We start from the raw sequence: 202606 nt of genomic DNA, 5'->3' as shown, positions 1-202606 counted from the left end.
TCCCAGTCGGGTAATTTGAAGGTGCTTTTCTCAGGGTCTCCGATTTCCTTACACTGGACAGCACCTCCTCGTTGGCGGCGGTTCTGGGCCTCAGAACCTCAATGTGATGAAAACGGGCCTGAGACTCCTTTTCGAAGGACCACTGGCTGGTCTCCCCTCACCCTTCCCCCCGCCCCCACGCCGTACCACTGAGTCATCTTTAAATACCGTCCTTGGTCCTGGCCAATTGCAAATTTTGCCTGCAAACAATGTTTGAAGCCAGATCCTTTCTAAATAACTGCAAGACTGAAGTTAGCCATCTTTGAAGATTATTGCATTTGCTCTTCCAGCTCATTAAAACATGTCTTTTTTTTTTTTTTTTGGCTTAGGGAAGCAAGAATTATTTCAGTGCAGGCCCAGCAGCGACAACTTAGAAACCCATTTTAAGATGTCTCAGGTAAAGTATAGGCTTCACTGTGAATATTATGCAGATGTGTGCATTTACCCACTGGATGCGCCTTTGGAAAAGTGATATCTGAACAGAATTTCAAAAATTAATTATTTTTCAGGCAATGTTGGGTAAATCCTTTTGTGTCGCAATAGAACCCCCTCCCATGTATTTTCTTGAAGTATCAGTAAATTAGTGCCCCGTGGATTAGTGACTTCCAAAACTATCTTCTTTTTCTTCCTCTTTTTTTTTTTTTCAAGATTTTATTTATTTATTTTAGGGGCGCCTTGTGGTTCACTTGGTTAAGCCTCTACTTTCAGCTCAGGTCAAGATCTCAGGGTCCTGGGATCCAGCCCCACATCAGGCTCCCTGCTCAGCGGGGAGTCTGCTTCTCCCTCTTCCTCTGCGGCTCCCCCTGCTTGTGCTCTTTCTCTCTTTCTCTCTCTCTCTGTCAGATAAATAAATAACATCTTTTTTAAAAAGATGTTATTCATTTATTTTAGAGAGAGAGCAAGCGTGAGTGAAGCAAGGGCAGAGGGAGAGGTGAAGAATCTCAAGCAGACTCCACGCTGAATGTGGAGGCCACGGCGGGGGGAGGGGGGCATGCTGCCCATGACCCAGAGATTGTGACCTGAAGTGAAATCAAGATCCCCGCGCTCAACTGACTGAGCCGCCCAGGCACCCCCAAAACGGTCTTCTAACCACAGATCAGCTTGGGCCCTAGAGACTCCATCCTCTACGTTAACCACTTCCTTGATACTTCATGGTGTTCATTTTGTTGACCCTGGTATGTCCTTTGGGGCTTTTGCAGTATCACACATAGGATGTCTATGAGATGATGAACCATAGTTTCCTGGAACGATTGTTTACTAAAAGCTATATAAGAGGCAGTAAATTGAGCAGTTGCTTATAATCCATGTTCATAGCCATCTATGCAAGATTAGAATGCTTCAGTCATATACAGATGCTCGTGCATATCCAGGCTTGAGGAGAGCAGTGTCTGAGGACCCAGCTGGTGTCATCACTTCCTCACTGCCTTTGCTCTCCCTTGCTAGGAGGTTCCGACCACCCCTGTGGTCTCCCTTTCCTAGAATAGGTGACAGGTGAGGACCTGGGACAGTGGCATATCCAGTTAGGCGATGGCTATACTTGTTTAGGTGTAATGTTTTGTTGTGTTACCAAAATTCTTCAAGCACAGAGATTCTGTCTCAGGTATAGGATTATTTTCCCAGATGTATTGGTATATAATATTTCTCCATAGATGACTCCCAAATTCAAATTTAATCTCGACATCTCTCGAGCTTCAGCAATGTAAAAGGATGCTGTCCTGCCATCACCTCAGTGTCCCTAAAACTGAACTCATTCTTTTCCCCTCCATTCCAGATTTTGCTCTCTTAAAAGGAAAATATATTATCTCACATAGCAAGAAATTTAGAGGTAGGTCAGCTTTAGGGTTAGTTCATTTAACAGCTAAGTAACACTATCAAGGGACCCAGATTCTCTCCATCTTTTCACTCTGACATTCTTCAGTTAGTGCTCCTCATTGTTACAAAATGGTTGCCACAATTCCACCTAACACATGCAACCACACAATGTCTGGCAGAAGTAGAGGGACTGTTTCTTCCCATGTGTCCCTTTTTATTTGCCTGGAAAACCTGTCTTGGAAGCCCTCAATCCAACTTCCCACAGTTTCATATGCCCACATCTAAACCAGTTGCCATCAAGGAGGAAGAAACTATCATGAATGGCTTAAATTAACTACGATTTGCTCCTGCAGCTGGGAATTAGAATCCCTTCCCCCAAGCGCACGTAGAGTTAGGCGAACAACCTGGGCAAAATGAGGGTTTTTTAGGAGAAATGAAGGGAGGAAAGATGTTAAGAGGACAAACAACAGAGTTGAATACAGATGGTAACAGGGTAAACATGTCAGCTGGGTTAGGCTGTGATAACAAATGATCTCAAAGTGGCTTTATAGCAACAAGGTGGGTTTTTTCTTGAAATACCGACATGTTCACGGCAGGTCAGCTGGCTCTATTCTAGTTTGTCTTCATGCTGGGACCCAAGCTTATAAAGCGACCCTGATCCGGGACAATGTTGGTCTCGTGAAAGAAGAAAAGCGATTATGGTGAATAACACACCGGCTCTTCATACTTCTGTGTGGAACTGGTACGTCTCCTTGGTCAGAACAAGTCCACTGGCCAGCTCGGACATCCGCAGGGAAGGACAGCAGAAACCTGTGAAAAGCCATGGCCAACAATATGGCGTGCCACACTCAAGGACCAGAAACAGAAATCCTGCTCTGCTGATGGTCTCTCCTCTCCTTAGGGGTTCCCAAGGGGACTGTACACAAGAAAGAAATTGGAGTTGAAACCCAAGGGTCCTTTTAGTCATAGCTCAGCCAGCACCGATAACCTCTAGAGTAGAACTCTGCCAGAAGACGAGGCGGAGTGACAGGGCGTAGGTTTAAGGCTGCTGTGGTGAAGCTTCCTAATTCCCTGTTCCCCCTCCACCCTCTGCATTTTGGGGCCAGGATGCGTGGGCATGCCTGCAGATGATCAGATCTGTGAAGCAGCCCAGCTGTACTCTTCTAAGTGTGTGCTGGAGACCGAGCTGGATCTACTTAGTGGGGAATGGGGAGCACAGCAGCACACAGGGCCGTGTGACCTTCCAACCCAAAGTGACCCCACCATGTAAAATGTGAATTCATTGATGTCCTGGGTTCCAACCAACCAGATTAACAAATTCTTCCTTCTGAAGGAAGCCATTAAGAAGGCAGAGCAGAAGAGAAGGGAATTCCTTCCTATGCTCCCACATTCTCACTTCTGCTCTCTCCTGCTCTGTTGGGAAGAGGAACGGAGAAGTCCCCGGTGCCTCGTCTATGTGCCTCCTCATCTAGACGGTAAGCCTCTTAAGAACGGGGGCCACGCATCATGTATCATTGTTTCTACCTGTCATAGGTACTCAGGTATCTGTTGAAAATAGTGATGACTATCATTAAGAGACATCATTGCATTTTCAGTTGACACAACTGTGGTCAATTACAGATACATAGTTGGCCTCTGAATAACATGGGGGTTAGAGATGCCACCCCTTGCACAGCCAAAAATCCATGTATAATTTTTGACTCCATAAAAACTTAACTACCAATAGCCTTCTATTGGCCAGAAGCCTTACTGATCACGTAAACGATACACATTTTGTATGTTATATGTATTTTATACAGTATTATTACAGTAAAGTAAGAGAGAAAAGAAAGTGTTATTAAGGAAATCAAAAGGAGGGGCGGCTGGGTGGCTCAGTCATTTAAGCCTCTGACTCTTGATCTCAGCTCAGGTCTTAGTCACAGGGTCATGAGTTCAAGCCTCGTGTTCAAGACAACTTAAAAAGAAAAAAATCAAAAGGGAGGGAAAATACACTTAGAGTGCTATACTGTATTTATTGAAACAAATGCATGTGTAAGCAGATGCACACGGTTCAAGTCTGTGTTGTTCACGGGTCACGTGTACTAGCTTCTGTAACCTGGGATTCTGGAGCTGTATTTCTCATCTTCGGTATGTATTGGCACAAAAGTGTACTGAGATGTGGGTCTGGACAGTGGAAAGAAAGTGATGGTCTTCATAAATATTACATATGACCCCAAGCAGGTGGACATGCCAAGTATATAGAAGATCAAAATTCAATCGGGCTCAGTAAGCTAGAGAAATGGTCATCGGTGGCAGGTTAAAATGCATTCGGGAGCAAAAGAAGCACCACACACATGGATTCAAGAAAGAAAAACCGGCCAGGCAGAAATGTGGCCAAGAAGACCTGACAGATGTGGAAAACCAATAACAGAATGAATAGAAAAATAGCAGGATAGATTAACCGAAATCTGTGAAGCCAAATTCATCTTCACATCCCTGGGACCTCGCACAGCGCCTGGCACACAGTGGACATTGGTAAGTATACATTGAAAAAAAATGCGTGACTTTGCCTTAGGTCGGATGGTCCATGCTGCTGCCTTCCTGCAAAAAGCCTTTGCATGACCAATTCCTGTCCTTTCTTCAGGGCCCAGCTCAAACGCAGCTCCTGCCATGTTGTCTCCCTTGCGTTCACCCTACCCTCAGCTAGAAGAAAGCTCTTGGTTTCTGAATTTCATAAGTGATTAATATGTGCTAGCGATGATTATTCCAGTAATGGGCACTGGGTGGTTACTGGGTGAATGGTAACTCAGATTAAGACGGTCCAGGACACATCATTTCAAATGATAGAATTAATGACTAACACAAGGCGTGTCAGCGTTTCCCTCATCCTCTTACTCAGACTCACACCCTTATGCCCTCTCATACCAACGTCTTCGTGAACAAGACAGAAGTTGCTGAAGGGGAGACAGGACTTATATCATGTAGGCTGCAGCAACCAAAGACCCCCATGACACACCTCTTTCTCCAGAGTACTTTCTCTCTGCTTCTGCCACAGGGATCTTCCCCATCCCCACCCCCAGCCTCCAGCCTTGCTGCTCTTCACCAGGCCACCCCCAGCCCTATGCAGATTCCTCAACCCTTTATTACTCAGAGGAATGCCTTTTATCCTAGTTTCTACTTCCACACCTGTGCCCGACAAAGCACCGTGTTTAGCAAAACAGACTTTCTTCCAATTAGAGGACCCATCCTCTTCAGGAAATAGAAGTCGATTATAAATAATATTTTTCTTCCACAAACACAATTAACACAAAATGACTAAGTGGGGTTTGTCCATGAAGTCTTCAGGTGAAGCTCGTCGGAGTCCGCTTTTGAAGATGACAGTGACACAGCTTTGCAAGGCAGAGTACAAGGAAGACGTGCGGGAGGTTGCTGGCTGCCGTCCTGGAGGAACCGGGCTCTCAGCACTGGGTAGAAGTTTATAGTTCTCAAGGGGCTTTCCCTCTCTCTCTTGCGACAAGGCTGCATCATCGCTCATCTCGCTATCTGCCAGCCCCGGCCTCGTTCAGTTCTCATCATTGAAGACAGAGGGTGGTTTTCTCAGCCTTTCCTAGCTCCTTAGCCGTTGCTGACCGAGTTGGGAATCCTATTAGAAAACCTAACACCATCTTTCCTCCCCTCTCACGTTTGAGTACACTCTATGCTGCAGTAAGAGACCCCAAAGACTGTGACTCAACAAGAAAGGTGTTTCTCTCTCCTTCCGGAGTCCAGTAAAGAGGACGTCTGGGTTGAGGAGGTGGCTCAGCTTCACGGGTTCATCCCAGGACCCAGGCTCCTTCTATCTTTAGGGTGACACCTTCCGTGGGGCGTGGTCATTGTTGGCATGTCTGAGGCTGGCTCTCTTGGCCACATCTGTGTTCCAGACTTCTGGAAGGAGAACAAGAAGAAAAAGAAAGTGGAGAACGAGTGGCTTCCCTTGAATGCTGTAACATGAATGTTATACTCCTAACTTCCATTCACACGCCAAGAACTTGGTCCCATAGTCACATCTGCAAGGGAAGCGACCATACTCCCTAACTGGGGACTTGTATACCCAGCTAAAACTCAGTGCAGGGAGAGAAGGGCGTCTACTGCTAAGAGGAGAAATGGGCATGAAGATGACGAAGAGCTCCCACCATACCTTCCCACCCCTGTGTGGGATAAACACCTTAGCATGGCCTAGGAGACTCTACGGACTTCCCACTCTAGTAATATCCAGTTTCTTGAAATGCCCCGAATGTGCTTTTCTGTGTCCCACCTCCATGACTGTTCATGGTAAATCTTTCTCACTTTTCTCTGCCTGCTGGAATCAGCTCAAGTAGCATCCTCTCCAGGAAGTCTTCCGAAACCTTAGTTTGAGGTCAGTGACCCTTCTTTGCATTCCCATAACACATTATGCGTTCCTCTCCTTTGGCACTTGTCCAAGTCCTCCAGTATCTGCACACGTTTGAAATCATCTCTTTATGCTCTGTCTCCGTCTAGGTTATAAGCAATTAGAGAGCAATTATGCTGTGTCTCAGTCATATTTGTATCCTTACTACCTAAGTTGAGCTGAAATCCTCTTGCCTGCCAGTGGGTGAAGTAAGTTGCGCCATCGCCTGACCCCCAGACATGCCCGCTGAGTTACAGCTTTCATCCGTAACGGCCAGGCTGGATAAGTGGGCATTCTTCTTCCCATTTGGACAAAAGCACCAGCCTGAAGTGGGGTTGTGGTCATTGGCAAATATTTCAAGTGTTCCCACTAAACAGCTCAGGCTTCACTTCATACTTCTGATGTTTCTACTTGTAATGTTCCACGCTGATCACTGCTTGGTGCTGTGTGGATCCCTGCTCCGTGGTTCCCTTGGACTGCCTGCTGCTGATGCTGACGTCACTTAGCTGGACCGTGGTTGGCCACTCTGCTGCTCAGGCCAATGCCTGTGCTGTGTTTCTTTCCCGGACCTCCTCTCACTCCTCCATTTGGAGATGTGCTCATGAGCCTGCCAGATGATTGCACAGGGGCCAGTGCCTAGACTTGTGTAGTTACGCACAGTCGTAGAAGTTGTTCAGCAAACAAGGGCACCCAGTGAGGGCACGCATGGGGACCAAAGTCTAGCACAAAATGTAGTTCACTCCGATTAAGCTACCCACCCACCCACATGTGTTCTCCAGGAGGAAGAAGCACTTTTTCTATTTCTGAAAGCTTGCCGAGCCATGCCCCTGGAGCTGTGACTGCCCCGAGGCAGCTGAAGGCTAGCACAAGCACAGCTCCAACAGTTTCCGCTGAAAAGCAGAGGAACAGCTCCCTCTCTTGTTTGCCAGTGTATCAAAGAGATGCCACTGCCTTAAACATAATGCAGGCCGAGCAGCAGGGACCCCAGGCCCACCCTGTCATCCAACCATAACTCCTCATACACCCTCCTGATGTGCCAGAGCGAAAAATAATGAAAAGCCATCACGAATGTGACAGAGCTGTCAAAAGCACACAGACATCAGCTGTGGAAATGATAAAGCATTTTGGGTTCTGTTTTCTTGAAACGGGCACATTTTTTATCAAGATAGAAAATAAAATCTAGGGGTGCCTGGGTGGCTCAGTCCATTAAGCATCTGCCTTTGGCTCAGGTCATGATCCCAGGGTCCTGGGATCAAGCCCCACATGGGGTGCTTCTCCCTCTCCCTCTCCCTCTGCCACTCCCCCTGCTTGTGCTCTGTCAAATAAATAAATAAAATCTTAAAGAAGAAAGAAAGAGAAGAAAGAAAATCTGAAAGACTGTGAGAACCATCTCATGGCGATACCCACCACCATGTCAGAGTAAGCCTGTTCACATCTAGTCACGCAGTGAGATTGAGACGGCTCTCCCACCTACCGAGGCAGGCCTTTTCACATTACAAGCAGCTTAAACGTGCCCCTCTCCCGCTCCCCAGAACATAAGGAAGACTCCAGTGGTGACTGGCTGGGGTTTGACAAGTTGAGTCCCAGAACTACCCTACTAACCAGACCTGGAGCCCTGATGCTGCCGGTGGCTGATGGCACCACACCCTGCTGTTGTGAAGAATGCTGTCCTAGAAATCTGGAGTCCCACCTGCTTTCCCCCAGCCCCTCAGACATACCTACATGGAAAGTGTGGGTATGGCTTGAGTTCTTTTCCTGGAAGCCTCCTCCACAGTCGGGCAGCACAGGAGGCAACAGAAAGCTGGAGGATAATCCTCTCCCTGTACCCCAGCAATGTCGAGATCCCACTTCCGTCCCAGTGGGCACTCGCTCTGGTAGGAATAGAGGGGCCTATGGCCACTGTTGCCACCTGGTGCGTCCCCTGGAGCGGTGACTCTGTGAGGTCAAAGGTGGTCAAACACACGTGTACATTTCTCAACCCGTGGCCCTCGCTGGCTGCCCTACGGCTTTATGTTTTGGTAGAAGAGCGTACGACTGAAGACACGGGAGTGCGTCATAATCTGCCACTCGGACATTCTCTTGTTCTGCTGCTGCGTTATCCTCAGTGAAACGACATCGGACGGGTTCTAGCCACTGACCGAGGCAGGTGTGGAAGGGAGGTCTCCTGAGGTGGTTCCTGAATGCATCAAAGAGAGTTAGAAGAAACTCATCCAGAGCCAGTGCGCGGGGTGCGAGAGATGCCGCGAATCACGGGAGCTTCTGTCTCGTCGCTCAGATTCAAGAAAATAGTAAATAGCGGAGAAAGATCATCTCAGGAATGCGACTGACACAGCTGTGAATAATTCCCTTTCGAGCTGATTTGCCAACAGAGAGCGGTCCTGTGCCTCTGAACTAAACCGCCGGGGAGCAACGGTGACACGAGTCACACCCATTACTTGGGAAAACTAAGAGTCATTGACTCAGTCCCTTCTTGCCCGGGAAGCTGGCAACATACCGTGTGGTGTTTATCTTGTCAGGTCTTGCCGAAGCCTTAAATCTCGATGCCAGCTAATGCGTCAGAGAATTTAGTCACGTTCAGCAGAAGAGAGTGGACTGTGTACAGCAGACGTGAGGTGGCCTACATGGGAGGCAGCACAGGCAGGGGGAAACCCCGCTGAATTAGGGGGCCCAGGTTCTTGCCCTGCGTCGTCAGCACTGTTGAGTAGCCAGCAAGGGGATGTCAGAAGAGTCACTTAACCCTCACTAGCCTTATCTGCAAGATGAAGAATTTTAAACGAGATAACCCATTATTTACATTACATAACCTCTGGGGCACCGGGGTGGCTCAGTCAGTTACAAGTCTGACTCTTGATTTTGGCTCAGGTCGTGAGATGGAGTGCCGTGTTGGACTCTGCAGTCAGCATGGAGTCTGCTGGAGATTCTCCCCCCCAATAATAAGTAAATAAATCTCTCTAAAAAATTAATTAATTGGGGCACCTGGGTGGCTCATTTGGTTAAGCATCTGCCTTTTGGCTCAGGTCATGGTCCCGGGGTCCTGGGATCAAGTCCTGCATTGGGCTCCTTGCTTCGTGGGGAGCCTGCTTCTCCCTCTCCCTCTGCTACTCCTCCTGCTTGTGCTCTCTCTCTCTCTCAAATAAATAAATAAATTCTTTCTAAAAATTAATTAACTAACCTCTAAAGCCAGCTCTAAAATACTATTATTCTGGGAGGCTTGGCTGCCTCAGACAGTAGAGCGTGGGGCTCTTGATCTCGGTGTTGTGAGTTCAAGCCCTGCAGTGGGTGTAGAGATGACTTAACATCTTTAAAAAATAAAATAAAATGCTGTAGTTCCATAGTCTCATTGGAAGCATCACCAGGTATTCAAGAACCTCACAGATAAACACCAGGAGCCAAGAGCAAATGAACTGAACTGGGCCAACTACCGGGAAGAAACCAGCCCAAGCTGGTGAAGACCAGAGAGACAGCTGTGAAGTCTGCCCTTGTTTTCCAGGGAAGAGTGTGATGGCTGGGCACAGCGGCCATGACAGACAGTACCGGGAAAACAGTCCTGGGTTCACTAAATGTTCCTTACGATCTAGGTGTGAGATTAAGATACGTCTAAATATTTTATTAAGATACGTCTAAGAATTCTCTGTGATTTGCTTTTTTTGTCTTTTGTCTATTATCTCTAGAGAAATCTATCCAAAAAGACCTACTCACACAGGTCTCCATGTACCTATCGAGGCTGAGGTCGTACACAACAGAACAGACCCGTGGTTAACACCAGCATGAAGAATTATGTTGTTGTAGCCGTTATAGATGTACCCAAATGTGGCCCAAAGGCTACTGGCCTTTCTTGATCTGTGGTACTGTTCATGCTTATAAGATGTGATCTGTACTTTGTTGATGGCACAGCTTAGGTTCCAAATACCCCCTCAATTGTCTACAAGAATAGGAGAGGGGCACCTGGGTGGCTCAGTCGGTTAAGCGTCCAACTCTTGATTTCAGTTCAGGTCGTGATCTCAGGGTTGTGAGACTGAGCTCCTTGTTGGGCTCTCTGCTGGGCGTGGAGTCTGCTTAAGATTCTCTATCTCCCTCTCCCAATGCCCTGCCCCCCTTCAAGCTCTACCTCTAAAAAAAAAAAAAAAAAAAAAAAAAAAAGACACTATTTCAGACTTACCTTGTTTTTGGTAACCATGATAGTTTTCAGGACAATTGGTCGGGTTTTTTTTTTTAAGATTTTTTTTTTTAATTAATCTCTATACCCAACATGGGCCTCAAATTTACAACCGCAAGATTGAGAGTGGCATGCTCTGCTAACTGAGCCAGCCAGATTATTGCCTTTTGGGAGCAAGACCACAAGAGGTAAGATTTGTTAAAAAAACAAATTCAACTGAGTAAATTTGATGATCTAATTCACTTTATTAAGTGATTCATGAGTTGGGCAGCATCCCACCTAACAAGAAGGAGCTGGAAGGAGTTGTATAAAATAGAAGATTTTTGTAGGAAGGAGGGTGGGGCAAGGAAGTTATTAGCAAAAGAAAGAAAAGATTGTTTCAGGTTAGGTCACTTTCCCTTAGGGGGAAGAGCAGGTAGTCTTTTCATGCAGATTACCTCCTTTTCCTTCGGGGATGGGGAGGAGGATGGAGAGGCCCATGTGACAGATGATCTCATTGGTGCTTATCAGAAAAAAGTTTTAAGTAAGCTCTGTGCCCACTTTGGGGCTTGAACCCACGACCTCAAGATCAAAGAGTCACATGCTCCACTAACTGAGCCAGGCAGGCGCCCCAGAAAATTCTGGACTTCCTGTGAAGACTACATTTCTGGGGGGAGGTTGAAACTGCAGTTAGGTTAGGTATTAAGCCTGGGTTTGGTGAGTTGACCTAAGTGACACCATTTGGGGCCTGTGGTTTTCTTTGTAACAGAGGCCATTTTTCATCACATTATATCAAGGATACAAACCATCAATACGACTTGTTACTCCTGATGTTGACCTTGATCACCAGGCTTTTCTACTGTGAAATTACTCTTTACCTTCCCTTTGCATACTGTACTCTTTGGAGGGATGTTACTCTGTGCAGCTTGCACTTAGTGGGAATTATATTCCCCCTTAAGGGCAGAACATCTCCATAAATTATTTGGAATTTTTTTGCACAGGACATTTGTCTCTTCTCCCCCTTTTACTAATTTATTCAATCATTGGTATCACAGGGACTTCTTATATTTCATTGCTGTTCCTATCTGCAAAAGAAATGGAAATGTAGTGGGGTTTTTTTTTTTCCAGTCACATGCTCAGAATTTAGGAGAGAATCACATTGGATTCTCATGGATATTTATTCTGTACATTGGGTTATAACCCAATACTAATTTGTTTCTTTTGTTGCTCAAATTCTTCCAGCTTCAGCCATTAGGAGCTCTTTCGGGTGGTTCCTGTGTCTCTCTGACACATCCCCATCGTTGTCTTACTGTTTTTTGTTCTGTTTTGTATTTTAGCACTTCATTACTTTCTGGCACAACCAAGATGCTTCAGGCTCAGAGCGCCTGGGTGGCTCAGTCGGTTAAGCACCTGGCTCTTGGTTTTGGCTCAGGTCCTGGTCTACTAGGTCTGCGACTGAGCTCAGTGTAGGGCTCCTGCCTGAAGATTCTCCCCCCTGCCCCTTTCCCTACTCGAGAGCACCTGCACGTTCTCTCTTTCTCTAAAATAAATAAATAAATCTTTTTCTTTTTTTTAAAGAGCTTCAGGCTCATCTTGAATATTTCCTGTCCCAACCCTAGAATCAGCCATTCGTCCAACAAGCCAGACTTCATTCCTGATCCTCATTTTTGTATCTAAAATGAACTCATTTGAAAGTGGTGAGGGATGGGGTGCCTGGGTGGCTCAGTCAGTTAAGTGTCTGCCTTTGGCTCAGGTCATGAACTCGGGGTCCTGGGATAGAGCCCCACGTCAGGTTCTCTGCTCAGCAGGGAGTCTGCTCTTCCCTCTGTGCTCTCTCTCTCTCTCAAATAAATAAATAAAATCTTTAAAACAAAAAGCGAGAAAGTGGTGAGGGAGGTTGGGAGTATAATGAACGGGACCTCACTTTTTCTGATTCAACTATTTTACCATGCTTAACCCCAGGAAAGTTTGAAATCTGTATTAGTTTCCAAATATTCCTGTAACATGTGTTCTTTCCTATTACTGCTTAAACAAATGACCATAAACTAACCATAAAATTTGTGCCTTGAAACAACACATAGTTTTTATTATCAATATCATTATTATTATTTTAAGTCATCTCTACGTCTACCGTAGGACTCAGACTCACAACCCCGAGATCAAGAGTCACATTCTCCACCAACTGAGCCAGCCAGGTGCCCCACAAATTTATTATCTTACAGTCCTGGAGGTCAGAAGTCTAAAAACGGGCCTTACGGGGCTAAACTCAAGTGTTGACAGGGCTGCCCTCCTTCTGAAGACTCAAGGGAGAGTCGGTCCCTGGCCTGTTTTAGCATCTGGTGGCAAACCACGTTCCTTGCCTCCTGGCCTCCTCAGTGGTATCACAGCAACCTCTACAGCCTTCAAAATATTCTTATTTTAAAACCTTTCATTTAATCACACTTGCAAAACCCCGTCTGCTATGTGAGGTGACATCCTCACAGGTTCTGGGGATGAGAACATGAACATCTTTGGGGGTCATTCATTATTCTATCTACCACAAGCCCCTCCAAAGACAAAGTCACAGTCTCACCTAGTTCCTTTGTACTACACAGGACTTTCTGAATCTAAACATTTTGACAGCGGCAGACAGTCATTTCTCCTTTTCTCAAAAGGAGATAATAAAAAAATAATCTGAGAATCCCTTTTAAACAACTTATGTCAACTTTCTGGTATTTTGCCCATTAAAAGTAGCACAATTTTCCTCACTAATTCTAGTGATATTATTCCTAGTAGCAATTTAGAACATGTGGGTTAAGTAATCTGTGTAGTTGATTTTACCCTAAGGCTCTCTAGACAGGAAAGACTAAAGCCTTTATCCAGGTTCCTAGGGTCATAATAGCTCTCATAACCTGGTCCTTTTCTTTCTTTCTTTCTTTCTTTCTTTCTTTCTTTCTTTCTTTCTTTCTTTCTTTCTTTCCTTTTTTTTTTTTAAGATTTTATTTATTTGACAGAGAGAGACAGCACAAGCCGGGGGAGCAGCAGCCCGAGGCAGAGGGAGAAGCAGATGCCCTGCTGAGCAGAGAGCCCAACACGGGGCTCAATGCCAGGACCCTGGGATCATGACCCGAGCCAAAGGCAGATGCTTAACCAACCGAGCCACCCAGGCGCCCCAACATGTTCCTTTTCTATGTATTTTTCCACCCTAACAGTATAAGGCCCGTCAGTCAATCACGTCGATCAGAGACTCTTCGACTCTGTGTCCCATAAGGTGGACCCACCATATTACACTTTAAGTTAAATAATGATGGATTTTTTTCCAAATGGGAAAACATTTACAGTGATGAATAGACTGTTACACATTTCAAAGATGTTCGCCATTCATCTTCTTTAACACTGGTGCCTCCTCCTGCTTCCTGTCAGCACACGCTAGCAGACAGCAAAAGGAATGAACAGGAAGCCAATTAAAATTAATAGAAAAAGTCAGAGACAAGAGTGACAACTCGTGCGTCGTCGACAGCTCATGGTGCTCTTCTGTAACCGTGTGTTGCATGCACGTAACAGACAAGCACTTCGCTAGCCCAGATGCCCTATCCCATCAAGGACTCTAGATGTAAAGGATAAATATCTTTCCCTAAATACGATGGAGACTACCACGATTTCTTTATTGCATTGCAGAATCTTAACAAAAGGATACCATTTTTGTCTTGTAAAAGGTTAATTTAATCCAGCAGGAGCAAGAATATGGGTTTTGGAGCCCGGTAAATCGGAGTATAAACATCTTCCTAGCTGCATGACTGTGAATACATTGCTTAACTGAATAATTTGAGTTAGTTAAGAATTACATTTGGTTGCTCATAGGTCATAAAGCAACGGAAATGTGAAAGAGGCTGATTTCTCCCTCAAAATAAAGAAGTGCAGAGTTCGGTGGTTCAAGATTGGGATGGTAGCTCCTTGATCATTACGTTTCCAGATTTTTCCACTCGGCATGCCCCCATCATCTTTAGCACATTCTAGGTCACTCATGGTCTGATGTGGCTTTGGAGGCTCTGGTCACCTCTTCTGCTTTCCAAGCAGCAGGAAGGATGAAAGGAGGAAGGACAACAAAAGTTTTCCGGGAAGCCCCGCACAGTGACTTCTGTGTGTATCTAATTGACGGCTCCTATCTGCAAGGTACATGGGAAATGTGATTTTCCCTCTGCACACGCTGCTCAGAATTTGGAAGGAAGGAATCATACTAGATCCCGTGCAGAGAGGCTTAAACAATCCCCAACGTCCATGATTCCCTTCTTTTAGGAACAGAATCACCACCATACCTATCAACCCCTAGTTTTCCCTTGGCCTGGGGCCACTAAGTAGAGGTTATATTTTTCAGCCTCTCCTGCAATCAGTTGTGGCCGTGTGACTATGATCTTTCTGGACAAACAGGACACAAACTAAAGTGTTTGTGTAGAGTTTCTTTAAAGGAACTGCCTGTCCTTCATCCTCTCTTCCTTCTTCCCACAGGCTGGGGCGTGTATGTGTGGTGGTGAGCCAGCTTTTACCAAAAAGGTGAGGACAGCACCCTGGATGATTCAGTGGTGGAGTGACGAGACAGAAGGTACTGGGTCCCGGATAACTGAGTGAGGCAGAGACGTCTGCCACCCTAGACTTTCTGCCTGTCTCTGTTGTGTTCCGTGAGGGAGACAGAAACCTTCAGCTTGTTCAAAACCACTGTAGTTTGTTACCTCTTTCTTACAGCAGGTCAGCCTGTATCCTAAGGAGTACAGGCCACTTTTCTATGCCTCAATTTATTTTTCTCTAAAATGGCAATGGCATTATGTACGCCACTGGGTTATAGCGAGAATTAAAAATAATATAAGGAAGGCACCTGGCAGGGCTATTAGAAGTAATAGTGACACGCAAATTCTTGAAGCGTTGCATATTTTAAAAAAGAGGAGGAAGAAGAAGAAGAAGAAGGAGGAGGAGGAGGAGGAGGAGGAGGAGAAGAAGAAGGGGAAGAAATAGTTATTAACATTGGTGCCATGAGAGGATTCTGAGGAGCTGAGTAAAGCACTTGGAGGAAATCAGCAGCTTGCTTCCCCACCAGTATAACTGGGAACTATTCTGTGTGATCGGATTCTTGATTTAGGATCAAAAGCGTAGGAACCATAAATGTCTTGGATTTAAATGTAAGGAAGCTAGTTAAAATGTTTAGAAAATACCTCCTGATGCATTTTCCCCTTCTTAATAATTTGGATTATTTCCCTGCCTGCGGTTGGCACGCGGAAATGCAGAATGCAGAGATGATGGATCTCAGTAGGAGACATCGGAATAATACTGCAAAAGATAAGGTAGGACCAGCTTTCTCCTCAGTGGGCTTGAACAGTGGGATCAGGGAAGGCCGCAGGAAAGTGTGGGGTTCCTCCCCTGCTGCCATGAGGGGGAAAAACAGCCAGCAGGAAGTAGAATTCTGAATTGACTAAATTCAATTTGAACTCATAGAGACATAAACATAATTAAAAGTGTTTTTTTCTCCATGCTATTAGCAGAAGTAGAGGCTGGAGTCTAAGATAGAATTAGTTGTAGAAAATAATGAACATTATATTCTTTTGCACATCTGAGTCATAGTATGCAACTTTCTATCCTGCTGCATGATACTTACAAGGTCAGTACAAAAAAAGCACGAGTATAGTCAGTTTCATTTGTGAACATAGATTCCATAACCTTAAATAAAACATTGACAAATTTAATCCATTAGGATAGTACAAAGTCTAATACGTCACATCCAAGTAGCATTTAGCTCACAAATGAAAGTGTAATAGGATTTTAAATTGGAAGTTTCAGCCAGAAACCCTAAGGCAGTAGATACTGGATAACAAAGTTGTCAGCAGGCCATCTTGTAGGAGTTTCAAAGTACATGGTCAAAAACGAGTTGCACATTCTCAACCCCCTCACCCTCGGGGGTGTAAAGGTTGCTGTAAAACTTTGTGAAGAGGACTTTTCTGAAGAGAGCTATGCTGTATCTCTCCTCCCCTCTCTCAGGGAGCAGGGGTGGGGGGTACTTTCCCCTTCTCAAGTCAAGAGGAAGCCATTTCAATGGGACCACCTGGAGACCTTGATCTGTAATTCCTCCAGGTAGTAGGTCAGTGTCGACCTCAGGCCTGGAGCATGGGAAGAGCAGAGATGGGCTGGCTCGCTGTTCAAACCACAGGGGAGGGGGAGAAATGATGATATCAAGGGGCCTGCGCTCCAAGAGTTACTCAGGGTGGAAGATTTCTTTGGAAAGAGGGTTTAAACCCTATTAAATCTTGCCCAAGAGAATGGCTTGGAAGAGCCATGGGACTCCAGCAGAAAGAGCCACCATAGAGTGGACCACCAAAACACAAGAGCTGAGACGGGAGCAGCCAATGGAAGAAAGATGGTGTCGCCGGCGCTGTGGCGGGTACGGCAGAATGTGTCTACTGGGGGCCTATGCAGAACCCAGAAACACGGCCAAGAAGGAAATACTCTGAATATTTGCCAATCCCAAAGAACTTGAAACTATTTAATGAAAGTGTTTCTTTCCCAAACCCAAGAGAAAGTTCTTACCTGACTCTTCCAAACCTGAGAGAGCCACCTGGAAGAGGAGGCAATTACCTAGACTGGGAAAGAGAACATAACCATGGCCCTCCCTCCCTGCCTTCCTGCTGTCAGTGTTCGTGCAGAAGGTCCGAGGGAGAGGAGAGGGGTTTTCACTTTAATGAAGTCTGGCATTTAGATTATTACATAGAATCGGGCATTCCACGGCCTGAACTAAAACTGTCATTTATTGTGACCACGGGATCTGTTTATTATCTAAGAGTCATGTGAATGCCTGAGATTCGTCAGGACCAGAGAGGAAAGCTTCCCCAATGAATGAATTTTAAAGGCACATTGTGAATGAGATCCAAAAAGCATGGAATTTTTAAAAACTGGTAAATTGGGTCCCATCAAAATTTAAAACTTTGGAGATGTACCCACACAATGGAATGCCAATCAGGCATAAAAAGGTGTGCACTAGTGACACGTACAATAACATGGATGAATCTTACAAACCTTGTGCTCAGTAAAGCAAAGCCAGAGACAAAAGGATACATACTATACGATTTTATTTATATGAAATTCTAGAAAAGGGCATACTAACCTATAGTGACAGGAACCAGATTCGTGATTGCCTGGGGCCATGACGCTCATTGCAGCATTATTCATAATAACAAAAATGCAGACAACCCAAATGTCCGCCAACTGATGCATAAATAAATAGAATGTTGTATTTTTTGGTAATAAAAAGGGACGAAATACTGATACATTCTACAACTTGATGACCCTTGAAACATTATGCTAAGTGAAAGCAGCAGGACACAAAGGATCACATGTCGTATGATCCCATTTATATGGACTGTCTGGAATAGGCAGATCTGTAGAGACAGAAGGTAGATTCATGGTTGTCCAGGACTGGGAGAAGGTTTGAAGTGAAAAGCGGATGAGGGTTCTTCTGGGGATGATGAAAATATTCCAAAATTGATCATGGTGATGATTGTACTACTCTGTGAATATACTAAAAACCATTGACTTGTACATTTTCTTTTATTTTTATTTTTTTAAAGATTTTATTTTTTTAAGTTCTCTCTACACCCACCATGGGGCTTGAACTCACAACCCTGAGATCAAGAGTTGCATGCTCTACCGATTGAGCCAGCCAAGTGCCCCCATTGACTTGTACATTTTAAATGGGTGGGTTATATGCCATGTGAATTATCTCTCCATAAAGCTGATTGATGTCCAAAAAATGGAATTGGAGACAACTGGAAATCCTTTTGGGGAAGAGTCAAGTTGGATTCTTACCAATACCATTAAAAATATACATTTTTTAAAAGATTTCATTTATTTATTTATTTATTTATTTATTTATTTATTTGAGAGAGAGTGAGTGAGTGAGTGAGAGAGAGCGCACACAAGCCAGGGGGGAGTGGCAGAGGGAGAAGGAGAATCAAGCTCCCCACTGAGCAGGGAGCCTGATGCGGGGCTCGATCCCAGGACCCGGGGATCATGACCTGAACCGAAGGCAGGCGCTTAACCGACTGAGCCACCCAGGCACCCCTACACATTTTTTTAAAGTAAACTCTATGCCCAACATGGGGTTTGAATTCACTACCCCAAGATCAAGAGTTACATGCTCTACTGACTGAACCAGCCAGGAGCCCCAAAAATATATGTTTCTGATTAATTAAAAACCTAAATATAAAAAAATGCTATGAAATTATTAGGAAAAAACTGTAGAAAAATTTTTATGGCCTTAGGAGGAAGGAAAATCCTGCTGAGGGAGATACATATAGGAAAAAAACCTTAAAAGAAAGTGATACATTTGACTATATCACTATTAAAAACTTCTGTAGAGCAATAGATACCATAAGTAAAGTTAAAGGCAGCACGCTGAGAAAAAATAGTTTTAGTATATGTATTCGAAATTAAGACTCATAATGTATAAAGATTAGTTTATAGCCTATAGTTAATAAACAAAAAAAAAAAGAAAGAAAGAAAATAGGATAACAACAATTTACAAATGGGAAAACACAAATGGCTAATATACATATTAAAACACACATTTGACCAATTCTCCCAGGAATCGGAGAAATTTAATTTAAAATAAAAAATTTCAGGGGCACCCAGCTGGCTCAGTTGGAAGAGTAAATGACTCTTGATCTCAGGGTTGTGAGTTTGAGCCCCATGTGGGGTGTAGAGATTACTTAAAAATAAAATCTTAAAAAAAAAAATTTCACCCATTAGATTAGAATTTGAAAGATTGCTAATATTCAGTGTTATAAGGGATATGAAAAGCTTTCACAAGGTTGAAATGCCTGATTCTCATAGGAATGTAAATTGGCTCAGCCACTTGGGAAGGCAAATGGCAGCACTGCCTGAAATTTTAAATGTGTGTATACTAGGACCTGGGAGCCCCTCTCTCAGCATCTTCCACAGTGAAGCACAAGTGCCCAAACTCGGGGACCCTGGGTGGCTCAGTCGGTTAAGCATCTGACTTCTGCTCAGCGCGTGATCGCACGGTCCTCTTGGTCCTGGTGGAGCCCCAGGCGTGGCTCCCTGGTCTTTGGTCATCAGGAAGTCTGCCTGTCCCTTTCCCCTTCCCAGCCCCTCCCCCACCCTCACCCCTCCCCCTCTCCCTCCCTGGTTCGTGCCCTCTCTGTTTCTCAAATAAATGAATAAAATCTTAAAAAAAACCAAAAAAACAAAAATGGGGCCCCTGGGTGGCTCAGTTGGTTGAGTGTTTGCCTTTGGCTCGGGTCATGATCTCAGGATCCTGAGATCGAGCCCCAAGTCAGGCTTCCCTGCCCAGCAGGAAGCCGGCTTCTCCCTCTCCCTCTGCTCCTCCTCCTGCTTTTGTGCTCTCTCTCTCAAATAAATAAATAAAATCTTAAAAAAAAAACCAAACAGGTGCGCAAGCTGCTTATATAAAGATGTTCATTGCAGCATTGCTCATCATAGGACAAATTGGGAAGAAATTTAAAGGTCTAAGTTTATCGGAAGTGGACTGGCTATGCACAATTTAAAAGAGAAGGTTGATATTTATGTGCAGAGAATGGCCTCCAGGATTTATTCTTGGTGACAAAACAAAGTTGCCGACCAATATGTTTGGTGTGATACCATTTAGTAAAACAACCTCACACAAAACAATGTATCTGCAGGTATATTTGAAACATAAGAGTAAGGGCTGAGCTACTACCAAACTGAAAATAATAGCCAATAATAGCATATTACTGAGTGCTTTCTATTAAAAAAAAACTGCTCTGAGCCCTCTGAAAGATTTATCTCATGTAATTCTTACAATGACCCTATAAGATGTGTACCACGGTCATCTTCATGATAATGAACTGAAGCTGAGAGAGGTTAAATGACTTGTTCAAGTCATGAGTAAGTTGCACGATCAAGATTGAATTTGTAAATAACCTCTCTTATATGTGGAATCTAGAATAGTCAAACTTATAGGGGAAGAGAGTCAAACCGGGGCTAGAGGGGCTGCGGGAGAGGAAAACTGGGAAGTGATGGTCACAGAACACAAAGTTTCAGTTACACAAGGTAAGTAAGTTCTGGAAATCTGTTCTACCGCATAGTGCCTATAACTGGCAATATTTTATTTTATTTTTAAAGATTGATTGATTGACTGATTGATTTGAGAGAGAGAGAGAGCAGAGGGGCAGAGGGAGAGGGAAAAGGAGAGAAGCAGACTCCTGGCTGAGCATGGAGCCCTACAGGGGGCTCAATCCTGGGGACCCTGAGATCATGACCTAAGCCAAAACCAAGAATTGGTACCTTAACCTTCTGAGCCACCCAGGTGTCCCACAGTATTGTATTTTATACTTAGATTTTACTAAGAGGGTAGCTATTATGTTAAATGTTCTTACCACATAACAAAAATAATAATAAAGAGGAAGGAAGAAAAATTGGGGGGAGGATGGAAACATCTATGGGCTTGATGGTGGTGATGAATTCACAGGCATACGCTTAATCCCAAACTCCGTGAATTATGTGCATTAAACATAAATCTCTTTTTACATGTGAATCATACATCGATAAAGTGGGGGTTTTTTTAAAAGAAAAAATCAAAACCCAAACCCAAACCCAAACCAACCAAACAAACAAAAGATTTGAACTTGGACAATCTTGCTCCATAGCTATAGGTCTTAACTTCAGTTATATGTGGGGAAGGGGAGGGGCGCCTATATTACTTTGGCTTTATGTGGGTGGCTCAGTCTGTTAGGCAGTTGGCTCTTGATTTCAGCTCAGGTCATGATCTCAGGGTTGTGAGATCATGCCCCGTATCACACTCCACGCTCAGTGGGGAGTCTGCTTGAGGTTCTCTCTCCCTCTCCTTCTGCCCCCCACCCCCACTCTCTCACTCTCTCTCTAAAATAAGCAAATAAATCTTTAAAAAATTAAATATATGTGGGGAGAGGGAACTAGCATTGGGATGGTGGTAAAAGGTACCATGGCCTAATTTGTAATGTCTTTATTTTGTTTAAAGGTGCATTAATTTTTTTAAAGATTTTTTTTTTTATTTGAGTGAGAGAGAATGAGTGAGAGAGAGAGCAGGGAGCCGTACATGGAACTTGATCCTGGGACCCCAGGATCATGACTTGAGCTGAAGGCAGACGCTTAACGGACTGAGCCACCCAGGTACCCTGTAAAAGTGCATTAATTAAAAAAAAAAAAAGTAAAGGTGCAATGAAATTTTTGTGTCAGAATTTATTTAAAAATGGAATATGGCAATTTATTAATTATTATAGAAGGTGAAAGAGATAACTCTGATCCCACTGTGTTATTCTTAGAAATGACATCAGCAGGGGCGCCTGGGTGGCGCAGTCATTAAGTGTCTGCCTTCGGCTCAGGGCGTGATCCCGGCGTTCTGGGATCGAGCCCCACATCAGGCTCCTCCGCTATGAGCCTGCTTCTTCCTCTCCCACTCCCCCTGCTTGTGTTCCCTCTCTCGCTGGCTGTCTCTCTGTCTGTCAAATAAATAAATAAAATCTTTAAAAATAAAAAATAAAGGACATCAGCATAGGCTTTTTCCTTTTTTTTTATAAAGATTTTATTTATTTGTCAGAAAGAGAGAGCACAAGCAGGGGGAGCAGCAGACAGAAGGAGAGGGAGAAGCAGGCTCCCCACTGAGCAAGGAGCCTGACTTGGGACTCGATCCCAGGACGCTGAGATCACGGCGTGAGCCAAAGGCAGACACTCAACCAACTGAGCCACCCAGGCGTCCCAACATAGGCTTTTTCCAAAGTGCTTTAGAAACTGCAGATGACCACTCTCTGACACGACAACTTAAAATATGATGAATAAAAAAAATATATGATGAATAAAATGCATTCAGTTTGGAAACCACCGTACGCTAAAACTGAGATTAAGACGAAACTCAAGTACCTCTTTCTTCAGTCTTACCATAACCTATTTCAACTTCTCTCCTGCCCCTACATCTTCCAGTAGAAGAAATCCATGCTCTATTTCCTGTCCATGTTTTGCTGAATTTTCTCCCATTTTATCCTCTGCCCAAGATGCTTGCACCCTCACCTCCTTGGTCACTCAATCCTGCAGGGAGCCATCTGTACCTAGGTCAATGCATAGCGCGGAGGCCTTTAATATGAGTTGTTAGACCTTGGAATGATTACCGAAGAAGTCTTCTCATTCAGCAGATCAGGACCAGAAATTGAATCATTCTGTTAAAGGAAGAAATCACAAAATGGGACCTACACTTACTTTAAATATTGCATTTTAGCTTCGAGCATATTTATATATATTCACTCACCACTGTTTGATGTCGGGCAAGGCTGGGAATGAGTCCTCTGTCTGGGGCTCTGCATTGTCCTTCCTGGGCAGCCGACACCCATGATATGCATTTTGATGATTTCCATTTGGGGTTTCCTTTTTTTTTTTTAAGTAGACTCCACACCCAGTGCGGGGCTTGAACTCAAGGACCCTGAGGTCCAGAGTCTCATGCTACACCAATTGAGCCAGCCAGGCCCCCGCTTTGGGTTTCTTTAAAGTGGAACAAGAACTTTAACACCCCTGAGAAGGCAATCTGTGTGCAGGACTTGAAATTACTGTGCTTAGAATTATTTACCCAACTTTTTACAATTGTTTTGCCCACACTTATTTCAATGGTAGTTTTTGTTTTTCTGTTTTTCTGTTTTTCCGTGACTCAGCTTTTACTGGATCTTTTCAAAGCACTCCACTTAGTTTAGGAAAAAAAAAACTTAATGAAATGTTGCAAACATACAAGGAGAAAAACAGAAGGAACACCTGTGCCCACATTCAGCTGTATGAATGCTAACATTTTGCTTAAGTTGCTTCAGAGTTTTCAAAAAGGAGTAAACATTACGATAGAGTTGAAACCTCCTACAAGCACTCCACACTGATTTCATCTCTATTCCACCCTCCCCATCCAGGACCGCTCTCCTGAATTCAGCATTTACCTTACTCATCTGTGGTGTTTGTTTGTTTGTTTGTTCATTTACTTGGGGGGAGGGGCGGACGGAGAGGGAGAGAGAGAATCCATAGCAGACTCCCCAGGGAGGGTGGAGCCAGACGCAGGGCTGAGATGACCCTGAGATCAGGACCTGAGCTGAAACCAAAAGTTGGACCCTCAGCCGACCGCACCACCCAGGCACTACCCCACATGTGTTTTATACTCATGACATATGTGTGCCGATAAATACATGCTTTGTTTTACATACTTGGAATCTATCTGTAAATGGTGTCACACTGCACGCATGATTCTGCAACTTGATTTTTTTCTCTCATCGTTATGTGTTTGCGATTAGTCCTTGTTGCTATATAGAGCTCTAGTGAATACGTTTGCACTCAACTCATAGTATTTTGTAAATACTCCAAAACTTGATTTTTTTCTCTTGTTGAGCATTTGAGTAATTTCCATTTTTTTCCATTGCAAACAACACTACAGCGATCATTCCTTCATAAATTTTCCTGAAGATATATGTGGGAGTTTCTGTAGCCTAGAAAATAGAACAAGAAATGGAATTTGGGAGTCTAAGGGCATGCGTATCTTTAAAAGTCTATCAACAAATTATTTTCTAACGTGGTTTTGGAGTTGATGCCCTCCCTAGCAGCATGGGGGGGTCATTGCTCCATACCCAACATTCACCCTATCATTCTTTCAGGCTTTTCCCCAGTGAGATAGGTGTGGAAGGTATCTCAAGTGATTTTAATTTACCCAATCAGTAATGAGATTTATTATCTTTTCATGTGTGTATTGGCCATCCAGAGTCTTCTAGGAATTGCTTGTTTCTGTCCTTTGCGCATTTCTCTGCTATTTCTTATTCTTGACTTGTAGAAATTTTTGTTAAATTCCGGATACCTAGGGGTGCCTGGGTGGCACAGCGGTTAAGCGTCTGCCTTCGGCTCAGGGCGTGATCCCGGCGTTCTGGGATCGAGCCCCACATCAGGCTCCTCCGCTATGAGCCTGCTTCTTCCTCTCCCACTCCCCCTGCTTGTGTTCCCTCTCTCGCTGGCTGTCTCTATCTATGTCGAATAAATAAATAAAATCTTTAAAAAAAACAAATTCCAGATACCTAGCCTAGTCGATTAAATGAATTGCAAATATCTTTCTCAGATCGCAGCTCATAATTTATCTTTGTTCATGTCATCTTTTCTTTTTTTAAAAGATTTTTAAATAAATCTCTGCACCCAACATGGGGCTCGAACTCACAACCCTGAGATCAAGAATCACACAGTCCTCCAACTGAACCAGCCGGGTGCCCCTGTTCATGTCATCTTTTGTTGAATAAATGTTTCTAAATTATAGGTAATCACATTTATCAGTCTTTTCTGTCATGGTTTTTGCTTTTGGGTTTTAAGAAATACTTGCTTATTCTGAGAAAAAGGTTCTCCTAACATTCTCTTCAAAATGTTTTAAAGTTTTATTTCTAATGTTTAGGTCTTTATTCCACTTTGATATGGTTTTCAGGACGGTGTGGAGGTAGGGACCTAGCTTTCTTTTTTTGTATATACACGACCGTCTTTCCCCAGGTTCTCTGAAAAATAGAACCCAAGGCACCACCTCTTTTTTTTTAAAGATTTTTTCATTTATTTATGTGACAGAGAGACAGCCAGTGAGAGAGGGAACACAAGCAGGGGGAGTGGGAGAGGAAGAAGCAGGCTCCCAGCGGAGGAGCCTGATGTGGGGCTCGATCCCAGAACGCCGGGATCATGCCCTGAGCCGAAGGCAGACGCTTAACGGCTGTGCCACCCAGGCGCCCCCCAAGGCACTACCTCTTGCTGAGGTACTGAGAGGAGCAATCCCAAGGCAGCAAGAGTTAAGGAGAAGGGAAATGGGAGGAGAAGAAAAGAAAACAAGTATAGTTGATATGTTACCAAGCTGGCCATAGCATCCGAAGGAAATCCAGCCTTGGTCACCCAGGACATCTTTCCAACATGTTCCGTGTACACACCACACCTAGAACAGTCCAGCAGAGAGAGGGGGAAGGGCAAACCATTTATCTGCAAGATCCTCTTTTCTCCTTCCCGTTCTTGGTTGAAGTTTACTCCACTGGAATTTAACCCACTTCTGGGTTGACTTACACATTTTGTCTGTATAGCCAGTGGGCAAACCAGTCTCCAGCTCTGTTGTATGGAGCTCGATGCTTTATCTGAGCCTGACAGTGATGGAAGAGGCACATCCTCCATGATTTTAATAGGGTGACCAGAACCACTTTGTCTTCTGCTGTGTTGGGAGCAATGGAAGCCACACCAAAGCCAGGCTCTCACTCTACAGCGAGATTGAGACAACTGGAAGCGTTAGAGGAAGAAACGCCAATAGCTTCTGGGGCTTCCAGGGGCAGGTGGGTCCAGATATATTATTTGAATTCTTTACAACCAATTTTCTCATAATTGAATAGTTCATTCTCCACCCACCCACCCACCCCCCACCATTATAATGCCACTGTGGAATATATCAAGTCTGCATATTCACAGACCTCTTTCCAGTGTTTCTTTTCTATTCTATTCACCAGTGTGTGTATCCTCAAGCCAGGGTCATGCTGTGTTAACTGTAACGTTAAAATAAGTTGATAGCTGGTGCGATGGTCTATTTTGTTCTCATCTTCAAAACTGTCTTATCCTTTTTCTCTCCTATATGCATTTTAAGACCAGTCTGTTTAGTTTCACAAATAGTCATATTTGGATTTTATTTAAAATTATATTGAACTGGGGTGCCTTGGTGGCTTAGTCGTTGGGCGTCTGCCTTCGGCTCAGGGCGTGATCCCGGCGTTATGGGATCGAGCCCCACATCAGGCTCCTCCGCTGGAAGCCTGCTTCTTCCTCTCTCACTCCCCCTGCTTGTGTTCCCCCTCTCTCTGGCTGTCTCTCTCTGTCAAATAAACAAATAAAATCTTAAAAAAAAAATAGGAGATACCCTGGGTAGAGACCCAGTCTGGTCATTAGAAAGAAAGATCTCTTGCTTTAAAAAAAAAATTATATTGAATTTATGAACTAATTTGGGAAGAACTTACATGTTTGTGACATTAAATCTTCCAATTCATGAACCTGGTAGATCTCTCCATTTATTCAGTCTCTCTCTGTGTGTATGTACATGTGTTCTTCAATTTTGTAATTTGCTTCACAATGATACTTTTTGCTAGTAATCTTATTTTTGTCCTTATTGTAAATGGGATATTTGTTCTTACCACAAGTTCTGATTATTTATTGATGTTGAAAGACTACTGATTTCTCCGTATTAATCCTGAATACAGCAAGTTTGCTAAACTCCCTTATTAGTTTTAATAGATTCTATTCTGTGGATTATCTTGGGATTTTATATGTAATCAATCACGTTATTTGTAAATAAGGACAATGGCCTTCTAATCTTAGTTTTAAAGATCTTTAGAAATCATTAATGAGTGCTAAATTTTGTCGATTTTTTTTTTTTTGAATGGTCAGGTTTTCTCCCTTAATCTGGTCACATGGTATGCTACATCAGTAGATTTTAGGGTGTTGCACTTCCACCTGTTTTGGGGATAACCAGCTCAGTCTTCAAAGAAACAATTCTCTTTCACTTCATGTCCGTATTACATTGCTATATGTAACTTTAAATTAAATGATATTTTATAATTTAAGTACATCTGGCATCAATAGGTTATGAAATCAAATACAGCTGACCCCAGGTAGGCATAAAACTCATGTGCACAGCAGCCCATTACCTACAAGGATGATACTGATGGTTCTTTTTCTTTTTTTTAAGATTTTATTTTTAAGTAATCTCTCTACCCAGCATGGGGCTCGAATTTACAACCCTGAGATTAAGAGTCACAGGCTCTACCAACTGAGCCACCCAGGCGCCCCCGATGGTTCTTTTAAAAACAGAATAGAGAGTATCATTTAAGTGGAAGTCAATTTAAAAAGTGTCCACTGGGTACCTGGGTGGCTCAGTCAGTTAAGTGTCTGCCTTCAGCTCAGGTCATGATCCCAGGGTCCTGGGATGGAGCCCTGCATCGGGTTCCCTGCTCAGCGGGGAGTCTGCTTCTCCCTCTCCCTCTGCCTGCTGCTTCCCCAGCTTGTGCTCTCTCTCTCTCTCAAAGGAATAAATAAAATCTTTAAAAATAATTCTAAAAAAAAGGTGTTCACTGTTTAAGGAAATCAGTGGTTGTGGTGACAAAGTGTATGCTTTCTAAGTCAACATGAGTTGTATCCATTCAACTAAATTCAAGAAATAGTTATCGGGAAACTACATTAAGTATCATGTTAGGCATCGTGGTTAAACACAAAGGTGAAACAAACAGTTCCTGGGGTGCCTGGTTGGCTCAGTCGGTAGGCTGTGTGGCTCTTGATCTTGGGGTTGTGAGTTTAAGCCCCACGTTGGTTGTAGAGTTTACTTAATAAAAAAAACGAAAACAGAAACAAGCCAAATAGTTCCTGTTCACAAAATATTTTCCAATCTAGTAGAGAGGTTAAGACCATGTGCATACATACATAATCATGATACAGAAAGAGTAAGAAGGATGTCTCAGATGTACAAAAACTGCCATGGAGGAGAGGTGTAACTGGGGAAAAGGAGTGATCGAGAAAGGAGTCTTAGAGGAGGTAGATGACGCAGTAAACTAAGAAAGCTGTTAGACCGTTGATGTCCATACCAGCCAGACCCTTTAGTTCCTGTCAGTGGTTGCCTTGAAAGCAATGAGAGCTATCTGCCCTGATCGCACACAGATTCTGCCCAGCCCTTTCAGATGAAAAGTCCACACCCTAACCCCTGGAACTGGTGAATATGTTATTTTATAAGGCAAGGAAGAACTAAGATTGAATATGGAAATAGATTTGCTAATCAGTTGACCTTTAAATACGGAGATTATCCTGGATTATCCTGATGGGCCCAGGGTAATCACAACAGAGCTCAGAAGTGAAAGAGGAAAGCGGGAGAGTTACTGCCCAAGGAATAGAGCCTGAGAAAGACTTGACCTGTCCTTGCTGGCTTTGAAGACGGAAGGGGGTCAGGAGCCAAAGAATGACGGTAGCCTCTACAGCCTGGAAAAGCTAAGGGCGTGGATTCCTTCCTAGAGCCTCCAGAGGAAAACCCAGCCTGGAGACAGCTTGAGTTTAGCCCAGTGGGTCCCGTTTGAGACTTCAGACCTGCAGAACTGTATCATAGTAAATCTGTGTTATTTCAAGCCCCCAAGTTTGTGGTAATCTGTTACAGCAGCAATAAGAAGCTAACACAAAAGTGTAATAAAGTTAATCAGGAGAAAGGACAGGATTTGAAGGAAAGCTCATGGTTTTATTCTTGCAGAGCTAAGGAGCTGGTGGTTATTTGTGAAGGGGCTAGAATTTCTGTCCATTGGAAATGTGGGTTTGGCTCTCAGAAAAGATGTTGGGATCTGGGATCCTAGAATCATCTCACAGAGGAGGCACTTGACATCTAAAGCATGCGTGAGATGGCTTGAAAGAGAAAATGCAGAGCAGTGTTGCACAATAGAAATATAACACAAGCCATGAATGTGAGCCACATTTGCAATTTAAATTTTTCAGTAACCATGTTAAATACATTAAAAAGGAACAGATAAAACTAAATTTTAATGGCATTTTTAGTTGTACTCAACATATCTCAATTATTATCATTTCAACATATAATTACTATAAAACTTATTAATGAGATATTTTATATTCTTTTTTTTGGTGTGAAGTCTTTAAAATCTGGTATGCATTTTATACTTATGGCACATTTCAGTTCAGTCTTTCTATAATTAATTTCAAGGGCTCTATAACCATCACGTGGTTGGTGGCTACTCTATTGGGCAGCGGTGTTTAGAGAAAGAACAGACACAAAGGATGGAGCCTTGAGAGATATCTGCATTTAGGAGACAGGAGGAGGGAAAGCACCCAGTGAATGAGTAGACAGAAGTAGGAGGAGAATCAGGAAGTGCAAGCTTTCAAGATCCAAAGGAATTTTACTTAGGGAAACGTGGGGGGTAAGGGGTGGGAAGCATCACATGCTCTTTTTCTTCAGGGCTCTGGCTCATTCAACTCTTTCATTTTAGAGGTTCCTCTGTCTGTAGTGAAGGTCTACACTACAAAGTCACTTTCCTTTGCTCTCGCTCTAATAGTCTCAGATATACATCTAGCCGTAAATTTAGGGGCTCAAACATAGGTGGCTGGGGTAACAGGGTGAATAGGGAAAAAAGAAAGGAGCACGAGGTGGCATGAGGTTGTTGGAGGATGTGATGATTTGGAACAGGTGCCTGGTGGGAGTAACATGGAGATCATGTTACCATGACAACTGATTATTTCATTGGTCCAATGACCAGTTGCCATGGTGACAAAATCTTTGTGTCAGTGTGACATGGATCCCAAGGGAGAAGATGCTTGTGCAAAGGACCCTTTGCTCATTGGTAAAGCTTTTATATTTGCAATAATTCCTGCATTGCTTGATGAAACCTCCCCCAGGAACTTCAATCAACATTGATGGCCCCCCTCCTCCTTCCTGTTCATTTATAGCAACCACCGCTTGCAAACTGCACACGTTTTCCTTGTTCGTGTTCTATAAGTGTTTTCTTGTCTGACAGTCTTTAATTATTTCAGCAATTTATCTCTTTCTCCTACATAGGTGTAATCCTGTTGAAGGCAGGGATCATTCTTATAATTCAGTGTGTTTTCAAAGGACTGGGGGTAATTGGAAAAAATTGGCCCTTTAGGCCAGACAGATTCGTGTGTACATACCACCCCTGCTTCTGCCATTGGCCAATTGTGTGGCCTTAGGAAAGTCATTTTCTCTTCCTGAGATTTAGTTTTCTTCTCTAAAATGGGGATAATAAAACGTGCATTGCAGGGTTGTTGTGATGATTACTGATAACCTAAATGAAGTAGCTGGGCTGCAGTCGGGGCTCAGTAAATAGTCCTGATTATTATAACATGCCGCCCAGCCCAGTCCTGGATGCCGTGAGTAGCACTCAGTAATACCTGATGAATAAGACGACAATGATGACAGATGATAGGATAACGGTAGGACGACATTTAATCTCCTGGGTCCTTAAAGATCACTTGTCCTGTGATGGCCCAACTATACCTCAGTTGCTTGATTCTTTTTTTTTTTTTCAGCTGAAAGTTCTCACATTTATTACTGAACCGACCTACTGGTGTAGAGGCATTGTAACAGAGAAAAATCATTTCCCTGACAAAACATGTCTATTGGCCAGGTGGGAGGGATGTTTACGGACAGATAGGATAGGAACACATGATCTTCCTGCAGCTTAAATATGTGTGCCAATTAGGTGTGTCATTTCATGATGTGTGATGCCTTATAGACCCAGCTTGGTTCTTCTCCAGTGCCTCCTCTTGGAGTTGTACCTGATTTTATTACCAGTTTTCACCCGAATCCACTGGGGAATGGGATGATTCTGCTCTTGTTTCATGGCCAGGAATCGCTTGATTCCAAATGTCTTGTGAGAAGACATGGCAAAGATCAGTGGGCCATACACACCAGGATGGCGGCGGAAAGGGGCAAGCGCGGCTGCCATTCTTAACGTGCAGTCCAAGGTATGCTGATTTTAACTTCTCAGGAGAAAACCTTTTTAAGTATTTCATTAGAAAAAGGAGAGGAGAGATAACCAGATATTTTGTGCCTCCTTGATAGAAGAACATACTACCAGTGAAGTAGTTGTGCCAAAAAAGAAAAAAAAAAGTCACACATGAATATGTCATTCAGCCTCTAGACCCAACTGCGGATTTGTAGGAAACACAGGGCAGAGCACATGTTAAAAAACCACCACAGGGAAGCAATCAACGAGATCCAGATTGTGAGAAATACTACAGGAAAAATAGTGTAGTTTCCTCAATAAACACATTGCAAGAAAAAAAGAGGGAGAAGGAATTTATAAATTTAAAAAAGATTTAAGGGACAGATCATCCAATTTCCATTTGTGGCTATTACTTGAGCCTTGAGTCAAACAAAAAAAATTTTAAGAAATTCATAAGCGGTTAGGAAATCTAAATACTGACAGGATGGATCAAAGGTCTGGTTTTTTTTTTAAAGATTTATTTATTTATTTGTCAGAGAGAGCAGGAGAGCACTGCTGAGTAAGGAGCCCAACGTGGGGCTCGACCCCAGGACCCTGGGATCATGCCCTGAGCCACAGGCAGACGCTTAACTGACTGAGCCACCCAGGCATCCCAAAGATCTGTCTTCTTCTATGTCTTCATATATGTATTTTCTGACTTCAGAAATTCCCATTAATTTTTAGGTAAGATAATGGTATGATGTGTTAAAACAGCAGTTCTTATTTTTTGGAGATTCCCTTTTAAGATATGTGTGCGTTGATGAAGTATGGTATCTGGAATTTGCTTTAAAGTCACACAGAAGGGGCAAAGGGAGGGTGAAGGTAGGGATCTAGAGGAAACAGGGTGGATACTACTTGATTCCTGTCGAAGCTGGGTGATGCGGAGGGTTGTGTATTATTTGTCCGTTTGCATATGTTTGAAGTTTTCCACAGAAAATAGTTTGAAGAGGTTAAGGAATCATATTGAAAACAGTAAGTCCGGGGGCGTCTGGGTGGCGCAGTTGCTTGGGTGCCTGACTCTTGGTTTTGGCTCAGGTTGGGATCTCGGGGTGGTGAGATTGAGCCCCGTGTCAGGCTTCACGCTCAGTGTGGAGTCTGCTTGAGATTCTCTCTCCCTGTACCCCTCCCGCTCGTGCTCTCTCTCCTTCTCTCTCTGAAATAAATAAATAAATAAATCTTAAAAAAACCCAGTAAGTCCATTTATCCAATACTGGATGCATAGCAAAGACGTTTAGATGTAAAGAAATGCAGAATATTCCTTACTACAGTGTTGGACAACTGCACCATGTTGGTTCAATGAATAAATTAATGTATATCTCCCCTAGGTGGCCCTCCATACTGAGGTTTCTACATTGTGCACAGAAATAATATTTTTTCTATTTCAAATTACAATTAGTATCTTTTATATGTTGTAGGTTAAATTCCTTGAAAAAACAGACTCTGATAGGGAGTTTGCGGGAAGAAGTTTTTTGGGGGGTGAAGTGTCCTTTTGTGATCAGTTCTAGCGGGGGAGTGAAGTCAAGAAGAATGGGCAGAAGAAGGAGTTGACCTGTGATACTGTTGCCGAAGGAGCAACTCCTAAGAGCTCAGGAGATGGAAGGCCTTTCAAATACGTACAGCCTGGAGCACTGGGGCCAGGCCTTTGCTCTTGAAATCACCCTCCTGCCTCCCTTGCCCTGACAAACCTGAACTAATCCTTCAAGGCTGATCTCAAATGTTTCTGTGTCTGCACACTTTTCTTAAAACACCCACTGTCATGTTGCTGTCCAGTTTTCCCAGCACCATTTGTTGAAGAGATATTCTCTTTCTCATTGCATATTCTTTCCTGCTTTGTCGGAGGTTGACTGGCCATATAATTGTGGGTTCATTTCTGGGTTTTCTATGCTGTTCCATTGATCTATTTTTGTGCCAGTTCCATACTGTTTTGATCATTATAGTTTTGTAATATAACTTAAAGTCCAGAATTGTGATGCCTCCAGCTTTTTCTTTTTCAAGGTTGCTTTGGCTATCTGGGGTCTTTTGTGGTTCCATACAAATTTTAGGATTGCTTGTTCTAGCTCTGTAAAAAATGCTGTCGGTATTTTGATAGGGTTTGCATTAAATGTGTAGATTGCTTTGGGTAGTATAGATGTTTTAACCCTTTTCTTACACCATACCCAAAAATAAAATCAAAATGGATTAAAGACCTAAATGTGAGACCTGAAACCATAAAGATCCTAGAAGAGAGCACAGGCAGTAACTTCTTTGACATCAGCTATAGCAATTCTTTCTAGATAGGTCTCCTTTTTTTTTTTTTTAAGATTTTATTTTTAAATAATCTCTATAGCCAACGTGGGGCTCGAACTCACAACCCTGAGATCAAGAGTTGCATGCTCCACTGATCGAGCTGGCCAGGCACCCTTCTAGTTGTGTCTCCTTAGGCATGGAAAACAAAATAAAAAATGAACTATTGGGACTTCATCAAAATAAAAAGCTTCTGCACAGGGAAGGAAACCAGCAACAAAACTAAAAGGCAACCTACAGAATGGGAGAAGATATTTGCAAATGACGTACCTGATAAAGGGTTAGTATCCAAAATATATAAAGAGCTTATAAAATCGAAAACCCCCTAAATGTATAATCCAATTAAAAAATGGGCAGAAGACATGAAGAGACATTTTTCCAAAGACGACATACAGATGGCCAATAGACTCACGAAAAGATGCTCAACATCACTCATCATCAGGGAAACGCAAGTCAAAACTACAATTAGATATCACCTCACACCTGTCAGAATAGCTAAAATTAGCAACACAAGAAACAAAGGTGTTGGCAAGAATGTGGAGAAAGGAGAACCCCATTGTATTGTTGATGGGAATCCAAACTGGTGCAGCCACTCTGGAAAACAATATAGAGTTTCCTCAGAAAGTTAAAAATAGAACTACTCTATGATCCAGCAATTGCACTACAAGGTATTTACCCAAAGAATATAAAAATACTAAATCAAAGGGATATATGCACACTGATGTTTATAGTAGCATTATTTACAACAGCCAAAATTCTGGAAACAACCCGAGTATGCACTGATTGGGGAATGGATCAAGAAGATGTGATGTATACGTACAATGGAATATTACTCAGCCATCAAAAAGGCATGACCTCTTGCCATTTGCAACAACATGGATGGAGCTACAGAGTATTATGCTAAGTGAAATGAGTCAGAGAAAGATAAATACTGTGTGATTTCACTGATATGTAGAATTTAAGAAACAAAACAAACAAGCAAAGGGGAAGAAAAAGTGAGAGAGGCAAACCAAGAAACAGACTCTTAACTATAGAGAACAAACTGGTTACCAGAGGGGAGGTGGGTGGGGGATGGGGGAAATAGGTGATGGGGATTGAGGAGGGCACTTGTCGTGATGAGCACTGGGTGATGCATGGAAGGGCTGAATCACCATACTGTATGCCTGAAACTAATATTACACTGTATATTAACTAACTGGAATTCAAATAAAAGCTTAAAAATAAAATCCACCCCCAGTCCGATCAGCTTTCTTCTTCCACTCTCCTTCCTCTATGAACCCTATGGGGAACAGAAAGAGCTCACATTTATAACACTTAGGATCTAAGCACCATGTTAAACTCTCTACAAGTGCATTGTTTCAGTTAACTCACAACTATCTATGCAGTAGGTACTATTATTATACCCATTTACGGATGAAGAAATTGAGGCTCAGAGAGATTAACCGATTTGCCCAACCAAAGTCATTGAGCTACTGAGTGGCAGGGCTGGGATTTCACCCCAGGCAAGCGAGCCCCTACTCCCTTATCACCAGCGCTTACTTACCAGGACCAGAGTCACTGAATCACTATTATGCTGTGCTGCCCCCTAGCTCTTGTTTTGATCTTTGTACTCCAAACCCTGAGCACAGGACCCAGCCTAGAGTCAGCATTGAATAAGTGTTTACTGAATGAATGGACAGCCATCACAGCCGTATTTCTAATAAATTTCATTTTAGACACAGATCAAATCCAGATGCAATTTACAGGCACAAGGATGACAAATGTATTTCATGGTAGCAAGGAACAACAAACCCCACTAGAAGGGTTGAGCTTGGCTCTCCTTAACATGGCAGAAAAAGCAATTGGATAGAGACAGTGGGACTAGCAGGCCACAAATTAACTAAGTTGTTAAAAAGGAAAAACTATGCTTACGTATTTAAACATAAACTTTGTGGGTCTGTGCGTACATGCATGTGTATGCAGACATTGTGCCATCTCTTGCTTTGAGAATCATTGCCAAAAAAACCATTCCAGGGCGCCTGGGTCGCTCAGTCGGTTAAGTGTCTGCTTTCAGCTCAGGTCATGATCCCAGGGTCCTGGGATCGAACCCCACACCGCATCAGGAGTCTGCTTCCCCCCCCTCCCTCTGTGTACTGCCCCCCCAAAACACTCATCGTCTCTTTCTCTCAAGTAAATGAAATCTTTAAAAAAAAATGCCATATTCATTCTGTGCTGAACAGTGGGAGTCAACCATAGATGGATCACGAATTCAGATTAAATGAGATTAAATCAAGTTCATGAGTCAGGAAGTAATCAAAACAGTTACTCAAAAGTAGAGATGGGGGGGGTGCCTGGCTGGCTCAGTCGGTATGAGTTTGAGCCCCACGTTGAGTATAGAGATTACTTATCAAAAAAAAGTAGAGATGAGAACCTATAATGAAAGGTGAAAGATATAGGAATTACAGATAAGTTTCCACTATACAGAAAAACCACTCTTCTCCATTTCCAGTAAAATGTCAGAATCCGAGAAAACATATTTAGACAATCAATGTGGGGTATTAGCAAAAGGAAAGATTTCAAAGTCATTAAGACTGAGACTCAAGTTTTTACATTGTCATTCACTAGCAATGTGACCTCAATTTTCTTTGTCTGTAAAGTGGGGACAATGATCTCCAACTTAGCATCATTATAGCGATTTAGTAAGGCCAACTATTACTTCCTTTCCCACTCCCTATGCCTGACAGGGAGCCATTGTTCCCTCCTCTGAACTTCTATAGACGCGAACATTTTGCCAGTCTTGTTTCATAGATCTCCCACACATTTTTTTCCTGGAGTATTTAAGAGCAAATCCCAGACATTATTTAAATATTTCAGTTGCAAGGATTTCTGTTGTTTGTTTGTTTGTTTGTTTGTTTACCAAAAGAAACCCCACTGTAGTCTCCTGGTAAAAAAATAAAGAATCCTGGGCACCTGGGGGGCTCAGTGGGTTAAGTGTCCAACTCAGGTCATGATCTCAGGGTTGTGGGATCAAACCCTGTGTGGAACCTGCTTAGGATTCCCTCTCTTCCTCTCCCTCTGCCCCTCCCCCCTGCACTCTCTCTCTCTAAAAGAGGAAGGAAGGAAGGAAGGAAGGAAGGAAGGAAGGAAGGAAGAAAGAAAGAAAGAAAGAAAGAAAGAAAGAAAGAAAGAAAGAAAGAAAGAAAGAAAGAAAGAAAAAGAAAGAAAGAAAGGAAGAAAGAAAGAAAGAAAGAAAGAAAGAAAGAAAGAAAGAAAGAAAAGAAAGGAAGGAAGAAAAGAAAGAATCTTTTTGCACATGTTATTCAGTTTGGTTAATCCAATAGGTTCACGGGATCGCTCTTCATTTCTCTGCTTTGCATTAGCCCTTTGAATATTCCAATTATGCCCAGATACTGTTATATTTCAGAATTAGATGTATATCATATTTGCAGTGTCTTAACGTTTTAAGTGAATAATAATAACAGATTGAATCTCTTCCTGGTTTTGAAGGACTGATCCACAGATTTGGGCAGTCCTAATTCGTTTTCAGGACTTTCTTCGGTGCTTGCTTCGAGGATGTTCCAAGGAAAGTTTTCCGGTTGCTGCTCTGTACCCTTTGGAGATGCCTCAGGGCCCTGCACCTTTGTCTGAGTTTGACCTTCGCCTGTATATTCTCTTAGTCCGCTCCCATCAAAAAATTGATCCACAGTGCACTTCAAGCTAGTTTCCTCATTGCCAAGTCCCCTGGGCTCTTCAGGGTTTTATACTCTTTGTAATTTACTCAGGGAGGTTTGTGTGCCTTTACTGAGTACCTACGATACTCCAGCCCCGCAGATGCTAATGTTCGAGATACTTTTTATTTCTGTGGCATTTCAAATAAATGAAATGCATATAAATTTGCTAATAATATTACCATAAATATGACACCTAAAGCAAAAACAACAAATAAACCAGTGGGACTACATCAAACTAAAAAGCTTCTGCACAGCAAAGGAAACCATCAACAAAGTGAAAAGAAAACCTCCAGAGTGGGAAAAAACAATATTTGCAAACCATATATCTGATAAGGGGATAATATCCAAAATATATAAAGAACTCATACAAGTCAGTAGCAAAAACCACAAGCCAATTAGAAAATGTGCAGAGGACCTGAGTAGCATTTCTCCAAAGAAGACATATGAAAGGGCAACAGGTATATGAAAAGATGCTCAACATCACTAGTCATTTGGGAAATGCAAACTAGAACCACAGTGACATATCTCCTCACATCGGTCAGAGCGGCCATCATCAAAAAGGCAAGAGATAAATGCTGGCGTGGATATGGAGAAAAGGGAACCCTGTGCACCACTGGTGGGACTGTAAACCGGCACAGCCAGTATGGAAAACAGTATGGAGAATCCCCAAAAAATTAAAAATAGAACTACTATACTATCCAGCAATTACATTTCTGGGAATATATACAAAGAAAACAAAAACACTAATTCAAAAGATATCTGCAACCCCATGTTTATAGCAGCATTACTTACAATAGCCAAGATATGGAAACAACCTAACTGTCTACTGATGGATGTATGGATAGAGAAGTGGTGGTATAGGGGGCACCTGGCTGGCTCAGTCGGTAGAGCATGTGACTCTTGATCTCAGGGTTGAGAGTTCGAGCCCCATGTTGGGTGTAGAGCTTACTTAAGAAAAAAACAAAAAAGAAGCTGGGGTATATATACATACAATGGGATATTATTCAGCCATAAAAAAACAAGGAAATCCTACCATTTGGGAAAACATGGCTGGACCTGGAAGGCATTATGGTAAGTGAAATGAGTCAGACCAAGAAAGACAAATCCTGTATGATCTCACTTTTATGTGGAATTTAAAAATGAAACAGAACCCATAGAGAAAGATCAGACTTATTGCTAACAGAGACAGAGGGTGGAGGGAGGGGGAATGGGAGGAAGGTGGCCCAAAGGTACAAACTTCTAATTATCAGGTAAATGTACAACATGATGACTACAGTTAACACTGGTGTATGATATATAGGAAAGATGTTAAAAGAATAAATCTTGACAATTCTCACCACAAGGATATTTTTTTCCTTTTTTTCTTTTCCCTTTGTTGTATCTGTATGAGAAGAAGAATGTTAGCTGAACCTACTGTGGTAATAATTTCACAAGATTCGAACCATCATACTATACACCTTAAACTTATACAGTGATGTATGTAAATTATTTCTCAGTAAAACTGGAAAAAAAATATTACCAGAGCCTTCCCCTCCAAGATCCCTTAACCCAAGTGTGCAAACACAACATAGGAAGAGCCTTTGTGGAGAGTTAAGAGACATGAGTTATAATTCCAGATCATTCCACAGCATTAGTTCAACAAAATTTTACAAAAATATATTGAGTGCTTTGTGGGTGCCAGGCACTCAGTAGGGTGCTATGTTTAAAAATGAATGTGAAAATAGCCAAACTATGGAAAGAGCCCAGATGTCCGTCAACAGATGAATGGATAAAGATGTGGTGTGTACACACACACACACACACACACACACGCACACACACACACCATGGAATACTACTCAGCCATCAAAAAATAATGAACTCCTGCCATCTGCAACAACATGGATGGAATTAGAGGACATTATGCTAAGTGAAATAAGTCCACCAGAGAAAGACAATTACCATAGGCTCTCACTCATATGTAGAATTTAAGAAACAAAACAGAGGATCATGGGGGAAGGGAGGGAAAAATAAAACAAGAGGAAGTCAGAGAGGAAGACAAACCATAGGGACTCTTAATCATAGGAAACAAACTGAGGGTTGCTGGAGGGGAGAAAGGTGGGGGGATGGGATAACTGGGTGATGGACATTAAGGAAGGCATGTGATGTAATGAGCACTGGGTGTTATATAAGACTGATGAATCACTGAACGCTACCTCTGAAACTAATAATACACTATATGTTGATTACATGAATTTAAGTAAAAAAAATAAAATTGTTAAAAAAAGTTAATGTGAGGATGGCTCTTGTCTCAAGTCTCAGAGATCATATCTTAATCTTTGTAACTTCTTCTGGTACATGACATAGTCTATGGAACCTTTCTTATCCTTATAAAGTCTTATCTAAACCCATAGATCAAGACTGAGTTTCAAACCTTCTATTTTATGGGGCATCTGGCAGGCTCAGTCAGTGGAACATGCTACTCTTGATCTCGGGGTTGTGAGTTCAAGCCCCATGTTGGGTGTAGAGATTACCTAAAAAAATAAAGATCTTAAAAAAAACTTCTATTTTAAAGATTTTATTTATTTATTTTAGAGGGGGTGGGTATGGGGCAGAGGCGGGAAGAAGAGAGAATCTGAAGCAGACTGTGCCCTGAGCTCAGAGCCCAATGTGGGGCTCCATCACACCACTGCGAGATTGTGACCTGAGCCAAAACCAACAGTCAGACACTTAACTGACTGAGCCACCAAGGCACTCCAAAAGTCTTCTATTTTAAACCCTTTCACCACATTACATCAATCATTCCATTTCCTATATTTTCATTTATTTATTTATTTATTTGACAGAGAGAGAGAGAGCAGAAGTAGGCAGAGAGGCAGGCAGAGGGAGAGGGAGAAGCAGACTCCCTACTGAGCAGAGAGCCCGACTCGGGGCTTGATCCCAGGACCCTGGGATCATGACCTGAGCCGAAGGCAGATGCTTAACCAACTGAGCCACCCAGGTGCTCCATTTCCTATATTTTCTCATCCTTCCCAAACAACCTTTTATACCTGGGGATGACACCAGAAATTTGGATCACCAAAGGGAAAAAATTCAGCAGGAGTCTGCATTAGTCAGGATAGGCTCTGTTACACTATGGTAGTAACTCTCAAGTTTCAATGACTCAATAAGCAAAAGTTGTTTTTCTTACTTACGCTTTGTGTCCTTCCCAGGTCAGCTATAGCTTTGCTGCATGTTGTGTTCACTCTGGGATCAGGCAGTTCCATTGGCCTCTATCCTGAATGCTGCTGGTCATCGGGGCAGCGGGAAAGGAAAACACAGTGAAGCACACTGACTCTTTTTTTTTTTTTTTAATGATTTTTTATTGTATTATGTTAGTCACCATACAGTACATCCCCGGTTTCCGATGTAAGGGTCGATGATTCATTAGTTGTGTATAACACCCAGTGCACCATGCAATACGGAAGCACACTGACTCTTAAAGCTTCCATCTGAAAGTGGCTCGTACAGCCACGCACACATTTCACCGGCTAATGTAAGTCCCATAATCAAGGCTGCTGTCAAAGGGGTGAGGCAAGTACAATCCACCCTAGAGGCACAGTAGGCGTTTGGGAACAATAAAATGGTCCACAGCCGGTCTCTTGATCCTTGATCCTTTTTTTTTTTTTTTTTTTTGGTTGCAAAACAAACAGATTTTCAGCTACCTGCCCCCTCATGCAGCAAAATCTATTTGGACTGTGTCTATAGGGAAAATGAAGAGAATTCTTTGGGATTTTGTGTGTAGGTCTCAACCCCAACTGTCTCTAACAAGGTTTTTATTTTATTCTTTTTTTATTTTAAAGATCTTATTTATTTATTTGAGAGAGAGAGCATGAGCAAGGGGATGGGGGAGGGGCAGAGGGAGAAGCAGACTCCTCACTAAGCGGGGAGCCCAACGTGGGGCTCACTCAATCCCAGGACCCTGGGATCACGACCTGAGCTGAAGGCAGACGCTTAACCGACCAAGTACCCCAGGCTCCCCTCTAACAAGGTTTGAAAGCTTTCCTGAAGTAGTACTTGGATGTAAATACACTCTCTTGCAGTGGCTAGCACCCAGAAGGTTGTAAGTCTCATATCTAAGTGAGCTGGTGGTTTAAGATGAGCCTAGAGCCAGGCACTTCTGGGTTCAAAGCCTGACTACCACTTTCACTACTGAGCCTCTATTTCTTTTTCTTTAAAATGGGCATGACTGGGGTATCTGGCTGGCTCAGTAGGTAGAGCGTGTGACTCTTGATCTTCGGGTTGAGTTCGAGCCCCATGTTGGGGGTAGAAATTACTTAAAAAAATAAAATCTTTAGAAAAACAAATAAATAAAATGGGGATGACCACCTCATAGTTTTGCTCCAAGGATTAAATTAAAAAGTATGAAAGGGGCTATCATGTTCCCAGTCATACAAGGAACACTCAGTAATTATTAGCCACTGTCCCACCATGGTAGGGTTTCTCGATTGTTCTTATTCAGCTCATTAGGCATGAAATAGGTCAACACTTCACAACTTGAAATCAAACAATTATTTCTTAACTACCTTGTTTGTACCCAGAGTTTCAGGCTCCTATGAGCTGCAAACCTTGGCTGTCTTTTCCTGCTAACCAGGTTCTTATTCAATCGTTCCAAAAGATACAGCTAGCTAACTGAAGAGACGAGGTTTCCTCTAATCCCATTCTATTTGAACATCTCCTGACTCACTCTTCCTAGTGCCACCCAAATTTCTTCACACCATTGCTTACACATAATGTAAATACTTTATTTAATCTATGTATTTGTTAATATTTGTTCAGCTGTCTCGATGCCCTTCTGTCTTTCATAATGCTTTTAATTAGCATGGTTGATTCTGAGTGGAGGCAAGCCAAGGTTTGAGCCAGGTGGTTACAAGGAAGAGGGATGGGGGTTACGGAGCGGGGAAGGTAGACGGTAGGAGTGCATTTGAGCAAATGCATGGCTAGCACTTGGAGAAAGTTTAGGCTACTGCCTTCTGCTGGGGAGAAAGATTCTAAGCTACTCTTTTCTTCTGCCCTACCGATCTAATAATCTGAAGTTAATACCAAGCTCCTAGAGGGCAGGAACTCAATTTATGGATGGTTTACATGGAGTGATATGGTCTAGTTTTATGAGTTAATTATTCTCACAGTCACTCGTGTTTAATGACCACCTTCAGGACTGTAATTTACATAGCCTCCATTTTTCTCGTATTCACCCAATCTCTGACTTTGTGCAAGCTATCCTATGCTACCCCCAGATATTCGTCCTCAACTCCAGCCTTGCTTCTGTCTATACATGGCAAACTCCGACTCATTTATTCAGACTTAGTCTTAACCTTACCATTAAGGGTGCAGTTTTTTTTGGTGCCCCCATCCCCATCTAATCCGAGTTAAGCCTTGTTTTTTCTCTGTTTCCATGGCACAAGTACAGATCTCTACCAGATTGCACTGGGATTGTTTATGTCTGCTTCTCCAGAAGCCTAGGAGCACATTCAAAGTAGAGAATTTATTTATCCCCTTTTGACTCCCTAGCATTCATCCTGATGCATGGTATAGAGTCGGGTCTCAATAAATGATTAGTGAATGCTAGGTACGTATGCATAGTGACCAACACCCAACCCCCAAGGGTTGTCTTTAAAGAGCATTTGTGGTGCTAAGAGCTTCCCAGTGGCCTTTGTATAAAGGCTTTGTTGTTGTTGTTCATCCAATACACGAAATATAAAGTATTATCTAAAGATATCCAGGGAATCGGGAAGGATCCTCCTGGACTGGAAATAATAGAAGGGACCCTCTCCTGTTTTTCTCTCTTCCTCTTGTAGGTCTTGGCTCATTTTAAATTCATTTCGCATTTTCTGCTTTCCTCTTACAATACATGAAGAGAGAGAAAAGGATCAGGTAAAGCCTCATTTGTCTAAGTGGCTGTGGGTCACGTGAAGTGTTAAACACCCTGCTGTTGACGACCCGCGGTGCAGCTGAATCAAGGTTTTTGTAGGGCAACTGCAGCCCAGCTCAGGGCTGTGTTTCTTTCAGGGAATTTATAATCCACATGAAGCTGGGAAAAGATGATAACACAAAATAATAAAACCTCTATCTCATTGCCGTGAGCAATCTATTTCACTTAAGGCTCTGTCCCCTGAGTTGATCTCCTCTTTGAGGGCCCTCCTGGTCCCCGACCCTGCGGGCCAGCCCACCCCACCTCCCAGGACTGTGTCAACTACTCTCTTCTGTGCTGACACACGACCTCGTACATAATAATGCCTTTCGGGTCCTTTATTTCTATTTGTTTATTACTTTTTTAAATACATATTTTTAAAGATTTATTTATTGATTTGAGAGGGTGGGGGAGAGGAAGGGGCAGAGGGAGAGGGAGAGAGGGAAATCCAAGCAGACTCCATGCTCAGCACACAGCTGGACGCCCGGTTTGATCTCATGACCCTAAGATTACAACCTGAGCCGAAATCAAGTCAGACGCTCAACCGACTGCGCCACCCAGGCGCCCCTGGGGGACGTTATTTTACGGCAGCATGTGCACGGTCTCTTTTGCTAGGTAGCTATGATTCTTGTTTCCATTTAATAGGCAAGAAAGAGACTTAGTGAAACTAAATCGCTTGATACAGGCACATGGAAGTAAGCTATGGAACATGAGACTGAACCTAGGTCTGCCTTCCCAGTCTGGTTTTTCGGCCGTTCCTCCTCGGTGCTACCAGGTCCCAGAATCCCCCCACAGCACCCTGCTGCTATGGCCATTACAACTTTTGGGGGGAGGGTGGGGAGGGGTGCTGCTCCATCTTTGACATTCTGGGACTTGTGTTTCTTTCCTTCTCAAAGGCTGCTGCTCCCCAAGCCCCCAACCCCATTCTGGCAGCTGTCCGGATACAAGTCTTTCTATTCCTTTAGCCCATCATCTGGCTGACCCCACTCAAGCAGCTCAGAGAGTCTTCTGCTTTGGTACTTTGCTGACCTCGATCCTAGTCTCAGGTTAAAACCTGGTGATTATTGGCCACAGTTTCTTCCACCGACAGATAGGGATAATCACAGCTTTCCTCATATTCTTAATTGCATGACCCAGACTGTTCTTTAGAACCCTTCTGCCTATAGCCCCACTCAGGTGATGGAGACTTTTGAGAGCTGAAGGGCTGGGAAAAAGACAAATTTTAGCCATGTCATCAAGGATTCACCCAACAGCCCAGAAAAGAACTAGAGACTTCCAATTCCCTTGGCAACTTGGTAGAAGATGGGTCCTCTACCCTTTCTAAGGAAAGCTGGCAATGGTAGCCCCTTCTTTAGGATACTCTTTCCCTTATCACAGTGTATTGTGATTGTCTAATCTATTTGCCTCCCACTATACTGTGAGTTCTTAAAGTATAGAGACTGTATCCTATTTTTCCTACTCACTCTATCAGCCTGGTCCAAGTCCTCATCTTGCACCAGGATAGGGGAGCCTCTGACTTCCAATGTTGTCCGCTCACTCTACTCTTAGCATAGTAGCTAGAGTGGTCTTTTGAAAGCATGAACTGCCTGTAGCTCCTCTGTCGAGAGCCCTGTGGTGATTTTATTTTAGTCAAGATCCTCACAAGGGCCTGCAAGAGCCCATTCTGACCTTATCAGCCCGTTCCTGTCTCAGTTGCTCACCCTGCTCCAGGTGTCCTGGATTCTTCACTGTTTCTTAACACTTCCAGGAACGCTTTTGCCTTCGGGCCTTTCTATAAGCTATTCTGTCTGCCTGAGACACTCTCAACAGTGGCATGGTTCACTCCCTCACCTCTTTCAAGTTTCTCATTAAAGTCACCCTATGAATTGGGCTCTTCCTGATGGCTGTTTAAAATCACATCCTATAAAAGCGGGACAGGAGTATTGTGAATCTACCTTCATTTCCCTTCCACTGAATCCTCTTTGCTACCCCTATTACTTTGCTTCACATGTCTAGATGTTTTGACAAGTCCTCCCTCTCCTCTAAATATTTTCCTTTTCTCCCTCCTTTTTGCCCCAACACCGGCCTAAGGCCATTTGCCCAGATTAACACATGAGTTTCCACGATGAAAGAGGTGAGGTATAATGAAACAGAAAAATACAAGATCTCCGCTGAGGTGAAGCTAGAAAGGGAGTCGGACTCTGAAGACCTCAGGTTTGAATCCTGGCGGCTTTTTCTCTCCTGAGCCTCAATTTCATTAGCTGCAAAGATGAGCACAGGAGTCCTTTCTCACAGACTTGCGAAAGCATTGCATGAGAGGACACGGGAAAGCAATTGGCATGTGGTCTCCACTAGCTGGGCAGTCCACCAGGTGGGAACTTAGGCTTGCTCTCCACGGAAGCCCCAGCACCTAACACATGTTTGGCTGAAGTATTTGTTGAACAAATAAACCCATTATTGATTAATAAACCGCTGTTGTTAAAAACAAAAAAATCCCAAGCCCCACGTGGCCTCCTCCAGTTTTCTGCATACCTCTTACCCTGGTCTATTTTTCCCCATGAGGCTAAATATCTTTTAACACATCAAATAATTTTCTTGTTATGTTAATCGCCTTTCTCCCCATAATAGATGAAAGCTCCAAAACGAAAGGATAGGTTTTCTCCTCTCTCTACTGTTTGCTGATACATCCCAAGCACATTTAAAATAGTGTCTGACAACCTTAGTAGTAATTGGCAAATATTTGTTGGACACATGCATAAATGAATCTTTTTATTTTCAGAATCTCGCTAGAGTCTTTTTCTAAGATTTTATTTATTCTTTTGATAGAGTGTGCACATGGGCAAAAGTCGGGGGAGAGACAGAGGGAAAAGGAGAAGCAGACTCTCTGCTGAGCAGGGGGCCAGATGTGGGGCTGGATCCCAGGACCGGAGGTCATGACCTGAGCTGTAGGCAGACACTTAACCTACTGAGCCACCCAGGCGCCCCTAGGATCTTGCTAGAGTCTTCAATAGAAAAGGAATAAATGCTTGGCAAAGGGCAGGTGTTCAATGTTTGCTGAAGGAACTGGGTATTAAGCTCTTTAACCACCTGAGGTCTTTATCTGATCCCTACCAGACCACGTCAAAAAAGGTTCCCCAGGCCAATTCACTCTGGCCTCTCCCTTTAACTTCATCCAATCAACCTAGTATGCATCTCACAAATATCTGAGTATCCAAATATTGAACACCTGCCGTGAGTCCAAAAGCATGCTTGGTGCTTGCTTATATACATGTGACTAATCCAATGAAGCAATAGCAAATTAGAGGTCTGAATGTAATTAAGTATGAAATTACAGGACAGATTAGCAGTGCTAATAGTTTAGAGAAAGAATCCGTGAAGACTGACGTAGAAGGAAATTCCAAAGTTCACTAGTCTTCTGAACTACCCTTCTAAAGGTTCCACCTGTCGATAGCAAGGACCATAACCTGAACAAGTATTTTAGAATCAGAAGGGCCTTTAGAGTGCCAGCTGCTCTGTTTTAAGAAAGAAGCAAAGGCTAGGATGGGAACGGCCTCGGCAGATGACTCCAGAACCCGGGACTTCTAAAGATCAAAAGGCAGGGTGTCCTGAAGCTCTAAGGTGCCCTTATTTGGGGCCTGTAGAACCCGCGCTGTGCAATGTTGGAAAAGGGGTCTGGTTTTCCCGGAGAGGCTGGGGTGCCTGTCGCTACCAAGAGGTGGTGGGGTCGGGGTGGGGGGCAAGGTCATGAAGCACAATCCCTCCTGGGCACAGGGCCTGAAGAAGCCCTGAGCAGGGTCCAGGGCCGAAGGTCCCTGATGTCCTGAACTATGCCGCCTTCCCCGCCGCCCCCACTTCCTAGCCGCCACTCTGAGGCGCAGGGACCCCAAATCGCTCGGAAGACCAAACTACCGCCTGCGCTGGGGCAGATATCCCGGCGTCCCAGGGCACTACTTGTCCCAGCGGAGGGATCCCGCGCGCGTTGCCGCATCCCTGACCGCGGAGGGGAGGGGACGACGCCGACGCCGTGCCGGTGGCGCAGCGACGTCGCGGGAGGCGGAGGCGACGGCGGGGGCGGGGGCGGGAGGGGAGCGGGCCGGGAAGTAGTTCCGGGTGCGCGGCCCCGGATGTTGGCTGCTCCCGCTGCCGCCGCCGCTCTCGGCGCTGCTCGGGGCCTCGGCCGCTCGCACCAGGCGCCGTTGGGACCTTTCCCGGGGGGCGGAGACGCACGCAGCGGCCGGGGGCTCGGCCGAGCCGTCCCGGCCTGCGCAGCCTGAGGTGAGTGCCCGCCGCCGCGGCGGCGGGGCCGAGGCGGCAGGCGAGGAGGCGGGGCTGGGGCATCTCCCGGGACGGAGGCAGGGGCTGCCCTCCGCGAGACGCCCTCTCCCTTCTCGGCCGCGGCCGCGCTGCGGGGTGGGCGGCGGGCGGGGCGGGGGGCCCGGGTCCGGGCTGGGGCCTGGCGGGCGGCGAGGGCTAGGTTCCTCCCTCCCCCGCGGCGCTTCTCCTCAGCTGCTGCTGCCCCTCAGCCGGGAAGCGGCGGCTCCGCGCCTCCCGCCCCTCCCCCAGGCGGGGCCCGGGGGAGCCAGACGGGGTTCCCGGGGGCGCCGAGTCCGAGGACAGCGGCCGTCTCCTCCTCTCTGTGATCTGCCCCTTGGCTTGGGCTGGCCCTCTGCCGGGGCACGATGCAGCTTCTTCCCTGCGAGCTTGGGGTGTTTTTCGGCCGGCGAGGCGGGCAGTACCTCGTCAGGGGTGCCCTTCGGGGTGAGGCCCGTGCGAGGGGCCTCCGTTCCCACCCATCCTGACGCCGAGTCCTCTGCCGGCATGGGGGCAGAGGCAGCCGTTCCATGCGGACGTGTTGCTGTCCTGTGTGTGTTGCATCCTGCCCACGTGGTAGGGTGTCTCCCCCCTCCCCCCTCCATTTTTTGCAGCTGGTGAGGAGGGAGGTTTACGCCGTGGTTTTTCCTCTGTGATTGCCTCCCGTGGCGTGGAAGGTGTTAGGGTCAGTTTGCTTTGCTGAGGCCGAATGTTGGTTAGCCGAGAGAAGCAAGAGTTGTATTCTCTGAAATTGAGACCAGCAGGGATGGCAGGGCTTAGTTTCATAGACATCTTACCTCCTCGGCTTTTAGCTGTTCTCGTTCTTTTCTCTATTGCTTAATCCAAGAGTGTGCTCTAGCTGCTGAAGCACTGAGGTGTGTAGTTTGCGCTTCTCCGTTCTACTTTTTGTGTGTTTGTTTGGCAAAGGTTTTTCTTTCTGTGTTGTGCGGTTCACGTCTCTGTTGCTTCTAGTTGGATTCCCGAGTGAGCTGAATTGGGCTGGCCCGGGAGTTGGCGTTTGGTGGGCATCTTTTTTGTCTTTCCCTGACCTTTATTTTTTCCTTCTTTTTTGCTTCCTGGTGAAACGAGTGCATATTATGGAAGTATCAAATGCATGGCTCCTTACTTGGAACGTGGTACTGGATAGTTTCACTGGGTCACATATTTCGTGGGAGCTCTTTCATTTCGCTTTTCCTCTTTTTCTATTGAGTATCTTTGCGCTACTCTGTTTTTTTGAAACTGGTTTTGAAACGTGTTTTGGGTAGTTTCTTTCCTTAATGTCTGTTCCAGGTTAAGGTTTCCAGCTTCCTGTGTTTCGCTCTTGGGTGACCACAGATTGCTCCCTTAACAGGGTGCAGGCTACAGTAGCAGTGAGAGAAGCCTTATTCCTCCTAGACCATAGCAAATATTTATAGGAAAGCAGTAACACCCTTCATTTTTCTGTTAGGGTGGCATATATGGATGTGATTGAATTTTTTAAGTTTTTTGTTTGTTTTTATTATAAACCTGAAGATTTTTGTTTTCTTTTTGTGTCTCTTGGAGTTGAGGTGAATCTTATTAGTTTTTGTGATGCTGGGGACTTTTCATGCTTTTATGAGGTATTTATTGGATGGGGTCAGGACATGTTTCTTTTGGCTCTTTTTGGTTCATTAGTTTGGGTGAAATAAAAAAAAATCAATATTTTGAAGTCACTTTTTGGATTCCAACTTGGCTAGCATGCTCACTTTTTCTTGATTTGTTTTTTGCATTGTGTGCTCTGAGTATATATATACATACTTTCTTTCTATGTGGTACAATTCTTAGTATATTCTTCTATGCAAAATAAAGATATTTGAATACAGATTCTGTCTGCTTTCATCATGCTTAGTTTGTGTGGGGCAGTGGAAAATAGACTGTTTTTCTGATGTATTCTGAAGCATATTTTTTAGGCAATACAGAACTGATAAAAACATAGGGTCTCAAGTCAGGCAGATCAGAGTTCAAGTACTAATTCTACTAGTTACTAGCTGCAGGAAATGAAAATGTTAATTAATATATCTAAACTCCAGCATTTTCTAGGGACGCCTGGGTGGCTCAGTTGGTTAAGCGTCTGTCTTCAGCACAGGTCATGATCCCAGAGTCCAGGGATTGAGTCCCACATTGGGTGGGTTCCTTGTTCAGCAGGGAGCCTGCTTCTCCCTCTGTCCCCTGTTCCCCCTGCTTGTACTCTCTCTCTCTGACAAATAAAATCTTTTAAAATAAATAAATAAAAAGATATAGCAAGTAGGTTGACCTGCACAGACAATCTGTATTGGTGAATAGTAATAAATGAGTTCACAGTTGGTGAGTAGGTGTAGGTGGAGGACCTTTCAAGGATGTAAGGGTTAGTTTGAGGGGGTACCATATTGGGTTCTGAAGACGGGGGGGTAAGGTAATGCGTATTGTTCCTGAGGAAGGTTTTGTATTATCTGAGTGTTCTAGAGTGAGGAGAGTGACTAGAAGGGTCTCGGAGAATTTTAGGAATGAGAGTCTGACATAAGCTAATGACTATGGGAATAAAATAATAGCTAACATTTATTGTTTCCTGTATGCCAGCCATTGTTCTAAACTCTTTACATGTTGTTTATCTCAAAATCTTCTCAAAGGTCTTACTTTTCCTACGAAGAAACTGAGCTACAGAAAGTAACTTGCCCTAAACCCCGTAGAGAGTAAGCTGAAGAGCCAGGATTTGAATCCAGGCAGTCTCATCTTTGAGCTTTTGCATTTAATCATTAAATTATACTGTCCTCAGGAAGAAGCATAGGATATGTAAGAAGATAATGTGTGAGTAAAAATTAATTTGAACTTAGTGAGGATTGTGCACAAAGGGAAGAAAACAAATAAAGCATTAAAAGATAAAAGCCTAGAGTCCTGGGAGGATGACTGATAATAGGAAATTAGGAAAGTATCACTGTGAAGGAAAATGAGCTAAGATTGGCTATGGGCAGCATTAGATGGGGTACAATCAGTTTTTCAATAGCACGCTAGTTTCCTGCCAGTCCTGATGGCCTTTTCTCCTTGATGGTTTGACTCTGGAAATGAAGACCAGTTTAAGCAAAGCAATTAGAAAAACAGATCTATTCAGAAGAAAAAAATGTACCCCACATTGCAAAGCCACATAGAAATAGCATAGGAATTACTTCGGTTGAGCCACGCTACTGCTTCCCAGCCTTAGTGAAGACAATGAAGAATTGACCAGAGTAAGTTTGAAGTATCTTAGTACATTGTTAAAGGATTAATAGAGATGAAAATACAGATCGTTCACTGACCAGGGCTGTGTAGACGGTAGTAAAAAACAGGTGAGTAGATGAGTGATGGAAAGTTAGCAGTATGATGGTGAAAGAGCTTTGAGGTTTGGAATTTTGGGTGACATTATAAACTAAGAGGTAAACATTCTGAGAAGAACGAGGAAGGATATGAGTGCTATAGAAGCCAAGGTTAGGAGAAGTACTGTGGTTGTATCAAAGGTAGCCTGGGAGTTAGAAACAATCATCATGATGAAAAGACTGTTGAACTAGGACTGGGAAGTAATTTTTAACCTTAGAATTTTGAAAGGAAGGATAAGAATAGATGTCAGATTTGTTTTCCACAAAAGGATTTGTAGAGACATTATGGTCTGGTGTGGTTATTTATTTATTTATTTATTTATTTATTTATTTATTTATTAAGATTGATTGATTTATTTTAGGGGGGAGGGAGAGAAAGTCTCAAGCAGACTCTGTGGTCAGTGGGGAGACGGATGCAGGGCTCCATCTCCCAACCTGAGATTATGGCCTGCGCTGAAACCAAGAGTCAGATTCTTAAGTGAATGCACCATCCAGGCACTCGGGTGTGGTAAAATTTTAAGTATTTTCTCATGATTCTTTCACCAGTCTCTTGTCTTCATGTCAGAGCTACTCAGATATCAGAAAACTCACTTTTTTTCTTTAACAAAGAAACAAATGTATTTTAAAGTCAGTGATTTTATGCTTTAACGGTTCTCACAAACTTTTTTTCTTATTCTTTTTTAAAAGTTTTTTTGAGGTATAATTCACATACTATATAGTTCACTTGTTTAAAGTATTTAGTTCGACAGTTTTAATATATTAAGTTGTGCATCCATCACCGCAATCATCTTTAGTCATTTCATCATCCCAAAAAAGAAAGTCTGCACCTTGTTCTGGACATTTCATATAAATGGAATCATACAGCATATGGTCTTTTATGTCTGGGTTCTTTCACTAAGCATAATATTGCAAGGGTTACCCATCTTGAGGTTTGTATCAGTATCTCATTCCTTTCTATTGCTAAAGAACATTCCGTTGTATGGCTATACTACCTTTTATTTATCCATTCATTAGTTGGACATTTGGGTTTCTTATTCTTGTAAAAACCTTTCCCTTTCTTCATCTTAGTCCTCACCCTGCCAGTTTGACTCCTCCCATGGCTTTTCTTTTAGATTGTAACCTTTGCTGTGCATTCTGCTAGGCACTGGGGATATAAAAATGAGTAAGTCATGGCCCTTGAACATTCATGTAGTGTTTATGGTTTACATAAATTTTCTCATACATCAACTCATTTCATATCACAGCAGTCCTGTGATGTGGGCAAAGCATTTTTTAAGATGAGCAATTTGAAGTTTAGATTAGGTGACTTAACCCAAGATTGTACATCCAAATCAGTAATGGAGCTATTGGATCGTCTTAGTCCATGTTCATTGCTAATTCTAGTACTCTGCTGCTGTTCTTAAAGGATTCCTGTGTGAATTTCTGGATAATTAGAGGGGCTGAGAAATCTCCTTACTTAGTGAACTAGTAATTTAAATTTAATTTAATTTAAATTAAATTAAATTTAATTTTAAATGTTTAATATTCAGGACTTAAATTGAAGAAGTGTGTATGTGTGTGTATGTGTATTTATTTATTTTTTTAACCAGATCTGTCACTTGTTTGCTTTGTGATTTAGGTAAGTCATTTCATATTCCTGCCTTTTCTTCAGAACATCAGTGGGTATTTATATGATGATGATAGTGCCATTTTCTGAAGCCTTACTGTGGGTCCAAAAGTATTCTGAGTACTTTACATTTATTATGCATATAATCCTCATAACAACTCTAAAAGTTAGGTTTTATTTTTATCAATTTTACAGGCACAGAGAGGAAACAGGCACAGAGAGATTAAGTAGCTTGCCTGAGGTGGTATAGCTAGGGATGGAAAGAGGCAGGATTTGAACGCCTGCAGTCTATTTTCAGAACTCAGTGGCTGTTAATCACTACATTGTACTGCTTACTGTGTTATGAGTTAATAGAAGGTAATATTTCATGTAAGGGCACGATGAGAATATGAAGATTGGATTTTGAGTGTGTTGGGGAAGCAAACAGCAAAATTAAAGTTGACATTGTGTCCACATTTTTTAAAACTGTGAACCTGATACCTTAGTGTACAGAGATACATGTTTATGCTTTCAGGTACACTTTTTGTCCTTCCTAATAGCCTTTCAACTCAGAAATTGCATTATTTTTGGTGCTCTTCGCTGTTGGCTTTGTTAGTCACTTAGCTGTCCACATTGCCGCTGTTCAGAAACCTTGGCTTGAGACAGCCAGAGCTCACTTTTACTTCTCCTCAGCCTTCCTATAACTGAATTTTTGTTTTCCATTTTCAACAGTTAGTGTTTCAGTCCTAGATAGAGATACTGTACCCTCCTTCACTTGAAAATCAGAGAACACCACAGTGGCATTTTATAACTGTCAAAAAATTTGATCATCTTAATTGGCATAATTGGATTTTAGTGCACAAATAACAAGAACCAAAGCACAGTGTTTTGGTTAAAGAGATTGACTTATACTGAAATTGGAAAAGGCATCTGCTATACAGGATTTTGGATTTAATAGAATTTGTTATAACCAGATCAGCAAAGCATTATTACTGTGGGCCATCTGTTGGGATATGGAAATAGCTTTGTTATATGGAACCAGATGTTGTATTTATATTTATAACAATGGTATTCTACTTATTTTAAGTAACCTTTTGGAGTTAGGTACCTTCAGCTTCTCTTCTACTTGACATATCAACTGATAACTTGAGAATGTGATGTCCTTCAGAATGGTTATTACTTTCTTATAGAATTGAGACAAAGCAACTGAAACAAAGCAAATGAGACTCCTATATGGTGTCAAACTTTGTATGTAACAAGATAAAATATAGGATAAATAAGAATATGATTTAATTAGGACCATATTCAGCAAGAACTCTTACTTTGACACATTTAATAACCATAGATTCTTATAGTTACTAAACCACTCTTGTTGCTTTAAGATTTTAGCATAAATCTGAAGTGATTTCGTTTTGGTATAATCAGACCTATGTTGACACGGCCCTGACTTATTTCTCATTGTCAGGGGGTGAAGTAGTCTGTAATGGACTCACGCTCATGGAATGCAGTAAGAGGAACTGTTGTCAGAACATCTTAGAGGACTCTCTTCTGAGTTGAATGCTAATAGTTTAGGGGTGGGGAAAACTCTTGCGTGGGGGTTTTTAGAGTCTCTGTAAACTTTGCATGTTAGCTGTCTTAGTCCATTTGGGCTGCTATAGCAAAATACCACAGAGAGGTGGCTTTTAAGTAACAGAAACGTATTGCTCACAATTCTGGAGGCTGGAAAGTCTAAGGTGAAGGCACCAGCATTGTTGCCTTTTGGTGAAGGCCCCGTTCCTGGTTCGTAGCTGGCACCTTAACATGGGCAAGGGGCAAGGGATCCTTCTGGAGCCTCTTTTATAGGACACCAATCCCATTCATGAAGGCTCTACCCTCATGATCTAAGCACCTCCCAGAGACCCACTTCCTAATACCATCATTTTTGAGGGATAGGATTTCAACATGTGGATTTTAGGGGGGACAGAAATGTACAAACTGTAGCAAAGCATTGGCTATTTTTTCATTATCTTCACATGTAGAGACAGTCATGAAGAGTTGGGTCACATATGGGAGAGGGTCACTGAACAGTTGATCCGTTATTCCAGGATGATCCTGTATTTGAGGGAGACTGCCCAGTGAACTTTCAGCTAAACTTTTCTCCTGGAGTACAAAGCTAAAAGCTGTAACTGAATTCACCTAGTGGATAGCATCCTGCCCAGTGATGTAGTGGTATCAAGGAAATAAGATGGATCTGATTGATATAGTGCTGATGTTACCTTATTAGAGATCTCAGAAGTTGGGATTGGAATTTTTCTTAAGGTAGAGACCTGTCCTTACTGTATGTTGAACACAGGTTTGTGAGGGGAATGGATGAAGGGGTTAGAACTTGCTAATAATTTCAAATTGTTTGCTTATAGAGGAGTGGGACTGAGAGAGGAGTGCGATATGGTAAAAATAAGTTACTGTTAAGATCATGGATTTTGGTTGGGGGGTACATGGGTGCTTATTAAATTGTTAAAAATGACTAACGTTTCTGACAGTCAGATATGCTGTAGTCAGGAGCAGGTTGACTGTCATAGCAGGAGATGAATAATACATGGCATCAGTTTCTGCTAGTGTGGTTGGGTCTGCGAATCTGTAACATGCTTTACCTGTCTACCCTGTGTAAGGAGGTCTTGATGGTATTGTCCCACCGCGAATATACATAGTAATCACCATCAGAAAAGGCATTTTGCACATGTGGGGAAGTCATGTTTTATATTGTTTATTATATTGTTTATTATAGGGGATGTATGTTTTGGGAAAACATCCATCTTATATTTGAATAATACTTTTTGAAAAGCATTTTCTCTGATCTGTTGAATTTTGGAACCCCCCCAACAGCCCAGTATTAGAGGTAGGGCAAGGGGTATGCCTACTGACAAATGGAGAAAATGAGATACAAGCTAAGACTTAGTGTTACTCAAGTTGTTCATTAGAGCAGAGACAGGACCCAAGATTGTGCATTCTGTTTCTGGTCTTATACTCTTTATAGAAGACTGACAAAGTTTTTATGAAGAACATACTTTAGATTTTTGAGGTGGAAATTAAAGGTTATGGACCTTAAAGGACCTGGGCTACTTGGAACAGAACTTGTGATAATATCAGACTAAGGGACATAAAACTATTGAGAACAACTTCTTCCCTTGTTAAATTTGGGTCCATTTCCATTCATTGGATGTATTTTTACTCGAGTCTGCTCTGTCTTTGTAGAATTCTGGAGGCAAGGAGGAGACAGAATCAGAAGGGATACTTTTAAGAATTACAAAATATCAGATTTGGTCTTATCTTATGGAAGTATATATCTATAACATGTAGACATTAAGAAAATGTACCTGGAACATGAATTTACTGAGGGAGCTAGGGTTACTGGCATAGCGGGAGACTATTGTCTCTTGCCCAGTGGGTAGGAAGAGTGATAGTACATAAAGAAGTTATAACTGCATAGGAAAAAAAGCCTGTGAAAGAAAGTATCACAACGGGTTGTCTTTATTTTCTCCTTTGAACCCATTTATGTTTTCTGAGTTCTCTACAGTGAGCTTATACCATTTTTATAATCAGAAAAACGAAACATATGAGAATTTAGAATGAGAATTTAGAGAATTTAGAAAAATGTGAATCATAACACTTTTGAAGAGTAGTTTAAGCACTTGGTGTTGGGACACCTGGGTGGCTCAGTAGGTTAAGTGTCTGCCTTTGGCTCAGGTCATTATCCTAGGGTCCTGGGATCCAGTCCTGCATGGAGCTCCTTGCTCAGTGGGGGGCCTGCTTTTCCCTCTGCCTGCTGTTCCCCCTGCTTGTGCTCGCTCGCTTGCTCTCTCTCTGACAAATAAGTAAATAAAATCTTCAAAAAAAAAAAATACTTGGTGCTATCAAAGTATTTTGCTTTCTAGGCAGTTACGTTAATAAATCAGTTTGATAATAAATTATTTCATTATAATCTATCAGTCAAGTTGTGTGTGTAATAAGTGTTTTGGATTTTTCTTTGCATTAGAATTTGGTCATTTAGCTCTGCTGATTAAGGAATTAATTTTAGTTCCCTAGAAGCAACAAAGACCTTAGGTTTACTTACAGTAATCACTTAACAATAAGTAACCTGAAAATAGCACTCCAGTTTATAATGAAAACTAGACTTACGATCTACTTGTATGCTAACATATCATTGGCAGGTTTCTAGTAAAAACCATTTGTTAGTGTTTTTTTAAGGTACTGTTTTCATCCAGGGACGTTGGACTCATTAATTTCTCTCACTTGTTTGCTCATTTATTCACCATCTGCTGTGTCCTGGGCACTGTACTAAATGCCGGGGACGCAAGTAAAAGCTAGGGCCCTTGCCAGCAAAGACTACAGCTTTTAGTTTGGGAGAGACACTGCAGAGATAATCTTTGGCATATGGAGGTATCCTGGAATCTCTTCTGTTTTCTAGGGTTTTTTTTTTTGTTTCGTAGTTTTTAATTAAAAAGGCAGAGTGGCTAGCTTTGTTTTTTGAAGAACTTAATGTATTTAATGGTGTCACTAGATGGCTTTAAGAGGAGCTAATGGCTTAATATTTCTCTGCTTGCAAAATATTCAAAATCATTTATCTAAAGAATTGCCTCATCGGAGGAGCGTTTCTTATTGAGGTAAATGACCGAGGCATTCAGATTTGCTTTGGGAGCAACCTTGTATTGACTCTTAGGATAGAGACAGTGTCTTTTTGTTATTTATTCTCTGTATTTAGCACTGTAAATGACATTAACAGGCACTATTATGTATTTACTATAGTTGTAAATGAAAGGATATTTCATGTTTAAGTTTAAGAATTTTTTTTGAAAGATTTTATTTCTTAGCTCTAGCACATGTTCAGGAGGGGTAGAGCGGAAGGGAGAACGAATCTGAAGCAGACTCTACATTGAGTGGGGAGCCGACTGGAAGCTGACTTGGGGCTCAATCCCATGATGCCTGCGAGATCATGACCTGAGCTGAAACTAAGAGTCTGATGCTTAATTGACTGAGCTACCCAGGTGCCCCTAGAATTTTAATATTGATACAAATAGATTGTATCAGAAGTTTCCTTTTGTCTAATATGGTCAGAAATACAGTAGTTCCTAAATTTTAAAGAGTTAGTCATTCAGGCCAGTGAGATTTCCTACTAAAGCACTTGATAAATACTTATTTGGCTACTCTTAGAACACCTGTAGTTACTGATACCTGTCAGGTAGACTGTTCTTAGCTCTAATTAAGGTAAGATTTCCTTTAACTTCATCTCTTTCTTTGTCGTCTTTGGAACAGTAGAGACCTAGTTTGTGTTAACAAGATAATCCTTCGAGTGTTTCAGTGATTGTTCATTCAGCAAATATTTCTTGAACACCTGTGTGTGTAAGACACTGTCCTGGGCATTATGAGAGATCTGAAGGTAATTAAGAGGCATGGTCTGTTCACAGAGAACTGATACAGAAAAAGGGTCTTCAGCTTGTTGAAAAGCAAGTTTTTGCTTATGATCAGAGAAGCTTTGTGGAGGAGATAATGTTTGAATTAAGATTAGTGATGGACCTTTTAGGCTGACAGCATAATAACCCGAGAGATACGAGAACACCGTGCAAGTGACAGGAGTAGCAAGAGGTCCAGGTTGTCTATTTCACAAAGTATCCTCCAGAATATTAAAAATGTTCATTGTATCCCAAGCACTTGGAGGAATGTTTGGCAAATAATTGGAGCTTGGTGAATTTTTGTTGAATGAATGAATAAATGGTTCCTTTTGGGAAATACTGAACATCCTTCCTGAAGAATCATAAAACACTTGAGGATATTGAACACTTGTTAAGTCTGTTTGAGAAAAAAAATGTTTATCTCAAACTTATCTGACAATGGAATGCTTACTAATGACTCTTGAAATCCTCTGGAAAATATTACACTGGGGGTCTCTGTGGTTGAGGTGACAAGGAAGGCTGGGAAGTGTTTTCTTCTCCACACTAAACACACCCACTTTTTTCAGACATTCTGCCCTTGACATTTGGCTTCTAAACTCCTCACTAGTCTAATACCTTTCCCTGCAAGCATTCTAGCTTGTAAGTGTTCTTAAGATATGATGCTCAAAACAGCACAATACTCCCGTTGTGAACTAACTAGTAAAGAGTGCATGGACTGCTACCCTCCTTGATCAGGGTACTATTCTCTTAATGAAGTTTAAGATTGTATTTTGTTTCTTTTTAGCAGCTGAGTCACTCTCTTGGCTCATATTCAGTTCTCATATTAATTTACAAGAAGTTCTTTGAGTAGATTCAGAGAGATTTCCTATTAGTAGAGCTAACAAATGAATGCCGGTTTTCTTCTGATTGAGTCTAGGCTGTTTTCTTCAGAAGTACTAGTCATACTTAAGCTTCCTGAAGTCTGAGAAAGAAAAGAAAAAGAATTAATTGTACAGTGCTGGACTTGACCAAGTAACAGGAAAGTCCACAAGTGCATTGCTGAGTATTTGCAAAAGAAGATAAAATATAATGAATGCCCATATACCCATCACAGATTTGATCATCATTAAGCTATTTGCCACATGTGCCTCAGCTGTCTTGTGTGTGTGTTTTGCTTAAGTATTTCATTTATTTAATTTTTAAAAGTTTTTAAAAATTTATTTATTTATTTGAGAGACAGAGAGAATAACCAGGGAGGAGGAGCAGAGGGAGAGGGACAAGCAGACTCCCTCCTGAGCAGGGAGCCCCATGCAGGGCTTGATCCCTGGACCCTGGGATAATGACCTGAGCAGAAGGCAGATGCTTAACCAGTGAGCCATCCAGGCACCCCCGCCCCCCACAAAGGTTAGTTTGACATGTACCTGGCCCACTAAGAGCTAGCAATCCAGTGCTAGAGACAGATGCATACAAAACAATACAAAGCAGATTATTTGCCTTCCAGTGTGTCATGTCTTGATTATGTAGCCTCCCCCCCGTTTGTCGTCCCCCCCCCCCCCCGCCCCGGAAAATGCTGCCATGGGAATCTTTTTTTTTTTATTTTTTTATTTTTTTTTTATTTTTTTTTTTTTTTTAAAGATTTTATTTATTTATTCGACAGAGATAGAGACAGGCAGCGAGAGAGGGAACACAAGCAGGGGGTGTGGGAGAGGAAGAAGCAGGCTCATAGCAGAAGAGCCTGATGTGGGGCTCGATCCCATCACGCCGGGATCACGCCCTGAGCCGAAGGCAGACGCTTAACCGCTGTGCCACCCAGGCGCCCCCTGCCATGGGAATCTTAGCCCATTACTTTAGTCATGTATTGATGAGAAACCCCCAGCTGATTCCTTCTTGAATCAATCTAAACTATACTGTTTTTGCTTGGTACTCAGTCTTCCCACTAGCTCCCACCTTTCTTTACCTAACGTGGAACTCAAAGCACAACCACCTTCTTTTTTTTTTTTTAACCAAATTCATATAATTGTGCAGAATTTTCATTTTTCAAACAAGATTATTGACATTTTGAGAGCAGAAGCCTTGTCTTTTCTGTGTAATAACTGGGAAGCTTTTTTTTTTTTTTAAAGGTTTGTTATCTATCAGAGAGTGAGCAAATGAGGGAGAGAGGTATAAGCAGACTCCCTGCTGAGCAGGGAGCCAGGGACTTAATCCCAGAACCCTGGGATCATGACCTGAGCTAAAGGTAGACACCTAACTGACTGAGCCACCCAGGTGCTCTTTTTTTTTTTTTTTTTTAAAGATTTTTATCTATTAGGGAGAGAGAGAGAAGCTTTATAAGTACTTATGGAGAGTATTGGTATGTATGCCAATCGGCATATTCTTGCTGCCTCCTACGCCCAGAGTTAGCCACAGCTTTTGCCAGTTAAAAGTAGATAATTCAGATCTAAGTCTCTTTTTTCTCTTACCCCCAGGAGCCTCCTTAAAAAAAGCCCATTCAGTAGTCTGAATCACAGATGACAGATAACATGGTTTGCATGTGGCCACTTCCCCATCACTTTGTCCATGGCAAACTACTAATTACTGGTTGTTTTTAGACATGACCTCCTCAGTGTAGCACTTCAGGTAGCTATTGCCTATTGAGTATAATTGGTAAATGATATGAAACTATCTTTTGCTATTCTTGTCCTAAACCAATAGTTCCTGATTTAAGCTGTGCATCAGAATCACCTGAGATACTTTGATTTAACAGATTTCCTAGGTTTCACCCTAGACTCTTGAGTCAGGGTTTTCAGGAATGGGATAGAATTGGTTCTTATAAAGTTGGCAGAGGTTTGTAGACTGGCTTTGGAGACCAGAGAGGTAATTTTTTATTTTGTTCAACAGCTCTAGCAGTGGGAGACTGTGGCTTCCCATCTTTTCGGCTTCAATACAGCATGACATTCTTTTGGTAATCAGTACATTCTGATATGTTCAGTTCACTTTTCAGGGATATGGTAGGATCTCTTGCTTTGAATTACACCAGGCGAAGCACATGAATCAAATGCCCAAGATAAAGATACAGGATCCAGAGAGGTGGCATCTTGGCTTTCTAAATATAACTGAGTTTAAATTTAAAGCCTCAAAACCCTTCAGCCCTCTGAAAGCTTATTCTCTGTTTAGTGACTACCTTTAAAATTTTAAAATAGAAGAGTTCAACATTTTTAGAGTGAACAGTCTTTGGAATTTTTTGTATTTCATGTACATTCAATAGAAGTGATTTAAACATAGTATGATTTAATTTCATATATTTTTGTCAGATTTTCCATAAAAACAAATCTATAAATTGGGAAAAAGTTCTTTATTAGATCACATAATATGATTTTGGGACCGGAAATTGTGGTTAAGTTATTGAGCAAAGTAGAGAGACTAAAGCTTCAGGATTATCCAGTGGGTTAATGACAGACCCAGAAATAGAATCCTGTGTTATTTGCTTGGGTTATGATTTGGTTTGAAGAGGGTGGCCTGTGATCTGTTTACATAAATTGCAGGAAGTAAGGTTTGGGGTTTGGAAGAAGCTATAGTTCTGTGATGTTTGGCCAAAAAGCTCCTCTGCCCCCACATATACCACCTGTTTGACTGACACCAGACCTAAACTATGGAGGGGAAAGAGGCAGTTAGTTCAGACTCTTCAGTCTTAAAACAGTCTTAAAAATCTAAAGCCGGTTGTTGCTTGGCATGCATTTTTCATCTTCCATTATTAGAGAATAACAAGACCTGGCCTTGGTTTTGTTTTAGGAGAGAGGTAAAACCTAAGTAGTTGATTTGTAGATACTAGAATATTTTTCTGTAGAATTATGTATAAAACTTCCTTTTTATGAACCATAAGTGTATCTTCATTAAACATGTTTAATTAATAGATGGTATGGTTTGGAAATAGTGGAACTCACCAGAAAACAAACTTTCCTGAACCACTAATGGTTCAGGGGGTTATAGATTTGAAAATACTGCTGTAGTAGTGTTGCTTTCTGGTGAAATCATTACTTTTACTCTCCTTTTCCTGTTCCAGTTTGGGGGTGGGGTGGCTCCTGTGGCACTAGTGAGGGAAGAAAGAATTTAACAAGAATGAACATTTGTAGTTCTAAACTTGCTCTTTTTTTTTTTTAAAGCTTTATTGAGATAGAATTCATATACCATACAGTTCACCTATTTAAAGTGTGAAATTCAATGTTTTTTAATGTATTCACAGGGTTGTGTAACCATCACTGCAGTCTAATTTTAGAACATTTTCCTCTCTCTGAGAGAAACCCCATACCCAGTCAGTCCCCTTTACTCCCCCACTCCTCAAACCCTAAGAAACTAATCTAATTTAATGTACGTGTTGATCCACAGTCTAACAACTAATATAAATTTGCCTGTTTTGGACATTTGGAGGCTTCTTTCACTTAGCGTGTTTTCAAGGATCATGTTGTAGCATGTATCGTTCCTTTTTTATTGCTAACTACTATTTCACTGTCTGGATATAGCACATTTTATTTATCCATTCATCAGCTGGCGGGCATTTGGATTGTTTTAACTTTTTTGCTATTATGATTTAATGCTGCTATGAAGATTTTTCTGTGAATGAATGTTTTCATTTCTTCGGTATATACCCTAGGAGTGGAGTGGCTGTGTCATAAGGTGACTCTCTGTTTAACTTTTTAGTAAACTGCTCAACTGTTTTCTGAAGTGGCTGCACTATTTTACATTTCCACTAGCAATATATAAGTTTCAGTTTCTCCACACCTTTGCAACACTTGTTATTGTCTATTTTTTTTTAATTATAGTTATCTCATTGTGGTTTTGATTTGCATTTCCGTGATGACTAATCTTTTCATGTGCGTGTTGGACATTTGTAGATTTTAGTAACTTTTATCTTCGCCTGTTTTTTGCAGTCAAATGCTCTGCCCATGAGCTATATCTCCAAATCTTTGCCACTTTTAAATTGGGTTATCTTTTTATGATTGAGTTTTAAGAGTTCTTCATATATTCTGGATTCTTAAGTTGCTCTTTTTTTTTTTTTTTTTTTAAGATTTTACCCATTTATTTAACAGATAGAGAGACAGCCAGAGAGAGAGGGAACACAGGCAGGAGAAGTGGGAGAGGAAGAAACAGGCTCCCAGCGGAGGAGCCCGATGTGGGGCTCAATCCCAGGACTCTGGCATCACGCCCTGAGTCGAAGGCAAATGGTTAATGACTGAGCCACCCAGGCACCCCCTTAACTTGCTCTTCTAACCACATATTGGTCCTAAATTATTTACCTTGAAGTGGGGAGAAGTATTTGATGGATACAAACTAAGACTATATTTAAAAGGTCTGATGAGTTTTCAGTCAGATCTTGTGCTTACTTGAAGTATACTCTCTTTTTCCAGCTCTTGAGGAACCTGGTTTATTCATATATTGAACAAACATGACAGCTAACTATGCACCAGGTTTTGGGGATGTAACAGAATTAAACAAACTTTTATCTGCATTCCAGTGGGGGATACAGTAAAATAGTAAACAGAAGTCGTATCAGTTGGTGACAAGAGCTGTGAAGAAGAAAACAGTGTGATGAGCGTTCTAACATATTCTTCACCTTCTCTGACTTAATCTGTTCCTCTCTGACTGCTTGACCTATTGCACTTCCCATTTATTTTCATTTCATACAATTTGTCGCTAAACCTCTCTTTCCCTCCCCTAATTCTTAACCCTTTGCAGTCTATTTTTTGCTTTCACTAGGACACAAAACCCACCCTCTATACTATTGATGATCTTCTAATAAAAAGCCAATATTCTCTTTTCAATGTGTGTCCATCTTAATCGACATGTTGCCTTTCTGTGCATTAAATCACTTGCAGCCATCTCCAGTACAACTTTCTCAAGTTACTTTTATTTTAAACTAGTTCCTCTTCTCTCTCTCTCTCTCTTTTTTTTTTTTTTTAAGATTTTTATTTATTTATTTGACAGAAACAGCGAGTCTGCGCGCGAGAGAGCACAGGCAAGGGGAGAAGCAGGCAGAGGGAGAAAGTCTTCTGAGCCCTTCATGGGACTCCATCCCAGGACCCCAGGGATCATGACCCAAGCCGAAGGCAGACGCTCAACCAATTGAGCTACCTAGGTGTCCCCTAGTTCCTCTTCTCTTAATTATCTGTTAGAGTTCTCCAAGGTTAAGTTTGGCCTCTCGTCTTCCTTTAGTTCTCCCGTGGTGAATTGATCATTCTCACATGACTTTAATTGCGTTCTGAGAGCTTAAGACTCTGAGATCTCACTTGTTAGCTCAAGCTGTGCCACTGCCTTTAGGTGTAGCTGGTGGAGGTGAGATGAGCAGCTGATTGCTACTCACTCAGCAGGATTCTTTTCCCCTTACTCCTTCCTCTGGCACATTTCTTCTGTTTATGCTGATTAAGACAGGTTATTTCTTTGACTGCTTTAATAATTACCTGTGACTAATGGTATAACAAGTCACAATGCTCAGTTAAGTAACATGAGTCAAAGGGGTTGTTCCTTCGTGGATGCTAGTGAATTTTATACTTTCAAGTCTTTTGAAAGACAGGTCTAAGTTCAGAAGTTTAAAAAAAAAAAGGAGTAGTTTATTACGTCAGTTCTGTAGCATTTATTTTTTCAACAAACTTGTAGTTCTTTTCTTTGATGTTATGCTGATGCTTTCATTCAAGCTATGGTCACTGTAACTGAAGCATGAATCTTCTCTTTTGTGGGGAGGAGGAAATTAAGCCTTAGAGAAGTTAACAGTGTACCTAAGGTCGTAATTGGGATTCCAGTCTAGGTCTTGACTCAAGGTCATGAGTGTTGTAAGTTCTTTGTAAACTATAAAGCATTATATTCCTGTGTTGGTGGGAGAGAAGAGAATGAGAATAAGAATTGCTTGAGAGCTTTTTCAGAATACTTTGTCCTCTTTCACCTCCTGCTCCCAAATAATGCATTATTATATTACTGTTAGTCTGTTAAACATCTGCTTCCTAAATGTAAATAGTTTATAACTCAGTTTATTTTATTTTATTAAAAATTTTTAAAGTAATCTCTGTGCTCACTATGGGGCTCAAACTCACAGCCCTGAGATCAAGAGTCGCACGCTCTACTGACTGAGCCAGCCAGTTGCCCCTGTAACTCATTAGTGTTTAATATACACTCGAAGACAGCTTATATTAAAAGGAATTCCATACTCTTGTGTTGGTGATGGTATATAGTAAACTTGCTTCTACTGGAGCATACTCATCAGTGAATGACTGGTTTTTACTACCCATATTCTGGTTGTGCCATTTTACACAAACTTTCTTATATGTTGGTTTTTAAAGGATTTGGAGAAAATTCTACAAGGTGCTTTTGGCACCAACTCAAACTGTATAAATTATGGATATAGTTGAATGAGTTAATATAATTATTCAGCTGTAGTTGGCTTCAGAAATGTGAGTTTTTAATTCAGAGGACACTGAGACTTTCCTGACTGAACTGTGAACTTTAGCCTTCTTTTGTGAGATTTCCATGTTGCTGGTCATTTGCTGGGTAGGGAGAAGATTGGCAGATGTTTGTTCTTTCAGTTAACTAGCCTGGGGTTCACTACTTAGGAACAGTAATCTAGATTAAAAATGGAGAAAACGGAAACTAAGGCATTGAGGCTAAAGCAGATTAGAAAGATATATGGGAGCTAGAGTTGGTAGTAAATGGTAACTATTTGGGAGTCCTAAGGTTTTGATGTTTTGGGGGACTCAGAATATAAGATCCTTTTTCCCTTGCCAAAGTTCTGAACAGAGGAATTTAACAAGAACCAACAGATGAAAAAATATTACTACTTTTAAAATTAGTTTTTTATTGAGATACAAATTCACATACTGTAAAGTTTACCATTTTAAGGCATATAATTTGGTTTTATACTGAAGGGTGTTCTATTTATTTATTTATTTTTAAAAGATTTTTATTTAGGGATGCCTGGGTGGCTCAGTTGGTTGGGCGTCTCCTTCGGCTCGGGTCATGGTCCTAGGGTCCTGGGATAGAGTCCCATATTGGGCTCCTTGCTCAGCAGGGAGCCTGCTTCTTCCTCTTCCTGTCATTCCCCCTGCTTGTGCTCGCTCACGCTCTCACTTTCTCTCTCTGACAGATAAGTGAATAAAAGCTTTTTTTAAAAAAAAAAAGATTTTCCTTTATTTGAGAGAGGAGAGAGACTGAGCACAAGTTGGGGGAACAGTGGAGGGAGAGGGACAAGCAGACTCTGTGCTGAGCGTGGAGCCCAGCGTGGGGCTTGATCCCACGACACTGAGATCATGACTGAACTGAAACCGAGAGTTGGATGCTCAGTTGACTGAGCCACCCAGGTGCCCCCATACTAAGGGTTTTTATTCACAAGTTTGTACAACCGTCTCTGCTATCTAGTGCCAGAACACTTTCATCATTCCAGTTAAAACCTGGTATAAGTCACTCCCCGTCCCTCCATCTTTTGGTCACTACTAGTCTACTTTCCAAACATATGGTCTTTTGTGTCTGACTTCTTTGACTTAACATGAGGCTCTCAAGGTTCATCCATGTTGTAGCATGTAACAGGACTTCATTCCTTTTTATGGCTGAATAATAATATTGTATATTATGGATATTGTGTAGATATGCCACATTTCATGTATCCATGCATAAGTTGAACATTCGCTGTTTTTCCACTTTTTGGCCATTATAAATAATACTGCTCTGAACATTTATGTGCAAGTTTTTGTGAACATACATTTTAAATTCACTTGGGCATGCACACACATGTACCTGTGCGTGTGTATGTCCGTCTGTCTGTCCCCAAGAGAATTATACACACACACGTGTGTAGGGTTGAGTTGCTGGGTCATATGGTAACTTTTGGAGGAGTTAACCTTTGTTTTTGCTAAAGCTGATACTGTAGAATACTTTAGAATGTGATTTAGAATAAAAATGAAATGGGCTGGCTCACTCTCCAGATTCTCTAATCTCCACCTATCCAGTCTAGACCATAGGACAGCCCACCTGATATGTAGATTTGTTAGGGTCAACAGAGCAGGTGCATCCACATCACTGCCTGTAGAGTCCTGATGTAGTCCTGAGTTAGCTCTACCCAGTAGCAGAGTTACTTACCTCTTTGGTGAGGAGTGGCCTAAGAGCCTAGGAGTGTTTAGAGAAGTAATTTCTCATAGAAATCAAGAATTGGAAAGAAGTGTTCTGTTTTAACAAAGGCAAAGAAAGGACTGTGTCATTTTATGATAGGAAATACATTAAAGAAAAATGATGAATTTTGTTTTGAAATGACAGATTTGGGTTTTCCAGGGTGGAATGTTGTTAAATATTTATGTTTAGATATTTTAGATTAGGAGATTGATCCCTGTTAGTGATACAGAGTTGAGATTCATGCAGGTAATTGAAACAGGAGTAGTTAAATCATCCATAAAGTAAAACAGTAAAGTGTCTAGTAATTACCATATCTGGAAATCTTTGAGGTTCTGATTCTGCAAACTGATGTTTCAGCTCTATCTTACTCTGAGTGCTTGTTTCCTTCTGGGTTTTGTGATTTTTTTTTCCCTCCCTCCTTCTGGGTTTTGTGATTTTTTTTTTCCCTCCCTCCTTCTGGGTTTTGTGATTTTTTAAATTGTGTATTTATTTGTTTATTTACTGATTCATCTTCATTTTTGTTTTTAAAATTTATTTTTTTAAAGATTTTATTAGCGAGAGTGCACATGCTAGAGAGAGCACAAGCAGGAAGGAGAGGGAGAAGGAGGCTCCCTGCGAGCAGGGAGTCCAATGTGGGGCTCATTCCCAGGATCCCGGGATCTTGACCTGAGCTGAAGGCAGACCCTTAACCGACTGAGCCACCCAGGCGCCCTGTGAATTTATTTTGGTACCTCATCTGTGAGAATTCTTCTAGGCCTTTATCAAAGGCACATTGCCCAGGATTTGCATTTGCTTTTCTCAAGGATGGGTGGGGAATACTACCATTCTGGGACTACACTAAACCAAATTTTAAGTATGAAGCTTTTTAAACCATAATCTAGGTGAGAGTCAGTTTATGGTTATGAATATCAGAGGAGATACTGTTTTACTATAATCATAGTCCCCCAACCCCTTGTTGGCACTCAGTGCCAAGGTTTAGAAACCATTTTCCTTGCTATCTCTTGGGTAACACCTGGACTTTGCCTCTTGTACCTTGAGCTGCCTTTGCCTTCTGAGTGCAAACTGGAATTCATAGGGTTTGGCATAATGCCTTGAAGGTGAATGAAAGCTGGTTTCAGTACCCTGCATACTTCCTTAGTTTCTCTGTTATATTTAGTTTTTGGCCTTGATTGGATGTTATTTTCCTTCAGGATTATTGATTAATTTATAAAGATTTTTAAAAGATTTTATCCAGTGTTTGTAATTTTCAGTGACATGTTGATTAAGTTATCTATTCTGTCATTCTAGCAGAGATAGAAGTGCCTTGTCTCCCTCCAGTGCCTGCAGGAACAATTAGATGCTGGGAATTCATTCAGCCTCTAGATTAAGGGTTATAAACTTAGGGCAGAATCTGAAGTTTTTTTCATATTTAGAAAAGAAATTCTAGTATTTAGAAAAGAAAAATCAGGAGATTTCAAGTAGAATTTTGGATATCTTGCTTTTCCTGAAAAATTAGTTCTTCGAATATTGGGCTTGCAATCCTGGACTAGCAGCTGATCCATCCCCTACAGTGTGAACATGTTTTCTTTAGTTGCACATAATCTCTAGCATTTGTGCAGTATACGCATATGTATATGCTTATGCCCATTCCAACTTCTCTCATTCATGTTACCTGTAGACATTTGTGGATCATCCTTGTGCCAGGTAGTAGTAAATAAAATTATATAGGCAGTATTTATCCCCAGGTTACAGATGAAGAATCTGAGGTTCAGTGAGGTTACGTAAATTCAAGGTCTCATAGTGTCGTAGTTGAATTTGAACCCAGAGCTTCTTATTCAAAACTCTTTCCATTTGAATGCTATTTTTAACTTTCTTTTAAGCAATGGAACTGTTCTTCACATGAAGTCTTAGTGAATTCTGGTATAGAAAACCAATGAAGATAGCACTGTTTTGATTGAAGAGTAGATGGGGTGGGGGACAGTTATGTGAGGATGGGAACCTGCATACTCAGCTCTTTGGTCTCCTTTAGGCACTTCTCTGGAATCAGTAGGATTCCACTAAATAGTTTGGACACTCTCTCTGTATAACAAGCATAACAATTTGTTAAATTTTATGAATTTTCAGCTCCTTTGGATGTTACAGTTATACTGTGTCTGTTTCTCTTATGCTTCCTGGTCTGTCTGTCTTCATTATAATTCCATCTATTGTTTAATAGCAGTTTTGATTCATATAGGTATTTGTTCAGATAGTGGTGAATCTTTTGGCCTTCTATTTGTTTTCAGAGTGTTTTAATTAGAAATGAATCTTATTTATAGTTTAATTTACTTTGGAGCTTCTGATAACTAACTTTTCTTTACTTTTCAGATTCTCTTTGTGGCCAGATGGGTTTGTATGGACAGGCTTGTCCATCTGTAACTTCATTAAGGTGAGTGTTCTTTTTTCCTTATTGGAACATGTAATGTTCTAAATGTTACACTGGTCAGGTCATACTAGAATGAATTTCAAGGTGAGGTTTGTAATAAAATATTGTTTGTTTTGTCAGACAGTGCTATTTGATGGGTTGGGAGATGTTTCTGCCTGCAGAGATATTTGTGGTAATGGGATTTGGATTTTAATTTCCACTTAGCGAATTTACATATGTTCTTGTGTATGGAATAACAAGATTTTTATACTTAATTTCTTTTAAAAAATATCCTTTCTACTTGTTTTAATTAGAAAATACACAGTAAATTTTTATTGCTTTTGTAGCAGATTAAATAAGACTTGGTGCTAGTTTTTATCTCTTTCTGAATGATGATGTAAACATGATACCTAGATTATCCTCATTTACACTAAATAAGTAAAGCTTAAAAAGTAGGAACTAAGTTGTATACAACTCAGTAGTCTTAGATTTTTTTGAAGTTGCTAAATCTCTTCTACAGATTAAATCTTACGTGAAATCCTGTGAATAAAACAGATACAGGACTTTTCTGTTTGCTTATTAGGGTTTCATGTTCTACCTTCACAGTTGCCCCTGAGGGATTGATACAGTTCCCAGAGCACAGTTTGAAAAAATAACCTAAATCTAATCTGTTAATTGGAGTCTTTGAGACTTGAACATGGAGTGTGGATGGCAGTACCTACTGAACAAGTAACTGTTGGAGCTAGGTGTATCATTTATTCATTCAGCACACTGAGCACCGAATATGTTGTCAGGCAGTCTTCTAAATGCTAGGACTCTAGCAGTGAACAGAACAGATAAAAATCCTGTAATCATGGAGCTACATTCTAGTGAAGGGACAATTAATAAACAAGAAATATCTGTTAGTATGTGTGGTGCCAAAGTAGCACAAGAAGTATGTTAGTGACAGTGATGAGGGCTAAGGTGAAAAATAAAATAGAGCAGGGGAATGGGAAATACAGGGGTGTGTGTTATTTTAGCCAAGGAAAGCTTTATTGAAATGGTGACATTTGAAAACCTGAAAGAGTGATGGATTCTTCCATTTTGTGTATGTGGAATGTGAGCATTCCAGGCAGAGGGAATCCAGGAACTGATAAGGCAGGAAACTTGCCTAACGTGTTGGAGGAACAATGAGGAAGTCAACATGGCTGGAACAGAGTAAGTGATGAAGAGAGTTGGGATTGCCCAGTTTTGGAGGGTAGAAGGAGAGAGAGGAGGAATAGAAAGTTGTTAGAGCCATGAATGCGAAGTCAAGGAATCCTATTGCTTGAAAGCAATTCTAGAATGACATAGAAGAAAAATGAATTTGCATATTTAAATACGTGAACTTTCAGCAGGTCGTGGCTGCTTATCCTTTGTCCTCAGTAGAAAAGCTTTACTCTGGGCCATTATGGCACTTCTTTTTTTTTTTTTTTTTTTTTAAAGATTTTATTTATTTATTCGACAGAGATAGAGACAGCCAGCGAGAGAGGGAACACAGGCAGGGGGAGTGGGAGAGGAAGAAGCAGGCTCATAGTGGAGGAGCCTGATGTGGGGCTCGATCCCAGAATGCCGGGATCACGCCCTGAGCCGAAGGCAGACGCTCAACCGCTGTGCCACCCAGGCGCCCCCATTATGGCACTTCTTTCCCTGAGAATGCATCTCTAGCTTATTATGGAAATAGATGGAGAGATTGCTTTTCTACTTTGCTAGAGTCCATGTGTCCTCTGTCCCTAACTAACAAGGGACACCTATATAGCTCTGAAAAGAACCTTTAAAAAAAAAAAAAAAAGACTATGATCATTTAATTTCCAAAGCTGCTGTGGAACTAATTGACTTAATAGTGATTACTGCCCAGTATGATGGGAAGAGTCATTTTACCCTTTTTTTATTTTGAATATTTAAAACTTTGGATATGGTTACATCGGGCTATTTTGCAGACTTTGATCTTCTACTGATTAGACTTCCTTAAAGATATTTTAGTTGTGGGATATGCTGAAATAATCCTATACTAAAGTCATTGAAATTTTAAACCTCTTTGAGTATTTATGTTTAGGTTTAAGCTTGTATGTGACATTGGGTTAGGAATAATGTATATCTAACTTGTTCTTGGTAGAAATTATTATAGAATTGGAAGGGATGATGAAAGAAAAGAACCATAAGTTATTTGATAATTTGTAACACTGTTATAATTCCTGTGCGTAATATTCTAGGATCAAAATTTTTTGTGTATATAGCTATACATTTAGCATTTAATTAGTACTTTGTGGTGTCTGAGTTGGGTTATTTAGTATCCTTATATACATCTTTCATTTCTGTAATATTCTGTATAGTCTGTCTATAAAGCAGAGAGTTCCTATTCTTAAATGTGTGGGTAGAAAACCATTGTTTGTCATCATTTTTTTTTTTTTTTGTAACTGGGAGCAAGCATTGAGTTTGATATAAGGAAAAGGAGAAAAGAATGACTATTTTTTGATGGTGGTGGTGGGGGAGAAACCTGGATTACTTAAAGACACAATAAATCTAGTCTACTTTTCCATAGTCTTCCCCAAACCAGAAATGGCCTCCCCAGCAACACTGTCCAAATAGGTATAGAGCTGGAACTCTTTAACTCAAACCCACTGACAAACGCTTGTTTGCCATACCTCTCTTGTATGTACTACCTCTGTATCTTGTGTTATACTACCTGTATATCTAGAACATGGCTAGATTGAAAATAGGAAGTATATGAATTGGTGGAGAAGAACTGGATATGTGTGTCTGGGAATGAGAAAATGGGTAGGCAGGTAGGGATTTGTAGGTATAGGTAAGAGTGGGAGTGAACATTTTATGTGTAAATGAAGGTGGGGGTGAGATGAAAGTATGTGACATTTAAAAAGTTGGGTAGGATAGAGTAGTCACTAAATCGGATTAAACCCCCCTTCACTCTTAAATATTTAGGCTAACAAACAAGTATTGTTTTTTGTAGATGACACTGGATATTTAATCTGAGTATGTTAGAATTATTTTTAAAATTGCATTTGCTGTATTTTATGTATTAAGTAATATGTTTATTGTAGAAAATTTGGAAAGACAGAAAGAGAGCCATTGTTAATGTCTTTATATCATGTAATTCTATAACAATAGATATATTATGTGAAATAGAAAAAGGCATCCCATATTTTCTTTACAGGAATGATTGCAAAAGATTTTGTAGCGATAGCAAGATACACTCTTTAATTTAAACTAGGTATTTTTAATTGACACTTTGTTTTTCTTTGCTTGTGAATATAGGTAGCATTGAATTTTAGCAGAACTTACTGTAACAATATTATATTCTATATAATGAGACTTTTTTTTTTTTTAAATCAGGATCCTGTCGGGGCAGAAATCACACCACTTGTTTGAACAGAGATATTCTAACAGAATCATTAACTGTGTATAAAGTTGTTAAGTAGGTAACAGAAAAGATAAAAATAAAAACTAAGTATTGTGGAGAGAGACGCTTCAGGAAGCATCTACCAGCCCCAATGGCTTAGAGATCAAAGGGAAAACCTAGAGACTTAGGAGAAAGGATCCTGTAGAACCAAAACTCAGACCTTTGAGGAGAAAGCACTACCTGGCTGGTGCTGGTGTCTGAGCTCAAAAGAGGGTTCCCATGGGTTTGAGACCCAGACCCCTGAGGAATGGGTATTGACTGGTCTTTGTGTCTTTCACTGGGGTATGATGAAGATAGTTCCACAAGTCTTGGGAAAACTATAAACTGGATTCCCTTATACAATAAGGAGGATCTCCTGTTGTGGGGGTGAAGAACTCTTTGTTGGGGATAATGCTCTTATGAAGCCCAAAGAATAGACAGGAAGGCACTAGTATCTTTTTCCTTCTCCAGGGTTTCAGTCCATCTTTAAATGCTCCCTCTTGGCAGAGTCTTATAGGAAACCACCTGGCAAATCACAAATGTGGTTTGCAGAGTTCCAGTTTTCAGCATCATTAAGGCAGATTGGGAAGTGGGGAAGGGAGTTTGGAGCTGAGAGGTAAAGACTTAATAACTTGTTCCAACAAACTACTAAGTAGAGCATAAAAAGATGTTTCTTCACATCTGTTTTGCATACAGTGTTTATGTGATTTTAGTAGAATACTTACATGTTGCTAAAAGAAACAATCCTAATTTTGTAAATCATGTGAATTTATATTAAAAATTGATGTAAGATTCACAGATATTCCTTGCAATCTGAATCAATTGCATTCATATCCTGAATTTGGGTAGTAAGAGTCTAGATAGTGAATAGTGAGTCCTTTACATTTGTTCAGTTCCTCAGTTTTGGATAATAAGAATGAGAATTCAGATGATGATTGATATGGTCTCTATCAAACAATAGAATCTTAAAAATTTAGCAGAATCTGCTTGATTCCTGAGTTGGTATAAGATGTTTTTGAATACTGAGATGTAACCTGTATTTTATTTCCATGTACAGATTCAGTAAGAGCAAAATCTTACCGAAAAAGTAGAAACTTTCCTTGAACCTTTGCTTTTTGTAGACTAGTAAACACACGTGTGTATAACCTACTTCTTTCACATGTTGTAGCAATAGACTGTTGTTATAATTTGGTTTGATTAAAGCAAAATAAAATTTGATGTTTCTTTAGACTTGTTCAGATGAGGCCCTTTCTGCATTGCCTGATATTTATTAGAGGATTGATTTTACAGTTCACATGTATATAAATCCTGGGACACTGGGGGTTATCAGTAGGACTATAAGTAGTTTCTGGTGACACTCACTACCTTCTACCTGAGATCTCTTCCTTTTGTTGTTGTTTTTCTATTTTTATCCCTTTTTGCACTTGCTTTTTCCTTTTTGTTATGCTTCTCCCTTAAATAAATCTTTTTTTATTTTAGAGAGAGCCACCCCTTGCAGTCTGTGACCTGGGGGAGGGGCAGAAGGAGAGGGAATCCTCAAGCGGATTCCCTGCTGAGCACAGAGTCCAATATGGGGCTCTATCCCACGACCTTGATATCATGACCAAGCCAAAATCAAGTTGGCCTTTTAACTGACTGAGCCACCCAGGTGACCCTGTTAATGCTTCTCCCTTAAAGATGCCTTTTCTTATTGATCCAGTCTGTGTGTTTAGGATATACAAAGAGACACATGGGGATATTTTAGCATCAGAGAAGCTCATGTGTTAGTGTCCCAGATGAATTTCCTGTCCATCTGTTTCCTCATTTCTCTTCTCTTGATATTGATGACCCTGCTATTTAGAATGACCAGAGAAGGGTAGTTTTATTTTAAGACCTCCTGCTGCCTTGTTTCTAGTAACAGGCTTGGTATTGTTAAGGCAGCTCTGGTATATAGTCTTAGAATTAGGTAGATAGAGGTTTAAATCTCTGCCGCATATTGCCCATATGATCTTGGAAAGTTACCTCACTTTTCCCAATTTTGCTGTAATAGGGTTGTTAATGCTTACCTCACTGGTCTGTTAGAATTCATGGGATAAAATATACACATAGGTCACCTGGCATGTTTTTTCCTCTTTTCTCTTTTTCAGCAGTAGAAAGCAAAAGGGATCATCATTTTTAGAATGAAAGAGGACAGATTTGTATCCTTTGCTGTCAGCTCAAGAACATAGGGATTTGTTTTCTCACTTCTATTTCCCCTTCACTCTGAATTCTTAGATTCTAGAGTATCTACCAGTAGTGTTCAGGTTTGCAACTGGCCTTCAGGCTAAGAATGTTGCTGACATTGAATATTACATGTTTGTTATATTCATAATTTTATGCTATTAGGTCTCTCCCACACAGTGGCAAAAATAGCTTTTGCATTATCATGCCATAGTTCAACATTGTTACCATGTTTATCGAGCTTTTGGGGGGAATTGATAGAATCCATTAATTTGTATGTTTAGGTGTGGCATATTCCAATTAAAGAGTAATGGGAAACCCTCTTAATTTTGACAATTATAGAAACTTTTCTAAACATATTTTGAACTTTTCTGGCTTACTTTGTAAAGCTTTACTGTCTGATATAGTAACTACTATTTGGCTACTTAAATTAATTAAAAATAAAAACAAAAAAATCAGTTTCTTAGTCACAATAGCCATATTTTAAGTGCTCAGTAGCCACACATGGCTAATGGCTATCATACTGGGTAGCACCATACATTTCCATTGCTGCAGAAAGTTCTGTCGGACAGTGCTGGCTTAGAACATCCTAAATGTAATTTAATCTTTGATCTAAGATGACTGAATGCCCTAGGCCTTCCATTTCTGAATATTAGGTATTGAAGAGTATCATTGACTAGTCATTGACTTAAGGACATACAACTGAAAGTTACTTTTGTGACTAAATATATTGACTTTGATATCTAGCATTCATGGTGTTCTTACTACTAGACCAGGCATTATTTAAGCATTTTAAAGTATATTAATTAAATCCCTCCAACAGCTCTATAAGTTTGGTGCCATTATTGTCTTCATTTCGTAAATGGGGAAGTAGAGATACAAAAGTTAAGCTTAGCTGAAGGACATGCAGTGAATAAAGGGACAGAGCTGGGATTCGAATGTAGGCCTTGCTCCAGGGCCCATGCTCTTAATCACGAAGTTCTGCCTCTTGGTTGTTAGTATTCATCATAATTTGGGGTGTTTTCTTAAAAATGAGGGATGTCAAAAATATTTCACTTAATTGAGGATATATAAAAATAATTATAAAAGGGAAATATCAATGCAGGAAACTAGAAAGACGTGATAGAAAACTAATGATTTGTTCTGAAATATGTTCTCTAAAATTGAAAAAAAAATCTTATGATGATAGGCAGAAGCTTTTTTTTATGGGGAGTTGGTGGAGAAATTTGAGTTGTCATGAATTCATATATGTGGGGGAAATAATATCAGCGGTAGTAGGGAATACAAAGCATCCCTGGGTATATTGGCAAAGTAAAAGAGGAGTTAAATATAAAATCTGGCCCTGTCAACAGTGTATAAGGTATAAAATAATACTGAAAAATAAAAAAGTGTTATGGTTTGATTTAGTGAACTTATTTAAACATTTTAATGCGTATAGAGTGGTATCTCTGTGATTTTAATTTGTCTTTCCCTGTTGACTAATGACGTTGTACATCTTTTCATGTTCTTGTTGACTACCTGTATGTCTTTATTCAAATCTTTTTTTTTTTTTAATGATTTTTTATTATATTATGTTAGTCACCATACAGTACATCCCCGGAAATCTTTTGCACATTTTAAAACTGGGTAGTGTTGTCTTACTGCTTTGTAAGAGTTCTTTAAATATTCTGGACATGATTTTTCTGTTAGAGCAAAAAAGTTTTAAATTTTTTGTTTCCAGTTTCTTTTTTCTTTTGTTTTTTTCTTTTTATGTCTTAGCTGAGAAATCCTAACTACTTCCAAATCTCTCTCTCTGTCTCTCTCTCACACACACACACACACACACACACACACACTTAAAACAGCTTCAAAAAAGCACCTTTATGGAGATGCAATTGACATAGTATGATTTGATAAGTTCTCCCCCATAAAATTACTAGCACAATAATCCATCATTCTCAGAAGTTTCCTGGTGTTGCTGTGTGATTCTTCCCTCTTGTCACTTTCTGGGAGATACCAACTGATCTGCTTTTCTGCCCCTAAATGTATGTTTGCATTTTCTCAAGTATAGAACTGGAACTGTACAGTATGTATTCTTTTATTTGTCTGACTTCTTTCATTTAGCATAATTACCTTGAGATTCACCGGTGTCACTACATGAATCAGTAGTTCGTACCTTTTTGTTCCATTGGATATATGTGCAACAACATTTACTTGTTGATGCATATTTGGATTGTTCTCCAGTTTTAGCTATTACAAGTAAAAATGCTATGAACATTTATATGTATGTCTTTCTGTGAACATATGATTTATTTGGGGTGAATACTTGAGAATGAAATGATCGGATCATATGGTAGATTTATGTTTAACTTTTTAAGAAACTGTCAAACTGTTTTTGAAAGTGATGTACTGTTTTACATTCCCACTAGCAGTGTGTGAGAATTCTAGTTACTCCATATTTTTGGCACACTTGAGCACAGTTCTAGTAGGTATGTAGTGATACCTCAGTATAATTTTAATTTGTGATTTTTTTTTAATGACTAATGATCTTGAGCATCTTTTCATGTGCTTCTTTACCATCATATATCTTCTTGTTGATGTATCTGTTCAGGTCTTTTGCCCATTTAAAAAAATTGGGTGTTTTTTGTTAAGTTTTGAGAAGATATATGCTTTGTATTTTTATATATTTTAAGATATATGCTTTATGTATTTTAAGATATATGCTTCGTATTTTCTTCCAGTCTGTGGCTTGTCTTTTCATTCTCCCAGTGGTGTCTTTTGAAGAACAGAAGTTTTTAATTTTGATAAAGTCCAACTTACCAATTGTTTTATTTTATGAATTGTGATTTTTTTTTTCATGTCTTATGTGGGAAATATTTGCTTAACCAAATGTTACAAAGGTTTTCTCTCATGATTTCTTCTAGATGTCTTATAGTTTTAGCTTTTACTTTCAGTAGTTCACTTTGCAGGTTTTTGTGTATGTGAGATAAGGGATGTTGTTCATATTTTTGTCATACAGATAACCAATTGTTTCAGCATCATTTTTTGAAAAGTCTTTCCTAACTTGTTTTGGCACCTTTATTAAAAATCAGTTGACCAGTAAAATAAGTGAAGGGGATTAAGAAGTATAGAATTCCAGTTATAGAATAAATAAGTCATGGAGATGAAAAGTATAGCATAGGAAATAAGTTAGTAATATTGTAGTAATGTTATTACTGGTCAACTTACTGTACTTACAGTGGTGAGCATTGAATAACATAGAATTGTGGATTCAATATGTTGTATACCTAAAACTCATGTAACATTGTATGTCAACTATACTTCAGTAATAATAATAATAAATCAATTGACCATATATGGGTGGGTCCATTTTTGGACCCTGTTCTGTTGATTTATATGTCTATCCTTTTACTAAAAACCACTTGTCTTGGTTATTGTAGTTTTACGGTAAGTCTTGAAATCTGGTAGTCGTAAGTACTCTTTTCTCTTCAAGTTGAGAAAAGAACCTGATAATTCAATATATGCTTAATGGTGGGTTGAAAGTTGAGGTAAAGAAAAATCATATTTACAAATTGCCAAGTAAATTTTTAGAAGATGGTAAAGAACTTGATTGAGCACTTGGGAGGCAATAGGTCGTTCCATTAAGAAAAGATTGTGATGATTTGTGGAAGAAGTTGCTATGCTTGATGAGAAGAAAAAGGATAAAGTCTGTGTTAAAGACAGCAAAGCTGAGAAACTTTGAAGTGATGATGACAAGAAACAAAAAATAGAAACAAAAATGTCTTTGGGAGCCAATAGTAGAACAAGCAGGATAAATCTCTAGGCAGAGAGACTCCCTTAGGGTCTACTAAATTTAAGCTTTTTATAGTTTACTAGGAAACGTTCTACCCTAAATAGCACTGGGGTTTCTATGGAAGTTAGTCCTTTTCAGACCCTTTCACACCATGGGATGATAATCAGTATTGATGTATTATGTAAGCTGATAATGATTGATGTGCTGTTAGAAGAGAAGGTCTGTTCATTTTGATTTCAACAGTATGGTCAGTTGACTCAGTGAAATTCCCAAAGATTCTAGCTTAACTCCTTCCCACTTTTCGGAATTACCTCAATGAATATGCCTTTGACTGGTATAGTTCTGTAGTTTTTCTCTCTTTCAGTGATTATTGTTTTAAAGTTTAGAATTGAGTGTCTTCTCCACCCAGACCCCTCCCTCTCCACTCACTTTTAAAATTTTTTGGTCATTTCTTAGGAAAACTAAAGTTTGTTTATTGTAATAGACTGAGTTCAGTCTAATTTTTCTTTTAACCTAGCCATTCTTTTTTTTTTTTTTTTAAGATTTTATTTATTTATTCGACAGAGATAGAGACAGCCAGCGAGAGAGGGAACACAAGCAGGGGGAGTGGGAGAGGAAGAAGCAGGCTCATAGCAGAAGAGCCTGATGTGGGGCTCGATCCCATCACGCTGGGATCACGCCCTGAGCCGAAGGCAGATGCTTAACCGCTGTGCCACCCAGGCGCCCCAAGGCAGGTAACATCTTATTACGGAAATTGTTTTGACCTTTAAGATTCCTTGAAAGGGTGTCTGGACCACACTTTGAGGACAACTGAATTCTAGACATCACATATAGGAGTTTAAGCTGTTCAGCATTTTCTGTGCATCATACTTAACCTGAAAGGTAAGACAGAATTACCTTCCACGATGTTAGCCTCTGCCAGCACTGATGCCATACTACTGGTATAATGTATAGTGAGTTGAAGCAGTATGGTTATAGAGAGGTTAGGATAAACACTTTAATGAGATAGGACAAACCATGTATTTTAAACTAAGTATAAGGAGTATTGATAGCAGATTCCGTCTGGGTTTTTAGCCTTTTTTTTTTTTTTTTTTTTTTAGTATTTTATTTATTTATTTGAGAGCGAGCCAAAGAGAAAGCACAGGCAGGGGGAGAGGGAGGAGCAGACTCCGTGATGAGCAGGGAGCCCAATGTGGCGCTTGATCCCAGAACCCTGGGGTCATGACCTGAGCCGAAGGCAAATGTTTAACAGACCAAGCCACCCAGGAGCCCCAGGGTTTTTAACTTTTTTTTTTTTTTTTTAAGAGAGCAAGCCCCCGCACAGGTGCACACAAGCGGAGGAGGGGCAGAGGGAGGGAGAGAGAATCCTAAGCAGGCTCAAAGCTCAGCAGCACAGAGCCCAGCACAGGGCTCGATCCAGGACCCTGAGCCAAAATCAAGAATCAGACGCTTAACTGACTGAGCCACCCAGGTGCCCCTGTGTGGTTTTGTTTTTTTTTTTTTTTTAAGATTTTATTTATTTATGTGACAGACAGCCAGCGAGAGAGGGAACACAGCAGGGGAGTGGGAGAGGAAGAAGCAGGCTCCCAGCGGAGGAGCCTGATGTGGGACTCCATCTTGATCCCGGAATGCCGGGATCACGCCCTGAGCCGAAGGCAGACGCTTAACGACTGTGCTTACCCAGGCACACCCCCCCCCCATGTGGGTTTTTAAATAACAGCTACAAAGATGGCTTTGAATGTTCTTTTGTTAAAGGGACTAGTGTTCATCAGTCTTTCCAGCTACTCAGAGACAAATTCCAGTAGGTGAGATTTAAATGCAAAATACAGTATTTACTTGATGATAGAATATAGTTGAGACCATGGTTAATGTCCAGAAATGTTTATTTTTCCTTCCTACATTATGGAGCAAAAGATACCTAAGATGAGAATTACACATATAGTATGAAAATATCTTTTGACCACGTGATCCCTAAGTTTGTACCCTGAATGGAGTCTAACTATGAGCATGGCTTGTATGAATTTAGAATACAGTTTTATTATTTATTTTTTATTTTTTAAAGATTTTATTTATTTATTTGACAGAGACAGCTAGCGAGAGACGGAACACAAGCAGGGGGAGTGGGAGAGGAAGAAGCAGGCTCCTAGCGGAGGAGCCTGATGTGGGGCTCGATCCCAGAACGCTGGGATCACGCCCTGAGCCGAAGGCAGATGCTTAACGACTGCACCACCCAGGCGCCCCTAGAATACAGTTTTATGAATTTAAGATAATATGTGGAGTTATTTAGAATCTAGAGAAGAACAATAAATGTATTAGGGTTCCAAATTCAGATCCTATTGGAGAAGTTCTGGACTTTAAACTTCAGAAAAAGGAACCCAGGTTGTGTTAATATTGTAAAATATGTGAAGCATCATTATGAATAGAACTCTGACCAGTTCTCATTTTCCAAGAGAGAATTTAAAGAAATTTTCTTCTCTGTAGCAAGGGAGATCTAGGTTAGTCAGTTAAAACTTTTAAATTTTTTTTTTTTTAAGATTTTATTTATTTGACAGAGAGAGAGACAGCCAGTGAGAGAGGGAACACAAGCAGGGGGAGTAGGAGAGGAAGAAGCAGGCTCCCAGAGGAGCAGGGAGCCCGATGCGGGGCTTGATCCCAGGACCCAGGGATCACACCCTGAGCCAAAGGCAGACGCTCAGCGACTGAACTACCCAGGCGCCCCAAGTTAAACCTTTTTAAAAAAAAATCCCACATACCTTAGAGTTACATACCTTAGAACAGATTAAGTTGTGAACTTTTCTTCCCTTGAAGATCTTAAAGAATATTATTAGTCTCCAAAATAGGTAATACCAGGACTTTAAAAAATGACCAAATGAGGTTCTTTTTCATCTCTTACTTTATGGTAAATAACTCTGAAATCACAGTAGTTTTACAAATGACAGTTGTCTCACTAAATCGCATACATTTTTGCATTAGCTGTGTTGAGAATATTCTTGGAATTTTAGGGGGGGAAGGGAAGTTGTGAAAGTCAAGAGGTTTGAAGAGTCACCTACTATTTGTGTATTGGATTCCTTCTCCTAAATTATGATTCCTCCACCTGTATTTTCACTTCAAACCCTTGAGGATTTTTCAGCTTATTTTTATTTTTTTTATTTTTTTTTTAAGATTTTATTTATTTATTTGACAGAGATAGAGACAGCCAGCGAGAGAGGGAACACAAGCAGGGGGAGTGGGAGAGGAAGAAGCAGGCTCATAGCAGAGGAGCCTGACGTGGGGCTCGATCCCAGAACGCCGGGATCACGCCCTGAGCCGAAGGCAGGCGCCTAACCGCTGTGCCACCCAGGCGCCCCTTCAGCTTATTTTTAAAAAAGGTCATTGCTTATAGGAAGTCTAAAGGCTCAGTTAGTCATACCTTTGTGGAGATTAGTTTGATACTGTCCATTTTTCTCCTAAATGGAGCAGAGATCAACTGTTTTGGAAAGGTGGGAGTTTTTACTGGAAGAGAAGAGCAAGTAATTTTGGAGTTTATAATACATTGGGGGCCAATATTAGAGGCTTAGGGCATGTGAGATGGGGAGAACTAGGGTATAGAGAGTAGTTAGAAGTATGCCAGATAGAAACCATATTGAAATTTTGTCAGGATTAAGCTGGTCTTGCACCAGGAAAATGGAAAAGCTTATTTCTTTTATTTCGCTGTTACTCCTTTGTCTCTCTGTTGCAAGATACCCAACTGGGCTTTTATACTCAAGAACTGTTGACTTAGAATTCCTTTATGGAATAAATAGGATTTTGTGGGCTGCTTCGGGAATCATCATCATATCATTTTATTTCTACTGGGGAAAAGTATGTTCTCAATTCTCATATATAGTCTACAAACAAAATTTTAAAACCTAATCCATCTGGGTCACTTTAGAGTAAATATGAGAGGCTCATTTCCATTGAGGCTGCTCAACGATTGTTGTGTCATTTAGGACATGTAAGTCTAAAACCACTGAGTAAGAGTGACAGCCATTTAAAATTTAGAAAATTCTGTGGTGCCTGGCTGGCTCATTTGGTGGAGTGTGCAACTCTTGATCTTGGTTGAGTTTCAGCCCCACATTGGGTGTAGAGATTACATAAAATCTTTTTAAAAAATGAAATAAAATTTAGAAAGTTCTGAACAGTATGAATTTGATAATAAAATTATTGACTGTGTGTTAGAAACTATTCTTAGTGCTTTGTATGCATTAACTCATTTAATCCTCACAGCAATCCTTTGGGTTGGGTACTGTTTTTATCTTCATCTTACAAACGAGGGAACTAAGACATAAAGAGGTTAATTTACTTCTGTAAGGTCATATAGTTTAAAGTGGAAGAGTTTGGATTCTAATCCAGGTAGACTTGCTCAAGAGCCTGTGTTCTTAATTACTAAGTTGTATCTTTTCCAATGTAGGATGCTGTTAATTTTGCTGAAATTGAGCTTAGAGTAGAAACTTTGATTTTGCTGGTATATGAAAACTAAAGTAATACCAGTTACTTTTGCTTGTAAATAGCTTAAATTATTACTTCATTTATAAGTTAAAATTTTATTTTATGTCATATGGTTATAAAATATAAAGCCAGTCTGTAGTAGATAATTTTATTTCTTTTTAGGTTTCCGCCACAGTTTCCCCCTATGGGTACACCAGTATTCACATGTATTCTTTCCTATCTGTTGAACTTACTTGCTCTTTTCCCAAGGGAGACAACCCAGAGTTTCTTCCAGTCATTATAATTAGCTGAAAATCTAAGCTCTTTAGGTGCAGTCTCTTTCATCAGATCTTGGTGTGGCTTCTTGCTGTTCAAAGATCTATAAACTATAAAAGATGGTGGAGAAGGAATTCTACCTAATATATACTGGTGGAGAAGGAATTAGGATAACAGCAATAAAAGGTATTATTCAGAAAGGGGGATAATGGGAAACACTCAGTAGTCATTAGTGCATTATAAAATCTTGGTAGGAGTGAGAGTGACTTCTTGACAGTGTAATAAGTTCCTTGATTTTGCTCTTTGGTAGGGCCTCCATTGTCTCCTGTGCCTTCTGAAAGGTCCTACCTTATCCATTATCTTCCATGGCCACATCTGAGATGAATATTAGTGAAGATGCCCTTTCTGGGAAATGTACAGCTTTTATAGCCTCTGGTTGATGAGCTTGGGTATTAATTTTGGAAACTTAAGAGGCTTTTGCAGTCTAGTATCTTTCTCTCCCCCCACCTCCCATACAATTATCTTAAAATACTTAGTTTCTAGACTTTTTGCTGCTTTGATCCACAGTGCCTTCCCAGACAGAATTTTTCAATGTGAAGACTGTGCCCTTTGTGCTCTGTTTACCCCAGGAATTTCCAGTCTTGTTTTGGTGCCTTGTAACCCCTTCAACAGTCAGGTGAAACCTGTGGATCCGTCTGAGAATAGTGTCTCAAAATTCACAAAATAAAGTACTTAGGATTACAAAGGAAACCAATTATATTGAAATATGGTTAGCAAAATATTAACTTTGAAACCTAGTAATGTGTGCTTTTAACATTAAATACAAGATCTCATGGCAAGTCTACACTAGCATAATTTTTAAGTAGTTAAGTTTAAAAGTTGAGATTCTGCAACATTAGCACGTGAGAAGAATACATGTGGGATTTTTATTGGTGGCAAAGTCACAAGTACTGTTAAAGATACTACGATTTGTTGTCTAATTTCATAATTAAAGGAAATGCTAAATTTCAGTTACAAGTTAGTGGAAATAAAGAGTATTTTTCCCCATCCAAGTTCTTTGACCTCTTCTGGCTTCTGAGGGAAAGATGGTTCTGATGCAGCCATTTGAAACAATGGTGGAAATCTTGGGTGCGAAGACAATACCCTTACGACATTGCTTTTGTGTGGCAAGGTACCAGTCTTCTCTACTGCCAGGGCTGCAGTTTTGCAGCTACCATTCAGTTATTTTAGTTTGCTACTTGAGAAGCAGTTGGTGTTTTTTCAGGCTTTAAATTATAGGACTGTTAGCTTAAATTGCAGGCCATAGTCAGGGAGTTACTGCTCTTAGCAAATCTGCATTTTTCTCCTCTGCTTGCAACTCTAATTGAAGTTTATTTCTCTCTCGAACTTTAAGTGACAAGAAGGAGCCAACGCATGCCAACATTCTTAATTTTTTCTGTATTTCTCTCCTTGCCATAGCCTTAGTTGGCATATGGTTTATTCTCTAACTTCCGTAGATGGCCAGATTTGACCAAATCCTTTGTCACTCTTTAAGGAAGTCATCAGTTTTCTAACCTGCAATATCAGAGTTAATGTTTGCCTCATCAACTCCTCTTGGAGGTTCTCTTACTTATATCACCTCTCTTACTTGTATCACCCCACTTCCCTATACAGATTTCATGTTTGTTAAGAATTGCGTTGATCCACTGGTGATATCTGTTTATGGTAGTTAAACACATAAGAAGTCTGGAAGGTAGGCAGTTCAGGGCTTGGATGGCAGCTTCACAATTGTTTCACAAAAAACTCAGGAACCCAGATTCCTTCTCTTCTATATCCTCGGTGTATGGCTTCCATTTTCAAAGATCACCTTATTATCCAAGATGACGCTGGAGCAGTAGCTATTGTGTGTCTTCAGAGAGCAGGAATGGCAAGAGGCACAATGCCATTCAGAATGAAATTGAGATTGTATTCCTCAGGAAGAAGGTAAAAACAGATGGTAGGTGGCAGTTAGTGGTTTCTGCCGTAGACCTTGCTTCTGGTTGCCTTGGGTGCTAAGATTCTGTAACGGGAATTATATATTTAAAAAAGTATATATATAGGGGCACCTGGGTGGCTCAGTTGGTTAAGCGTCGGACTCTTTGTTTTGGCTCAGGTCATGTGAGATGGAGCCCTGTGTTGGTCTCTGGTCTCGCACTGGGTGTGGAGCCTGCCTAACATCCTTCTCTTCCTCTGCTCCTCTCCTCTCCCTCTCCAAAAAAAAGTGTGTGTGTGTGTGTGTGTGTGTGTGTGTGTGTGTGTATGTGTGTATTCCTTGAGATGCATGTGATCAGAATTACTGCTGTAGTAATTATAAGGATTTCTTTTTGAGTTTTCAGTTGCTCAGTTTTTCTTAAGAGTCTTATGATGAATCTTTCTTGTGATTTTTCTTAAGTCTTTTAAGATGAAATGCCAAGTACCAGGAATAGAGTTGGAGGATTCAGGAATATCTAGTTCACGACATCATTATCCTCATTATTCTTACTTTCTTTGATGTCTTCTTACCTTTATTTAGGAAGCCAACAATATCTCTACCCATTTCCACCGGTTTTGATAACTTGAAAATTTTCTGAGTGATCCTCGGTTACTCGTTGGGAATTAGGGAGGTTGCAGAGGGAGGCCAAGCAATGTGTTAAAGTACCTGGAAAGTTTATTTAGGATCCTATCAGTGGCACTGTTTCATAAAGTGGGATTAGAGCTCCCACCGCCTCCCCATCTCATGACTTAATGTTGAGTTTTTATATCTTGATGCTGTTTACATTTTCATGTTATGCAGAGAAGATTCCTCACGAAACTTTTTTTTAGCAGTAGATATCATCATAGATTTAAGACATGTTTTCCATGCCCTGCTTTCTCTCATAAGTAACATTATCTTTTTATCTTTGCTTCTATCTTCCCATTTTTCTCTGCTGTTCCGAAACGGTCTCTGTTCCTGTGTGGTGCTACTTGTCAGTCTGAGTCATACTTTTTTCTAATTCATAAAGGACTTCAATCCTGTGATTATCCTTACCTCATGCTTTTGAGTCCTTTTCTCTTTGGCCTCTTCCTTTTAGCTTGTCAGTGTGTATGGTTTCATTTGTTTGGGAAAGATCACACCCACACCTTCATGGTTAGTAACTGTTTCAATCATTTAACCATTATTTATTGACCTTTCGCTTATCATGTTTGTAGGTATTGGAGAGAGAGAAAAGAATAAGAAAATTCCTTCTTCCAAAGAGCTCATGGTCTCTGGGGAGACCGATAAAGATAGTTATAATCCTGTATAAGTCCGAGGTTAGAGGTGTTTATATGCTACTCTGGGAATAGGATATAGTTCAGTTTAGGAGATGGAAGATAAGAGTGGATTGACAAGGTTTTCTGGAGGGGGAGGTTGTTTGATCTGAGTCTTGAAAAAAAAGTAGAAGCTAACTAGGCAGTGTTAGAAGGAAAAGACATTCCAGAAAGGAATGTTTTTAATCCAAATAACTGTGTTATTTTTCAGGTAACATGTACCTGGCATGGTGTTAGGTAGCATCTGAAGTATTAATTGTATGGTCACTGTTCTCAATGGGGAGGTGGGGGAAGAGGGAGTGAGGGTAGTAAGCTTAGGCGTATGATGCAATTATACATATGAAACAGCATGGTAAATGCCAAATTGAGGTTATAATTGTTCCAGGAATTTAGAGAAGGATTAATAAAAGATTAATAAAAACTAAAGTAGTTGAAAATGGGTTTCAATTTAGTATTATAGGAGAAAGGGAACCATTGAAAGTTTTGGGGCACAATGACAAGAAAACAGTGCCGACAGATTTCTCTTGGGGTGTATGCATGGACTCTGGAGGTGATTAGCAGAGAGGAGTGGTAAGAAATCAGAGGCTAGGAGGCCAGTTAGGAAGCTTTTGGAATGAGGTGAGGTAACGAGGGCCTGACATTTCTTAACCAGATTTCCATAACCAGATTCTTCAGAGCCTCCCATGCTGTTTTTAAATTTACCACCATCTGTTCTCTTACACAAGTGGACTTCTGTCATCACCATTCCATTAAGAGGTTTCTTTCTAAGGTTACTGATGATCTAGTCATATCTAATGGTTGTTTTTTGTGTTCTTCGTGCTTAATGGAGAACTGCTGTGGCAACCAGGTGACACACCAACAATGGAAGCACTTTACCTTATTACCAAGAATATATAAAATTTAGTAAATAGCAAACAGAAGCCCCACTTTTCAGAGTTTAAATTTAAGACATATTTTATAGTTCAGATTTGATCTAGCAGAACCGATGAAGAAAAGCACAGCAGTGGAGTGATTCTTACTCATGGTGTCTTTGATGACTAGGGACCATTTTCTTTCTAGCCTGTTGAGGTCTTTACTTTCTTCAATTCTTAGCTGAAGTTCTTCCTTCTCTGCCTCTGAAGGCTGCAGTCCATGTTGTCCTCTCTCTTTTTTGTACTGTTAGCAGCACCCAGAGCTCAGCCTTCTTTTCTTCAGTTCTTCCTTATGTTTGACCTTCCTAATTGGACTACAGGACAGGAATTTTATCATACTTTGTGTGTGCACATGTGTACAAAGTTTTACTCTAACAGCCCTGTACATGTGTAATTATAAATTCTTAACTGATATAACATATATTAAGTACTTATTATATATTTACATTATATTACTGAGGCTCTCATAAAGTTTCAATTAGTGGCATTGGTGGAAGGAAGCAGAAGTTAAAGATGGTTCTCAATAGGGGGGCATCTGCAATATCAATTATATTCCAGGTTGGAACGTGCATTTATATTAACTTAGAAAATGTATGTTACTGGCTCCTTTGGGAGTTAGTGGAGCCTTAATTGAAGCAAATAGGATGACAACATGGTATAATAATTGCCAATGTTTATAGAATGAAATATGAATAGTGATAGCAACAACTACTGTTAGCATAACCACCACCACCAGTAGCTAACATTTTTTGAATGTTTACTATTTGCCAGTCACTGTTCTCAGTACTTTTCATCAGTGAGTGGGTACTACTATGCTCATTTTACAGATGAGGTATGGTAGAAAAACTACTGGATTGAACATTGGGAGACCTGCGCTCTGATTTTACTTCTGTTAACTACTTTGTGAATTTGGTGAAGTCTTTAACTTCAGTAGACCTTAGTTTTTCATCTTTAGATTGAAGCGATTGGTCTCTGATCTCTAGGGTACTTTGCCCACTCATGTGACAACCTGTGATGTCTAAATTACATTATTTTCTTCAATTTTTAAGAAATATGTTATTTGAGAGAGAGGGAGAAAACATGAGTGGTGGGGGCGGGGGGCAGATGGGGTGGGGAGAAGCAGGTTCCCTGCTGAGCAAGGAGCTGACGCAGGCCTGGATCCCAGGACCTTGGGATCATGACCTGAGTCGAAGGCAGCCTCTTAACTGACTGAGCCACCCAGGCGCCCCTACATTGTTTTCTTTATTCCTAAGTTCCTGTAACTTATTTCATGCTAGCAACAAGCATTTCATATAATGCTAGATTATAGAGTGGGATGGTTAAGGTTTTTTTGTTTTTGTTTTTTTGTTTTGTTTGATCTCTGAAGGTACTGTATATATATAGAGAATTTTAAGTTCAGATTTCAGAGGAATATATGCAGTAGGTCTGGAGAGAGAGTGAGAAAGTGAAAAAGGTAAAACTGTGGATCAAAATGTCTAAGAGCAAGATAATAGGACTCTGCGGCAGTGCTGATAGAATCCTTATGGCTGTCTCTTGATTTGTAATTGCTGTTGCTTAATCTGGTTTACTTTATAGAACATGGGTACCGTTGCCAGATAATCCTAGAGTAATATTATTAACTAATACTTAACGGATGTTTCTTCTGTGTATATGCTACCACATTTAATTCTCAGAGTAATATTTTAATTTTTAAAATAATTTATCTGAGAGAGAGTGTGTGCTAGAGTGAGCGTGCTCCAGTGGCGGGCGGCGGAGCGAGGGGACAGGGAGAGGGAGAAGCAGACTCCCCGCTGAGCAGAGAGCCTGATGCAGGGCTCGATCCCCTGACCCTGACTGAGATCATGACCTGAGGTGAAGTCAGATGCTTAGCTGACTGAGCCACCCAGGTGCCCCCTCAAAGTAATATTTTAACTGTAGGAACTATTCTTGTTTCATTTTACAGATGAGAAAGCTAGAATTTATTTATTTTAAAATATTTTATTTGTTTATTTGTCAGAGAGAGAGAGAGAGCGTGCGCACACAAGCAGGGGGAGCAGCAGGCAGAGGGAGAAGCAGGCTCCCTGCTGAGCAAGGAGCCTGATGTGGGACTCGATCCCAGGACCCTGGGATCATGACCTGTGCTGAAGGCAGACGCTTAACCAACTGAGCCACCCAAGCATCCCTAGAAAATGCTGGAGCTTAGATATATTAATTAACATTTTCATTTCCTGCAGCTAGGAACTAGTAGAATTAGTATTTGAACTCTGATCTGCCTGACTTGAGACCCTATGTTCTTTATCAGTTCTGTATTGCCTCCCAGAAGTTCATATCCTAAGCACGAATTCCAGGCTGCTCTTTGCCTGCAGCCATTTGAGATGAGGGCCTATATTGGATTTTATTTGCCACAAATTTTTTTTTACTGAGGTACCTTTAGGTTTCTTGTTTTCTTTTTTCTCATTATTTTGATATCACTTAGAAGTCTTTTATTCTTCTCTGCTCTATTGTCAGGGTCATTATTCCTGTTTCTTTGATCCCGTGGTAGAAAGGTTTATAGCTGAAAGTTAGCAATTCCAGTGTGAAGTGTCAAGCTTTGCTTCTATATTTTTATCTTCAATTCTTTGACCAGCTTTTCCCTTCTCCAGAATATGTGTTAACCTGGCAGATTTTGTTTTTCTTTTTTCTTTCTTTGGGTTGTAATGGTCTGGGTTTTTCAGGCTTGGAGAGAAATACATTACAGAATCCGGGTCACTAGATGTTTGTATTAGCCTACCCTGAGTTTTTAATGCTTCTTGCTATCCATTTATATGATTTAATCTCGTCTATCCTACACTCCCAGATCTTTAGTTTTCTTAAGCTTGTTCCTTGACTTTTGTGGGTTTTTTATTTTTTAAATTTTTTTAACTGCCTGGGCGCTGCCTATCCTCCTCTTCTCTTGTTCATCAGTGTCCTTGAGTTTGCATTCCTCTTTTCGGTCAGCTCCCCCAGCTAGCTTGTCTACTTACTATTCTTGTCTACCCTGCTTGCTTTTCCTACCTCCCACCTGCTCAGCTCTACCTTCTTTCCTCCTTGCAAATTCCTGTGCCTGTTTCTCAATCACTTCTCTGACCTCTTTACTTTGGGTATTCTTTTGTTTCTATGACTCCTGTAAAATTTGTGTAAAAGAAATGCCAGTCTTAAGGTTTTAAAGGGCCTGTGGTGTTGGTGAGTAAAGAGTTGGACTGCAGACTTATTTTTCATACTATGATCCTGTTGCCCTATTTAAAGTGACAGTCTTTTTTAGAAACATTGGCATTGGGATCACTTTGTGTGTACGTATTGTTCTATATCTTAAACATTTTAAAACCAAATTTGTTGTTTTTGGGAGAGGAAAAATTAAGAAAAACGATTGGAAATGTTGAGCCCTTAAATACTTGGTTTGGTCATTAATATACTCAATCTTTTTCCTCCAGATTTAACTCAGGCTTTCCCTCACTTTGGAACTCCTAGATTTGTGAATATTGGATATTTTGAGAAGCAGGGGTTCTTTCCTTGATATTGACTAAGGAGTCTATTTACCTTCAGGATGACATCTGAACTGGAGAGCAGCCTAACATCTATGGACTGGTTACCACAGCTCACCATGAGAGCAGCCATCCAAAAATCTGATGCTACACAGAATGCACACGGAACAGGAATCTCCAAGAAGAATGCACTCCTTGACCCAAATACAACACTGGACCAGGAAGAAGTCCAGCAGCACAAAGATGGGAAACCTCCATACAGTTATGCCAGCCTTATTACATTTGCAATTAATAGCTCGCCCAAAAAGAAAATGACTCTAAGTGAGATTTACCAGTGGATTTGTGATAACTTCCCATATTATAGAGAGGCTGGCAGTGGTTGGAAGGTAAGGATTTATTTAAATTCATTTAAATTTTTATTTTTATGCTATAAACAATAATATTAGCTTCTATTGAAGATAAAGTTTTGTGGGGGCTTCTAATATTAAAAAGTGAAATTCTGATTATTAGTCATTTTTAAGATGTCAGAAAAGGAAATTAAATTTTTTTTATTAAGTGATTAACTTTATTTTTGGTAGAATACCAATTTGTTAAAGCTTTATTATGTTACGTGACTGATAAAGCATAAGATAAGAACCGAGATAATATAGCATTCACTGGAAAATAATACCTACAGTTCAGGTAAGTTAATAGTCTTTGGTTAAAAAAAAAGTACTGCAGCTAGTATTGTTTTCATCATCTCAGATTTATTTTTAATGTTTATTTTGAAAGAATTTTAGATTTATAGAAGAGTTATATAGTGCAAAGTGTTCCCATATGTCCTTCATTCATTCCTCTATGTTAACATCTTATATAAGCATAGTACAGTGATAAAAACTGAGAAATTAATGTTAGTACAGTACTTTTGAGTAAGCAGTACTGTTAACTACTAAGTAAATTACAGACTTCATTCAGATTAGTTTGTTTTCTAGTGTCAGGATCCAGTCCAGGATCCCACATTACATCCATACATCCATACATCATGTGTTCTTAGTCTCCTCTCATTTAGTTCCTCAGTCTTTTCTTGTCTTTTATGACCTTGACACTTTTTGAAGAGTACTTGTCAGGTTTTTGTGGAGTATTTTGTAGAATGGTATTGTATAGTATGTTTTATAGTTTGGGTCTGTCTGCTATTTTCTCATGGTTAGACTGAGGTAATGCATTTTGGGGAAGGACAGTGCAGAGGTAATGTGCCTGTCTCTGCATGTCATATCAAGAGGTACTTGATGTTAGTATGTCTTAAAACTGGTAGTGTTAACCTGGTTCTTTGGTTAAGGTGATGTCTTCCAGGTTTCTCTATAATAAACTTACTGTTTATCGCTTTGTAAATTATAAAATGTTTTGGGGAGCTACTTTGAGGGTATGCAATTACCCTGTTCTTAAACTTGTGCGCATTAATTTTAGCATTTGTATAGCAGTTTTTACTGTTTTCTAGTGGTGATTTTTTTTCTTTTCCTTCATTACTTCTCTGTTAATTGGGTTTCTTTTATATGGAAGACTAATTCTTCTCCTTTTATTCACTTATTCAGTCATTTATTTGTGTTGTATGCACTCATGGACATATATTCTTTGTGCTGTCATTATTTGTTAATCAGACTGTTGCAGCTTTGGCTATCAGGAGCTCTTACAAGTTGGCTCCTGTACCCTTTTGCCCTGTTACTTTGTTCAGCACTTTTTAACTTTCTGGCACAACAAGGTGTTCCAGGCTCATCTTGTAGCATTCCTTTCCAGCCCTAGAATCAACCAGATCTTTAAGAAGCCCTAGTTCCTCATCTAAGCTGTTTGATGAACCGTCAGATTGCTTTCCTACCTAATTTATGTTTCTACAACACATAATTCAACTTAACTTTCTTTTGTGTCTGCACATGTTATGTTTATATTCCCATGTGGGAATTACCCAGTTGTATGCTATGTAGGGTGTGTGTATGTGCACATGGAAGAAGGGTTTTAGAAAGCTTTAGATGGTAGTACTCTTGTTTCTCCTTAAGCCTTCCGGTCTCAACGCCTTTGTCTTTTTTGTCTAGGTTTATTAAAGATATTTACTGACTTATTATGTACCGATGATGCGCTACACACCATGTCAGATAGGTGTCTCAAGGGAAGGAATTTTTTTTCTAAAAGATTTTATTTATTTATTTGTCAGAGAGTGAGAGATTGAAAGAGAGCACAAGCAGTGGGAGAGGCAGGCAGAGGGATAAGCTGTATAAATATTAATTGAATTTAATTTGCCAAGATGAACTGTCCCTTAACTGGCCGACTCAGTATGAGAAGCAGTTATTAACAGTATAATTTGAATAAGAATCTAACAGTATTTCGTTGGAGGAAGTACATAATAAAATTTGATCCATGAATCAAAAAAAGCATCATTCTTTTTTTTTTTTTTTAAGATTTTATTTATTTATTTGACAAAGATAGAGACAGCCAGCGAAAGAGGGAACACAAGCAGGGGGAGTGGGAGAGGAAGAAGCAGGCTCATAGCGGAGAAGCCTGATGTGGGGCTCGATCCCAGAACGCTGGGATCACGCCCTGAGCCGAAGGCAGACGCTTAACCGCTGTGCCACCCAGGGCCCCCCCCCCCCAAAAAAGCATCATTCTAACCAAGTAGTAGTGATCCATCTAAGCTGTGTGTTCTGGCTTTACCACTAGGCACTACTATTCAGTAGAGTCCTTTTGTCAAGATTTAGGATGAGGGAAGGCTAATAGATTTTGATAAACCTATTTAGCATTGGAAAAACATGTGGTGGCTAGGGACTAGAAATCCCCCAAATTTGAATAAGTGGCTTAGAAAGCCCATCAGGGATTCATGGGTCAGTATCATCGATTATAAACTTAATATATTTGCAAGGACCAGCCAGGTGACATAAATGAGTAAAGCAAAAAAGATGACTAACTGAAGAGTGCATGTCTAATATAGAGCAGCTGTGCTCTAGGCGCTTGTAGCGTTTTAGGGCATATGGCAGATCTTACAATCTCCCCCCCGGCCCCCAGAAAATTCAGAAATCTGGATTTTGTGTGCCATTTCCCAATTTTTAAGTGTTAATTCCAGTTTTCTTAAATACAGTGCAGGACAACCATAAGTCTGTTGGCTGAGTTCATTCTATGGACCACAAATTTCCAATCTCCGGTTTAGATCATATCCTCTTGTTTTCAACTAAGTTAGTCTTTCATTTATTAATTCAAAAAGGATTTACTTACTGTGTACTCTTGTAAGCAGTATGTTTGGCTTTGGCAGTACTAAGAAACTTAGCACATGGCCCGTAAGGAAGCTTAAATCTTTATTGGATAAGGGGGATATGCATAAACAAGTAATTATAATGTTATGTAAACAACTCTGTAATGGAGAAGTACAGAGTGAGTGCTGTGCTATGATGGACTGTCTAATTGGGCACACCTAGTATGTGTAAGCCATAATGTCCAGTATATATATGACTTTGTAAAGAGTGTTAAATGAAGGGTGAAGTTATTAAGTGCTGTGAGAATTTAGAAGAGCTTATAGGAAGTGTGATGAGATTCTAAAATGAGTGGCAAGAAGACTGAATGCTAGGAGAGTACAGGAAGGGGCGAATCAATAGAAAACTATGGAGGAAGTGTAATTGAACTCTATTTTGAAGACAAGATTTAGGGCGTTTTTTTTTTGTTTTGTTTTTTTTAATAACAAACACTCTTAGGAAATAGTTGCTTATAGGGGTTCTTGGTAGAGAGCAGTTAAGATTTGGGATAGAGACAGAATGCAGAGATTCCATGAATATATGAATGCCGAGCTGAAGAGCTTGGTCTGGATTTGGTAGTGAAAAGTACATGAAGGTCAGTTACATACCGCATTTACTGTCCGACCTCAGCTCCAAGTGTACATCCACCTTAGAGTGCCAGGTCCGTTCTGCTGAGTTTCGTGCTGCTGGCCAGCCCAGCTCAGGGCCTGAAACTGGTTTGGAAGTAACTGATAACAGTTTCAACTGGAAGATAATGGTTTAGATATAATGAGGAAAGAAGGGGAAAGGGGAGAAATGAGAGTAGGTGAAGGATTATGTCGCTTTTAGAACCCAAGAGATTGGTCCAATCTCTTGATTTAGATATTAGATCTTTAATATTTCTAGGGATTGCTGTCTCGTGTTTATTCTTTTAAAAAAGTCTCTTCCACCCAATTTTATGTGCTTAGAACTTGTCAGGATTGTTTCTGATTTTTTTTTTTTTTTAAGATTTTTATTTATTTATTTGACAGAGATAGAGACAGCCAGCAAAAGAGGAAACACAAGCAGGGGGAGTGGGAGAGGAAGAAGCAGGCTCACAGCGGAGGAGCCTGACGTGGGGCTCGATCCCAGAACGCTGGGATCACGCCCTGAGCCAAAGGCAGGCACTTAACCGCTGTGCCACCCAGGCGCCCCAGGATTGTTTCTGATTTTATTTTTGTAAACAGAGAAATAGTTTAAACATTGCAAATGGAGACAAATGGAAAATGGTTTATCTCCTCCTTTGCTCAGGTCCTAACTCTGTTTTCGTGTTTTACAATTTGCTGTCCTTAGATTTGTTTTGCACACTCCTACAATCTGCTGCTCACTATTTTCTTCTGTCACCCAGAGGAGAAAATGTTGCCATGGTCATTTGAAAGGATTCAAATAGTACTTTAATATTTAGGTAAAACTCCCTTTCATTTTGTGCTAGGGCATTGAAGGGAGATTACATGCTAAAAATAACTCTGAATATTCCAGAAGAGTTTTAAAAACACTCTTTAAATTTCTATGATGGGATGATTTTGTAATCTGAACTAGAGAAAAAGAAATTTAATTTTTTTAAAAAAGATTTTTATTTATTTATTTATTTGACAGAGAGAGAGCCAGCGAGAGAGGGAACACAAGCAGGGGGAGTAGGAGAGGGAGAAGCAGGCTTCCCACTGAGCAGGGAGCCCAATGCGGCGCTCAATCCCAGGACGCTGGGATCATGACCTGAGCCGAAGGCAGACGCTTAACGACTGAGCCGCCCAGGTGCCCCAGGAGTTTAATTTTTTTGTGTGCTATTCACTTTACTAAAGAAAATTAACCTTTACTAGAGTTTAGGGTAGTAAAAAGAAAAATACAAAAGAATGCTATGTATATGTGGGGGTGTATTCTACTTTTTATGTGGGCAGAAAAAGAAAAATATATATATTTATTGTTGTAAAAAGAAACTTAGCAGTAATAAACTAGAAATGTAGTGAACATAGTTACCTATAGAGGATGGATGGAACCGAGGTGGAAGGCATATAGAAGAGAATAAGATTTCGAGTATACTTTTTATTTAGTTTTAAACCATGTAAATGTTTTACATATTCAAAAAATATATATATACAAAATCAAAAAGGATGGAAAAAGGAAACCTTAGAACTGAATATAAGCAGAAACAAGCCATACATCATATCAAATGGATAACATAATCACACAGAGAAAAAAATTCAAGAAACTTTTGAAAAGAGCATTCTGTATTTTCATGGGATACATACTAAGATTGAAAAGAATTGCAAAGAAATTATAACCTTTACTTAATAGATTTGTCTAGTGGTTTTTCACTAGAGGCAGCCTGTACCTCCAGTAACCCCAAGGTGAGACGTTGGGAAGTTGGGAGCATTCTGAAACTATTTTAATGTGCATGGTAGGATAGAACACATGAGTACATGTATTGATGTGGGGGAACCAGGGCTCTCACAGTGGGGGGAAAAAGAGATGCAGATAGGAATATGGTGGTTAATTTGAATTGGAGGTGCCAGTTTAAAGTTTAAGTTTAAAATAAAAATCACTTAGAGTGTTCTTAAAATATAGATTCCTGGGTTACAACTCCAGAGATTTTGAATTAGTCATCTTGGATGGAGCCTAGAAATCAGCATTAAAATTCATTTTAATTGATTCTAGTCCAGATAGCTTATACTTTTGAGAAACCACTTCTGAGGCAGGGGTCTTTAAGGCCACGCAGTATGCCTTAATTAGTTATTTAACCTGGGCCATTTTTCACCAGGTTAACCTACACCATTTAAATTATGTCTACTTCTCTATTCTAACTTCTTTTCTTGGAGTCATTAGAGGTAGGGTCTGGCCAAGATGTAAGGTGTGAAGTAATCTCTTCTTAATTTTGTGTGTGTGTATATTCATGTTTTGACTTTTGTATCTCTCTAGGTATTTAAAAGTCTTTTTTTTTTTAAAGATTTATTTGCAAGAGGGGCGCCTGGGTGGCGCAGTCCTTAAGTGTCTGCCTTCGGCTCAGGGCATGATCCCGTCGTTCTGGAATCGAGCCCCACATCAGGCTCCTCTGCTAGGAGCCTGCTTCTTCCTGTCCCACTCCCCCCTGCTTATGTTCCCTTTCTCACTGGCTGTCTCTCTGTCTGTCAAATAAATAAATAAAATCTTAAAAAAAAAAAAAAGATTTATTTGCGAGAGAGATATCATGCAGGCACGCATGCGGGGTGGGGGGGAGGGATTTTTTTTTTTTTTTTAAAGATTTTATTTATTCATTTGACAGAGAGATAGCCAGTGAGAGAGGGAAGCAAGCAGGGGGAGTAGGAGAGGAAGAAGCAGGCTCCTAACGGAGCAGGGAGCCCGATACAGGGCTCCATCCTAGGACTCTGGGATCACGCCCTGAGCCAAGGGCAGATGCTTAACGACTGAGCCACCCAGGCGCCCCGGAGAGGTAGATTCTTAAGCAAGCTCCACGCGGTGCTTGATGCAGGGCTTGATCCCATGACCCTGAAATGATGACCTGAGCTGAAACCAAGAGTTGGATGCTTAACCTACTGTGCCGCTCAGGCGCCCTTTTCTCTGGGTATTTTAATTTTCTAAATATGCTTTTGGTATTTTTTTCAACAGATTTGTGATTACCATATGAGTGGCATTATGTTCTAGACTCTGAGTTGATAGACAAGGTCCCCACCTCATGTAGCCTAGTTACATTTTGGTATAAGATGCAGTATATGGGAAGAACACCATTAAACAAATAATTACAAGTGTGATGAGAAATCCAGGGTGATAAGGAAGTTTATTACAATGAGACCTAACCTATTGAGAAAAGTCAGAAAGGACTTCCCTAAAGGACTGATGTTTAAGCCAAGAATGAATTGAAAGTTGAGTAGACTCAGGTGAAAGGGATGGAGTAACTCGGTGGGTGGGGGTGGGCAGTCATCTTTTCAGAGGAAGCAACACATAGAAAGCCGAGAGGTGAGAAAGAACATTGGAGGGGGGATGAGTGTAGACAGCAAGATAGGGAGGTAGGGTCAGATTATGAAGGGTCTTTGGAGGCTTTGTTAAGGATTTTAGATCTTATCCTAGGTGCAATAGGATGTCATTGAAAAGTTTTAAGTGAAGGGGTAATATTGAATTTACCTTGTGAGGAGATCACTCCCTGCAGGGTAGAGCATGGTGGAGGAGGGACGGAGAGGATGGTGGAGGACAACACCAGTTAGGAAGCTATTGTACTATTTTTGGTGAGAATGATGTCCTGGAATGAGATAGTGACAGGAGAGATGGGATGGAGTAGGTAGATCAAAGGTAAACTTAAGATTGGGTAACAGATTTATTTTAGATGGTGAAGAAAAGAGAAGAATTAAGGATGTCTTAAAGCTTTCTGATTGGAGCGTTACGTGAATAACTGTCTTTAACCTGAGAAGAGAAAACTGGAAGATCACACTGGGGATAAAGATTCAGTTTAATTTTAAACATAATTGAGTTTAAGGTGTTTCTGGAGATGTCTAGTAGATTCTTGAAAATATATGTTAGGAGCTTAGGAGACAGGTGTAGTTTGGAGGTCCAGATACTTTGTCACAGATGGTCTCAAATTGAAGCCATTTCTGTAGGTGAGATTACATTGGCCGTAAATGTGGAAATGAAAAAAGGACTTAGGGCAGAGCCTTGATGATTTCCAACATTCAATTAAGCCTTTTGTAGAGGAGGAAGCTCCAAGTAGAGTCCTTCCCCTCAGGCCATTTAGAAAAAAAAAAATAGTGACTGTCTAGATTTTTTCCCCCTCATCTTGAACTTTTAATGTGGGTAGATGAACTCCAGTTTGTTTTATTAGTTTTTCTTCCTTGTCTTTTTTTAGACTTGGGCTGTTTTTTATGATTCCATTTTATCTCTGCTATTATTTTATTAGTTATATCTCTTCCTAAATTTTAGTGACTGCTGTAGGGTTTACCACATGTATCTTTATCTTATCACAGTCAGCCTTCAAATATACCATTTTATGTGTAGTGTAAGAACTTGATAAACCTTATTATTTCTAATTCTTTTGACTCATCCTTTGTGCTATTGTTGTCATACATTTTCCTTTATATGTTATAAACCACATAATTGAAAATTATATTTTCTTTAGATAAAGATGTTATAAATAAGAAAAAGTATTTTTAAAATTTACCTTCATTTTTATAATTTCTGGAACTATTTTTTTTTGTAGATCCAATTTTCTTTTTGTTATACTTTTGCCTGAAGAACTTCCGTATAACATTATCAGCCAACTGGCACTACAAAAAATAAATTCTTTCAGCTTTTGCTTTTCTGGAAGTCTTCATTTTGCCTTCATTTTTGAGAGATATTTTCACTGCATATAGGATACTTTTTTCTTTTAGTATTTTGGAGATGTCACTCTGTTGTCTTCTGACTTGTGCAGTTTTTGAGACGTCTGCTATAATTTTCATCTTACTCCTCTGTACATAATTTTTTTCCTCTTGCTGCCTTCACGATATTCTCTTCATTTTGATTTTCACCATTTTGACCTATAATGAATATAGGTGTGTGAATTATTTAATTTCTTCTGTTTGGTGTTCTCTGAAATTCTTGCATCTGTGATTTGATGTCTTGCATTATTTTCAGAAGATTCTTGGCTGTGCCTTCTTCACATTTTTCTTCTGCTTCATACTTTTCTTCTTCTGGGACTCACATTACATATACTGTTCCACAGTTCTTGAATGATCTGTGTGTGTGTGTGTGTGTGTGTTTGTGTATTTTTTAAGTATTTGTGCACGCATGTGTGTCAATTTGGATAATTTCTGTTGATCTGTCCTCCAAATATCAGCCTTTTCCTGGTTGTGTCCAGTCTACTGATGGGCCCTTGCTATTCTAAACTGACACACCAGCGCGTGCTGGACTTCATAAATTTTAGCTAGCTTATTGGATGCTTGGATGATGGCCACTTCTTTCTCCCACACTCTGCCAAAAAGGTGAGACGGTTTGTCTGCTTTTTCCTTGAATGGGCTTGTCCTTCTTAGGAATTTAATTTGTTGGGCTGTCTTGCAGCTTCAGCTCTGATGTGGCTCAAAAATAGGTTTTTTGTTTTGTTTTGGCTTACCCATTGTTTTCTCATTTTTTGGGAGGGTATCCCAAGCAGAAGTGGAAATTCCATTCATAAGTTTGAAATTGATGTTTGGTACTAAGATAGGCTTGAATTTATATTCTGTGGTCATTTAAAAGAACTTTTGTAATCCCAGTATTCCTCTATGAGAGGGAAGTTTTCATATAGGCATTGTTGTTAGAGTTCTGAATTTTATGTTAAAAAAATAAGATATGCCCACAGTGCTCTCCTAAAATTCTTAAGTGGTGGTTAAAAGCTGTTGGAGCCCCTTTCCACCAAATACCTGGCTGTTTGGCATAAAAATTATGGAATGGATTTTGCAGCATTTCATTAAAAAGGAATGGCTTTTGGGTATTTTTGGTAAAAATTGTTGTACAGTCCTACTTATTCATGAAAAGATTTCCTGTTTCATAGATTCTTCTGGTCTCCAAGTGCATTTTCTTGCCATTCAAGATGGTTATTCTTTCTTGCTGTATTGATGAACCTAGATGTTCTTGCTAGTCCTCTGTAGTCAGTATCTTTTCATGTGTTTTCTTATAGATTGAAGTAAGAACCTAATTGGCTTCTGTATATTCTTGTAATGGAGCAGTGACTTTTTTTTTGCTTAAACATTTTTTTTTATCTCATTAGAAAACAATACATGTGCCTTGTAGATTATCTGAACATTGCAGGAAAGAAAAAAAAGAAAAGTTATCATAACTTATAATTCATTTTGCATTTTGGCTTATTCTAAGAATCATTCTGGATTAATGAGGAGCTCCTGCTTGGCTCAGTTAGTAGAGCACACAACTCTTGATCTCAGGGTCATGGCTCAAGCCCCACCTTGGGCATGGAACCTACTTTAAAAAAAAAAAAAAAAAGGAATGAATAAATAAATACAATTAAAGTCATAATGCGTATACAATTTTATATTTGGTATTTAATATTTAACATTAATCAGAGGTATCTTCCTATGATTAGATCTTCCTAAAAAGGTCTTAATAAACATTTAAAATAGGATATATATTTCATTATTTGGAGTTTTGTAAAGTCTACTAGAAGCTGTCTTTCCCAATAGCTACTTTTCTTTGCCGTGTTCATAATTTGAAAATCAGGTTCAAATTTGAAGTTCATTTAAAAAGCTTATTCCACTTGGAATTGTATTCTAGGAATAGAGGTATTTAGGCTTCTGATTCTATTTTTAAAGGTGGGTTTTGTTTTTTTGGATTCCAATGACCCTGTGGCTTTTCTTCTTTAATTTCAGAATTCCATACGACATAATCTGTCACTGAACAAGTGTTTCCTTAAAGTGCCTCGATCAAAGGATGACCCTGGAAAGGTAGGATTCATTATCTTGAGATAAAGTAATTGGATTCTTCATTATATCTGTTGTCATGTTTGTATCTGAGTAATATCTGTTGTATATAGAGAAAGAGAATGGGATGAGAGCGCTGAAGAACTTGTCTGGTTCATTGGTCAGGAACCTTCCTGATCCTCCTTCACCTTACCCCAAGTCATCCCCATTGTAGTTGGTCATCTTCAAGGACCAACCAGGCAGAGAGCTTTCTTTTTAAGCATTGGGAAGTTAGCTAGTGTAGAGCTGGTCCTCTGTAATAGTTTGCTGCTTCTAATTTAGTTTTTGTTTGGTTATTTTCTTAAGTACTGTGTATTAAGTTAAATTTGGTTTTTGAACTGCTTGTCAGGAGCCATAATTTATTACTTATTGCATAGAAGGGGTAGATTTGGTAGATCTTGACACAGCAAGTGTAAGTAATTCTTACCCTGAAATAAAATTCTCTGTTATTTCCCTATTTTCTTAGTTACTGTTTTTTTCCTTTTCATTCCATTTATCTCCTGCCACCATTACACTTTTAGTATTTTGTCTATAGAGACTTCCCTTCTTTTTGGTTTTAATAGTCCTATCAACTGCCATGCGGCCTGAACTTGGTACTAGTTACTTGGTTTCTAAAACTCAAAGTACTTTTTTGGACTGTAATTTGGTTGTTATGATGAATTATTAGATTAGGACTTCGAGATAGTGTATCTGTTGGCAAACGTGTTGTTGTTTGGCTGGTTAGACTTTTTAACCAGACAAACAGTCTTTTTAAGCTAACCATCCCTGGAAGAATCTTTCTAAAATGTAAAGCTGGTTGTGTTACCACCCTGCTTAAAAGTACTCCCCAGTGTCTTGGAGATGTTTCCTTGTGTTATCAAGTACCCTTTATGCTTTTCCTTGATCTACCTTTCTAGCTGTGATTCACATTCAAGACGCAATCTGAGGATCTACTCGAAGTTCCCCAAGCTTGCCTTTCATATGATTTTCTCTTCGTGTACAAACTCCCTTGCTCTACTTGTCTGGCCTGTTCTTTGGATCTTTTAAGGTTGAGCTATAGCCTTACTTCTCTGAAGTTTTTTTGTTTCTGCGTACTTCAGCTGAGGTTGTTCCCTCTTTTGATTTCCTGTTACTTTGTCATCATTGCAGTAGCTCCTAACCAGTCTATCCTTGGGTTACTACCTCCAATTTATAGTAACTTCCATATAGTAGCCAGTGCTGTCTTTCAAAAATGTTAACATAATTACGCTTTCTCCTTGTTTAAAATCTTTATTGATTATCTACTCTCCTTAGGTTAAAATCTTAACTTATGAGGGTAGGGGTCATATATATATTGTTCACTTTTTAGCTCCAGTTGCTTGCACAGTGGCTGGTGTCACTGAGGAGACTCTCTTGTTGAATGAATGAATGTATTGTATCATCTGCTAGATTGATAACTTCTTGAGGTTAGAGATGGAGAGTTATTCATTTCCATTGTAAAGAGGGCACTCTTAAATAATGGATATTTTATAGCACCTTCTGTGATCTGCCCCATCAAATTGGTTCTCAGTAAGATTGAATAGATTATTATTATAGTCTTCTTATTTGACCCAATTTATTGTTTGTGTTCATAATTCTCCAAGGTTGTGTTTATTTTCTTTAAAGCAGGTTTATTATAAAAAAAGGAATTATAACTTTTTATATTTGCTTCATTACAGTTTCTGATGGGCAGTGAGTATATATGAATCTGACTGAAAATGTTCTTCAAAGAATTTAGAGATTATTAGAATTCTTTGAGAGCATTAATTGAATACTGTAAACAGTTGGTTCAGATTTAATTTTTACATGAGGTTTAAATCATTAAAATATAAACCAACATACCTGAATGTTTTACTATGTTATGTACTAAGTCTTAACCAGTTGGAGATTTAAAAAGACTTGTGCTGTCAGGTTTTCTTTTGTGCAGAACCCAAGACTTTTCTCCACCTTTAATTAAATAGTATTGTGGGATAAGGCATATGTGGAAAACATATGTTACTCTTTGCAAACTATTCTTTTTGAATCAGGATTGTCTTAACTAATGTTCAACCAAAACAAAATACAGAAATAAATAGAATCCTGAGAGGTTAATAACAGATTTCAACTTTTACCATTGGTCTCCAATTTTAAAGTTTTGTTTTAATCAAAGCACATCATTGTTTTCAGTAATTTTGGTCATAATAGTAAATACTATACATTTAATCTTATAAAGTACATTATACTAATAGAGACATTTTTATTTTCAGTCTCAAGGTGAGATTTAAATATCCATTGTTCGTATTTATCTTGGTCAGAAGTAAATGTAAATTGTATCTCAATAAAATACACTTATATGAATAAAGCCATATTAAGTTTTGATATCAGAATACGATTTTTATTTAACAGTCCCATTGCCTAAAAAACACTTTGAAAAACCTCAGATCCATTTGATAGAAAAGGAAACTATAAGGCCATTAAGTGAGGAATGTCTTGTCCAGATTCAGTGTGGAATTAGAACCCAAGTGTATTGGCCAGACTTAGTTGCAGTCACAGAAACCCATTACAGACCAACTTAAGGGAGAAAATATCTACAGGAAGAACTGGAGCCTGGTTCTTAAATTGTGTCACCAGGAATATCTCTTTAGTCTACCAAAGTCCCTTAGTTCTGCTAGCTTCTCTGATGGCTTCTTTTTTCAGCCCAGTTCATGGCAGAGATGACCATCAGGAGCTTCTGGCTTATGTTCTACTAGTTTACTAACCCTTAGCAGAAAGGGAGTGTTTGATGTCCTCCCCTACCAAGTCACCTGGAATATAGCAAGCATCTTAGAATGAATGCTGAATAAGCAGAATATACTTGGTTTCTTAGTTCCTTGGTTCCTAGACTAATGCTTTTTCCTCTATACCAATCTTCCGTGAGAGGGAGGCCAAAATGTTAGTTAAGTTTTGGTACTTATGAATTGTTTTTTCTTTTTGTATTACAGTGTTTCCTGGCATTTGAGGAGCTTTTCCAAAACCACCCTCACCACAGTGGGAGAAAACCATTGAGCCAAGGTGGGGTGGGAGTAGTTTTTGGTCTTGGGTATGGGGTGGACTTTAACCCCTTAGGATTTTACTAGCTGCTGCCATGACTCACATGGGTCCAAGAGATAGAGGTGGAAGTAGCACATCCAGGATCTTCTTCCCTGTATTTTTATTTGTATAGCCTCCTGTTCAGTGTATCACCAGAGGGCTATGAAGGCCAGCCTAAACTTGGAAGAGTATTGTTGAATTACAGATGTTTTCATATGGCTATTTATTCCTGACTCAATCCTTCATTTTCTAGAAGTCTTTGTCATAAAATCCCTTAATATTTGAATCTCTTCCGTGTACATTAATGGGCTGAAATCAGTCTTATGTTCCCCGAAACTAATTTCAAATAGCCACATTATTGCTTTCTTTAAAAAGAAACACAAAATGAAATTACATTTTGCATCCATAACTCTGCTGCCTGTTTTGGGGACAGATTTCTATTTTCTTTTCCTGATTACAACTCTGTTTCTGCATCTTGTAGTCTATCTCCATTTTTTTAAATTTCTGTCTTTTATCTTTTCTCTTTTTATTAGCTTTATTTTCTGTATTTCTATCTTGTGATCTAATTGTTGTTAAAGTTCACACATGCCTCTTAATTATCTTGAAGGTATATTTTCACATTATGGAAAAACGAATCCTGTCAGCTAAATTCACTTAAAAAAATAGAGTTCTCTTTCTTTGCTTTCTCCCTTCCTCTTTTCTCAACCCTTTTCTCTCTTCTTCACCTCAGAAAAATGAGCCTTTGATTTTAAAGGAAATAAAAGATTATAGGAAGTTGTATAATTAGTTAGCAGCAGTGGGTTCTAATAGAACTGAGGTGGTAGCTAAGAAGACCCCATGAGGGCCACCTGCCTGTTCTGGGAGAGATATCTTCAGTGAATTCATAGTAAGAAGAGCTTTTCGGGGTGGAGGGCGGGGGATGCTTTTTCTTGCCTGGGGATGGAAAGGTCTCGAAGGCTTGTTGGCTGTGAAAATCGGAGTGGTTTGTGAGGAAACAACAACTTCCACTGCTAGAGAATTAACTTTCAGAATTTCTGAGACTGTAATTTTTTTCTATTCTTGTCCTCTGTCATAGTATGGGGACCATAGCGTAGTTGACTGATCTCTTTTTTTCAGTTTTCTTTTTTGGCCCATGTTAGTATTGTGTTGTATTTATTTATAAATTGTTTCTTATTCATTGGTATCCTGTTTTGGTCACTTTATTTGTTAAAAGATGTAGAAGAACTAGAGAGGTTTGAAAGTACGTAAGATGTAACATTAAGTGATTAACTGTGTTGCAGGAATCACAGGTATGTACCCTGAAGAAGGAAGATAAGAGTGTAATTTTAATACTAGTCTCAAAGTAGATACATGATTTTTTGTGAAGAATTTGATCTGTTTGTCTTTGTGTAAAACCAAATAGGAAATGGGATTTAAAGACAAGAGCAAGAGTTTGGTTAGACAAAAATAAGGACATCTTATTTATTTGATTGAAAAAACACTGGTAGGATTTCAAGGGATGTTTTAGAGTTTGCCACTTCTGAAGCATTTTAATGATAGATAAAATTAATAACCTTTGTGGTTTTAACTCATGGTAGGTAAGAGCCCCACTTGAAGGCTGAGAAGAGGACATGATCAAGTTGAGCTGGGGGACCAGTGAGAACAAAGTTGAGATAGAATCAGGAATTAAGGGAATTAATGTAAGTACAGTAGTCCCCCCTTATCTGCAGGGGATACATTCCAAGACCCCCAGTGGACACCTGAAACTGTGGATGGTACCAAACCCTACGTATGTCTTTTTCCTGTACATATGTATCTATGATAAAATTTAATTTATAAGTTAAGCATAGTAAGAGATAATAGTAATAACTAATGATAAAATAGAACAATTTTAGTAACATACTGTAGGAAAAATTATGTGAATGTCATCCCCCACACAACTACCTTATTATACTCTATTCCCTCTTGTGGGTGATATGAAATGATAAAGTGCCTTTATGGTGAGATGAAGTGAGGTGAATGATGGAGGGTTGTGATGGAGCATTAGGCTCTTCTTGACCTTCTTTTTTTTTTTTTTTTTTTTTTAAAGATTTTATTTATTTATTCAACAGAGATAGAGACAGCCAGCGAGAGAGAACACAAGCAGGGGGAGTGGGAGAGGAAGAAGCAGGCTCATAGCGGAAGAGCCTGATGTGGGGCTCGATCCCGGATCTCCGGGATCATGCCCTGAGCCGAAGGCAGGCGCTTAACCGCTGTGCCACCCAGGCGCCCCTCTTCTTGACCTTCTGACGATATGTTAGGGGGAGGATCGTCATCTGGACTGCAGTCATGACAAACTGCAGAATGTGAAACTGGGGATAAGAGGGTGGACTGCTGTACTCCTGTGAAGTCCCAAGAGTGAAGAAAAGGATTGGTACCAGGGAGTACCACCAAGGCAAAGGTGGATTATGAATGTGAGATGGTTCAGAAGACAAAGCAAGGTTAGAAAGCCCACAGTAAGCACAGGCATTCGAAGAGATTTGAAAGATTGAGTTAAACAAGAGATGAGGATCAAAGAGAGAGAGAACATTGCAGAAACAGAAAGAAGTGCTGTCGTAGAATCGTAACAGTAAACTTGGTTAAGGCAGTTGAGTTCGAATGGCCTTTTATTTCCATGTGCCGTATTCTCTCTTCTCTTTTTAAGGGTGGGAAGTAACATTTTGTTGTTGCTGGCCTCCTATTTTTTCTGTCTCTAAACTACTTTAAAAAATAGTATTTTGTCAACAAATAAATTTTAAAAATTAATATGATAAAATTCACTGTTCGATGTATAATTCTAGTTGTTTTGACAAAAGCAAACAATTTAACCAACACTGTGATCAAGATATGGAACATTATTGTCTGTTGTAGTCAGCCTTTTCTTCCACCCCCAGGCCACTACTGATCTGTTTTCTTTCCCTATAATTTTGCCTTTTCCAGAAGTTTATATAAGTGGGACTCATACAATAGGTGGTCTTTTGGGTCTGGGTTCTTTCACTTAGCACAATGCATTTGAGATCCATCCATGTTGTTATATTAGCAGTTCATTGTTCTGTTTTATATATTTTGTTGATTTACCACGTTTAATCACCGTTTGAAGAATATGTGGGTTGTTGTCAATCATAATTTCATTTGACCATCAAATTCTTTTCTTTTAGGCTTAGACTCAGTAGTTAATACTGAGAAATACTGAGATTCAAGACAATGTTGAATTAACCTAACTAATAACCTAGAACAGTCATATTCAACTGTTTTGTGGGTTATGTTAAATATAGATGCGCATTCTGTCTCTTGGAAATCAATCATGATAGAGTAAAGCTTTATTTTCTTCAACTTAAAAAAAATAATTTCCAAAAGGACTAAGCTGAGGCACTGATGATTTAAAAACAAGATATGGCCAACTTATTAATCCTTTAATAGAAGGTACTGTTTTTAAGTATCCTTAACATTTAAGGAACTGTTCACTACAATCAGTATGCTAATTATGTAGTATTTTTAATCCAGTGATTAAGAGTGAATTCCTTAACAGTCTTTCTTAACACTTAGCTTAATTTGATATATTTAAATATATATTTATTTGTGACATTTAAATATATTATACAAGCATATTTAATATATTTAAATATGTTTAATATGTTTATATTAATATATAATATATATTTACTTAATAAATATATTTACTTAATTTAAATATAAGTAATGAAAGCCTGCATTTGTTCAAGAAGAATGTTCCAAGGACCTGAGTTGGCATTGGGTTGGTTCTTGTCCAAACATTCATTCAGCCAACTAGCCAGCCAAGCTGCTTGCCTTTGAGTATATTTGACTTTTTACTGTCTATTTTTGTGGTCTGAGTAGAGTGACTGTTTAACTTCTAGTCCATACTAGAAACTTAGAAGAATGAAAGGGTGTGTTTCCTAATTATGCTTAGGCAATAGGTGTAAACCAAGATTGAAATTGGGAAGTATGTTCACTCTATATGGTGCATGCAGATGCTCTACCGCAGAGCTATGGGCAGTTACCAGGCATTTACCAGCATCCTAAGATGTTGGAAGGTAAAAAAAAAAAAAAAAAAAACCACAAACCCTTTTAAACTGGATTGGCAAATCTAAACAGGGAGAGAAATAAAACATTGAGACATAGCGTGAAGCCAAAGAAGTCAGGGACAGAAGGGATTCGGTATTGTGTCTGAGGCTCCTGATGATGTGCCTTGAGAGTTAAGGATGATCAGAGAATAGTCTAGGATGATTTACTTTACCAGTGAACGTGTATATTTGGCAATAGGGGTAGTTAAAACCAAAAATGGAAAATTCACAGATTTAGCCATTTGGAATGGTTAGTAGTTTATGATAGGGACTGCTTTCCCCAGGAATATGAAATAAATAGTAACTTCTTGTCTTTTTAATCAGATAATGGCACTTTTTAAAAAGATTTTATTTATTCATTTGAGATAGCATGAGCAGGGGAAGGGGGAGTAGAGGGAGAGGGAGAAGTAGGCTCCCCGCTGAGCTGGGAGTCCCATGTGGGGCTCGATCCCAGGACCCCAGGATCATGACCCGAGCTGAAGGCAGACAGACACTCAACCAGCTGAGTCACCCAGGCACCCCAATGGCTTTTTCTTTTTCTTAAGAATTTTTTTAAGTAGTCTGTATGCCCAATGTGGGGCTCGAACTCAGAACCCTGAGATCAAAAATCTCATGCTCACCAACTGAGCCAGCAAGATGCCCCAGATAATGGTGTTTTTATTAGGCTGTTTTCAATCTGAAGGCTGTTAAAGAAAGTTCAGATTAGTGTGTGATAGAGCAGGGTACTTCTTATTTGACATAAAATTTCAATCAGAAATAAGTTATCAAGATAATTGTACTTTATTTTAAGTGATAAATATTTTGTAATGAGGAAAATAAAGGTATTTTAAGTCCATTGCTGGTCTTTGGCACATCTTTATTTCTGGATCATTTTCTATATTTTGATTACCTGAATTTTCCTGAAGTTGATGAATTATCAGTATTATTGTTTCTTCACTTCAATTTAAGAATGCTACCTAGTTTTCAATTGGGTGCCACTTTTTTCCCCTCTCTAGAATTAATCTTTGTTTTAGGATGGATATATGTACATTTTAAATTTATTATTATTTTTTTTTAGTAATCTTACACCCAAGATGGGGCTCGAACCCATGACCCCGAGATCAAGAGTTACATGCTTTTCCAGCAGAGCCACCTAGGGGCCCCATGCTTTAGGATATCTTGAAGTTGGCGGTTGATTTGTTTCTGGAAGATGTGTTCAAATCTTTACGATTCTAATTTGTGATCTTTGGGACTGTGCACCTAGGACATTGCAGTCTTCTCCCTTGGGAGGACATTAATGTGCCGTGCCAGAGTTGTTGATATGAATTAATCATGTCTACATTTGTATACTGCTTTACAGATTAGGAAGTTATTTTACAGGTTTTATCTTAATCTTTACAACAAGCTCCAGTTTTAGATTGTGATCTTTAAATCCATAGTAGAGTTTTCCATAGTAGATTAGTTTGCGTAAAACTCATATAATGGAACTTCACATAGATGGAATCATTCGTTATACAGTTGACCCTTGAAAACAAGGATTCAACTGCACAGGTCCAGTTATACATGGAATTTTTTGATAAATGTAATACTTTAAGTGTATTTTCTCTTTTTAAAATTAAAAAAAAATTTTCCCGGGGCGCCTGGGTGGCACAGCGGTTAAGCGTCTGCCTTCGGCTCAGGGCGTGATCCCGGCATTCTGGGATCGAGCCCCACATCAGGCTCCTCCGCTATGAGCCTGCTTCTTCCTCTCCCACTCCCCCTGCTTGTGTTCCCTCTCTCATTGGCTGTCTCTATCTCTGTCAAATAAATAAATAAAATCTTTAAAAAAAATTTTTTTTCCCTCTTGCTTACTCTATTGTAAAAATACAGTGTATAATACATATACAAAGTATATGTTAATTGACTATTTTTGTTATCAGTAAGGCTTCTGGTCAACAGTAGGCTATTAGTAGTTAAGATTTGCGGGAGTCAAAGGTTACATGTAGATTTTTGACCAGGGGCGGGGGGTGTGTGTGTGTCAGTGCCCCCAAGCATGTTCTTGGGTTAACTGTACCCTCTGTTTATGTCTGACTTCTTTCAGTAGGATGTCTGTGATGCTATTGCATTTGTCAGTTGTTTGTTTCTTTTATTATTGCTAAGTATTCCATTTATTCATTGATCTGTTGATGGACATTTGGGTTGTTTTAATTTGGGGACTATTAGCTACTAAGAAATTCTTTTACAAGTTTTCTGTGGACCTAGAATAACACAGTATTTGCTCTGTCAAAGGGTAGGTGGAAGATTAATTTTATAAGAAACTGCCAAATCTTTTTCCAAAGTAGTTGTGTATTTTAATTTTTCAGTAGCAATGCATGAAAATTCCAGTTGCTCCACATCTTGGCTAACAGATGGTATCACCTGTCTTTTTGATTAAGTCATTTTGGTGGGTGTGGAGTCGTATCTTGTTATGTTTTTATCTAGAAATTTTCCATGTTGAGCATCTTTCCATGTGCTTACTGGTCATTTGTATATCCTGTCTTGTGGAGGTTCTTGTAAACTCTTTTGCCCTTTTTTTCTTTTTAAAATTTGGTTGTCATTATTATTGAATTGTAAATTTTTTTTTTAACGAACCCAACAGGCTTTTTTTTTTTTTTTTTTAAGAGAGCATGTAAAGGGGGTTGGGAGAGGGAAAGAATCTTAAGCAGGCTCCACACAGCATGGAACCTGATGCAGCACTTGATTTCACGACCCTGAGATCATGACCTGAGCCAAAATCAAAAGTTGGACGCTTAGGTGACTGAGTTACCCAGGCACCCTGTAGGTTTTTAGAAAATATATTCTGGATATGTTTTTTCTTAGATTTATATAAATATTTTTTCAGACTCTGGTTTGCCTTTTTTTAAATAATAGTGTCTTTTTTTCACATTTTTATATCTTCTTTATTGCTGAATGTAATAATTTCTATTAATAGGTACTCAGTACTTTTTTTTTTTTTTTTAGTTTCAGAGGTAGAGTTTAGTGATTCATCAGTTGCATGTAACATCTAGTGCTCCTTATATCATGTACCCTTCTTGATGCGCATCCACCAATTATCCCTTCCCCCGACCTACCTCCCTTCCAACAACCCTGTTTATTTCCTAGAGTTCAATGTCTCTTATGGTTTGCCTCTCTCTCTTTTTATCTTATTTTATTTTTCCTTCCCTTCCCTGTGTTCATCTGTTTGTTTCTTAAATTCCACATGTGAGCAAAATCATACGGTATTTGTCTTCCTCTGATTGACTTACTTCACTTACCGTAATGCCCTCCAGTTCCATCCACGGTGTTGCAAATGGCAAGATCTCATTCTTTTTGATGGTTGAGTAATATTCACGCCTGTGTGTGTGTGTGTGTGTGTGTGTGTGTGTGTGTGTGTATACATACCACATCTCCTTTATCCATTCATCTGTTGATGGACATCTGGGCTCTTTCCGTATTTTGGCTGTTGCGGACATTGCTGCTTAAACATTGGGGTGCACTTGCCCCTTCAAATCACTAGTATCCTTTAGATAAATACCTAGTAGTGCAACAGCTGGATCATAGGGTAGCTCTAATTTTAACTTTTTGAGGAACTTCCATTCTGTTTTCCAGAGTGGCTGCACCAGTTCGCATTCCCACCAACACTGTAAGAGGGTTCCCCTTTCTCCGCATCCTTGCCAATGTCTATTGTTTGCTGAGTTGTTAATTTTAGCCATTCTGATTGGTGTGAGGTGGTATGTCATTGTAGTTTTGATATAATAGTGTCTTAAAAAGAGTAGACATTTTGGATTTTTATGAAGTCTAATTTACTAATTTGTAATTTAGTGATTAGTAACTTTTGTGCCCTGTCCAGGAAATCAGCCAAGGTCATAATGATTTTCTCCTCTTGTTTTCCTCTGTAGATCTTGTAGTTTTATTTATTTTTGTTTTTATTTTTTTATTTAAAATTTTTTTAAAATAATCTCTTTGCCCTTTGTGGGACTTGAACTCAGGACCCCAAGATCAAGAGTTGCATGCTCTACCAACTGAACTAGCAGGGTGGAACAGATTTTATCATTTCAGATTTCACATTTAGGTCTGTGTGACCTAAATGTAAAATGTCATTTCAAATTAATATTTGTGCACACACAGCCTTCCTGCTGAATTGTTCTTTTATCTTTATGAAATGTTCTTCTTCTTAAAATATTCTTTGTTTTGAAGCTTACTTTTTCTTCCTCTAATATAGCCACCACAGCTTTAAGTAGCTTCATAGTATCTATCTTTTAGTATTTTGCTGTTAGTCTTATACATACTTTTATATTTGAAGTATGTCTCTTATAAACAGCATATAGCCATTGGCTCTTGTTTTTTAAGTTCAATCTAATATTCTCTGCCTTCTAATTGGGGAGCTTAGTCCATATTTAATATGATTATTCATATGGTTACAACTTGTTTTTCCTTTATTCCTTTGTTGCTTCATTTCTGCATGCTTCGGGGTTTAATAGTTTAAAGTACTTTCTTTTATTTCCTCTATTGACTTCTTAGCTGTGTTCCTTTTATTTTTTAGTAGTCATGCTATATGACTTAGTATGCTTAATATGTAATATTAACTTGTCAGAGTTTATTTAGAAATAACGTACCACCTTTCACTTCATATTTCACACTTCCTACCACTTAACTGCTTACCTCTTTTCACCCATTTCACAAATGTAATAATCTTACAACAGTACAGTTCTATTTATCTACCTATCCCTTTCTTCATGTTGTTGTCATATCTTATATATATACTTCTATCACAAATCTCACCTTAGGATTGTTTGGTTTAGACAGTTGTATTTTAAGGAAATTATGTTGAAGAAAATGTTTTCCTAATGATTTACCTTTTCCAATGTTCTTTTCTATAGATCTAAGTTTCAAACTGATACCTTTCCCCCCTTTAGCCTTTAGCCCCTAAATAATGTTTCCTTTGGCATTTCTTATAATGCAGGTCTACAGAAAACAAATTTTGTTGGCTCTTATTTATCTGAAAAGAGTTTTATTTCATCCTTTGAATACTTTTTCTGGATGTGGAATCTTGAGTTTGCAGGGTTTTCCCCCACCTTTCAAAACTTTGAAGATGTTCTTTTGTCCTTGGCCTCCATTATTTCTGGTTAAAAGTCAGATGTCATTTGTATGTTTATTCCCCTGTACTTAGAGTGGAACTGTCTTATCTCTGGATTTGCTTTCAGCAGTTTCAGTTATCTGTCGTCAACTGCGGTCCCAAAGTTGATGATCCTCCTGACATACTGTCAGAAGGTCAGTAGTAACCTCATGCTGTGTCACAGTGCTTACATCATTCACCTCACTTCATTTCATCAGATAGGCATTTTATGATCTCACAAGCGTTTTATCATCTCACGTCATCATAGGAAGAAGGGTGAGTACCATAAAATATTTTGAGACCACATTCGTGTAACTTTTTATAGTATAATTGTTCTATTTTATTATGAGTTTGTTGTTTATCTCTTATTATGCCTAATTTTTAAATTAAGCTTCATCATAGGTATGTGTATATAGGAAAAAAACCATACTATGTATAGGGTTTGGTACTATCCACAGTTTCAGGCATCCACTGTGGGGTCTTAGAATTTATGTCCTATGGATAAGGAGGATTACTGTAATGTGTCCCCTTACTCCCCCCTCTCTCTTTTGTGGTTCCCAAGGTTTTTCTCTTTATTTTGAGATTGAAGGAGTTTGTGCCTCAGTGTAATTTTCTTTGTATTCATTCTGCTTGGGATTTGCTAATATCCTAGGATCTACAGGAAGAGGTTTTCATCCAGATTTGGGATATTTTGGTCATCAGTTCTTTTAAAAAAAAATTAGGGTTCCATTTTCTCTCTTTTTAGCATCCAGTTAAAATGTAGACTGTTTGACATTGTTTCACAGGTCATCGAGGCTTTAATTTCACTTTTTTTTTCCTTTTTATTCCTCATATTAGGTAATTTTTACTGATCTGTCTCCAGGATTTCTCATTCACTCTGTCCTATCTGTTGTTAAGCACGTTTGGTGAACTTTTTATTCCAGTTAATGGATTTTTTATTTGTAGAATTTCCGTTGGTCTTTTTTGTGTATGTTAAGAGATAATTGGTGAAATGAGTTCAACCAAGTGCTTTGATGCTGGAACATTAGGACATTTTTGTTGGTCCCAGCCGGTTCCTGAACATGAGATATGCCGAGGAGGCTCTGCTTCACTGTGGTTTTTTTTTTTATAATAAGAAGGTATGTAGTACTGTCCTGATCTTTATAGGGCTTAGGAAGCCCATGAACCTAATTCATTCTTTTTTTTTTTTTTTCCATTTATTTATTCAAGAGAGAATGTGAGCACAAGAGAAAGAGAGCATGAATGGGGTTGGGGAGGGGCAGAGGGAGAGGGAGAAGCCAGCTCCCCGCTGAGCAGGGACACCCCCCTCCCCACGTGGGACTCTATCCTAGGACCCCAGGATCATGACCTGAGCCGAAGGCAAATGCTTAACTGACTGAGCCACTCAGGTGCCCTGAACCTAATTCATTCTTTCATCTGATTCCTTATATCATCATTAATGTTTTGAGATCTTGGGTTTTTATATTGAAAACAGTTATTAGAAGAAATGAGATTTTTAAGAAATAAATTTAGTCATTTTAGTTGAGACAGGTTGGATTACTGTGTCATCTCTAACTGGTCTCCTTTTGATCTCTGCTTCCCTTTGCTCTCTGTCTTCTAGTGCTGCCTTTAGGTATAATACACAAAACCACAAACCTGTCTCTCTCATCACATTTTCATTTCTTGCCCCCAGCTTCATGCCCTAAACGATATATTCAAGCTGTACTGCATTATTTTTCTTGCATTTATGATGCAGTTTTATATCTTCTTATTTTTGAAGATCTTCATTGTATTTAAAATAGTTTTATATCTTACTCATTTTTTGGTGGCCAGCTCAAATGTCAGCATTACTCTGAAAGTTGGTAACAGTCCTTTTTTGTCCCTCCTTCACCTTTTCTTTACTTTTTCCCTATTTTCACCTCTCTTCTTCTTATTACCATAGCTCTTTGAGCATACTACTGTTACAATTCTTGAATGATGTAGCCATCTGTGTTTTGATCTGTTCTAATCTCTTGTGAGTTTTTTGTTGACCAGGATTGCGTCTTTGAGGGGCACCTGGCTGGCTCAGTTGGAGGAGCACGTGACTCTTGATTTCCAGATCATGAGTTTGAGCCCCACATTGGGTGTGAAGATTACTTAAATAAATAAAACTTAGGAAAAAAAAAAAAAAAGATTGGGTCTTTGACATCTTTATACCCCTATAGCACCTAGCATAGTATCTTTACATAGTAGATAAATATTTATCATAAGAATGATGTTTGTCTTTTCCTAGTTAAGAAGTAGCTGTTGTATTTTTTTTTCTTTTAAAGATTTACTTGTTTTGAGAGAGAGAGATATTGAGAGTGTGTGCGAGCAGGAGGAGGGGCAGAGGGAAAGAATCTCAAGCAGGTTCCCCGCTGAGTGCGGAGCCTGGGAGCAGGGCTCAATCTCACCACCCTGAGATTATGACCTGAGCTGAAATCAAGAGTTGGACACTTGGTTGACTGATCCAACCAGGTGCCCCACTGTTCTTCTTAAGAAAACTTTTCCTTTTTTTTTTTTTTTTTTGTTAAAGATTTTATTTATTTATTTATTTGACAGAGAAAGCCAGCCAGCGAGAGAGGGAACACAAGCAGGGGGAGTGGGAGAGGAAGAAGCAGGCTCCCAGTGGAGGAGCCTGATGTGGGGCTCGATCCCAGAACTCTGGGATCACGCCCTGAGCTGAAGGCAGATGTTTAACAACTGAGCCACCTAGGCGCCCCTTAAGAAAACTTTTCTAATTATACATTAATTATACATTAATTCTCTTACCATTTTCAATTAAGGCTGATTTTTAGGTGTTTAGGAATTGTCGCTTTGGGACACCTGGGTGGCTCAGTCGGTTAAGTGTCTGCCTTCGGCTCAGGTCATCATCCTGGGGTCCTGGGATTGAGTCCCACATGGGGCTCCTTGCTCTATGGGGGACCTGCTTCTCCTTCTGCTTGCTGCTCCTCTTGCTTGTGCACATATGTGCACATGCTCGCTCTCTCTCTGACAAATAAGTAAATAAAATCTTTTAGAAAAATTGTCACTTTGCTCCTTTTTTACTCTTGATCAGTAAGGCAGGGTCAAGACAATTTATTTCACTTAACATTAATTCACTTATACTTTGAGTTCGAGAGAATCTGGAGTTCTTATTCTTTAAGTGGGTGAACTGCTTGACTTCCTATGACATTAATGACTGTTTAGAACTTTTATCAAAGCCTGACATGGCCCAAAGGGAAGCCAGGAAACACCTACAAATTGAGATTTGAGTTCTTTCTCAGCAATACCATTGACTTTGTTTTGTGAAAAGTGAGTTTTGGCTGTGTTGGGCATACCACTGTATTAGATTATAGCTCCTTGACTCCTGTATTTTCTTAATTAAGAAAATATTTTTAAAATTCACATATCGTAAAATTTACCCTTTAAAAACGTACAATTCAGTGGTTTTTAGTATATTTGCAAAGTTGTGGGACCAGTACCACTATCTAATTTCAGGACATTTTTATTTTATCACCTCAAAAGAAACCTTGTCCTCATTAGTAGTCATTTCCCCTTCGCTCTCCATTTCTATGGATTTGCTTATCTTGGACATTTTATATAAATGGAGTCATATAATTTGTGACCTTTTGTATCTGACTTCTTTCACTTAGCATAAGATTTTCAGGGCCATCCATGTTGTAGCATGTAGCAGTGTTTCATCCCTTTTTTGTGACTGAATGGTACTCCATATTTTTGGAGTTTTATTTGTGTTTTTTTTATCTGTTTTGTTTATCTGTTCATCAGTTGATGGACATTGGGGTTGCTTCCATTTTGGCTTTTATGAAAATTTCTGTTGTGATAATTTTTGTACAAGCTTTTGTATGAACATGATGTTTTCATTTTTGTAGAAGTGGAATTGCTGGGTCATATGTTTAATCTTTTGAGGAACTGCCATATTTTCCCATAGGAGCTACACTATTTTACATTCTTAAAGTTACAAGGCTTCCAGTTTTTTTTCACACCCTTGCCAGCATTTTTATTTTGTCTTTTTGATTATAGCCATCCCAGTGGTTGTGAAGTGGTATCTTTCTGTTAAGAGTTTGATTTGCATTGCTCTGATGGGAGATGATGATGATCATTTTTTCATGTGTGTATTGGCTATTTGTATATCTCTTTTGGAGAAATGTCTATTCAGATCCTTTGGCCATTTTTTAATCAAGTTGTCTTTTTAGTAGTGAGCTTTGTATGTTCTTTATATATTTTAGATACAAGTCCCTGTGTCATATGTTTTGTGGATTTCCTTCCATTGTGCAGGCTGTGGTTTCACTTTCTTAATAGTGTCTATTGATAAAACATAGGTTTTAGATGTTGATAAATTTATCAATTTTTCTTTGGTTGCTTGTGCTTTTGGTGTCATATCTAAGAAGTCATTGAAGTCATCCAAGGTCATGAAGATTTACACTTCTTTTCTAAGAGTTATATAGTTTTAGCCCCTATATTTAGTTCTCTGATCCATGTTGGATTAATTTTTACATATGGGATTAAGAGACCGAATTTCATACTTCTGTATGTGGATATCCAGTTTTGCCAGGACCATTTATTGAAAAGACTGTTCTTTCCCCATTGTTTTATCTCAGTCTGTTAAAAACCATTTGACCATAAAATATACTTATTTCATTACAAGACTCTTAATTCAAATTACCATAATTTCATAGTAAGTTTTAAAATTAGGAGATGTGAATCTTCCAACTTTGTTCTTTTTCAAGATTGTTTTGACTGTTCTAGGTCAAATACGTATTTATTTTTTAGGATCAGCTTGTCAGTTTCTACAAACTGACTGCAATTTTGATAGGGATTGCATTGAATTAGAGATCACTTTGGGGTGTATTGCCATCTTAACAATATTAAATCTTCCAGTCCGTGAGCACAGGATGTCTTTACCCTTTATTTCTTTTAACTGCAGGAGTAAAACGCTGGGTATGTATAAAGCAAGTAGAGCTGCAGTAGCTAAGTCCCGTGTAGCTCTGGATGTTCTGAATGTTTTCATTATTTTAATAATTTCATTATATCTTCAAATAAGACATTTATTGGAGTTAAGTTTGGCAGTCATTTGTTATATATATAATAATAGATGTATTATAGATATATTATAACTTTATGCTAGTTATTAAGTTTGGCTCTGGGGATACAAGGATGAGTAAGAGATCACGACCATTACAACTTCTGGTCTAGGGAGGAAATAACTTATAAACAGAGAATTTCATAAAGTATATTAGGTTCAGAGAGAAAGATTTTTTGAAAGTTGTTGGCAAGTCTTCACTGTGTAAAGCTTTCACTACATAAAGTGATTATAAATTGTGTATTAGCAGTTTTTTCAGTGTTCCCTAGTTTGTGAGAGCTTATGGAGAAGTTAAAAAATAAGTACTTTAAAGGCTCTTAAGACTTTGAATTTTGATGGGTTAGTATCAGTAATACATTTTTAATGAATTTTCAGCATTTGTGAATAATTACAAGAAAACCTAGAATCAGCATGCCACATAAATATTGAAGGACATAAATAGCATTCAAGTGAAGCAAAGGAAACATTTTAAAAAATTCCCTTCAGCTATCTGGATTCATCTCTTACCAAGTCTTTTTTTTTTTTTTTTTTTAACCTAGTCAAATGAACAGATTCTTCAGTTTCTTATTTATTCTCATAGATCTGTGACTTCAGTACCAGAATTCTCTGTGCGGTTTATGCCATGGCTTCATTTGGGTGTTCTTTTGAAGCCTGGAAACCCCCCCTCAGAATATTTTTAAATACCTATGCTAGAATGTACAGGATTAAAAAGATAAGCAGTTATATTAAAATAGTTATAAAAAAATATAACAAATTTATGATACAATAACCTACATGCTTCCTTAGTAACATTAAGTAACAGAATTGAATGCGGTAGTGTATTAAATAAAAGTAGAAATGAGTAATGAGTAGTAATGCTGACATTTTGAGACAAAAACTATTAATGTGATAGTAATCAGACTGATTTTTAGATATTCCTAATATCGTTGTTAGTTCCTTACTCATAATAGAAAGAAATGCTGAATTTCGGCATTTTCACCTTACCCAGTTTCATGAAGTCCCTGAGTCCTGTGCACAGACCCTCTGGGAGTTCATGAATGCCAGGTTAAAAATGCTAATTGAGCTAGTTCCTCTGCCTAAAATTGTTTTTTTCCCCACTTTTCCTTCTACCACATCTGAGCTTGATTATCCTGAATTTCAGCTCCGTTGTCTCACTTAGCACTTGCTGATTATTTACTTGCCTTTTGTGTGCTAGTCATTATTCTAGGTATTGGGAATACATAAGGAAACAAAACATAAAAATCCATGCCCGTGAGGAACTTACAGCTTTATGGGAGAATAGCAATAAACCAATACATACATTATATAGAATTATATAGAACGTTAGCTAATTTAAAGTGCTGTAGTAAAATACAGAGTAAGATAAAGTGGGTTTAGTGTGGATTGCCATTTTCAAAAGAGTAATTAATAAGCAAGGTAAGCCCATTGGGAAAGTGACTTTTGAGCCAGGACATGAAAGTGATGAGAGTTAACTATACAGGTATCTTTTCTGTCCCCTTCACCACAGTTGAGGACTGAGACTTCCTTTATATTTGTATTCCTAGTGTTAACATTGTGACTAACATGATCAGCCCTTCATGAACTGCCATTAAGAGAAAGGTTGTTTACCTTTCTGGTATCTGCCCATAGTTTGAGAAGTTTAGCCAGTTTGGGTGATTCAACATGTGTCATTTTCCCAGTGATGGGTTAGATAAACATTCAGGTTATGTCCAGGTAATAGCTTGTTCTTACATTTACTTTCTGATACTAAGCTTCTCTAAATATATTTTGGCTGTTATTGTTCATCTTTTGTCTTTTCTTGTGCAAAGTAGGAATAAAACAAGTGTTAAGTGAAAAAATAAGGGGCACCTGGGTAGCTCAGTCGGTTAAGCATTGAGCCTTGATTTCAGCTCAGGTCCTGATCTCGGGGTCCTGAGATTGAGACCCATGTCAGGGTCCACGCTCACTGGGCTTCTGCTTTTCCCTCTCCCTCCCCCTGCTTATGTGTTCACTCTTTCTTACTCTAAAATAAGTAAAGTAAAAAAAAAATTTTTTTTTAGAATTTTAGTTGTGTAGGCACAACACTGTTTGGCAATCACATAAAAGTTGTAATAGAAAAGCCTTTAAAATTTAAGATTTGCCAAAATATTTTTGTGCTTCTCTCTTAAGTAGAAATTTTTGGAGATGAGGAGTATTAGAAAATTAATGCAAAGCAATATGTGATCAAATACTGGAGGAGGAAATACTTCATATATATTTTCTTTAATCCTTGGTATATCATCAGGGTCCATTGGCTCCAAGTCAGTTTCCGAGTATCTACTTTGAGCAGTTGTAATTTGTAAAGATGATTATTTTATTACTTTTATTCTCTGAAATCTTCTAAAGAACAAATAGGAAATTTGTGTATTTTTAAAAAAGAATAACACTTATCCTATCTTGCAGTTACCTTGTGATTCTTTTATAAACCTATCATGCATTATGGGATTTTATTTATCTTATTTTTCTTAAATCTTGAAATGATTACATCACCTTATTTCATCATTGCCCATTAGTTTTCTCCATAGTGCCCAAACATTAAAATCACAAGAATATAAAAGAATGATTGAATGATCTAGAAGGATGATGTAGTAATGAAATCATCATGGTTATGCTTCAGTTTTCTTACTACGTTGCCCAAACACTTTAAAGAATGTATAATAAAAGTCCAAAGAAGCCATTTTAAATCTTTTTTTTTCTTTTAACTTTTATTGAATAAAGCTGAGAGTTTAGGGTTTTTTTCCTGTCCGTAAGGACAAAGATGAAAATTGACAAAGAAAAATGGTTTACTTTTATCTGTAGAATCAGAAAATGAATACAAAGACAGCAACACTTTAGACTCTAATTGTCATGTTGATAATCATCATTTAATGATGATATCTTAGGTTAATCTTCCCAAATCCAAGAAACTGAATTACTGATATATTTCCGAGGACAAAAAGATAATGTAATAGTCTCATCCCTTTAGTCATTCAAGAAGAAAGTCTTCATCATGTAGTATGTTGTGACTAGAATCAAATCATCCTGTTTTTTCTGGAAAGTCTTGTGACAGTATTTTTCATCTTTTATAATACTTCTGTACCAAAATTCACTTGATATTATAAGAGGATAATGTATATACAAAAGTTCTTATGAGGAAATAGAGGATACAGAAATGAAAAAGTTAATCAGAGTCCTCATTCTGTTTGGTGTTTATAAACCAAATATGAGAATGTGTTTTACAATTTTGAGGGACAGATGGCTATCCTTCACCAAAATTCTGAGCCATTAAAAAATTTTAAAGTACTGGATTTTGAAAATATAAGTGCAAGAAGAACGAGAAGTAATAATATTGCTAAATCTATTAAATGTACATTTAAAATATGGAGTCATTATTGCCTTTTGGTAGTAAAATGTAAGGTAAAGAACCAGAGTAATAAAAAATAGAACATTTTAAAGATTGGAAATTTGGAATCAGTATTTCTAAGATGTTTGTTTTAGTTTTATGCATGACAGTGGATGAGCAATTAGTTGTATTCAGAAGATGTTGACCATTTTGGTGTATATATTTTCAAAACCAGGAAAACTTGAATATAATAAATATAGTATGTATTGTATATGTTTTAGAAAATCTGGGTTTACTACCTTAAATTCCTATTACAACAGCTCATAAATTTGTTTCCCACTCTCCTTTTTATTATTTATCCTGTAAGTTATTTGTAAAATGACTTAACATCTCTGTCCCATGGACACTTCTTACTTATAGTTAAATAGTAATTAGATTTCCTAGTATATACTTAGTGCTAATTGCCACCGTAACTCTATGAAATACATATGATGAAAGTAGATCAAAGGTTTGGTAACTTGTTCAAGATTCTTGAACCATATCTGGGGTTTGAATCCAGGTATGTGGATTGATAGATGTTCTCTTTAGGATACCACCTGACCTTCTAAGTATAGTAGTACTTACGTTGTAGTTCAGCATGGTGCATTACTCAGGGAAAAATTCATGGAGAACTTGCCTAAAAAGGTAGGAAATGAGAGAGACTTGTGTCAGTATGGTTCAGGAAAGAGTTGGAGTTATCTCACCTCCTGAATCAGGTGATAAGTGGCCCAGAGAATGGATTTAGTAGACCTACATTTCAAAATAGCCACTATAAATATGTTGAAAGAATCAAAATAGTTTGTATTCAAATAATGAATGAATGAGCAGAGAGGGAATTTTCAGTACAGAGATGGAAACTATGAAAAGAACCAAATGAAAATGTAGAGCTGAAAAGAGCTATAACTAAATGGATAATTCACTGAATGGCCTTAACAGCGTATTATATAGATAGCAGAAGAAAAGACCTATGCCTCAGGAGTATCTTAAGAATTATAAATGTGTGTGCCCCAAAAAACAGAGCTTTTTGGGGCACCTGGCTGGCACAGTCAGTGGAAGATGGGACTCTTGATCTGGAGGTTGTGAGTTCAAGCTCTGCACTGAATGGAGATTACTTAAAGATAAAATCTTAAAAAAAAAAAAAATCCAAACCAAACCCCCAAAAAACTAGAACGTCCACAAAAAAAAAAAAAAAAAGAAAAAAAAAAAGAAAGAAAGAAATAAAAACTGTCAGAATTAAAAAGAGAAATAGATCCACAATTATAGGAAGAGATTTTAACACATTTCTCTCAGCAAACAATAGAACAAATAATAGAACTTATTTAGACAAATAAGTATTTTAAGGATCTGAATACTGTATTCATCAAAAGCAGAATATACATTCTTTTCAAAGGCACAGTAAATACTCACCAGGATAGACCACATACTGGGCCAGAAAACAAGTTTTAGTAGATTACTAGAAGATGAAATTTTATAGAGTATGTCTTCTGACTAATAGAATTAAATTAGAAATCAGTAACAAAAATATATTTTAAAAAACCCAAATGTCTAGGGGCGCCTGGGTGGCTCAGTTGGTTAAGTGTCTGCCTTCGGCTCAGGTCATGATCCCAGGGTCCTGGGGTCGAGCCCCACATCGGGCTCCTTGCTCAGCGGCAAGCCTGCTTCTCCCTCTCCCATCCCCCACTTGTGTTCCCTCTCTCGCTATGTCTCTCACTGTCAAATAAATAAAATCTTTAAAAAAATTAAAATAAAAAAATAAAAAACCCCGAATGTCTAGAAATGAAATGATATATTTCTAAAGTACCTCTGGGGTCAAAGACAAAATCATAGGGATATTAGAAAAGTATTTTGAACTGAGTGGTAATGAGAGTGGGATATATAAAAATCTGTGACATGCAGCCAGTGTAGTGTTTAGGAAGAAGCTTACAGCTTTAAATTAGAAAAATCAGAAGGGTCTGAAATCAGTTATGTAAGCACTTACCTTGAAAAGTTAGGAAAATAAGAGCAAATTCAATCCAAAGTAAGTAGAAGGAAACAACAAAGGTAAGATTAGAAATCAGTGAAATAGAAAATGAACAAACAAAAGCAATGAAACCAGAAGCTGAAACATTTAAGGAAAAAGCAATGCCAATCTTCCAGAAAGTGTAGAAAAAATAGTGGATGAAGAAGCAGTTTACAGCTCATCTCATGAGTTCATCACAGCATCACTGTGATAACCAAAGTCAGGCAAAGAAATAATAAGAAAACTACAGACCAATATCCTTTGTGAACATAGACTCAAAGATCTTTAACAAAATATTAGCAAATTAATTTAATTAGCAAATTAAATTCATTGATATATAAAAAGGAGGATATGTTGTGATCAAGTGGGATTTGAGTAGTGCAGTGCAGGTTAAAATTAGAAAACCAACTGATAAATATAACTCACTATGTAGTAAAAGAAAACAGAAAAATCCTATCTTAAGTGTAGAAAAAAACTGAAACTCATTCAGCAAGCTAGGAATAAAAAGCAATTTACTTAATTTGATTAACAAGGCATCTATCAAAAATAATTTACATCATATTTAGTGTTGAGAAACTGAATGCTTTCCCTCTGAGATTGAGAACAAACACGGATGTTTGCATTCGCTGTTACGCAACATTCTGTGAGATGTCCAAGCCAGTGGAGTGAGGCAAGAAGAAGAAAAGACATCCAGGTTGAAAAATACTAAGTTAAACTGTCTCTATTTGCAAACAACATTATTGCATATGTAGAAAATCCTAAAGAAGCTATGGAAAAGGCCCTATAATAAGTAATAAGTAAGTTTTGCGAAGTCACAAGATATAACGTCAGTACAATTTTTTTTTAAACTACCAAGGAGGGACTGCAGGTTAGCAAAAGCAGTTCCATTTGCAGTAGCATGCAAAACAGTGAAATACTTTAGGGATACATTTTAACAAAATAAATGCAGACCTCTTCACTGAAAACTGTAAAACATTACCAAGAGGAATAAAAGAACACCTAAGTAAATGGAAAGCTATAGCATGTTCATGGGATTGTGGAATAGAGGACTTGTTAGATGTCCATCTTCTCCAAATTGTTTATAGAGTTAGTGCAATCCCAATAAAAATCCTTGCAGACTTTTTTTTTTTTTTTAAGGAAACTAACAAGCTGGTTCTCATAGTTAAGTGGAAATGCAAAGGACCTAGAATAGGCAAAATGATTTTGAAAAAACTGAAGTTGTGGGACTCGTAGTGCCTGATTTCAAGGCTTTCTGTATAGGTAGAATAATCAAGACATGGTGGTATTGGTATAAGGATAGATATTTGATCAGTGGAACAGAATAGAGTTCGGAAATAGACCTGTGTATATATTCAGCTGATTTCTGATAGAGGTGTCAATGTAATTCAGTGGGAAAAGGATGTAGTCTTCCCAAGGAGTGGTGCTGTATATGTAGGTGGAAGGAAAATTTATATTGATCCTTACCTTATGCTTATACAGAGAGTTAACCCTAAGTGAATCAGAGACCTTAATATAAAGATTAAGACTATTTTATAAAATATCTAGAAGAAAGCATGGGTGAAAATAGGGCCACCTGGGTGGCTTAGTCAGTTGGGTGTCTGCCTGTGGCTCAGGTCATGATCCCAGAGTCCTGGGATAGAGCCCCACATCAGGCTCCCTGCTCAGCTGGGAAACCTGCTTCTGCCCCTCCCCCCTTCTTACGTGGGCTGTCTCTCTCTCTGTCTCTCTCTCTCTCTCTGTCTTAAATGAATAAATAAAATCTTAAAAAAAAATACTCCAATGAAGTTGATTTTAAAAATAAAACCGTACAACAGAAAACTTCCGTTCCTGCTTGTTGCACATGAGCCTAGAGTAGTAGACCTTACTCTGGGGAGAAATTGGATGGAATGTGTGTTTGTTGATAGGCTGTATTTGGACAGTTCAGTTTCTGTGAGAAATATTAGTTTAACAAGGAAGAGCAAAGGTAACTGCTTTTTAAAGGTAGCTGAATGGGACCTTTTGTGGTAAGGTACAGAACATAAAATTTACCATTTTAACCATTTTTTAAGTGTATAGTACAATGGCATTAAATACATTAATATTGTTGTATAACCATCACCACCATCGATCTCCAAAACTTTTTCATCTTCCCAAACTAAAACTCTACACCCATTAAGTAGTAATTCCTTATCTTCTCATTCCCTGGCCCATGGCAGCCACCATTCTACTTTCTGTGTCTATGGTTTTGACTACTGTAGGTACCTTATGTAAGTGGAATTACACAATATTTGCCTTTTTGAGATTGACTTTTTTCTTTTTCTTTTTTTTTTTTTTTTAAAGATTTTATTTATTTATTTGACAGTGAGAGAGACAGCCAGCGAGAGAGGGAACACAAGCAGGGGGAGTGGGAGAGGAAGAACCAGGCTCATAGCGGAGGAGCCTGATGTGGGGCTAGTTCCCATAACGCCGGGATCACGCCCTGAGCTGAAGGCAGACGCTTAACCGCTGTGCCACCCAGGCGCCCCGAGATTGACTTTTTTCACTTAGCGTGATGTCTTTATGGTTCACTCATGTTACAGCATACATATGTCAGGATTTCTTTTCCTTGCATTTTTTTTTTAAAGATTTTATTTTAGAGAGAGAGTGAGCGCATGCACGCATATAAATTGGAGAAGGGCCAGAGGGAGAAGAATCTTAAAGCAGACTCCCCACTGAGTGCGGAGCTCCATACAGGGCTTAATCTCATGACCCCTGAAATTATGACCTGAGCTGAAACCAAAAGTCGGACGCTAAACTGACTGAGAGACACCCAGGCACCCCAGAACTTCCTTCTTAATATTCCACCGAATATATGTACCACATTTTATTTATCCATCTATTGATGGACATTTGGATTGCTTTACTACTGTGAACATAAGTATAGAGATACTGTTCAAATCCTTGCTTTTGATTCTTTTGGGTATATACCTAGAAGTGGAATTGGTGGATCGTATGGCAATTTTATGTTTAATTTTTTGGATGAACTGCCACGCATTTTTCTATCATGGCTCACCATTTTACGTTCCAGTAGTGATGTACAGGGCTCCAGTTTGTCCACATCCTTGCCCACACTTGTTATTTTCAGTTTTTTTGATAATAGACCTCCTAATGGGTGTGAAGTGGTATCCTATGGTTTGTTGATTTGTGAAGGGAAATTTTGAGGTTATTTAATACAGACCTGTGATTTCACGTATGAAATTCAGACAGTAGGTTAGCAAGAGCTACTTAAGGTGGAAGATTTTACTATTTCTTTTGTGAATCATTTCAGCTGTTTGTTTTTGCATTTGGCCATTTAGGGTTTTATGAGTACATCCTGAATAGTTAGGCTTATGAACAATTTTTTCCTTTGTTGCTGTATTTGTGACAGGCCACAACCAATCATATTTTGTGTGGAAGAATAGATACAGTTTTATTAAAATGTTTAATAATAAATCAGTCTGATGTATGGACAGTAAGCGGTTTCCCCAGATTAATACACAAACATATACCCATGAAAACAACACTGAACACTGGAATTTGTCATTTCCATGAACAATGGATTTTAAACTATTGTCTGATGAGTGTTGGTATTTTTCTTCCTGCTTTATTTTTCAAATTGTATAACAGCTTAGTATAAAACTTTTTCCTCCTTTGTTTATTTTGAAACTTGCTAGCTGAACCTACTCATAAAATCATTGTTTTTATTTTTAGTACTTAATTTCTGTAGCATGTACATTTTACGTGGTTCTTGGCAAGTTTACATCAGGTCTGGTAGACTAATTAGCTGAAACTGCAGAGACTACTTTGAAAAGATATCGTGGAAGAATCCTCCAGTAATGGCTGGGTGATGAAATGAGTGCTAAGTTCAGGTACCTGCATAGACTAGGATCTGGGAAGGCCTGGTATCATACCCTGTACTCTTAACATTGTTGGCACAATTTTTTCAAATGCCCATTTCAACAAGTGTTTATCGAGTACTTGCTATGTGTCTGCCATTGTGCCTGGCACAGTGGATATATAAATGAGTTTCTGTTGTTAAGGAACTCAGCCCAAAAAGGATACAGACCTATAAATAAGTTTATAAATGTTAAGTGCAGTCAGTGGTCTAAATGTATAAAATGTATGGAGATTTACAGAGGGATAGAGAGACAAATTCTTAAGGACAGTGGGAGGATCAGAGGAAGGTTTCCTTTAGATAAGATCTGAGCTAAATTTTGAAGGTGGAATGTGAGGTTGTCAGTGGTTGGGTGGATATTATAAGCACTGAGATCAGCATGTAGGGTAGGCATAGGTGTGTGAAAAGACATGGTATGCTTAAAGAACTCTAGGCAGATAATTCATGTTGGACACAGGTTTGAGGATTGATAGATGAGTGCTGTATTTCCTCTTATTGCCAAATACTGCCTGAAAAGGAACCTAAGAACCTGAAATGCGTATCTCCCTCCCTTCTTTCTTTTTCTTTTTCTCTCCTCATTCCTTGCTCACCTCCCTCAAGAGTGTGTGTGTGTGAGTGTGTGTAAAGAAGTTGAGGGGAAGGGAAGCAAGACCTTGATTCTGGTCCTGGTTCTCATACCCTTGGTCGAACAAACCACTTCTTTTTTTGAGCTTTGGTTTCTTCATCTGTATAATAATGTACAAATGGTATGATCTATACTTTTCAAATACTTGTTAAAGGAGTCACAGTTTTTGAGTACCTGGAACACAGTAGGTACTAAATATGTATTTTCAAAAGAGTGGTCTGAGAAGTTGTATCTAAGAAAGGTTAGTTTAAAAAGTTGTGACAGAATAAGCAATGAAAGATTACAGACCATTGCTTCCCAGGATGCATTTATTATATAGAATGTATTCAAACAGTTTGTCTTTATTGTTTCACTTACCATTTAGATTTGTGAGGTCCCAGAGTATAGAAACTATAGTATCTTTTTACATAAAACTCTATTAGACTTGAATGTCATACGCTGTTGTAGTTACCATATATGTCCAATTAAGAATCAGTATATATTTTAAAAGCATGATTAGTTGATCACTGCACTTTATTTTGTGGCAGAAGTTCTTGGACCTCACTACTGCAGATTGTGATTTTTTTCTTTTTTAATAATCTTGTTGTAAATGGGCTTTTTTTCTCATATAAACTTTACTTTTCTCAGTGCAAAGCTAGTGTATCTTCTCATGCTATTTTTCCACTGTTGTATCTGCAGAATGTTTGCTTTTGGAGCGGAGGATTATAAAAATCCATTCTTAATGATATAGAGTTTCTGTAATATACTGTTAATATATTTCTTTCTTTACCTTTAGGGGTCCTACTGGGCAATAGACACCAATCCGAAGGAAGATGCGCTGCCTACTCGGCCAAAGAAGAGAGCACGATCTGTAGAACGGGTAAGAGCTCTTTAACACAAATTTAGTATGAGAGAGTTTATGTCAGCAATATAGATTTTTAAAGTTCATTTCTAATATACGTACAATCTTAATGAAGGTGGTATTTTATTTGTACAGTGTTTCTGTTTTTTCAAAGCACTTTCAGACTCATTTTATTTGATCTTAGTAACCCCTTGAGTGAGCAGCTTAGGAGTTAAGTGTAAAGTTTGTTTTGTAATTAGGGCACAGCTACTATCTAACTGAGACTTGAATCCAGGTCTCTTGAATTTTAATTTGGTGGTATTTCCTCTGTCTGCAACATTGAGGACTGGTTTTATATAACAGAGCTATTCACTTTCACTGCGGATAATCAGTCTGATTACATTGAATTTTCCTGACTGTCTTCACAATGCTTTTTCCTGCTTTCAACCGTGTAGTAATGATTTTGTATACCAAATCCTGTGTGTATGTGTTGTTTGTAAGATCATTCTTGTGAATTTATGGTTCAAATCAATTTATAAGAATGAAAGAGAAAAGGAGTTTTAGTTGATATCCTGTTATTTGTTGGAATCTACTTTTAGTCAACACTTTGGCTGTCATCAGACATTTTTATCTTTCAGCTTTCCCCATTCTGTATTTTTATCATCTCAGCTAAAACACACGTATACACATCATTCTACGCTACTCTTCTTTAAGACTCATTTCAAACGTTAACTACATTGTGAAACTTCTCCTCACTTCTTTGTGCTCTTGTAGAGCTTTTACAACGTTCTTTTGTAGAATTTCTCACACTTTGTAGAAATTATTTGTCTCTATATTTGTCTCCTTCGCTGGACTGTGATCCCTTAAGAGCTGAGAAAATATATTTATATCTCCAGTGTTAGTATTTTTCACAGCTTATAATAAGTATCAGTAAATGTTTGCAGAATTAATCAGGGTAAAGGGAATAAGATAAAAGAAACTGGGTAATCATTTGGTCAAATAAATTTGTTTTATGCCCGTTCCTGGTAGAGAGATAAAACTTCCTGATCGCAAAGATAAGGACCTTAAGCTGGGTTTAATTTGGGGTCAGGTAAGCTCATGAAGTATAGCAGAAATGGGATTTAGTGAAGCAGATTTATAGAGCCAGCAGAGGGAATTCAGTATTCCGGTTACCAAGCTATATAGAATTGGAGGTGAACTCATAGGCCAGAACACTTTTTGGTTTTATACCTACCAAAGTTTAAGAAATTAAAGCTTACGGGTGGCTAGGTAGCTCACTCGGTTAAGCATCTGCTTTCAACTCAGGTCATGATCCCAGGGTCCTAGGATCAAGCCCCACATTGGGCTCTCTGCTCAGCAGGGAGCCTGCTTCTCCCTCTCCCTTTGCCCCTCCCCCTGCTTGTGCGTGCAATCTCTCTGTCAAATAAATAAAATCTTAAACAATAAATTAAAGTTTAGTATCGGTGGGATGGTCTTTTGTTAAGTTTTAAGACAGAGATGTTGATGAGCTATGTATGTAATGGTTTGAGAGAAAATGAACCTCAGTTCCTGCCCTCCAACTTTTGCCTTTTAAAAGAGACTTAGCACTTGGGCTTTAATTGTGTGAGGATATGGAGTACAAAACATTTAGCATCTATTGCCAGAGTTTGAAGGAAGGGGAGAGCTATCCACATTGTTAACCAGAGCATCAGCAAGGATGTATATTTTGGAAGCTGAGGAATCGTGGTCTTCTCTCCCATTTGTTCTCTTCTGAAGTTCCTGGAACTTGAATTATTTTTGGAAATTTGAATTGGTAGTTGGGTTGACAACTGTGCATTCCTTTTGGATATCAGCACTGAATTTTATTGTTACCTTGTTTCATAGTTCTTAGAGCAATCACTCTTTATTTTTGAGAGTCCTCTTTTTTTCCTGAAGACCATATTGTCCATTTTACAGTGGAAATTTATAGAAATAAAGGAATTCAGATTACAGAAGTATGTTTTACATACAAGGCGTGTGTTCTTCAGTGTATATTATGGACACATATTTTCATCTTTTTATCTTCGTTTTAAGTTAAAAAGCACGTAAAAGCTTCAACAACTTACCTTTGTAGTATAGTCCCAAAAAAGAGCCAGAGTCTTTTGGTTAATACTACTGGTAATTATTTTGTCCTGAGCTGTGTATTGGTTGCTACTATAGGAGAGAAACTGTATAGAAAGATTCTAGCTGTAAGCAGGGTACTTATAATCAGGGAGACAGATATTATTTAACAAATACTCTGAAAGATAGTCTTCATAAAAAACATAATTTCTTGCTCTGACAAACTAGTTCTATTTTTCATTTGGAGGTTTTTTTTGGGAGATGAGGGGAGGTAGTACTTTTATTAGAACAGTTTGTATTTTAAATGACCATTGGGTTTTATCTAAGGAAAGGCATAAGATAGTCAAATAGTGATGGTTCTGAATATGGTATTTATATGTTTCAAGTTTTCTCAAAAACTAAACATGACCCATAAATTGAAACTTTTAAAAAGATTTTATTTATTTATTTGTTTGTCTATTTATTTATTTATTTTAGAGAGTGAGAGCGAGCGAGCGAATGAGCAAGTGGGGGAGGGGCAGAGGGAGAGGAGGAGAGAAAGAGAATCTTAAGCAGATTCCCTGCCCCTTAAGCAGATTCCCTGCCCAGCTGGAGTCTGACAGAGCTCGATCTCCCGACTCTGAATAGGATCATGACCTGAATCACCCAGGCACCCATATTTTTATTGAAGTAATTTCTACACACTCATCGCGGGGCTCAAACTCACAAATGTAGATGATAAATATGTTGACATTCCTGAAAGTTTCTTATTAAATTTCTGAAATTTGTAATTTTTTCCTGTGTGTAAACATCAGAATTCTATGTGAAAAATCAAAATATTTTACACATTTTTGAAGAGCTTTTAGAGGAACAGAGTTGGCTTTCTAAACTGCTCAAGAGAAAGGATTTTTAAAAATGCAAGTAACCATATCTTTATGTCCTAAATGAAAAATAAGGCATGAAAGTTATCTCCAACCTAATATTCTTAATTCATTTCTCTGGATCACCTCCCTGTCCCTTCCATTTACATGAACATAAGCCCATGTTCTCCTTGATCATTACAGCATTCCTTCTTCTTTTCTTAATCCTTATGTATATAAATGTCTCTCATTTTCCTTTTTCTTATTTCTTTCATCTTCTTACCACTTTTTCTTTATCATAAAATGGACTTGCAGACCTTAAAAATATTATTGAATAAAGTTTAGCATGGTGAATGAATAGGCTCCTTTACTAGGAGTCCTTTGTTTCTCTTCTGGCTTTACAGTTTACTTGTTCTTGTGACTTTTGGCAAATTGTTTTTTTGAGTTTCAGTATCCTCAGTTATAAGTAAGAAGATAGAAGTCTTAACAGTTGCTTTTAACTGAATGTTTGTGTTCCCCCAAAATTCATATGTTTGAAATCCTAATTTCAGTGTGATAGTATTTGGAGGTGGGCCCTTTGGGAGGTAATTAAGTCAAAAGGATGTATCCCTCATGAATGGGATTAGTGCATAAAGGCACTAAGAATAGGCCACTGAGCTAGCTAGCTCTCTTTGCACCATGTGAGAAACCAGTGAGGATACCTGTAATAGGGTTCTCACCAGAACCTGGCCAAGTTGGCACCATGATCTTGGAGTTTCTGCTTCTAGAACTGTGAGAAATACATTTCAGTTGTGGTAAGCCACCTAGCTTATGGTAATTTTTTATAGCAATCTGTGCTAAGACAACATTGTAATAGTAGTAGGTAATTATATTGAGTTTATGTGCCAGATGCTTTTTATTTTTTTTAAAGATTTTCTTTCTTTATTTGAGAGAGAGCGAGCATGTGCACATGAATGGGTAGACGGAGAGGGACAAGCAGACTCCCTGCTGAGCATGGAGCCCTACATGGGGCTTGATCCTAGGACCCTGCATGACCTGAGCCAAAGTCAGACACTTAACCAGCTGAGTCACCCAAGCACCCCCCAGCTGCTTTTTAAAGAGTTTTATGTACATTAACTCATGTAATTTTATAGTAACTTCAGATAATGAAACTGATAGGTATGGATGTTAAGTTGTCAAAGGGTAGTAAGGACAATAAGTACCAAGGCCAGCATTATGAACCTAGGTAGTCTGCCTTTAGAGTTGATGTCATTTACAACTGTCCTTTCCTGACACTAGTATTTGCTATGTTGAAGACCACAACACTGAATCAGATTTCTTTTTATATATGCATATCTTGTGAGCTATAATGGTCCATGATTTTAGAAGAGAACCCCCACATTGAACATACTTATGTAAAGTTTATATATATACACACAGAGAGAGACACACATATACACAATTAGGGACATAAATATGATTATAAATGACAGAACAAGTACTAGCTAATAAATCTGTTAGACCAGGCAAGGATAACTAAAGTGACTCAAAGTAGATAATATTGCCCTCGGAAGGCCTCTGGGAAGAGGAATGAAACTTGACATATAACTTTTTTGGATAGAAATGGTAAAGTATGTTGTTCTACTTGGAGAAAACAGTGTGCATGGTTGGGGCAAGAAGTACAGGTAGGCACAACTGAGAACCCTTTTATTTAGAATAAAGAGTTTAGGCTAGGGTGTGGACATTTAGATAAGGAGTAGAAAGCCTAAAGCCTTGGAATCAAGGAAGTTACTTTGATAACCTGCAGTGTTGAGAAAGAAATCAAAACAGTTAAGAAAGATACTTCTTTTTATAAAATAAACTCCTTGCAAGAGGAAGATGCTGTAGGGGAAAAAAATAATTTTCCCTCTACCCTTCTAGGTTCTAGGCTGAGAACTCCTCTCCCCATAATAAAAAGGCAGATTAATAGGAGAAAAACAAATTTAATTACATATGTATGTATGGGAGTCCCACAGAGATATAAGACTCAATGGCGGCCAGACATTTGAAGTTTATATACGAGCTAAGGAAAGGGATGTGGGTCTGGGGCTTCAGAGAGGAAGAAGGCAATTCACAGGAAGGTGGGAGAAGAGCAAATGTTTGGTAAATAAGTGTTTGTTCTGTCATGCAGATAAGTCAGATATAAAAAGTTATCTCTGGTAATAACTTTCTTCCTGGTGCAGGCCCCTTTCTGATTTCTTTTGGACAGTTAAGGAGGAGGAGGTAAAGAGTTTTTCCTGAGTGTACTGGGTCCTGTTTGCCTTCAGCTCAAAATAATCCACATGCCAAAGTGGCATGTTCTGGGATGGCTTGTTCTGAACCCCCTCAATGCTGAGTAGATGGAACTGCCATTGTGAAATGATAATGGCCTGGGCTAGGGATATATGCATGAATAAGGATGTTCTCTAGAAAAGGAGCACAGTATCTGATTTCTTAGTATGTACTCATAATTGTGTGAAATGCTGCCATTTTACCAGTTTCATTTGACACATCTTTGTTTCCTAGATACTGTGTATTACGCATTATGCTAAAATGTTGTGCAGTATACCAAGAACAATGAGATATGATAAAACACATAATTCTAGCACAAGGACAAAGTATGTATAGAAAGTATTATAAGAAATATATGACACATTACTGTATGCAGAGGAGGGAGACATTGTTTTACTGAGACTATCTAGGATGGCTTCATACGGGTTTTTTGGCTTGGCTTTCAGGTGGAGATAGGCAAGGCAAGATAAGGCAGCATTCACGGAGCACACAATTCTCCAGTGTGAGTGCCGGCTTTAGGTGCTGCTTTAGGTGCTGGGGAGACATCATTTAACAAAGCAGACATTCTCTGCTCTCCTGAAGTTTATATTCTGATTGGAGGCGGTTTGGATAAGGAGGTCATGATCAAAGATAAGATACAGGGTGGAATAGTATCAGGATTTGGGAGAGAACAGAGCAGTTCATTTTATCTGGATGAGTTTTTCCTCTTCTAAATTAATTTGCATTATTCATGCCATTCATTGAGAGAAAGAGAGCGCACACCTTTTACGTTTTAAGAATAGAGGTCCAAGTGTTGGGGCAAGAGTGGTAAGCAAGACAGACTCTTTCCTTATGAAGCTCTTAGTTAAGCAGGAAATCTGAAGTGATACTTCATAATATTGCTTGTTGCCTCAGCATAATTAATAGTTCCCTATGCATTCTCAAAATAGCGTTTGGATGATAAATTATGTGGTCACTCTACAGATGAGAGTCTTTAGAACTTTGGGCCCATATAGCAGAGAACTGATGTTTTAGTGAGGCCTGTTAAATGAACAGAAATAAGGCAGATGAGGGTGATTGGCAATGTGAAAGAGTGAGGAGGAATTACATGTACAAGCCTAGTCGTTAAAAAAAAAAAAGTACCTAAAGGGGTGCATGGGTGGCTCAGGTGGTTGAACATCCGGCTCTTAATTTCAGCTCAGGTCATGATCTCAGGATCATGAGATTGAGCCCTGCCTCAGATTCAGCGTGGAGTCATCTTGTCCCTCTCCTTTTCCCTTTGCAACCTCCCACCCCCCACTCACATGAATGTGCGCTCACCCCCCAGTTCAATTTTTCTGTCCTATTAGTTTCTGTTTTTATACCGATTGATTTCTCTTTAACCTTTTGCATTTATTTTGTTTTTTAATTTGGCTTTGTTTGTTCAGTTCAACCAAAGTATTGAAAAGTGCCCTGTCTACTGGAAGCTGTTTATAGGGTCGAAAAAAGCAAAATTAGCTGGATATTATGTACGGAGATTTTTTTGAAGACTGGAAAACTGAAACTATTCCAAGGGAACTGAATGTTAAGGAATAGAAAAGGGAACTCTGGTTTTAAGCAGTTCTTTGTTTAAAAAAAGTGCTTGAGAGAATGAGTGCTTCAGATTAGTATAGTTTATTTCTTTTATCATGTTGATATCACAGAAACATATTCTTCTCTGTTCATTTGATTGTCCCCCCCCCCCCAACTTAAATCATGTGTCTTGGTTATTTTGTAGTATTATTCTTTGCTTATAGGAATCTGTTAAGCTAAAGCAATGTGAGGCCCGTTCAGGGGGTTCATGGGGTCAAAACTGTGTTCATAATACTAAGATGTTCTTTACCTTTTTTACTCATTATTTTTCAGAGGTTACATGACCTGTGGTTTTGCCATAGATTGAATGCAGAGATCTTCTATTAAGCAAAGCATTAAAGCAGTTTGTTTAAAAATGTAAAATAATGCCATTCTTCTAAGTTTTTTTTTTTGAGACTGTATTTTTCATACAAAACAGTATTTATGTTAACATGCGGTGTGTCATTGTTTTAAATGAATTAATAAAATTTTGTCTCAGTTTAAAATTCTAATAGGTAAATATAAATAGATATGTCACATAAATAAAAGCTCTTTGGGAACCTCAGTAACTTTTAATAGTGCGAAGGAGTCCTGAGATCAAAAAATTTGAGGATTGTTGTGCTAAAGGAAGATTTCCTGTCTCTTCCAGGAGACATTCTTTTTGAGAAAAGATCCCTGTTATGATTTGAGTTCTATAAGTAGACAAGGAATTGAGTGCAGGTAGTTTGAGGGGTGATACTAGGAAAATGGGGCAGTTATCAAGTCAGTTACCACTGTGTGGACTGGTCAGTCAAACTGGGAGATGCTGGGAGGTGGTTTAGAACCCTGGGCAGCAGGCTAACTATCTGTCGGCTCTTCCCCTTCATTGAGTGATGCTCAGGTGGAGAGGTAGAGGTGTTTGTAGTAAACAGGGTAGAGAGGAACGCAGAGGGGAATGTGGTTGCTACATGTCTTCTATTGGTGGAGTGTATGTGTGTGTTTTCAGATCTGTGTGCACCCTTTGTTTGTTTTTCATAGCCTCTTGCATTTTCATAGCCTTTGACTTATTTCTTAAACTGGATCCAGTCCAGGAAATCCTTTAAAAAATCTTTTGTCTCTTCAAGGTGTGTATGGGCACAACTGTTAAATTAGTAGACCGAACGTGCATCTTTTTGAGTATATTGTTTCTTGTAATTGAAAGAGACTCTTCTGGTCACTGGTTAGTGTTTGCCTAAGTGCCTCATTCAGGGTTTTAAAATAAGTGGACAAATTTAGTATCGTTTTAGAAAAAGTTGAAATGGTTGTATGTAACTGTTGCTTATGGATAGTGAGGGCCCATGTTTACTGTGTTTCTGTTGTATGCTTGGCACAGTTAAGGTACTTTGAAAGAATTCTAAGTAGGAAATAATGCCCCTAGGGTGCTGCCAGTGGTAGGAAACAGAAACTCTAAAAACAAAACCAAAAAACCCCCTATAGATTGTGTTACGTTTTAGCAGCATTTAATCATCCGGAGTTCTTCTGTTTAAGAACATAGTAAAATTACGAGCAAAACCAATTCATATTACAAAGTCATAAGGTGTCACTTTTATTAATTATAAGATTTAGGGGAGATAGAACTTAGCCAGGAAGTTAGGAGACCTAGCTTTGAAGTTAATTGTATTATAATTTAGATGCTTAATTTTTCTGGCCATAGTTTCTTTATATATAAATGTAAGTGGATTATCAGCTCTATAGGCCTGGAAATCCCACAAGTGCAAAGGCTCCAAGGTAGAAACATACCTGGGGTCTTGAGAAACAACAGGGCGGTCAGTCACTGTGGCTGTTCTAGTGTGTGGAGGAGGGAAGAGTAGTAGTGATGTGGTTTGGAAGATAGGTGAGGTTCGGTGGGATGAGGTCCGGAGCCAACGACCAAGAAAGAATTCTTGAGATGTCTTGGATACAGAATGGTGGTTTATTAAAGCACGGGGACAGGACCCATGGACAGAAAGAGCTGCTGTACCCGGGGTTGTGAAGAGTGGCTGATTGTACACTTGGGAGTTGGGGGAGGTGAGGAAAAGGGATGTTTCAAAAGGATTTTCATATGTTAAAGAAGACTCACTGGGTGCTGGAGGCCTTGCCATTGTCAAATTAAGGTTGTTTTTCCTTCTAGCAAGGTATTAACCTTAAGATAGTTGGGAGCTTCCTGGAGCAGCCTTACACGTTGTCCACCTCAAGTATTTGTCAATGGGCTGCAGGTTATAAGGACATTTAATGGTATCTACGTTTCCTTCTGGAAGCTAGGTTCTTGTAAATTGCTAAGGCCTTTGTAAACTGAAGGAGACTGTGTCTTACAGGATTGTGATCTCTATAAGTTAACTGTTTATTTTTCCTTTTCTTAGTTTTAGGGCGGCCAGGAGTGCCTGAGGAATGTCACATATATCCCACCTGGAGCGGGGAGGAGGGTGTCACTTTCTGCTTTGTCCTCAGCTTGACTTCTGTTCCCTCATTAGTAGGACTTGACATCAGAAAAGTAAATGGTGGGAGCAGGAAGTAGATTGTGTAGGGCCTTGTATTCCTTTGTAAAGACTTGGGTTTTACTCTGAGGGAGGGGTAGAAAGCCATTGGAGGGCTTTGAGCAAAGTAGTGACATAATGTGACTTATATTTTAATAGGAACACTGTAGCTGTTGTAGGAGATCAATGGTAGAAGCTGTGGGTAGTTTTGCTAAAATCTTCTAATGGATTGTTGTGGAAATTATTTGAGGGAGTAAAGTCCAGATAGAACATATAAACTCACTATCTTAAACATGTTGGCCTCTGCAAAAACAGAACAAAACAAAGCAACCCATATACTATGCAATTATCCAGCTTTTATTGGAACAAAAATGGGGACATACACATTACTTTTTCTTGAAGTTGTGTGTGACAGTTCAAAGGTGATTACAAGGTTAATCAGGAAGATAACTGGAAGATGGATGGGTAAATAGAAGAGGACATTTTTCTAGGCAGAATATTCTACATTTGCTGCATATCTGAGATTACTGTCATTTTGTGACTTAGTTTCTGTCATTGTCGTACAGAATGGTTTTGTTGGTTAAGTGTTCCCCCACTGTGCGCCTTTTTCATCTCTAAGCCTGAGTCTGAGTAAGACGGGATTCAGTTAAAGGTGTAAGTGAGCAGAGGAAGGAAAGCAATCTGTGTTCCTACTCTTAGAACTCCTAGAACTGAAAAAAGCATTTATTTCAGTTGGTGAACATGTACTGAGTGTACATTATGTGGGAGGGACTACATGTTGCCTCCAAGAGTTGGGTATGAATAGAATTTCCTAGGGGTTATAAAGTCAGAGAAATCCTATCCAGTAAGAGATTGTAAACCAGGAAGTGTTTTCATGAGGGTTCATTCAGATGAGTGGGTAGGATTTAGTTTTTTGTTGTTTTTTTACAATACTATTGAGAGATTGTTTATGTATAATTCATCAAATAAAGTTTACCATTTGAGAAATTTTCACATGTGAAATTACCACCAGTGTCAAATGAACATTTTAGTCACCACCAAAAGTTTGCTCATTCATGCCTTCCTCCATTCTCATCTCCGGGCAGCCCTCATCTGGAGGGTGAGGGGCAGGAATTGACATCTTAACAACATTGATTATTCCAAGCCGTGAAAACGTTGTATCTCTTCATTCATTAGGTCTGTAGTTTCTATCAGGAGTGTTTTTTAGTTTTCAGTGTAGGGGACTTGGATATTTCCAGTTAGATTTAATCTTGAATATTTTGGTTTTGGAAGCTATATATTTTTTAAAACCAGTTTTTCATTTGCTTGCTGGTATGTAAAAATTTAATTCCTTTTTATATATTAACCTTGTATCCTATAATCTTGTTAGTTTTAGTAGTTATTTTGTAGTGCCTTGGGATTTTTCATATAAGCAGTTATGTGATCTGCAAATAGTTTTCCTCTCCCTCTTACTCTTCTGGCCTTTCCCATCTTATTATAGTGAACTAGAATCTCCAGTATAGTGTTAAATAGAAGTGATGGAAGTGGTCATCCTTCCCTTATTTCCATTTTTAGGGGGAAAGTGTTCAGTATTTCACCCCTAAGTGTGATATATCTGTAGGGCTTTTATAGATACCCTTTATTAGTTGAGGAAGTTCTCTATGATGTAGTTTTGGAATATAGGTGAGGTTCAGTGGGGTGGAGTCCGGAGGTGACGACCAAGAAAGAATTCTTGAGACGTCTTTGGTGCAGAATGGTTGTTTATGAAAGCACGGGGCAGGACCTGTGGGCAGAAAGAGCTGCTGCCCTGGGTTCTGAGGGTTGACTGACTGTATACTTTGGGGTTGGGGGAGATAAGGAAAAAGGGAGGTTGAGAAAGTACTTTCATATGTTAAAGAAGACTCTCGGGATACCAGAGGCCTTGCCATTGTCAGGTTAAGGTTCTTTTTCCCCTGTAGCAAGGTATTAGCATTATGGTGGTTGGGGGCTTCCTGGAAGAATGTCACACATGCCATGGCGGGTAGGTGGTAGGTTGCAGGGTGTCAGCTTATGCTTTGTCTTCAGCCAGCCTTCTGCTCCCTTATCATCTAGTAAGCCTAGTTTGCTGAGAGTTTTTAATCATGAATAGGTGTAGGATTTCATCAAATGCTTTTTCTATACCTATTGAAATGATCATATGGCTTTTCTTTATTCTGTTAGACTGGTTGCATTTAGAATGTTAAACCCTGCATTCCTTGGATAAACCCTACTGAGTCATGATATATTATCCCTTTTATATATTGTTAGATTCAGTTTGTTCTGTTTTGTTAAAAGATTTTTGCATCTATGTTCATGAAGGATATGGATTTATAATTTTCTTCTTTAGTAATGTCTGTCAGGTTTTGGTATTAGGATTATATTGACCTCATATTGGCAGTATTCTTTCTTCCATTTTCTAAAAAAGTTTTTCTAGATTGGTATATCTTTCTTGAATGTTTGAGAAAATTCATTAGTGAAACCATCTGGTCCTGCAGGATTTTTTGTAAGTTTTTGATGTTTAATTTATTGATATGGTACTATTCAAATTTTCTTTTTTATGCCACTTTTGGTAAATTATATTCTTAAAGGAATTTGTCCCTTTCATCTGAGTTATTGAATTTGTTGGTATAAAGTGGTTCATAATATTCTCTTTTAGTATTTGTAGATTCTGTAGTAGTAACTCCTCTTTCATTCTTGAAATCGAGGATATGTATTTTCTCTCTTTTTTTTTTCCAGTATAGCTATTTCTCAATTTTGTTAGTCTTTTCAAAGAACCAGGTTTTGTATTTGTTACTTTTTTCTGTTGTCTGTTTTCTATTTGTTTATTTTTATATTTATCTTTATCATTTACTTCCTTCTACTTATCAATTTGTTCACTTAACTGATATTTCTAGCTTTTTGTTTCCAGGTTAGGTAATTAATTGGTTTGAGACCTTTCCTCTTGTAATACAAGAATTTAAAGCCATAAGTTTACCTCTAAGGCTCTTTTAACTGCATCTCACACATTTTGGTATGTTGCATCTTTTTTGTCATTTAGTTCAAACTGTCTTAAAAATTCTCTTGTGAGTCTTATCTGACCCATGAATTATTTATATAAATGTGTTAATTTCTAAGTATTCCAAATGTTGGGTTTTCCTAGATATCTTACTGTTTTATAATACAGTTTTTTTCATTTCAGTCTTTACATATTTATTGAGATTTATTTAGTGACTCAACATGTGCTGTAGCTTAGTAAATATCTTTGTGCACTTGAGGATGTATTCTACAGTTTGGCGTAGTGTTCTCTAATATCCGTTAGATCAAGGCATTTGCTAATGTATTCCAGTGTTCTTTTTCTTCCCGATTTTTAATTGTCAGTTTTTTGCTTCATGAATTTTGAAGCTGTGTTATTAGTCACATTTACATTTATAATTGTTATGTCTTCATCAGTTCTTTCATCAAGTGTTTTTTAAATGTCTGGTGTATTCTGTCTTAACATCTGTTTTATCTGATATTAATATAGTCATTTTATCCTTTTTTTTTTTTTAAGATATTATTTATTTATTTGACAGAGACAGCCAGCGAGAGAGAGAACACAAGCAGGGGAAGTGGGAGAGGAAGAGGCAGGCTCCTAGCGGAGCAGGGACCCTGATGTGGGGCTGGATCCCAGGACCCTGGGATCACGCCCTGGACCTAAGGTAGACACTTAACGACAGAGCCACCCAGGCGCCCCTAGTCATTTTATCCTTATGCTTACTGTTTGCAATGTATGTATACATTCTTCCATGTATTGCTTTTAACTCCTCTGTGTCTGTTATGGTCAAAGTTGTGACTGTTGTAGGCTGCAGTTTGCTGAGTCTTTTTTAGTATCTCTCACAATCTGTCTTTTTTGGAGGGTTTAGATTATTAACGTTAATGTAATTAATGATCTTGTTAGATTTAGGTCTACATTTTGTCTTCTGTTTGACCTTTATGATTTTAGTTCCTTTCCTCCCCCCTTTCCTGTCTTCTTTTAGATTACTTAGATATATTTTAGGGTTCTATTTTATCTATTGGGTTTTTAGCTATAGATTGGGATTTATGTATTGGGATTTCAGTATACATTCCTAACTTTTTGCAGTCTATTCAGAGTTAATATTTTACCATTTCATATAAAATGCAGAAATCTTCCAACAATATGGGTCCCTTTTGCCCCTTTCCTCGTCATTCCTTCTAGTTGTAATATGTATGATATCTGCATATATTGGAAGTCTTGCAAGATAGTGTTATAAATTTTGCCTTAAATAATCATATGTGGTTCTTAAAACCTAAGAGGAAAGCAACAGTATTTTATATTTACCCAGATGTTTATCATATCTGGTGCTTTATTTAATTAATTCCTTAAGGTCCAAGTTTCCCTGTGCTGTAATTTCCCTTTAGCCTAATGAACTTTCTTATAATATATGTAGGTCTCCTGGAACCAGATTCTCTTAGTTTTTCTTTCTCTGAAAATGTCTGTCTTTTGCCTTCGTTTGTAAAGAATATTTCACAAATATTTTCACATACAGTCTAGATTGAAAGTTTTTTTTCTTTCAGTACTTTAAAGATGTTTACTGTCTATTTACCTCCATCATTTTTTTAAAAGATATATTTATTTATTAGAGAATGAGGAAGGGGTGGGGCAGTGGGAGAGAGAGACAGGATCCATAAGCAGACTCCCTGCTGAGTGCTGAGCCCAACTTGGGGCCTGACCCCAGGACTCTGAGATCATGACCTGAGCCAAAATGAAGAGTCAGCCACTTAACTGACTAAGCCAGCTGGGTGCCCTGGCCGCCACCATTTTTATGAGGAATCTGATCATTTCCAATCAGCGTTCTTCTGTATGTGAAATGGCATTTTCTTTGGCTGCTGTCTTTATTTTTCAACAGTTCAATAATGATGTATCCAAGTGGGCTTTCTTTTTAATTGATCCTGATGGAGGTTTGTTGTGAGATTCTCAAATCTATATATTTGTCTTTAAATTTCTGAAGTTTTCAGTCATCAGTCCTTCTATATTTTTTCTATTTTTTTCTCTCCTCCTTCTGGAACTGGAAACGTGTTAGACTGAGATTATCCCATAGCTTTCTGATGCTCTGATCTTTTTTAAAATCAATCTTTTTTCTTTTTGTTGTTTAGATTGGGTAATTTTTGTTGATCTGCCTTTGAGTTCACTGATTCTTTACTGGTTTATCTCCATTCTAATATTGAGCCTATCCATTGACTTTTAAAATACAGATAATGTATTTTTCATTTGTAAATTTTGATTTTTTTCCTTTTTATATTTTTAATTTCTCCACTGCTCTTTCCTTTATTATGTTTTCATTCAGGTGTGCTATGTTTTTGTTTTTTACCTTAGCTCATTGAGCATGATTGTAGTAGCTACTTTAAAATTTTTATCTCATAATTCCAATATCTCAGTCTTCTTGTGGTAGGGTTACCATAGATTGTCTTTTCTCTTGACAGTGGGTTGCATTTTCCTGTTTCTGGTATGTCTCATAATTTTGGGTTGTATCCTAGTGGACATTGTGTTATGTTGTATAGATTCCGGGATCTCTCATAATCTTCCATAGAATACTGATATTTTTGTTTTAGCTGGCGGTTAACCATTTTAGACTCAAACTTAAGTTCTCTCTTCTGTGGACAGTTGTTCCAATTTCAGTTTGATTCTTTAAGTCTGTGCTTTATTCTAGTCTGCATTTGCATGGTCAGAGGTCAGCCTTTTGTGGTGACTTGTGTGGTGTTTCATACATAGTATTAGGGTATCCCTTTTGACTTTCTACCCTATCGGATTTTGTTGTCTCTTTGATATCTGGCAGTGTGTCCCTGGGCTCTTTTCCCTAGTTCCTCCTGACAGAAAGACAACTTCAGCTGCTCATGCTCCACATCTGCTACCCAGCCTTGGGGCAAACCTGCAAGAAAACAGGAAACTGAGGCTAGCGTTTCCAAGTTTTGACTTCCCTTCACATCTGCCTAATATATTTACTCTTCGGAATCCTCAGCTCGTTGTCATCCTGTGTTCCGTGCTCCCTCCACCAACCCCTAATTTGTAGCTGTTACCAGCAGAAGGTTGGTCTGTGATGATATCACACCACCATACTGGAAGTAGAACTTGAATGGGTAGGATTTTGGCAAAGAGTTAAGAGGAAACCCCGGAAAGGACCTTTCATAAGCTGACTGGTTCCTCCCAGATTAGACTCATTGATACTTTCTTTGCCCAGAATTTGCCTTTTGGCTGCAATAGTAACAGTTATCAAGATATGTTTTGGGATACCTAGATCCTCTGGCTTTTCTAATTAGACTATTTATTGTCTATTAATAACGACTGTGTGCCTATAACTAAAAATATATACCATACTATTGAGCACATCAAAGCATGTAAAGAGAATGTTGTTTATTGTCTTGATTGAACCAGACTGAAGTATCCATAAAGTATATCTAATTAAAAGATTTTAAAAATTTACCGTTTAATTTATAATAGCTGAAGCTATGAATCTGGCTTTGTAGGAAAATAGTGTCTCATATCAAATCTGTGCCTTTCCTCATTAATCACTATTAAATATCCGTCTGTATCAAAGAGCCTCAGCATCAATAGCAGGTATGTTCTAGTAGTCATCATAGTAGCTAGCCCTTACTGTGCATTTCAGGTACCATGCTGAGAGCTTTGCATAAATTATTTCATTAATGCTCTTAATAGACCTCTAAAATGAAATAGCATAATCCTCATTTTTATAGATGGGTAAAAGAGCATAAAGGTTGAGTAATTTGCATGCCATCACACAACACAGGCTTTCCTCTTCCTACTAGTGGGGAGGAGTGAGAAATAGTGAACCGATAGTTGGGATGGTGATGACTCAGTTGAGTTAGAAGAACATGAGATTTGCAGTGTTCTAAAGTAATCTTATATGTTAATTTAGGTTTAGCTAAGTTGGGCTGGCACCAAAACTGAGGCATAGACAAAGTTTTCTTTGTAATTCTTTCACTTGTATTTCTGAAGCCCTTTGCCACTTTTACCATACTCTCAATGTGTACCCAGCACGTAAGTGCTAGATTCTATCTTCGGGGGAGGGGGGTGACCCTTGTCTTTTTCTTTTCTCATTGCAATCAAGCTGCCTGTTCCCTACCTTCATAGGTTATCTGATGGAAGAAATTCATGACGAGAATTAAGTGATAAATAGATTAATTTTAGAAATGTGTCTCAGTGAAATTGCTCTCTTTTTCTTTCAGTGTGATCTTTTAAAAATGCATCTTCACTTGGGACCACGTGTGGCACAGTTTTTTTTCCCCCCAGAAGAGGAATATACATGGAACTAGCATCATAGCCACAAATTGTTTACATCTGTCCTTCATTAGCTTTCAGCATTGAAGTTGAATACCCTTGAGTCCTCATCAAAGCCATAAACACCAACTTGTATGAAAGAAAGAGGAATTACCACAATTTATATCCCGGATTCTAAATACAGAATTTTGACCCCCCCAATATTAGCTCTATAAACAATGTGTATGAAGTTGTGCTATTCAGTACTATTCAGTTGCACCAATAGACAAAGGAAGAAAAATAAAACAACTGAGAACCTTAAATCAGAGAGATTTATTCTTCTTTCAAGTAGAAGTTCGAGCTGATAGACGGATAGCTAACTGTGTTCCACAAGTTCATTCAGATGTCCATGTTCCTTCTAATCTTTTCTTTTCAGTGTTCCCTAGAGTATTACCCTTGGCTTCTTGGTTAGGCAAGTTTACCACCACCATGTCTGTTTCCCAGCCTGCAATAAGAGGGAAAGACGGAGTAGAGGACAAGCAGGTTCTTTTCAAATACATGATCCACTCTTGCTCTCATCTCCTTTACACAAGTTAGTTGCATGGCCACATTCACCTTAGTCACATGACCACAATTACTTGCAAATGAAGCTGCAAAAGGTAGTATTTAGCTGGGCCGTCATAAGTCAATAACTATAGGGTTTTATTACTAAAAGGGAGAAGAGGGGAAATGGATATTCTAGGGCCATTAGCAGTCTCTACTACAGAAGTTAAGAATTTTTGCTCAACTATCCCACAGTTAATTAAAAGAGCTGGTAAGAAGTAGCCAGACCAGTGGACTTTGTGATACCAAGTCAGTAGCGTATTAAAATACAGTGTAAGAGATTTCAGTAGGGATTTAAATTCACGTTTTCAGAGACAAAGCACAAAACTGGATGTTGGAGAATTTGATGAAATACCTTCAAATTGTGTTAAAGTTGCTGGATATATGAGCTAATAATTATTTTGTTCTTGTATTTTAGGCCTCAACTCCATATAGCATAGATTCAGATTCTTTGGGAATGGAGTGTATTATTTCGGGAAGTGCCTCTCCAACTCTGGCAATCAACACTGTGACTAACAAAGTAATTCTGTTTTTTTAAACTTTTGAAATGTCATTGAATAATACATTTAATTTGCCTTTATAATAACAATAGAGTTCTATATGATTGAGTTTAAAGATGGTATAAATTTGGCTAGCCTATACATGACAGCTTTCTGAAAGCTTGAATCCACAATGTTTGAGGTTTACACAAATTAGAACAAAATATTTCTCTAAGGAAGTTGGAGGATGCTTATTGGGAAGCTCTGTTTAATTTAAATTCTTGACAGTGCCAGTTCCCATTGATAGAATTTTTGAGTCAGTTTTTTTATTGAATGAATTTGTTTCAAAAACCATTGATTACTCCTCTAAATATGTGCTTGAAAAAAAAAATTGTCAGATTTCCAAGGGGTCAACAGAATCCAGTAAAATGAATAATTTGGACAAACTCATAGAGTTCTTTGAATGGTGGTCAGCCTGTTTCATGATACTCAAGTGTAGGTGTATATCCAGAAATAGTATATAGTAGTCTGCTGTCTTTTCCTTTCTTTTCCTTCCCTTCCTTTCTTCCACTTCCTTTTCTCCCCTCCCCCTTTCCCTCCCCTCCCTTCCCCTTCTCTTTTCTTTTCTTTTTGAAGCAATGGTGAAAACTTCAAAATTTCATGCCAAGTGATTAGATACCTAGGGGAATACAAGTGTTTTTTACAAGGTAATTTCTTAAGCTCATATCTCAAAACCCTAAAAAGGCTCTGGGAGATTCATGAAGTAACTAAGTTCTCTGTGTGTATTTTCTCCCTTGCTAGACCATGAGCACCTTGAAAAGCCATATATGTCTCATGTTCCTACTCTCAGTCTCACTTTCAAATCTTGCTTTTATCCTCTTCTCCTCTCTCCCTTGCTTTCAACTGTTCTTGCTTTATCTCTTCTACTTTATCATGCACACACATAAACACACACATATATTTATACATAATTGTACTGATATAGTATACATAGGATCTTTTTATTTGTAGAAAGATAATAAACCAATAGAAGCAGACTATCATCTTAGTGACTGATCAGATTTACAGTTTAGAAAGAAACTGGCAGCTGAGGTATAGAGTATTGATTTTTTCCAAATACCAATCCATGGAATGATTTCATCAGAATCATTTAGGGGAGGTGTATGTGGGTGTGTGCGTGCGTGTGTGTTTAGTGGTGCTGGTGGTAATTCCAAGGTATTATTGCAGGCCTGCCACATCATTTATTTTATACTTAAAGATAGGGTTCAGAAATCTGTACTTTAAGAAATAATCCCTGGGCACCTGGGTGGCTCAGTTGGTTAAGTGTCTGCCTTCCACTCAGGTCATGATCCCGGTCCTGAGATCGAGCTCCACATCGGGCTCCCTGCTCAGTGGAGAGCTTGCTTCTCCCTCTCCCTCTGCCATTCCCCCCACTCATGCTCTCTGGCTCTCTCTATCTCTCTGTCAAATAAATAAATAAAATCTTTTTTTAAAAATTAAACAAACAAACAATCCCTAATGGTGCCCATCTAAACTTGAGACTTTCTAGTGGAACATATAGGCTAGAATCAGAAATATCCAATACTATTCCTTGTAGTCGTCCAAGTAGGAGATACTGAGGCCTAAATGTGGATAGTTACAGCTATTAGGAAACAATTAGAAAATAGTAATGCTAGGACTTCACAATGAAGTAATATGGGGGTCAAAGGAGTTTTTAAAGGACTTCTGCTTCTAGATATGATGGAATAGCTAGTAGATTAATCCTTCTATCTATATAAAATACCACCCCCCCCACTACCAATTAAAAAGAGGGGGAGCAGCATTGTAGAACAGAAAAGGCAGGACTTCGGGGCTAACGATCCCAGGAAAAAGGGAAATGCATTGAGATAAGCCATGCATATTTCCCTTGGGACATTTCTCAAGTCTCAATGCATGGCAAAGAGGCTAAACAGAAAGCAGAAGCCTAGAGCAGTCATTGGGCTAGGAGGACAAAAACTGGAGTTTGAGGCTACCAAACATCCAGGGGTTGAGGACTAAGATCTTCTTGAATCTTAGAAGTGAGATCAGCTTCTTGCAAGTAATACCCACTTAAGGCATTTGCTTACTCCTAACTCGTAGGTATTTAGGCTCAGGCATAGACAAATCAAGTGGATTTTTCACTACTCAGAATCAAGCAGTTTCACAGAGAAATAGGGAACAAAAATTATTGTTCATGATTTTCAAGGAAGAAGGGAGCCATGGTAAACACTCTAGTCTTTCAAGTCAGTATCTCAGAAGGTTATGATCTGTGAGTAAGAGCAAACCAGAACAGACCAGCTTCAAGTTGTTGCTAAGGTCGTTGATAATATTTTTCTATATACCAAAAGAAAACTAAATGCTTTCTGGAAGAAATAACATCGTCTTGAGCTTTTACAAGTTTTCATAAGTAAGATCTCACTTTCAGTCAAAAATTTTAGACATTACAGGAAACAGGACCAAATAATTAAATAACAAGGGGATAGGTAGGGAAAAACAGCATAAACATATTTACAAGTGATCTAGATAATGATTTTAAAATAACTGTAACTAATATGTCCAAGAAAATAGTTGAATTATAGAAAATTTATCAGAGAATTAGAATCTGTGTGGAAGAATCAGGAGGAAACTCTAGAACTGAAAAAATATAATAACTGAAATAAAGAATTTGATAGATGGGTTTAACAACCGATTAGACACACCAGAGGAGAGAATAGTGAACTGGAAGAAATGTCAGTAGAAAACACAGAGATTGAAACACAAAAACAATGGAAAATTCGGAAAAGCTTCACAGATAAATGGGATATAGGGAAGAGGTCTAACAAACTTGTTATTTGGGTTTCAGAGGAGAGGAAAAAGGAATAAAGAAGAAACAATATATTAAAATTTTTTAAACTGATGAAAGATAACACAGTATATAGATTGAAGAATTTCTTGAAAGCCTCAAGAAGAATTAATGAAAAGAAAACCTTACTAGGCAAAAAAATAGTGAGCTGCTAAAAACAAAAAAACAGGCAACTTCAAAGGAACAACAGTAATCCAGGCACTGACTTCTGAATAGAAATGATAAAAACCAGACACAAGAATGAAATCTATATACTGCTGAAAGGTAATACCTGCTAATCCAGATTTCTACAATTAAAATTTCTGTGAAAAATGAAGTTTAAATAAGTAGTTTTTTACAGAAGCAAAATCAGAATATGTTACTAGTACACCAGTATTAAGCAGTGAGGGGGAATTAATTTTTCAGATAGAAGGAAATTACCCTGTGAGGGGGAAGAATGTGAAGAACACTGTAAGAGTATGTCTGTTGATAAATCTAAATATATATTGTTTACAACGATAGCAGTTCTGTTACATAACACAGTGCCTTTGAGTCTAAAATACTATGGAAGTTAAAAGACATGACAATACAAAGGGTAAGACAGAAAGAAATATGGTTGACCCTTGAACAATGTGGAGTTTAGGGGGTGCCATCCCCATTGCCTCCTGCAAAGTTGAAAATCTGCATATCTGCTTTTGACTTCCCCAAAACTTAGCTAATAGTCTGCTGTTGACCAGAAGCCTTACTGATAACATAAATAGTTGATTAATACATGTTTTATTACGTTACATGCATTATATACTGTTACTCTTACAACAAAGCTAAAGAAAAAAATCTTAAGAGAAAAATATTTTCACAGTACTGTACTGTATTTTTATTTATTTATTTTTAAAGATTTTTGTTCATTTGAGAGAGAGTATGCACGAGCATGAATTGGGGGATGGGCAGAGGGGGAAGGACAGACTGACTCCCAACCTGATGGTGGGGCTTGATCCCAGGATCTTAATCATTACCCAAGCTGAAGTTAGACGCTCAACTGACTGAGCCACCCAGGCACACCTGTTTATTTATATTTTTTAATTAAACTCTTCACTCAACCTTGAACTCACGACCCTGATATCAAGAGTTGCATGTTCTACCTACTGAGCCAGCCAGGCGCCCTAGTAACTGTGCAGTATTTATCTCTTTTTTTGTTTTTTTTAAGATTTTTTTAAGTGGGAGGAGAGGCAGGGGGAGAGGAAGAGGGAGAGTCTTAAGCAGGTTCCATGCCCAGCCCTGAGATCATGACCTGAACTGAAATTAAGAAGTCAGACGCTTAACTGACTGAGCCATCCAGGTGCCCCTATGCTGTATTTATTGAAAAAAGTTTGTATATGTGGACCCATGTGGTTCAAATCCATGTTGTTAAGGATCAACTGTATATACAGTTAAAGTCTTTGCATTGCATTGGAAGTGGTAAAAGTACTAAGTCAAGAGCATGTTGTGATACTTAGGGCAGTGGTTCTTTTAATACATCAGCGTATGTCACAGTAACTAGGAGGGCTTGTTAAAACCCAAATTGCTGGACCTCACCTGAGAATTTCTGGTTTAGTACATTGACTTGGGGTCTGAAAATTTGAACTTTTTTTTTAAGATTTTATTTAGAGAAATCTCCACACCCAGTGTAGGGCTTGAACTCAACCGTGAGATCAAGAGTCACATGCTCCACTGACTGAGCCAGCCAGGTGCCCCAAAGATTTATTTTTTTAAGTAATCTCTACACCCAATATGGGGCTTGAATTCACTATAATTCACAACACTCTACCAACTGAGCCAACCAAGCACCCCTGGAAATTTGAGTTTTTAACAATACTCAGATACTGGTCATATTGTTTACTACAAGAATAGTAAAATAATATAAAATAAGGAAAAATAATATATCTAAAAGTTGACAAGAAAGGAGAAAGGAAATGAACAAAGAAGAGATAGGGAAAACAAATATGTTTAAATTGAGTTATGTAGGGTGCCTGGGTGGCTCAGTTGGTTAAGCATCTGGCCTCGGCTCAGGTCATGATCCCAGGATCCTGGGATCGAGTTACATATCCGGCTCTCTGCTCAGGGAGTCTGCTTCTTCCTCTCTCAAATAGATAAATAAAATCTTAAAAAAAAAAAAGATTTGAGTTCTGTTAGGAATAAAATGTAAATGTACAAAATAGTCCATTTAAAAGTCAAAGATTGTCAGACTGGATGAAAAAATAAAATTCTGCTGTGTGCTGCTTACAAGAGATGTATCTTAAAGAATTACACACGCACACGTATACATATTTAAAGATTTTATTTTTTTTTAGAGAGAAAGAGAGTGTGAGTGGGGGAAGAGCAGAGGGGAGGGAGAGGGAGCCAGGAAGGCTCTCAAGCAGACTCTGCACTGAGCTTGGAGCCCGACGTGAGGCCTGATCTCACAACTCTGAGATCATGACCTGAGCCAAGAGTCAGACACTTCACCAGCTGAGCCACCCAGGCTCCCTGCAAGGGATATATCTTAAAGGACAAGACACATTACTGAAAACAAAGATATTTTATTATGCAAAAAGGATCATTTCAATAAGAAACAATAGTAAATTTATGTATGCCTCAAAAGCTGACAAAACTAAAAGGAGAGATGGACAAGTCCTTGACCAAAGAGGAAGATTTTAACATATGTCTCTTTATAACTCATAGAAGAAGCAGATCAAAATCAAAACATAACGATTCAAACAAATCCCATTAAAGGTATAGAAGATTTGAAACAGGAAATAAGGAAATTCGATCCACTTGATGTATGTGTGTGTGTGTGTGTGTGTGTGTGTGTATGTGTATATATATGTAAAATATGATTACACTTAACAATTGCAGAATATACTTTAAAAAATGACTTATTTTAGAGAGAGAGCAAGAGAGTGGGGGGGAGAGGGGCAGAGGAGAAAGAGTCTCAAGAAGACTCTGTATTGAGCGCGGAGCCTGACTTGGCTCGATCTCATGACTTTGAGATCACGACCTGAGCCGAAACCAAGAGTTGGACACTCAACTGACTGCACCACCCAGGCACCCCCAGGATATACATTTTTTACATGCACATGGAATATTCACCAAAATTGATCATGTAATACTGATTTATGCTAAGCCATAAAGGAAGTCTAAGCAAATTTCAGAAGACCAGCACCATATAGTGTGTATTTTCGAGCACGGTGGAATTAAAATAGAAGTAATAGCAAATAGATGATCAGATAATCACCCAAAGTTTGCAGATTAATTGGTATAGTTATAAATAACTCAGGGATCAAGGAAGAATCCTAAGAGAAAATACTTTGAATTGATGACAAACAGAAATATGAAAGCCTGTAGAAGGAGTGCAGTTAAAGTATTAGCCTTAAATGTGTGTACTGGAATAGAAGAAAGATTGAATATTAATGATTTAAGCATCTAGATAAAGAGCAAGATAAATCTGAAGAAGACAAAGGTAATAAAAAATAAGTCAACAAACAAGAAGTTGGTTCTTTGTAAAGATTTGTTGGTTCTGGCCAAGGTGAAATAACAGGGCCTAAATTTACTCTGCTAACTGAAACAACTGAAAAAATAGACAAAATACATGAAACAGTGGTTTTCAAGAGATTGGGCCATAGGACAGTGATTCCTGAGAAATTGTGAACAAATAAGGTCAACCCTATGATTGTCCTAGCTTACTGTCTAGAGAAAGTTTCCAAGGCCCAGAGGTCTCCCTGAGTTGAGCCAGGTGGAGCTGGGAGATCATGAAATCCCCGAGGTGGTTAGAGTTCACAGGGCAGCATATCAGAGAGGAGAAACGTACACCAAGAGAGAATTCCAGATGCTGAGGGTGCCCCCTGAGTCTTCAGTTGGATACTTATCAGTGCATGAGTAAGGAAGACTAGGGAAAGAACCACCTGCAAGGATTAGTGTGGAAAATTACTGATACTCCTGAAGGGCCAGGCATAGTTACTGTTCACACAAAAGTGAAAGTCTTCAAAATTCACAGGTCATTAGGTAAAGTACTCAGAATTTTGATTCAGTAGTAGAATAAAATTAGCCCTAGACTAAAATTCTAAAATTCTAAATTTTAAAATTCTGCTCTGGTCCTATCTACATACCTTCAAAGCAAAACTTGAAAGTATTGATCTGTTTCCAAGTAATTCTACTTTTAAAATTTGATTTAAAGTTTTTTAGATGTAATTCAGAGACCATTATAAAATTTCCCCTTTTAAAGTTTGTAATTGGTGCTTTTGGTATATTCACAAGAGTGTGCAACCATTAACCATCATGTAATTCCAGAACATTTTCATCACCCCAGAAAGAAAAGCCTGTATATATTACCATTGATTCCCTGTTCTATCCATTTCCTATAACTATTAATTTACTTTCTGACTCCATGAATTTTCCTATTCTGGGCATTTCATATAAATGGGATCATATAATATGTACTTGTTATGTCTGACTTCTTTCATTAAACACATTTTCAGCATGTATCAATACTTCATTCCTGTTGTCAAATAATTTAACTGTGTTCAAGAATAAAGCTCAAGAACGTTTATAGGAATACAAAAATATCTAGCACTTATCAGTGTGATCTGAGCTATAAATGATAAAACTATAAAGCTCTCAGTTGGGTGAAAAAAAATAAAATGAATTTTAAGGAATGTAATGAAGTAAATTCACAATGGTCTGGCACCCAATTAAAAAATTACCAGGCTGGCAAAGAAGTAGTAAAAAAAAAAAAAAGAAACCCCCCCCCCAAAACCAACCATAATGAGGAGAAAATTAATCAGAGCTGACCCAGATATAACGCAGATGATAGGATTAGTATAAAACAACATAAATAATTATCATAAGCCAAGATATAGAAATTAACCTATCAGTTAATGACTGGGTAATGAAGTGGGGGTAGGGATGGGGGGGTGCTCACACGTGCGCGCCTGCGCACATGTGTGTATACACACACACACACACACACACACACACACACACACGCAGAATGGAACATTATTTAGCCATGAGAAGAAAATCCTGCCATTTGAGATAGCATGAATGGACCTTGGGGGTATTATGCCAAGTGAAATGTCAGGCAGGGAAAGACAAATACTGTATGATATCACTTATATGTGGAATCTTAAAAAGGTCTAATTCGTATAAAGTAGAATGATGGTTACCAGGGGGCTGTGGGGCAGGAAAAATGGAGAAATGGTAGTCAAAAGGTATAAACTTTTCAGTTATAAGATGATTCAGTTTGGGGGATCTTTTATATAGCATGGTGATTATTGTGAACAATATTGTATTCGTGTATACATGAAAGTCGTTAAGTGAGTAGATTTTAAATGTTCTCATAAAAAGGAAATGGTAATTATGTGAGGTGATGGAGGTGTTAATGCTACGGTGGTATTTATTTTGCAGAATATACATGTATCAAATGAACACATTGTACACCTTAAACTTAGGTGTTAATTATATCTCAGTAAAGTTGGAAAAAGCCCAGTTTTTATAACTGTATTCCATGGAGGAGTAAAAAGATAGGTTGAACATGTATGTGACACATGGAAGATATGTTTTAAAATCCAAATCAAACTTCTTGGAGATAAAAATTATATCTTATTTGAAAAATACGGTGGATGGAATTAATAGGGTAGACATCGTAGAAGGAAAGATTATTGAAGATATAGCAAAAGACAAAATGAAGCACATGAAAAGACTAAAAAGGTATATATAGAATATTAGTGCACTCTGGTAACAACTAGAAATCTGGATCTACAGAAAGAAATTAAGGACCAGAAATGGTAACTATGTAGGTAAATATAAAATAGTTTTAAAAAATTTAAATCTCTTTAAAAGACAAACCGTTTAAAGCAAAAATAACAAAAATATATTGTGGGTATATAACACTTAGAAGTAAAATATAGGACAACAATGGTATTCAGGCAAGTAGAGGAGAAATGGAAGTGTTATGAAACGAATGTTAAACATAAACTTTGAGAAAGAAACAAAGTTGTCAAAGAAACAAAGTTGTCATTCACAGATGACATGATTGTTTATATGGAAAATGCAAAAGAATCTACAGATAAACTCTTAGAATTAATAAGTGAACTTAACAAGTTCTTGATATAAGATCAGTGTTTGACTTTAGAAATCAGTTGCATTTCTGTGTATGAGTCGAACAATTAGAAAATAAGATTAAAGAGATAATAAAACTTATATTAGCATTCAAAAACATTAAATACCTAGGATTAAGTAGAAGATGAACTCTACACAGAAAACTATAAAAAATTACTGAGAGAAAACAAAGAAGATACAAATAAACAGATACATAATTTTCATAAGGAAGATTATTGTAAAGAAGTCAGTTTTTCCTGAATTGATCTACAGATTTAATATCCCAATCAAAGGTCCACAGTACTTTTTTGTGGAAGGGAAGGGAGTAGAAAATGGCCAGCTGATCTTAAAATATAAATGGGAATCCAAGTGGCAAATGGTAGTTGAAGATAATGTTAAAAGAAAATGTATGGTAGAGAATTTATATACTTCCAGATATCAAGAGTAAACCTACAATAATTGAAAAAGTGGTATTGGCATAAGACAAATAGACTTATGGAACACAACTCAGTGATGTCTTTCAACAAATGGTGCTGGAACAATGGGAAAATCAGATTTTCCATTCACAAAAGTCAGTTCCAGGTGGATCTGAGCTATAACTGATAAAACTACAAAGCTCTCAGTTGGGTGAAAAAAGTAAAATGAATTTAAAGGACTATAATGAAGTAATAAAGATGTAAGAGCAGATATTAGTGTAAGAGAGAACAAAGCTTTGTGTAATCTTTTAGCAGATTTTACTGTAAGAGGACAGAAAAGGATATACATTTTATATGATCCCATTTATACCAAGTTCAAAAAGCACATAAACCAACCAATAGTAGCAGAAGTTGGTATAGTGGGTGCCCGTGTCCGAGATGGGCATGGATAATGACCGGCTGGCGAGTGATTGGGAGAGCAGATGAATGGGCCTTCAGGAGTGCTGGTTGTGTTCTGTATCAGAGGGTCTGTGGTCTGGACACCTAGGTAACTCAGACCCTTTTTAGGGATTCCATGAGGTCAGACCATTTTTATGATAATATTAAAATATTATTTGCCTTTTCCTTTATTTTTCTATATTCATTGATGCAGCAAAAGCAGCGGTATGTAAATATTAGTGCAAATCAAGGCAGTGACACAGAAGTGTACTAGTAGTCCTTGTATTCGTCACTGCCCACACCCCTCAGGTTGAAAAAAAGAATACTAGTTCAACTTAATGATACCCTTGGTGAAGCAGGAAAAAATCGTTTTATTAAGTTGTGACCTTTGGGTACATGTCTTTTTAATACTCTGTGATGAAATGGGAAGTGTGCATAGAGCACTGAGACTACATGCTGAAGTACAGTAGGTGTCTTCAGGGAAGAGCAGCCTGCCTTGTGGGGTGAGCTGGATGTGGAGCTAGCTGCTCTGTTCGCGCATCATCGTTTTTACCTGAAAGAACAGCTGACACTAATTATTCAGATTTGGCAGCTGTTTTCTTGATAATGAACAAAGTGAGTTTGTCACCTCAAGGAAAACAATTGACAGTATCTTTTGCCAATTATAAAATTTGAGCGTTTAAGCAAAAAATGGAAATTTGGAAAACTTTTATCCACCACAGTCAGTCTGATAGCAGACTTTAAAGATTTCTTCTTTAAAGAAATCATTGGTGATGTTAGCAAGTATGATGTTCTAATGTGGCATAATGAAATGTGTCAGTATTTGGAAAATATGTATAACTTAGTGAACCAGTATTTTCCAGATGGCCAGTGCATAATGTTATAAAATCATGCTTGGATGAATGATCCATTCAGTGTACAAGGTAGAACAGAGGATTTTAATTTAACAGCATGAAAAATTTATTGGTATGTTTTTAGATCCACACTGCAACTAATCTTTAAAAAATTATCACTTGTCATGTTTTGATGTAGTATCAAAAAAAACCATCCACAATAATCTGAAAGTCTGTTAAAAATATTCTTCCCTTTTCAGGAAATGTGTGTGTGTGTGTGTGTGTGTGTGTGTGTGTGTGTGTGTGTGTGTGGAGAGAGAGAGATGCTGGGTTTTCTTTGTATTTTTCCACCGAAACAACTTATTGCAGCAGATCGAATACGGAAGTGGGTAATAGAATCCATCTGTTTCTGTTAAGCCGGGCATTGAGATTTACAAAAATGTAAAACAAGGAAATTCTTTCTAATTTTGTTTATTGGGAGAAAATATTTCTTATGTTAACATTTAGTTGGGTTTATAATTGTTATTTTTAAATTAATAATATGGTTTCTTTTTTAAAGATTTATTTATTTATTTGACAGAGAGAGAGGGAACACAGGGGGAGTGGGAGGAAGAAGCAGGCTCCTAGCGGAGGAGCCTGATATGGGGCTTGATCCCAGAACGCCGGGATCACGCCCTGAGCTGAAGGCAGATGCTTAACGACTGCGCTACCCAGGCGCCCCTAATAATATGTTTTAATATATAATATGCCAATTATTATTTGGGGGGACATAATATGCCAATTATTAATAGATATATCAGCATAAAGAAGCTCCTTGACTCTTCAATTATTTAAGACCTCAAAAGTGTTCTAGGATCAGAGTTTGAGAACTGTTCTCTACTTTGTTCTAGGTGGTGATTACATAAGTATGCCCATTTTGTAATAAACAAGTAATCTGTGTACTTTATGTATATCTTACATTTTAATAAAAATGTTTATCCTTTTTCCAGATGAAAAATAAGCTATTTAAGATTTTGTCCAAAATTTCTGACTTGGGTGGTAGGTAACTGAGCATGGGTAGGAGAGTGTGTGAGTGGCTAAGAAAATTACCACAGGGTGCTTGTAATTTGTTGGCTAGGAACCCATAAGCTTGATTTTTTTTTTTTTAATGAAATTTACATTGGAGGTGTTTGCCAGAGTTTCCTTTATTTTCTCTAGTTTATCTTTTATTCTTTTCCCAAATTAGTTCCTAGGCATGTTATTGTTCCTAGCTGATGTGAATGGGGGACAGTTTGGTTTTGCCGTTAGTATAGAGGGGTACATGCCTAGTTTTCTACATATTTGGCCTCTTTTGGCAGATGTTTGTAGCATTTAGCGTGATCCCATTCTTAGCACAGACAGAAGGGTGATGATAAGTGATAGCTCAAATGGTTATTAAGTCAGCAAATATTTATTAATTGTATACGGAATAGAAAGCACTATGTTGGTTATGATTACTTATTGGGGACTGAAGGAGCTAACAGTCTAGTAGTCGATAAAAATTAGTTTTACTGTAAAGCTAATGTATTGTGGCCATGGAAGTAGGAGGATAGAAAGGAAAGTTGGTTGTACCAAGGTTGTACCAACCTTGAAGGATAATTAGGCTAATTATCTGTTTTTAAAATGTATTTTTTTGTTTCTAATTAAAAGTTATAATGCTAATAACAGTGATAAAAGTCTTCAGGGATGCCTAGCCCCCTGCTGGTTAACCACTGTTAACAGTTTGATTTATAGTCCTTAGCATCCGATGTGTATGTTAGCATCTTATTGTTATTTATTTATTTATTTTACAATTTATTTATTTATTTTAGAGGGAGCGTGGCGGGGAGGGGCAGAGGGAGAAAGAATCTCAAGCCGACTCTGTGCTGAGCGTGTAGCCCGATGCAGGGCTTGATTCCACAACCCTGAGATATGACCTGAGCTGAAACCAAGGGTGGAATGCTTAATTGACTGAGCCACCTACGTGCCCCATAATTGTTGCTATTTTTAAAAATTAGATCACATACTTACGATTTTGCAAGTACGTTGGACAGTTGAGTATCCAGTTTTCAATAATATAACCACTGTGCTGCCTGTGATTTTTAAAAATTCCTTTTCTGTGTTCTTTTCAGTGCCTAGTATTTTGATAGAAGAGAATAACAGTTTTGCTTAAAGCTTGAGTAAAAATAAGTTTATACATTGTAGAAATACTTAACAGTGAAAACCTGTAATCCCCTTATTAAATGTTGATGAACTAGTTATACCTGATAGTATATTGAATTTATGTACTTTTGGATAGGATATTTTTCAGTTTGAGAGTAATTTATTTCATGGTAAACATGGAATTAGCAGTGAAGGGCATGGATTGGGGTAGGAAAGACCACTAACGTTTTGTCTTTCTGCCATATACCAACCTAATTGTTTTTTTGTAGAGTTGCTTAGAAAGTACTCTTTACGGTGAGAACTACTTATGCAAATGTTTTTCTCTTCTAGGTAACCTTGTACAACACCGATCAGGATGGTAGTGATAGCCCACGCAGTAGCCTTAACAACAGTCTCTCAGACCAGAGTTTGGCATCTGTTAATTTGAACAGTGTTGGAAGTGTGCATAGTTATACACCGGTAAGTCTTGGTGAAGTTAACTTCTTTGTTGAGTACTCCTTTAGTGTTTAAAACTAAGCCAAATGTCATTAAAGTGAGAATAAAAAGTGAAGATGTATATTTTTCACTAGTCAGTTCATTTAGCTTAGATTAGTAGAGCAGATTCCTATCTTGATAGTGTTTTAATTGGGTACTTGTATTTTACCAGGTTAGATGCAAATATGTGGTTATACTATGTTTTATTATTTTTGTCTACTTTATCTGTTCTCTATCCAAGTGAAAAGTAATTAGAATGGGAAAAAAGTTATACTTCAGTCTGCAAAGCTGTATTTGATGATTACAGTCCTTGATAAAAGAGTTTAGAGAATGTGTATATCGCCTTGTTTTCCAGCTGTAGATCTGAGAAGGGGGAATTCTGCAAATCTCAAAGCTTAGGATGACTTGGTACCCAATTGTTAACCAGTCTTGTATTTTTAATTTTGGTCTGGAAAACGAAACTATACTTGTGTGTGCTGATTTTGTTACCTATTATAAGAACATGACCCTTGTGTTATCTGATACCTCTTTTTAAATCATCTGGCAACTGTCCTCCCTAGAAGACAGAACAGAGCCCAGGAGCCATACACTGCACTGTACATTGGTTTAAATTTGATCTCAACAGATCATTCCCTGTTCCAGGATGAGTAAATAGGTAAAACCTTACACAGGACAAAGATATATAGGGGAGGGGAATCATAAATAAAAAAATAACACAAGGGAAACCAAAACTGAGGGAGCAGAATTAAAATTCACATTGAATGTAGGAAAACAAAAGGTGGCTCTGCAAAGCTGTTATCAGTGCTCTGGGGGAAAGGACCTGAAATATTCTTGCAGAATGCAGAAGTAACAGGTAAAGGAATAACAATTATGTCAGAGAAGATAGTAGATTTGGAGAATTGAGAATTACAGGTGTCCCTGAAGAAGAAGCTAGAATAGTTGGTACAGAAGCAGTTTTCAAAGAAATAGAGATTATAAAAGTGTTACTGAGTTATAGGAAAAGTTAATGGGGGAAAAACCTATATCTAGACCCATCACAATAAATTTTAAAATTTCAAAAGTGATCGATTATCCATGTAAATACTCTGGTAAAAGAAATAAGGTGCATTCAAAGAAACACAAATCATACTTCTATAATGCTAAATACAAGAGGGTAATGGACTAATACTGCACGTAGAGTTTTGAGGGATAGGTTTGGATTTATAAATATTATGTCCAGCCAAATTTGCATTCATATGTGAAGTCAAGAGAAAGACATTCTTTGATACACAGAGCTTAAAAAGCTTCCTATGTTTGTTTTCGTGTGCCTTTCTGAAAATGCCGATCGAGAGGTGAACTAAATTAAAGCACTCAGTAACGATGAAATTGTAGTGTAAAAGGACTAGTCGGAGCATTTAAGCAAACTAAGCAAAGACTTAATGATTTTAAGTTTTTTAAAAATAACGTGAATATAGAAAATCTTGACAGTGAGAGTCCAGTATCACAAAATATAATAAAAGGAAAAAATTAAATTTGTAGAACTAGGTGACAGAAGAAAGAACAAACATGTCTATTATGTCAGTACATGTAGGAGGGTTAAACTTACTTTGAAAAGCTAGATATCATATACTGTGCTTTTTTCCTTTAACAAGATAATCAGGTGGTCATCAAATACTCTGTAAGCAACAGTACAGCACCAGCTGCTGGTCAGCCTTGCCACATGTATATAGATTGATCCTATAAGGACACCGTGAGCCCAAATGCACAGAGACATGGTTATTACTTAGATATAGGCCAGACGGGTATGTGCCAGTTCCCCGCATCCCACAGGATGACATCTAACTGGAGGAGCCAGATGACAGACTTCACAAGTGGTAGGTCACTGTAGTGGAGGAACAAATTCCATATTGTATGACTCACAGCTGTACCTTGGGAGAGTAAAGTAGAAAGTCCCTGCCTCTCTGGAAGTAGGGAGGCAGTTGAGAACTGTCTCTTGGCAACTTCCTGCAAGATAGGCAGGTGGATGAGAAACTGCTCCGTGGCTGCCTCCTGCAAAATAGGAAGGCGGATGAGAGATGGATGAGAATTTTTGCTTCTCATAAGACCACTCACATTCCGTGTTCCAGGATAATCACCAAGGCTTAGGTCATCCTGCCATTGAGCCTTGCCTCCAATGGCCTGTGTGGAGAGATGTGTAAGGTCACCAGAGTGCCAGTGGTGGAGCCATTCCCCTACACAAAATTCATATTTTTCTGTTATTGCAGACTTGTGAGCATCATTTTGAATGGCTGCATAAATTTACAGTGAGTGTTCATATTTTAATTTTTCAAAGCACTAAAAAAATGGCAGTTTAACCCCTTGATATAATCTTTAAGAGATACAGCTGGTCTTTTTTATTTCTAATTGTGCTGCCTTCAGTGATAATTCTTATTTTTTAGGTGTTTATGGTATTTTTTTTCTTTGCATAGCTCAAAGCCATGCTGTATTCTGTTTTTCTCAGAATCGATTTTATGTTACCCTCATTTCTCATTTCCCCTTAGTTTCATTTAAAAATTTTTTTTTCTCTAGAAGTGAAGAGTTAGGTGTATTGAAGCTCTTTTCTGCTTTGGGTAGCACCATGCAACCTGACTCACAGTACTCACAGTATTTGAGTTTAAATACTTAAAGATTAATTGAATAAATGAATGAGAAATGTTAGTAATGTAGTAGAATGGAGGTTGAGGTGAAATTGCTTCAGTAGAAATCAAGATGAAGATTCTACAGAAACTGGAAGGGTTCCACGCCTAGCCCATCATTTATTTGTATGATCTTGGGAAAGTCATTTAAATTCTTTGAACTCTTTCCCCTCTTTTGTGAAATGTGGAGGTTGGATTAGATTTTTGTGGTTCTTCAAAATCCAAGTTAACAGTTTTGTGGTCTTGTCCTTCATGTGTACCCAGCTTAATAGAGGATGGGAAAGCCAAGGACAGGGGCATTATTTCCTTTGGGTTCTAGAAACTATTCTAATATTTTCAGTTATATATTTTATGTAACAGACCAATTCTGATATATAGAGCTACTAAATTAGTAGTATTTTCTTTTAATATTAGGTAACAAACCACCCAGAACCAGTCTCTCAGTCATTAACTCCTCAACAGCAGCCACAGTACAACCTTCCAGAACGAGACAAACAGCTACTTTTCTCAGAATATAATTTTGAAGATCTCAGTGCCTCATTTCGGAGCCTTTATAAGTCAGTTTTTGAGCAGTCACTTAGTCAACAAGGTGAGTGTTTTCTTGGGGGCGGGGGGTGTTTTTGTGTAATTGAAGTATAATTGACATTCATATCCTATTATTTTCAAGTGGAGTTTTTAAAATACTGTTTTGTAAATTTTTATTGAAAAATGTTCTTAAGAATTATTTTCACATAGTAGCTGTTGTATTTCTTGCATCGTTGAACAGTATCGTTGTGGTCAGGATTGAGTAGTCTTTGTGCCTTTACCATACCCTGCATATATTTATATAATAGCCCAAGAATGCAGATTAATTTCATCTTGCATACATAATTCACTTACTAGTGGTGTCCTGGAGGAGTACGTATTGAAGAATTCTGACACTGCATCTGTGCCATGTGGGAAATACTGCCATAGTTAATTAGTGATGTCTGGCACGTGAAGCGTTTGAGTGGTAAATGTTGCACTACAGGAATAGATGTGCCTTTCCTGTCTGTACTGACTGTTATTAGCATAGAGATAGCTAGTGGAATATGGTAGCACCAAATTTGCAATTTCACGTATGGCACTTATAAGTGAACCTACTGGTTAGTGGGAAGCTCTGGGTCACTGTTTTATACAACATACTTAAATCAGATTTTAACACTAAAAGTGATTTTGGTTGAGATGCCCAGCTACATCTCAACCAAATGCTAGGTTGTTGCTATTATGTGTTACTGTCCTTTAGCTGCTGGTTTTACTTTGGTCAGAGTCATGTGATAGGATGAACATGTCGCATTGTCCTCCCCCATAAACTACTAATCAGAGATTGTTGGGAACTCTGTTAAAGCACTTCCTGATTACTTTGTTTGGCAGATTATTTCTACCCCGGCTCAGAGAGTTTACCTATTCATAGTATTGAACAAAATAGAAATCTCTGTGTTTATAGAGTTTACATTTTAATACTTACCATTGTCAGATACTACAAAAGTTAATATTATATACGAGTGTTTATATATACATATATATCGATGAAATCAGTAACTTGTACAGGAAGTTGTTTTTTCTGGTTAAAGTAAGATTCATGTATTTTTCTCAAATTTTATTTGAGTTTATTGTCTATGAAAGTATAAAAAGGACTAATACAAGACTTTGCTGAGGAGATCCAGACGTGGTGATCAAAATAGAAAAATACTGGCTTTGAAATAGGAATGACAATCTCTGAAGCTCCTAATGATATTTCATCACACTAATTAAATTATTTGTTTATTTGGGGGTGGGCAGAGGGAGAAAGAGAATCCTTAGCATACTCCCTGCAAAGCACGGAGCCTGATGCAGGGCTCATCCCATGACCCTGAGATCATGACCTGAGCCAAAACCAAGAGTCAGATGCCCAACCAACTGAGCCACCCAGGCACCCTCTAAATTTTATTGTAAAAACTTTGTCGGGGGTGCCTGGGAGGCTTAGTTGGTTGAGTTGTCCAACTCTTGATTTCAGCTCAGGTCTTGATGTCAGAGTTGTGAGTTTGGAGCCTGGACATGGAGCCTACTTAAAAAAAAAAAAATTAGAATTGAAAAGGTTGGTTTAGATCATATCTGGATTCCCTTTTGGAAATAGACAATGAAATAGCTGCTTTTTCTCATCTTACTGTAAGAACCCTATAGATTCCCTCCAAATGACAGTTTTCCAGGGCCAAGGCGAGAACTTTTATTAGCTCTTCTACCTATAAAACTACCTTAACTTACTAAGTTTTAAGATTATCTTACAATGTACTCTAATACAATTTTGTTATTAATGGGCAGTGTGAGAATATTTTTATTTAAAAGGTTTGGTTCTTTTATTAACTGATACCGTGCTGCAAGATTTTATTTTTCATTTAATAAAATTTGTTGTGTTTTGGTTCAGTAAAACATTGTATGTGCCATCCTTTGGGATATGAAAATAGCCTAGTTATGTCGAACCAAATATTGCAATAAGATTTATTAAAATGAGCATCTACCTGCAAACCAAGAGTACATTATTTTTAACATTAGGCACTTCTGGCCTAATCATCATTACCATCATAGTGGCTAATGTTTACTGAGCTCATCCGCACCCTGCACTTGCACCATGGCATTTAATCCTCACAACAATTCTGTGAAATAGATACATGCCCATCTGTAAAGGAGGTAATTATGACTTGCAGAGGTTAATAACTTCCCAGAGTTACCAGGTGTGCAGATGGCAGTACAGGGACTTTAATCCTTACTTTCTAGTGCTATAAATTATGCAGTCTTAGCCCCTGAAGTGTATGTGTCTCAAGAATATTCCATAAGCCGAATGAAAAAGCAGTGAAGATGGCTATTTTGTTGTGCTTAGTCTTTTTTTTTTTTTTTTTGAGGGAGAAAGGGAGAGGTAGGGAGAAAGAGAGCACAGAGGAAGAAGTAGACTCCTGCTGGGCAGCGAGCCTGATGTGGGGCTCGATCCCAAGACCCTGAGATCATGACCTGAGCCGAAGGCAGATGCTTAACTGACTGAGCCACCCAGGTGCCCCTGTTTTGCTTAGTTTTAAGAATTCTGGCCACCTTTGACTTAAAGGTTTTTGGAGCCATCAAAGAAAGAGTTCAGAAATAACTGGGCCTTAATTCTTTTCTCCACCTCTGTCAAATTCTTGGTCTTCAGGTCTGTAGAGAACCATCCAGAATGTGACCTAGCATTCACACACTTTTCCCCTAACATTTGCTCAGTCTTTCAAGACTTCTTCAGATACTACCTTGTCTTTCTTCCTCCCCTCCCTGAGAGGGAGAAGTGGGGAGAGGGGCAGAGGGAGAGGGAGAAAGAGAATCTTAAGCAGGCTCCGTGCTGAGCATGGAGCCTGATGTGGGGCTCAGTCTCACAACCCTGAGATTATGATCTGAGCCGAAATCAAGAGTCAGATGCTTAACTGATTGAGCCACTTAGGCACCCCAGATACTGCCTTTTCAAGGGTGGCTTTCCCAAATCTCCAGCTCCTGACTAGCTGGGGCTCAATCTCAAAACCCTGAGATTATGACCTGAGCCAAAATCAAGAGTCACATGCCTAACTGATTGAGCCACTTAGGCACCCCAGATACTGCCTTTTTAAGGATGGCTTTCCCAAATCTCCAGCTCCTGACTAGCTGAACAGACAAGAAGCATTGTTCCTGAATGCCCTTGGTATACTTCTTCCTTAGTATTTATATTACTGGACATAATCTCCTTAAGTGTCTGTCCCTTCTACTAGACCATGAGCTACTCGAGGGCAGAGGGTGGTGTTTCTTACTCAGTGATCCCAGAGACTGGTGTATGGTGGATGTTCCATCGACACTTTTTCAACTGAGCCAGTGTTGCTTCCTGACATGTATACCTCTGCTCTGTTAATAATTTCATAAATGTCTGCCATAAAGTATAACCGAAATCTGACTCTGAATGCTCTTGCTTTCTCTGCCTGTGTCTAGGTTTGATGACCATCCCTTCCGAATCTTCCCAGCAGTCCCACACCTCGTGTTCATATCAGCACTCTCCTAGCAGCACAGTGAGCTCTCACCCACATAGCAACCAAAGCAGCCTGTCCAACAATCATGGCGGTGGCCTCAGCACCACGGGCAGTAATTCGGTTGCACAAGTCTCACTGCCTCACTCCCAGATGCACACACAGCCGTCTCCACATCCGTCCCATCGACCGCATGGTTTACCACAGCATCCGCAGCGTCCCCAGCACCCAGCATCGCACCCGCAGCAACACAACCAGCTCCAGCCCCCTCACCCCCAACACCCCTCTCCACATCAACACATACAGCATCATCCGAACCATCAGCATCAGACGTTAACACATCAGGCACCCCCACCCCCACAACAGGTATCCTGTAATTCTGGTAAGTTTGTGTCTCCTGACTTGGGTTTGGCTGTGGATTAGGGTCTGTTCTTTGTTATCTGAGGCTTATGTATATTTACTACCAAAACCCTTCTCATCTGTCGTCTTTTGTGTTTCCTTGTTGTTATCCTGTAGTTGTAACTCAGTCCATACATTGATCTGGAGATTTTTTTTTTTTTTTTTTTTTTTTTTAAGATTTTCTTTATTTGAGAGAGAGAGCACGAGAGGGGGGAGGGTCAGAGGGAGAGGCAAACTCCCCACTGAGCAGGGAGCCTGATGCGGAACTCGATCCTGGGACTCCAGGATCATGACCTGAGCCGAAGGCGGTCGCTTTACCGACTGAGCTACCCAGGCACCCTGGAGATTTTCTTGATTAAAATTTATTGTGACAACGTAGACAAACTCAGCAACCCTTGTAGGTTTGGGTGTTAACTCTCATTTTGTCCTTCTGGAAAACCAGTGTTTTTGTGAGCATTTGAAAGAATGGGATGCACAGTCTGTTTGCATTCTATTATGATTTGGTATGGTATAGAAGAAAGAGTATGGGATATGTCAGAAAAGCCTGTATTTTTGAATCCTCATTATGACTTGTATGACCTTTCATGTGTTACTTCTTTTAGTCTTAACTATTTTCTCATCTATAACAATGGAACTAAAATACCCTAGTATACAGTGTTGTTATGAGGATCGCATTGAGAATACAAATAGGAAGTGCCTCGTCTGGTACCTTTCCTTTAAGTATTCAGAAAGTGTTCCCACTCTTCCTTTCTTTGCTTATTCCTGCCAAGGATCTCATTTTAGAAAGATAGATTGCAAAGGAAGAAAACATACTTCATATCCTGGTTTTTAAAAAATCTATTGCTCTTAAGTTAGGTCTTGATGGTTTCTAGTGAGATGCATAATTGACATTGCTCACAGACCAGGCGTCTGCACTGCAGAACTCCCAGGGGTGCCCCCAACATAGACTACAAGGTGAATTGTGCCCTTTGGAGTTGTGCAGATACAGATCCTTCCCTTAGCTAGGTAATACCTGGCTGTCCACTTACCATCCAAATCACTGATGAGATTTTTATCCTGGAGGGACAATTTCTAAATGCTAGATGGTGCTAGTTCTTACCAATTAAAATTGATTATCATTTCAGGCAATTAAACTGCTGTCAGGGAAATGATCTTTAGATAGTGCATACTGTCTCATATTCTGACTTTGCTATAAAGCTTAAGTTTTTCTGAAACTTTCCTTTTTTGCAAAGTGGAAAAATAATATATTTTGGGGGGAATTGCACAAGGTACAAAAATGCATATCACAGTACTTGAAATTTAGTAAGTTCCTTTTCACAATTAATTTTGTTTTCCCAGTTAATAATTCTAAGTAGGTTCTAGAATAAAGTTGAAAATTGGTATAGTTCTTGATGGAAAGTCTCCTGAAACATCTTGAAATTATTTTTAGGTCTATACCTAGAGAAAAAGCTGTAAGTATAGCCCCCTGTTTTTACTCTTAGTGTCAGTCACTATTGTCTACCTTTTTAAAAAACTTTTTTTAGTTTAAGTATAGTTGATGGGTAATGTTACGTTAGTTTCAGTTGTACAACACAGTGATTCAGCAACTCTGTACTTTATGCTGTGTTCACAAGTGTAGCTACTATCTGTCACCATACAATGCTAGTAAAATACCACTGACTATATTTCTTATGCTATACCTTCCATACCGGTGACTTATTCCATCACTAGAAACCTGTACCTCCCACTCCTCTTCACCCATTTTGCCCATCTCCCTCCCCACCCAACTCACTTGTTCTGTGTGTTTAAAATTGGAACAGTTTCTTTTTTGTTTTCAGATTCCACATATAAGTGAGATCATATGATATTTGGCTTTCTCTGACTTAGATCATTTACACTGCTGCCTACCTTTTAATGTCAGCACCCTCTTCAGAAAGTTAAGCTTGTTCTTAATATAATTTTAAGGATTGACTAATGATTATAGAGATTTGGTGTCAGTAGAAGTCTGTGATGCTGTGGTCATACCTTTCTAGTAAGTCTAATGATTGCCAGGGGAGAAAAAAGTACTATTACAGCTGAAAACAATCCATCTTACGCTCTTAGTGGCCTTTTATTATACCAGTGGTAGCTTGCCAGAGAAGGAAAATAGCTTTTCACCTGAGGGAGTTAGAAGTAATCATTGTGGCTGTGATAAGCTCTTTGAGTTATACATTTCTCATTTATAAGATGAGACTAAGCAGGTTGTCTTTAATGGAGAAGGAATGGAAGAAACTAACAGTTTTTTGAGTTCCCATTATGTGATAGGCAATTTAGATACATTATCTCATATTATTCTCCCAAATCAACTATAAATTACCACATTTCATAGATAGGAAAAGTGTAACTCAAAGAAGTTAAGCAGTTTGCTCAAGATCAGAACTAATAAGTGGTAGAATTGGAATTTATATCTGGCCTGTCAGGACTTCAAAGCCTGTAACAGCAGTAATTCCAAAAGGACTAAAATCAGTAAACATTTACTGAGTGGGTCTTGCGGAGATTGCTTTGTATTGCCAAGTCAACATTTATTACACGTGATGGACTTGAAAGTTTCATAGACTTGAATGTAGCTCATTAGAGCATTACTTATTTTTCCCCCAACAAATTTCTCCCTGAATGATAAGTTGCCTGGGGGCAAAGTCATGTTGTCTCTGGTTCATTGTTTATTTGAAAAAAATCCATAATTGGCAGATTTTTGTAAATCAAGTAACCAGTAGTTGATACAGAGTTATCTCTGATGTAGCAAAAAATCCTTTTTCTTAGTTCTTACCTTCATCCATCCAGGGGTGATTCTGATAATGGAATAATTTGTGCAGCAGTCACTGAATGGAGGATTTTCTTCCTCTACTCAGCACTATTTCTTTGAGTGCAGCTCAAGCCCCATGCCCCTGAGTGGTGACCGCTTTGCTGACATACAGACTGTGGAGTCTTAACCCTCCTGATGATACCACATCAGAGGATGCTGTTCCTGACTAGAAATGCCCTGGTTTGGATTCATCAGCATTTCTTAGAGATGTCTCAGCCCTTTCTTTTGCTACTTTGCCAGAAGGACTGTGCTAAGCATTTCTCTCTATTAAGGTTGCCTTGTAAGAAATTTGTCCTCTTGCTATACAATCTAATTTACCTCCCTTAACTCAGTGCTTTAAATTATACTGTGTGTTACTTCTAAATGTGAACCTGCCTCTGAGTTACAAAGAATGTATCTCTTAATGTCATAACAAGACAGGAAAATGAACTTCGTATAGTGGGTGGGAAGATGTACTGATTTGCCTGACTTGCCGTACCTGATAGTTCATTGTACTGTACAAATGTAAAAAGCAGTAATCGAGTTTGACATTATAAGGTGATAGGGCAAGGGTTCAAGGTTTAGATTCATCATAGTGACCTTGCTAAGTTATGCCACCTCTCTGGGTTCAGTTTCTTTTTATTTATAAAATGAAGAGAAATAAGACCCCTCTGCCTGTTTCACAGAGACCATTACCCCAGCACATGATATGATGGGTGTGAATCCATTTGTAAGACTGGATGGGGATCTTCCAGTGTTAGGAATAAGCTCAGCTCATTGTCTTCCCGTACCATATACTTCAAACTTTGACTATCCAAGATTTATAGTATCGTTGATATTATTTTTATAGGTGTTTCAAATGATTGGTATGCAACACTTGATATGCTAAAAGAAAGTTGTCGAATTGCCAGCAGTGTTAATTGGTCAGATGTAGACCTTTCACAGTTCCAAGGTGAGTATGGGTTTTTTTCTGACATACAACCAAAAATACATGATCCTGTTTTCTCTCATAGGTACAGTTTTCTTTGTAGGAGAAATAAGTATCTCCTTTTATAGTGTTTCTGCTGCAGTTGGTAGTACATTTAGAAACACTGCAAAATTCATGATTAAGCCTTTCAGTCAGTTGATGTACCAGAGGTTCAGAGATAAGAGTTCTGAAAGAAGTTTGGCCACATTTAGAAGTAATTAGGCTTTGAATAATTTTTAAATGTCATTTTTCATTGCATGGTAAATCACTACCAGTGGAAATTTTGAGAGGTGAAAAAAAATTGTGGCTTACTATTTTCCTTGCAGTGTTTGCAGAACAAATTATGCTAACTAGTATTTCTAATGCTTTCCTTATAGGTTTGATGGAGAGTATGAGACAGGCAGATCTCAAGAACTGGTCTTTGGATCAGGTTCAATTTGCTGATCTCTGTTCTTCTCTTAATCAATTCTTTACACAAACTGGCCTTATCCATTCACAGAGTAATGTTCAGCAAAATGTCTGTCATGGTGCCATGCATCCGACAAAACCTTCCCAACACATTGGAACAGGTATGGGTTTAATTATCTTCTTGATTTTCTCTTTCTCATTTGTGTGAAATTTAGTAAGTGAGGCAATTTGGTATGTTGTTAACGGTGACTGATCCATTTACATCTTTTTATTTCTAAGAAATAGAGTAAAATGATTTATATATATAAAAGGTATATTTTAGAGAAATTAAAGAGACTGTTTCTCTGTCGTGATTTATATGATTATTTTATTGTTTCCAGTTGACTTTCCTTTGTGATCGTTAACCTTTTTTAAAGTTCTCAAATAAGAATGAAATGTTTTAAAGATACTTATATTTTTATAAGAACATAAGTATGAAATTATATCAATTTAAATTTGTATAGATTTGCAGTGAAAATCAACATGTCTTATTTTATATATCTTCTAAGAATGTTAAGATTAAAGTTCAAAATTTACTTGAAGAATACAGTAATGATAAATAGTCTCGTCGGTGTTTTACTCTGGACTCAAAATTCGTGCTTTGTATTTTTCATCTCACTTCCTTTTCTCTTTACTCTTGTAGCAATCTCTTTTACTCTGATTGCAGCGCCTTTTCATTCTGTAGATGTTTAATATCCAGGTGCTTTCTTCATTTAATTTCTTGCAACCTTTTATCTCCAACTTGACTTCTTTTCTGTTCATTGTTTTGGTTTTACATTTGATGCATTTTTAAATGTCTTGTCTGTCCTCAGTAGCTTTCTTCAACCATTATCCTAGCTTATTTCACATATTTGGCCTTTCCATATTTTCAAAATCTCCAGCTAGGCTGTGTCTTTCTTTTTGTGAAATCTTCATTTCCGTGTCTTTTTTTTTTTTTTAAGATCTATTTATTTATCTTAGAGAGAGCAAGAGAGAGTGCACAAGCAGAGGGGAGGGGCAGGGGAGAGGGAGAATATCAAGCAGATGCCCTGCTGAGCATGGAGCCTGACTCAGGGCTCAGTCCCACAACCCTGAGATCATGACCTAAGCCAAGATGAAGAGTTGGGCACTTAACCAACTGAGCCACCTCTGTGTCTTTTGATAGAAATCTGCCATTATCTTTGCTTCTTCCATTTGAATAGTTTACTGAACTTGAAACCCTCAGTGGCTATTTGATTTTGGTGACTTATTCATTTCATAAATTAAATCCATGCAAGAGCCTCATTCATTGCTTGGCATATAGGAGGTACTTAGTATTAGCGGAATTTGTTGAGTGCCCCCTATATGCCTGACAACTAGACTTTTTTTTTTTTTTTTGATAACTCTTTAGCTCCTTTCTCCTTCTCTCTCTTTCTTCGTCCCTCTCTCTCTCACTTCTTTTTGGTATCTTTCGGATGTATACCCTTTGAAAAAAAATTTCTTTGTTATAAAATACAACATAGAATTCAGCATTCCATTCACCCTTAAGTATATAGTTCAGTAGTATTAAATATATTGGTAATGTGCAGCTGTCATCACCATCCATCACCATAACTCTTTTTGTCTTGTAAAGTGGATATTCTGTACTTAATAAACAATACCCCCCCATTCTAACCCCTGTCCCCCTGACCCTCCGCCAAGCCCCTGGCAACCACCATTCTACTTTCTGTTCCTGATTTTCGACTACTCCTAAGTATCTCATGTAAGTGAAATCCTACAGTATTTGTCTTTTTGTGACTGGCTTACTTCACTTAGCATGTCTTCATCCATGTTGTGGCATATGTTAGAATTTCCTTCCTTTCAATGGCTCTGTACTAGCCTTAGTATGTATATAACACATTTGCTTATCTACTCATCTGTTGATGAACACTTGGGATGCTTTCATGTTTTAGCAATTGTGAACATTGCTATGAACATGAGTGTACCGGTATTTTTTCAAGGCCCTCCTTTCAGTTCTTTTGGATATATACCCAGAAGTGGAATTGCTGGATCATGTGGTAATTTTGTGTTTCGTATTTTGAGGAATCACCATACCGTTTATGGTGACTATACCATTTTACATCCCCACTAACAGTGCATAAGTGTTCCAGTTTTTCTACATCCTTGCCAACATTTGTTATATATTTTTCTCTTTTCTTTCTTTTTTTTTTTTTTAAATAGCTATTTTACTGGGTGTGAGGTGGTATCTCATTGTTTTGATTTGCATTCCTTAATAATTAGTGATGAATGTCTTTTCATCTGCTTATTGGCCATTTTTGTATCTTCTTTGGAGAAATGTCTGTTCAGGTTGTTTGCCCATTTTTTTTTTTTTTAAGATTTTATTTATTTATGTGACGGAGAGACAGCCAGCGAGAGAGGGAACACAGCAGGGGAGTGGGAGAGGAAGAAGCAGGCTCCCAGCCGAGAAGCCCGATGTGGGACTCAATCTCGATCCCAGAACGCCAGGATCACGCCCTGAGCCAAATGCAGACACTTAACGACTGCGCTACCCAGGCGCCCCTGTTTGCCCATTTTTTAAATCTGGTTTGGTTCATTGCTGAGTTTTAGGAGTTCTCTATTTTTTGAATATTAACCCTTTATCAGATGCATGATTTGTGAATATTTTCTTTCATTCTTTTGTTTTCTGTTTTATTACGTTAATAGTGTCTTTTGATGCACAATTTTTAAATTTTTCAGAAAGTCCAATTCACGTATTTTTTCTTTTGTTGCCTGTGAGTTCGGTATCCTAGCCAGGAAATCATTGCCAAATCCAGTGTCCTAAAACTCTTGCCCTGTGTTTTCCTCTAAGAATTTTATAGTTTATGGGGCACCTGGGTGGCTCAGTTGTTAAGCGTCTGTCTTCGGCTCAGGGCGTGATCCCAGAGTCCTGGGATCGAGCCCTGCATCGGGCTCCTCTGCTGGGAGCCTGCTTCTTCCTCTCCCACTCCCCCTGCTTGTGTTCCTTCTCTCGCTGGCTGTCTCTCTCTCTCTGTCAAATAAATAAATAAAATCTTTAAAAAAAAAAAAAAGAATTTTACAGTTTAGGTCTTACATTTAAGTCTTTAAAACATTTTGAGTTACTTACTTTTTGTATGTGGTATTAGATACGGGTCCAATTTCATGGTTTTGCCTATGGATATCCAGTTTTCCCTGCACCATTTTCTGAAAAGACTGTCCTTTTCCCCATAGAATGGTCTTGACACCCTTCTCAAAAATCAGTTGACCATATATGCAAGAGTTCATTCCTGGGTTCGCTGTTCAATTGCAGTGTTCGTAGTATATTTGTCTTTATGCCATTACCACGCTGTTTCAACTACTGTATTTTTGTAGTAAGTTTTAAAATCAAGATAGGTTGAGTCTCCCTGCTTTGTTGTTCTTGTTCAAGATAATTTTGGCTGTTCAGGGTCTTTTGAGATTCTGCATACATTTTAAGATGGGAGTTTCTGCCCCCGCAAATGACTGGAATGTTTGATACGGATTTCATTGAATCTGTAGATCACTTTGGAGAGTATTGACATCTCAACAATATTGTCTTCCAGTCCCTGAACATGAGATGTGTTTCCATTTATTTATGTCGTCTTACATTTCTTTCAGCAATGTTTTTGTAGTTTTAATTGTACAAGTCTTTCACCTGTGTAATTAATTCCTAAGTATTTTTTGCCATTATAAATGGAATTGTTCCTGTAATTTCCTTTTTAGTTCGTTCATTGTGTAAAAATGGAACTGATTTTTGCATGTTGACTTTGTATCCTGCTACTTTGCTGAATTTACTTATTCTAACAATTTATTTTTGGGTGGAATCTTTGAAGGTTTGTTCATATAAGATCATATCTGTGAACAGAGATAAATATACTTTTTCCTTTCTGATTTGGATGCCTTTTATTTCTTTTTCTTGCCTAATTTCCCTGGCTAGAACTTCCAGTATGTTGAATAGAAGTGGACATCCTTGCTTCATTCATAGTCTTAGAAGAAAAGCTTTCAGGTTTTTCACCATTGAGCATGATGTTTACCATAGGATATTCATAGATGGCTTTTATTATGTTTAAGTAGTTTTCTTCTATTCCTAATTCATTGAGTGTTTTTAATTATGAAAGGCTGTTGACTTTTGTCAGTTACTTTTTCTGCATCAATTGAGATGAGCTTGTAAGTTTTTTTCCCTTTCATTCTCTTAATGCAGTATATTACATTGATCACTTTTCATATTTGAACCATCTTTTTATATTCCAGGAATAAATCTCACTTGATCGTGGTGTTTAATCCTTTTAATATGGTGTTGAATTAATTTTGCTAGTATTTTATTTGGGATATTTGGATCGGTATTCATAAGGGATATTGGTCTGTAGTTTCCTTGTAGGTGTCTTTGTCTTGCTTTGGTATCAGGCTAATTTTGGCCTCATGGGATGAGTTAGGAAGTGCTTTCTGTCTTTCAATTTTTTGGAAAAGTTTGAGAAGTATTGGTCTTAGTTCTTTAAATATTGAGTAGAATTCACCAGTGAAGCCATCAGGTCCTGGGCTTTTCTTTGTTGGGAGATTTTTTGATTATTGATTCAGTCTCACTAGTTTTAGGTGTATTCATATTTTCTCTTTGTGATTTAGTCTTGGTGGCTTTTGCATTTCTAGGAATTTGTTCATTTCATCTAGGTTATCTAATATGTTGGTGTGCAGTTGCTCATAGTACTCATATCATCCTGTTTCCTTCCTTTTTGGGGAGATCCTGTGTTTTGTAGAATCAGTTGTAGCGTCCCCACTTTCATTTCTGACTTTAGTTATTCTCTGTTTCATTTATCTCAGCTCTAATCTTAATGATTTCCTTCTTTCTGCTAGCTTTGGATTTACTCTATTCTTTTTGTAGGTCTTTAAGTTGTGAAGGTAGGTTGTTGATTGAGATCTTTCTTGTTTTTTAATGTGTTTATAGCTATAAATTTCCCCCATGACACTACTTTTGCTGTTTTCATGTTATGTTTTGATTACATTTGTCTCTATTTTCTAATTTTCTTCGTGATTTTTTTTCCTTGATCCATTAGTTGTTTGTGTTTAATTTCCACAAATTTGAGAACTTTCCAATTTTACTTCTGTTACTGATTTCTGACTTCATTCTCTTGAGGTTAGAGAAGATACTTTGTGTATCTATCATTTAAAATCTGTTGAGGCTTAATTTGGAACCTGACATATGGTCTATCCTGGGAAATGTCCTATGTGTACTTGAGAAGAATGTGTATATTGTTGGATAGATGTTCTCTATTTGTCTGTTAGATCTAGTTGGTTTATTGTGTTAAATCCTCTGTTTCCTTACTTCCCTCTGGTTGTTCTTTCTGTTATTGAGTGTGGGATGCTTACATCACCAACTATCATTGTAGAGTTGTTCATTTCTTCTTTCAGTTCTGTCAGTTTTTATTTCATGTTTTGCTGCATCCTGTTATTAGGTGCCTAAGTGTTTATAATTCTTATATCTTTTTTCTGTATTGAATCTTTAATTGATATGTAATGTCCTTCTTTGTCTTTGTGACCTTTTTGATTTGAAGTCTATTTTGTCTGGTATTAGTATAGCAGTCCCTACTCCCTTTTGGTTACTTTTTCCATCCTTTCACTTTTCATTCTATTTGTGTCTTTGGATCTAAAGTGAGACTCTTATAGATATGTGTTTTTACTCATTCTGCCAATCTTTCTTTTGATTGGAGAATTTACTCCATTTACATTTAAAGTAGTTATGGATAAGGAGTGGTTTCTGTCATTTTGCTGTTTCTTTTCTATGTCTTACAGGTTTTGTCCCTTATTTTTTGCGTTACTGTTGTCTTTTGTGTTTCATTGACTTTTTGTAGTAAAATGTTTGATTTCCTTTTGTGTGTATTGCATAGCTCTTTGTAGATACCATGGGGATTGGGTTTACTATCCTAAAGTTCTAACACTCTAATTTTGAATTTATATCTGTGCAACTTTTATAACAAAGAAGCTCAGCTCCTTTACAGCTCCTTCTCTACTCCTTTTGGTTGTTGATGTCACAAAATCACATCTTTATGCATAGTGTGCCCCAAAATATAGATTAATAATTCCTTTAAATGCATTAGTCTCTTAAATTAATGTAAAAAACATGGAGTTAAAAATGAAAGTTACAGTAATACTGGCTTCTAGACTAATCACTTTTAGAAAATATATTAGTCTTTTCAGTCATGTATATATAAAAGAAAAAGTGGAGTTCTGAAGTGTTGCTACAGTAATACTAGCTCTTTTGATTGCTTGTGTATTAACCTGTATTGAGATCTTTATTTCTCTGTACAGCTTTGAGTTACTGTCTAGTGTCCTTTTATTTCACCCTGCAGGACTCCCTTGAGCATTTCTCAGAGGGCAGGCTAATGGTGACAAACTCCCTTAGTTTTTGTTTATCTGGAACTGTCTTAATTTCTCTGTCACTCTTAAAAAGGACAGTTTTATTGAGTATAGCAGTTCTTGGTTGACACGTTTTCTTTTAGCACTTTGGATATATTGGCCCACTGCCTTCTAATTCCTACTAAAGTTTCTCATGAGAAATCTGATAATCTTAGGTTCCTTTGGGTGTGACAAGTCACTTCTCTCTTGCTTCTTTCAAGATTTTCCCTTTATCTTTGGCTTTTGAAAATTTGATTGTAATATGTCCCTTGGTGTGGGTCTCTTGTGGGTCTCATTTACTTAGAGTTTGTTGAACTTCTTGGATACTCTCATTCTTCTTTCATCAAATTTGGGAAGTTTTCAGTCATTATTTTTTTCAAATATTCTCTCTGTCCCATTCCTCCTCCTCTGGGACTCCACAATGCATAGTTGGTTTGTTTGATAGTGTCCCCCAGTTCCCTTAGTCTCTGTTTGTTTAATTTTTTTCTTTCTGTTACTTAGCCTTGATAATTTTCATTGTCCTATCTCAGGTTCACTGATTGTTTCTTCTGCTTGCTCAATTTTTCTTTGAATCCTGTGATGAAATTTTCATTTCAGTTACTGTAATTTTCAGTTCTAGAATTTCTTTTTTATTTCTTTTTAGGTTTTCTGCCTCTTTATTGATATTTCCAGTTTATTCATACATTGTAATTATGACTTTTTCCACATCTTCCTTTAGTCTTTGGGCATCTTTAAGACACTTGCTTTAAAGTTTTTATAATGGATCTGCCACCAGATCTTTTTCAAGGACAATTTTTGTTGATTTGTTTTTGCTTTGAATAGGGCATACTTTTCTGTTTATTTGTAGGCTTTGTGATTTTGTTGTTGAAAACTAGACACTTCAGTCTAATAGTGTGGTACCTGTGGAAACCAGATTCTGTCCCATCCCCAGGGTTTGCTGTTTTTGGTTATTTTGTCTCCTGTTTTTGTTTTCTTGATGGCTGCAAAGTATCCTTGTGCTAAGGTTCGCCATAAGGTCTTCTCAGGTCTTCTCTGAGTCTGTACTTTTCTCTTGGTATAGGTGGTCACTTTCTAATTTTCCCAGTGTATGCAGTTGTTTTTCAGTGCCCTAGCTTTTAATGTCTGCCTCTTGAAAGGGTAAAAAGAGGAAAATAGAGGAGGGAAGGGAGGTTAGTAGCCCCCTTATAACCCCTGGAAATCAGTTCATTTGGAGGGGAGGTGCTTGCAGCATTGGTGGAAGATGTAACAGTGGCCACCATCCTTTATATCTGCATCTCTGTGATCAGAGCAGAGATCCACAGTATTTGGAGAACAGAGGCCTTTTTGTCTGCATTGCCTCCTGCAAGCTGTGTAAGTTGTTCCAGGAACACATGCACAGCTGCCTGCCATGGGGGTGAGGATGAGGGATAGGTAGCTGCTGTTGGGCTAAGAGCTGGAATCTAGCAAAAATAACTGAAATTTATTATCTAACCCTTCCTCTACGAGTTGCAAACTTGTCAGTAGACTTCCAGAGTTCCAAAGTTCCAAAGACTCCAGTGTTTTCTGTTGTATCAGACAGTCTACCAGTGCAGTTTTGTTTAGGTTGGAAGATAGATTCCTGGTGCTTCCTACCCCACCATCTTCTCAGAATCCTTCCTATATGCCTTTTGAAATATCAAGATCTGTATAACTTGGCAAGTATTCTCACTTATAAGCTTTCTTCCATTTCATCTTTTTATCTCTTCTTGTACATGGATAGCTTATCTTCTTTGATCCTCTGATAGGTTTCAAACCCATAGTTGGTCCCGTTCAGGATACATCACTTCTACTTTTCCAGCTTGCACTAAATCCCAGAGGTGTAGCGTCCCTTCTGCTCTTTGTCCCTTGGTTTTCCTTTCCTCTTTTCTTTCCCTGTTCAACCAAAATAAATTATGAAGTTAACTCTTCTAAGTGCTGCCATGTTCTCTGCCAGATCATCTCAAATCGTTTCAGCCCCCCTTAAAATGCTAAGGGTGGGGGTGGGTACTTGTGTCGATGTTGCTTATAGATTATTGCCTCCGGCAGATCAGAAAGTTCTAGGAAGATAAGTAGAAGAAGGTGTAGGTCAGTCTTAAAGAGAGGACTGTTTCAGGGGCCATTGTACATGTTAACCAGTAGCTCACCCTTTCTGGAATTTCAAAGCTTATGTGGTGAAACAAGACTGTCTTCGATTTTGTGACCTAAATTTCTAAGTAAGGTCCAAGAGTACCTTCGGGTTTTGGAACTTGGCACTGTTGGTCATGGAAAAAGCGCTAACCATCTGCTGCTGTCCCATGTGAGAGTGGCCAAGCACCTCTTCTGGATTCTTTCTAGACTGAGATCATGGGTTATTTCTTAAAGCCCTTTGTTACTAGGTCTCCGTGGTCATCTCTTCTTGACCTTTGACCTGGATTTATTTGGATCTGGTACTCTGTGATCCTTTTAATTTTTTCTGCCATCCTTCCTTTTTATTGCCAGTACCTTCCTTCTCTAGGGTCCCCACAACTCATTCTTAACTCTCAGTGCTACTCTATTAAAAAGGCAAAAGACCTATCATTTTTCCTTGTGTTTATTCCTCTCCCAATTCCCCTTCCCCTTTCATCTTTTCCTTCTGGGTCAAAAGAACTTTTGCCAGCCTTGGCCTGCCAAGCCATGTTGGCTTTTGTCAAAACTCTCTGATCAGCACTGGGGCTCCAGGTATTCGTTACCTCATGCGCACTGAGGTCTTCTCACAGACACTCAGGTTTTTTACATGCCCAGCCTGCTTCCTTCTGTTTTAAGTCTAAGGCTCTTTCTATCATTCTTTTATTCTCCTTCTCACATCCTTCTGTATCAGATCTATTCAGATATCCCACTTCCCGTCTCTCTATTCCCCAGTACATCTTTGCCACTCCACCAAAATGAGTATAAGAGGGGACTTCAGAGAGTTGTTAATTTTTTCCTTTTATCTAACAGATAAGGAAAGTGCGACCAGAGAGAAAAAGCAACTTGCCTAAAATTACAAAGTTCATTTGGGTGTAGATCTTGAGTCCCAGAGTATAGTCTCTCCATATCCTTCAAACTTTCCCTGTCACTTCCGTCTTCAAGATTCTCCTTTTGGTAAATACCTCTTTGGGCTCCTTAGAGGTGTTGTAATGTGTTAGCATGGGAGAGGGAAGGGAAGGAGAAAAGGATGTTACAGTACACGGTGTCTCTCCTTTCTAAATCATTTTACCTGTGTTTACAATTTGTCTTGTCCAATAATGTTTAAGTCCTCTAGCTGTGCTATTCTTAATGCAGGCGCAGCTTAAAGGTCATTAAATTAGGGTAGGCTTACATTCATTCAGCAAATACTTAAACTTTTTCTGTGCCTGACTATGTATTGGGCAGTAGGGATGAAGGAATAAGTCCGAATAGCCCCTAATCTCAAGGAGCTCGTAGCCTGGTGTGATGAAGACTGCGCTTCTGCCATAGAGCTGTGGGAGTAAGAGACGGGTTTTAACTCTCTTGGGGAGATAGAAAAACTTCCTAGAGGAAGACAGCTTGAAGCTGGACTTTGCAGGATAAATGGGATTTTTATAAGACACAGAAATCTGATCACTGTGCTCAAAACCCTTCATTGGTGCCCGGTTTCTTCAGTAAAAACCAAACTCTTTTTGTGGCCTAGATAGCCTCACACAATCTGGTCCCCCTCATTACTCTCTGACCTTGTATCCTTTTCCCCTTCCCTCAGCCCCCTGCTCCCGCACCAGTGGCCTCCTTGCCATTCTTCAAACATACCAGGCACACTCCACCTACCCCAGGGTCTTTTTTATACCTGTTCTTTCCTCTGTCTAGAGTGGTCTTCTCCCAGATAGACACATGGCTCACTCATGTCTTTAATCTTGTTCAAGCTTTTTCTCCAAAAGCACCTACTCAAGTGATGCCTTTCCTGAGCATTCTGTTTAAACGGCAGTTACTACTGTCCAGCATTCCTTGTCCCCCTCTCCCTGCTTTATTTTTTTCTGTAGAGTGCATAACATATTAAGTTACTTTGTTTGCCATCCTCAGCCTGAGGGTATGCTTCAAAAAGAGGGAGTTTGTTGGGATGTCTGCCTGGCTCCATTGGCAGAGCATGTGACTCTTGATCTCGGGGTCGTGAGTTCAAACCCCAGGTTGGGTGTGGAGCTTACCTTTAAAAAAAAAAAAAAAAAAGACAGGAGTTTGTTTTTTTCATTTCTGTATACTCAGTGCCTAGAGCAAGGCCTCAAACATAACTTCTTGAATGAATGGTCATTCAACAAGAGTCCACTTCCAATAAATACATTGTGTGATTTGATTTTTTAAATTCTCATAACTTACATGTTCTAAATGTTGTAGGATCTCAGAAGTCCTTGAAAAGTACACTGGAAATTAATTTCTTGTTTAGAAAGTCCAGGTTGACTCTCATTGTTTAGAATAGAATGAGAACATGAGAAAAAAAAAGGAGTAATGAGAATTTCTATAGGAAAATAAAAGTGTTAGGAATGTGACAGAATTTCAGAAAGTTAGGCTATTTGTTTAATGTGGGTGACCCTTTATTCCTGTGATCTTGTTTATTCCCATAATTCTTCTTTAATTGTTACCTCACTCCCCCTTTAAGGTAAGAATTACTAAGCCAAAAAAGAGAAATGAAAACAAGAAATATAAAAATAATTTCCATAAAAATCAGTTGTCTTTTGATTGTGATTTGAGCTCTTACGGATGAGTAGAAAGAGAGCTAATAAGATTTTATAACACAGGCTGAGAAGTCACTGATAAACGAGTGAGCTTGTTATTCAGAGTGGCGTGGCCCCTCTAGCCTGCTGCAGTTTTTGGAAGGTGTGCTGGCCACTCATGTGAAGGCTGATCAGCACTTGGGGGTGGGTTTTTTTTCTCTAAGACTATCCCAGAGCTACAGCTTAGTATAGCTCTTCTCTCTTTTCTTACTAAATCTTCAGTATGGTAAATTGGTCAAGGAGCTTAGTTCTAACTGTAAACTTCACTATAAAAAGGCATGTCATCTTGGAAAGCAGTGGCTGGAAGTCAGAAGTGGTGGATTCTGTTCCTGGTTCTGTCTCATTTTCTCTCTAGTCTTATTCATCTGCATGAACAGAGGTAGGCCTGAATTAGGCGTCTCAGAGGCTATTTTAAGCGTGGACAGTCTGACATTCCAGTGACAGGTAAAAACTTGTGAGTAGCCAAATAAAGTGTTCCTACCTTGAGTATCTTTTTGGTTGCCTCTGGGAAAATGGTTGCTGTTTTCCAGTTTGATTATAGCATTGCTAGATGCAGTTGTAATTTGTGTGACACAGTAGATAGAATACCTAAGGGAAAATAGCCTTTCCAGAATTCCAGATGTTGCATACAATGTGAGCCAGTGTTATAGTTCTTCTGCCCCAGGAGGAATTGGGGGTGGGCATGTGACATTTGCTCCCTTCCCTTTCTGCTTTGCATTAGGGTGCAGCGTAATTGACATTTTAGAGCTGTTACTCTTAATGGTTCCTGTCAGCGAAAATATATTAAGAACCTTCAGAAATGCCATTCAGACGAGATCTGTTTCCCATCGTCACACTTCTAAATAATACATTTTTCATCACCTTTACTTGGTATAGCTCTTTTAAATTTGTGCAAATGTTTCTGTCACTTTGTGCCTCCATTCATTTTGTTAATCAGCTAGGGCACACATAGATAAGTCTGCTTTGAAAGTGAGAAAATCAAGGAGAGAGGGCAGCAGTTAGTAGAAAGAACCTATGATCTAGGAGAAGTGGATTCTAGTGCTCACCCTGTTAAACTGATGTGTGTTTGGGCATGTCAGCTTAGTCTTACTGAGCCTCAGTTGCCCCATCCATAAAATGGGGATAATCCCTGTTTTGCCCTCATTTTGGACTGAGTGGGAGGCTCAGATGATCAAATAGATAAGAAAATGCTTTTGAACTGTTATAAGATGTGTCACAGCAACAGGAAAGACAACTTGACTGCAGGCTTCCAGACAGAAAAGAGGCAGTGCCAGAATTAGCATCAGTGTATTCACACTCAGCCTGGTACCACCTTTGGGATTAGCATCTGAAAGAAGTAATTTTTTCTGTCTCTTTTCTCGCCTTACCTGCTTAATTTAGTTTTAGGTAATAATTTTATTAAGGTTTTAGTGCTTTACTTGTTTTATTTATGTAAGTGTGTTTTCCTTCATTCTGCTTTTCAATCTGATAGGAAATTTGTACATAGACTCCAGGCAAAATCTCCCTCCTTCAGTGATGCCGCCCCCTGGTTACCCTCACATCCCACAGGCACTCAGCACTCCAGGAACGACAATTGCAGGTAATTTGGAGTGTGTTGTCTTACAGTTGGTACTCAGAGTGTAATATTAAAAAACTTTAATTGTCCCAGCGTGAGCGAGGCTGTTCAGGAGGGAGTGAAATCCCTGGTATGGGAGGATGGGGTGACAGTCTGCACAGTTACTTGGCTTCAGTGCTGGGCGAAGGGATTCAAGTGTCATTTGGTGTTTGGACCATATAACCTGCGTCTCTTTGATGCTGTGATTCTAATTATTGTCCTGCCTCTCTAAAGAGGTCCAGGGACATAGAGCTTGTCCTGTGGTCTTAGGTATCTTTGAGGCTTTTTGACTTTGGTGGGACTTGAGCAGGCTTCAAGAACTGTCTTTGATTAGCTCATATATATTTTGCTCCGTTCATTCTGCTGGCATCCCTCCAGCTCTAGTTTCTGAAGAAGGTTCTTACAGAAGAGGTAAGTTGCAGAGTCACTGGTTCATAAACTGTCCCTCCTGGGTTCCTGAATGCAGAATAAGTTACATTTAATCAGGAAGGTAGTTTAAGGATAATCTAGATGAGGAAGTCCTAGCTCAGGAGTGGAGATAACTTGCCCAGAGCCACCAGTTTTGCTAAGTGACCAAACCAAGACTCAAGTCTTGATATCTGGATTTAGAGTTCGTTGTTTTTCTCGTGTACCATGCTGCCGTCCACTTAGGCTGCTCAAGGAACGGAAAGGTCATGTGCAGATGTGAATTTAAAACCCCCGAAGAAGTGTTTGCCCCGTATTAGTGAAGGAGGAGTTGGGGCCAGGTGACCTGTTCTTTGATGAATGGGAGGACTAAGTGTTATTTGTTCTCAGCACTCACCAGGACTTGTAGGTGGCAAGATATGGTAGTTAAGACTCTGGAACCAGATTCCCAGGGTTTGCATTTTGGTGCTTTGCCACTTGATAGCTGCCTTAACCCTCCTACCTTTGTCTATTAAAGGGAGTTCATAACACTGCCTAACTCCTAGGGTTGTTAAGAGCATTAAATGAGGATTAGAGGTAAATCACTTAAATTAGTGCCTGGTGCCATAGTAAGAAATTTATAAGTTAAAAAATAAGTAAACATAGGCATTTCTGCTATACTGTGATATATTGAAAACCTTAGCATTTTATAAAATGGTGCATTAAAAATTACAGGGCTTATAAGAAAAATGAGATTAGCAGCAGACTGCTTAAAACTTTGTAATCAGATCAAGCAAATCAAACAAAACCGCAATAATTCAGTAAAAATTCCACAACATTAAAAAGATATGTTTAATTCCTAATAAAAGAATGAATTCTGCAAATAAATAGAGATTATTACTTGAGAAAAAAGTCTGGTTTGGAAGGGGGTTTGTCAAAGCTATGGAGACAAGGGCAGAATGCACCAAAATTGGGGAGCACGAGCTGCACACAGCCACAGTAATCTAAGGAGAGGAGTGTGGGGAGGGTGGGCATCCTGTACTCCACTCTGGTCTACCGTGGCCTCCCTGCACTCAGCTGTGTTGATGTTCTCTGTGTTCACCCACTGTCACTTGGTGGCACAAAAGTTAACTTGCTGGTGAGAATTCAGGATGACCCAGAGTGACTTCACTGGTACACTGACATCATTCTCTTTTTACCATTCTCATGGGAGCCGGTTCATGTTACTGAAACATGTATTGGTACAGGACAAACTGAGAGAAAGGGTTGCATCAGCACTTGGGCACCCTAGCGTTTTTATGCCCTCCTTGCTTCCTCCTGGTGTAACCAAAACAGGCGTGGGTTTTGGAGTCAAGTGAACTGAATTCAAATCTCTTCCCCTTACTACTTGTATGACCTTGGGTAACTTGCTCCGTTCTCTTAAATCCAAGCCGTGTTATCTGTAACGTGAGGGTGGTTGAGAGCCGCCTGGGTGAAGGCTTCTGAGTGGATTAGGGAGATAACAAGCACCGAGTGCCTGGCACAAAGGAAGTCTTCAGTAGGTGTTCATTTATTCCTTTCTTCTCTACCTAAATCTCTACTGACATTGCCTCCTTCCTTCCAGGCCATCACGGAGCCATGAACCAGCAGCACATGATGCCTTCCCAAGCCTTCCAGATGCGGCGCTCTCTGCCTCCAGACGACATCCAGGATGACTTTGATTGGGATTCAATTGTGTAGAGCTTGTTTCTGCAAGGCACCAGACCCCAGCGTCACCTTTCTGTGCAGTGAAGGGAAAGGTTTAAGAGAATCCAGTTGAGAAAACAGAGTTGCTAATCACTTTACCGATGTTATCAAAATTTCTTTTGAAGACAATCAAAAAGATTTTAGCTGGATAACTTACTGCTTTTATCTGACCCAAACAAGTACTACATGTTTGTCTCCCTGCCAGCTGCCCTATGTAGCTCCTAACTGTTGTGTGATTTGAACGGCTTTTGCATATTTGTGTTTGATGTTGACCACAAGTGCCAGACTGATTTTTTCAGACAGAGCCTATTTTGCTGCAAGCAGTTTATAGATACATATGTGTAAATATATGTACAAAAATTACTGAAAGGCTTCGATTTTTCTAATTGGATTATTACGTCTTGAAAAGAAAGTTACTGTGAGTTTTTATTCCTTGTTAGGCTATTTTCTGCAGGATGCTTTTAACTGATGTAGGCAACTGAAAGGAAATAGATTTTTTCAAAGCCCAGTTTCTTATTTAATCTTTTTCAGAAATGTGGGTATTGAGTTCTACTAAGTCAAAGAACCCAGAGTTTGATGGTCTCCAAACAATCCAGAGGGGCATGTTGTTCCTGAGCAGCATAAAGAACTGACCAAATTTGTTTTGATGGTTGGGGGATTACGGAGTTTATGTTGTACCTCGTCCATGTCTGTTGTCCTCAATCTGCATTATAACAGTTCTAAAATGTATTTGATCAGTTAGCAGCTGGGCATTGCTTGGCTCTTTAACAAAATCATTGCCTCCATATTCACTCATGTATTTATTATTCAAAAGTGTTATTTTAATATTTATTGCTACCTTCTGTGAATGCTCAGCTCCTATTGGGTTCATTAAGGAGAAGCGTGGTGTCTGAAAGCACAGAATTGGTTTCTTTTTTAAGAGTCTACAGACAAGACAATCAGAGAGCTTGTGTCATTCTCTTTATCATCCTTTTACCATGTGAGTATCTCTCTCTAGCATTCCTGCTGATTGACATGTATTAGCTAAATAGCATTTTTCTGGAATTCGAATCAGAGTTCATTTGGGCAACAGAACAGCAGGGCAGGCACTGTGTATAACACAAGTTTCCTCACTCCTTCTCTTTCCATTTAGGAAGCACTGAGGAGAATAGAGCCACACAAACATTTTATTTGCCTCAGTCTTCAGTGCAGTATCCTTAAGTGGTCTGCTGTTTCTGTTGCTCTGTGTGTCTGTGTGCATGACATTTGGGTTACTTTCTTTGAAATGCGTGTGCCTCATTGGGGTTTTTATTAGTTTTTTGTTTTGTTTCATATTGTATCATAGTTACTTTGCATGGATTGATTGTCTTAGTTTTATAATAAAAGTAACAGAAATGAGATTTTTTTTTTAAATGAATAGATTTTGAATTGGTTCTTCAGACCATAAAAAAGGCAGAATTTCTTTCAGTTATAATGGGGGAATGATATGTTCCATCAAATCAAGGAGTAATAACTGCTTACTGGTTGCTTTTTAGCATCTCTAGTCTCTATCAGCCATGCTTTAAATCACTTTAATTAGCCTTAGTGATAATGTGGTTGAGTGTTCTCTACTTGAACTAAACAGACATCTTTGTTTCTGTATGTGTGTATGTGAGAGTGTTTGTCAATGTGTGTGGGTATTTTTTTTTTTTAATAGAATGATGCCTTTAATGAATCACTGGGAAGCCAGCCATAGGAAAGGCTGGTGAGGTTGGGGAGAAAGGAAGGGCTTTATGTTCCTGTTGTTTGGACCCTGCTTGGCATGAAAGAGGAAGCTCAGTTCCAGCCCCTTGGATCAGTGAAAATCGGAGGATTCTGGCAAGGCAGCCAACAGGCCCCTCTTACACAGATCAGAGGCAAGATGAGATAGCAGCCTGCAGAGCAAAAACTTGAAAAAATGGGGGTGGGGTGGGATTTTCAATAGTCTGCTCAAGTCACTGTTTTCTAGATACCAAAATAGCTGTTTTGAAAACTTAAAATTGCTTGGGTAGCAATGTGCACTTTAAACAGTTTAGGTATTGGAATGCAGTCTTACCTTGAATGATTTGAGTAGAAACCACTGATGACGATTTTACAAATTTTGTGAAGCGCATTTACCATTTGGCAGTCATTTACTGATTTGCAGTGATCAATATTTTTATGAGAATTTAAACTTACCACAGATGGCCCTGGAGGCAGAGCCTGCACTCAGACGCGTGGCACTCTTGTGCCGCGGGCGGCCCTGGAGCCCCAGACAGGCCTTCTCAGTGGGCTCCGGCCACCAGAGCACCTGCTGAGGTGCGGAGCCTCCCCTCTCGTGGCTCTTTCAGTTGGTAGTTGTGAATGCAGAGCAAGTTCTGTTTGGGGCTTAAATTGACTGAAGACTTTTGGGGAAAAGAATAATAAATGCATATAATCAAATGGGGGTACTCTGTCCAGGAGAATAATCCGACTGGCATTTGTGGCAGTTTTTGAAATGTAAATGTATTCATGTGTGTTCTTGTAAATACATGTCTCTCAGATGTCCTTTGAAGTGGGAGGGAATCAATCCGGGGATTATTTCAAATGGAATAGAGTATTTTGATATTGTTCATTCAGAGGGTGATGTGTACATATCTATATTGTATATATGTGATGAAAATGCATTGGCTTTTTGTGCAAACACAATCTGCTCTCTCTACTGCTGTTGGACAGTCAGTGTTTTAATGTTTCTACAGTTTTGCTATTGCACGATTTCATATTTTGCCTCTATGATGAACGGCACCCATTCTTTGTAACTGTTTAGTGCTGTAAAGAAATACCCAAGTGTCATTAGGATTGTTGCTGCCAGAACTGATATGCATGAATGGCACTTAAAATAAATATATTATGTTAACTCTATTTACAACAACAGTTGGCCCTGTGTCATGTGCTACAGTTGGGGGAACAAGACTGGAGTCAGTCCCAATGGCAGAAACTTGCAGACAGTCCTTGTGGCCTTGGAGAGTGTGTCCCATTTGTTGCTGCCTTTAGGAATATCTCACTAGTTCTTTGAACTTGGGGAACTTATTTAGTTCCTCTGAGCCTCATTTTCCTCATTTGCAGTGCCTTCAAAATAGGATAATAATACCTATCTCCTAGAGCTGTAGTGGGATTAAATTAACTAATGCATTTAAACATTTAGAACAGTACCTGGAACATGAAAAAGTACTAAGCATCTGCCAGGTGCTGTGCTAAGTAGGTACTGTTATGCTCATTTTACAGTGTGGTTACAACTCAAAGGTGCAGTGGCTTACCCAGATCCTTTATTGGAAGTGACAGAGCTGAGTTTGAATCTGGGTCATTTGATTCCAATGTCATGTTCTTTTACACCATCCTCTGCTACTTCCAAGAAATTCCCCTACCCTACCTGTATCCTTGACCTCATTGTTGCCTCCAGATGTGCCTCCCCAGAGAGCTACCTTCCGAAGGTAAAAATGGAGCTTCTTAACGTTTGCTGAGCCCACGCTCCTGTCAGCCTTCTCAGGAGAAAGCCACAACTCCTGCCTTTAGTGAGTGCAGACTTAACCCAGGACAGGCAAAGACACCAGCTCCAGGGGACAGCCCAGGGGAACTGCTCTGAAGGTGTACCCTGGCAAGGCAGGATTCTGATGGTGAGGAGTTAGGTTATGCTGAGGGCTGAGGCAGTGGTCCAGGAAGGCCTCAGCCTGGCATGGGCTACTTAAGTTGAGTCTTCAAAGGGTTCTGGACAGACAGGTGAAGGTTTTTCCATTTATACCACTGCTCTGAGCCAGGCTTGGAAGCTAGACTAGCATAGGGGTGGGGATCAAAGCAGAAGAAGTGATGGCTTGCTGGTAAAGAACCAAGCACAGCACTCCTGTAAGTGGTGGGGTCCCAACTTGAATGATATGGAAACAGGTTCAGAGGCTAAGCACTGGGCAGACCAACAGTACTGGTGGAAGTGGATCTGAAGCTGCTGTCTGCCTAACTCAAGGGGAGGGCTTTCCTGCCAATCCCATAATCCTGCCCAGGGCCTCTTGCAGCGTCTAACTGAACCCGTACATCACTGCCAGGAAAAGCTGTTTATTGCAGTTTTACCGTTGGGGAAACTGAGGCTCAGAAAGTTTAACTTGCTTAATAAGTTCTCACAGCTAATAGAGGACCTGGGATAATTCAGTCTGGGTCTGACTCCAAAGCTCATTTCTTTTTACGTCACTGCCTTCCAAAAGAGAATTTTCCCAAAGCCAGAGGTAATGCCTGCCCACCAGTTTATGTGTGTCTCGTGGAGGGAGGAGCTCTGTTTTTCTCCCATTACAGGTGAATTTTGGTCATTAGCAGGGCCTCTGAAGGGCGGTAGTTAAGGGCAGAGTTAAATCTGGTCCCTTTGCTGGTTCAGGCGCAGTTGAAGTGCAGCTTTGGGCTAATCAAATGAAAAAAGTAAACGAGATCATTAAGATGCAGGTTTAATTCTCAAGGCTTTGACATGTTGCAGTGTGCAAAGGGCTGCTATTTATAGATGTGCCCTTACCAGCCGGATCAAGCAGTCCTGTGAAAGCCACGTAAGCATCAGCATTCGTGTAAGGCTTGACTACATCTAAACTCCCTAGAATCCTAACTCTCTTGAAGGCTTCAAGCCAGAAGGGGCCTTAGAAATCATCTAATACAGCCCCTGCGTTTTGCTGTTGAGAGCTCGGACCCAGAGAGGGAAGTGACTTGGTCAAAGTCACGGATCTAGAGGAAGATTCAGGGAAGGGGAGGAGTGGGGAGTGTCCTCTACTTGGCAGGAATTTAAAATTCCTACACACATTGTCTGTCTTGACCTACACAGGAACCTGGCGTTGTAGTACCGTACTGCCCCGTTTACAGAAGAGAGGCGGGCACGGTGCAGTCAAAGCTCTCCAAGGCGCTGTACGCACCTGGCCAGAAAGAGCGCTGTTACTGATTATCCACCTGTGGTGGCAGGTCTGAACCTGAGACCGTAACCGGCACTGCTTCCCTGTACTGTCTGCGTGGGCACCTGCGTCATCGCCGAGTGTGACTCCAGTGGGTAAAGATACACGTGTTCTGTGCAACGTGGACCTTGGATGCAAGTCAGCTACCTCAAAGGCAGGCTGTAGCCAAGAATCAGAAAAGCTGGCCGTGGTGGCCTTATTGAGACTTGGTGTCTTTATCCCCAACACGGGTACTACCTTCCGAAAGGATTTTCAGGAGTGATTTTGAGCTTACCTTCCTGTGTGTCTCCCTCCACGTATGACGTGTAACTAGTCAGCGTGGGCAGAGCGCAGACCTGGTGGGTGGCTGCAGCAGAGCCAGAATCCACCTCCAAGTCAGGGCTGTCTCCAGCCTCCAACTCACAAGCAGGGCCCCTAAATAACGCTGACCCCGGTAGTACAGAATAGGACAGCTACCGCGTACTACTTGTTAACATTACTTCTCCCAAGCGCCGTGTAGACGGTATTTACTCTGTGTGGTAGATAGTATCCTCAACTTCGTGTCGTAAATGAAGATTCTGGGCCAGAAAGCGGTTGAGTCACTTGCCCAGGGTCATCCAGCTTGTAAATAGTAGAAATGGTGGTGGTGGTGGTAATAATAATAATAGCAGCAGCAGTGACAGCAGAGCTGGGATTCATACCACCCAGCCACCCTCTTCACCACAATGTGCTGTCAGTTCCTCGCTGTGCCCGCCACTGTGGGGCAGAGCATGGAAGCCTTAGAACAAAGCGGTGAGGCTGCAGTGAGCACCGGAGGCCACCAGAGGGCACAGGGCTGCCAGCTGTGTGCCTTTCCTGGTTCCCAAGGTCGCCTTTCCCATTGGGGGCTGTGCTCCCTCTGCTCCCTTTCTCCACAACCCCTAGGGCTGCGGGCTCCCAAAGACAGGTAGGGAGCCCAGTGGCCAGCCCCCAGAATCTTTTCCCACATCAGAGGTTGCTAGAGGGAGCCAAGGAGCCCCTCTAGTTCTCATCAATAAATACACTGCCGTGGGGCCCACTGAGAGCTGTCTCCCTATAGGCTCCCAAGGCAGAGTGGGAAGGTCACCCCACCTTCAACCCCAAACTCTCTGAGTGTCCTGAGGCTCTGCCTTGCTGGGAGCCGCCGATGCTGGGGGCTGGCATTGTTTGGGCAGGTGTGGAGAGGGCTGTGGCCTGGCCAGCCACATTCGTGGCCCTCCCAGCCCTACCTCAGCCTAATCAGGCTTTGGTGTTCCCACGCACTCACACTGTCCTGTGGCCGTCACAAACATTGTGGTTATTGCCGACATTTGCCAGACCCCTACCCAGTTTTTGAGCCATTATCTAAGTTAACAGCCCCAGCTGCTTTGGAGGCCGCTGGACAGTGCTGTTGAGAGACGTGAAGTCATCTGCCCAAGGTCACAGCCAGTGAGAGAGGACGGTGACAGATCAGGAAGCCAGCTCTGCCTCCCTCCGGCTCTTCGTATTGAGGTGCCCTGTCTCTTCCACAAAACTCTCCTGGTGCCCTTGACCTCCCTCAAGGCTGTCACCACACCCAATCCCGCCCCACCTCACCCAGCACAGGCTCTGAGCTGACGTCACCAAGGGTGAAGATGCCCCTCTCTCAACGCAGGCCCCAGAAGGTCAGAGAGGCAACTTCCCGTCCTGGACAATGGCAATAAAGACATCTGAGGACACTTCCCACCCTTTCCGTGTCTGATGACGTTCACAGGCAAGAGGCCGCCCTGGGAACAGTCCTCTGGTTCCGTGTGAGTGTAAGCACACATACTGTGTGACTCTGGGGTATTTGGAAGTCCCGTTCCTGGGTGACAGGGTGACAGCAGATGGCCGTGTGGCTGTCTGATGGTGCCCACGGGGCCTTCTGTGTGTGTGAGCGAGTGCTTGTGTGACCGTGCCTCCGTGTGTCTGTGTGGGCTCGTCAGCCGCGACAGAGAAAGCATGCTGGGGGGGTGGGGGGATAACTCCTCGCTCGAATTCCGCCTCCCTCCTCCCTTCTGAGCCTTCTTAGCCGCTTGAATCTCCCCAAGGGCCCATGTCCTGGGAGAGAACCAGGTTCCCAGGTGCTGTCAGGGTTGGGGACTGTGGGTGCCATACACGCGACTTCTTCCCCTTTTCTCATCTGTGGCGGCTCCTCCCTACCAATCTGAGCTGGTTCCCCGGTCTAGCTCCATTTGCTTCTGCCCCCGGGCAGCCCCCAGCCGGCCCCACGCAGAGCATCCAGGCCAGGCCAGAAGCTGGTCTCTCCCGAGCGGCTGGCCTGGGGCTGAGCATGTTCCCTGTAGGCCCCAAAGGCCCGAAAAATACAGTAGCCAATGGAAAGAACACGGACTCTGCAGTCAGAAGCAGCTGGAATTCCATCCCGGCAAGACATCCTCTCTGACCTCAGTTTCCTTATCTGTAAAATGGGGATGGAATGCCTTACCTCAAAGTGTTGATGAGCTCGTCCAGGAGAAGTCAGTTGGAAGGCAGCTGCACGGGCCCTGGCACATCCTAGTCCCGGGACTGCCCTGCCGTCCTCCCCTCGCACATGCAGTCTCTCGCTGCGCTGCCCAGACCGGCTGACTCCCGCACACCGTCCTTGCCCTCCCGGAGCCCTGGCAGGGGTGGAACGCCTCCCCTTGCGGCGGGTCTGGTGCAGCAGCCCTACCTGGGCAGTCCACTCCCACCCCTAGGGCCACAGCAGTCCTTTGAAAGCGGTGCTCTTCCCGTGGTCTTCCCCTGCTCCCACGGGCTTCGCACTGTCTTGAGGTGGACGGCAGAACCCCTTAGCCCGGTATTTCAAGCCTCCTTCCCCGGCTGTTGCCCAAGCCCCTCTTGACACATTCTCTGCCTCAGCCCCCCGCCCCCACTCCCTTCCCCTCTGTGCTTCCTGCTGCCGTGCCTTTGGTCTGGTCCAAATCTGCCCGTTGATCAAGGCCCAGCTCAAATGCCAACTCGTCTGGCAAGCGTTCTCAGACCTGGCCCCACGGGACCTTCTCTCATGACTCTCAGTCTGCTTCCCGTGTGTCCTGTCCTCCCTCTAGGCCTGTGGCCTCTGGGGCATGTGGCCAGAACTCCAGCTGTGTCTCCTTCCTTCCTGACAGTCTTCGGAGCAGACTGAAGGTTGGGGGAACAGGAGGCAGCTGCTGGTGAATGGAGTGCCACCACGGCCTCATCCTGGCCAGGCCACAAGGCTGTGACATGAAAAGCCAACTGTCCCCTGGAGCCTGGGGGAGGAGAGGACGCCCTCCAGCCCAGCCTGGACTTGGATCAAGCCAATAGGCTTCAAATTCCAACTCAGCAATCATTTTCTGGGTAATGTTGGGCACTGTCTTCTGAGAGCCTCTATTTCCTCCTCTGTAAAATGGGCATCATGTGCCTACTTCACGGAGTCTGATGCAGCAGCTGCTCCTTACTCCTTCCCCTTCCTTAAAGATGGCAGTCTGGGGCCAGGAAGATACTGCAGGACGTAGGGACCGAGTAGATGTTTAAGCTCTTCTTTGGAATTTGTGAGAACTGCCTTCTGTTCTGGAATTTTCAGCTTTGTGACTGCAGCTGCTGCCCAGGGCACCTGGCAACGAATGTGCAAAGTTGTGCCTTCCCCTAGGCCTAGGTAGCCACATGGCTTGTGTCCATACTGGTCCTCTCCGTTGGCAGGGTGCCCGGTGCAGTGCGCTACCAATACAACTGTACCTGGCCTCTGTGTATTATGCACCCTTGAAAAAGTCAAGGTCTCTTAATCTCTGGGCTTCTGAGCTTCAGTTTATCCATCAGTAAAATGGGATTCTACGGTTATTTCTTACATATTCCCGGAGCTGTTAAGAGGTTCACACACACTGCAAGTCTTCCTCAGGTAGTTCAGGGCTCTTAGAGGAACCAGAGCTGTTACACTCTCCAGGACGAGTTTACGAGCAGGATGGGGAGGCTGTGAGATGTGAGCCACACCGTCCCTCCTCAAGGTCACACAGGTCAGCAGGGAGGTCTCTAGACTCCCACTTGGGCTCCATTTCTGGCCTTTCCTACTGGGGTCAGCTGGGGCCTCCGGCCCGGCGGGAAGCAGAGCCCACCCTTGGGGGGGGGACTGGGCCCCAGTGAACCCAACTTTACCATGCACGTTGGAACCATGCTGAGGTCGCACAAACCCAAGGGTTAACTTTTCCATACTGGAAAGCCCTCGATCCATAGTGAGTGTTAGGATTATTGCAAATAGCACGACCTTGCTGATGCCCTAAGGGCTCAGCAGCCCCCACTAAGTGCCAGGCCTGTATGGGTCCTGGGGTCACAGCGGAGCATGACGCAGCCTCTGCTTTCAGGAACTCAGAGGAAAGTGGGCAAGACAGACAGTTTGGCAAGGTTTACGGAGGGAAAGTGTCTGAGGCTGGTGAAGCCCAGAGGAGGTGGAGAATGTCTTAAGCCAGGCTTGCTGGAGCTGGGCGTGAGGGAGGACATTTTTCACAATCTGAAATTCACAATGTAGTTCTTGTCTCCGTTTTTCAGATGTAGAAACTGGAGTCTGGGAAAGGCCACGCAGCTGGTCACTGAAGGAGCTGGGACTCTGACCCAGGGCTGTCTCCCTTCAGAGCTAGAGCTCTGTCACCTACAACAGGTCTGGGCCCTTCTTCCTGGTTCACTCTTAGGGGCGCTTTTGGGATCCTGGTGGAAGGGTGAGCAGGGACTAACCAGGAAGGGCCTTGAATGCCAGGCCAGGGGGTCTGGGTTTTCTTCTGAAGGTCTGTGGTAGCCGCTGGTGGGTTTTTAGGTGGGGCGGCGGGTGGAAGAGGCGGCATGGCCTGGAAGGCTACAGAGGAGCAAGAATTTGCCAGAAGAGGTAGCCTTGGATGTGGGAAGCCCAGCAATCGCAGCCCCACCTGCTGCCCATAAGGAATGAAGGCGTGTGGGGGTCCCGGGGACCAATGCCTCAGGACTCAGGTGTGGACCTGGCAAGGGCCCCAAGATCCAGCACCCAGCCACTTCAACGCAGGAGCTCAGGGAGGGGGCCTGAACTCACACCTGGGCCGGGGCTGGGCTGGGAATTGTGAGGGTGCGGGAAGGGGAGCTGGTTCCCATTTCCCAGGGCAGACGTCAGAGGTGGAGTTAGGGCAGGGCCCAAAGGTGTGAGGCCTCAGAGCCATTTCCTCTTTCCCACAGCACGGACGACTCACTCCCGTAACCCCCCACCTGTTCCAGTTCTGCCTCATACCAGGTAGGTCCTGGCTAGGGGCCTAGCGGAGAAGGAGGCTTGAGGAATCAAAGCCCCCCCATTCCCTCTGTACCTGGGGAGGGGAAAGACCGAAAACCAAAGCCAGCCAGAAACAGGGCTCTTCCAGCCCACAGCAGCCCCACCCAAGCCCCTCCTGAATATTCAGCTGTATTTCATTTCGCTTGAGCCCCATACTTACCCAACCTTGATCCGAAACCCGGCCCTCGCCAGCCTCCACATCATTTGCGGTCCCAACATCAACCTAATCCCTGCAGCTCTGGGTTCCAAACCTAACCTGACACCCCAATCCTGCCCTCAGCCCCATTCTAACCCTGCCCCAGACTCAAACCCCACTGTGAGTCCTGATGTAAACTCCTACCACTGACTGCTCCTCCGTCTTGCCCCAGCTTAGCCCCAACCCCAAACAGAACCTCAGGCTGACCCTAGCCAGCTTTCACCTTGACCCAGCTCGACTCCGCGCACCCCAGTTCAGTGCCAGGGCCAACCTCAGCATACCGACCCCTGCCTGCAGCTCACCTCCATCCCAATCACAGCACACTCGACCCTTATGCAAATGTCTGGCCTCCCCTTCAACCTGGACTCCATCCACAACCTGCCAGAGCCTATCCTGTCCCTCCCCCTCCCCCAGTGCGCACTCCCACCCCGCGCTCCTCGAGCAGAGGCCACCGTGTGGCTGGACTGGATGTGCAGACCCCAGTGTGGGCACACACACATGCACACAGCCCTCAGTGTGTGAACACACACACACACACACACACACACACACACACACACACACACAGGAGAGGGGAGGGACGTCCAGTCCAGCTCTGAGGACTGGCCTGGGAAGGCAGGGAGAGCCAGTGTTTCCTGCCGGGCCCTCCCCCACCCCGGCCTTGGGCCGGACTCCTTTGTAGTTCCCTCCCTGTCAGGCTCTGCTCCTCCAGTTCCTTCTTCAATACCGACTCTCTCCACCCAGGGATTCCTGCCCCTGTCCCCTTCCTGAAAGCCGTCCTGGCTTCTGGCCTGGTTTGTGTGTAGATTAGGACAATGGAGCTCCCAGGGCGTTCCTTCTTCTGTGTCCTGGGGGCCTTGCTCACAAGAGAACACAAGAAATAGGCCCTGAGCCAGAGGGTCTGCGTCTAGAGGGGCAGAAGCACACCCAGGTAATCCTACCCAACAAGATCCCCAGTAAGGGAATGTATCTGGTTCTATGGGAACTAAGAGAGTTTTTTTTCACTGGGGATACAGAGGGGTTATTTGGTCTGGGCCTTAAAGTTTGAGTAGGAGTTCACCTAGTGACGGATGGAAAAGCCTTCCAGGCAGATAAAACAGCATGTTCAGGAAGGGTGGAGGAGGCGAGCCTGGTCAGAAAGGTCAGGGTGGGGAGAGAAGGCTGGTCTAGCTGGGGAAGAAGGGGAGCAGAAGAGGAGGGCACCCGTGTGGGGGAGGTGGTAGTTGGAAGGCAGAAACAGCAGGACTGAGGAGGTTAGGGAGCAGGGTAAGGGCATCGGGAAGGAGAGGGGAGGAGTTCATTCTCGGACAATGTAAGGCTGAAGGACAGGCAAGGTCAGCACCAGGTGAGAACAGGCTGTGGCTGAGATGGGCAGGTGGCCAACAGAGTGGTCAGTGGGGACCAGAAGCTGCTGCTGCTATTGGTAAAAATCATAATAATGGGATGACCTTTTACTGAGTGCTTTCTGTGTACCAGGCACTGAGCTAAGCGTTTTTACATCATCTGATCCTCAGAATACTCCGCAAGGTAGGAGGTAGTGGTAGTATCGATCCACAAGGGGTGCTAAGGCTCAGAGAGGAGAAACAACTTGCCCCAAGGTCACACACATGAAAATCATGCAGTAGATAAGACTTGAACCCAGGCCCGTGGGACAGCAGAGCAGAGTCCTTCCTCAAAGTCACAGTGGCCAAACCTAGTACCTCCCTTGGTCTACAACTCATCTCTCGTCATTTGAAGCCCCCTTGGAACCCCCTCTCTCCCCGGGCTGAACTACTCACATTTCCCTGAATATTCCGGACCTATTGACCTGCTTGTCCCACATGTAGTGTCCTCTGCAAGAAATGGTCTATTCCTGGCCCCTTCTCTAAGAAAATTCTACCCATTCTCCAGAACTCAGTGCTGGCACAAGCATCTTTGGGAAATCTTCCTGAACTCCCTGCCCCTGGGCTGCGTGGGATGGCTCCTCCATCCACCCCCACCCCCCTAATCACCCTGCATTGCCAGGTCTGGGCCTCCCTCCTTAAGGGCTGGGCTGGGTCTGCAGCCCCACCCCAGCATGGGGCTTGGCCTAGGGCAGGTGTCGGTGAGTGTGTGTGGTTGGTTAAGGAACACAGGACCTAGCCTGGCTGGGGGTTCAAGTGGGAGCCCAGGGAGGGGCCAGGGCTCTTGCTGGGCTCCGGGACTGATCTCTTATCTGCCGGGGCTGTCTCAGGCCTTATCTGATTAGGCCTGAGTTGACAGGCAAGCCGATGAGATGCTGATGAGATGCTGATAAGCCCCCGTGGTTACTCAGTAACCCTGCCCTCATTAAAAGTCCCACTGTTTCCCTCTGGCATCCAGAAGCAGCCACTCCTCCCTCTTGGGCACTGCTGCCATGAATACCATCCTGCTCTCTGCACTGTGCTTCCTCGGGACCTGGGCTGTCCTGGCAGGGGGAGTCACCGTGCAGGTAAATCCTGTGTCCCTCCCCTGGCCCGGCTGGCCCTCTGCCCCCAGTGCCCAGGCCCTGTGCCCTGAGAGAGCACTCGCTCCTTGGGGCTGGAGCAGAGGGCGTGTCTCAGGTGTGGCTCGTTCTCAGGTACCTGTCTCTCAGCCCTGCCTCCTACTCCTTCCCCTTCCAACTTGGAGGAGAGAAGAGAAATAACCGTTTGGGAAAGGGAGGTGATTCGCCAATTTACTGGGTGCTTGCCATGAGCCTGGCCCCTCAAGGGAGGCCCCACGACCACGCTGGGAAAATGGGATTATCAGTCCCCATTTTTCTGAGGAGTAAAACAGCCTCGGAGCAGTTGTGTAACTGGCCCTAGGCACATGGCTGGGAAGTGAAGAGCTAGATTCAATTCTAGACCCTACTCCTCAGTCCTGTCCGCAGCCAGAGCCCCGGGCCTGGGTCCTGGGAATCCCGCGGACACCCCGGAGCGGGCTGCGGCCTGACCTCACGCTCTGGACATGTCTCTCTCAGGATGGAAAGTTCTCTTTTCCTCTGGACTCAGTGAAGAAGCTCAAGGACCTCCGGGAGCTCCAGGAGCCCAGCATCTGGAAGGGCAGGAAGAGTGCTGGGCCCGCGGCTCCCCGAGTCTGCAGCCACCTGAAGTTTCCCGCAGAACTCAAGCCTCTCTGCAAGGAGACCAATGCCCAGGACATCCTGCACAGGCTGGGTGGGCAGCCTCCTCTCTGGTGGGCGGGGCCTGGGAGCTCCCTGATTGGCGGCCCGGGAGCGGGAGGCGTGCTCTGATTGGTGGGTCTGCCGGCCCCTCGGGCCCTCGCTCTCGCTCCTTCTGGGCGGGATCCCCGCTCCGGCCGGCGGGCTCGAGCGGGACCCGTCCGCGGCGGAAAGACCGCGCCGCGAGCGGACGGGCGGCGTTTGTCCTGGGACTCGGTGGCCGATGTCCAAGCTCTGGCGCGAGGGAAGGGGAGGCTCTGACTCTCTGACCCATCTCTCCCGCGCAGAGGCCATCGCCGAGGACCCGAGCGCCTGCGAGATCTGTGCCTTCGCCGCCTGTGCCGGATGCTAGGCCGGCCGAGGACAGCCGAGGACAGCCGAGGACAGCCGGCCGGCCTCTCCCTCTCCCGCCGCAGCTCGCAGCCCCGCCCGCCGGGCCTCCAGGGGAGGAGTGAAGAGGGGCTGGCCTGGGGCGGCGTGCGGAGGCCCAGCCCCTGACCCATCCGAGTTGCAGGTGTTTCCCAAGATCCTCTCCAACCCTCAGCTAATAAACCAGTTGCCAGAGTCCTCCTGTGTGGCCTCCTGCCTGCCCGCATTCGTCGGTGGACTTGTAGGCCAGCTTTATGAGGGTGCCTCCCCTGGCCTGCACGCCCAGAGTTTAGTGGGCCTCCCCCTATAAAGCTCGCCCCCCCGGGGGCTGCCACCACACACAGGCACTGAGGGGACCCCAACCTCCGGACCCCCATGGGGGAGGTGGACCGCCCGCTTTTCTGTCACATCTGCAGCAGGTGCGGGAGCGGCTAAGCCCCGAGTGAGCACAGGTGTCCCTGCGGGCATGCGGGCCCCCCACGTGGCTGGAGCGGCTGTGAGACTGGCCTGGCTCGGCAGTGCTCCGGGTTCCTCAGGCCCTGGCCCCCACTGACCACCGCAGCCTAGCCTCCTGCCCTCTCCGGGGCCACAGCTCAAGCCGGGCCCTCACCACTTCCTCTGCTCCCCCGGCCTATGCTCAGCTCCTCTTCCCACACCCCCGCCAAATAGACTCCCGCTGAGGCCCCAAGGCTGTGCTCCCACGGCCTCTCCTCAGAAGCCTCTCCCTCCCCGGGGGAGGGGGTCTTCCAGCTCCCACTCTTTCCTTGGGGCTCTGTGGGCACTTTGATCAGCTGCACCCCTCGCAGGGCGCCGGCCTCACTGTGCTGTACGGGTTTCTGTGCCTGAAGAGGTCTCTCTGACCCCCAGAGCGGGGGAAGCCCACCACACCGATGATTGCCAGAGCTACGCAGTCCGCAGTCCGGCCTCAGGTCTCGCACACACTGTGTGATGCTAGCAAAGTCACTTTCCCTCTCTGTGCCTCAGTGTCCTCCCTGTAAAACTGGGACTGTGAGAGGACCTGCCTCCCAGGCTCGGTGAGATAATGCTGTAAATGTGTATGTCACGCACATAGAGTTCAGGCCGTGTGCAAACAGAGAACCAATAAATGGTAAAAACAAACAAACCAGAAAATGGGGAACCAGCATCAAGCTGAGACTGCCTCAGACAGGGGTGAGGAGGTGAGGCACAGAGGGCTGCTTGTCAGCAAGTTAGAGGGAATGGGGAAAGAGACCAGGGCATTTCTTGGAGAGGTGGGTGGAGGGGAATGCCCCGGAGTGGTTCGGGCAGAATTCCCTGGGCTGCAGAATTCAGAGGGTGAGGGGTCTTTAGGGCCAGGTCAGGGGAGGCTTTGTGAAGCAGGAGGGGAGGCAGGCATCTGCTCGAGTGTTTGGGATGTGCATGGGGTGGGTGGACGTTCAAAAGCAATCGGGAGGTAGGGAGGCGGAGGGCATTCCAGAAGGTGGAGTTAGGTGCCGACACAGAAGCAGGAAGGTCCGAGGCCCCGGAAGTGTTTGTGGGCTGGACGGGGTGGGCCCTCGGAGGCACACGGGGCTGGGTTTGAACCTGCCCATGTCACTTACAGTTGTGAACCCGTCTCTGAGACTTGGTTTCCTCAAACCCCGAAAACGGGGATGCTAACAGACCCCACTGCCCCGGGTTGCAGGGGGATTTGATGAGACGTGGGGTGGGGCAGGCCCTTTAACGCTCCCAGTCTGGGCCTGGACTCTGGGTGTGGATCCTGGCTCCGCCTGTTACCAGCTGTGTGGCTGTGGCCAGTGCTCGGCCTCTTCTCCCCTCACACTCCTCGTCTGTAAAATGCTGCTGACAAGAAGCCCCACTTTGTAGGTCCGAGCGAAGATTAAATGAGGTAGAACAGGAAAAGCTCTTAGAGCCCCGTCTGCCCGTAGTAGGCCGTCCGCCCGTGCCGCTGTGGCCGTTTCTGTGTAGGTGGCTCAGCCCGGGCCTGGCACGTAGTAGGTGCTCGGCCAGTGGCAGTTCCCTTCACTGCCTCCTCCGCAGGCAGGTGGGGACCCAGCATAGCTGCAGGGAGCCGCGGGAGCGGAGGCCAGGTGGTGCTTGCGCTCAGTTTAGATGTGAGACGGGGCGCTGGGGATCCACAGAAGGATAAGGGACCCAATCAGAGCAGGGCTGCGGTGTCCCTCTGGCATGCTGGGCCCGAGAGACACGGGAGGTACTGCGAAGGCCCCAGCCCGCCTTGCCTGTGGGGTGAGGGAGAGGAAGGAACTAGAGCTCTGGGGTTTGCGGCCTGGCGGAGCCGGAAGCGGCAGGGCTCATGAGCAGAACTGGGCAGTGGGGAGGGGCAGCTGGTCTGGGGGAGTTCGCCATGGCCTTGGCCCTGGGTAAGCTGAGTTCGGAGACCAT

General features: G+C 40.1%; 2 protein-coding genes and 1 pseudogene across 7 annotated transcripts; 2 read left to right on the top strand and 1 right to left on the bottom strand.

The window, feature by feature from the left end:
• Nucleotides 1–30653: 30653 nt before the first annotated feature.
• LOC123793653 (large ribosomal subunit protein eL39 pseudogene) lies at nt 30654–30820 on the bottom strand (annotated as a pseudogene).
• A 16094-nt stretch (nt 30821–46914) lies between these two features.
• On the top strand, nt 46915–189212 carry FOXJ3 (forkhead box J3). 6 transcript variants are annotated; one of them, XM_045799835.2, is made up of 14 exons: nt 46916–47098; nt 68935–68995; nt 90816–91140; nt 101337–101411; nt 129393–129476; nt 146955–147056; nt 160143–160271; nt 162530–162568; nt 163355–163529; nt 166913–167329; nt 170997–171098; nt 171491–171682; nt 184104–184211; nt 186214–189212. In XM_045799835.2, the coding sequence occupies exons 2-14, from the start codon at nt 68952–68954 to the stop codon at nt 186327–186329; spliced, it is 1908 nt and encodes a 635-aa protein (XP_045655791.1). In that variant the 5' UTR covers nt 46916–47098; nt 68935–68951; the 3' UTR covers nt 186330–189212. The 6 variants fall into 6 exon arrangements, with proteins under 6 accessions (XP_045655795.1, XP_045655791.1, XP_045655794.1 ...); XM_045799838.2 differs by having other exon boundaries at nt 90704–91140; XM_045799839.2 differs by lacking the exon at nt 146955–147056 and having other exon boundaries at nt 46915–47098.
• A 9821-nt stretch (nt 189213–199033) lies between these two features.
• GUCA2A (guanylate cyclase activator 2A) lies at nt 199034–200425 on the top strand. Its single transcript, XM_045799473.2, has 3 exons — nt 199034–199144; nt 199655–199850; nt 200143–200425. The coding sequence occupies exons 1-3, from the start codon at nt 199070–199072 to the stop codon at nt 200205–200207; spliced, it is 336 nt and encodes a 111-aa protein (XP_045655429.1). The 5' UTR covers nt 199034–199069; the 3' UTR covers nt 200208–200425.
• The last annotated feature ends 2181 nt before the right edge of the window (nt 200426–202606 follow it).

Source organism: Ursus americanus, chromosome 12 (genome assembly GCF_024610735.1).
Source record: "Ursus americanus isolate L20-20 chromosome 12, mUrsAme1.1.p, whole genome shotgun sequence".
Classification (NCBI taxonomy): Eukaryota; Metazoa; Chordata; class Mammalia; order Carnivora; family Ursidae; genus Ursus; species Ursus americanus.
Note: the sequence above shows the minus strand (reverse complement) of the source record. Positions and strands in the feature narration are given on the sequence as shown.

What these genes read in the sequence shown, in the direction of transcription:
- GUCA2A (XM_045799473.2), top strand. Translation starts at nt 199,070, where the DNA reads ATGAATACCATCCTGCTCTCTGCACTGTGCTTCCTCGGGACCTGGGCT. An exon ending in CAGGGGGAGTCACCGTGCAG is followed by an intron (nt 199,145 to 199,654) that starts GTAAATCCTGTG and finishes TGTCTCTCTCAG; the next exon opens with GATGGAAAGTTCTCTTTTCC. An exon ending in GGACATCCTGCACAGGCTGG is followed by an intron (nt 199,851 to 200,142) that starts GTGGGCAGCCTC and finishes TCTCCCGCGCAG; the next exon opens with AGGCCATCGCCGAGGACCCG.
- FOXJ3 (XM_087865785.1), top strand. Translation starts at nt 63,972, where the DNA reads ATGCTAGTGAATTTTATACTTTCAAGTCTTTTGAAAGACAGGTCTAAG. An exon ending in AGGCTGGCAGTGGTTGGAAG is followed by an intron (nt 91,141 to 101,336) that starts GTAAGGATTTAT and finishes CTTTAATTTCAG; the next exon opens with AATTCCATACGACATAATCT. An exon ending in AGACCTTTCACAGTTCCAAG is followed by an intron (nt 171,099 to 171,490) that starts GTGAGTATGGGT and finishes CTTTCCTTATAG; the next exon opens with GTTTGATGGAGAGTATGAGA.